The sequence below is a fragment of the Kogia breviceps genome, chromosome 1 (genome assembly GCF_026419965.1).
Source record: "Kogia breviceps isolate mKogBre1 chromosome 1, mKogBre1 haplotype 1, whole genome shotgun sequence".
Classification (NCBI taxonomy): Eukaryota; Metazoa; Chordata; class Mammalia; order Artiodactyla; family Physeteridae; genus Kogia; species Kogia breviceps.
The window spans coordinates 148684736-148973093 of record NC_081310.1 but is presented as its reverse complement, the minus strand read 5'-3'; the positions used below and the strand labels follow the sequence as shown (position 1 = coordinate 148973093).

Sequence of the window (288358 nt, the reverse complement as noted above, 5' to 3'; positions counted from 1 at the left end):
ACATCTGTCAGAATGGCTATATCAAAAATATCACAAATAACAAAGGTTGGTGAGGATGTGGAGAAAAGAGAACACTTTGTACACTGTGGGTGGGAATGTAAATTGGTACAGCCACTAAGGCAAACAGTATGGAATTTTCTCAAAAAACTAAAAATAGAACTACCATGTGACCCAGCAATTTCACTCCTGCATATTTATCAGAAAAAAATAATAGCATTAATTCGAAAAGATACATACACTGCAATGATTGTAGCAGCACTATTTACAATTTCCAAGGTATGGAATCAACCTAAGTGTTCATCAATAGATGAATGGATAAAGAAAATGTAACACACACACACACACACACACACACACACACACACACACACACACACACAATGGAATACTACTCAGCCATGAAAATTTGCCATTTGCATCTATATGGATGGACTTGGAGGGTATTATAGTAAGTGAAATAAGTCAAACAGAGAAAGACAAATACTGTATAATATCATTTATATGTGGAATCTAAAAAATAAAAGAACCTAGTGAATATAACAAAACAGAAACAGACTTTCAGATATAGAGAACAAACTAGTAGATACCAGTGGAGAGAGGGAAGAGGGGAGGGCCAGGATAGAGGTAGGGGATTAAGAGGTACAAACTACTATGTATAAAATAAATACTCTACAAGGATATATAGTAAAACACAGGGAATATATCCAATATGTTATAATATTGTAAGTGGAATATAGCCTTTAAAAATTGTGAATCACTATGTTGTACACCTGAAAATTATATAAATTATACATCAACTGTACCTCAATTTAAAAAAATAATGATATCTGCTTGTGGGCAAAATACCTACTCTAATTTGATGTATTGATGAGTGTAAAACTATATTTCAAGTTATCTACACAACTGTACTGTGATTTGAAAATACCAGTGATTTCTATTGTGATCATCACAGATACTGCTATTTCTCCCTTGATTTGTTGCCTATATTCGACTGAAGGAGCTGTTCAATTTCATTTTGAGAATAATGAAAATAAGGATGCAAACACAACACTGTAAAGCAACTATACTCCAATAAAAATTAATTTTAAAAACTAAAAATAAGGTTTCTCTGGTGGCGCAGTGGTTGGGAGTCTGCCTGCCATTGCAGGGGACATGGGTTCGAGCCCTGGTCTGGGAAGATCCCACATGCCATGGAGCAACTAAACCGTGCACCACAACTGCTGAGTCTGCACTCTGGAGCCTGTGAGCCACAACTGCTGAGCCCACGTGCCACAACTACTGAAGCCCATGCACCTAGAGCCCGTGCTCCACAATAAGAGAAGCCACCACAATGAGAAGCCTGCGCACCGCAATGAAGAGCAGCCCCTGCTTGCCGCAACTAGAGAAAGCCCAGGCACAGGAACGAAGACCCAGTGCAGCCAAAAATAAATAAATAAATTTATAAAATAAATAAATAAAAATTTAAAATCTCAGGATAACAATAACAACAACAAAAGATGCAATTTTTCCCATCATCTAAGATCTGGACAAGGTGTCTCCTAACTCATTCATTAATTAATTCAACAAATGTTTATTGAGAAATTACTGTGTGCCATGCATTATTCCATCATAGGCAAAGTTTCTGCCCTCACTGAGTTTTCATTCTTGTTGTGAGTCAGATAACAAACAAATAATATAGTTGATTCGCATTATTTGTAGTAGTTATGTCGTATAAAGTCACCGTGAACATTGAATTACTGAATATGGAATCATTGCTCCTTGTAGAAATAAAGTATTAGGTTCCTGCTAGCCTCTGGTCACAATATTTTCATCAATGGATCAACCTTGTTTATGTGTGTTTCTGTTTAAAGACATCTTATTTAATATATATTGTTGATTCATTAACATTGCACTCATGGCCAACAGTACTCTAACTATCAGCGTGAATGGAGCTTATCTAACACAGGTATTTTCTCTGTAAGGCACGGGACAGCCTTCTTGCACACAGGAAACTAGACAGCACTTTGGGGGCCATTTTAAACAGCAGAATCACCAAAAAAAAGCACAAAAATAGAGAAAAAGTGGCACTAAATATACTGTGACAAAAAGATACCCGTTTACAGTATGAGATAAAACAAGATGGCAGAGATAGTGGAAGTGTAGAGAAAGGGATTGATTTGAGAGAAGTTTTTGATATACAATTGACAGGACTTGTGATGCACTTTCTCCCACCTTTCCATACACATTATCTTCCTGGAGGCGGGCTACAGGGGTGGGCTGGGAGTTTAGGTGACTGAAGTTTCAAGTTTGGATGACTAAATAGATGTTGATGAGAGAGATGTGGGAAGCAGAGTAAGTTAAGGGCAAAAAGATGTTTGGGACATTCCCAGGGGACAACTGGGAAGATGCCCAACTTCAACTGCAAACGGGTCTGATGCTCAGGATAGTGGGTATGAGAGTCATCAGGCTGTAGGTAATAGTGGAAGCCATGTGGACGGAAATCAACCTTCAGGCTGATTGAGGAAGTGAGGGTGACCCACACCAAGCAATCAGAAACTAGCATCTGATAAACTCGATACAAAAAAATGTTCAAATAAGTGACAGAAATAGTCATGTCAGGAAGAAGAGATAACAGCTGGAATTGCTAAAAAAATTTCTTCCTGGAGAAGGTGGCTTGAACAGACATCAGGATATGCAGGATTAGGGGGCCAGAAGGAGGGCGTTGCGGGTGGGAGAGAACAGTGCGTGCAGCTACAGGGCCGGAAGGAGGTTAGCCTCAGAAGTACATTCCCCATGATGGGGTAGCCAGAGAAAGAAACTAGGAACCCATTGTAAAACCACTTCGAGGAAGCTGGTCCCCAAGGTTGCCTCTGCGGAGGGGAATTGGGAATCTAGAGAGAAGGGTGGGAGAGAGACACCTCTTTATACCCTTTGGGATATTTTTACCTTGCTCACCCATTACTTTTATTATTTTTTTTAGGTGGTGTAAATAAATCATTTGGCTTTGGTGGAGTAAGAGATGAGTCTTGTGCAGGAGGGAATCAAATGGATCCTATGTCTCAGGGTTTGATTCCTGGTCTGCCTTTTAGGCAGGAGAGCAGGATAGTCTCTGAAGGACTAGGACTGGCTGTAGCTCTGAGTCTTTGCCCCAAGGGGATCTTTTACATGGATTTAGTCCCTGGGAAAGTTGAGTAAGTGAATAAGTCCTCTAGAGAACAGATGAAGACAGAATGAGAAGAGGCTGCACAGCAGAGCTGGACGGCTTCCAGGGACATAGAAGTGTGCCCCCAAAGGTGGGTTGATGGGTCAAGGTTGGATTCTAATCTCAAAACTTCCTCTTGTTACTTGTGTGTCTAGGGCCAGGTTATGCTGCAGTAGCAGTGCTGGCATCTCAATGGCTTCACGCAACAAATCTTACATAGAGTTCTTTTGAGAATTAAATGAGATCATCATCAACATCATCATCATCCAGCCTTTTTGAAGACTTACTATGTGCTGGGCTATGTAGCTCACATAATATAATCCCCATAGAAACCATATAAAGTGGTTTCCATTATTATCCCTGTTTTCTAAATGTGGGAAATAGGCACAGAGGTGTCACTGATTTGTTCAAGATCACACAGTGAGAAAGTACCAAATGGGACTGAAACTGGCTCCCTAACTCTAGAGTTGAAGCTCTGTGTTAAAATCCTCACTTAGCCCAGGGAGAGACACATAGCATCGGTTAAATTAGGCTAGGTAATGCTGCAGTAACAAACAATGCCAGATCTCAGTGGCATAACAAAAAAGATTATTCCTCCCTCACGCCACATGTCTAGTGCACGGCGGCAAGTATGGTTCATTGTAATCACTCAGACACAGGTGATGGAGACTTCAACTTGTCCTGTGCTTCTGCAATCACTGAGGCAGGAAAAGGGAAGGGGAATACTTTTGCCCAACATGACACACATTACTTCTTCTCTTCTTTCATTTGCCAAAGCTAAGGCAGTGGGGAAGTAAAATTTGACCTCATGTTCTGAGACAAGATCCATAATATTTATCAATAGCCATAATGACTGCACATAGGTACTCCTTTAGTGCTGGTTGAATTGAAGTTAAATGACCAGTTCTGACCACATTAGTGAACTCTGTCTCACTAAGCTCAATTTATAAAGTTTTTGAGAGTTTGCAAACATAAGCACTATCAATTCTGCACAGAAGGCCACCAGAGAACCACTGCATCACTAATTCTGCACGTCAGGCATTTCTCTGTGCAGTCCACATGTTGCCAAGAGACCACAGAGAGTTCTGGTTACAAGCCTCAAAGATTCCTGGAAAACGTAATTACCATCTTCCAACCACTGCCATTCAACCCCTCGCTCCATCCCGTACCACCCTTTTGCGATTGCTTCTTACTTTTCCCCTCAGCTTCCCTTGCCATGTTCTTCCATGAACTCACATGAAGCACAAGCAGAAATATGGTAAGCTTGCAAGGTAGGAAATTTTCAGAACCACTTTAAAGTGTGCATTTCAGGGGCAGTAATTCCATTCACGGTGTTGAATGGAATTCAACATCGCTATCTATTTCCAAAACTTTGCATCACCCCAAATAAAAACTCTGTACCCATTAAGCAATAAATTTCCACTAAGGTGGAAATTTTTATTTTCACTCTTTTTTTTGTTTGTTTTTTGGCCGCGCTTTGAGGCTTGCAGTATCTCAGTTCCCCGACCAGGGATTGAAACCGGGCCATGGAAGCAAAAGCCCGGAATCCTAACCACTAGGCAGCCAGGGAGCTCCCTATTTTCACTTTAAAGACAAGAATACTTAAGGTTTAGCCCTGTGCCCAGAGTCACCCATGAAATAAGTAACAGAGACAGGATTTCTGACGTTAGGTATCATGATTTTCTTGCTACATTCTGAAGCCTCTCTATTATCTTATCACTCATCGTAGGGTGATACCAACCATCTCCTGGAGGTGGAGTGCAATTCCTAAACTTGTGAGTGCCCCTTCAGTGTTCTGGGGAATAGACCACCCTTCGTTCCCTCAGCAACATTCTGCATATGTTACTGAATACCAGTTTAGTGTGGGAGATTCAAAGATGAGTGCTGCGGTAGTTCACAGCACAGTGAGGTTACGCAGCAGCTCTTCATTTCCCCCCAAATTTTGTTGCCTTTCTTCTCCAGTAAAAAAACCTCAGAGTTTTAGCTGAGCTAATAGGTCCCAGAAATAAGACTACACTTCTAATCTCTCTAGCATCTGGCTCCCGCAAAGTGACTAAGTTCTGGTCAATGAGATGTAAGAATAAATGCTATGTGAAACTTCTGGGCAGTGTTTGCAAAGAGAAGGGGCATACTTTTCTTCCACCACTCCCCTTACCCTGCTTCCTCCTGGGTAGAAGTTATGCTTTACCAGCCAGAGCTTGGGCAATCATCTTGGATCATCATATGCAAGCCTTGGACTGAAGATGGAAGAAGCTTTAGTCCTTGACACAGTGGAGTGCTATGCCACCCCGGGGCTTCATATCTTTCATTTATAACAGAAAGAAAACAAGTTCCTACATTGTATGTATCTGTTACCTCTTGCTGCATAACAAATTACTTCAAACTTAGTGGCTTAAGACAACTATTACCTAATGTAGCTCCTGATTCTATGGGTCAGCTGGGAAACTGGAACTGGATGGTCTAGGCCAGGTTTATATGTCTGGTTGGTCTAGGGGGTCTCAGTTGGGATGGCTCATCTTTGCTCCATTTTGTTTATCCTACAGTAGGTTAGCCTAAGCATCTTCACATAGCAGTCTCAGGGCTCCAAAAAAAAAGAGAAGGCAAGTCTCAATATGCAAGTGCTTTTCAAGTCTGCTTGTGTCACATATGCTACTGTCGCATTGGTCTACTCAGGTCACTCAAAGTCATAGTTACAGCAGAGAGTGATTTGCTAGAGGCCATTATTGCAACTATCTCACTGTCTAAGCCACTGGTATTTGGGGATTTTCTGTCATTAGGACATCTGTTGCCTCTGGTCTACACATGATCAGCCACGGAAAGGGTAGGAGGATATGAATCAAACACACCACATAGTTTTTCCCTTTTGGTTTGCTCTAATCCCATTTTCTCACTTGCAAATTTAGGTCAAGTTTCCTGATAGAATCTGGCTCCAGACACCTGCTGTACAGTTGGTTTAAATTAAGGATATTATATAAATAAAACAATTGCAGACACTCCAGTCAGGCAGAGAAGAAGAAAGACATGAGGTAGGGCGAGGCAGGGGGAGAACGGATGGTTTGTCAACACCTACCAAGGTAACCAGCTTAGGGCCACAAGAATTTCCCGTTTTTTTTTTTTTTTTTTTTTTCAAACATGTACTTCACACTACTCTAGGAGGCAGTTAAATGCGAGCCAGAAAACTGACTGTCTTAGAATCCAAACCCTGTGACTTACTATTATGGGGTGTAGGCAAGTGACTGAACGTCCGTGTGCCTGCTTTCTTATCTATCAAATTACCACTTCACGACATTGGGCTGTTGCAAGGACTACACGAGAGACACAAGTTAGCTATTACTGCACTAATGTCGTGTGCTGGCCCTGAGCCAGTCGGGGCTTCCAATGACATAGGCAGTCCTTGATTCAACATGGTAGCTCAAGACAGTGAGACGGTGATGGTCTCATGAGAAAGGAAGTTCTAGGAGGGCAGGGTTGTTTGTTTGTTTCTGTTTGGTCTCCTATTGTATTTCCAAGGCTCAGAATGGAGCCTGAAACATAGGAGGGGCTCAGTACATTTTAGCGGAATGAATAAATTTAAACAATTCAGGTGCTATGCTACATCACACAGAATTCAAATGGGGCACAAAGGAGGGATGTCAATAAAATGATTATAAAAATGAGATCAGAGAGACAGGTAAGGAAATAAAATGCATGAAGAGCAGGAAGAAGTTACAGTAAAGTTTCTAAATTTGACTGAGTGGAATGACTTCTAACTCATAATCAAGTCATAAGAAAATTGGGGGATTTAATTAAATTCCCATCACCTTAAGGCAGGGTTAGGGAGATGAACGTGAGTAGCAGCAGGCCAGAAGTACTGTCCAAGTTGCAGGCCAGAACCTCTGACTTTGAACTTGAATCTGTAACCCCAGTCTCAGGCCAATCCCTCAGTTGGCCTGAGATGGTATATCTGTTCCTGGCCATTGGCAAAGGAAATTTGCTACTCAGGAAAGTTATAATCAAGTACAGAAATGATAAAGTAAATTAAACCCACAGGATTCATACTTTCATGTGATGTTTAGGAATAAGTTTTATAAACATCATGAAAAACTGTGGATAATGGTTATTTATGGTATATGAAACTTTTAGGAAAATTTGACATGTTAATTGAATACTTTAATTTGAGATATTTAATTATTATCAAGTCTCATTTTATTTTTAAAATGCATGAAGCTTTGTTTAATTTTGTAAACTGTATTTGACTATATGAAAGATTGAAATGTTTTTAGGTCTTTTCAGGCATCTTAAATTTGTAACTAGTTTCTGTGTTAAAGAGGTTTTGTTTATCTTATCAGTAAATCAGCTTTATTGGGCATCTTGCTTGAGAGAATCATGTTTAAGAGAACCAAATATGTTAAATTTGGGCTTCTAATTTTAAAAGTTTAATGGAATTTAATTAACTATGATAGTTTAAGGAAATATCTGTTAAACTTAACTGAATATTAATTAAAGGACAAGTGAAAGTGATGTTATTTTTATACAAAATTACTAGATTCATCGATAAATTAGCTAGATTGGTACATTGAGCTCTACAACTTAAGAAAAAGCTATGTTTTAAACTTACAACTTTATTTAATTGAATATCCATGAAAACCCTTCACCTTTTTGAACCCGAGGACCCTGCTTCTTCCGCAGCCCCGCCTCCTCCTATCACTGGGCCCACAAGCCAGCAAGTGTCTGTCTACTTCCTCTTTCATTTCAGTTCCAGACCTTTGTTTCATCCTCCTCTCCGATAATCCCTAGCTTTGAAACTCATAGCCTCAGACAATAGCACTGATTCTTACTGCAGGCAAGTATCTTTAGATCCCTGTGTCACTGGTCTATACTCCTTGAAGATTGTAGCCCATGTTCATTGTCATTCTCTCCAACAGCAGCCTGCCTCAATTCTTGGTGATTTCAATATTCATGGGGACAGTGGTGATATTCAGGTAAAACATAGGGGGACACCAATCATACGCAAACTTGTTCCCCTGAAGGGCCTCAGCCTGGGCCAAATATTATCCTTTAATTCTGTGGGGAGGTCCTGGGTCCTGGGGCAGGGGTCACGGGTCAGTGTGGCCATGGCAATGGGAGAACATCAGGGGACGTAGGCAGTGGTCATTAACCAACTGGATAAAAGAATTTCAACCTTTTAACAATTGAAGTGGACATACTTTTCCTACCAGCTGACATCAGCCCTGAGTGGATATGATTCTCCGGAGTTCCTCGCCCTCCTCTCCTCATGTGACTTTGTCCTCCCTCCACTCTACCTCAGCCACCCACTCCCATCTGTCATATACTAGACCTAAAAATGGTAACTGCATCCCCTCTGTGATCTAAATTGTAAGCGTCCCACTCTTGGGCCACCACCTCCTGTCCTTCAAGCTTACTCCACCCAGAACTCCAGCTCCAACAATTCTGCCATCTTATCAGAGCCTACAATTCATTATTCCTCCCAGTTTTCACAAGGTTTCACCTCCCTCATGCCTTTTATTCTTTTAACCAGATTAGATTCTATAGTACATCACCGTAATCATTCTTTCATGCATACAAAACCCCCTTACCCTAGTCTTCCCTTTTGTCACCAGCCTGACAAAGCCAATCTATGGTAAATCCAAGTCTTCACCTGCTCTAAGATGGCACTATGCACTTGAATGTAGCTGCAGAAAGCCACACCACCACACTGACTGGCCTCACTTTAAATTTGTGATCAGTAACCCTGAGTGGGCCTTTAGTGGACAATGGTACTACATTGCCAGCTCCAGTCACTTTCCCACTCTGGTAAATAACCAGAATTATCTCACACCTCTTCTTGTCTCTTCAAACCTCCAGAACTCTTCTGCCCTCCTTACTCAAATCTAGTTGTTCTCAAAATATTTTGGTCTCATGACTCCTTTAAACTCTTGAAAATTGAGGACCCTAAAGAGCTTTTGTTTATATATAGGTTATATCTACTCATATCTATTATATTAAAATTTAAAACTGGGACATTTAAAACACTTTATTAATTTTATAAAAATAACAATAAATCCATTATACATTAACATAAATAACATATTTTTATGGAAAATAACTATATTTTCCAAGCCTAAAAATTTTTAGAAGCACTGTTTTACATATTTGTAAAATCTGTTTCATGTTTCGTTAAAGAAAAGACAGAAGACTGGATTCTCATATATGTTTCTGCATTCAAATTGTTATAATATATAATTTTGGTTAAAGTATATCATGAAAATCCTGGCCTCACACAGATACAGATAAGTAGTTGGAGAAGGGAGTAGTATTTTAATAGCTTTTTCAGATAATTGAGGATAGTTTTCTTTGATACTACACAAAACTTGACAAGTGATAATTTCTTAAAGGGTGGTTGCATTGTGAATTTTGAAACCACATCAATCTTTTTAAACTCTGTTACATTAAAATTTATTGATTTATCTTGTACTTTAAATGGATATTTTACCCATGCATAATTTTGTAACACCATGCATTGGTCATTTGGAAAGTATTGGTTCACAGAGTTATGCAGATCTTCTAAATGTTGACATATTCACATATGTTGGTATTACCATTGGTCTCATCAGAAGTCTTTAAGTATTGGAAAGATGCCAAGTTCATGGAGGCAGAAGTTTTCCAAAATTCTAAGTTTTGTAGCCAAGCTTGAATGTTATCACTGTCAAGAAATAGCTCACAAGTATCTCCTGTCAAACAGGCTCACTTTGTTCATTTTTTAGAAAATGTCTGCCAATTATGTACCCAAGTCTGAATAACCAGAGTTGGTCTGCCAGTCATTCTTTCAACTGGTGTTCCATGAATAAAGCAGCAGGGTCATCTCTCATTTCAAATTGAACAAGTACTTTTCCTCAAGACAGCTATCATACTTTGGTATGCAGCAGAAGTGCTTTATATGTACTTCCCATTCAATATTAAAAACATGTGTACTCAAGGGATGCAATTTTATAAAATTAATAACTTTCACTGCTTCATTAAAAATGTTCTTCAGTGAAACTTTTTTTTTTTTTCCTGCAAGTGCTCGATGGTGAAGACGCTAATGACTACTAGTATAATTTGGCACTATTGCCTTGACACCAGCAATTTTACCCACCATTGCTTTTACACCATCAGGACAAATGTGAGCTCAGTTGTTACAGGATAAACCAAGCACTTAAAAACTGTTAACACTTTGAAAATATCAGTACTACTTGTGTTAACTGCATTCACATAAAGGAAGATCTTTGATGATTAGTTGGTGCTAATCTTGAACGAATACAAGCAAAACTCCAAGTCTAGGCACATTTGTAGATTTGTTCGTTTTAAGGCAAAAGTTCAGTTCTACAGAGGCAATATTAACTCTGTCTTTTTGTCTACAGCTAAATTTTTACTCTGAGTAACTGAATCATTGAAAGGTGGCAGTTCTGTGGTTCCTTTCACTGACTTTTGATCCAACAGGCAATCAGCAATGTCAACTATACAGATTTTATTTGTCCCTCTACTATTGCATGTACTTTTCCTGCCAGTGCAATATGGTAACTTACCTTGTAAGGTGCTTCAGTAGCTTTTTCATTTCTAGTTTGAAAAGCTGTGACATGCAATTATTGGATTTTAAAAAGCTCATGATATATATGTTTAAAATATTCAATTCATGGGCTTCCCTGGTGGTGCAGTGGTTGAGAATCCGCCTGCCGATGCAGGAGACACGGGTTCGTGCCCTGGTCCGGGAAGATCCCACATGCCGCGGAGCAACTAAGCCCGTGAGCCATGGCCGCTGAGCCTGTGCGTCCGGAGCCTGTGCTCCGCAACGGGAGAGGCCACAACAGTGAGAGGCCCGCATACCGAAAAAAAAAAAAAAAAATTCAATTCATTTTTCTTTATACTCTGTATACTAGCCCCAATATGATGCTGTAGTTTAGGGGTCACCATATGTTATTAGAAAATGCTCTGATGCATAAAAGACACTAAGGTAATAATTAACATTTATAAAGCTTAAAAAAAGATAGCATTTGCCATATTTTTATTTCTTATCTACAATTTTGCCAGCGTCTTTGGAGTAGATTCCTCCCTTCCATGAGTCAGAGAGCTCATTTTTTTTTTTAAGCTCTTTAGACATGGACTATGTAGTTGTGGCTTGAGAAAGTAAGTCTTCTAATCTCTCCTTTTAAAGTCAACAATGTATCTTAAAATATATACATATTTTAAATAAACTACTTTTATTTTAGGAGAAAATAATAAATTCTAAAATAATAGTTTTAGGTATCTGAACATTTGAAAAAGTTAGGAAAAAATTAAATATTATGCAAAACAAGATCAAAAAGTGTACTTCTTACTGTGTTTTCCTGCAGGTGCAAGGAAAACTTTGGGTAGTCACCCACAATTCCTTTCTCAGCCCCTGAAAGTCGTGAGGTTCACCTCTGTGTTGGATCCCCTCTTTCCTCCAAGACTGTTGCACATCATCTGAGATGATACCACTCCAGCTCTCATTCTCACATGTCCAATCTGCATGTGATCCAAGGAAAACGCTTAATCATCTTTTTCCCAACGAATGAACTCCAAGGGTGCAAGCCAACCCAACACAACCCCTCCTGTTTTTCCAGCCTCTAAAGAGCCACTAGTTAGGCTCTCCCCTTTTAACCTTCTCAGGACACTAGTTTACCTTTCTTTGTGGCCCTGTTGAGGCACTTTTCCCCTACATTTGAGGTGAGGTAATTCTCATTCTTTCCCTCAGACACTCATAACACAAGGACAGTTTTCTCTAAATATTTGCACATTCATTCATCCCTAACAGTAACAAAATAGATTAAAATTCCTGCTTTCATGGAGCTCATATTCTAGTGCACAACTAAACAAATTCAAGAAAATAAAACTTTCCTCTTATCTCTTATTATACTTTTCTTGGCACTCCAACCTACTTTATAGGCTAGAGATGTGTGCTGAGCTTAGATGTGTGCTAAACCAATTTTCTGAAACCTTCTTTAAAAATTCTTCAGGGTGTTCTGACTCCTTACTTTGTTAATATGGCATCTATTATCTTGGTGCCCCAGCTGAAACTGAGATAAGAACAGACCCATTTTCAATACCTGTTACAGTTTTATCTAACACATTACCTAAAACACAGTCTCCCAGAGCTGAGCCATTGGACAGTCAAGTAATATTCTTGATAAAGTCCTCTCTTCCAAGTCTAGGAAAACCAACATCTTTGCCATCATCAACATCATCATTATCATCCTTACTTCATTCACAGAGCTCTTCACCCAGCTCCTTCTCCAAACTGCCAAACTCGGCTGCGGCAAGGGATGGGGTAAGGAAGCCTGGCACTGATTAGGATTAGGGTGCTGTAATTTCATTCCTTAAACCTTCCTCTGCTTGAAATGAAGCAATGACAGATAAAGTTATATATATATATTATATATATATAAATTTATATATATTATATATTAAAGTTATATATTATATATGTATTATGTATTTTTATATATAAAGTTATATATATATCCATATTTGTATATTTCATTTATAAAGATACAGCTACCCTCAATAACAAAACAATACCAAAAGCATTTCCATGGACATTAAATGGAACAGATAAATGATAATGGAACAATAAGTGGAGGCAGAGTGTAAATTTTCTAGATTAGAAACTGGTAGAGATGATTGGAAATTTGACACTTTCCCTCAAAGTCAAGTGAAGCAATTAACGCCCCACACCCCCATGAGTGGTACGGACAGGAGCCAGCACATTGTGTGAATCAAATAAGTAATTTTATTTGACCCACAGGAAGAGGCTAAAAGAGGCTGAAACCCACTACCAGAGCTTGTAATAAATAGTTTAAAGAAAAATTCATGCTAACTGGTCCTGGGCTGAGGTATCTACCAGCTTAGTGACCAAATTTTGAATAATCCCAATATCATCACAGGAAGAAATATGATATAAGAAACAAAGAAGTAAAAGATACTAGTAAATTTAAATTATTATTGACTTTTAAAACTACAAAATTTTGTTATATACATATAGAACTAAAATTCAAGACAACAACAGCAATAAGAAAAAGCAGCTAAAACAATCTAAGATCTTTATTTTGTTCAAGAAGGAAATACAAGGAGAACTAGAATAACTTTAGACCTTATAAAAAAGATACAGTTATATATAAATGTTAAATATGAAAAGGTAAATTCTGAAAGGGTAAAAAATAGAATCTATAGCTTTGAAACCAGATTTTAAAAGGGAGAAAAATACCATCAGTTCAATCGAGATTTCATATAATGATAGTGTGAAAAGATTGACAATTTCCCTCTGCAAAAAAGAAATACATAACTGGATGAAATTGTCAAAAACAACAATTTTAGGACAGTGGAAATAAACCAAAGGTAGACAACAAATTGAGAAACATTTATTTTTGAAAAATTGTTAGAGCAAGAGTCTTTGGCTTTCTTGCCTGGGGCTGCTGCTGCCCTGTTCCTTGCCTCATCCCCAACTCATTAGGCAAAACTGTAGCTGAAGAAGAGCAGCTTTGCTGCCAAAGCAGGGTGAGGTTGTGGAAGGCACTCTACTTGGGATGAAGTAGGGGACAAAATCCCACAGTTTTGCCAGCTAACAGTGGGGTGCTATAAGAGAACAGAAGGAGAAAACTTTGCTAGTCTAAGGTCGTTGTCCCAGCTGGAGTGAGGAGTGGACCAGACATAAATTTAACAAAGAGATTCTGAAAATGAGGGAGCCACAAAAGGCCTGAGCTAAACTCTTCACACACACACCTGGCTGACAGAGGAAACACACATGCCTAGGAGAGACTTCAGAGAGCCTGGTAAAAAGTGAAAGCTAGGGGAGGCTTGGAATTGGTTGCAACTTTAAATGGATTCTCCAATTCACACACAGATCAACAGGCAGAGGCTGGAAGCTTTACAGGCCTGAGGTGTTCGAGAACAACTTCTGTGTAACTCATTCGCCAACCACTGAACTACCTAGACACGGGGTGACCCCAGGAAGCCAGGTTAAAAAAATTAAAAGTAGAATAATAAGTTGAGCAGACACATCAGTGTCTCCACACTATGGAAGAGGGAGATTCCACAGTACACGTGCAGACAATTTATGAAAAAGATAAAGACTCAGAAAAATAAAACAGAATTGAGTCATTGCAAAATATTATCTAAAATGTCCAATTGTTAACCAAAAGTTACTAGACCTATAAAATATAGGAAAGTGTGATCCGTGCTCAGGGAATAAAGCAGCCAATGCAAATTGTCTCTGAATGGGCCAAAATGTTGGATTTAGCAGAGAAAACTTCAAAGCAGTTATTATAAATATATTCAAATAATTAAGGGAAACTATACTGACACTGAGTCAACAAATAGGGAATCTCAATAGAGGAACTGAAACTGTAAAAAGGAACCAAATGGAAATTCTAGGATTGAAAAATAGAGAAACTGAAATGAAAAATTCACTAGATGAGCTCAATAACAGATTTAAGAGGAAAGAAGAAAGAACTAGTAAACATGGAGATAGAGCAAATAAAAGTATCCATTCTAAAGAATAGAGAGAAGAAAGATTGAAGAAGAATAAACAGAGCATCAGAAATCTGTAGGACAATGTGTATTATTCCAAGAAGAGAAGAAAGGAGAAGAAGTAGCAAATTATTTGAAGAAATAATAGCCAGAGATTTCCCAAATCTGTTAAAAAGTATTAATGTACAGATCCAAGAAGCTCAATCAACCCCAAACAGAACTACAAAAAGGACCACATCTAGACATTCTGTAGTTAAATTGAGGAAAGGCAAAGGCATAATGAAGAAATAAAAATGCAATCAATGGCTGACTTCTCATGAGAAACAACAGAGGCCAGAAAGCAGTGGAATGACATACAAAAGCTATCAGTGATGAATTCAACTTCCAGGAAAACCATCCTTAAAGCTTCTATATCCAGCAAAACTATACTTCAAAGATGAAGGTGAAATGAAGACACTTCCTCATAAACAAAAACTGAGATGATTCATTGCTAGGAGACCTGCCCTAAAAGAAATACAAGAGAAAGTCCTCCATTCTGAAAGGGAATAACATCAGACTGTAACACAAATCCAATTGTATGCTGGTTTAAAGCAATATTTATAACCCTGTATTGCTGGGCTTATATAGATATGATATATGTAACAAGAAAATCACATAGGAAGGCAGAAAACATGAAGTTTTACTGGAACAAAGTTGCATTTTGTGCAAGAAGTAAGTCAGAATTAACGTAAAATAGATTGTGATAAGTTGAAAATTCATCTTATAATACACTCTCACACACATATTTTTTTAAAATAAAAAAATAAAAAATATTTGCTTAACACAGAAGAAGGTAGTTAAGGAGGGAAAGAGAAATGACAGAAAAATGAGACAAATACAAACAAAAAGAAAAATGGCAAAAGTAAATCCAACCTTATCAATAATACAGAAAATGTGAATGAATTAAACACTTCCATCAAAAAGCAGAGATAATTAGAATGAATTTTATTAACAGAAATCCCAACCGTATACTGTCTACCAGACACACTTAAATTCAAAGATATGAATTCAGTGAAAGTAAAAGGATGGAGAAATGTATACTATGCAAATATTAAATAGCTATATTAATATCCAAGAAAATACACTTCAGATGAGATATAATTAGAGACAAAGAGGGATATACCCTAATGATAAAAGAGTCAAAATTCTAGCTATACCCCAGCAGTATGACATTACGAAATCTAAATATACTTCCTGAGGGTTTTTTTAAAATTTACTTTTGTTATCTTTTCGTTTGTAAAATGTTGCTACTGTAAAATTAAATGAGATATTATATCATATTCTTGGCATATTAACCGATGTCCTTCCATCCCTTGTATAAAACGTATGTAGTAAAGTTTGCTAAAATCAGTTAATGAGGTTATACACTGTGATTATATTATCTGATGATTTTTTTTCATAAATTCTGTCCAGTGAGCATTACTGAGTGTCTGTTATCTGTCAAGCTCTATGTGAGGTACATATAAAAATAAACACAAATAAAGCATGAAAAAAAATAAAATAAAAGAGTCAATACATCAGGAAGATATAATTATAAATATAAATTAATATAATATATAATCATAATAAATAATATAAATTATAATTATAAATGTTTATGTACTTAACAAGAGAACCCCAATGTACATAAAGCAAAAACTGAAAGAATTGAAAAGAGAGATAGACAATACAAAAAATTGTAGTTGGAGATTTCAATACTCTTCTGTCAGTAATTAATACAACAATCACACAGAAAATCAGTAAGAATATAGAAAATTTGAATAATGCTACCAACGAACTTGAGTTGACACATGTATGGAAGACTCTGCCTAACACCTCCATAATATACATTCTTTCCAAGTGTACACAGAACATTTTTCACCATAGACTATATGCCAGGCCATTTTAAAATTTAAATAAATTTAAAAGAATCTAAATCAAGTATGCTTTCTGACCAAATCAAGAACAGAAAAAAATTTTTAAAACTCCCAAACATTAGGAAATTAAACAAGGCATTTCCAAATAACCCTGGGTCAAAGACGAAATCACAAGGGAAAAACTTTTAAATACCTGAATCGAATAAAAATGAAATCACAATCTATCCTAATGATTAGAATGCTGCTAAAACAGGATTTAGAGGGAGATTTATACCTTTGATATTTATTACAAAAGATTAAAAAAATTTAAAAAATCAATAGTTAAAGCAAATCAACCCCAAAGTAAGTAGAAGGAAGGAAATAATACAGATCAGAGGAGAAATTAATAAAATTAAAAGCTGAAAGACAATAGGAAAAATGAATGAAACTAAAAGTCAATTCTTTGCTAGGATCAATAAAATTGATAAACTTTTGGCTATACTGACCATGAAAAAGATACAGAAGACACACATTACTAAAATCAGGAATGAAATTATAGACCCTACAGAAATTAAAAGGATTATAATAAGATATTATTAATAACTTTATGCCAATGAATTAAACAAAGTAGATGAATTAGTCAGATTCCTAGAAAGACACAAATGACCAATCTAAGAAGTCGAGAAAAGAAAAAAAGAAAAAGTGTGGTTAACAGAAAAACCAAATGAAATATTAGAAATAAGTCCAAGTATATCAGGAAGAATAATACAGTAATTGCAAATGAATTTTATTAAAAGACAAAATTTCAGGTTGGATTTTAAAAACAAAATCCAGCTGTATGTTTCTTGCAGGAGTAATGGCTCAACAAAATGATAGAAAATGACTGAACATAAAGGGATGGAAGAGGACATACTGCAAATATACTAATCAAAAACAACCTGGTATACAAATATTGGTAACAGAAAAGGTAGACTTTGAGATGAAGAATTTAATAGTGGTAAGAGGATCAGTAATAAAAGGGAGAGTCTACGAAAAAGATGTAACGATTATGAACTTGTATGTACTTTCTGCTTGTTTAAGAAATTTTGCACTACTTCTGCATTCTAAAGCTATTTTTCTAAATTTTCTTCTAATGATTCTGTTTTCTTTTCATGATTAATGCTTTAATATATGGAGAGCTTTTTTTTTAATTGTGAGAGGAAGGAACTATGTTGATCACTTCTAATATTTTAAAAAAATTAACACCATTAATTAACTCCATACTACACTGTCTTGAGTCTAACTTTGTGTCTTTTGTTTAACTGGCAATGACATAGATAAGAGTATGTTTTAAATATTGATTGCATTTATTGAGTAATTGTGTGTTTTCTGTTTTGTTTTTGCTTTATTTTAAAAGTAAATTTGGGACCATACTCCACTTAATGGAACCAGGTCTCCTGAGAGAATGAATGATTCCAGGGCTGGGCAGAGAAGGTCCAGGTTGAGTCTGAAACCTCTTGTTATCTTACAGAGAAAGATAATACTCAAAAATAATGGAACACGTCAAGAGAACATGAGAGCCTAATCTGAGAGAATATGCACACCAAATAAATAATGATATTAACATATTATCACCCCATGGACTAAAGCAATAATTCAAGCCCATGCTAATATAAATAAATGCATCAATAGATAAATAGAGGAGAATGAGAACAGTTTTCTAATAGGAGAATGCCAAACAACAAATGCAGAATGAATGATGGAGTTAGACTATCACTATTTGGCAAGTATATTTATAACTAATTCAAGCAAGAATTATCATTGGATGCTAAAATTGGCAGGTGAAATTTTTGGGTATATTTACATGGCCCCAAAGTATCTCCCCACAGAATACTTATTAACTACAAAGGGGGGATCGCAAAGGGGAAAATAGTAACTTTACAGCAGAGAAACCTGACCAACACCACCTTACATATTAAGTGATTGACGTTAGCATCACCAGTAATGGAACAAACTCACATCTGTGTCTCTTGATATGATGCACTGCAAGAGACACAACATCACTTATCTGGTGATGCTGTCAAAGATGCAAAATCTGAATTTAATCCTGAGGGAACATCAGATAAACCTGAATTGAAAGACATCCTATAAAATAATTGGCCAGTATGCTTCAAAAACATTAAGGTCATGAAAGAGTAAGAAAGACTGAGTAACTCTTCCAGATTGAAATCGATTAAAGATATGAAAATGCAATGTGTAATCCTGGATTGGATCCTTAAAAATTATTTTTTTATTACTGTATAGAATGATTAAAATAATGAGCAAATGTTGAATAATGTCTATAGATTAGAAAATAATAGTCTCACTGTTAATCTCCTGATTTTGACAATTGTATAGTAGTTATATAAAAGAATGTCCTTGTTCTTAGGAATTACACACTGAATTATTTAGAGGTAAAGGGGCAGCATGTCTGCAGCTTACTCTCACATTTATATTTAAAATTAAGTGTGGCAAATGTTAAAATTTGGGGAATTTGATTGAAGAGTACCCAGGAGTTCTTTGTATAACTTTTGAAACTTTTCTGTAGGTTTGAAATTATTACAAAATAACATGTTATCAAAAACTGGTGAATTCTCTTCCCTAAAAATCAATGCCTATAAAAAAGTGTGAGCCCTAGTTCTTTTTTTTAAACCACTCTTTGGTACCTTGATAGTGTTTATTTAGTATATATTTTTGGCATCCACTTTGTGCTAGAGTTTAAGGACATAGAGGTAAACTAAAAAAAATTTAGCTTTGCCCACGTGAAGTTCACAGTCTAGTAGGGAAAACAACTTATACAAACAATCTCGTAAATGGAGTTATTATGTGATCCATTCCTGCAACAACACGTACCTCACAGAGTCTCACCTATGTAGAGATTGCATTACATTCCTTCCTTATGAAAATACAGATGCAATCTTTTGCTTTCTGAATGTCCTTTCTGTCCCACAATAGAGCTACAACCACAGGAAGCCATTAAGAGTCCACCCAACTGACTCTTTCAAGTGTGTTTCTGTCGGAGAGATAGGAATTAAAGAGGGAAATAGTGGTGGTTGTTTTTTGTAAGCTAAAATGCTTTCCATCTTGAGAAGCAATAAAGTCTGCTGTAGAAGCAGGGCACGTTTTCAAACCTCCTGTTCATTACAGAGATATGCATCTAAGGAACTTCCAGCCATGTTCTGGGTGAAATTTTTTGAAATTCGAACAAAAAGGAGTTTGTTATAGAACTCACAAGGGCAGTTCTGAAAGCTTCATTGATTCCAATAATAATTTCCAATTAATTCATTTAGTCACTTCCTGATATTCTGAAATCAAGAGTTTTGAAAACTGCTACCATTAACTTTAGGTGAAATTTAAAATGCTATGACTTTAACTGATCCAACCTAAGCTAACCTTCTAGCCATTTATAAAAATGCAAAACAAAGTCTGGGCCCAGGTCTGAGATGAGTGATTTGCAATAATATTCTTCATTCATGCCGTCTTTGGAATGATGAGTCCTGACACTCCCAGGGGATATTAAGGATTTAGTGCTAAATAGAATTAGACCAGGTGCTTCTCCTGGCTGGGGGCCTGAGGCCTGATAACAGAGGGGATATCAATAAGGCCATAATGGGAACACATCCAAAATTCTCCCGCTCAACCTGTCCAGTATAATTATAGCTCCCCGGTGGAGGGGCAACGGTGGCCGTGCTAAGGAGGTGGGTGGGTGGGAAAGAGAGGCTTTCCAGAGCTTCCCCTCTACCATCATTAACCATGCTAACAGCTGTGGTCATTAGGGTGCATCTATTCCCTAGGGTGCTCCCTCCCTGCTCGGATCTGTCCCCCTGCCATGGCTGTTGCACCCTCAGAGCTAGTCTGGAAGCAGCCAGTGCCGCCCTCCCTTACACCCATCAGCCACCGCATGTAATTTCTAGCTTTTAAATGCAGGTCTCTCCATTTTTAGAAAACTGGCCACGGAAATACCTCAACCCACAGGCTAATAAATTGAGAAATGAGGCTGTGTTCTATAAAAAGATTTCCCAGAAATTCTGAAAACTGAGCTTTCCTGATAAGCAGAGGCAGATTTACTGTGGCTCTGACAAAGCCCACACTACAAGGTCCTGCTACAAGGTCCCTGGTCGCAGAGTTCCTACCACTGCCTTGGGAGGACCCCTAACAATGTGCTTATATGGTCATACATATTTTACAAACTTGCAAAAGCGCAATATTTTAACTGCAGCTGGTTAAGGCTCTTGTCTCTTTCCATGGCACCCCCCCTTCATACCACTCTCCCCTATGCTGGTGGTTTTGGGATGTCTGAGAACAATTTTAGGGTCCAGGTAAAGAAAGAATGAGTTGGGTCTAAACTCATTTAGTCTGGATTTAATGGGACACATTTCCATGACTCAAATTCACTTTGGCGTATAGTTTAGTTATTGCTAGACATCCTGATGTAGGAATGGCTCTCAGGAACATCCCTGCCAACCACGTGACGACCCCCTCAGACTCACAAAGGAGTGATGCTCATATATGTATGTGTGTAATGGAGAAGGAACATGTTAGAAGGAAGACTGGCTGGAAAAGCCTTTCCCTTCACAAAAGGCCATGGTCCAGCATGTCTCAATTTCCCCACCAACTCATCTCCTGTTGAATTCTAGAAGCTTCTTTCTGCTCAAGGAGGCAGGGCACTCCTTGGTGTGCGGGGAACACTGCCTCTCCTTCACTGCTGTAAGGTGGAATTAACACTGCCTCTGAGTTCCAGCTCTCAGCAGATTATCTTTGCTGGGCTGGTAAAGACCACTACTCCCCTTCTCAAGGCTGTAGTAGACCCATTTCTGAAAAACTATATTTTTGTAAGTGAAATATTAAATATCTTGGAGGATCTCAATATTAAGAAGGATCTTGGGGATAATTTTCACATAAAACAGATACCTGATTCCAAATTATTCTGATCCAAGTTCTAGGGTTACAAATAATAGCTAATATACTTTGGACACTTGCTTCATGCTAGGCACTGTGTTAAGTATGTTTAATGTGCCTTATTTAATCTTCATATTAACCCAGTGAGTCACTATAATTATTCCAGTTTTAGAGATGAGTCAATCAAGGCTTAGTAAGTAATTTGCTGAGGGCTTCCCAGTTCTGAAGTGATAGAAGCAGCCTTCGAAAGTTATATTTTTTTGAGTTTTAAGAACTGCTTTTTATTTAATATGATTTTTTATAATTACATAAAACATGAACATGTTTCTAAAGTCAAATCTATAAAAATACTGCCTCTATCCTCCTCCCCTCCATACTATTTCATTATTTCACCACAGGTAACCCCTTTTTTATGGTTTATCCTTCCAAAATTTTTATATATGTAAGCAAATATCTTCTCCACTTTGCTAAATTTAGAGAAAATAAAACCAAATAATGTACTTGAACCTAATCGTGTAGAGTGGAAGGCATAACCATGTAAAAACGATTCCAAAGTGACTTAAAACACAGTTATTTGATTACTTTGGAAAACACCAGGGGATCATCTCTCAATACACATCCGCACACTACGTGCTGTCTTGGAGCCTGCTGCCTGAAGAACCCAAATGGCAACAGTAATAACACATTGAAATGCCTGGCTTTACCAGCAACTGAGCTGCTTCATTAAGGCTTCAATCATTCATGTCTTTGATTAGTAGCTCAAAACCCTGAGGTTGTCTTGAAAATATTTCAAGTAGCCTATACTTAAAGAAGTCTACTCTTCTTTTTTTGTGGTCTATGGATATGAGCAAAATAGTCTGTCTTGAGTATTTAGGATCAGCTGGATTTGTGTCACAGATCCTAGACCTGAAAAGTGATCCCAGAGCAGAGGGAACGTTTCCTGGTTTTCTTCCTCGCAACTTTTTCACCCCAGGAGACAGATATCAACATTGCCAAGTGCTTCACTCAGCTCATGGAAGTAGACCCCACAACACCACTGATGTAGCAATCGCTCTGTGGATGCAAGTTTGCCCTTCAGAGAAATTCTAGGCCTCACATATACATTTGTATATTATTCCACATTGCCCAAAATTTCACACCGAGTGAACTTGAAGTACAGATCATTCCAAGTCTTGTTGCAGCTGCCATGTTTTTCCTACAGCCGGGTTGTGAGGAGATACAACAGGCATCTGGGTTGTCAGTGACTGAGGATGGGAAATGCCACAGCTGGTCTATTGAGTGTAGAGTCTCTACTGGTTTAATTTTAGAAATGATGAATATGTATAAGGGCTTTAGTGGCCTTGTTCATTACTTTGGTCCCTTTTCACATAAGATCTTGTATTCCTCAACCATGAAGTCTATTAATGAAGAGTTTCCATGGTCAGAGAAGAAGTAATGTATAAATCTTAACCATTCTATTCATTTGCAGATGATTTCAAATTTGATCTTTATATTAGAGCCAATGGGTTATTTCTTCAAATGGCAACTTCCAATGGGTCTACCTCATGTGGTTGTTGGAAGGATTAAATAAGATGCTGCAGGTAATGTCCTTCTCACGGAGCCTGGCACATAGTGAGTGCTCAATAAATACTAACTGGAAGCAGAGTGCACCACAGTTAAACCACTCTGGTGTTGGAGGGCTTGAGGGTGAATCAGCTCTACCACTCACTATTTTTATGACCTTGGGCAAATAAGTTGACTTCTCTGTGCTTCAATTGTCTCATCTGAAGAATAGAGAGAATGACAGTCTCACTTCAGAGGGTTGTTGTAAGGAAGAAAACATTTCCATCGATGAACATCAGAAACATATGTTTGCATAAGTTAACATGTAAAGCACTTTTATTAGGAGCAATGGGATAATAAACTAAAGTGATCAAAATGGTTTTATCAGACTATGCACACAAAGTGTTTATGTAAGGTATTTATCATTTGTATTGTACTGCCTAATTTTTTTTAAGATTACAAGAAGAATGTTTAATAAGGTATATCACAGAGTATTATCAATTTAGGAAAAACAGTGAAATGGTAATAAATAAGAAATGAATTATATTATGGCAAGAGGATTGGTTTAGAGTGAAGAGAAGGCCAAAGAGTATAAAATGGCTATTAAATGTTGGAGTTAGGGCTTCCCTGGTGGTGCAGTGGTTGAGAGTCACCTGCCGATGCAGGGCACATGGGTTCGTGCCCCGGTCCGGTTAGATCCCACATGCCGCGGAGCGGCTGGGCCCGTGAGCCATGGCCGCTGAGCCTGTGCGTCTGGAGCCTGTGCTCTGCAATGGGAGAGGCCACAACAGTGAGAGGCCCGTGTACTGCAAAAAAAAAAAAAAAAGTGTTGGAGTTAAAGCATGATGCATTTCATTTTATACTATGGAATCTCTAGTCTAATCTTTTTTGAAAGTCTTCCTGAAAGAGTTTAGGTAATGACAATCTCAGGCTTCTTGGCTTATCTTCCCATAAAGCCTTCTCTCAAATTTTGAATATCGATTGTCAACCCATTTGGTAACCAACTTTTTTTTCAACAAATATTTGTACTGCTTAATTTTTATTGCTGTTGTTGTGTATCATTAACACTTATCAGATGCTTACCACCCATGTCCCAGGCACCCTGCTGGGCAATTCCTAAGCATTGCCTCATGTAACCCTCTCAACATTCCCCATAATAACAGGTAAGGCAACTAAGACACAGAGCACATAAGTGACTTGTCCAAGGATCAGCCAACTTGAACCACAGTGTGTCCTACTCCAGACCTCTTGCATCACTTTATTCTATATCTTATGATAGTCTAAAAACATTGCTAACAAAAACACATGTAAAATAGAATGATAAAAATAAATAAAGCCTCTGCGAAGGAAGCCAAAAATTGAGACTGGAACCTCGGGTAAAATAGTTATTGCATCAAGCATTAATTTAGAGCTAAGCTTCCCAACAACCAAGGCAAAACAGAGTACACAATGTGTCATACGGTATCTGATTTTAAAAACAAGCCATGCTCTTCCTTCCCTCACCCTGAACCTGGAGTACTCCTACTCATTTATTCATCAATAAAATCTAGTAAACATCTACTTTTGCCATACACATTTCAGTCCTTCAAAAGACACACTAGTCCCTGACACCAAACTCTCAGCTAAGTTTATGGTGTGGTTTTTTCATAGGACAGATATGGAATGACCTGTTGAACAACGTCTTCATAAGAGCTGGTGCAAGAGCTGCATGACCACAGTCTGAGCGACCACTTCTGGTGTCAGCCCTCAATAAAAGCAGATAGTGAAACTGAGCGGGGCCCTGTGGGGCTCCTGGGCATGGAAGCCTTTTTGTCCCATTTCTTGTAGGCAAGATTCCAGCCTCCATGACCTTCCCTGAGTTCCGGAGGGCCGATTCGAACAGTTGCTAAACAATGGAGGAGCAGCCAACAAACCACTTGAAGCAGGATTAAAGGGACCAGAGAAACTCTTCAAGATTAGGAGACCGACCACCTGAGATGAGATGAAGGGAGTGCAGGCCCTGTACACACCCTAATCTTGTCAGCAACCCCACCCTTGAACTATTGCTATAAAACACCTCATCAAATCCTCCTAGGTGGGGACATACATTTTTTCAGGGCAGGAGCCCTCTGTGTCCCCTTTTGCCTGGCAAAACAATAATGCTATTCTTTTCTTTTTTTTAAATTAATTAATTTGTGGCTGAGTTGGGTCTTCGTTGCTGCTTTCCCTAGTTGTGGTGAGCGGGGGCTACTCTTCATTGTCACGCGTGGGCTTCTCATTGCAGTGGCTCTCTCTCTCTCTCTCTTTTTTTTTTTTTTTGAAGTACGCGGGCCTCTCACTGTTGTGGCCTCTCCTGTTGCAGAGCACAGGCTCCAGACGCGCAGGCTCAATGGCCATGGTTCATGGGCCCAGCCACTCTGCGGCATGTGGGATCCTCCCAGACCAGGGCACGAACCCATGTCCCCTGAATCGGCAGGCAGACTCTCAACCACTGCACCACCAGGGAAGCCCTACAGTGGCTCCCTTGTTGTGGACCATGCGCTCTAGGCATGCAGGCTTCAGTAGTTGTTGCCCGTGGGCTCAGTAGTTGTGGCTCGCAGGCTCTAGAGAGCAGGCTCAGTAGTTGTGGTGCACAGGCTTAGTTGCTCCACGGCATGTGGGATCTTCCCGGACCAAGGCTCGAACCTTTGTCCCCTGCATTGGCAGGCGGATTCTTAACCACTGAGCCACCAGGGAAGCCCCAAGCTATTCTTTTCTACTTCACCCCAAACTCTGTCTCCAAGATTCAATTCAACACTAGTGCACAAAGACCAAGCTTTTAGCATCAGTAGCAGCATATTCAATCCATGGGTCCTGGCAGGGTTAAGTACCACAGGGTTCTTTGGATGACCACGAAGTACTATGATCTGTTCAACTGAAAATAACGAATGATGCCATTGTGTAAGATAGTGCATTGCTTTATACTGGACTTGAATATGTATAAGGAGTAGCAGGCCCAAAAATTTAAGAGGAAATTATGGAAGAAATTAAAATTTTTTAAGTGTTAAATTCTATCCATTGAGGTAATATATTTTCCTGAAAATTGGGGAAAACTAGATATCAGTAGCAGAACATCTTGACACAGAGATAGAAAAGTAGTGATCATAAAACAAGATTACAAGTGAGAGGACAGTACTCTTTGATGCCTCCCTTGTTCATGTGAGTGTGGCTGAAGTTTGGTGGTCAAAGCAGGGAATGAGGAACTGGCCAAGCCAGAGGAGCCCAGAGCGGTGGGCTGCTGCCCTCCAAGTCCCTGGGGTAGGGGAGGGGCATCGGACCCAGAAGTCAGCCTCCTTCCATAGAAGGGATTCCTTGCTGTGCCATCGTCTAGGTATTCTATTTCTTACTCTGCCTTTGGGCCCAAAAGCAGCAGGCTAATGTGCCTTCTGTATTTCCAAGACAGGGTAGCATAATGCAGCATTTCCCAAACTTTGATGAGAAAAAGCTTTGTTGGCAGCACACCTATTAATATCTCCAGAACAATGTTCCTCATGACACACTGATCTAATGTAATGTGTATACATAGGTGAATAAACTCTGGCCAATGTTCAAGATAAGGGAAATAATCCTTGTATTATGCTTTCATCTTGCTTTCAATTTTAAACGTTGGTTTTTCTTTAAACAAAGCCTTCTGACTCACTGAAGCTCTTTGTGCAAGGAGGTATGTTTGCATTTCAAACTCTCATGTTTCCTAGGAAAGCCAAGTTCTGAAAACACATTTTGCTGTGATAAAGACTTTTCTGAGATTATAAAGCTAAACAAAAAGTACAATGAATTTAAACGATCTTTCTTACCATGGATTTAGCAACAAGAGACCTCAAAATACTTATTTATACAATCTTCTTTGCCTATGAATCCACTGGGCAACTACATAACCAACAGGTTAAAGAAACACATATAGTTGTACATATGTGGGTGGGTTCATGGGTAGTAACTGTAGGGTATGTGTTCTTCAGGAATATTAACTGTTCTCCTCCAGCTGGGTGACTTTGACAAACCACTTCCTATGTATATTTCCATCTTGCCATCTGAAAAATGAAGGAGTTGGATTATAGTGTTTTTAATACTTCCCCAAAGATGAGGATCCCTAGAAGTAGTGGTTAAATATTGAGATTATTAAACCCTCTATTTGAACTTCTGATTAAATGGACCTAGGTTGTTTGTTTATTTTTTGTTTGTTTGCTTATATGCTTGTTCATTTGTTTTTAAACAAAGGCTCTAGGTCTTTATCTTCAAGGAATTTGAAAACTTGATTAGATGATTCAGGGACTTTCCATCTCTGCTATTCTATAATTCTATGACTCAGTGAGGCGGGAGATCCACTAGCCCCCTCAACAGAAGCTTACTGTATTTAAGATGGGACCTTGGGGGACTTCCCTGGTGGCGCAGTGGTTAAGAATTTGCCTCCCAATGCAGGGGACGGCTTCGATCCCTGGTCAGTGAACTAGTTCCCACTTGCATGCCGCAACTAAGAGTTAGCATGCCACAACTAAGAGTTAGCACGCCACAACCAAGACCCGGGACAACCAAAAATAAATAAATTAATTAAATAAAATTTTTTTTTAAAAAGATGAGACCTTGGGAAATTTCTCTTTCTTTTGGGAAATTTCTCTTTCTTAGGTTTTCCCCCACGAAGAGTGACATCCAGATAAGTTTGTGTGAAATAGACATCTACCTCTCATAAGTCAAGGAGATGATAAGCCCTATGAGAACAACAAACCCTAGTTATGTGATGGTTATTAAAACTGTGAACTGTGAACACTCTTCCCCTTAACTCTCCTGATGTGTTCTCTTAAATAAATGTCCCACTCAGGGTCCTAGTGTCTGTCCTCCTCCCCAAACCTCACGTTGATAACTTTCAACACCCAGAAATGGTTTGAGAACCGCATAACTCCATGACCTGTTGTCAAACCTCAAACTCCTAGAAATACCAAGTCTGACCACTTACTTTTTCTTTCTGGAAGCCAGGTGGTCCCCCTGAGACTGACCCAACCATTTCTGGGAACTGGTTGGAAAAATGAAGTCTGGTTTTCCAACCAATCCTTTGAGATAATCAGAAGACAGAAGGCTAAAATGTCCTGTGACTTTAGCTTCTCTAAAAGAAAACCTATAGGACAGCACCCAAACACAATCATCTCAATTTTAATTTTTAAAATGAAGTTGCACCTTCCCCTGTCCAAATCAATGATTCATGCAGGGAGGAAAGCAGAATCGTGTTTTGCTGCTGAAAGACTCATCTCTTTCTCTGAGCATCTTTAAGAACAGTGCTGGCTGGTGGCCCGAGCGCAGCCGGAGGAGGCGGAAGACGCCCGCCCGGCACCGCAGCTCGCATGTGCGGCCGCGCGATCCACATCCCGCGCCGCTTCCCCCGCGAGCGTCCCTCTGGCCGCGGAGCCGGCGGGAGGCCACACCAGACCGATGGCGGCGGCCCTATCGGGCCTGGCGTAGGCTGTCAGCTGTACGACAGCCGTACGGCTGTCGCTCTCGGCCGCAACCGGCGGCTCGTTCGGCGCCTTCTGCAAGGGGCTCACGCGCACGCTGATCATCTTCTTCGACCTGGCCTGGAGGTCTGTGCATGAACTTCCCCTACTTCTACGTCGTGGCTTCGGTGATTCTCAGCGTGCGCCTTCATGTACATATTTAGAGCAACTAACTTGTGGCACTCTGGGGGAGTGCCCAGCAGGATGGCTGAGCTCCACCCACCAGCTCGCCCGCCCTAGAGCAAAGCGACCAGCTCGCCTCGCGCACACAGACTTGCCTGCCGGTCTTGCCATTGCTCCATCTTTTCATGTAAATGGGCGGCTAGAAATCATTTGCTGAAAGCCTGCAATATAACCAAAAAAGCCTAAGATATAACAAATGTTGAATCTCATGGAAATAGCTAATTCAAAGAACAGAACTTAAAAATCTGAAAATCCTCAGAAATATTTGAGAAGTTCTTGCATCCATAAAACAAAAGACAGCACTGAACGTAGGGAAATGACAGTAAGCACAGGATGCCCTAAGGGGGAAAAAAGGAAAAGTTACTCACAACTTAAAAAAAGATAAGCTGTACAAGAATGGTCCAAATAGGAGACAAATCTTCCAAATTAGAAAAAGAAGAGAAGAGACTTCCAACTGAATGAATTCGATTCTAGGCAACAGACGGATGGAGTTAGACGGAGGAAATTTACAACATGATCTGGAAGGCAGACATTTCTTCATCCCCAAAGAAAAAACAACGGCAAACAGAACCTACTGGGAAAAACAAACATTTCAAACTGTACAAGGAGAGTATGCTTCACATATGAAGCAACCTCAGATGTGGCCTGTTTTTCAACTGTTGCCTGGAGTGTGAGAAAGGGAATCTGAACACTGGCATGTGGATCAAGACTCTGCAGTCACAGAAAATCCAATCATAGCGTTCAACTTTGCTATTCAGTGAACAGTGTTTAAATCATCATTGTGATGGAAATATTAGTTACACATTTTCATTTTTAGAGTAAATCTCTAGGCAAAGAAGGGGAGACAATTATAGAACAGAGTGGGAATGTTAACCAACTTTGACAAGTGCAGGCAACAAGTTGGCAGGCAGAGAGGAAGAAATGGAATAGTGATGTTATTCTCCTAAACTAGGAAGTCCAGATACTGTCTCTAGTTGAAAGAATAAGACAGATTTAGGGGTTAGATTTTTTTAAGTAAACAAGGTAACCAACAGAAAAGTTAAAAATAGTGATACAACCAAATGGAGGGGGGAGGAAAACCAAGGGGACGGCAGGAAGTCAGCAGAAAATGCTTTATGTCATCAGGTTAAGAAATAGTAAGAAAAACGTATTATTGGGAAAAATGGAGTTAACCTCTAAACAGACATGTAAAAGTTTTTGCCTTTGGGTTGGGAAAGCAAAAGTTGAGAAGGGTGGATGGGGATTTACTGCTTTTCATTATATGTCCTTTTGTACCGGTTGGTTTTCCTAAATCCCTTATATGCATGTATTACTTTGATTAAAAGTTAAAACTTATTAAAAATGAATTTACTGCAATTAAAAAAAAAGAGTGTTGATCAGAGTGAGAGAAAAGAATTGACACTAGGGAAAGGAAATATAGATATGAGACTGATGTGGTTAAGTAAAAATCCTGAAATCCTGAATTTGAAATGCAAGTATCAGTATGAACTCATGATATATAATATATATATATATTTCTTTTTAATAAATTTATTTATTTTAGGCTGAGTTGGATCTTTGTTGCTCCTCAGGGGCTTTCTCTAGTTGCAGAGAGCGAGGGCTACTCTTCGTTGTGGTGTGCGGGCTTCTCATTGCAGTGGCTTCTCTTGCTGCGGAGCACGGGCTCTAGGTGCATGGGCTTCAGTAGTTGTGGCTCACGGGCTTAGTTGCTCCGTGGCATGTGGGAGCTTCCCGGACCAGGGCTCGAACCCATGTCCCCTGCATTGGCAGACATATCCTTAACCACTGTACCACCAGGGAAGCCCAACTCATGATATATTTTATCTTAAAAAAAAAAAAAGTATTTTCTAGCTCTGTCCATGGAAAAGGCCTAGAAACAATGAACGAACCAAGTAGAATAAAGACATGTAGTACACAGATTGTGATCCTTAAATCCTATTTTCCACCAAAAATAGCCAGGGCTCCTTGGAGAAATGGATGATTCCAAATCTAGGGTAGAAAATTACATGGCAAGCTTGGATTGTGTTGCCATGCTAGAAAGCAAGGAAACTATTAAAAACCACTAAGATTATGTCAGAAGAATTTGGGAGCTAACTTAAAGAGGATCCCACTAGTCAAAGATGGGACAATTTGAACACTAATAAGAATAATCACTGTAATGTATGGAAACCATCAAACATATTAAAAATCCATGAATTTATTATGATGTGCTTAAGTCTTCATTAGTCAAAAAAAAAGTGTACTGGTCATATTTGGTGGACCCTAGGGAATCAACTCATTATTTTGAAAACTTGTAAATAAAGGAAAAGAATCAAGCACGTAGCCTCTTTGCTGTACAATCTGTAATTCAGCCAAGTAGTGGATTAGGAGAAGTTTCTCTATAGAGTATTTCAGCTAAATACATTGTAAAGGAAAGATATAATTTGACTATTGCCAACTTACACTTCTTAATGGATCTATATAATGATCATCAATAGTTGCTAATATCACAAACAAAGAAACAACCAGACTATGCATCTCCTGATGGAAATATACACCATCCAGGACGTATTCTTGCCAACAAACTCAAACTGGAATCTGATTAAGTCTCTAGATCTAACCACAAATTTACAGGACATACAGGGGTCAGAGAAAGATGAAAGCAGGAAAATACAGACTATATGGAAAACTTTATAAGACACTGACCCAGTTTCCTCAATGAATAAATTGCAAAGAAAAGAAGACAAAGGAAAGAGGGTGACTTTTAGGTTAAAATAGACAAACATATCAACTGTTCAATGCATGGATTTCATTTGGATCCTGATTCTAACTAAAAATAGTAAACAATTATGAGACAATCAGGAAATTTGAACACAGGCTAAATATATAATGATGTTAAGGACTGTTACTTTCTTTAGGTGTAGAAATCATTCTGGTTGTTTTAAAAATAGTTCTTAGATTTTAAATACTCACACCTATTTATGGAAAAATGATATAATACCTGACATTTGCTTCAAAATAATCTGGCTTGTGGGGAGTAGAGAGTATAGAGGGAAACTAGATGGGTTATGAATTGATAGTTATTAAGCTGGATGATGGTTACATGGGGTATCAGTATGCCAGTCTCTCTACTGTTGTATACAGTAAAATTTTTCCAAAATAAAAAAAAAGGGTTGATCATCCCCTCTCTTGGGAGGATTCACCTTGCACATTCTTTTTTTTTTTTTTTTCTGTGTTGGGTCTTCGTTGCTGCACACAGGCTTTCTCTATTTGCAGCGAGCGGGGCTACTCTTTGTTGCGGTGCGTGGGGGTCTTCTCTTGTTGCAGAGCACAGGCTCTAGGTGCATGGGCTTCAGTAGTTGTGGCACACGGGCTCAGTAGTTGTGGCTCGTGGGCTCTAGAGCGCAGGCTCAGTAGTTGTGGTGCACGGGCTTAGTTGCTCCAGGGCATGTGCGATCTTTCCGGATCAGGGATCGAACCCGTGTCCTCTACACTGGCAGGCAGATTCTTATCCACTGCACCACGAGGGAAGTCCCTACCTTGCACATTCTTGAAGGTGGCCAAGGAAGTCACCCTTTGTTCTTATTCCTGTGGGATGAGCTATGCATCGAGATGGCAGAAGCAGGATGACCATGCTTTATTCTTTCACCAGATTGAGGTGTTTCAAAATAAGTGCTCTGAATAAACATTCAAAAGCAACTTTTTCCAACATCAACTTATTGCAGTGATTTGAGGTGGGGGTGGAAGGCCACAGAGGACCATGATGTCAGACTCCAGAACACAAATTTCTTCCCCCTAACATGATTTAAAACTCAAACCATCTTCACATGCCTTTCTGAGGCCAAAAGGACAATCCTGGGCTCTTGGCCAGAACCAACCCCCCACCTTTTCAGCACCAGTGTCTTTCCTCTCACTTCTTTAAAGAATGGAGAAGAGCGGAAAAACCTGGAAAACATTATGCACCTTTGACGAAAGTAAAATAGAAACATACTGTGTCAATTTCTCACAGACACTGTAGTCAGAACCTCACTTTATTTTCAGATGTGTGGGAGAGTCTTCTGTTAGATGCTCAGTCCAGCACAGCAGGGAGAAAACAGGATACACTGTAACTAGGTTGTAAATAGATTTAAACCCCTTGGGTCACCCTGCCTTTAGTTTCCTAATGCCCTGCCCCACAACGGAATGACAGGGCCAATATCCTCAATCTCAGAGGTTTTCAAAATTTCTTTCTTCACACAACTCTGGAATTCCTTATGTGGCACAGACTAAATAGAAAGAAAACCAAATTCATGACAAGTGACTTTTTAAAAACTTGAAATAAAACAAGCATTTTTCTGAACAGGAAGAGTAACAGACACAAAGAAAACCACCCAAATTGTATTCTTCACATGCTGAGCTTCATATCTGTCCCTCACACTTATTCCTGATCCACGGTGCCCTTTTCATTAAGTTGCTTGTGGATTTGAATCCACTTTGATTCCCATCCTTTCCATAAAACCTTCAGTCTCTCTTGAGAACCAAGGTCTAGGCTGAGGAAGTTGCAGTTAGAAACAAAAGTGAGTTAATACCAGCCAAAAAGTATTAAGTAAAGGCTGCTAAACTTTCTTCATGCCTTCTTTCTTGTAACGCTTGCATGACCCTCTGAGGTAGCAGCTCTTATTTCCTTCATTTCACAGTTGAAGAAACCAAAGCTTCAAGGGGCTACAACTAGTAAGAGACTCAGCTATGACTGGAACAAATTTCTGTTTTACTCCAAAGCTCAAGCCTGTAATCACTGCGATAAACCTTTTACCAGGAAGCTTTGGAAGGGACTTAGCTATTTATGTTAAAAGTAGCAGAACTATGTAGGGAAGATGCCAAGGCAGCAAGACATAGTAAGAAAGGGTACAGGCTGCTTCGTATGACTGTGCATGCTGTGTATTGCACAACTCCAGGGGGCGCCACTCACACTATAGTTTATGGAAATGGTGCCTTTGAAGTTGTGCTGGGTAGCACCTGCATGGCCATATGCCTTTAATGGTCATGGGCCTTGAAATTTAAATAAGCTCCTCTGATCTTTGACCTTCATTTCATTTCTCTGGGCTTTAACTTCATCACGTGCAAACTGGGGCTGCCAATAAATGCAGAACAGGCAATACTGCTAAGATGACTGTACCCCAGTGGCTATCAGAGTGGTTATGAATATACAGTTTATGAGTACTCTACCTAGAAAGCAACTTCTCCCAGAGTACTCTTCCTGGCGGGGTACAAGATCACTGTGAATTGAGTTTGGCCAAGTGCAAGTCTCCTTCTCCTCCTTCTGAACCTCTACAGGCAGGAGTGCCAAGAGCTCAGTCTTTGAGCATCTTCTCTACCTATACTCATTCTCAAGGTGATCTCATGCAGGCCCATAGCTCAAATGCCGTCTAAAGATGATAACTCTTAAATTTTATCTCTAGCACTATCCTCTCCTTGAGCTTCAGATCTTATGTCCATCTGGACATTCCCATTTGGACATCTAATAGGCCCCTGAAACTAACATAATTTAAGATATCCACACAGACGACAGAACCAAACATAAATATATGGGACTACATCAAACTAAAAGACTGCATAGCAAGAGAAATGATCAACAAAATGAAAAGGCAACCAGTGTAATGGGAGAAAATATTTGCTAAATACATTATATATGATAAGGGGTTAATACCCAGAATATATGAGGAACTCATATAACTCGGTGGTAAAATATAATTCAATTTAAAAATGGGCAAAGGACCTGAATAAACATTTTTCCAAAGAAAACATACGAATGGCCAACAGGTACAAGAAAAGGTGTTCAACAGCACTAATCATCAGGGAACTGCAAATCAAAACCACAATGAGCTACCACCTCACAGCTGTTGGAATGGCTGTTATCAAAAAGACAAGAGATAAGTGCTGTTGAGGATGTGGAGAAAAGGGAATCCTTGTAGATCGTTTGTGGGAATGTAAATTGATGCAGCCATTATGTGCCAAAACAGTACAGAGGTTCCTCGAAAAATTAAAATAGAAGTGCTATATGATCCAGCAATCCCACTTCTGAGTATATATCCAAAGGAAATGAAATCACCATTTCAAAAAGATATCTGCACCCCCATGTTCACTGCAGCATTATTACAATAGCCAAGACATGGAAACAACCTAAGTGTTCATCAGTGAATGGATAAAGAAAATGTGATACACACACACACACACACACACACACACACACACACACACACACACACTGGAATATTATTCAACCGTAGAAAGAAGAAAATCCTGCCATTTGCTACAACATGGATGAAACTTGAAGGCATTATGCTAAGTGAAGTAAATCAGACAGAACAAGACAACTAGCATATGCTCTCACTTATATGTGGAATCTTAAAAAAAAATCTTAAAAAAAAATCATAGGAACAGGGAGTAAATTGATGATTGTTGAGGTTGTGGGGGAAGAAATGAGGTGAAAGTGGTAAAGGTACAAGTGTTCAGTTATAAGACGAATAAGTTCTGGGGATGTAACGTACAGCATGGTGACTATAGTTAACAATATTTGAAAGTTGCTAAGAGAGCAGATTTTAACACACTCACACAAAGGTAACTGTGAGGTGACGATGTGTAACTAACCTTACTGTGGTAATCATTTTGCAATATATGTGTATATCAAAACCATCACATCGTGAATAGATCATTGCTTATCTTTGCTAATAAAATCATGCAAATATTCCCCCCCAAAATCGTCACATTGTACACCATAACCTTACACAATGTTATATGTCAATTATATCTCAATAAAGCTGGAAAAAGATAAACTCATTCAAGTTAAAAAATATATATATATCCAAAATGGAACTTGTGCTTTTGACCCTTAACCTGCTCTTCCCCAGTCCTGTAAAAGTCACCACCATCCACCCAGCTGCTCAAATCAAAAGCAAGTCCTCTCAACTGTGACCTTCAACGTTTATCCTTATTGTGACCTACTCTCCCTACTTCCACTGGCTGCTGGTCTGTGTGTGTGTGTGTGTGTGTGTGTGTGTGTCAGTGGGTTCCATGTGTTATATTTGTTATTCATGCAGAGAAATTGTTTTGTCTTTCAGTATGTAAGTTCCAGTTTTCCTTTTAAAGCCATTTCTTCAGGGGTGGGCCCTAATTACCAAACTGCTTTTATTGCTCTCAGTCTCAAAACAAAACAGACAATCTTAGTCCTGCCTTGACCACAAGCGTCTTGAAGGAGTTTGTCTCTTTTACCCTCTACTTCCTTCCAAGTCGCTGACTATTCCACCCTCTCTATTCTCACCCACGCAGTACCCTACTCACACTATTCTTGTTAAGGCCACCAATAAGCTCCTAATTGCCAGATCCAAAGGATTATCTGTAGGTAAAGTATGATTATCCTAATCGTATTGGACCTCTTTGCTCATTGGAAATTGCTGGACTTACCTGCTGCTGTGGGTCCTGCAGTCCCCGTGGGTCCTGAGGCCCCTGCACCTTGCATTGCTCCCACCACTCTGGCTGAAAGGGATCAGACTTCTTTGGTGACTCTCCTTCAGACTTCACCCTTAATCCTCCTCTCTTCTCAGTCTATACCAGTGGTTCTTAAACTTCTCTTTTTCAAGAACACCTTCAAAAATATGTTGAAAGCTATGAGACACTCTTTCCTGAAAAAAAAAATTGCCTATGTTCATGGATATGCAATATTTTAAGTAATTTCAGGATTCCCTCACACCCTGAAGGCAAGTTCAACCCCCTGCTCTACTTTCTCAGCCTAGGGGATGCCAACAATTCCCTGGGCTTCAAGGGTCACCGTATGTTGATGTTTTTCAAATGTGTACCTTGAACAGCAATTATTCTCCAAAACCCTAATCTCATATCCTCAATATCCAACTAAAATATCTCTGTTTATCCCAAAGCACTTTATGTTCAATGTATCCCAACCTAGCCTGAATATTTGGCAGTCCCTGTCTGATTTCTCCTCCAAGTGGATGACATTGCCATGCATCCCAATCACCAAAAAGAAACCTGCTCTTCCTCTCCCTCCTCTTGCAATTTCCCAGGCTCAAGCCCTTCTCATCTCTTACTTGGATTACTGGAGGAGTCTTCTATTTGGTCTGCCTCTTTCCCATATTGCCCTCTTCCAAGCCACCCTCTACACTGCAGCTACATTTATCTTTATCGACCGCTGCACTGCTCATGGCAGTACCTCCCCAAGTGTGTTTCCAAGAATACAGTCTGTGTGATGTAATTGGTGTTATAGGAACAAAAAAATTATCATGATCAATTAAGTTGGAGAAAAGAGTAAAAATTAGTTAGGTTTAATTACTTCTCAGAATCTTCAACATGCTAAAACACATTTTGGAGCTCCACCTGGGGGGTGTGAAATAAAGCTTTTGTCAAGCGTTCTGGCGACAAAGGCCTAGGGTTCTTTGGATTATACTTTGGATAGGACTGGCCTACAAGTTGAAATTTCATTTCCTTGTCTATCTTTTCTTCCAATTTCCAGCTGCTCTTCTTGATAATGTCAACAATGGGAGGACAGCAGTGTTGTACTCTGGATTCAGGAAGACCAAGGCTTAAATTTCAGCCCAAGACTTTTGGTCAAATTATTTAATCTCTCAGAACATGGGCTGGCTATTCTCCATGTGCCCCTCACGAGGCTTACCTCTATAGGCTGCGTCATCCAGGCATCCCTGTCCTCTGGCTTCCAGTTGGTTTTGGCCAGTGGAAACCAGTGGTGGGAGCCCAGTGGGTGGAGCAGTGGGAGAAGAGAGAACAGGGTATTCAATTCCCCCCCACCCCGACCTCCATGCCCTGTTGTAATGCAGTGTCTTGGCCCTCTGACCCTCTCCTGGCTCCAGCTGTCTCCTGTCTGGGTCAGTCTCTCCCCCTCCTTCCCTTTAGACCCTTTGGTGATAGAGGCTTCCAGCTGTTGCTAATCCCCTGTGGTTGCTTGTTAGTTCCTTTAACTCTGTTCACACCTCTGTAAATAGTCCATTCCTTAAACTCTCTTCAATTAACCCCCCTGAGTATACCATCTGTTTCCTGCTGAATCCCTGACAGTACAGAACTTTAGTCTCCTTACAAAATGGAGATTGTAACACCCACCTCACGGGGCTATTGAGAGCATTCAGTGAAAGTACATGAGTGTGTAAAGTCCCAGCACAGTGCCTGGCATGCAGCAGTGCTCGCTAAAGGAGAGAGGACTTCCCTGGTCCTGCTTCCTCTGCCTGCCCCCCAAATAGTCACATACATGGGAATCTTCCTGCTCCCTTGCCAGTGACCCAGGCTGAGATGGGTAAAGGGAAATAGTGCCAAGTGCCAGTCTGAAAATGCAAAACTGCCACAGGGACCCAGGTTCCACTCAGCAGCCACAGAGCAGGGCTGACCTGCAGGTCCCATTACAGGGCTCTGGAACAGAGGGTCCTAATAACTGAAACAGTGAGGGTCAGGGTGCCTATGTGTTCAGCAGTCCTCTGGGAAGAAAGCTGCTTCTGTACTGGCCCCAGATGGCCTGTGTCCCCACACTGGCCAATTGTTTCCCAAGGAGGAAATCCTTCCAGTTCCAAATCTATTCCCTGTCCCCTATTAAAGTGATTAAAGTGGCCTTGAATGGGGGATGCTCTTTGGAAGGGGAGGTCACTTGAACTAGGTTTCCTGTACATTTCCCAAGAGGCATAAGTTGGGAAAATTTTAAAGGAGTGATAGTAGAAATAATGGAGAAGATTTAGTGAGTCTGCAGGTAAGTGAACTGTTTGTTTCACTTCAAATTTACTCACGCTGAGCCCTCATAAAGGAAATTCATGTATTGGGTATGTTGAGCAAGACAAGCCCAGCTTGTGGCACGTAATCAGAAGGCAACTTAATTTTGTTTGCTACCATCTCTTTAAATGGTTTCAGGGGGAGAATTCTTCCCATACCTCTTGAAAACTCAGGGAGTTGTTCGGATCACTCTTAAAACCACGTAGAACACAGAAGCAAATTCAGAAATAAAATCGTCCAGTACATTATGCAACATTCAAGCTTTACTCAAAGGCAAGCCTCCTCCCCACTCCAGGAGATCTCAGAGAGAAATTCTCTACCAGGACTACAGTACATCCTGTGGCAGAGGTACCAGCTGCAGGAACTTTGAACCCTCCCAACACCCTGGGGCCTGAAAGATTTCAAGTACAAAACTTCTCCTAGCATCACGGGGCCCCCATATTGGTCTACTGCAAGGCTATATGACTGGAGGAATGGCTCCGGTGGCAAAATGAGGACACAGAAACAAAAGCAAGGAGAGGAGGTGAGACTGCATGGAGGGTGAGCAAGGAAGGTTCATGGACCTCTTCCCCTGTGGCTCTTTGGCTTCCCAAAGCAGGGCCAAGTGCCCCCAAGACACTGAGACTTTCCCGGGGATGAGGAGGATCTAGCTTGGATAACACAGGATGCCCTAAGTTCAAGCAGTCCACCAGTAGGAGAAAGGAGGTTTTAAGTCTCAACAACCCATAGTGAATGCAAGTTTGGGGCATGAGGTAAAAAAGGAGAAGGTGTCACAGGGCAGCTGTCAAATTAAATGTCTCTATCCTCCAGGCCACTCTCCAGGACTCTCTACCATATGCTGACAGGCTGAGGCATAGCTCCAGAAGCTTATTTGGACAACTGCAGATCTGCAGAGATGGTGAAACTGCAAGTCTAAGCATATCTCCCTGGGTCAGGTAGGACACAGGTAGGTCATGAATGGCATCCAAACACCTGGGCTAGAGCTATTTGGGAAGTAGGGTGTGAAGGAAGCCCTAGGCCAAGGTTGGCTTGAGTATATTCTCTAGACTTAGGGTTGAGAGGGCTGTGGTCACAGCTGCTCCATTTGATGCCACCCTTTTCAACACACCCCCACCAGACCCACTACCTAAGGCCCCTACTGTGGCAGGCAGAATAATGATGCCTCAAAGATGTTCACGTCTTAATCCACCAGACCAGATACTATATTACCTCCCAAGGCAAAAGGGACTTGTGGATGTAATTAAATTAAGGATCTTAAGTTAGGGAGGTTTTCCTGCATAATCCAGGTAGATGGGCCCAAAATTATCACACGGGTCTTTATAGGAGGGAGGCAGGTATGTCAGAGTCAGAGAAGGAGAGGTAACAACAGAAGCAGTGGTTGGAATGATGCATTTACTGGCTTTGAAGAGGAAAGGGGGCCACAAGCCAAGGAATATGGGCAGTCTCTGGAAGCTAGAAAGGCAAGGATTCTCCCCTACAACCTCCAGAAAGAATGCAGCCTTGACAACACCTTGACTTTAACCAGTGAAACTGATCTCAGACTTTTGACCTCCAGAACTGTAACATAATTTGTGGTGTGTTTTTTGGTTTTGTTTTGTTTGGTTTTTTGTGTGTGTGGTATGCGGGCCTCTCACTGTTGTGGCCTCTCCCGTTGCAGAGCACAGGCTCTGGACGCACAGGCTCAGCGGCCATGGCTCACGGGCCCAGCCGCTCCGCGGCATGTGGGATCTTCCTGGACCGGGGCACAAACCTGTGTCCCCTGCACCGGCAGGCGGATTCTCAACCACTGCGCCACCAGGGAAGCCCAATTTGTGTTATTTTAAGCCACTATATTTTTTAGTAAATGTTACAGCAGCAACATGGGAAACTATAAATGTGGCAAGAGAATATTGAGATGATTCTTTCAGGATCCTAAAGCCCCAGTCAAAAATAATCTTGGGCTTCCCTGGTGGCGCAGTGGTTGAGAATCCGCCTGCCGATGCAGGAGACACGGGTTCGTGCCCTGGTCCGGGAAGATCCCACATGCCGCGGAGCAACTGAGCCCGTGAGCCATGGCCGCTGAGCCTGTGCGTCCGGAGCCTGTGCTCCGCAACAGGAGAGGCCACAACAGTGAGAGGCCCACATACCGCAAAAAAAAAAAAAAAAAAATCTTAATGAGACCACAACTCCCCACCTCACCCCTGTCCAATGATACCATTTTTACTGCAGGAGATCCCCCTTCCGAATCAGGAAGTTTCAGGGCTGTTCACATCCAGACTTTAGTCTCTATCAGGGACACAATACTGTGTCTCAGCAGTGGGCATAGCTGTCCCTCTTCATGGGCTGATTCCCAGTTCTGGAGTGGATGTATTTTTGATATGAGGAAGGGTCCCCTTTTGGAGAGAAAGTCCCTGATGGAGGATTCTCCCTCACCAATGATGGCATTCATTCAAAGATAATGGTGACTCATTGGGTGGTAGTGGGAATAAATGGCCACTCTTCATAATTTCTGTATGAGAAACATTGGCAAGTGCTAAATAGTATTCAAGTATCCCTGGAGGAAGAGATTAGGAATTAGAAATACTGGGGTTAAAAAGACACCCCAGCTTAACATCAATACTCCATGTTAACATTATTAGAACTATGTATTATAATTAACTTTATTACACAACTTTTGGTTTTCTCTCAAGTTAATAATTGCCTTGGTTTTGTTTGTTTCGTTTTCTAGGTAACCATTGCTTTTTAATTTTCAAACTCTGGTACTGAAGTATAAATCTCTTAAGATGTTCAAACACATGAGGCAATTGACCTGATTTATTTTTTTCTTGGTTACATGCCTCCTGAGTCCCTCCAGCCTCCCACTCCCCTCTGAACTGGTTCCCCTCTAGGCTGACCACAAGGGCTCTTCTGCTGGATTAGCTCTATTCTGGGGTTAGGAGTACTAAATTGGCTGAGAGGTACCCTAAAGGAAACAGCCTTGGAGTATGTGCTTGTTCAGATTTTTTTACTGAAGAGACTTTATAGCCCCAATTCATACAGGGAACATTCTCAGTCATATTGGACTTAACCCCAACCCCCAATCAACCTCCCACATTTTTAAACTGTTAGTGTGTCCCACATTCTTAAACTGTAAATCTGACAAACAAAGATGGCTAGCGGGATCTCAAGGTGGAGATAGGTGAACATAGACCTGAGAAGAAGAAGCTGTTAATAGTGCCAGGATAGTAGCCCTGGCCCCTAGTATACAAGGGGACTTGAGGTCACACTAGTCCCTGGCCAGTCACCTGGAGGGGCAAGTGTTCTAGAGACTTTGGCTGAAGAAGGGAGCCACAGTATCAACTGCATTCTGGACGCCAGATAAAGAAATGGGAGCTATGGATGAAAAATGACGATGTCGTGTTGAATAATCTTTTCCCTAGTTTCCTAACTTCTTAACCAATTGTCCTACAGCATGTGTTCTCAAATGAAGGTGACAAAATCTTAGATGTTACAATGGTTCGTGGCAGCAACACGATCAATCATCAGTATATAAACAGATATACAGTATATCTGTGATATTAAAATTTTATGGGGAGAAGGGCGACTTGGAAAATTCACTAAAAAAGTTCCTTAGGAGGAAAATAGCAAAAAACAATTTTTTTTAAGGTTGAGAAATGCTCTTCTAGAGAAAGTTGCTTTTGACTACTGGTCTCTTCAGAGTGTATTTTTTAATATATTTTATTCTATTATTAAAATTTGAGTGAAATGGAAAAGTGGATTGTTTCCTGTTGTGCTCATGGCTGGAAAAATAATTCCTACAAAGCCTGCATCATATCAGGACCCATTAATAGTATGGCATAGGAAGCAAAGTTAGAAACAAGGAACCCAGGGTTACCTATTAGTAATTGTCCAGGTTTATAAAAATTAGAGAGTGGGGGAATACCTTGTATATGAAATTTTCACCCAGGCATAAGATAGGGATGGTTTGTACTTGCTTCCAGGACCAACTTGGTGGTGAGACTACTTATGTTCATAGCAGTTGCCTAGAATAACATCTCAGTGCTAATGAATGGACTTCCATTATAAGTTTGCATTCTGTGGGTATGCCTTAACGACTCTAATAATCAACTATTCCACCACCTTTGAAAATACTATAGTGAAAATTGAGAATGATTCGAATAGCCTCAGTTATCAGAGACAAAGTTGGGAGCCCTGTGGTAAAACATTGGGTACCTTGAATCTATCAATCGTTCGAAGAAAGAGGTCAGACTGCTCAAACCACAGATCCAGCATCTGGGCTGGGAGTGACTGGGATAGAAAGTGGGATTTAAGTGGAGCCAGCTGGATAACTATTGTTTTACTCGATGAATGCTTTTAAAGAATAGCGCCAGGACTTCCCTGGTGGTCCAGTGGTTAAGACTCTGCGCTTCCAAAGCTAGAGCCGTGGGCTCGATTCCTGGTCGGGACACTAGGATCCCGCATGACAAGCGGCTAGGAAAAAAGAAAAAAAAAAGAGGAAAGGATAGAGCCTGCAAAAAGAAGCTCCCAATTTTCATTCTCACATTATTTCAGATTCCAAATGCAGCTGATCTGAATGTGTACAGCCCTCTTAAGTTTTTGTTCTGTTCGTGAGACGAGTTGATGATAACGATTAATCTTTCCTCCCATCTTCCGTTACTCCGCCCCCAGCTCAGTGTTGATTCTATCACCTGAGCTGGAGCAGGAGCCTCAGAGGAGGCTGGGCTTCCCGGAAGTGCTTGCAGCTGAAGTCACCACGTCTCCCTGCAGGTTTTTCTGGAGGGAGAATGACATGTGAGTACACCAATGACGGTCTCCATACACACAGGCCTGTGGGCAGTCAGAAACACAGAACCTGCCGTGTAACTCATAAAATAATTAACTGGTAATACTTGTCAATGAAACCAAACTGCCCTGGCGGGATGAACACTGACATGTGTGGGAAGGTCAGGTAGGCCCAGTACTTGCTGGCTCCGTGGGGACGGCTCCACCTCTTCTGGCCCCAGAGGAACCTGATCTCCCAGCGGATAGGACTGTGCATCCACCGCTGGACTTAGCAACGTGGAAGAGGTTTCAGTGGTGACCTGGGACAAATCCTGAATGGAGTAGGTGGGAAGGAAAATGAGGGGAGAAGGAATTGGAGACAGTGAGAACTGACTACTTTTTCAAGTATTTTGATGCAAAAATGAGTAAAGAAATGGGACAGTAGTTGGGGTAGAGGGAGGGAGAGTGGAGATCAAGAGAAGATGGAAAATGGAAGAGATAATTGTTCAGTTGTATGCTCATGGAGAGTGGCAGGGGGCAGACTGATGATGTCAGCTGCAGTGGATGATCAATCAGTTCGATGGAAGGCTTCAATGGAGTTGAAAGATTGCTGAGTTGGGACATGAGAGGCAGAAAGTTGGAAAGTTATAGTGGACATGATGAAGAGCCCAGACACTCTCTTAAACCCACAGAAAGGTATCCTACAGAGGGATGCAGGATACTGCCAGAGTGAGGGAGCCTTATTAAATTCTGCTGAGAAGGCTTCTAGTTCCACGGAGGACCATGAGGGTAAGGGCCTGCTGTATGGATGGTTGGGTAGCAACCCTGGAACACCTAGGTCCCCAGGGACCTGGGAAACGGCCACAGTGTCGGCCCTGGGCTGCCTATCTCAGGACTTCCATTTGGAGAGAAAAATCTCTCATTTAGGTTACTGTTATTTTGGTTCTCAGTTCTTTGCAGCTGAACCTAATTCTAACTAATATAAATAAGTAATTTTAAAAAGGCCTGTATGGCAAAATTACAAAATTATATGTTAGATAAAATAGAATTGGGGGCTAAAAGTAATAAGCAGTGAGAAAGAAGGGTAATACCTGATAATAAAAGGAACATTTTGCCTTCCCCCAAATTGTGAACGTAAAGGCATTTATTAACATAGTATGTTATATAAATATGTATATGTATTTAAATAGACTTCATTTTTTAGAGCAGTTTTATGTTTACAGAAAATTGAATGATTTACCCCCCTACCTCCACACATGCATAGCCTCCCCCATTATCAACATCCCTCACCAAAGTGGTACATTAATTCCAATCAATGAACCTACACTGACACATCATTATCACCCAGAGTCCATAGTTCACATTAGGATTCACTCTTGGTGTTGTACATTCTATGGGTTTGGACAAATGTATAATGACATGTTTTACCATTACAGTATCATGCAGAATAGTTTCAGTGTCCTAAAAATCCTCTGCTCCACCTGTTCATCCCTCCCTCCCCACTAACTCCAGTCAACTATTTATTATTTTACTATCTCTGTAGTTTTGCCTTTTCTATAATGTCATATAGTTGGACTCATCCAGGAGATAGCCTTTTCAGATCTGGCTTCTTTTACTTAGTAATAAGCATTTAAATATGCTTGATGTCTTTTCATGGCTTGCTAGCTCATTTCTTTTTTGTTGTGTTTTTTTTTTTTTTTTTGCGGTACGCAGGCCTCTCACCGTTGTGGCCTCTCCCGTTGCGGAGCACAGGCTCCGGACGCACAGGCTCAGTGGCCATGGCTCACAGGTCCAGCCGCTCCGCGGCATGTGGGATCCTCCCGGACCGGGGCACGAACCCGCGTCCCCTGCATCGGCAGGCAGACTCTCAACCACTGCACCAACAGGGAAGCCCTCATTTTTTTTAATGAGGAACATTTTTCCATTGTCTGGATGTACCACAGCTTATTTATTCATTCACCTCCTATAAAACATCTTGGTTGGTTCCAGGTTTGGGTAATTATGTATAAAGCTGTTATAATATCCATGGGTAGGTTTTTGTGTGAACATAAGTTTTAACTCCTTTGGGTAAATACCAAGGAGTGTGACTGCTGGATTTTTATGGTAGGAATATGATGATAAAAACCCACCAAGCTGTCTTCCAAATTGGCTGTACCATTTTGCATTCCTACCAGCAATGAATGAGAGTCCCTGTTACTTCACATCCTCACCAGCATTTTGGTGTTGTCAGTGTCCTGGATTTGGGCCACTCCAATAGGCATGTAGTGGTATCCCTTTGTTGTTTTAATTTGCACTTCCCTGATGACATATGATGTGGACCATCTTTTCATATACTTACTTGCCATCCTATATCTTCTTCAGTGAGGTGTCTGTTAAAGTTTTTGGCCCATTTTTAAACCAAGTTGTTTGTATTCTTATTGCTGAGTTTTAAAAGTTCTTTATATATTTTGGATAACAGTCCTTTTTCAGACTGTATTTTGAAAAGGCTGTGGCTTGTCTTTTCATTCTTTTGGCAGTGTCTCTCACAGAGAAGAACTTTTTAATTTTAATGAAGTCCAGCTTATCTTTCTTTCATGGATTGCACCTTTAATGTTGCATCGAAAAAGTCATCACCAAACCCAAGATCATCTATATTTTCTCCTATGTTATCTTCTAAGAGTTTCACAGTTTTGGGACTTCCCTGGCAGTCCAGTGGTTAAGACTCTGAGCTTCCACTGCAAGGAGCAAGGGTTTGATCCCTGGTCAGGGAACTAAGATCCCACGTGCTGTACAGCGTGGCCCCAAACAGCCAAAAAAACAGTTTCACAGTTTTGCATTTTACATTTAGGTCTGTGATCCATCTTGAGTTAATTCTTATAAAGAGTATAAGGTCTGAGTCTAGATTCTTTTGTTTTATGTGGATGTCCAATTGTTCCAGCACCATTTGCTGAAAACACTGTCTTTGCTTCATTGTTTTGTCTTTGCTCCTTTGTCAAAGATCAGTTGACTATATTTATGGGGGTCTGTATCTGGGCTCTTTATTCTGTTCCATTGATCTATTTGTCTTCTTTTTTTTCCCTTTTTTTTTGCCAATACACACTGACATGATTACTGTAGCCTTATAGCATATCTCTAAGTCGGGTAGTATCCATCCTCCAACTTTCTTCTCTTTCAATATTGTGCATATTATATTTTAATATACTCCTATCGGACATGATAGCTCAAATGGACTAAAAAATTAGTACTAAATAAACAGAGTATAAATACACAAAGAGTGACCATGTATTATGTCCTAAAGTTTATTCCTACTGGCAGACAACAGAATCTACTCAAGCTAATTTAAGCCGAAAAGAACTAATAAGATATTAGGTACCTCCTTGATCCTCCAAGAGGGCCAGAGAGCCAGGTTTATAGACCATGTAGCCGTCACTGAAGTGGTCAGGGCCCCACTGGTCAGGGCACAACCAGAAAAAATGCCTAACCACATCATGGACCGTCCCAAGTGAAGCTTAACAGCCATCACATCTGCCACTTGCACTCTGCACTTTGGACAGAAGGGGGAAGATGCCAGTCAGTGCTCCCTGCATGAGGCTCAAGTCTGGTTCAGCATGTCTTCTTGGGGGAAGCTAGTTAGATAAATTCTCTCCACACTCAGAAAGTCACCAGCCCAAACAGTTTACAGATAAGCTCTCCCAAAACTTTATAGGATAAATAAGCTCTTACACGTTTTTTCAGAGAATAGAAAAATAGGGAAAATACCCAATTTATTTTATGAGACTAGTACAACTTTGATATCCAAATAATTAAGAAAATAAAATTATAAGCCAATCTCTCTTATGAATTAAAAAAATTAAATTAAAAATTTTTTGTCAGGTTTAACACTATATTAAGAAACAAACAAAAAACTAAAAACATTTATCATGACCAAGTAGGGTCTTTGGGGAACATCAGGCTGAGAGAAGTAGCCTAGTGTATAATTAAGACAGCAGGTTCTAGAGCCAGTGTGTCTGCTACTTCTTAGCTGTGTGACCTTGGGCAATTTGCCTAACCTCTCTGTGCCTTGGTTTTCTTACCTGTAAAATGAATGTGATAATAGTTCCTACCTCATAGGATTTTTATGCAGATTATATGAGTGATATAAGTCAAGAACTTAGAAAAGAGCCTCAATTAGTTGTCATTATCTCATCAAATGCAGTGGATACAGTGCCAAATAAAGAAAGATGAGACACAGTACTGGCATCAGCAGCAGATACTGGCCAAAGATGACAACCAATCAGAAATCTCTTATCCCTGATGCTCAGATGCCAACCTAGGAGGACAAAGGATGCCACTCTGGGATGGGTAGAACCCAGAATTAACTGTGTTTTGAAAATAACATGACAAAGAAATTATTGAATTGGACTGAATTTCTCTGAATGGGAGCAATCAGAAAAGTGAGTCTCATGTAGGCAGGGTCTTGTTTTTGTATCCATCCGCCACTACTATGTTTTTTGACTGGAGCATTTAGTTCATTTACATTTAATGATAGATATGTACTTATTTCCATTTTGTTAATTGTTTTTAGGTTGTTTTTGTAGTCCATTTTTGTTCCTTTCATCGTTTGTTCTCTTCCCTTATGATTTGATAACTATCTTTACCATTATGTTTGGATTCCTTTCTCTTTTTATAGATTTTTGGTTTGTGGTTACCATGAGGTTTACATATAGTAATTGCTATATATAAGTGATTATTTTAAGTTGCTGGTCTCTTAATTTCAAATGCATTTTAACCACCCTGCATTTTTACTTCCCTCCTGCCACAATAACTGTTTCTGACATCATATTTTACATCTTTTTCTTTTGTGTATCTCTTAACTGTTGCAGATATAGATAATTTTGCTACTTTTGTCTTTTAACCTTCCTGTTACTTTTGTACTTGGTTGGCTTACTATCTTTACAGTGTATTTGACTTTACCAATGAGCTTTTTCCTTTCATAATTTTCATGTTGCTAGTTGTGGCCTTTTCTTTTTCACTTAGAGAAGTCCCTTTAACATTTCTTGTAACACTGGTTTGGTGGTGCTGAACTCTTTTAGCTTTTGCTTGTCTGTAAAGTTTTTGATCTCTGCATCAAATCTGAATGAAAGCCTTGCCAGGTAGAGTATTCTTGATTGCAGGTTTTTCCCTTTCATTACTAAATATGCTGTGCCACTCATTTCTGGCCTGTTGAGTTTCTGCTGAAAAGTCAGCTTACAGCCCTGTAGGGGTTACCTTGTACATAACTTGTTGCTTTTCTCTTGCTGCTTTTAATATTCTCTCTTTATCTTTAATTTTTGCCATTTTAATTACAATATGTCTTGGTGTGTTCCTCTTTGGGTTGATCATGGATGGACTGTCTGTGCTTCCTGGACCTGGATGTCTGTTTTCTTTCCCAAGTTAGGGAAGTTTTCAGCTATTATGTCTTCAAATATGCTCTCTGCCCCTTTCTCTTTCTCTTCTCCTTCTGGGACCCCTATAATTTCAAATGTTAGTATGCCTGATGTCTCTGAGATCTCTAAAAATGTCCTTATTTATTTTATTCCTTTTCCCACTCAGCTTCAGTTATTTTCATTACTCTGTCTTCCAGCTCACTGATCTGTTCTTCTGTATCTTCTAATCTACTATTGATTCCTTTTAGTGTTGTGGTTTTTTAATGTCAACTATTGTATTCTTCAGCTCTGTTTGGTTCTCTTTATATCTTCTAACTCTTTGTTGAATTTCTGTGTTCATCCATTCTTCTCCCAAGTTCTTTGATCATCTTTATGAGCATTACCTTGAACTCTATTGAGTAGATTGCCTATTTCCACTTCACTTAATTCTTCTGGGGTTTATCTTGTTCTTTCATTTGGAACATGTTCCTCTGTTGCCTCATTTTGCCTAATTCGTTATTTTTATTTTTATGTATTTGGTAGGTTACTTATGTTTCCTGACCTTGGAGAGGTAGCCTTTTGTAGGAGATGCCCTATGCACCCCAGCAGCACATTCCTTTCTGGTCACCAGAGCTATATGCTCCAGGGGTGCTCCCCATGTGGGCTGTGTGGTTCTTCCTGTTGTGGCAGAGTGACTATTGTGGGCTGTCTGGTAGGCATGGCTGGCTGGTCTGGTTGGTTTCCAGGCCCTGCCTTGTATGGAAGCTGCCAGCTACTGGTTGGCAGGGTCAGATCATAAGGCAGCTGGCTGTAGAACCCCAGGAGGCCCCAATGCTAGTGCTGGCTCACTGATGGGCAGACCTAGTTCTGGGGTGGGTGATTGCAGGGCCAGGGTTCCTGATCTTGTACTGGTCTGCTGGGGCTGTTTTCTGACACAACTGGCTATGGGTTCCAGGGTGTCTCAAAGCTGGTGTTGGCACACTGGTGAACGGGGCCCTAGGGATCCTGGTGTGGCTGGCTGGGGAGTTCCATGTATCTCATAGCTGGTGTTTGCTTGCTGGTGGCTGGGCTGGGTTCTGCCATAGCAGGTTGTGGGGCTGCAGTGGTCCTGGGCCTGGTATCTGCCTGCTGATGGGTAGGGCCAGGGCCCAGAGGGTCCTGGGTCTGGTGCCTGTTCATTGGTGGGCGGGTCTGAGTCCCAGGGTCTCTGGCTGCAGGGCCCTAGGGTTTCCTAGTCTGGTGCCTGCGCACTGGTGTGTGGGGCTGGGTCATGGGCCCTCTGATGGACAGGGCTGTGTCTAGGGGTAGCTGTGGGCTCAGGGGGTCTTAAGGCAGCCTGCCTGCTAGTGGGTAGGGCTGTGTCCCTGTCCAGCTAGTTGCTTGGCCTGAGGCATCCCAGTACTGGAGCCTATAGGCTGGTGGGCAGGGGTGGGACTGGGTCCCGAGACTGATGAGCTAGAGGGAGGATTCTAAAATGGTATTTGACAGCACTAGTATCTACATGGTAGAACGAGCTCCCAAAAATGGCTGCTGAAAGTGCCTGTGTCCTAAGGATGAGGTCCAGTTGCCTCCTGCCTCTCCAGGAGACTCTCCAAGATCAGCAGATAGGTCTGACCCAGACTTCTTTCAAATTACTACTTCTGCCCTGAGTCGCAGAGAGTATGAGATTTTGTGTGCACCCTTTAAGAGTGGAGTCCCTATTTCCCCCAGCTCTGTGGATCTTCTGAAAGTAAGCCCTGCTGGCCTTGAAAGCCAAGCAATCTGGGGACTCATCTTCCTGGTGCAGGAGCCCTAGGCTGGGGAGACTGATGTAGTACTCAGACACCTCGCTCCTTGGGGAGGACTTCTGCAGTTGTAATCATTCTCCTGTTTGTGGGTTGCCCACCTGGTATGGGTCTTGACTGTACTGCAACTCTGCCCCCTTACCTGTGTCGTCATGGTTCCTTCTTTATATCTTTAGATAGAAGATCTTTTCTGGTAGATTCTGGTCTTTCTGATCAATGGTTGCTCTGGTGTGCCTGTGAGAGGAGGTGAACTCAGGATCTTCTACTCTACCATCTTGGACCAGAATAAGGAAGGATTTGTTTCTAACTGGTAAACTGGCAAGCTCCTACCTCACAGGATTGTTGTGATGATTAAATTCCATAATCCATACAAAGGGTTAAGCTTAGTGCCTGGTACATAGTATGCACTCAACACACATTAGCTTTAAAAATAGTGTGGAGTAGTATTAATATCCCCATTTCATGTAAGTGTAGATCTGCCTAATTGCAAACTTTCAAACACCTCATTAAATGACTTCCCATCATACTCAGTTGCCACTTTTAATGCCTTTATCTCTTCTAAGCAGATTTTTGATGAAACCACTCAGGCAAAGAAACTTGCTGGAGTGTTTAGAGTACTAACAGAAGTTGGGTAAAATATTAACAATACTTATTTTTTAATACAATACTTATTTTTTTATCTTTATAGTGATTACCTACTCTGCCCTTAGCTTCCATAATGAATGCAGGGAACCACACTTTTTCATTGCCAAGTCAATATCTTTTGGAAAACCAGCAGGTTAAAGACTAGTCAACACTATGATGTGAGTGCCACCTACTGCTGAGAAGCTTTAAGGCACTCTCAGGTAATCTTAATGTCTCAATTTGGTTCATGGCATGACTTGTTCCTTCAGATGGATGAAACTTAGATGATACTTATTTCAGTTAGGTAGTTAAAAAGTTAAAACTTAAACAATTCCCTTTAACTTTTAACTAGTTAATTAGTTAACCAGCCAACTATCTGTGCACAGGCCCCCTTTTAACTGGAAAGCTCTGTGTTTTAACTGCTTAAGAAGTTTTAAAATTTAAATTATTTTAACTCTGAGTGATTTAAGTAATTATTCCTAAGATGAGCTCAGTGGGTTTGTATTTATGAGCTATAACATATAACTTCAATTCTACTTTCACTGAACACTTTCTTTGAGGAAGGCACTAGACATGGGGGAAACAGTTTTTAAAATTATCTCAATAGGGAACAACAATATAAAAATACATATGATCAAATGTTAAGTGCTAAAATGGAAGTCTATATGAAGTCACACCAGAAAAGAGATGAAGGAGCAGTCAGTTCTATGTGAGAGTCTACAAAGGTAACCTTTGAACTACAGAATGTCAGAACAGGTGGGAACTTATTCAATTGTCCGTTCACTTATTAAGTACCTACTGTTTGCACAAAGATAAATCATATAGGGTTCATTTTCTAAAAGAGCCAACAGCCTAGTAGGGGAGGAGAAGTATAAGCAAATTATTTATTTCCCCCCTTCTGTATAAAACCAGAATAAACTTTGGTAGTTTGGAATAGAAATAAAAACATCATCTACCCATGCATACAAAGAAATCAATGCCCAGTGTAAACTACTATAATAGGAGTAAGTACAATGTGCAATGGTAACATAAAGATGGCACGATTAACCCCACTCCTCAGTGAGTCCTTCTACTGGAATATGAGTTCCTTGAGGGTGAAAGTTGTTCTTATTTATTTTGTAACCCTTGGGCAAGCACAGGACATGCAACACAGCCACCAATCAAGGCTGGGTGAATTGTGCTCAGGGGAGGGAAAGGACCAAGAAGGTTCATCAAGGAGAAAATTGAGCTGGGTGTTAAAGTTAAGAAGGAGTTTTAAAGGTTTACAAGGGAAGACGGGGTTGAGGGGGAAAAAAAGAGGCCAAAGAAGAATATCTGAGCAAAGGAATTCACATGGAAAAAGATAGATTTGTGAAACAGCATAGGCCAACGAGAAACTGCAAATTACTTGCTATATTTGGAGTGTAGGGTAGGAACAGAGACTTGATGGGATATTAGGCTGGAGAAACAGGAAAAAAACCCCACACATAATGGGAGGCTTTGTATGCCAAACATGGGAGTTAGGACATTACCGTGTACAGATATGTGTGTTAGAAAGACAACTCTAATGGCAATGGAGAGGCTGGATTGGAGTGTGAAGGAGACTAAATAAGAGAAACTTGGCAGGGAGGTGTACAAGTGGAGAGTGCAGACTGAACTAAGGCCCTGGAGACAGAGAGAAAGGGACAGACTCCAAAGATATTTGAGACCATTTTGGCAATATGGAAGACTAGAGATTCTGAAATTCTTCTGCTGGATATCATCTAAAAATACTCAATAAAATACTAATACACATACTCTCTCACTCCTTTACATGATTAGATGAAATATGGGAAGGAAAGGGAAACCTGATGAAGCTAGGGGTGAAATTGGGAGTTTAAGGCCAGGGAGGGGAGCATGTGGTTAGGAAAGGCAGATGAAATAAGTGAGGGATGTGAACGATAAAGGCTTCAGATACCCTATAGACATACAAGGACCAAGGGCAGGGGTGCCACTGCACAAAGGGAGCTGGGGATAAAGCCTTGGGCCTACCCAGGGCAGATGACAGCAGAGAGACCATGCTAGGTAAAGCTAGGACACAGGAAAGGCTATTCCCAGGAAGCTAGGGGGAAGAAATCTTTCTCACAAAGGTAGAGAATGAGGAAAGTAGTTTGTTTGGGCCTTGGCTTGGAGAGAAGTTTCAAAAAAGAAAGTCTCCCTGAGAATTTTAGTTACTGACCAGCTCATACATGATACGGCCAGAATACCTTAAGAAGAACTTAAGAAGGTCTTAAAAACTCAGCCCAGGGGCTTCCCTGGTGGCGCAGTGGTTGAGAGTCCGCCTGCCGATGCAGGGATAACGGGTTCGTGCCCAGGTCCGGGAAGATCCCACATGCCGCGGAGCGGCTGGGCCCGTGGGCCATGGCCGCTGAGCCTGCGCGTCCGGAGCCTGTGCTCCACAATGGGAGAGGCCACAACAGTGAGAGGCCCGTGTACCACACACACAAAAAAAACTCAGCCCACTCCTCCCCCCCAAAATCATTACTTAAAATGGACCCAGGTCTGGAGTACCTCTGGGCATAAGTGATGAACTGAAGAAATCCTCCTTGGGAAAAATACTTGATTCGTTTTCTATGGCTGATGTAACAAGTTACCAAAACATATAGTGGCTTAAAACAACACAGACTGGGCTTCTCTGGTGGCACAGCGGTTGAGAGTCTGCCTGCCGATGCAGGGGACGCGGGTTCGTGCCCCGGTCCGGGAAGATCCCACATGCCGCAGAGCGGCTGGGCGCGTGAGCCATGGCCGCTGAGCCTGCACGTCCGGAGCCTGTGCTCCTCAACAGGAGAGGCCACAACAGTGAGAGGCCCACGTACCGCAAAAACAACAACAACACAGACTTATTATCCTATAGTTCTTGGGTCAGAAGTCCAACATAGGTCTCATTGGTTAAGATCAAAGTTTCAGCATTCCTACTTGGAGGTTCTAGGCAAAAATCTATTTCCTTGTCTTTTTCAGTTTCTGTGGGCTAAGCACATTTTCTTGGCTCATAGCCCTCTTCCTCTATCTTCCAAGCCAGCAACTTTACATTTTTCTGACCCTTCTTCTGTAGTCACATCTCCTTCTCTCACTACAGCTGGGGAAAATTCTCCATTTTGAAGAACTGACGTTAATATATTGGGTCCACTGGATAATTCAGAATAATCTTCCCATCTCAAGATCCTTAACCTTAATCATGTCTGCAAAGTCCCTTTTTCCATTTAAGGCAATATATTCATAGGTTTCAGGCAACAGAACATCATCTTTGGGCAACCATTATTCTATCTACCACAAGGACCCTCACCCATGCCTCAAAATATTTTCTACAAATATAGTTGCAACAAATATGAGCTTACAATTTTAAAAGTAAAACAAAACAAAACAAGAAGTCAAAAAACCCACATAAGAGAAAAGCAAGGGTCATGAGCAAGAGTCAACCAAAAAAGAGAAAAAGCAATAGAACTAGATTCACAAAAGTTTCAGATATTGGAATTATGGGATAAAAAATATTTAAACAATATTTTATTTATTTAGATAAGTGAAAAATAAATTTAAAACATGATTAAGGCACAAAAGATCAACAAAATATGCAGGCAGATTAAAATACATATAATATAGCTTTAAGAAAGGAAAAATGTCACAAAGGAAATGAAAAACTCAGTGCTAGGGTAAACAGCAGACTGGATGCAATTAAAGAGAGAATTGATGAAATGAAAGATAAGACTGAAGAAATTTTGCAGAATACAGGCTGGATGTCAAATCTATGAAAAATATAAAGAAGAAATTACAAGACATGAAGTGTAGAAATAAGACAAGTTTATCAGGTATATTTTCTATCTTTTATGTACTACAGATGACAGTATTGCCAAATACTGCTCTTCAGGCAGGACTTTACCTGCTATATAAAAACCACCCCAAAACATAATGCCTTGAAACTACAACCATTTTATTTGTTCATAATTCTGTAAGTCAAGAATGTGAGCAAAGCTCACATTGGGTGGGTAGTTCCTTTGCTCCACATGGCATTGGCTCATGTTGCCTGTCATATGATGACTAGTGCTGGAGCATCCAAAATGGCATCACTTACATGTCTGATGCTTTGGTAAGGCTGGCTGGAAGACTAGAACCTCTTTGTCTCAATATGCATGGCTTTCTTTACATAGTTAGTTTGAGCTCCCTTTGAGGGTGGCTCAATTCCAAAAGAGTGTTCTACACAGCAAAGAAAAAAGCTGTAGATCTCTTAAAGACCAGTCTTGGAAATTATGAAGTATCACCTCTGCTACATTCTATCAGGCAAAATCGGTCACAGGGCCAGACCAGATTCAAGAGGAGAGCAAAATAGAACCCACACAAGCTACTCTGCGTTTTTAGTGGAACTATCCAAGCTGATTCTTATATTTATATGGAAGTATAAAGGCCAAAAATAGAGAAGACATTCTTTTTTTAAAATTTATTTTTTCCTTCCAGTTTTATTGAGATATAATTGACATACAGCACTGTTTAAGTTTAAGGTATACAGCATAATGATTTGACTTACACACATCATGAAATGATTATCACAATAAGTTTAGTGAAAATAATCTCATACACCTACAAAATTTTTAAAATAGAAAAAAACATGTTCCTTGTGATGAGAACCCTTAGGATTTATTCTCTAACAACTTTCATCTATAACATACAGCAGTGTTAATTCTATTTATCATGTTGTACATTACATTCCTAGTATTTATTTATCTTATAACTGGGAGTTTATACCTTTTGACTACCTTCATCCAACTCCATCTCACCCAGCCTCTGCTTCTGGTAACCACAAATCTGACCTCTTTTTCTACTAGTTTGTTTGTTTGCTTGTTTTTGGAATATAGTTGACCTACGACACTATGTTAATTCCTATTACACAACATGATGATTTGATACTTCTATGAATTTTTAAATGATCACCATAAGTCTAGTTACTATACAAAGATTTTACATAGTTATTGACCATATTCCCCACACCATACATTTCATATCCATGACTCATTTATTTTGCAGCTGGAAGTTTGTACCTCTTAATCTCCCTCACCTATTTATTTCTTTCCCCATCAGCTCCTTTCTGTCAACCACCTATTTGTTCTCTGTATCTATAACTCTGTTTCTGTTTTTTTAATGTTTGGTCATTTTCTTAGAGTCCACATATAAGTGAAATCATACAGTATTGTCCTTCTCTGTCAGACTTATTTCACTAAGCATAGTACCCTCTAGGTCCATTCTTGTTATCACAAATGGCAAGATTTCATTCTTTTTTATGGCTAATATCCCATTGTGTATGTATACCACATCGTCTTTATCCATTCATCTATTGATGGGCACTTAGGTTGCTTCCATATCTTGGCTATTATAAATAATGTTTCAATGAACATATGAGTGCATGTATCTTTTCAAATTAGTGTTTTTGTTTTCTTTGGATAAATACCCAGGAGTGGAATTACTGGGTCATATGGTAGTTCTATTTTTAATTTTTTGAGGAATATCCATACTGTTTTACACAGTGGCTACACTAATTTACATTCCCATCAACAGTGCTGGAGGGTCCCTTTTCTCCACATCCTTACCAGTGCTTGTTATCTCTTGTCTTTTTGAAAAGAGTCATTCAAACAGGTGTGACATGACATCTCATTGTGGTTTTGATTTGCATTTCCGTGATGATTAGTGATGTTGAGCATTTTTTTCATGTGGTAAACAAGACATTCTTTTTTATTTATTTATTTATTTATTTATTTTTTTAACATCTTTATTTGAGTATAACTGTTTTACAATAGTGTGATAGTTTCTCTTTTACAACAAAGTGAATCAGTTATACATATACATATGTTCCCATAACTCTTCCCTCTTTTGTCACCTTCCCTCCCACCCTCCCTATCCCACCCCTCTAGGTGGTCACTAAGTACAGAGGTGAACTCCCTGTGCTATGCTGTAGCTTCCCACTAGCTATCTAATTTACATTTGGTAGTGTGTATATGTCCCTGCCACTCTCTCACATCGTCACAGCTTACCCTTCCCCCTCCCCATATCCTCAAGTCCATGCTCTAGTAGGTCTGTGTTTTATTCCCTCCTACCACTAATCTCTTCATGACATTTTTTTTTTTTTTAGATTCCATATATATGTGTTAGCATACGGTATTTGTTTTTGTCCTTCTGACTTACTTCACTCTGTATGACAGATTCCAGGTCTATCCACCTCATTACAAATAACTCAGTTTCATTTCTTTTTATGGCTGAGTAATATTCCATTGTATATATGTGCCACATCTTCCTTATCCATTCATCTGTTGATGGACACTTAGGTTGCTTCCATGTCCTGGCTATCGTAAATAGAGCTGCAATAAACATTTTGGTACATGACTCTTTTTGAATTATGGTTTTCTCAGGGTATATGCCCAGTAGTGGGATTGCTGGGTCATATGGTAGTTCTATTTGTAGTTTTTTAAGGAACCTCCATACTGTTCTCCATAGTGGCTGTATCATTTTACATTCCCACCAGCAGTGCAAGAGTGTTCCCTTTTCTCCACACCCTCTCCAGCATTTATTGTTTCTAGAGTTTTTGATGATGGCCAATCTGGTCGGTGTGAGATGATATCTCATTGTAGTTTTGATTTGCATTTCTCTAATGATTAATGATGTTGAGCATTCTTTCATGTGTTTGTTGGCTATCTGTATATCTTCTTTGGAGAAATGTCTATTTAGTTCTTCTGCCCATTTTTGGATTGGGCTGTTAAACAAGACATTCTTGAAGTGAAACAGGATATACATACTTGCCCCACCAGATATAAAGATTTATTTCAAAATTATAGTATTTATACAGGTAAAAATCAGAAAATCCATAAACAGACTCATATATGTAAACTAGATGTATGGCACAGGGGTACCAAAGATCCCTGAGGTAAACATTGACTATTCAATAAATGGGCTGGGATAACATTTTATCCATATGAAAAATAAAATAAAATAAAATTGGGTTCATATACAAAAATTGATAAAAGCCAAATATAAAAAGTTTTAAAATTTTTGAAGAAAATATTGTGGAAAAAAATTAAATCTCAGGCTAAGGAAGGATTTCTTAGACAAAATGCAGGAGAAAAAGAAAAAAAAAGTAATCTATTAAAAAAAAGATGGCACAACCTGCCAAGACTGAACCAGGAAGAAATAGAAAATATGAACAGACCAATCACAAGCACTGAAATTGAAACTGTGATTAAAAATCTTCCAACAAACAAAAGCCCAGGACCAGCTTCACAGGTGAATTCTATCAAACATTTAGAGAAGAGCTAACACCTATCCTTCTCAAACTCTTCCAAAAGATAGCAGAGGGAGGAACACTCCCAAAGTCATTCTATGAGGCCAACATCACCCTGATACCAAAACCAGACAAAGATGCCACAAAAAAAGAAAACTACAGGCCAATATCACTGATGAACATAGATGCAAAAATGCTTAACAAAATACTAGCAAACAGAATCCAACAACACATTAAAAGAATCATACACCATGATCAAGTGGGGTTTATTCCAGGAATGCAAGGATTTGTCAATATACACAAATCAATCAACGTGATACACCATATCAACAGACTGAAGGAGAAAAACCATATGATCATCTCAATAGATGCAGAGAAAGCTTTTGACAAAATTCAACACCCATTTATGATAAAAACCCTGTAGAAACTAGGCATAGAGGGAACTTTCCTCAACATAATAAAGGCCATATATGACAAACCCACAGCCAACATCGTTCTCAATGGTGAACAACTGAAACCATTTCCACTAAGATCAGGAACAAGACAAGGTTTCCCACTCTCACCACTCTTATTCAACATAGTTTTGGAAGTTCTAGCCACAGCAATCAGAGAAGAAAAAGAAATAAAAGGAATCCAAATAGGAAAAGAAGAAGTAAAGCTGTCACTGTTTGCAGATGACATGATACTATACATAGAGAATCCTAAAGATGCTACCAGAAAACTAGTAGAGCTAATCAATGAATTTGGTAAAGTAGCAGGATACAAAATTAATGCACAGAAATGACTGGCATTCTTATACACTAATGATGAAAAATCTGAGAGTGAAATTAAGAAAACACTCCCATTTACCATTGCAACAAAAAGAATAAAATATCTAGGAATAAACTTAGCTAAGGAGACAAAAGACCTATATGCAGAAAATTATAAGATACTGATGAAAGAAATTAAAGATGATACAAATAGATGGAGAGATATATCATGCTCTTGGATTGGAAGAATCAACATTGTGAAAATGACTCTACTGCCTAAAGCAATCTACAGATTCAATGCAATCCCTATCAAGCTACCACTGGCATTTTTTACAGAACTAGAACAAGAAATTTCACAATTTGTATGGAAACACAAAAGACCTCGAATAGCCAAAGCAATCTTGAGAACGAAAAATGGAGCTGGAAGAATCAGGCTCCCTGACTTCAGACTATACTACAAAGCTACAGTAATCAAGACAGTATGGTACTGGCACAAAAACAGAATTATAGATCAACGGAACAGACTAGAAAGCCCAGAGATAAACCCACGTACCTATGGTCACCTTATCTTTGATAAAGGAGGCAAGAATATACAGTGGAGAAAAGACAGCCTCTTCAATAAGTGGTGCTGGGAAAACTGGACAGGTACATGTAAAAGTATGAAATTAGAACACTCCCTAACACCATACATAAAAATAAACTCAAAATGGGTTAAAGACCTAAATGTAAGGCCAGACACCATCAAACTCTTAGAGGAAAACATAGGCAGAACACTCTATGACATAAATCACAGCAAGATCCTTTTTGACCCATCTCCTAGAGAAATGGAAATAAAAACAAAAATAAAGAAATGGAACCTAATGAAACTTAAAAGCTTTTGCACAGCAAAGGATACCATAAACAAGACCAAAAGACAACCCTCAGAATGGGAGAAAATATTTGCAAATGGAGCAACTGACAAAGGATTAATCTCCAAAATTTACAAGCAGCTCATGCAGCTCAATAACAAAAAAACAAACAACCCAATCCAAAAATGGGCAGAAGACCTAAATAGACATTTCTCCACAGAAGATATACAGAGTGCCAACAAACACATGAAAGAATGCTCAACATCATTAATCATTAGAGAAATGCAAATCAAAACTACAATGAGATATCATCTCACACCAGCCAGAATGGCCATCATCAAAAACTCTAGAAACAATAAATGCTGGAGAGGGTGTGGAGAAAAGGGAACACTGTTGCACTGTTGGTGGGAATGTAAATTGATACAGCCACTATGGAGAACAGTATGGAGGTTCCTTAAAAAACTACAAATAGAACTACCATACGACCCAGCAATCCCACTACTGGGCATATACCCTGAGAAAACCATAACTCAAAAAGAGTTATGTACCAAAATGTTCACTGCAGCTCTATTTACAATCACCAGGACATGGAAGCAACCTAAGTGTCCATCAGCAGATGAATGGATAAAGATGTGGCACATATATACAATGGAATATTACTCAGCCATAAAAAGAAATGACACTGAGTTATTTGTAGTGAGGTGGATGGACCTGGAGTCTGTCATACAGAGTGAAGTAAGTCAGAAGGAGAAAAACAAATACCGTATGCTAACACATATATATGGAATCTAAGAAAAAAAAAGTCATGAAGAGCCTAGGGGTAGGATGGGAATAAAACACAGACCTACTAGAGCATGGACTTGAAGATATGGGGAGGGGGAAGGGTAAGCTGTGACGAAGTAAGAGAGTGGCATGGACATATATACATTACCAAATGTAAGGTGGATAGCTAGTGGGAAGCAGCCGCATGGCACAGGGAGATCAGCTAGGTGGTTTGTGACCACCTAGACGGGTGGGATAGGGAGGGTGGGAGGGAGGGAGACGCAAGAGGGAAGACATATGAGAACATATGTATGTGTATAACTGATTCACTTTGTTGTAAAGCAGAAACTAATACACCATTGTAAAGCAATTATACTCCAATAAAGATGTTTAAAAAAAGAAAGATGGATACATTTGCCCATATTAAAATTAGGAACATCTGTTCATTAAAACAAAACAAAACATAAAAAGAGTGAAAAGGTAAGTCTCATAGGTATTTTTGTGTTTTTATAATTTGATCAGTTGATTCCAAAGTTACATGGAAATGCAAAGCAACTCTAGAATAGTTAAAATAATCTTGAAAAAGAACAAAGCCAGAGGATTGACTCTACTTGATTTCAGTACATAATAGAAAACTACAGTAATCAAGATAATGTAATATTGGTCTAAGGATAAACACATAGATTAATTGAGTCCAGATATAGACCCACATCTACAGTCAGCCCTCTGTATCTGCAGGGGCTGCATCTGCAGATTCAACCAACTTGGATGGAAAATATTTTTTTTTAATTTCCATAAAGTTCCAAAAAGTAAAAAACTTGAATTTGCCATGTACCATCAACTATTTACACAGCATTTACATTTTATTTACAACTATTTACATAGCACTTACATTATATTAATTATAAGTAATCTAGAGATTTAAAAGTATTTAGATTTATTTACACTAGATTTAAAGTATATGGGAGGATTTGTGTTAGATTACATAAAATATGATATCATTTTATATAAGGTACCTGAGCATCTACAGATTTAGGTATCCACTGGGGTCCTGGAACCAATCCCCTGCAGATACCCAGTGAGAACTGTATATGGTTAACTGATTTTTAATCAAGGTGCCAGGGTAATTCAAAGGAGAAAAGATGGTCTTTTGAAAACATGGTGCTATAATATCTATCTATGCAAAATTGGATAACCTCAACTCTTACATATAGAAATTAACTTAAAATAGAATTAAATATAAGAACTAAAACTATAAAATTTCTAGAAGAAAACATAGGAAATAATCTTTTTGACCTTAGGTTAGGCAAAGATGTTTTAGATACAACACTAAACTCATGACCCATAAAGGAAAAAGAATGGTAAATTGGAATTCATCAAAATTTAAAATTTTTGTTTTCAAAAAACATTGTTAAGAAAATAAAAAGGGAAGCCACAGGATGAGAGCAAATATTTGCAAAACATAGCTGATGAAGACTTGTATCCAAAATATAAAAAGAAGTCTCAGGCTTCCCTGGTGGCGCAGTGGTTGAGAGTCCACCTGCCGATGCAGGGGACACAGGTTCGTGTCCCGGTCCGGGAAGATCCCACATGCTGCAGAGCGGCTAGGCCCGTGAGCCATAGCCACTGAGCCTGCGCGTATGGAGCCTGTGCTCCTCAACAGGAGAGGCCACAACAGTGAGAGGCCCGCATACCGTCAAAAAAAAAAAAAAAGTCTCATAGGAAGAAAAACAGCCATTAAAAAAGGGGGGGGCATAATTCTACAACAGAAATGTCATTAAAGAAAATATACAAATGGAAAATTAGCACATGAATAGATGCTCAGCATAATTAATCATTAGGAAAATACAAATTAAAACCACAGTAAGTTACTATTTTATATCTTCCAGTTTAGGGAAAATTAAAATAAAGAAATTTGACAATATCAAGTGTTGGTGAGGATGAAAAAACTAGGAATTCTTGTACATTGCTTGTGTGAGTGTAAACTGGTATAAACATTGTGGAAAACAGTTTGGCATTATCTGGTAAAGCTGACATACACCACAAAGAAATGCACATGTCTATCAGTAGTCATATATGGATATATGTGATAATACGGAAAATAATGGAAATAATTCAAATATTCATTGACAGGAGAATGGATAAATAAATCATGGCATAGTCGCACAACAGAATACTGCACAACAGTGAAAAATAAATCAACTACAGCTACATGCAACAGCATAGCTGAACTCCTCAAACATAAAACTAATATAAAAACCAAGTCAGAAAATGTTACTACTTATATAATCTTTAACATCAAACATAATGTAATAGTTTATCCCAACACACACACACATATATATATTTTTGACAGAATTATAAAGATAAGAGCAGAATGAAAAAAACTACTTAAAATAGTGATTTCCTAGAGGAGGGAGGCAGGAGGATTGGAGACGGAAGGGGTCCAATGGGAGCCTTCAGTGCTATGATGCTGAGTTTTTAGGTTGGTTGGTGGTTCCGTGGGTGCTCATTTTATTATTATGCTTCATAACTTACATTTATGCCTTGTGTATTTTTCCATATCTCTCAAATAGTTCTTAATGAATAAAAGATATTTGGAAAGTTGACTCAATGGGTAAGAAAGAAGTAGTCTAGGATGGTAACAAAAGTTACTAGAGTGGGTATAAATTTATTATGGGTAGTTTTTTGAAAATTCCCCAAAACTTTTCTTGTTCTAAAACATATATTTTTTATTTGTGTGGAATCTTCCTCTCTCAAACAAACTCTAGCTAAATTTGTGTTAGCTAAACTTGTTCTAGGTCTTTTAGGCTTGTACGAGGAACATGAGGGATTTCTAATAAATACAGCTGCTTGATGGCAATGCTTGTGATAGTTGTAAGCTTCAGATTATCTCATGCTTACTTAAAAGATTGAAATGGAGAAAAAAAGATTGAAATGGAGAAAAAAAAACTGAAGTGGAAAAATGTCAAAACTATTCCTTTTATGTGACTTTTTCACTGTAAAAATGTGTCTGTCTTGCCTCTAGGAGTAAGAGACAATTTTGATTATGCAGATGTTCTCAGTCCTAATCTTTTCCATTCCCTCCCCAGCAATTATTGAAGTGCTGGCCAAATTAAATTACTGCCCAGCAGCAAATCTTAACAAACAGCGTGAAGCCTGGTATATTTCAATAATTTATGGTCCTTTGATTTGACTTACTTTGTTTAATAGATGGATAGTTGGATGAATATTCAACACTGACCAAAAGCCTCTGAAATCATTCTTGGGGTCTTTCCACTGAGAGCCGCCTGACAGCCTAACTCTAGTCTAGGATCATGCATGCCTTTTGCCGACAGATCACAGACTCAATTTGAGTGTGCTGCTCCCCTGTGAGAACTGAGGAAATACCCTGTGTAAACCAAGATTGAGTTGTCCAAGGTTCTAAGTGAGAACTGAGAAAGAGGGCAATTCCAAGGACTTGTCCATTAACATATTACATGTATACATAAATGTTCTTGATTCATGAATGTTGGAAACTGGCATACCATAGGTAATTTGTGACGAGATGTTGCTATCTCAGGGATGCACTTGAAACTCAAGGGAGCAGGAAATGGACTGGACATTTTTTTTTTTAAACATCTTTATTGGAGTATAATTGCTTTACAATGGTGTGTTAGTTTCTGCTTTACAACAAAGTGAATCAGTTATACATATACATATGTTCCCATATCTCTTCCCTCTTGCATCTCCCTCCCTCCCACCCTCCCTATCCCACCCGTCTAGGTGGTCACAAACCACCTAGCTGATCTCCCTGTGCCATGCGGCTGCTTCCCACTAGCTATCCACCCTATGTTTGGTAATGTATATATGTCCATGCCACTCTCTTACTTCGTCACAGCTTATCCTTCCCCCTCCCCATATCCTCAAGTCCATGCTCTAGTAGGTCTGTGTTTTTTAATGTATGAGAAAACAACGAAGTACTTGCAGAAATCTCAGCTGGGGAGACTTAAAAGAATAAAACAGCCAGGGTCAAAGTTCTTCAGCAAAACTGGGTAAGTCAGCCCAAACTACTTCTTATATCCCACTGTCAAAAAGAAAAGAGAGTGACAAAGAGATGGCAGAAATTATTACAGATTTTATAATTCAAAATGAGAAATTTTTTAAAAATTATACTTATAAGTAACTTTTAATATAAGTTAATAAGTTGTTTGCTTTTAAGGAGGAAGCATGACCTAAAAGCCATGTAATTCGTGCAAATGTTCTGCAAACTAATTGAGTTTTTAAGATGTCTCAGGATCTCAAAAATTATTGCTTAGGAAAGCAATAATTACAAGCAGCCAAATAAAATCATTAATTGAAAACAAATCTTCTATTGTTAAAAGGCGTAAAAACACAGTATTTTAAAATGTCTATTTTCAAGAATGAATGTGCATAAGCAAATTTTGTGTTTTGTACACAAGTCTAAACATACAAATTTTATTGGTATTGTGATTAAATTGTAATAAACCCATAATCCTAAGGTGGTATGAATTGAATTGTTTTAACTACTAATTTTGTGTTTCAGCATAACCCTACAGGAGAAAAAGAATGAAATTTTAAGCTCCAAAACAGTGGCAGCATCCAGACAAAAAATTATGTTATGGTGTAATAATTATAAAATGCCTGTATACCCACATGTGTACACACTTAGCTATACATCTGGTAACAAATTCCTCCATACTTCATTCTTAAGTGAGGAAAAAAAGGTGTAACTTTGAATCTTGACTCCAAAGACCTTGTTTTCTGGGCTGATAATAAGGGAGTTAAGCTATTCCTTTATCTTTTTTTTGGTAGAGAGGAAAACTCAGAGTTTTTGATGTAAATTTTAATTCCAAATTTTAGAACTTTCATATTAAATCTTGAAGTTCAAAGGTAATAAAATATATGACATAATGAATCTAGGAACATTAACACTTCTTACTGTGGAAATTTCCTTACTTAATAAGTAAAATTATAAAGAAAATCTATTGGTAAAAAAATGTTTTAATGAACTTTAGTTTTTTAAAAGTGACCTTATGGTTCACACCTGAAGGGAAAGTATAAATCCTATAAAATATAAAATTGGGAATACAGACATGGTTTATTTTATTCCTTGCAAAGATCATTTCCTAAAGCTAAAGTAGCTAAAATATTTTATAATGGTAAAAAGAGTAAAGGTAAACATATTACAGTTGAAATGTAATATAATCCATATACCCATTCTCTTATAAAGTCATTCTTTTCTATTGAAGCATAACTGTCTTTCAATATTGTTAGTTTCAAGTGTACAACACAGTGATTCAATATTTTTATACATTATTAAAATGACCACTATGATAAGTTTAGTTACCATCTGTCCCCATACAAAGTTCTTACAATATTATTGACTATATTACCTAAGCTGTATATTACATCTCTTTGACTTATGTATTTATAACTGGAAGTTTGTGCCCCTTAATTTCCCTCACCTATTTCACTCATCCCCCCATCTACTCCCTTCTGGCAATCACATGTTTGTTCTCTGTATCTATGAGTCTGTTTTTGTTTTATGTTTATTCATTTGTTTTGGTTTTTAGATTTCACACATAAGTGAAATCATATTGTATTTGTCTTTCTCTATCTGATTTATTTCAATTAGCACAATACCCTCTAGGTCCATCCATGTTGTTGCAAATGACAAAATTTCATTCTTTTTTATGGCTGTGTAATATACCATCATATATTTATATGGTATAAAATGGATAGATATAGATATATCATCTATCAGTGGACACTTAGGTTGCTTTCATCTCTTGGCTATTGTAAATAATGCTGCAATGAGCATAGGGATGCATATATCTTTTCAAATTAGTGTTTTTGTTTTCTTTGGGAAAATACCCAGAATTGGAATTACTGGATTGTATGATAGTTCTTTTTTTAAAATTTTTTTGAGGAAACTCCATGCTGATTTCCATAGTGGCTGCACCAATTTACATTCCCATTAACAATGCAAGAGGGTTCTTTTTCACATCCTCACCAATGCTTGTTTGTTGTCTTTTAGATAATAGCCATTCTGACAGGTGTGAGGTGATATCTCATGGTGGTTTTGATTTGCATTTCCCTGATGATTAGTGATGTTGAACATCTTTTCATGTTGACCATTTGTATGCCTTCTCTGGAAAAATGTCTATTCAGGTCCCCTGCCCATTTTTTTAATAAGGTTGTTTGTGTTCTTGAAGTTCAGTTGTATAAGTTCTTTGTATATTTTGGATCGTAACCTCTTTTCAGACTTACCATTTGCAATATCTTCTCCCATTCAGTAAGCTGCCTTTTTATTTTGTTGATAGTTTCCTTCACTGTTCAAAAGCTTTTTAGTTTGATGTAGTTCCATTTGTTTATTTTTTCTTTTGTTTCCCTTCCCTGAGGGGACATATCAAAAAGAAAAATTGCTAAGACCCATGTCAAAGAGCAAACTGCCTTTGTTTTCTTCTAGGATTTTTATGGTTTCAGGTCTTATATTTAGGTCTTTAATCCATTTTGAGGTTTTTTTTGTATATGGTATGGTAAAGTAGTCCAGTTTGATTCTTTATCATGTAGCTGTCCTATTTTCCAAACACCATTTATTGAAGAGGCTGTCTTTTCCCTATTGTATATTCTTGCCTCCTTTGTCATAGGTTAGTTGACCATACAATTGTGGGTTAATTTCTGGGCTCTCTATTCTGTTCCATTGATCTATGTGTCTGTTTTTGTGCCAGTACCATACTGTTTTGATTACTGAATCTTTGTAGTATAGTTTGAAATGAAGGAGTATGACACCTCTAGCTTTGTTCTTCTTTCTCAAGATTGTTTTGGTTATTTAGGTCTTTTGTGTTTCCATACAAATTTTAGAATTATTTGTTCTACTTTTGTGAAAAATTCCATTGGGCATTGCCATAGGGATTGTATTGAATCTGTAGATTACCTTGGGTAGCATGGTCATTTTAACAATATTAAATTAGTTCTTATAAGTCCCAGATGAAAAATATAAAATACAACATTTCTTTAATCTTATTGGGTAGTTTTTAAACTGTGATGTTTGTGATAATTTTTAATTACAATATTAATTTTATTGTATTTATTAAAATTAAATTACTTTTAAAATTCTTAATTGGCTTTTGGGGCTGTAGATGAAATACACACACACACACATCTATTTATAAAGACTTTTTAAAGGTAATGTTCAACAATGAACTGCCTTAGACAAAAGATTTTAAATGACACTAGGAAATATATATTTGTATATAAAAACCACCTATAGTTAAGGGGATATTTAGACCAAATATAATATAAAATTCTGTATCAATATTAGGTCATCTGCCTGATACATCCATGAGAAGTAGGATTTATACTTTAAGATAATATTCACAGAAGAGTGGAGTAGACTGTAACATTAATGACCCCAAAGATTCAGGCTCCCCACCCATATCCATGCCCTTGTGAAGACCTGCCCTACATTGACATTGGGCTTGGTCTTGGGATTTGCTTTGGTCAAAGGGAGTGTAATGCAGTAATACAGGCAGAGGCTTGTTAACACGCTTGCACACTGGGTCCTGCCCTCTTGGAACGCTGCTGTAGACGCCTAACGGGGAAGCCCCGTGCAGCTTCTTTGGGGAGAAGTGTGCAGCTTCTTTGGGGAGAAGTGTGCAGCTTCTTTGAGGAGAAGCGACCACAGGGAGTGGGCGGCCCACAGGACCTGCTGGGCCCAGCCCCCAGTCTACTGATAAGCTGAGTGCAGCCACCAAGGGAAGCCAGCAGGAGAGCCAGTGTCCAAGCCATAAAATGGTGAGAAATAAGAAGTTGTTATTTTAGGCCACCAAGTTTGGGGGTGGTGCCATACCAAGGGCTGTTTAAAATCTAATTCCAAATTAGCTGGTTTGAAAGAAGGGGAAACTACATCACAGTTATCATACATTCTCCACGTTAGAACCACCTGTATTCTTGTCTGATTGAAAAATACATAGGGCTTCCCTGGTGGTGCAGTGGTTGAGAGTCCGCCTGCCAATGCAGGGGACACGGGTTCGTGTCCCGGTCCGGGAGGATCCCACATGCCGCGGAGCGGCTGGGCCCGTGAGCCATGGCCGCTGAGCCTACGCGTCCGGAGCCTGTGCTCAGCAGCGGGAGAGGCCACAACAGTGAGAGGCCCGTATACCGCAAAAAAAAAAAAAAAAGAAAAATACATGGACTCTTTTCAAAGCCCGAAATGAAATGGTAAAATAATGTATGGTGACTAGTTTAGGACATATATAAGATTTTTTTAAAAATTAAAGCTTATAAACCTTTCATAATATTGTGGTAAAACAATGTATTATATGGTATATTCAAGTTAGTTAGAAAATATTTTTAAAGCGGGACCTGGAATTTTCCAGGAGGTAAGGATGCTTTTGGAAATGTTGAGAGGACCTAGAAGTCAGTTTAAAAAGAGTCCACACAGGTTAAAAATGTGACAGGTTTTGCTTCAAAAAGGAAATAAAAATTATGCTTAATTTAATAAAAGACTGTAAAAAGCCATGAGTCCATAATGATACTCAAAAGAAAAGAATTAGAACTTATTTTCCCTTCAAATATTTAGTACTTTATTCAAGTAAATTTTATTCAGAGAAGGAAAAATATTGTTGTTGAAGTTTACATGTAGGGGTCTTTACAGGATGGGTTAAACATACAAAAGATAAGAGAATCTTAGTGGCATGAGAAAGGCAAGACTCTCTTCCCGCGAAATATAAATAGGCTCATGAATCTTCCTGCCACCTCCTCAGCACCCACCCACTTACCGGACATTCATCTACTAAATTACTACCAAACATTAAGGAAGTGGGGCAAGGCATTCCTTTCATAGGTATGGGAGGACCTCCCACCTGACCCTGGGGCTTTATGTTGTGGAGGAGGATTTAAAATTCTGAAGCCAAGTGGATTTTACCTTTTAAATAGACTTTAACTTGTGGGAATATTTTTAATTTAAATTTAACTCCTGGATGGAGGTTTTACCAGCTGTTTTGAGGTTGATTGCTTTTTGTGATTACCAAAGATGCTGGATAAAGGCCAAGGGTTCACATACTGAGCCTTCCTTTACCTTGTACCCGGAAGGTGAGGGCTGCAAGAATTGTCAACCCAAACCCATGTAATGCACTCCTGTTGAGCCTGTTTGCTCTGACCTTTCCCACGGGATGAAATCAGAAAACAGTTCATTTACCACGCTTTTTAAAAAAATGTAAGTTTTTTGCTCTTTTCAAAGTTGCACATGATTTGAAGAGTTAACTAGTTTCAACAATCCTTCCCATCCCCTCAAGGCAGCCACTTTCAATTTTTAGCTCATTGTTTGGTATTTACCTCCACCTGTCCAGATAACATGTTCATATTTCTACTTCTTGATATTTCGGTTAGCCATCATCTATTGAGTTCCCAATAGGAAGGTAAGGATTTAGCACACTCCTCTGCACTTCCACCGCACATGTACAGTCTTAGTCCTTTAATCCTACTGATACAGTTATAACATATTTTGCTCAACCTGCCCAATCAGCAGGATGTCATTGATGTAATAGATTAATGTGAAGTTCTGAAGGATGTCCAGAAGGTCCAGATCTCTCCAGATTATTTTAGGACAGAGGGCTGGAATGTTTACATAGCCTTGGGCTAAACTGTAAATGTACACTTCTGTCTGTTTCATGGGAATGCCAACTGTTTCTGATCTTTCCTTATGATTGGAACAGAAAATGCATTCACTAAATCAATGATGTGTACCAAATACCCGGGGCTGTATTAGTCTACCCTAGCAAATATGCCACATCTGAGCATAGCAGCTGCCGTCAGGGATACCGATTGGTTGAGCTGGCAAGAAGGGCACTTGTTAAGCAAGGATTGCTTAGGGGAGAACCTGAGACCATAAGGTAGCAGCTGGCAACTGCTAGAAGATATATATATATATATATATATATATATATATATATATATTTTTTTTTTTTTTTAATTAATTTATTTTATTTTTCGGTACGCAGGCCTCTCACTGTTGTGGCCTCTTCCGTCCCAGAGCGCAGGCCCTGGACGCGCAGGCTCAGCGGCCATGGCTCACGGGCCCAGCCGCTCTGCGGCATGTGGGATCCTCCCGGACCGGGGCACGAACCCGTGTCCCCTGCATCAGCAGGCGGACTCTCAACCACTGCGCCACCAGGGAAGCCCTAGAAGATATTATTTTGAAAACATGTGGTGTCCTTGAGTTTGCTACAGTTCAGAAAATTCAAGTTCTCTGTGATGCAGGAACATGTCTGAAACCACATCCACAATGGCCACCCGGCTCCATTTTGGTTGCTTGAATCCTAGTTACTTCATTTTGCTTTTTAAATGATCTTAAATATGTCATCAGGAGCTTTATAGGTCTCTCTTAAAATGAGCATTTGGGATGGATATTGATTCTAAAATGGGTAGATTAAGGAGCAGTTTTCTGGGTTTAGAATTCCTGGCTTGGCAAAGGTAGAGGTCATCAATGCCCTGCAGATTTTTTTAGGATAAATATCATTCTAGGTGATTGATTAAAGTCTTGTGTATTTAAATACCATTTGGTGACTCTCAAATTATATCTCCTGATCTCAATTCTCTACTGACCTCCAAACTTGAAATCTATTGGCTCAGTATCTCTATTTGCATGTGAAATAATGCATCTCAATCTTTATGTCTAAGAACAATGGCCCCTCCCACCAAACCCATCATTACCTCAATGTTCTCCATTTTAACAAGGACAAACCACTATCCAACTGCTTTGGTGAAAAAAAAAAAATCCTTGTCTTTTTTTGCCTCTTTTTTCCCATCAGCAGATCCTGTTGGCCTTACTTCAAAATATATCCTGAATCCTACCCGTTCTCAACATTTCCACTGCTACCACCTTATTCCAGGCCACCCTAATTTATTCCCTGGGCTGCTGGAATAGCCTCCTAGGGGATCTTACAGCTTGCACTTTTGAAGGTCAACAGTCTACCACCACAAGCAGCCGCTTTACAAATTACGCCACTCCCCATCTCAAAACCATCAAATAACTCCCATCTCCTTACCGTGTTTAATCAGAGCCCCAACCATGTTACTAATCTCATTTCCCACAATCATCACACCTAGACTCACTGTGCTCTAAGCACCCTGGCTCCTTACTTCCTCCCAGAACACCAAACACGTGAACTTTGAGGACTTTGGTAGCTTTTGCTCTTCTCCCTGTCTGGACCGTTCTTCCTGATTCCTCCAAGGCTGCCTGCACTTTCATTCAGCTCTCTACTCAAAGAGCATACTCATTTCCTCTCCGTCACTCATGTCAAGCCACTATGGAACAGGGAATGCCTGGCACACACTAGGCACCTCAAAACACGTTTGGTTAAATGAATTTGGACTGAACTTATCGTGCTTCACTGCCACCCTGGCTTTGTGAGGTCACTTCACCGACTTAGGCATACAACAGACGGAAGCAGAAACCACGTGAGGCCTGTCTCGCTGATTTTGAGCCCGTTAGTAAGGGCTCGTACTGGAACCCCTTGCAGCTCCCCCAGCCAGAGCTGGTCCCTAAGAATGCTCTTTCGTTTCCTTGTCCGGTCGGGAAGGGGAAGGGGTAAACGCGAGAAAATGAGGCGTGGAGGAGCTGAGGAGGTAGCCTCAGCTCCGCAGCATTCGGTTGAGAGTTGACTTATCTATGGCGGTGCTTCTTTTTACTGGAATCGCTTGGGGGCTGAGGCTGCGATTCGGTACAGAAAGCTCAAGCGCAGAGGTGCAAGCAAGATGGTCAGCCATTTTCCGAAACTAACTCCCGGGTAACCCCACCCGAGTGTGTATGCATGAAACGGGGGCGGGACTTATTGTGAAGGCCTCGCTCCAGAAACCGCACCCTCGCTAGCGTTCTACCTTCGAGGATTCACAAAACGCTGAGTGAGACTTAACAGTCGGCAGCGAAAGCGCGCACTCGAGCGCCAATGAGAGCGGAAGGAGGGGAAACGCGCCTGAGGAACACTCTGTATGTCCAATAATGATTGGCTGGAGCCGTCCTCTCTTCTTTTTGGTATTGGCTGGACTGCCTTTCCCCGCCCACCAGGTGGGCTTTTTGTCTAGGTACTTCTGATTGGCTCATCCTGGGAGGCGGGGGTCAGGGTTGGGGATTGTTCATCACGGATTGGTGGATTTGAGCACCTGGCGGTAACTTCCCGAGCAAGAAGCCCGTCCCATCTCTCTGTCCCGTCTCCCGACCCGTACGCTATCCCTTCAACTCTCGCGCACGAATGGTTAAAAAAAAAAAAAAGAGGATGAGAGGCTCGAGCCCGCCAGCCAGGCCTCTAGCTCCTAGCGCGCGCCCTCAACGAGGACCCGCGCGAGCTGCCCGTGACGCTGCCTGCGCTGTTTGAAACTGCAGAACCCGTTACCAGCTTGGGGCAACTACCGTTCCGTTTGGTTCCGGAGCCCGTGCGTGCCAGGAGGACTAGTGGCGGTCGCGAGGTGGCTCTAGCCTTTCGCGTCTTTGCAGACTGGAGACTAGAACCGGCACTTTCGTAGGACGCCACCTCCAATCGCAGCGCTGGCGCGGGCGGAGGCTAAAACACAGGGGTCCTGAGACTGAGGAAAACGCGCCAAGTTCCCGTCGGCGGTGGAGTGAGGAAGACCCCAGCGGTTCGGGCGCCGGGCGAGCGGAGCCGCTTCTGGCGCTCCTTGCCGTCCCGGGGCGGGGACGGGGGCGGGCGCGGTCGGGCGCCGCTTCGGGGATGTAGTCGGTGCCGGCGCCAGGCAGGACCGAGCGGCAGCCCGGGTTCCCGCTCTTGAGAGCGAATGGTCACTCCCCTGTGGGGAGGGCTATCCGGCCAGCTTTTCCGTGGATCGCGGGCCCCCGGGGGCTCGGGGCAGGGGCTCACCTGTCGCACCCGCCCTCAGCCGGGTTAGACTCGTCGGCGTCACCGCCGCGGACCTCGCTCTGGGCCATGACCAGGTAAGGAGGGCCCGTAGAGGAGGGGCCGGTGCCTGGGCGCCGTGGCAAGTTCGGCAGGAGTCCGAGGGGGCCGCGGGGAGGACCCCGGCTCCTTCGGTGCTGCGCCCTCGCCCAGCTGCCAGCCAAGCCGTCCGCGCAGCGGGCGGCGCCCCCTCCCGCCGCCGCTGGGGACTCAAGGCAGGTGCGGGCTGGGAGTAAATAGGCCAACTCCGCGAGCTGTGGTTCTACTTAAAGACGCCTCCCGCCGGGCCGATGCAGCGTTTGACGGGCGCGGACATCATCACCGTCCCGTCATCTTCTCAGTTTCTTTTCCGTTCCTAGAGTTTGCGGGATAGGGAGAAGAAATGTTTGCGCTCACGTTGTTCTGTGTCGGTGATTGCTAAATTTTACCGAGCAGTTTAACTTACTTTTTATACAAGTATTTAGAACGGCACGTGTCTTAAACCTTTGTCGAGGATGTTATTCTTGTTTTACAATTTTCGTGAAAAGTTGGGATTGAGTCGTCCCATCTTACAGAGGAGAAAACTTGAAACTAATAAGACTTAGTGTTCACACTGTCATTTGTCAAGAACATTTAATGTTCTTATTTTTTTTCTGCGAAACTTGATTTAGAGTTACGGGAGAAACATTTTTGATGTAACAACACTCAGTGATAAGGACAGCCAGGAGCAAGAAATGGTATAGCAGAAGATACGGCACCTGGTAAAATGTTATATTCTAGGTAATGTTAATGTTTAATCATTGCTTTGAGGAGCCCGGAGGGGGTGGTTTGTTGATTAAGATTGATGTTATTTCAGCTGCTTGGTCATTGTTTTTTTTTATATATATTTATTTAAGTCCGGTTACTGTCTGTTAGAGAACCCAGTTTCCATCATTTATTAGAATTGGCTCCCAAGAAAAAACCTTTTACAAAAATCGCTGATGCTTAGAGATCCCTGACACTTCAGTGCAGGCTGGTTTATCATTCGTGATAGCATTTCATCAGTAGCATTAGTGGCCAGGAGAGTAAATTGAGTTGGAGGGGGGATGGGGAAATTGGTCGGCTTTCCAGTTATTCCTGAGTTGTCTCAAAAAGGTGGTTTCACTGCCGAGTTCAGTGCTGTGAATTCCCAGTTTAGAGGCAGCCGGGTTTTCGCTTATGCTTAAGGATGAAATTTAGTTCGTCCTGTTAGTCTCTACCTATATTATATTTTAAAGTCATTGCTGAGTTTTTGGACTCTTAGGTGATTTTCTGGTAATACTCGAGTCAGATAGTAATATCTTCCTAATGAAAAATAGGACTAAAGTGTAAAATAACTACCACAAATAGAGCCTTTTTTTTTTAGTCCAAAAGTTTTATTTTAAAACGGGGAAGAAAGTTTGCACAAGGCAAACTTTTCTTCTTTCCTACTTAAAGCAGTATCTTAAAAAAATTCTATAGTTAAAAGAAGTTTGGAAAGTCAGTATATTTTGGTTTCTAGTGCATAAGAATTTGATATACACAAAGTGCAGCTATTTTTTACACCATTATCCCAACTTTGCATATGGTTTATTACTTATCACACAAGTTTTTAGGTGTAAACTTAACACTAGATCTAGGCCTTGCCCTGTATGCAGATTATACTTTAAATAGACTTTATTTTGTATAACTAGAAAAGACCTTGGAAGGAGAACTCAGTCACTTCTAGCACTCCTGTGATTTCCCATTCATCCCTCTGTTTCCCACCTTGTACTTCAGAATTAGAGATGATAGTTGCTCAGTGTTTCCTGAATGAACTAATAGATAATAAAGTTTTTACCCCTTGATGATACTACTTTATCATTACTACTACTACTACCAGTACAATGGGGTCTGCTACTTAAATGGAGTATTTTGTGATGTGACCCTTAATCTAATAGCAGGCTAGTAAAAGTTCAGTATCATTTTTTTGGTGTTTGAGAAAGTTAAGGACAAATGGCAACTCCTTCATTTAAGCAATAAAACATTGACTGCCTTGTTATTGGCAGGCATTCGATTTTCAAATACAAAGTTCTAATTAATACCATTCCTTGGTAAATTTGTTTTCAGAAATGATGATTTTATTGCCTACAGCCGATAACTGAAAACTAATAACCTTTTCTCTGATTAACAGATATGATTGGTGATTACAAGGTCCCTGTATAAATTAATTCTTGTCAACTCCTTGGGATTTGAAGAGAAAATGCCCGGTGTCATACCTAGTGAAAGTAATGGGCTTTCAAGAGGTAGTCCATCAAAAAAAAACAGACTTTCCTTGAAGTTTTTTCAGAAAAAGGAAACCAAGAGAGCTCTGGATTTCACAGATTCTCAAGAAAATGAAGAAAAAACTTCTGAATATAGAGGATCTGAAATGTATGTTATTTTCAGTATATTTCTGTACTTTTAAAAATTCTGCATCAGTGAAAAAGTAGTGAACTTGGATTGATATCTGCAGTCATTCTGACCTGATAGTCCATAGAGGGAGATAAAAAAGCACACATTAGTGAGACAAGTCTAGCAGTGTGTAATAGTAGAAACAGGGTAAAACTGGTGGTTCCCCACAGGGATCACATCACAGTTCACATTATAACTCATTTAAATTGTGCTCAGCTGATTAGGCTAACTTAGAGAAATACTAATTGACTAAAATTATTTTTCAATTTAAGTTTGATTTTAGTGCAACACACTTTATGTAAGGGTAAAGAAATTCGTGGGGGACAGTTACCTGACATAAACTTTGTCTTTGTAGTCATACCTAGTATATGAATTCTCAAACCTGTTAGTGTACAATTGCAAATTATATTTAAAATAAACTTAAAAATAAGAAGTGCTTTTGATACAAATAAATCCTTCAGTGACTGAAAAGAAATCAGAACAAAATGGAATGCTTTACTCCACCAATAGTTGCTCTAGTTGGAGTCTACACTTGCTCCGTATTCAGCACATAGGCACTCTGCTATAGGACTAATGTAGATTTGCTCTCCTGTGTAATTTCCTAATATTTAGCAATAATCAGTTTAGGAGATTGTGTGTGAACCTTTTGCTTACCAGCATTTGTGCCTATAAATACCTTGAGGTATTAGAGTTATAGCTAGCAGCTGTAAAATAAAAATGCTGTGAGGACTGTTTGTTAAACTGCGGTAAAAGAGTTGTAAACTTGTGAACAATTAATTTTTAAGTGAGGAACAGCTGTATAAGTATCTTCATGGACTCTGTTTCCTCTTAATCTTTTGTAAACAGAATCTGACTTAGATAGTGCAGCCTCTCCCAAATATTGTCATATTCAGGTTATTCCCAGGCTTCTATTCAGAGTTAAACTACTTGATTAAAATGTCCTGTTGGCTTAACAAATCATAGTACCAATTCTGCAATTTTCTGCTCTGTAAAATGGGATTAACAGTCCTTTAATGGAATTGTTTTGAAGCTTGTTGAGTGTAATATTTTTAAAGTGCTTGTAAAACTTTTATTCTGGGTGTATAGCAATTTTTGCACCTGTACAGATTAATTGTCTTAAAATGCCATCTGAATAAAATCCATATACTTTGCAGATCATACAACTTTTGGGAAAAGACTAAATCTATGGAAGTAATATTTCCACTTTAATTCTACTTCCTTATCCCTTTCTCTTCTTTGTACTTAATAGTGATCAAGTTGTTCCTGCAGCACAGTCCTCACCTGTCAACTGTGAGAAGAGAGAAAACTTGTTACCGTTTGTGGGACTGAATAATCTCGGCAATACTTGTTATCTTAATAGTATACTTCAGGTAAGTTGACACTTTTGCTATATAATAAAACTTTAGTAGGCAAAGAATGATGTAACACTTAATATTTTCTGAGGATTCAGGTTATTGGAGGATTTCAGTTGTCCATAATACTGTCTTTGTAAATAAACCAGAATGGGGTAAAATAATCATGATTCTAGATTGCATGTTACAAATTTCCATTGAGGTAAGAGAAAATGATATATTAAATAAAATTGGGATAGCAAAATTGAGTAGATGTTGATTAAATTGAAGATACCAAACTTTTAGTTTTTCTGTCCGATTCCTGATTCTATGGTGATATGTATTTTAACCCTTGGAACTATATCTGTTTCGTGTTGTACCCTTGTATCTGGTCAGGCTCAGTGCTTTGTTGCACTGAGGGAAGATAGCAGGCTACTATGATGAAAAAGAGAACAATTTTTGACACACATCTTAATCTCAATTTTAAGTAATGCACATGTGAACATGCTCTACAAAAAGCATGATAGTGTTTTAATGATTTTAGGTATATTGTTTGTTCAGTAAATACTCAAGACAATCTCACTTTATAGGTATTATATTTTTGTCCTGGTTTTAAATCTGGAGTGAAGCACTTATTTAATATTATTTCAAGGAAGAAAGAAGCCCTAAAAGATGAAGCCAGTCAAAAAGATAAGGTAAAAAAATAAAATTAATGGAAATTCACTTGCTTAGAAATGAAAAAGTAATAAATACAGAGAGGATTTGGGAGAATGACAAAGATTATTTCTCAACAAATTACATCTGAGAATTAAATTTCTCATTGGCAATTATTTTTCATTCTTGTGGGGTAAGTAGCTAACTTGATTACCCCCTTTTATAGTGTTTTTTCCAGTCCTCTAATTTACTGTTTACCAGTAAACATTGTCACACACACCACTATCACAACATATCGTACCCTTTTACCCCATTATTTACTGTTTTCAAGTTGATTCACTTTTACTATTTAAATAAATTTAAAGAAACCTTTGACTTAATGTAATTAGAAAACCATTATAACCCACATAATAGAAAGTAACCAAAAATATGCTTAAAATTTTTTTAAGTTTATTTTGTATACCTCCAGAAAATTAGTGTTATGAAAGTAGATTTAGAAAAGCTAGTGTTGTCTAGTGAGAAAAAGAAGGGGGAAGGTACTTAATTTGTTCAAAAATTAAAATGTTTGTGTGTTTCTTGACAGGGAAATTGCAAAGAAGATTCTTCAGCAAGTTATGAACTAATATGCAGCTTACAGTCCTTGATCATTTCAGTTGAACAGCTTCAGGCTAGTTTTCTCTTAAATCCAGAGAAATATACTGATGAACTTGCTACTCAGCCAAGGCGACTACTTAACACACTCAGGTATAGTCATATAATTTTAGGATTCCAGTTTAGCTCATGCTTTCTTTGGAGGAGAGTGACATGTGAATAAATGGGGGGAATAAACGGCAAGGAAAATAGACACTACAGATCTACAGTCCTTAATATCCCAGAGGCTCCAAAGACTGGAAATTTTTTCTTAACGATTGGTGCTAAATTCATTATATCTGAACTTGTATGAGGCTGTTTATAGTGTTTATTCATATTTATTTATCTGTAATGTGAATGAATATTCATACTCTTTTCTGTAGAAGTAGTAATGTAATGTGTGTAATTATGGGATACTGCCCCTATTATGTTGATACATATTTTACCTATGTGCCAGATTCTTTTCTAATCTGAAAATTTCTGAATTACCAAACACATTTGGTCCTAAGGATTTCAGATAGGAATTATAGGTCTATATTCAAAATACGTTATATAAAAGAAGTGTAAATTCCAAGTATTCTATTTTTGTTGTATGTACTTAGAAGAGAAATATTAGTTAACTGGATTAGGTTTCTTTGTAGTATTATCTTAAAAAATGAAACTTTATCCTATATATATACAGAATAGCCTTATCCAAAATACTAAAGCGTTTAAGTCTTTAAAAAATTATTTAATCGTTTAGGTTAGGAGTAGACCTAGATGTAATACATTGCCATACATTTGTTAAGAGGCAGTGTTGTGTGGTGTTCAGGAGCAGGTTTGAATCCTGACTTTTGCATCTCTGCGACCTTGAGCAAGTTATCTGTAAATAGTGGTGATATGGTGCTTACCTCATAGGGTTATTGTGAGAATTATACAAATAATATAAAAAGCATTTTGAGGGAATTCCCTGGTAGTCCAGTGGTTAAGACTCTGCTTTTACTGCTGACGGCTGGGCTTCGATCCCTGGTCGGAGAAGTTAAGATCCCACATGCCATGCAGCAAGGCCAAAAAAAATGATTATATATATATGGCATTTTGAATAAAGCATGGTACACAGTAAATACTATATACATATTAGCTATTAACAATAATATTTAGAAGATCAAAGTATTTGTGATAATGAAAATCAGGTTAAGTTTGTTTTTAGTTACACGTTTAGGTAAGGAGTTTCAAATTAGTAGCTGAATAAATGTTTTTGGACTTTTAAATCATTTATGATATCCCCATAAACGAATTCATTTCTGTATGGAAAGGTGGTTTTTGATTTTTGTTTTGGTATTATATCTTCAAAACTGGAATAGATGAAATGGAAATTTTTATTTATAGGGAACTCAACCCTATGTATGAAGGATATCTACAGCATGATGCACAGGAAGTATTACAGTGTATTTTGGGAAACATTCAAGAAACATGCCAACTCCTAAAAAAAGAAGTAAAAAATGTGGCAGAGTTATCTACTAAGGTAGAAGAAAAACATCAGAAAGAGGAAATGAGTGGTAATAACAGCATGGAGATGGACAGTATGAGGCATTCTGAAGACTATAAAGAAAAATTGCCAAAAGTAAATGGGAAAAGAAAAAGTGACACTGAATTTGGTAACATGAAGAAAAAAGTTAAAGTCTCTAAGGAACACCAGTCTTTGGAAGAAAACCAGAGACAAACCAGATCAAAAAGAAAAGCTACAGTTGATTCATTAGATATTCCTGCTAAAATAATCCCCAAGTACATTTCTGAAAATGAGAGTGCAAGACCCTCACAAAAGAAATCAAGAGTTAAAATAAACTGGTTAAAGTCTGCAGCTAAGCAACCCAGCATTATTTCTAAATTCTGTAGTCTGGGTAAAATAACAACAAACCAAGAATCCAAAGGACAATCTAAAGAAAATGAATATGATCTTGAAGAGGACTTGGGGAAGTATGAGAAAGATAATATAGCTAATGGTTGTGGACTTGAATCTCCAGGGAATAATGTTATGCCTGTTAATGAAGTTAAGCCCATAAACAAAGGTCAGTATAATTTATTCTTGGGCATTGATAGGTAGGATTAACAGCTGCGGAATTGAATTTTCTCTTCTTAGGTCCATATACAGTATAATATCTGGCGAAAGTTTTAAGAGAAATTTAACACAATGTGAACTGGTGTTTCAGGCACTACGCTTACATGTATTTTGTGTGTGTGTATGAATCTCACTAATTTTAAGGTAATAGTAATTTATGTTTATAAACTAGGATAGTTCATCTTAATGGCAGGAGAATATTTTACCCCTTTATATATGCAGTATTTGACATAAACTCATGAAAGAAATTGCATTTGCTAAGTAGTTATACCATACTGGATTTCTGCTTAGGTTCACACAGATCTCAGGGAGAATTTGTAGAACTTACGTGACTAAATTTCATCGTTTGGGGTATCTTTAGGAAGGGAGTTAAGAAGACACACATGTGTTGAAACTGTCTTTTTTTAGAGATAACAATAATTAATATTCAAAATTATCTTCACAGGGGGTTTATATTTCATGAATAAGTCACCTCTTAATGCTAATAAGCAAGTTTGAGATATGAAAATCAGCCTTTTAGCCATGATATACTTTAAGTGGAATAATGGTTATTTGGGCTGTACTGAAAAATTCATCCGTATAGATTTGTGTTTTCTTTTTTTGTTTTAGGTGCAGAGCAAATTGGTTTTGAGCTAGTGGAGAAATTATTTCAAGGTCAGCTGGTATTAAGGACTCGTTGCTTAGAATGTGAAAGTTTAACAGAAAGAAGAGAAGATTTTCAAGACATCAGTGTACCAGTGCAAGAAGATGAGCTTTCCAAAGTAGAGGAGAGTTCTGAAAGTAAGCAAAATTGGAGGCTTGCATGGACTATGGAATAATTAGAGTTTTCCTCAACAAAACACAGTCTAATAAGTAGCTTGTATAATTATTGAGAGAAAACTCTTTTAGTGTCTTTGGTATAATAAAATCTTTCTGTCTATATAGCTACACTTGTCAATAGTTATTAGCATTTGGAAAATTGTGCCATCTTTATTTTGATGTGTAGAGTATGTTATAATGGGAAAGTGAAATGCTTTACTTAGTTAATTTTTGGGTACCTGAATCTCAGAGCTACTGAGGATATTTTTGTTAACACCATATTTGAGCCAGTGTTTTTTCTTGTATAAACCACAAAAAGTAGTAATGCCATGGGAAGTGATCATGAGACTGGTTTACTTGTTCAGATATTGTAAATTGACTATTAAAGTCTTTTCTCACATGGAGTCAGAGGGTAGGGCTTATATTGATTTTGCTGTCCCTATGACCTCAATATTTTTTGGCTGACCAGATATAAAAATTTAGAGGTATGTGTGCACTGTCGAAGATGAACTTACAAGTTTCTGAAACTAAAAAGAGAAATCTCTTTAGTTATTATTTGGGGAGGATTAGTCAATTAAAATTGTATGCTAATTCTGAGCATAAAAATTTGTGGCTTAAATTTTTAATTTCTGAGAGATTTTTCATTTGTGAGTGACAGGATTCTCTTGTGTAGTTTCTCCAGAGCCAAAAACAGAAATGAAGACCCTGAGATGGGCAATTTCACAGTTTGCTTCAGTGGAGAGGATTGTAGGAGAAGATAAATATTTCTGTGAAAATTGCCATCATTATACTGAAGCTGAACGAAGTCTTTTGTTTGACAAAATGCCTGAAGTTATAACTATTCATTTGAAGTGCTTTGCTGCTAGTGGCTTGGAGTGAGTATTCTAAAGTTTTGCTCAAAATGCTATGATAGTAAGGAAACAGTACAATAGTGTAATAGAAACTACTGAAATGAAGTAACTTACAAATATTGCCTTAGAAAAGTTTATTGTTTTATTAACAGTTTCCCTGTAAAAACGCATCAGTTTAAATCCTTCTGGTATGAATGCGTATGATTTGTTCACACATTTTTCATTTTCATTCCTTATTTGATTATTTTAATTAATTGATTAAAGCAGGGAACAAATTTTGTACATACATCAACATTTTTTTGAGGGGAGCAAAACAGAATTATTTTAGTTTTAAGGTAAGTAAGCCAGAAAATAAAACTAGTCTGAACAATTTGAGAGATCTTCTGTAGTTGAAAATTTAAATATCTGAAGGCAATAATATAAAAATGCCAATTACATTTTAGATAGTCTGACTTTTTCTGACATGTATACATGTCATTGTAGCTTTTATTCCTTTCTATATTAATGAATTGTTTGAAATTACCATGAGAGCTTACCAGTAGCTCTCCACACATTTTCTTATGCCAGAAGATGACATGGTCCTTTCTTTCACTGTGGCCTTTTCCTTTGCTACAGTACAATTTTATTTATTTTTTGTCCCCAAATCTTGGTTGTAGAGACAGACTTCACATTAAACTGACTTACTAAGTATAAAGGAAAAAAGGATTTTGAAGATCAGTGTTTTTTTTTAATGCCATTTATTTTCTTATTGCACAAAATTAGGAAAATAAAGAAAATTAAGGGGGGAAGTGCCATATATCCTTCACAGAAGCACCTGAATATTAGTACTTATTTCAGTATTCTTTGTGTAAGTATTATACAAAATTGGGGTCTTGTTTTTTACTTTGTGTTTTATTCATATGAGCAGTAAATATTAAGGGTTCATTCAGACTTACTTGGTTTCACATTGGGTGTAAAACTGAATATATATAAAGTGGAATCCCAGAAAACCTTTTTTTTTCCCCCCCCTTCCAAAGGTTTGATTGTTATGGTGGTGGACTTTCCAAGATCAACACTCCTTTACTGACACCTCTTAAACTGTCACTAGAAGAATGGAGCACAAAGCCAACCAACGACAGCTATGGATTATTTGCAGTTGTGATGCATAGTGGCATTACAATTAGTAGTGGGCATTATACTGCTTCTGTTAAAGTCACTGACCTTAACAGTTTAGAACTAGATAAGGAAAATTTTGTGATTGACCAAATGTGTGAAATAGGTAAGCCAGAACCATTGAATGAGGAGGAAGCAAGGGGTGTGGTCGAAAACTATGATGATGAAGAAGTGTCGATTAGAGTCAGTGGAAATACCCAGCCAAGTAAAGTTTTGAACAAAAAAAATGTAGAAGCTATTGGACTTCTTGGAGGACAAAAGAGTAAAGCAGATTATGAGTTATACAACAAAGCATCTAATCCTGATAAAGTTGCTAGTACAGCATTTGCTGAAAATAGAAATTCTGAGACTAACAATACTAATGGGACCCATGAATCTGATAGAAACAAGGAATCCAGTGACCAAACAGGCATTAACATGAGTGGTTTTGAAAACAAAATTTCATATGTAGTGCAAAGCTTAAAGGAGTATGAGGGGAAGTGGTTGCTTTTTGATGATTCTGAAGTGAAAGTTACTGAAGAGAAGGACTTTTTGAATTCTCTTTCCCCTTCTACATCTCCTACATCTACTCCTTACTTGCTATTTTATAAGAAATTATAGAGTGAGTGTATTTTCCTTGTGTATATATTAAACAGACCTGGACAAACATCGGTAAATTGATTACATCAAAAAGTCTTTAGCTTATCTTTTGAAGCTATTGGATATTATTGGTCTCTCTAGGTTTTTATATAAATAGTGAAATTTGAATTATTGAAAACCATGTTAATTTTTAGAAATCATTTTCCTTAGTGGAGACTAGTGATTGATGCATTAGCTTCTGGGAACAAACTTGTATAGGTTCTTAACTGAATTATTCAAAATGGAAGCATTTAAACACTTTGAATTTACACCTGTCATCTTTTGTGTTTGCTTTTTCAAATAAAGTGCTTGTATTTGTATCTCCATATTTTGGAGTAATTATCTACATGATGTTTTTATAGGTTCTGTGATTTTTCAGCTAAGAAGCAGAATCTCATTTCAGTGCATTTAGTTTTGTAAGTCATGAAGCCAAATCTTTGATGGGCTGTATTAGAGGCACGTGTATGTATTCACAATAGTACACATTTTGTGCCTTGAATCACTTTGAAAAGTGTCTCAGAAAATCTGAAGAGTCAGTCCTCTTCTATCTTCACAATAATTTTATATGTATTTATGAAAATGATTCTGTACCCTAGCAAATCTTTTTCAGTGTGGACTAATTTGTATCTCTTCATAGTCATATTCTGCACGATCTGTATATAATGCATTGAACTTAGAGGTGTGACCTTAAATTTAACTTTTTTAAAAAAACCAGGAGGTCAATAAAATTTAAACTGCTTAACAACTATGTATAGAAATGCTTGAGGATTTTTTTACTTGCATATTTTTTACCATAAATATAGCTGGATTCTCTTTAAAAAGTGTGTATATACACATACTATACACACATATATATACATAGAAGAGAATAAACATGCTTTCTGCCATTTGGAGGCAAAGAAATTGAATTTCAAATAGGAGAAATTGTGCTTAGTCCATCTAAATTGTCATAACTAGTTATCCTTTACACATATAACTATGGAATCCCAAACTGGAGAACTTAAGGTGAGGCTTTGGGCACAAAAAACTTGGTCATATTTTCACTTTAAATATATTAAATTGGTAAATGATCGATTATGACTTGTTAAAGGATATTCTTGGTATTAAGAATATGAAATATAATTCCAAAGAATATGTAACTCTTGGAATAACAGTTACACAACTTCAACAAATAAGAAAGAGTACCTGTCAACTAATAAGCTACAGTTAATGTCTTACACATTCTTTCACAAGATGGTGTGATATAAAAAGTCACAGTTCTTGCCACTCTCTATGTTCAGGATCACTAATGGAACTTTTAAAAAAGAACAGCCCTGAACACTACCCATAAGCAGCTGAGGGAGTAGGAGTCATTAACAGAACTTTTAAAATGAAACAGCCTTGAACACTACTCATAAGCTTCTGATGGAGCTGTTCTAGGATAGAACTTGGGCTTCTGTAACACTCAAGAGACAGCCTAGAACTATACTAGTTAAGAACTAGTACAGATTCTTGATATGAGAAAGTTTGTTTTAAGAAAATTGAAGAACATGGTAAGTTAGGAAGTAAGTGTTCAGTTACACCAGTGTTTTAAGAGAGGAATCCTTCTGATTTCATGTCAGACGATTATTGTCTGATAAGTAAATCGTAGTTATATAAATCTTAAAGTTCTTGATATTGTCCCTGAAATAGGTGACAATCCAAACTCTTACACAGGTGTTACCTTATGAGAAATTACCTAGGAATTACTTAATACTCTTCCCCCCACCCCCACCCTAAAGAGAGACAGAATATGTAAATAAGTTACCTTTTCTTTTTTGTTTGCTTTAAAGAGTTTCTGTTCTTGACTCTGCCTTGACTCTATTAACCATCTGGATCCTCTGTTCCCAAATATATATTTTTGAGGTTATGCTTTTCTGACTCCCTAGTTCACCTGTTTTGGTCCACCTGTAGACTCACCTGAAAAACCTTTCTGTGATTCAGTCTTTGAATTGATATAGATAAGAAGAATCTGAAATAATACTGCCTGTTGTAAAGGTAGCCTGGAGCGGGGAATACACATCTATGCTCTCAGGAGAATGAAGGTACCATATTATATTTGATCAGTTCTTAAGTGATTCATGTAAGTGGTCAGTAGATCAAAGGGATAGATTACAAGTGATAACCTTTCTATAAGTTACAATACTGCACAAAGAAAATATGTTCAGACACTTCCAGAAATGATTAATATGCACTTCCTTGGAAAAACTTGCCAAATAATTGAAATATATGTTGGAAAAAAACCTGCATTAGTCTTTCATATCATAAAGTTACAATTTTAAATTAATTAGCTCTTAATTAACAGCTAATTTTACCTTTTATACATACACTTTGTAAAATCTATACAAGTATCAAAAAATAACTATACCTTATTCAGCTGGTAGATTAAAATCAAACACCAGCTCTCTTATTTTTATGGTGATGTAAGATAAGTTTAAAGCAGATTTCTAATTTACCAGTTTAGAACACTAAAAACTGATGAAGTGACTGTCTTGTTTAATTTAAAACAGGAATCATTCATTTTAGTTGCTAAGGGTCAGCTTATACTACTATCATTACTATAATAAGGTTGAGAGTCAAACTACTGTCACTGGTATTAGCTATCCCAGTATGTAATCATTATTTATAGACAGAAGTTATCAGGTAAAGTAACTTCTGCAATTCTAAATCCCTTTTTTGCGTGCCTAAGTGGAAAATACCTTAGAAACCAGTTTTAAGACTTTACAAACCAGTTATCAGTAATTTATTTCCACCCATTAATTTATTCATTTATTTAATTTGGGGGCTATTATCTGGGCCCATAAAGTGACTGTCAGTTATGATTTTCATTTTGCTATTTTTGGAACTGTTTCTTTAATCAACTAACTTATTCTCTGCTTTTGTCAGTAAAAAAATTTTTTTAAGTCTCAGTAAAATTAGTGTAAACATTCACATATTTAATAGTACCTTTAAAATAAGCATTACTACATTTAAAATGGTTCAAAAACGAATCTATAAATGGTAATATAAATTAAAAAATACAAACTTAAAGTAAATAAATTTAACATTAGCTATGGTATAAATAATGGTAAATGTTAAGTGTACCTTTGAGTCATTAAAATGTCTTAAAAAAGATAACAGCATATTACCAGAACATTAGAAACACAGCCATGATTCTCAAACTTCAGCGATCGCCATTTGATATTGTTTGGCCACTGCATTCTTCCCGCGAGTAAATTAATGCTATAATTTCCAGAATTAAGTCCCAAGTCTTTCAAAAGTTCTTAAATTCTTTTCACGCTCAATGTTGAATACATGGCTTTTTTCAAATGAATAAAACAAGTGCATTTATATTAGAGATCCATTTTGCGCAGGCTCATTCGACTGAAGGAATCCCTGGAGAGGAAATGATATAAGTAAACAATTTTTATATAATCCTGTAAAATATGTTTACATGCTTTCTTTCTGCCAATTATCTCAAAAGTTTTGCCACCAAAAGCTTATTGACTTTAAAACTTTTTTGCCACCAAAGCTCTTTTAACACTTCAAGTTACATGCTCATCCTACACACTCTGCCTTATATATTCTAACTTGTAGAGTTCTCTATAGATTAGAAGTATATTATAGTAACCACTCTATCCAAGTCCATTGATCATTTATTAATTTGTCCAATAAATATATTAGATATTGTGATTAAACAAGAACTAAGGGATAATGGGAGAGATTTCAGGAAAAGATTTACTTGGGGTTATTAAAAGGCAAAATGCAAGTGTTTTACTTAAAATATTAAATTCTAAGTCTTAAATCAGTGGTTCTCAAATTTTTGGGATTTATGTCCTTTGTACACTCTTAAAAATTGAGGACCCCCAAGGAAGCTTTTGTTTATGGATTATATATTGATATTTACCATATGAGAAATTAAAACTAAGAACATTTTAAATTATTTTATAAAATAACCCATGACATGTTACTGTAAACACTGTTTATCAAAAGTAATTTGTAACAGTTTTAGAAGAGTGGCATTCTTACATATTTAACATCTGGCTTAATAGAAAGCCTAGATTCTTAATACCTGCTTCTGCATTCAATCTTTTACATGGCACGTAGTCTCTGGGAAACTCCACTGTACTCTCATGAGAGAATGAGCATGAAAAAAATATCTGGCATTAATATGAAAATTTGTTTTGACTCAGGAACCTCCTGAAAAGGTCCGAGGGACCCCTCGCATGGGTCCCAGATTATACCGTGAGAACCACCATCTTAAAACCTCCTAAGCTTTCTGCAAAATAGTATTCCAGATTTTGTAAATCAGCAAAATAAAAAGTTCAAGTTCTATGGGAATTTTATTTTCTAAGTGCTGAAGAAATTAAGACTGAAGAGGATAATTCTTCAATACTTCTTAATGTATTTTCCTTTTCCCTTAAGCTTTTTTTTTTTTCTTATCTTTCCTGCCGTTAACGTTAAGTCTCTTAAGGTTTCCAATCTCCAGGAAAGGAGAGGACAGGTACAAAGAAGTCATTTTCAGCTTTGAATCTTGAAGCTTGGCTTTTTTTTTTTTTTTTTTTTTGGAAAATAGCAGTCTTAAAAGAGTGTTCATCAAGAAAAAGGATTTTCTAAATTCCAAAAAACTACCTGCAAATATTAAGAACTGAAGCTTGGAGGAATAACCATCAGAGAGGAAGGCAACACTCAGGGTAGTGGTATAATGGAAAGCTTCCTTCAGATATGAACAATATTGTCCATTGAAAGGAGTTGGAGAGATTTGATGGAAGTGAGACTACCATTAGGAGACTTCCTGATTACTTCAGGGACCCAGCACCCCATCCCAGGACCTCTGACCAATGACTATAAGACTGGTGGAGGTGGGTAGAGCAGCAAGAAGTAAGAAATTCCAAAAAGACTGAAAGGGAAGCCTAAAGTGGAGGAAACTAGTGTTGCTTCCCATCAAGAATTTCAAGAGGAAGCCACCCAGGGTGTTTGGCATCACTGTAAGGATGGTGGAAGCAAAATATAATATATTCCCTCAGAGAAAGGATCTAAAACAGGCCAGTCCTCCTGGTCTCCTGTTCCTATAGATGGTCTGTCTACATGCTCCCTGTAGGGAACAAGACATACAGCAGGCACTTGGTATACATTTTCAGAGGCCTAGAAGTACACAAATATTAGATCACTGAAGAACAGGGAATATTCTCATTTGATCAAATAGCCAGTTAAACTTTCTTTTGTAGTATATTATACTTTGCATTTACATTCCATTTATATAAGCAACTTCAAAGACCTTCTAAATATTAATTGATCAGGTAAGTACAATTTAATAGCTTCACTGCCATAATTCAAAGAAAAGAGTGGTAAAATATTGGTGCCACAACAATTCAATAGATGTATGTGCAAAGAAGGCAATTTACTTTTAGCAGTTAACATGCCCTGTCCGGAATTCAGGGGTTAAAAGGAAAAATGTTAATAAGCACTGTCCTTGGAACTTCACATGCCATTTAATTTCCACAACAACCTCTTCAATGTATTATTTTACAGAGCAGAAATCTAAAATTAGATTAAATTATCTGCTCAAGTAGAATTATGGTCAGTTATAGAAAATTCCAAGTTACTTCCACTTCTAATTTTATTTATCACAATTAGAAAGTGAAGAAAAATAGTGAAGTCGTCTTGATACTCAGTGGAGTTAACTGTTTTAATACAAATCTAGAAGAACGTACTATACACTATTTACTGTCAGGGATAGGGGAAATGAATACCTGGCTTCAAGTATATTCTTTTAGCAAATTCTCTCATAGAAATACCAGAAAGTGTGACAGGACATTAAAAGGAACAGTTCTAGGAGGCCAGACTTATGTGTGGTGTCCTGGTAGGTATGAGTTCTTAAAACAACTTTATTCTCTTTATTACAGAAAGAACTGACTTTTATCTTGTAGGCTGATTCAGGTATAGATGATGAAAGGCTTACATAAGTTGAACTTGTTAGATTTCAGAAGACAATATTTGAAACCATTTAATAAAAGTTAAATAAATTCACTTTTAAATAGTTCAAGCAGATTTCATTTTTCTGAAGATATCCAAAGTAATAGAAAAAATAATCATACCTGTGGCAGGTAACAGGTAATACTGCCTTGTATAACTGAGGGATCTTTCTGTTTATCAGAGGCTGTAGGGCCTCTTTAAGGCGATGATAGTTTCTCTCCAGTTCCCTTTGATACTCCTTTTGATCTGGCCCAATTAAGCTCTTATTTTTTCTTAAGGCATCCTCACACCTAGGAAAAACAGTGTGTTATCAAAAGAGTTCTTCTGGCATACTTTTAGTGCATGCATATATATATATATATATATATATATATATATATATATATATATATATTCACCATGACGAGGACATTCAGTTTTTCAGTTGTATGTAAAACATCCTCTCTTGCAATTAGGTTTAAAGCAGGCAGCAGATGATCAACAGAGTTTCTTTAAAATCTAACATCCGCTTCCAGTTTTCACAACTGAAAATTATATATACTTTAATATTAAATCTGACACCCTTTTTTCCCCCACATATCACCACCAGACTAAAAGTTCTTTAAGGGATGTAACCGTACTCATTTATGTAGCAACAATGGCATTTTGTACAGTGGTTTGCCTTTATTCAAATGTTTCTTAACAACTGAATAGATCTGATAATATCTTTTATCCAACTTATTCAGATATTTAAGAAAAAAATATCTGGACTCCAATAGATAAATGGAAGAAGCATGTTTAAAAAAAAGTATACATATCAATACTTGTAGAATGCAGCTAGAGTGATACTTAGAGGAAAACATATAGCCTTAAATGCTTATATTAAGGAAAGAAGAGTAAAACTGAAGAGCTAACAAGCAACTTAAAAAGAACAGAATAAACTCAAAGTGCAAGGAAGGGAATAAAATTTTAAAGTATGATAGCTCTGTATTAAAAAATGCAAAAGTTGGTTGTCAGAAAAATCTAAAAAAAAATAGACTAAACTGGCAAGAATAAATAAGAAAAGGCTAACTATCCTCTTCTAGAAATAAAAAATGGGACATAAAGTCAAATACAGCATAAGTTTATAAAGGCACATAGGATATTACATACAATTTAATGCAAATAAATCTGAAATTCTACTTTTCTAGATCAATTACCAAAAATATTAACCAAAAATATGAATAAAATTTATTAAGCAAAAATATGAATAATCCTAAAAACATCAAATCAGTCAAATCACAAATCTACCCACAAAGAAAACAAACATGCAAATTCTGCTAAACATTCTAAGGAAAGATAATCCCTTTGTTACACAACGATTCCAAAGTATATAAAAAACTATTCCAGGGTATAGGGGGAAAAAAGAACTATTCCTGAGAAGAGTTTCAAACTCATTTTTCAAGGTTGGGATACCAAAACCTAATGGGGGCTATAAGAAAATACTTGTAATTCAATCTTACCCATGAAAACAGTTGCAAAACTCCCAAACAAAATACTATGAAACTGTTCTAACACCATATTACATCCCTACTCCCCACATACAACCCACTTGATAAAATTTAAAAATTTGTCATGATAAACTTTTAGCATAACTACAAACAGGTAGGAATTTCTTTCACCTAATTAAAAATATCTACAAAAACATGAAGAAAACATTATACTCAATGCTGAAAAAATTTCTTTTAGATCAGAAACAAGAAAATTATGCCCTCTATCACTATCCCCATTCAACACAGTAATGGAGGTCCTAAACATTACTGTAAGAAAGAGATTCTACAGACAAATTATTAGAATTAACAAGTGAATTGGGCAGTATTCTCATATAAAGCATATAAAATTCAACTGCATTTCTGAATGCCAGCAAACAAAATATAATTTTAAAAGATACCACTAACAAAAGTATAAAAATGTTCAATACCAAAGAATAAGTCAAAAGATATGTAAGGCCTCTACAAAAAATTTAAAAAAAAAACATTCAGAAGATCTAAGTAAATGGAGAAGTATACCGTATTCATGGACTGGAAGAGTCAGTTCTCTTCCAATTGATCTATAGATTCAGATTCAGGTTATTATTTGGGGTGGGGTAGAGGGAGAGATACATTGATTCTAAAATTTGAAATTTATATCAAAAGGAAAAGGGCCAAAAGTAGTCCTTGAACAAAATGAGAGGAATTGCTCTATCATATATGGAAGTTTATTATAAAGCTGCAGTAATAAAAACACCATTAGTTCAAGGAGAGAAAAATAAACAGTGGAAGAAACAAAGATCCTAGAAACAAATGCACACAAAATGAGCACTTGATGTGTAATAGTGCAAAGCAGTGGAGAAAGGTAATCTTTGAAATAAGTGGTGCTGGGTCAACTGCACATCTATATGGGAACAGAAATCTGACCCTTACATCATATTCAGTTACCAGTATAGACAAAAATCAAACTGATACCTACCTTGAACCATATACAAAAATCAAATTTAAGCATATTTTTTTTAAAGTAAAAAGACCTTTTTTTGCCTTCTTGCCCTTTTGTTTAGGCTATATTGGATTTTAGAGATATCATTATATTGACTTTTTAAGAAGTCAACATAGAATGTTACTCTGACCTCAGGTAAAAAATTTCTTAAGACACAAGAAGCAATAGTCATAACAGAAAAGACTGAGTCATTTAACTATATTAAATTTAACAACTTCTGTTTACTAAAAAAAAGGTGCTAAGCCCCAAATTCAGAGAAGGTGTCTATTATATTTACAAATGATAAAGCATATGTACATACTCTTAGAAATCCGTAAGGAAAAGAATCAAATAGGAAATGGCAAAAAAACAAAAACAAAAACAAAAACTTGAACATATAACTTTACATCTTGCACACGCCAAGATGTCCAACCTCACTGGTAATCAGGGAAATGCAAAGTTAATCCATAATCACATAATCATTTCATACCCACCAGACTGGTAAAAAACTGTCAGACAACATCAAATATTGGTGAGGTTACATAGCAATAGGAACTCTCTCAAACACTACCGGTGAGAATGTAAATCTGGCTTCACGCTTTGGAAAAAGATGTGACATTATCTGGTTGAAGTAGAACCTATGAACCAACAACACTACTCTTAGGTATATAAGCCCTAGACTATCTCTTGTACATCCAGAAGTAGGTAAAGAAATATCTGAATAGTATTCTTTGTAACTAAAAAACAAAAAAAAACCACCAGGAGACAGCCAAGACATCCATCAACAGAAGAATGAATAAATCATGGCAAATCCATACAATTAGACATATAAAATAAATAAAGCAACATTTATTATAGCAATATCTCACAAACATTAAAAATAATAAGTCATAGAAGAATATGTACACTCCATTTATATAAAGTTAAAAAAACATGCAAAACTAAATAGTGTAATAGGGATATATTCATTTATGATAAAACTATAAAAACAAGGAAAATGACAAATATGAAATTCATGTAGTGGTTACCTCTGAAGGAAGGGAGGGTGATAATATCAGAGAAGGGCATGTGAGGAGGGATCTCAAAGCAATGGTAATGCTCTATTTCTTAAAAGCTCGGTGGTAGGTACATGACTTTTTTCTCCCTATTCTTTAATAGCAAATGTTATAAATACTATTTTGAATCTACCCAAGATTTAATGAAAACAAGTTTTAAAAGATAAGCCCCAAAATATAAAGAGTAAATATAAGAAAAAGTGTTTATTGTTTTTAGGAATAAAAGAATGCAAACTGAAGTACCATTTAAATTGATTAACAAGAGACACCCTATTTAAATGGCATTACTTAAAGTAAGGTGTCCCGTGACTAGTACACTTGCATTCTTGGCACTGTTAATATTTACAACCTTTTTGGAATAGACAACATACACATTAGGGGCCAATAAAAATGTTCATGTACTTTGGCTCAGTCATCTCATGCTTAATATTTTAATTCAACAAAAGAAAAAAGATACATTTGTTAACTATACCACACTTAAATTCAACATAAATTCAGACATTTGATGAGATAATATAACTATTAGAATAACAGTTTTAACTTTAATTGAAAAATAAGAATTTAAGATAATATGTATATTATAACAGCTATGGTAAAATATATATGCATATTGGCATAAAAATATATACACACAAAAAGGCAGTATTGGCTATGACTTGTAAGGTTTATGTCATATAGTTTGTTTTGTTTTTTGCCTTTTTGTAATTTAAAAGGAGAAAACCTTCTCTGTGGTAACCCTTAAGGAGACCTGCAGACTACAGGACTTCATTACCCTATAGTAAATATACACAAAGAGGAGGACATTTGTTTTAGACTCGTAGTCATGGTAAAAATTCCAAAACAATAGAAAGAAAATAAGCATCTATTATTAAATGTCTATGATCTAAAGAAGTATGTATTGTTTCAAGATCATCTGGCTCACAAGCACAGCAGGGATATTTTGGTTCTTATTTGAAACCTCCCAAATAATAAAATTAATGCTAGAAATCAGTCAATTTTATTTTTAAATTTTTATTGGAGTATAGTTGATTTATAATGTTGTGTTAGTTTCAGGTGTACAGCAAAGGGAATCAGTTATTCATATACATATATCGACTCTTTTAAAAGATTCTTTTCCCATATAGGCCATTACAGAGTATTGAGTAGAGTTCTTTGTGCTATACAGTAGGTCCTTATTAGTTATCTGTTTTTATATACAGTAGTGTGTATATGTCAGTCCTAATAGAAGTCAGTCAATTCTACAAGTACAAAGCAGCTTTCTTTCTTTTACTACGGCAGCTCATCTATACTATACATTAGGAGCTATGTTTCCTATAACCAAACCTATAAGGTTGTCTAGCTCAATAATCAGATTATAAAATCCCAGACTTCCCAATGAAGCTATCTGTCATTTTTAAAAGACATTTACCATGTTCACGGAGGAGAAACTGACAAGAAATTCATGACAGCTATTGCAGTGAGAATAAGGAAAATACTGTCTCAAGAGACTTGAACAGGTTAGCATGCCTCATATTTTCCTGACGACAAAACTGATATAAGGGAAACCACAGTTCATAATTTGATAAGAGAAACCATAATAGGGAGTCAAAGAATGGATTCTGACTATGGTTCTGATGCTACTTTGTTAAGTGACAAGTCATTTACTTAATGGCACACAAGGCCCTTACAATCTAATTCCAACCCACTTTCCCAGTGTTTGACTACTTGTTTTCATAGATTGCACAGTTCCAGCTAAACTATTCATCTTTCTCAGAACAGATTCTGAACTTTTCTCATGCTGGTTTTTTTGTTTGTTTGTTTTTAGTATACCCTTCCCCCTCTTTTCTGCCTGAAAACCTAATATTCATCCTTTAAGGTCCATATATAATGTTAATTCCTGTGTGAAATCTTCCCTGACATCATCAAATAAAATTATCATTCCCTCTTTTGTGTTCATAGTGTTAGTAAAGCAGGAATCAGTATCAAGTTGATGACTATTTTCCCCTGTTGTTTCAAAATTTAGTATTTACTGAATACCTATTTTTTACGTGCCAAGTATTATTTGTGAAGAAAAGAGTTAACAGCAGGCCTGAGCCTGCTATCCTTCTTAGGTCCTACTTGCAAGGCTGGCCCTTGGTTACTGTCTGGGAATTTGGATTTGGGAAGGGTTCCTATCATACCCAGAAAATAAGAGTGGCTCACTGTGTCTGAACTATTTATACAAACACTATAGTTTCTGCTAAATACCTGCTTTCATTTTGGGAGTCTGGAATTTTGGTACCTGTCAGAGAAAAGGTGCCTACATGACCAGCCTCCAGTAAAAATCCTGGTTGGCAGTTGAGTCTCTACTGACCTTCCCCGGTAAACAACATTTCACACATGCTGCCACAACTCTCTGCTGGAACAATTAGCACCTCCTAAGTGGCTGCACTGGGAGAGGACCCTTTGAAGCCTATACCTGGTTTCCTCTAGACTTCACCCCCTGTGCCTTTTCCCTTTGCTGATTTCACTTTGCACTCTTTTACTGTAACAAATCATAACCAGGTCTACAACTATATGCTGAGTCCTGTGAGTCCTCCTAGCAAATCATCAAAACTGGGGGGTGTTCTTGGGGACCCTGACACCCATGTATTATTTCACCAAATTTGCACAACCTCCCTGTGTGAGGTAAATATTATTATCCTTACTTCATACATTAGAAAACTGAGGATCATAATGATTAAGTGACCTGGAAAAGAGACATAAAATGATAAGGATAAGATCTGAACATAAATATTTTGCTTCCAAGTTTGCGGCTTTTATATTTTCTGAGGGAAGGGAAACAGAAACTCTCACATTCAATGTTCACAATAAACAAAAGCTTTCAAGTTAACAAGTTAAATATTAAACTAATAATAGTTTCAAGTTAAAAAATTTCCTGAGTCTAGGCTTTTCTAATCTTTAAAATTTAAAACATGGCATTATATACAGTATTGGGGGGCAGGGATATATATATATAAGGAATAGTAAGTTATACACAGACAACCTCTCATTGTGAACCATTTTCCTATAGTTTCTCTTTTCAATAGTCCCTGAAGACTCTCACATCAAACAGTCTCAATTTGAATATCTTTATGTAGGAAACCTTGAATACCTTTTAGTAAAATCTTTGAAGCAGAGTCGCAATTTATTATGATGTCTGAAGAGCTTTGGGTCACTGGGTATTTCAGACAGGAAAACCTGGGCAACTTCCAAAGGCCCCTGTAAAATAAGAAAATAAAAAGTGTTTTTGTTTTTTATATATTCACAGAGATGGAATTTGCCAAAACCATTTTTCTTAGCACCGAACCAGCTGCATTTAAGCTTGATATGCTAGTCTATGCCTATATTAAAACTTTTCAGAGATGGATTCTGACAATACATTTTTAGTTTTTCCTAATGTCAAATCTATATTCTTGCCCACAGCAATTAACTTATTAGTTCATTTTTCAAAGAAAAAGAGTAGGAGCTAAAGGACTGACTCTTGTATTTATTAACATATTCTGCCTCATATTTTTTATATTCTTTAATTTATCCTAGATGTAAAAGTTGTCAGGCTACTGACAATCAGTTGTGAGTCCACTGATTATTAGACACTTGATTTTACTAAAACAGCTTCCCTCAGCATTCCAAATGTGTTCCTAATACTGCAAATTAAAGGTGATCTTTTGTAAGTTGTGTCAATTGGAAGTAAAACCTCCAAATCACGTATACTTTTAGGGGGTAAAGGTCTTAAAATCTTCATTTCAGTTTTGGTAGGGCATTTTTTGGCTTCATTTCTTTAACCCCAAAAAAGGTAAGATTAAAAGAAATCTTACTTGAAGTTTTTTGGATTTTCCCTTAACCTTGGACTATTCACTAATCATCAGCAAAAGAAGCTGAATGAGCCCATTACAAGGAGATAAGGGGGATGGCTTCTAATCTGCATATGACAAAACAACAATATCTTGTGTATGTACATTATTAAAATTTTCAAAATGATTTCACATTACTTATTTACTATTCTCAGCTCACTGTGAAGGAGACCTGGAGAAGATAACATCAGGGAGTATCTAACAGAGTAGATACACACATGTGTGTAACATGTCGCTCTGAAAATGAGCCCTTCTTTTTAGATCACATTCTTTCAGTACAAGCTTTTAAAGGAAAGGCCATTTTGAGTGAAATCTATCCCTTCTTAACAGAATGTTTCAGAACAGATAGTTAGAAAAACAGGCAGTATAAAAGGCAGGTGTGAAAATTTTTTAATAATTCAGATTATACTAAAAATTTTGTTTTTCAGTTTAACTTTCGCAACTACTAACATATTTTCACTTGCTTTGACACTTATTTGTGATCTCTGTAAAATATAATAATGAAATCATTCAGAATTCCATTTATAACTTAAATCGCACAGTATTAGCAAATGCTCCAACCTGATTCACTGTTGTGCCTACAGATCCCTGGAGTACCATCTGAAGCATTTTGGGGTCTGCTGGATCCTGATGTGTTGCAAATGCCAACTCCTGCGTTTTTTTTTGCATGTCTTCAATAGCAACTTCAATTGGTGTTAAGATGATCTGGGTCAAATAACATCTATTAGGTCAGTGTATTGATTGAAAAATATTTAGTGAGCTTTATATACAATCAATTAAAATAATAAAAAGTGGCGACCAATTGTAAACTATTATCTAATAATAAAATTCCAAAATTTGGATCACTAAATGAAAAATTAAAAAATCAACCTATTAAAGCATAAGCTAAGGGTGAATTAGGGACTTAGAAAAGAAGCTGAAAATTAATGACTTAAAAATGGGTAAAGTTCTGGGGCTTCCCTGATGGTGCAGTGGTTGGGAGTCCGCCTGCTGATGCAGGGGACGCGGGTTCGTGACCCGGTCCGGGAAGATCCCACATGCCGCGGAGCAGCTGGGCCCGTGAGCCATGGCCGCTGAGCCTGCGCGTCCGGAGCCTGTGCTCCGCAATGGGAGAAGCCGCAACAGTGAGAGGCCCACGTACCACAAAAAAAAAAAAAAAAAAAAAAAAGGGTAAAGTTCTAGTATGTTACCACGTGAGGAATGATACACAATGCTATATCCACATTGTTTTCACATGGCTCCAATGTATTTGCTCCACTAATTCTATTTCCCTATTTGGAGACTTACCTCCTCTTTGTGAGTGACATTGACCCTTGTCTTAATATAAGGAAAGGCATGAGAAGTAGTCAGAATGGTCTTCCGTTTGAATTGTTCATGAAGTTCCCCATGGGCACGACCATCTAAAGTGAAGGGTGTACAGTACATGAAACGACGAAGATTATAATTTTTGTCAAAATATGTGATTCTGTCCTTCATCTCATATGTGTCAAAGTATGGCTCCACATAGGTAATCTGAATATAGGCCTGGGAAAGGAAAAAGTCCTTCATTTTCATTGTGAAATCATCATTCAGTCTTTCCCCCCAAAAATCAGTCTCAAAGATATACCTACGTGTCATTACAGTCTAATCAACCATACCTTGTTAGGATCTAATTTACACTTGTCTACAGGATTAGAATCCTTGATTACTTCAACCACATCCTCTCCAAATCTTTCTCCATAAAATCCCTAAAATAAGAAAAAGAAATCTTTCACATGAAGTTAACAGTAGTAGAAAACAGAGGAGGTCTCTGAGGGAGACTCCTGAGCAAAATCAGGCCATTTAGTTAAGTTCTTGTACAACCATGTCAATAATTACAAAATAATAATTATTTGCATTCACAAAAGTTAAATTTAGTCTATCAAATTAGCATGGCCTTAGTCCATACTTATTTGGTATTATTCCCATTTACTCATTTTAAATAACACAAAATACAAAAAAAATAATTTTCACCACTGAAAATACAGAATTCCACAAGAGGTCCTCAAAAAAAACCAAAAAACCAAAAAGGGAATAGAAAGCAGAGACAAAAGAAATTCATTATACTTGATGTATAGGATATTAACTTTTATTGAGTTTGATGTAGCCTAATTTCTTGCCATCAATGAGCATCCATTCATTTTTCTGAATGATTAATGTAATGTTCCAGAATTTTCAAATAAAAGCATTGACTTGTTGAAGTTTTGTAAAAGTTCAGATTTTGAAAAGGTAACCCTGGGTGAAGAATGTACTGACTTCCATATGACACTGAGTAGGCAGCATGGGCAAAGGATGGACCTATTCAAAAGGAAAAATTAAATCTCAATCCTCAAAGGAGAACGGCCACTCCTCCTCTAAGATAATTTTTATGACTGAGTAAGTTTGGGAAATACTGTCTCAATATTTCCCAAGACTTACTTAATAGGCTCTTGAAAAACAAAAAGTCCAGCTTAAAGCAGCTTATGGAAGTTGAGCCCTGTGAAATCACCAATAAGAATACAACATTGAGAAATTAACATCAGCTGAAAATAAAAACTAGCCTAGAGCACTACTTCTCAAACTCTTATGTCTATACAAATCATCTGGGGATCTTGTTAAAATGCAGATTTTGATTCAGATGGTCTGGGGTAAGGTCTGAGATTCTGCAGTTCAAACAATCTCCCAGGTGATGTCAATAAAGATTCTGTCCATGGACCACACTTGGAGAACCAAGAATAGAGAAAAGTTGGAAAGGATAATGATAGCAGAAAAGATTGGTTAGTTTCATAAACATTAAAATTAATTATTTATTGTAAAAACTAAGTAGCTTAAGGGATTCTAAGCAGTGTTTTTAAAGTATAATTTCAAGCTTTTAAGTTCTAAAGATTATCTCAGTGGGAATTATGCCAAAAAGATAATGCACTTGGGTCAGAAATACCTTGGGGTTCTAATTCTTGTTCCATGCTTATTAATACCTTATACCTTTTTCAAAATGTGGATAATACTATACATTTCTCCACAAATCACAGTAATTCTGAAAGATATAGGATTTCTAAAATATGTGTGAAAATAGACCCTCAAAAAAAAATCAAGTTAATAATATTATTTTACTGTTGCCATAAAAGATTTGAAAAATTCAAAAGACTATTACTGTACCTATCAAAAATCCTTATACTCTAAAGGAGTAGTTTATTTGGCAGGATCTGGCTTATTAAATGATTAGATCTGGATCTGAAAGTCTATTCACCACAGAAAATACAAATTAAAGATGACATTTTGTGAACCACCACAGCATTCACCTCCAGTCTGTGAGATATCTCCGCAAGTTTGGTTATTGCAGGCTCCTTGTAAACAAATTCCTGTTCATCCAAATCCCCGAACTTGGTTCCATAAAAACCAACACGAAAATAGGTGCCAAACATCCGCTTACCATCCTAGGTGTAGGAAAATAAAGAAACTTTAATACAAAGTCTTTTTGTTTTACACATTTTGTTTAGATTGCTATGGTATAAAATTCTCAAAACATTGCAAAAGTTTTAATTCAAAACTACAGTATTTTACGATTTTTCTAATGAAAGTAAAAACAAAGTAATCTTTCTTTTTTTCATTATTTCTAACAAATAACATTGTGCAATTAGGGCTTTTACCGAATCATATATGGCATATGTTTTTCAGGGACTGTACCAAGTGATGTCCTCACATAGGTCTATGTTTTTTTTTTTATGTCCATACAATTGAGATAAATTAACTCATTTTCCTTATTGCAAGAAAAGTTGCTTGGTATAAAACAAACTGTTTTAATTATCCTGAAATTAGACATACTAAAGTTAAATTTAAAAACAACACTAATATTTTTAGTTACCATTAGCCTTTATATTATCTCTTTACATATTAAATGAGATCGGAAAAGTTAGGAGCCAAGTATAGCACCTGGCACAGAGCAGACGGTCAGTAAATGTCAAGACCATCCAGAAGCACTGAAGCAAAATATTTACAATTAGTATCCCTCTGCTGATAAAAATATTGATATGTGGAAGAGTAACTAAAAATGGAATAGAAAGAAAAAAATATATAAATGAAAGATAAAAATTTGAGAAGAGTTGGTTTTCTAAAGTCCCCCAACCACCCACTGCATACATTAACCACACATTCATCCCAAGTACAATGTACACTAAGGTCACCTGAACTCTTACACAGCACACTTGAAAACAAATTCCCTCAATAAAGATACAATACTTGGAAGCTTTCTATGCAATTCTGACAATTTAGATACAAAGATGTTTCAGAAGGATTTTGGGGTAGCGCCCATATACATTTGATTGAAATGTATTCAATCAAATTTTGATTAAAACCTTCAAAAAGCCAATGGAACAATATAATAATAGCAAATTCTGATATAATCAAGAAATGAAGACCCCACTACCTGGAAAATAAAAAAGGCATTTGAGAAAATTAACAATTTGTGATTTTTTTTCCAAAAATGCCATAAATGTACATATTTATTTTTTAAAACCAAAAATATTAGAATATTGTTATTCTGGGTGTATTCCTCTCAGAGTGTTCCAATTTAAAACCCTATTCTAAATCTTCAATATTATGATCTTTTAAATATTTGAAGACTGTTATCAAAACTTGTTTCCCTTAAATTTTCTAATTCTCAATCATCTTCATATGATAGGAATTACTATGCTGGTTTCATTTCATTAGTTTTTCTTTTTTTTTTTTTTTTTTTTTTTTTTTTTTTTTTTTGCGGTATGCGGGCCTCTCACTGTTGTGGCCTCTCCCGCTGCGGAGCACAGGCTCCGGACACGCAGGCCTAGCGGCCATGGCTCACGGGCTTAGTTGCTCCGCGGCATGTGGGATCTTCCCGGACCAGGGCACGAACCCGTGTCCCCTGCATCGGCAGGCGGATTCTCAACCACTGCGCCACCAGGGAAGCCCCATTTCATTAGTTTTTCAATGCCACCTTTTAAAGTGTGGTATCCCAGAAATAAACACAATATTGCTGATGTGATCTGATCAGTGGGCTCACTGCCTCCCTGGATGTCAAATTTTATTAATGCAGCTTAAAACTGAACTAGTTACTGAGCAGCCATTTTCAACTTTTTGTTTACTTTCTCATACTGACCTTCAGTTCAAGGAAAAAAAATTATTGAGTGCTTATAATGTGTTAGCCATTGTTCATCCTCAGGAATAGGAAAATAAAAATAAATAAGACTTACCTCCCCAAGAGAATAAAAAATGTATTCAAATAATTACAATACAAAGGGTTATATGCTATAATAAAAAGTGTATTGAGAAAGGAAAGATAAATCTTGTTAAAGCCAGGTCACAAAAGAGGTGACACACAGGCAGGATTCTACAACTTAAAAGAATGGCTAAGTGGATGTGGGAGGGAAGGAAAGGAAAAAAAGATAAAAAGTCATTAAACAGAATGTATGTGAGGGAAACCATTCATCCATTCACGTATTTATTGAACGCCTACTATGTGTCAGCAAACTGTTCTAGACATTGGTGATAAATCAGTGAACAAAACAGAGTGGTCAGGGCAGGTGTCACAAAAAGGCGACATCTGAGCAAAGAGGTGAAGGAGGTGTGAGAGTTATTCATGTGGATCTTCTGGGAGAAGTGCATTCCAGGCAGAGGAAAGAGCCAGTGCAAAGGTCCTAGGACAGGAGCCTACCTCAAGTGTTTGAAGAATAGGAAGGTGGCCAGAGTGGCTGAAGCAGAGTGTGCAAGAGGGAGAAGATCAGCGGAGATAAGATCAGAGAGGAGTTACTGGAATTGAAAATGAATGTGTGTGTAGTGGCGTGGGGGAGGGAACAGTGATTAAATTTATTTTCAACTTACAAAGAGTTCTCTAGTGTAAAACCATTGACTCTATCACGTTCATGAAAGACTAATCATATAGCTGTACCTTGAAAAAAACATCACTTCATCTTACTTCTTCAGAGTTTTGGACCACAGGATGATACCCATTTTTCCTTTGAATTAAAAACAGTACACTTTCCTACAATCTAGCCTGTATTTTTCTAGCATTACCTTCCTTTAACGTCATGAATTCTTTCTGAACTTCCCATCATTCCCACACTCCAATTTATTCTTCCTTAGCAGTTCTACTTACTGGGTCCACCATCTTGTATTTGATGAAACTATGTCCCAGACAAGGAAATCCAGCTACTCATCTATCCATGTCTCTAGTGGGTGAAATTGCTTACGACAAATTATCTTAAGTCTTTTCTAGTTTTGTTATCTTTATTTAGCAGGAAACATTCAGTTGGGCTAGTTGTATATTTCCACAATGACATCACTTCTAAATAGCTCTCCATTATGCTTCTGACTCCATATTGGATCTTTTACTTTAACCTTTGCTTTTTGTTGCTTTTGTTATCATAATCATACATAATGGCCTGCCTCAAGGAACCCTGACCCTCTGCATGAATGTGAAACTAAAGTGTCTCTGTTCAGTTCACAGGGAGACAATCTGACCTTGCCCACTTGAATGGCTGCAGAAAATAAGAAATTAACACATGCCCTCCCTGATGCTGGCCAAGCCAGGAGATACTTTACAAAACTAATGGCCTTTTCACTTTACTTCATCACCTCCTCCCCCTCTCTCTTCTATAAAAGAAAAACTGGCATCCAGACCCTGATAAGATGGTTTTGGGGGACATAGGTCCACCATCTTCTCGGTCTGCCGGCTTTCCAAATAGAGTCGCTATTCCTTGCCTCAACACCTCGTCTCCCAACTTACTGGCCTGTTGTGTGGCGAGCAGAGTGAGCTTGGACTTGGTAACACCTCCTTCAAGTTAACTGATTGCCAGGTAGGCATACCAGTATTTCACACAGTGGTAATCTCCTTCTCTTCTATTAGATTTATTCCTCTTAAAGAACATATACTTTTATCAGTTTATTTAATCACAGATCTCAACCTGGGAACATAACACCTCTCAGATTTCACAGCTAAATTGGGTTAAGATTTCAAGTAACAGTAATGATAATAATGATGACAATGATATAACAACAACAATAAAAATAATAATCTCCAACATTTTTAAAGTACTTACTATGTGCTAGACACTGGTTATCCACTTTACATGCGTTATGTCAATTCTTATCACGACTACATTTTTTTTTACCCTCTTTTTATAGATGAGGAAAAGTAACTTAACTTGCCCAAGGTCACACTGCTAGTCAGTGGCAGAGCTGAGAATTAAATCCCAATATATCTGACATCTGAGTCCAAGCTCTTAATTACCAAGCTCTTAATTAAGCTATTTAATCCCCATATTCTATATACTGGTATACAAACACTAGAACATAAGTATGATCTCTGAACCATCTTTCGCTTCTCTGATGCTTTCCTTGAGAACTTTTGAGAATTTCCTTGAGTAACTGTTTGAGAATTATTGGGTATCTCCCTCCCTATGTTTTGTCTTCCTTTATATTACAACACTGTCCTCTACTGTAATTGTTACTGCATGTTTGCATCTCCTTCCTGTAAACTTCAGTATGAAAATTAGGTTGGTGGTTTACCTACCAGATATATTCTTCTGATATATCCTACTGCATTTCTTATCAGAAGTTCAATTTTAACCATTATATGTTCCAGTCCAGAAAAAAACAAATCATGTCCAGTATCATCTACAAAGTAAATGTTTGCTGTCTTTATCTTTTTCTCATCAAAAGTAACATAAAAGGCAAGCCTAACCAGTGGTACAGCATCATCAGGTGCTCAGTTATGGGTCTATACCAATTATTAGGGAGTCACCAATTATCAGAAAGTACCTCCTCACAGAGAAGTTCTTCTCACTTTCTCTAATTTCCTGAACTTTCTTCATATCTAACTTCACCTCTTCATCTTTCCTGAGGTAAACACTCATGGATGTTTTATACCTACACTGGTCTAGTTTCTTCTTTAGAGTGTTACATTTTTCCACTCAACTACTTGTTTTAAAAGTACTTGTTTTGACTATGCTCTTGGAATTTTTTTTTCATGCCCTTCTTTCAGCCCCCTACTCCCCAATCACCTATTAAAATTTGCTGTTTCTCATTCTGCTCTTTTACCGGCTTGGATGAGTTAATTTATCTCACACAGCTTTAGCGTGGATTAAGGCTTATAAAAATTCAACAGAAGCCACTGCACCAGAACTATGGCTAGTATTTCTCAGCATATAAAAACCAAAATATTGGATGGACATGAATATCAACATACTCATGTCCATCCAATACAATAAGAGTTATGATACAGTTATTTTGCATGCTTCAATATCATAAATTAGGGTACCCCACTTTTCTTTAGTGACTTAGTAGAGAGAATTCAGTTTAAAAAAGCTAAGCCCACCTCTCAAGCCTTTCTGTAGACTATAATATATGCCTATTAGAGTGGGGATATTTCCCCTAGGATGGTGAAATATGTTGTAATCTTTTAAGGAAAAAAAATGGAGACAGTATTATGTTACTATGTTATCAATGGCTGGGGAATGACTATTCTGAAAAATATAAACTTGCATTAATCTACTTCTGAATACAAATTGTTCACTATTTGATAAATGGATAAATGTATCTTTTAAAATAAAATATATAGACACAAAATATGAAATGGCTGTAAGTTTCCATACAGAAATTCAATATTTCTCTTTTTTCTAAAAATAATTTTAAAATGCAATCATAAGAGAGAAATTATTAAACACACTTTATTTCCTATTATTTTAAGAAAAATAAATGGGCTTGGGAAAAGAGAAAATAAAGGTAAATACTAAACAGTCATTAAGATACTGGAATTGGCAGAGCAGATAACAGTCACCATGATTTAAGAAGGGTTCATGATTTGTTATTTTGGATGGTAAATACTTTACCAAATTGCAAAATATCAAGTTTTAGAGTTATCTTTTACACACACACACACACACAAACCCACACATACAGCCCTAAAAAGCTTTGCCAACTCAAATAATTTGTACCAAATCAAGGAGCACGGTAAAAAATGAAATAAAATGCTAATATATAAGCCCAGATAGCATTCCTCTAAGTCAGGGAGGGAGTATCAATTCAAAAAGCCTTTCTATAGTGTATCAGTTATCCTTATTGGGTCTCAATCCAGTGAGAGTTCTTTGAGAATACTAGGAAATTAGCTAGGAAACATAGCTTTTAGAAAAAATGAAATTACTGAAGTTTTCCCAGAGTCAAAAAGAAAAATATTCACAAGATAGGAACTTACCACAATAGACAATAGTAAAAGTAGGGAGTAGGGTCAGCAACCAGGGGCAAGAGAGAAGAGAAAACAGAAGCATTTTAATTAGGGAAATTTCAAAACAAATAAGCAGCAAATGGTAGCAAACATATTTTTAAAATGCAAGCATCCATTTAAGTTTTACAAGGGAAAAGCAAAAAACAAACGTGCAACAATTTTAGAAGCTACAAAGCTAAAGGTCCAGTGAAAGGTAGTGACAAGAATATAAACAAGAAAATAAAGTCTGTGCGACTTTTACCATGCAATAAACATGATGACAGAATATTAATATCATAACCAGTGAAAATTATACCTTTCAGGGGTCGATTTAGCATCAAGCAGACTAGTAATAAACTGCTCAGAGGTTTCAATGTATCTTCTTTTATCTACTTTTCATCTACTTCCATTTCATGTTAGGAAATCCATAAGGAACTTTATCACTCATAGATAACCATGTAAAGTCTCTTTATATAAGTCTTAATTGAGCCACAGAAATGAGAGGTTCTATACTAGGTATTAATAAGGTCACACACATTTAATCTGGAGAACTAAGGTAGATGTAACAGTACTGGCTTCATCTGAAGAAAAACAAAAGGGCAACTAATTCAGAAATGGAAGAGAATGCAATAGTAACATTTATTCTAAAGGTTTCTAGTTGGATCTCAAAACAAGGATTGAAATGCAAAACCAAACAGAGAAAGCCTAAGCTGTTTAATCAACATAAACCTGACTACAAAGTAAGAGGCAAAGCAGAAACTTTACAAATATACTAAGCTTTAAATAAACGTGGTTTATTAATACCTTGTTTTATACCTCATCAAAATAAATTATTTTGTAGAATTTTAAATTTTATAGAATTCTTTCCTTTACAGAAGGATTTAAAACAAAGGCAATCAATTCTTCCTGGCACTTTTCAGGTAAGATTTGACTTATATATAACTTCATGAGCCTAACGACTCCATAAAGGGAAGTACACATAGTCTTCATCGAACACTAATTATCAAACATTGTCAGAATATGAGGTCAAATTAAATTTCCAGTTATCTCAATCTCTTTATCCTTCCCTCCAACAAAATTCAAATGACAAAAGTGAATTTCCTTCCTCAGTAGCGCTTATACTCAAGGTGAAGTGACTCAAGATCAAATTAACACATTCTTTCATCAATTCTAAGATGCACATTTCTGGCCCATATTTTAGTATCTCTGTAGTTGGCATTCATCTTTCAACTGATAGGATGTTGTAGTTTAATACACAGGGTATTTTTTTTCTTTCTTTCTTTCTTTTTTTTTTTTTTTTCTTTTTAACGGTACACGGGCCTCTCACTGTTATGGCCTCTCCCATTGCGGAGCGCAGGCTCAGCGGCCATGGCTCCCGGGCCCAGCCGGTCGGCAGCATGTGGGATCTTCCCAGACCAGGGCACGAACCCGTGTCCCCTGCATCGGCAGGCGGACTCTCAACCACTGCGCCACCAGGGAAGCCCTTTTTCTTTCTTTCTTAAAGGCATAGAAAATAATGGGATGTCTTACAATTGATCGCATCTTAGATCAGATGAAATATTTTTTATTTACACCTCTGAGCAATAACATATAAATCGACCTCTGTAAAATGAGGTGAAACAATATGGTTAAAAAAAGAAATTTGTGTGTAAATGTTGATGAAAGAAAATGCTTCAAAGGATAAAAACAAACTAAGTGATGACAAAGTGGCTCATTTACCAAAGAATCTCATTAGTGTAACATATGGATTTCCATGCACTGCCTACAACCTCTTAATAATAAATTTCTTAACATAACTTACAGTATTTTAACAAAATTTCTTTGGTTAATGAATTCAATTGACAGCAGACAGCAACAGAATGCCCACAGCTAGCACATGTGGGCAAAGCATTGGCATAAGAAATCTGATCAAATCAATCTATTAGTGTCTTTAACTAACTAAAACATTACCTACCTCCCAGCCAGTACTCTGTATAATAAAAAGTAAAAAAAGGGCAAGTCATAAAAAAAAAAAAACTGTTTAAAAAGAACAAAAAAAAGCCAAAGGAAGTTCAGTAGTGTAAGGCACCATATACCATAAATTCTTCTTCGTATAGAAAACACCAGGGTACTTTAAACACCATATTCCTTCACTTAAGACCTCTGATAATTTTATAAATTCCTTGTTCAAAACGTAGAAGCTAAAATTTCACCTTTTAAAACTTTAATAAGTGAAAAGTACAAATATGGGGGAAAGAAAGCCAACTACTTGTTTCATTTGTGTCTAAATTAGATCACTAACTAATGTGAGCTGCACTTCACTGAAGTACCACAGGTAAATTGGAAGAGACACTGAAATTTCACTCAAATGTCTTTGATACAAATGGATGAAAGTTTCTTGGAAGCTACTAGCTCTAGATGTTCCAGACCTGATGTGTAATTTGCAATTTATAGCTCTGGAAGCTGGGACGAGATTTCCTTAACAGTATATGTACAACTGATTATAAAAAGACCCAACTGTTGTGATCAAGAATCCTAATGATCTTTTGCAACTTCAACATTTTAGTAAATGATAATAAAATTCTGGCTTAACAGTATAGTGGCCCTATTTAAGACTTAAAATTTTTCATATTTATATCGATTCATCCAGAACAGCTTAGTCCATGGCAAGAAAGAGGAGGTCAAGCTGCTAGACAATAAAGTAGGACTAATACTGAATGAAAAAGTGGAAAACCAGTACTCCATTTCCTTCTTTGATGATGGCAGTAGAAGACAACAGCATGGGTAGCACAGGGAACGGAAGAGAAAAGTGGAGAAAGAGGAGCCTCAACAGGATACTTCAGAGTATTTCAATGGAGCCAGTGACTTAGCTTCAGGGGAATCAACTGCTGGTAGTCTACCTCATTTCTAAACCAAGTTTACTTTAATTTTAATTTTAGTGATAATATGTGGATTCCATGAACTATAAACAAGTACTGAAGTCATACTATTATAACTGAATAAACATGACTACCATTTATTCATTATTTTCACTAAACATTATTTTCATATTAGAGATATGTCAAAGGATGATTGAATAAAAATATATGGGGAAAACAGTTAAAAGTTCAGTTGAAATCATTAAAAATATTAGGAGTTTATTAAACTTTCACATCATTTAATAAAAAGTTAAACATAAAAACATTTATGGCAGCAAATGACTAGGAATCAATTTAAAAATCAGATTCATAACTATAACCCACACCGTGAAACAGAAAATAATTCACAATTTAAAAAAATTTAGCGACTAGTAATAATTCAAAAAAAGTGAAGGAAAAAAAGAGAAGCTATGTGGAAAGGTTATGATGATCCTAATCTACTTTAGGTAAATTCAGTTTTGTTAATGAGTCTTGCTTTTGGCCATGAACCATCATTTTGACACTGTTCATTTGTAACCTGATTAAAATGGTCATTTCATGAGATCTAGTTTGACATTAGTACAAAACAACACTAATGCTTGTAGACAATTTCCTCCATTTATACTGAAGCTAGAAAGTACAATCATTACCTGATGAACAATTTTGCTGAATGCTTCTTGAAGTTTACCATGAATCGTGGATAGTTTCTTTGCATCCCGATTAGCTTCATGAATAGGAATAAGTATTTTGTAAACCTCGTTAACTGCTTCATACATGCCAGCCTATAAGAATAATAAGATATTGCTTTCTTTTACATCAATAAGAAAGTGAATTACAATTTATGAACTCACAATATTTCTACTAAGACAATACTACTGTTTTCCAATAGGACATAAAAACAAACACTACTAATTTTTAATTTGATTAAGGCCTAATAAAATAATTTTGCACAATGTAATATTATCTCTTCTAGATAGATGAATGGATATGTATGCATGTGTGTTTGTGTCTGTGCATTTAAAATACACACACATAGTATATGCATATTTATATTTCTATATAATTTGAATTGGACATTTTGCTTTTATCTACCCAGTAATTACTTAACTAAAATAAATGTGTGTATGTGTGTGTCCTCATATACGCACATAAACTCCTGCAGAAACTAATTCTGAGCAGAGGAATAAAAGAAACCCAATTATTACACTGGTCACAGATACGCAAATATCAGATAACCCGTGGCCTCTTAGGACCCTAAAATTATTAACTTTTCCAAAATATTAAATTGGCACAGGAAATCTTATTGGAACTCTCCTATGGAAAAATCACTGATTTTTAACAAAACATAAGAAGGTTCTGAACCACCAGATTTTATTCAAGTAGGGGCTAGTTGGTCAGTAGGTGGCCAAGGGTTGCTCTGGTTATAATCAGAGTAAGGGACAAAATGTGTTTACAATGCTGCCCACTCTCTTGTCTTTAGTAATGAATTGATGGCTGTAGTGAGGAAAGGAGAGATATTTTCCAAGAGCCACTGAGTTCCCACTGCCTCACACATCAGCAAACATTATTTTCCCAAGGAAAACATATGGTCCTCATATTTTCTAGTCAGTTCACAGGAGTATATTTAAGTAACATGTAGCTGTAATAGTAAAATATATTTAGTGTAACTAAAATGCCCAGTAATTATTTTACTTAATATTAAATAGATTAATTGAAAAAGAATGAAATTCACAATTATATGCTCTTGCAAAATAGAGGCTTCTGTAATATAGGCCACTGTACCCCAATCTAAATTCACTGCTGCAAATTATTAAAATTAAACACATATACACAGAGAATGTATATTTATTAAAATATTCCATTAATACCAAAAAACTTTTTTTCCCTGCTAGTTCAGAGCACTTAAATTGAAACTCAAGGAACAGAGATCCGGGGTAGGAATCAGGACAATCAAGATCTTCAAAAACAAGAAATTTGGGCTTCCCTGGTGGCGCAGTGGTTGAGAGTCCGCCTGCCGATGCAGGGGACACGGGTTCATGCCCTGGTCCGGGAAGATCCCACATGCCGCGGAGCGGCTGGGCCCGTGAGCCATGGCCGCTGAGTCTGCGCGTCCAGAGCCTGTGCTCCACAATGGGAGAGGCCACAGCAGTGAGGGGTCCGTGTACCGCAAAAACAAAAACAAAAACAAAAAACAAAAAACAAGAAATTTTAAAGTGGACCAATGCCTAATGTCCTTTGAGTCTCAGAATCATTATTAAATGAATTGCTTCTTGAGTCTCAGAATCATTATTAAATGAATTGCTTCTAAGTGCCAATAATGATGAGAGGATGATAATAGCAAACACATTAAAACTTACTTGGAGCCAGGCACTATGATAAGACTTTACATAGGTTAACTCATTTAACCCTGACAACATTCCTTGAAGTAGGTACTATTATTAGATGCATTTAATGGTTAAGAAAAGTGAGGCACTGGTAGGTTGAGTAACTTGTGCCTGAAGTGATTTAACTACTAAGGTAGCAGAGCCAGGATCTGAATTCTGACTGTATGCCTTCTAAATCTATACCCATAACCAATATATTTCTGGGGAGGGTTAAGGCCAGGAGAAGCAATAACCAATTCCTAATAATAGTACAATGGGAAAGGTGGGAAACACTGTATATTACATCAAGCTTCCCTTTTACCTTAACATGAATCTCACTGTCTCCCAAACCTTGGTGCTGGGATACTAAACACTCAGCAGAAAACTCACAGAAAGTAGGTGACCCTATATCACCATGGTTCAAGAAAGTAAGCAGGGATTTGGCTGGCTGTTTTTTCCTTCTCCAACAAACATTCCATCTCAGATCCACATGACTGCTTTAGTTCTTCACATACAGATGGGGAGGCACAAGGATTAGAGTTACAGCATGGTAGGGTAGATCAGACAAGGGATCTAGGATGTAGTTCGTAAAGTTCCTGATAACACTTCAATATCTACCTAATAGAACTCACTATGCAACCAATGGGATGAGTGGCCATGATTTTCCTGAGTACCACAGGCTTTCTGTTTTGCTGGGTTTTCTTAAATTTTAAAGTTTTAGAAAATGTTTGGTGGTGAAGTTTTGTAAAGCAAAAAAAAAATAAAAATCTCTTATAGACTAAGTGTTGGTTCACAAACAAGCAGATGAAAAACACTGGAGGAAGTAACAGACTATTAAAATAAAAAGGAATAAACAATGATGAATCTAGAAAGAAAATATGTTACTAGATGGTTCTTAAGGTACTTAGAGAAAACTATCATAAAGGAAAAGCAGGGTCGTAGGCAGAAAGCATAAATATACATGTCACTAATAATTAAGAAGTATGTAATTGTGGGAAGAAATGAATAAGAGTCATCTACCATAGAGAAAGAAGCAGCTGCTTGTTCCAGTAATCCCACAAGTCCTGACTCAGTAAAGTACTTTCCAGAGCAGATACCTTCTTCATCTGGAGATACCACATCATCTGAGACTGCAGATTCTTCTAAAACATTAGATGAAATATTCTAGGAGGAAAAAAATGTTTAAGGCTTGTGAAATGGAATTAATTTCTTAACATGAAAGATGTATATGAAGAAGTACTTGACAATGAAATATAGCTACCAGCTTAAGTTTTAAAAAAAAGGGTAGTCAATGCAAAGATAAAAGACAAATCTCCAAAAACTTTTTGTACTGTGAAGATGACAATAAAGTGTAACACCACCGCTAGACAACTTTTCCATCAATAAAAAGTTGCAAGAAAGAAAATTAAGAAAAATCATGGGCTAAGGAAAATCATAATATCACATAGAACACCTACGGAGACTTAAAACAATCTTTATTTTTAATTTAATTGATCTTGCTAAAAACTCTCTTTCAGGGAAAATAAGGTACAAAAATGGTCCCTTGGCTTGCCTAACATACATCAAGTTAATGAGAAAACTCAGGTATATTAAAAGCCCTCTTACCCAATGAGACTTGGGATCAGCCATTATTTCTAAAAAAGAAATGATACCTACATACCTTAAATATTTGATTTGAACCTAAATATTCATAGTAGATATATACTCATTTGTCAATTTCCTGAAGTAGATCTACGGCCTTTTCTTTGTGTATGGGTCTCGAGATCAGAGTTCCATGTAATCTCTCTTGACTAAATACCCACAAATGCAACCTTTATTTAAGATTTCCAGTTTTGGTTTCTTTAGAGTAAAAACTTGAACTTAAAAGATTATCAAATTATCCTAGACTTCTCAGAGCTTTCCCCCCATTCTTTCTTTATTTGTCTGATGTCTTTGCAAAACATTCAACTTGGTGTTCAGAGAAACAATAACTCACTTTCTTTTTGCATTTAGATTTATCAGAGAACATAATATTTAATTAAATTTTGTAACTTTCCAAACCTGGCCTTAACAGGTTTTAAGAAAAGCAAAGCATAACTAACTCTTGGTAAGCAAAGAATTCAACTAGTGGGTAAGGGGGATGTAACCACACTAGAACATAAACTATCATCTCTGAGTCATATATGTATTAGCATATTTATACAGGGAATGAAGAATGTTGGTTTACCTGGTATTTTAATTAAAAGCCAATTAAGAGTTTCCACTGAATTCTGATTCTCAATATTTTGAACATATTTCACAGATGCTACAAAGTCCACAGCAGTATAGCCAAAGAGAATAAATACACACAGCACTGATAGTGCAGATGTAAGAAAATGTGGAAGAGAATCAACAAGAAATACACTTTAAAAATGTATTAATGGGCTTCCCTGGTGGCGCAGTGGTTGAGAATCCGCCTGCAGATGCAGGAGACACGGGTTCGTGCCCTGGTCCGGGAAGATCCCACATGCCGTGGAGCGGCTGAGCCCGTGAGCCATGGCCGCTAGGCCTGCGCATCCGGAGCCTGTGCTCCGCAATGGGAGAGGCCACAACAGTGAGAGGCCCGCATACCGTAAAAAAAAAAAAAAAAAAAAAAAAAAAAAAAAAAAGTATTAATGAAAGTGACAGTGAAATGTTAATTCATCTACTGAAGTATCACCTTCAGTCTTTATGCTTTCCTTACAAGCTGAATGAATCTAAACACCAGTGAGAAAAGTTAAATCCAAAAAAGGACATACCTTGATTTAATGTAAACCTGGCAGATTCCTACCTGAAATGTTACACATCCCACAGGAAGATATTTCCGGTCCTCCAGCATGCTCAGATATTCAGCAACAAGTGCTGCTGAGTGAACAAGGCACTGGGCAGCTTCAGCATGATTGCTGCGTTCCGAGTGTTTGCCAGCCATGTTCTGCAACCAGGTCAGCCGCAGGTCTGGAGAGGTCTGGTACCCCTTGGCAATTCTAGTTGGAATAGAAATTCTTCTCAATTAGCATTTGCTTCCCAAGCTGGAAGGGAGTTCAAATTGCTTGTTCATTGTTTAGGTTTCTGTTATTGAACACAACCTATTAAGACAAGTTTTTGGGTGGCATGAAAATGTCTTTGAGTATGCTTAGAGAAATAACTGTGGGCCAATGGAATGGTAATATCAGTTTTTTGCAGTGGGGAGCTAAAAAAAGGACATTTTATATGAAAATCTGGACACTAAGGAAACAATCAGTAAGGGAAAAACTGTGGGAATTTACATGTTTATTATGGGAATATAAACAAGTTTTGTATTCAAGGAAAAAAATTTATAAAAGATTGTTTCACTGTATATCACCTTTATTTTAAGGAAAATATTTGTTTTTGTTTTATTTGTGCCTTTAAGGAACTCCAAAACTGTAAAAAGAGAAGGTCATATGGCAAAGAAAAAGTCAAGTTTTACTTACATCTTTTAAGATACAACAGGAATTACAAATTTCTCAAAATACCCTATAAATATTATCCTATAGACAAAACCATATTTAAAATCAGCAAAATTAATATTGTAGTAAAATGTTAATACACTGTATTTTCTTCCTAAAGAACTGATTTTTACATTTAAAATATGGATCTTGGGCCTTCCTAGGAAATCTAGGGCCCAGGATGCCAAGGTGTTAAATGTGTCATTATTTTAAATAATCCTCTTGTTTTTGATAATCAATAAAAATACCGAACAATTATTCATAGTTCTTAAAAGAAGAAGTGACACAGGGGATCTGATAAAGTACATTTTGACTTTTCAATTACCATTAGAAAACTACAAATAATTTTTGTATTTTTTTAATCTCACGTTTTCTGTGTATCGTACTAATTTAAGCCCCATTATACAAGGTACAAGTGAATCAAACAAATGTTACCTGTACATTAGATCAATCAACATTTCAGGATCCTCCTGGTGTTCCTTCATTTTAACAGTATCAGAAAGGATCATATGGAGATTGAAAACCAAATCTTGGACCTGTAGCAGAGAATTGTATGAAAAACATCCTTCAACTGTTATTCATTCACAATCATTAAATTCATTTGGAAGATATTTCAGATAAGCATCTAAAGATTTCAAAACAAGTAATATGATTTTGATATGGTTCTAAAGAGTCTGGGTATGCTGGGGTAAGATGCGTGAAGGGTAGTAAACTTTATACAAATTGCTCAGCAGACTGTTTTTTCAGTTCTCTCACCCAGAAACAAGTAGAACTGTAAGTAGAAATAAAATACATATAGGGATATAGGGAATACAGGAAAAGAACACAAAAGGAAATTTTCTCCTATGTTTCAGATTTTCCCAAAAGGTAGTTTGTAGAAACTAGTTTTTGAGGCAAATTACATTAATCAGTGGGAATAGTTTCATCATAAAGCTTTTTGTTTGTCCATACTGCCTAAGTCTAATATTATTTTGGTATAAATTCACAGAATTAAACACCAAAGATACTAACCATTCTGAGAAGGGAGCGTGGCTTATTAAAACAAAGAGATTCAGCCCTATCTATGACACACATGGATGAAAGAAAAATATAGGTTCCTCCAGTTAAAACCAGAGTTTGATCTAACAATTTGGAAAATGCCTAATTACAATTCCTGTTTTAATTAATGCTCTAAAAAGTAGCATTTCTGACCTGATCAGGAAATGTTGTCTCCCTCAGTTCCAAGTCTTCTTCAGCATATGTCAGTATAGTCTTTAGAGAACGTCTTAAGAATTCTTCATTAAAATTCTGAGATGTGCCCACCAAGGAAGACAGTGACATGGTTACCTGCATTTTAACCCTGGCAAAGTTCTGTAACAGAGAAATTGCCAGGTAAACATTTAATACAGGAAGGCTTAAAGTGAAAAAAAGTATTTTTTTTTTTTTACTTCCTAAAAGGAAAAGTTTAGTAAAAAAAAAATACCATTCTATGCAAAATATTTTTGAAAAAGTAATAAAATGTTTATATTGAAACCTTATTTTTAAAAGGACATAAAGCTTAGAATCTTGCTGTAATAATAGCCTACAAAACGGGGTAAAAAATAAAATTGTGTGTTAGACTTGAATTAGAAGTTGTGCCTAGACTTTACATTGATCTATTATGAGGTATATGTTATTAATAATAATACCATTTTTACAGATGGGTTAAAGAACTTGACCAACATCACAAAATTCTTAAGTGTTAGATGCGGTCTTTGCATTCTACCCCCTTTCATTAGGTCCACTGCTATGAAAAAGTAACTTAACTCACATCCTGTATAAAGAAACTTAAAGGTAGAATCTTTGGAGTGATGCCTATAAGAACTTACATTCTTCCTTTTCTAGCGAAAATTCATTTCTGTTGCACCATTCCCCACTGTGAAACCACTCTTAAGAGGTTATCAGTGACAACTTAGTAATCGCCAAATCCAAGATACTTTTTTGTCAATATTCTACTTGACATCTCTGTATATTTATTTATTTATTTATTTATTTATTTATTTATTTTTTTTGCGGTATGCGGGCCTCTCACTGTTGTGGCCTCTCCCGTTGCGGAGCACAGGCTCCGGACGCACAGGCTCTGCGGCCATGGCTCACGGGCTTAGTTGCTCCGCGGCATGTGGGATCTTCCCGGACCAGGGCACAAACCCGTGTCTCCTGCATCAGCAGGCGGATTCTCAACCACTGCGCCACCAGGGAAGCCCGACATCTCTGTATATTTAAATGTATTGATTACTTTTGCCTTGAAAATTGCCTGCCTTATCTTCAGTGGTACCACGTTATCCTGATTTTTCTATTCTTTATCCACTCTTTTTCTGTCTCCTTTATTCCTCAGTTGCCCTTCTTAAATATCAATGTTCCCAAAGATTCTGTCAAGAAACCTTTTCACTTGTCATACTCTAAACAGCCTCATCCATTTCTCTGCCTTGGACCAGTACAGATACATGTCTATGTCTTCAGTTCATATTTCTCTCTTGAGCTCCAAGCTGTTATATTTTACTAGATGGTTCCTTATGAATGTCGCATGGGTACCTCGTTTTAACGCTTCTAAAATACCTTCTTGGGACTTCCCTGCTGGCGCAATGGTTAAGAATCCACCTGCCAATGCAGGGGACACAGGTTCGATCCCTGATACAAGAAGATCCTACATGCTGCGGAGCAACTAAGGCTGTGCGCCACAACTGCTGAGCCCGTGTGCTGCAACTACCGTAGGCTGTGCGCCTAGAGCCCATGCTCTGCAACAAGAGAAGCCACCGCAGTGAGAAGCCCGTGCATTGCAATGAAGAGTAGCCCCCGCTCACCGCAATTAGAGAAAGCCCGTGTGCATCAATGAAGACCCAACACAGCCAAAAGAACTAAGAAACAAACAAAAAAACCCACCTTCTTTTCCTATTGATTAAATAAATGGTGCTACTATTGTTGTAATCAGTCACTCAGGCCAAAAAGCTAGGAGTCATTCCATTGTCATTCTCCCCTCTCATCATTCATACCATAAATCTAATCCACACTATCCTCTAATCTGTTCTAATCTGTTATTTCTCCATTCCCAATACCATTTCTTTAGTTTATGCCCTTACCATTACTGTAAGAACTTCTTAATCAATCTTTTGGCCTTTTTCTCACCCCTTTTTCTCTCTCCCTGATGCTATAAGTAGCATCAGAGAAATTTTTGTAAAATGTAAATCTGAACATGTCAGTCTTCTGAAAATACTCCAATGGCTGTTCACAGCTTTGAGGATAAAATTCGAATACTTGACCAAGTACATATGTCAAACTATATGGTGGGAACTGAGAGTATAGTGAGAAACAGTGTCTGCCCTATGACAGCTTGGTACAGACCTTTCAATTACAATTTTATCTCTTATTACTCTCTCTTTGAGCCATAACAATTAAGAAGTGCTAAAAAAGTTTCCTTCTCTGCCTGTTTTCTACTCTCATCTCAATGCTTTTCTAATTATCTATGTGCCATTTTCTTTACCTACAAAGTTCTACCCACATACTTACCCATCTGATTGGGCAATTCTTCATCCTTAGTTCAAGCATCTCCTCTTTCTGAAAACCCATCTTTGAGAGCATAAGCTGTTCTTTTTTTTCCAATGTCTTTTTTTTTTGAGAGCATAAGCTCTTTTTCTCCGTGCTCACACAGTCCCCTGTGCTTACCTCTCATTATATTAATAGCAAACACTTATTGAGCATTTGCTCAGAGCCAGTTATTGACATAAGTGTTTTACTTAATTTATATAATCCTCACAAAACCATGTGAAGTAAGTACTTACTATTACAATTATTAGCTGAACATTACCTGTTCATCTCCTACCCTAGTAGATGTTAAGCTATTTGAAAATAAGGACTGTCCTTTTATCTATGTTTGCCCAATGCCTACCACAGTACCTAGAACACAATTTAATACTTAGTTCTACTAGTATTTCTTGATTCTATAAACTATATAAAATCACTGCCAGTTATAAACTACCTATTCCTTTTTAGAGGCACTACCTCACACTAAGATGATAAATCACCTATTTTCATCCTATTATATAAAGCTTTCCTAAAATAACAGAAGACTGAATCAAGAAAACTCCAAGTGTAGTCAAATTTTAGGGACTTTATTTCAAAAACTAAACAAGATCCATAAAGTAACTAGATTCTTCTGTTCTGAATTAGGAAAGAGGACTTGGCTTCCAGTAAAAATAGGATAGTGTGAGACAGCAAGTTCCTACTTCTCCTGGATTTCATATAAAAATAAAAGATGAACAGAAAAAAATCCATAAACTCTATTTCAGCAAAATGAGGAGACTGATACATAATCCATATATTAGAAAAATGCATAAGGGTTGCCAAGACAAGCTAAATAGGAAGCAGTTTCAATGGAAGGCAAGGAGGGGATAGTAAAAAGTGAGGAATCCTAGGGTGCAGATTTAAGAAATAATGGGAAAAATACTTCTTTTAAATAAGAAAGTCACTATGAATTGATTAAAGACTATCTGTCTTGGAAACAAAATGACCTAAAAATCTGGAGGGACTGGTTAGAAATAGATTGACCAGAAACTTTAGGAAGTTAGGTAAGATATGTATACAACAGCAAAATCCCATGACAGACACATTCCTGAAGGAATGTCCTATAAATACCTGGGCCAATATAAACTATCTCATTCTATGTAGAGTAACAAAATGGTAAAGAAGATCAGTGAAACACCAGGTAAGAAACACTTAATAGGAAAATATGGTCATGAAACAGATGAAAATTCTAATAAAATATTTTGCCTTAAATTATAAAAAATTTACGAAGCCATTCACTTTAGAAAGGAAAATAAAAAAATGGCAGAAATAAAAGAACTCAAGAAAAGCCATTGTGATAGCTAAGATTTTCTTTCACCCCCCCAAGAACCAATATTCACTAGCTTGGTGGCAATACTGCCTCCACTGAGAATGCATGATTAAAGAAATAGAGGGCTGAAGGTATTATATAATCCTAAAGGTAATCATCAGAACAATACAAACTTTCTTAAATATAATAAAGACTATACCAAAAAAATAAGGTGAACTGACCATAAGTGCAAGATGAAAACAACCAACAAATTTTTTTAAGGAGAGAGGTGGGGAAGCATAACAAAATAATACAACACAACTATAGGACATATCTGATAGAATTACAAGTATGAAAAGGTTTAATTCAACTTAGAGACTGGATTACAAGGCAAAACCCAACTCTATGTTGTTTATGAGAGGCACATTTAAAATAAAGTGATTCAAAAAAGTGAGAACGAAAGGATAGGCAAAGGTAACCGAAGACATGTTCAAATTAAAAAGAAAGCAGAGGTATCTTAATACCATACAAGGCAGAATTCAGGCCAAAAATATAAAAATTTTAAATGAAAACAATTCAGGGTCTTTTTCAATTCTAAAGGGAATAATTCATAGTAAGATATAATAGCTTTGAATAGTAGTTATAAATATACCAAATAGTTATGCATATCAATTTACCAAATAAGACCTAAAGGAGAAAGAGACAGTGTGTAGGCTTTAAATCATCTCCTTCAGTCCACCAAATGGACCAAAAATAAAGAAAAACAGAATAATGTAATTAAAAGGTATATCTGTTTAACTCAATACTCTGAAAATAAACAGCACCCCTTCTTTTTAAATGCTTGCATAACATTTATAAAAACATTATATGATTGGACACACAAACACACACATCCATAGTACCAAAAAGGAGACATAGTATATTAATTGTATGATCACTTTGCAATACAACTAAAAATTATCAGGAATTCCCTGGCGGTCCAGTGGTTAGGACTCCACACTTTCACTGCTGAGGGCCCGGGTTCAATCCCTCGTTGGGGAACTAAGATCCTGCAAGCTGGAGCACAGCCAGAAAAAAAGAAACAACTAAAAATTATCATCAAAACTTTAAAACTTTGGGCTAAAAAGAAAATATAAACTGAAATTACAAATATCTGCAAACCAAGAATACTGAGAATACTACATATCAGAATCAATGAGACACCAAAAACAGTGTACAATGGAATATTTTAGACCTTAATACTTACATGAGTAAGAATAAATGAACTAAACATTTGACTCATAAAGTTAGGAAAAATACAACACAAATCTATTATCAAATAAAAAAACATAAATGAAAACATGGAATTCTTCAAAGACTGGCATATAATCATAAAATATCAAGCCAAGATATTTAACTTTTAATTTTCCTTATGACTTTCATTTCACTTAATGATAATAATTAAAATTTACAATAGCTCAACATTTATATTCTAAATCTGTACTACTACACATTATTTTTAGTATAGGAAGTAAGACTGAAGATTTGGACTTTTATAAGATGTCCACAGAATGAGAAATAGAAAAACAAATATTAGACTCAAAACATAGCAAAAAAATTCCATGCTCCCCCCAAACCCATTTAATAGTTACCTACAGAAGTTATATTTCCTAATGAATCAAAGATACAATCCTGAGATGAAACACTTACATTCCCAATCTCAAAGTTCTGTCTCATAAGTAGGTAAAGGGAGGCACTAGCATGTGACCGTATTGTACCGATGCTACTGCTACAGTGCCGGAGAAGCCGGAGGCATAAATCAGCACACTGCTCTGTCTCCTCTTCAAACAAGAGTTCAGGGAACTGTAAAGAAACAACATCAACACTGAATATATGCAGTAAAAGTTCCAGAGATATGTCAATATAGCCTGATGTGGAGATTTGTTGGTGTAGCCCAGGAATTAAAAGAATGTTAAGGGACAATATTTACTAATGGTTAATAACATGGTCCACAGAGCCAGACAGACTGGGTTCGAGTATGGATTACACTAGTAATATGGCCTTGGACATGTTTTCTCATCCTTAAAATGGGCCTAATAATGTTATCTATGTGGGATTGTATGACTACCTTAGATTAGATAATGTGCATAAAACACTTACTACTATAGTAACTAACACATAATAATTCTGTGAAATGTTTTTATTATCACAAAATAGAATATAAGTTGTTTTCACTGGCTAAGTTTCATCAACAGCTCTGCATTCCATCTTATAAGATGACTAAGATGAAATAGCTACCTTCAAGTATTAAGAATGCACATTTCCAGAGGAAAACAAACATAAGAAATAAATATTTGAAGTACTTGAACAAAAGCACCTTCCTTTCCATTTACCATAGGATAAGCTAATTTCCAAAGACTGAACAACTTATACATTGAATTCTTGATAAATCAAGTCAATAAGGGACAGCCAATATAAGATGAAGAGAAAACACAAAAAGCCCCATATTTAAAATAAGCTATTGGGCTTCTCTGGTGGTGCAGTGGTTGAGAATCCGCCTGCCAATGCAGGGGATATGGGTTCGAGCCCTGGTCCAGGAAGATCCCACATGCTGCAGAGCAACTAAGCCCATGTGCCACAACTACTGAGTCTGTGCACCACAACTACTGAGGCTGCGCACCACAACTACTGAAGCCCACACGCCTAGAGCCCGTGCTCTGCAACAGAAGAAGCCACCACAATGAGAAACCCACACACCGCAACGAAGAGTAGCCCCCCTCGCCATAACTAGAGAAAGCCCGCATGCAGCAGCTAAGACCCAATGCAGCCAAAAGTAAATAAATAAAATAAATAAATTTATTTTTAAAAATAAATAAAATAAAATAAAATAAGCTAGTAATTTCAGGCCCTTCTCCACATCAGAACTACTCTTAGAAATTCCAAAAGGTAAGCAGTAGAAAAAAAGCAAAGAAGAATCATGAGTCTTAGGTTATTACTAAAATTTTAACTATATTTAAAATATGGTCAATGTATGTGTCAAATGATCTTAGACAATGTTAATAAAGAAAGCAAAGTCTGACAAGACAGCAGGTACAAAAATAACCCACCTTTGAAACCAGGGCTCTCTGGGTAGCAAAACAGTGTTGTAAATAAACTGCACTTTGATTACAGGCCATGCTATGTAGTAGCACTTTCAGCACCCCACCAAGGATGCTCTCTTTGGATTCTGTTACAGAAACTGTCTGCAATTTAAAAACAGATAAATAAAATAGAGATGTTAACTGCAATTTGGTTAGAGAGAGAGAATATGTATAAGTAACAAATAAAAATTTTAATAGGAAAAAGATAATGTAAGATCTAGGAAGACCTCAAGGAAAAGAAGCTGAGATGGATTTGGATTTAAAAAAAGAGGTGGAGGAGAATGAATAGGTGAGGAGCAAGGACATATCTTCTAGGATCTACTGATATTTAAATGTAACTATGTGGTTCAATAAATACTTTTTACCCCTAACCCTAACTTATCAAATCTATACTACTTTAAATTCCTCTAATTTGTGTTCTTACCTGGACAACAATCTCTAATGTATCCAAAATGATTAGATTTGCTTCAGTAGCCAGATTTCCATCAATCAGTGCTTCATGTTCAATCTCTGCTCTTGACCTAATACAAAATATTATAAGAAATTATATTGGGCTTCCCTGGTGGCGCAGTGGCTGAGAGTCTGCCTTGCCGGTGCAGGGGACACAGGTACGTGCCCCGGTCCGGGAAGATCCCACATGCCACAGAGCGGCTGGGCCCATGAGCCATGGCCGCTGAGCCTGTGCGTCCCAAGCCTGTGCTCCTCAACGGCAGAGGCCACAACAGTGAGAGGCCCACGTACCGCAAAAAAAAAAAAAAAAAAAAAAAAAATTATATTTCTCTTTTAGAAAAGCCAACAGATCTGCAATTCAAAAAAGACTTAAAGATGCACAGAAATAAAAAACCTTGGAACCCTTTTGCTTTTTCAGGGGAACCATTTTTCAATATTTGCCTGAATGCAAAGTTACAAGAGAATAAGGAAAAAGACAGTATTTTGCATACTTTAAAATGTTTTGTTTTAACCTACATTTTTTCAACCATGCCAATACAGACTTTCTTACCCCATTACAGTGCTACTAAAGGTATAAATATTTAGTTTTCATAGATGCAGCAAACACAGGAAAAATCTTTTATTCTGAATGGTACGGAGACACTAGGTGGTGCTATGTGGGCTTGTATTTAGGGCTGCTTTCATGTAAAGCAACATTCAAAATGTTTAGTATTCATATTACTATTCCAAGGATTTTCAACATATTTATTTAAGATAAAAGATCTTTTAAAAAATAAAGTTTTGTCTAATTTCCCCAAATTTTTGATACAAAAATTTTAATACAGAAAATGATTTAACTCTTCAGTGAGACTCTGGATGGAATCACTCATTAGAAATGAAACAACTTGATGTAATGAAGTGGTTTGCTTGAATACTAATATTTACAAAAGTATTATTTAATGAAAATTAAAAAGTTAATAACTATATATGATTTATGAGTAAAGTCAACATTTGTTTTAGTTGCAATACATATACAGAAACTATTACATCCAAGTAGACAAAAAACACATAAATCAAAGCAAAAATAAAAGGATATATTAAATGCTAACTTTTCAAAGTTCTTAGGTGTTAAAGTCTGAATCTTTATTACTGTCACTAAAGAGAACAGTTCATGAACTTACATTTTACAAATTAAATTTAAGGAGAAAATACAACATAGTTAGAATTAAATTGGACAACAAAACATATAATGTTCAAACTTAAAGTTCCAGCAAGATTTTGTGAAGAAACATGACAAAACAAGATGGGAGAAAAGAATCAGGAAAACACCAAAAAAAAAAGGGCTCCCTTAAAATATAGTAAGATAAGCAAAGAGAACACATTATACAAATGCAGAAATAAAGCAACATACTAATAGCATAGTATCTTGGTGCTTTTTGATTTCTAAAAAACACAACACGTGGAAAAATAATAAAAGAAACGAACATGGACAGAGAGGACAGAAATGCAGAAACTCAAACTTTAAGAATTTTTAACACAGTTATATTCAGTATCTGCATTTTCTGCCAAATTCATACATTGAAAACCTAATGCCCAAGGTAATGGTGTTAGGAGGTGCAGTTTTTGGAAGGTGATTGGATAATTAGGGCAGAGCCCTCGAGAATGGGATTAGTGCTTCTATAAAAGATGCCCCAGGGAGTTTGCTTGCCCTTAAACCATAAGGGGACAGAGCAAGAAGTCTGTAACCCAGAAGAGGGCCTTCACCAGACAAGATATCTGCTGGCCCCATGATCTCGAACTTCCCAGCCTCCAGAACTGTGAGGAATAAATTTCTATTGTTTAAAAGTGACACAGCATGTGGTATTTTGTCAGAGCAGCCTGTAGAGACAGGCAGTTTCTGACAATGCCAAACTCATCTATGTGGTACTGACCCTGCCACTTCTCTCTCTGATGGCTCTCACAGGGACTTGCTCCCTGTGTTTCATGATTTTACTGTTTGAGAGCTAATATTTCTTGAAGTTCAACTGTGAGAATCCTCTAAAGCTTGGGCTGAAGATGGTTCTCAGATAGGGTGGCCAACCATCCAGGTTCACTTTAGGACAGGACTGGGAGGTTCCCTGGGATGTGGGACATTCACTACTAAAATAAGGAGTACGAGGCAAACCCAAATGAGTTGGTCACCATATGCTGAAAGCCGTGGGGGCCAATCAAGTTACTTGAGGGCTAAGTTGTAATTACAAATTATCAGGAAAAAGTGTTAGCCCCATGACACCTGAAATGCCAAGTGTCAAGCCAAGCAACTTTACCTGTGGTTACCTGGTTAGTGAGAAAGGTTTACTTCCAGTTCCCCTTAGGCTGAAGATGCAGTCCTTTAGGCTTGTTTTTGGCGGTAGGGTGGTCAGTTAGTGTACCTTGTTTGCCTCAATGATAGAAACAAGGCTTGTAGTGTTTTGTCCTTCTTTATATTTTAAGCTTTAAGAAGGCAAAGATTAGTTTTCTAATATTTTGTAATCCTTGAAATATTTAGTTCAGTGTGACACCCAAAATATATTTTAAAAAGTTGCCGAATGCATCTTCCAAAGGGGATTGTTGGGGGAAAATACAGTAACATGTGAATATGTAACCTTTTGGTTTACTATACCATATGAAGAATTCTTCCCTCAAATCATTTTTAATCTAAAATTTAAAAATAAAATATAACTATTTTGTCTTCTAAGATTTGAATGCCTAATATATAAAAAATAACACTAAAAGAAGTCATTTTCCTCTGTATTTGAAACTCAACAAACCCATCATCAGTAAGATAAAACAGAAGGTTATATTACTTGTCAAGCTTCTCAGTGTTTTGACGCCAGTGAGTCATATCCTTCCTCCACCTCAGATTTTCTTGACTCCCAAAGGCACTTCCAGATGGGCTTCTCTCTGTCAAACACATTTCAAAACCTTTTTTTAATGTTATTTCAGTCAGACCACATACTTGTATATTTGCAAACATATAAGAAATCCTACATAATGTTATTAATTTTATACATAGCCACCTTATCCTCAGTACAAGTGGAAAAACCAGCCAATGGTGCTTTTTATTAAAAATTTTCACAACAGTTGCAGAAGAAATATATTTGCTAAATGTAATATAAAAAAACCAAACATGCTTTTAAATAAGCAAACTTTCTAATACTGACTTTCCCAAAATCTTAACCATGGTTTAGAAGACCATGCATGATATGATCTTATTTCCTCCCACTCTTTGTTTACACTAGCATTAGTGTGTGTGTGTGTGTGTGTGTGTGTGTGTGTGTCTGTGTGTGTAGTTTCACTACATATGCTACTGATTTAGGATGTGCGCAATGGTGGTTGTTCCTTTTACCTGATTGTTTTTCCCACAAATTTTCACTGGCCAATTATTCATCACCTCTGCAGAAAGGTCTTCCTCAACTCTCTACCACTTCCTTTCCTCTTAATTTACTTTCTTTCTCTCCATAGCACTTATGACCACAAGAATATAAGCTACTCAAGGAGAGATATTATGTCCATTTTGTTCACCCCTTTATGTCAGGTACTGACAAAGTGTTTGGCACATTCTGAGAACTCAATAACTTTTTGTTTAATAAATAAACAAATTAAGAAGGATTCAGGGGCTTTCCTGGTGGCACAGTGGTTAAGAATCTGCCTACCAATACAGGGGACATGGGTTCAAGCCCTGGTCTGGGAAGATCCCACATGCCGTGGAGCAACTAAGTCCGTGCGCCACAACTACTGAGCCTGTGCTCCAGAGCCCGCGAGTCACAACTACTGAAGCCCACGCACCTAGAGCCCGTGCTCCACAACAAGAGAAGTCCCCCAATGAGAAGCCCGCGCACCACAACAAAGAGTAGCCCCCGCTCGCTGCAACTAGAGAGTAGCCCCTGTTCGCCACAAATAGAGAAAGCCCACGCGCAGCAACGAAGACCCAGCGCAGCCATAAATAAATAAATAGACAGATAAATAAATAATTTTTTTAAAAAAAGGATTCATAAAGTAATTATTTCTTTTGGTCCACAGAAGGCAGGACAGGAGGAAGATAATGGCTTTCTCCCAAGCGGTTTCTAGGATGGAAGGCAAAATGAATGGCTCCTTAAGGGGCAGCAGCAATAGAACTGATTCATATCAATCCAGCAGAAATGGAGAAGGCACTGAGAATTGTGGAGAAATACAAACAATAGAATCAAGTCATGACTTCAAGCTTTCAACTAGAAAACTAATGCTCCTTTTTGAAAACCATGAGACTTTAAATTGGCTGGGAAAATGGAAAGAAAATGAAAATAAAAATTCAGAGTTCAAAGAGAAAGTTTTAAAATACTGAGAAACAAATATAATTTGACACACAGTAAAGGACATGTCTGGATACTCCTGCTTTCTCTCCCTTCCGTTCCCTTTCTTTCTCTCTTTACCTCTTTGATTTTGAAACCTCTGTCTTTAAGAAATTTTGTGAAAGAAAGCAAAAAGATATGTCTATATTGAGTTAACAAAATAAGTAATTGTGATCTATTTTCATTTTTATCATTAACTTTTTTCCCATGAAATTGTCTCTCATCTCCTTAGTTAAGAATGTCTATCATTAGATGACCTAGCTTACTAGGTATCCAAATATATAAGAGTTGAAAAGGTTTAATTTTTCAAAGACAAGAACTTCAATTATTTTCTTTAAATTGAGATACAATTGACATATAACATTATATTAGTTTCCGGTGTATAACATAATGATGTGATATATGCACATACTACAAAATGATCATCACAACAAGTCTAGTTAACAACCAGCACCACACATAGCTTCAAATATTTTTCTCTCATGATAAGAACTTTTGGGCTTCCCTGGTGGCGCAGTGGTTAAGAATCCACCTGCCAATGCAGGGGACACGGGTTTGATCCCTGGTCCGGGAAGATCCCACATGCTGCGGAGCAACTAAGCCTGTGCACCACAACTACTGAGCCTGTGCTCTAAAGCCCACGAGCCGCAGCTACTGAGCCCATGTGCCACAGTTACTGAAGCCCGCGCACCTAGAGCCCATGCTCTGCAACGAGAAGCCACCGCAACGAAGAGTAGCCCCTGCTCGCCGCAAATGGAGAAAGCCCGCGCACAGTAAGGAAGACCCAATGCAGCCAAAGATAAATAAATAAATATTTTTTTAAAAAAAAGAACTTTTAAGATGTACTCACTTTGCAACTTTCAAGTATACATTTGTTAACTAGAGTCACGGTGCTGTAAGTTACATCCCCAGTATTTAAGTATTTTATTATGGAGAGTTTGTATCTTTTGATCCCCTATACCCATTTTGTCCATCCCTACCCCCCACCTCTAGCAAACACCTATCTTATCTATGAGTTTGGGGGGTGGGGTGGGTTTTTTTTTTAAGATTCCACATATAGAACTTCATTTCTTACATTTAAACAGTGGTAGCTGTCCAAACGCCACAAGTTTAAAAATGTAACAAACATATCGGTAATAACTCCACTCTTTCCAACAGTAAGCCTCAGAAAGAGCTACTGTATAATATGAAGAACACTAAATTGGCAGTCAAAAGATCTTGGTTCTTTCAGTTTATAATCTTAGGCAAGTTATTTACCTCTGTGAGTTTTATTTTATCTTAAAGATGAGGATAATTATTCATTAGGCTTTGGTAATAATTAAATGACTTAGAAAGTTAATTTCCATACTTTATATAGAGGGTTGTTGTACATACTAAAAGAGTTAAAAGAAAATCAATAGGTACATTGTAAACTGTATATAACTGAAATGAACAAACAATGCTCTATTACTTCCAAAGGCAAAGACTGTCTTATTCATTATTAAATTCCAAACACACATAGCATATAAAAGATATTTAAGTTTACTTAAATAAACAATCATTAAGTTAAATGGCTTATCAAAAACAATAATTAAAAAATATTCATGTAAATGTACATTTACATTTTAAGTCAACAAATATATATCGAGCTGTTAGCAAATGTCATGTACAAAGATGACTAAGCCATGTCCCTGACCTTAAGGAGCTCTCAGCAACAATATTACTTTAGAATTTGCGAAATGTTTACACACACATGGTCACTACAAAGATGATAAGATCAATTAGTTACACTACCTTTTAAAATCTCAAAATAATCACAAGTGAATGAGGAAAAGGAAAGTGGGGAGATTAAGTGACTTGGCCAAGGTTATACAGCTATTGGGTAGTAGACCAGGGATTACAAACAGGCTTCAAATGTTACTAAATTGTCTTCTCTTGCTGATATTTGAGTTTAATGGGCAATATCTTTGCCTTATATACAGGGTATATTAAATCACTGCAAAACTAGGAAACTTTTAAGAGTAAAAAGTGATGCTACATAGAATGGATGAGAACCATAATGTAAACTATAGACTCTGTATGATAATGAGTGTCAGTGTAGGTTCATCAATTGTAACAAGTGTACCACTCTGGTAGGGGAGGTTGAAAACGAGGGAGCTCATGCATGTGTGGGGACAGAGGATATATGGGAAATATCTGTATCTTTAGCTCAATTTTGCTATGAACCTAAAACTGCTCTTAAAAAATCTATTTTTAAAAATAAAGGATGCTATTAATAATCACACAAGGGCAAGAGGAACAAACTGAGATTATCCAGAGCAAATTGTAAGTATGCTCACCCTATTTAAATAGGAATTCTAATGTGCAAATGGCTATTCAAGTTAATTCAGTTACTTTTAAAACACTATTGTAAAAGTGTAGAATTGTCACTGAAGACTTGCAAAAATGATCACTGTAATAGTGTTCAAGGAAACTAAAAAAATTCACACCAGAAGGAGAAGATACTGTGTACATACCAAGCTGTCCTCGGCTTCGGCGCACCATTTCTTGCCTAGCACCTATGCTTCCAAGAATAGCTTCCTCAAGCTTTGCTCTCATGTCCTTTGATTTCTTAAAGGTCAAACTATTCATTCTTTCAAAAACTTTCTTTCCCTAAAATTTAAACATTAGAAAAGAAGACACATTGAAGAAATTTTCTTCTTCTTTTCCACACTATGTTTCCCCTCTTGTTCATCTTTGCAATGGCACAATGATCACTTACTTTGTACTCAAAGCAAGATACACAAAGATAAAGCAGATCTAATAGCCGGTTTAGCTGAAGGACTGAGAGATCTGTAAACCATTTTTGTAAAACTGTCTCATCTGCATTCTTGAGAACCCAAAGCAGACAGATCAAAAGACTCCGACTTGATTCTGCTGAAAAGGTAGTGTGTTGCCTGCCACTCTGAAAATAAAAAGCAGTAGAATGAGACACAAAATGACCAAAGACCATTTCTTTTTTTCAGTTGTCAGTTGTTTTCTTCTAAAAGCAATACAACAATAATTACTTTAAAATCAAATATTTCAAAAGAACCATTTGATTTAGACAATACTTGTGTAACTCATATAGAACCTTAAACTTAAGGTCCTGACATTTAATGAACCTTTCCTAGCAATAGAAGATTGTTTTAATCTATGACAGGGCTTCCAGCAGACTATAAACGTTAACAGAAAATATAAAGGGAAAAACTAAAAGGTCCTATTATTAAAAACTAAGATATCTACCAAAGACTATCAGACATGATATAAATAAAGGAAAAAAACCTGACTCTATATAAGACTATTTTAAGAGTTTTATGTGATAACAAAATGTTTATCAGGTTTAGAGAATCACTATTTCCTATCAAGGGCCACTGACAAAAGGAAAAAGTCTTAGACCACATAAAAGTAAAAAGTATTTTTACTTAGAGCATATAAATTTAAGGTAATATTCTCAACCTTCGATTTGTATTAGTATATATAGTATGTGAAATACAAACAAAAACTAAAACTAAGAACTTGTTTACAGTACCATTTATTGAATATTTACTCTTCCAGTAATCATACTGAGCTCTTCGCATATATTGCTTCATTTAGTCCTCCAACAACATTACTAAGCAGGTTGTATCATCTCAATTTTACAGACAAGAATGCAGGATGACAATAATAATAATGATGATGGGCAAATAATGATGATGGCAAAACATAACAAAATTTGAAATATGCTAGACACTATGCTAATTGCTTTTTCTTATTTAACTCTCTCAACAGTTTTATGAGATGGTATTAACTATTGTTATTTCTAGTTTACAGGTAAGGAAACTAAAGCCTAGAGATTAAGTAATTTGCCCTAGATCACATTCTAAGAAAAAGTAAAGCCACAATTTTAGTCCAGGTTAACCAGACGCCTAAGCTTATTCTCTTCACCACTATACTACATTCTAATATTTGGTTAATAAATATACTAAATTATAATAAGAAAGCAGTGGATAGGATGTTGAGAGGAATTACAAAGGAAAGCCATGACCTCAACTACTACCCTAATCTCCCCTCTATCATGAATGATGGTTTCCCTTGAAACCATCTAAAGAGATAAATATTATTACTTACTCCATTCTACAGACAAGAAAACTGAGACAAGAAGTAGTTAAGTATCAATATTTTGTGAAAGTATTTTGCAATAAATGGTGGAACTGGGATTCAAATGCAGAACGTGTGGCTCCAGAAACCAAGCTCGTATCCACTATGTTTACTGCCTTTCATGGATGCATGCACATGTAAATAAATTCACGTACATAAACTCACTTAACCACTATGCTATACTGCACCTGACCTGGACACAAATAGCTTTGACTCCCACCCCAAATCCACAGTCTCTCTCATAAGGAAAATGCTTCTTTATTTTAAAAGTAAGCACTTTCTACAGCAGAACTTTCAGGTATGCATAAATATATTGACTAAATTCTTAATGACTGATTTTTTAAAACAAAATTTTAAAATTATACCGAATTCGACATAACAGGTACACACTAACATTTCCTATACTCCCATACAAACTGCCAATAACACAGTGACACAGTCTGAAGAAAGTTGGACAAATATGAAAAAGACTCAGTATTGCAAAGATGTCACGTTTCCCCCAAATTGTTCTATAGGATCAATGCAATTCCAATCAAAATACCAGCCAGGTTTTCCTGGAAGTTGACAAACTAATTTTAAATTTAATGGGGAAAAGCAAAGGGCCAAAAATAGCCAAGGCACTCTTGAGGAAGAACTAGGTAGGACGGGGGACAAATTTGCTCTACCAGATAGCAACATTTACTAAATAGTTAGAATAATTAAGGCAGCCTGATATTGGCATATGGATAGACAAATAGTCTAATGAAATAATAGGAAGCACACAAAAAAATCCTATGCATATATGAAATTGTGACATATAACAGAGCTGGCACTATGAATCAGTGGTAGAAGGATGAATTATTCAATAAATGGTGTGAGATAACCGACTTCCCTAAGGGAAAAAAAAGTAGACTCCTACCTTGCACTATTGTACAAAAAAATAAATTCCAGACAAAGAAAGAACTTAAATGTTAAAAGGAGATATAAAAGAACATATTTATAATCTTGGGAGTAGGACAGAATTTCTTAAATAATACATAAAAAGTGTAAACCATAAACCACAAAAAGATGATCATATTTGTTTACACTGAAATTGAGAATGTGTGTTTGTTCATTCAATTAATAAATAGATACATAGAAAAGCACACCATAAATTAGTAGAAATTTGTTGCATATAAAACCAACATATATACACTACCAAATGTAAAACCGATAGCTGGTGGGAAGCTGCCGCATAGCACAGGGAGATCAGTTCAGCACTTTGTGACCACCTAGAGGGGTGGGATAGGGAGGGTGGGAGGGAGATGCAAGAGGGAGGAGATATGGGGATATATGTATACGTATAGCTGATTCACTTTGTTATAAAGCACAAACTAACAGACCATTGTAAAGCAATTATACTCCAATAAAGATGTTTAAAAAAAAATCACTATGTTAAAATGTAAAAAAAAAAAAACCTGAGATTTGTATCCAGAACAGTCTTTCTCAATCAAGTTTCTATGAGAGAATTAAGCCCTACAAAAAATTGAGGGGCTGTTTTCTCCATTCTCTCAAAGCATTAAAAAAAAAAAAGATAATTCTGGTTTGGAATTACCCATCAATCAATCTTCTGTGAAGGAAGAAATAACAACCCCAGGACTCTTATTATACATACAAGTAATACTGCAAATACAAAGTCCAGTACACAGTCACGAACTAGGCACACAAAGAAGCAATACACCATGAGAGAGAACTGCCAAAACAGATAACAGAAAAAGGTACATTAAGACTTGAGGGGGCTTCCCTGGTGGCACAGTGGTTGAGAATCCGCCTGCCGATGCAGGGAACGCGGGTTCGTGCCCCGGTCCGGGAAGATGCCACATGCCGCGGAGCGGCTGGGCCCGTGAGCCATGGCCACTGAGTCTGCGTGTCTGGAGCCTGTGCTCCACAACGGGAGAGGCCACAACAGTGAGAGACCCATGTACCGCAAAAAAAAAAAAAAATCTTGAGGTATTGAAATTATCAGACTATAAAGTAACCACACTTTCTATGCACCCTTGCCCAAAAAATAAGATTAAAAATCTTGACTGGAAACTTGAAAATATAAAGAGAAATGTTTAATTGAAAAGAAATAGCAGAAACAACAGAATTTAGAAAACTGAAAAAAATTTACCCAATAACCAAATTAAGAACTCAGTGGGTTGGTGTAATGTAATATCAGGTATAGTTAAGGAGAGAATTAGTAGACTGAAAGATAGATCAAAAGAAACATTCCAGCATGAAGCACAGGTTAACAAAAAGATGGAATACAGAGAAGAGACAAAGACAATACAATAAAAAGAACTAACGTAAGTTTAACTGGAATATGAAAGAGGAGAGACAGAATGGAGAAGAGGACATATTTGGACACATAACAGCTGAGAATTTCATAGAACTGAAGAAAGATGCTGAATCATAAATTTAAGAAGTCCAAAAAAGCTACCAGGCAGAATAAACACAAAGAAATTCAAAATTAGTCTCAACAATTGAAACCACAGAAAGCCAATTTTAAGGACACTATCAAAGAAACAACAGAAAAAAAGACAAGTTATTTTCAAAGAAGTAACAGTTCACCACAGCTGGCTTCTCAAAAGTAGCAATGGAAATGAGAAGACAATGGGAACAATGTCCTCAGCAAGCTGAAAGAAAACAGAGGAAACTCAGAGGCTATTTGTTAAAAAAGAAATCCTAATGAAAGTCAAAATAAAGACATTTTTCAAAGAAACACAGAGAGTTCATCACCACAGAAAAGAAAATTCTACAGGATGTATTTCACAAAGTAGAAAAACATCTCATAGAAGTCACAAATTTGGGAAAGAATCAAGAGCAAATAAAGTGGTGAACACATGGGCAAATCTAAATGATAATTGATTCTATATAGCCATAAAAAAAATAATGATGATGTCTTGTGAGGTTTAATGATACATAAAACTAAAGATAGCATTTAAGTAGAAAGAAAGGTAAATGAAGTCAACCTGTTTTAAGATCCTTCTATTAACCAATGTGAAAGTAAAGGTAATGATTAATATTATATTGAGGGCTTCCCTGGTGGTGCAGTGGTTGAGAATCCGCCTGCCAATGCAGGAGACACGGGTTCGTGCCCGGGTCTGGGAAGATCCCACATGCCGCGGAGCGGCTGGGCCCGTGAGCCATGGCCTCTGAGCCTGCGCATCGGGAGCCTGTGCTCCGCGAGGGGAGAAGCCACAACAGTGAGAGGCCCACGTACCACACACAAAAAAAATTATATTGAAATTTAAGAAAGCATATTCTTATTTGTAATACAATCACAAAAAGAATAGAAACAGAATGTATGACTTCCAACCTAGTAGAGAGGAAAAAGTGGAATGAGGAAAAAATAGAATGAGAAAAAAATGATCCAAAAGAAGATAATAAATGAGACAAAAAGAAATACATAATAGGGGTGGGAAAACATGAAGTAAAATTAAAATGTTAAGTACATTAATTATACTAAATGTAAATGGGTTTTAAAACTCTAGTGAGGGCTTCCCTGGTGGCGCAGTGGTTGAGAATCTGCCTGTCAATGCAAGGGAGATGGGTTCGAGCCCTGGTCTGGGAAGATCCAACATGCCACAGAGCAACTAGGCCTATGAACCACAACTACTGAGCCTGTGCGTCTGGAGCTTGTGCTCTGCAACAAGAGAGGCCGTGATAGTGAGAGGCCCGCGCACCATGGTGAAGAGTGGCCCCCGTTCGCTGCAACTAGAGAAAACCCACGCACAGAAACGAAGACCCAACACAGCCAAAACAAACAAACAAACAAACAAAAACTCCAGTGAAAGACAAAGATGAATAGACCAGATTTTACAAATATAAGACAAACTCTAACCATATGCTGTTTATAAAAGACACATTTAAAACATGAGAAAAAACAATGAAAGTAAAAGGATGGAAAAACTCATGCCATACACACACACATATACACACATACACGCTAAGCAAAAGAAACCTAGCATAGCTATACCAGTATTATACAAAATTGACTTTAAGGCAAATAAAAAATAAGCATTACAGTTCATGTTGACAAAAGGTACAATCCATCAAAAATATAACAATTTTAAATTAGATATTTCATAATAACGCCTCAAAGGAAATAAAACAAAATCTGACAGAATGACAAGAAATTACACCACCACAGGTGTAGCGGGATATTAGAAAAAGTGAACAGAATTCAGTAAAGAGAAAGAAGATTTAAACAATAGGATTAACAAATTTGATGTAATGCATGTAATGAATAAATATAGAACGTATAACTAACAAATGAAGAATATGCATTCTTTTCAAATATGTGAGATATTTGCAAAAACAGACCATGTACTAGACTATAAAACAAACTCCCACAAATATAACGAATTATGTAGAGTAAGTTCTCTGATCATTCAATTAGGCCAAAATCAGAAGCAAAAGGATTACTAGAAATTTTTGTATGACTGGAAATTCTCAAACAAAAACAATTTAATAGCCCCAAAATTTAAAAAGAAATAATAATGAACTTTAGATATATTTTGATGACTAATGAAACTGTTACCTACACACTGTGGTATGTAACTAAAACAATAATTAAAGGAAAATGTTTATGATTAAAATATGTATCAGAGAAGAAAGGATGAAAATTAGTGAGTTAAGCATCCATCTCAAGAAGTTAGAAAAAAGAACATCAATATAAACCAAAAGAAAGTAGAAGACAGTAAATAATAAACATTCAAGTGAGGATCAACATTGACCCCAAATTGGTTCTTTATACAAACTAAAGAAATATACAAATTTCTGTTGAGAGTGATTTAAGACAAAAGATATAAAAAGCCAGTCGCAGAAATAAAAATGCTTATTTCTACTATAGATGTTATAGACATTAAAAAGATCATAGAAGATATCTGAAACAACTCTGTATGCCAAGAAATTTGAATAAATTTCTGCTAGAATAAAATTTATAAAAAACAGTATAAAAAGAAATAGAAAACTTGAACAGTCTTACAATCATTAAAGAAATTATACAGGTAATTTTAAAACTTTCAAAAAAGAAAACTGCAGGTATAGATGGCTTCACTCATAAGTTCTCCAAATATTCCAGGAAGAAATAATTTCAATTTTAAACAAGTACTTTCAGGGAACAGAATAAAAGGGGAAATTCCCTAGCTCATTTTAATTGGCTAAGCTACCCCTGATTCCAAAATCTGAATAGAACATTATGAGAAAGAAAAAAATCTCACTAACACAGATACACAATCTTAAACAAAATACAGCAAACCAAATCTATTAATATACAATCATGAAAAAGTTGGGTTTAATTCAGGAAATCAAGGTAGGTTTAACACTAGAAAATCAACTGAGAGGGGTCACAGCAAAAGATTACAAAGCAAAATAAAATGACAGTCTCAATGGTGCAAAAATGCATGATAAAATTCAACAACTATTCATAATTACAAAAATAAAACTCTTAGCAAACTAGGAACAGAAGGGGATTTCCATAATATAACAGAGGGTATCTTAAAAAAAAACCAAACCCCCAAACCAAAACCTTTAGCACCTATGTTTAAGAATGAAATGTTGCAAGTTTCCCCTTTAATGATGCCAACTATCACTACTTCTATTTAACATTGTACTCAAGGTTCTAGCCAGTAAATAAGTTATGGAAAAAAAACAGAAAGGAAGAAATGAAACTGCCAGATGATATGATTGTGTATGTAGAAAAAAAAATCTATACCTCTGTTATTAGTTTAGCAATTCTGCTGGAAATAAACATTATTGTTCAAAATCAATTCTATGCCCACATAAAAGCAATCAACAATTAGGGAGTTCCCTGGTAGTCTAACAGTTAGGATTTGGCACTTTCAGTGCCGTGGCCCAGGTTTAATCCCTGGTCAGGGAACTGAGATCCCATGAGCCGCGTGGCACGGCCAAAAAAAAAAATAGCAACCAACAATTAGAAAACAATTTTTTAAAAAGATGACATTTATGAGACTATAAGAATATAATGTTATATACATAATTTATGTGTATTATACATTATCATATTATATAATTTTATAATATTACTAAAATATTTTAAAAATATCAATGACCAACAATACACCTACAAAAGATGTTCTGGGCCTCTGGTGAAAGCTATAAAAGTTTATGTATGTGCAGACATTAAAGAAAGCCTAAATAGTGGGGAGATCTAACATATTCAAGGATTTGGGGATTCAAGCATGTAAAAATATTAATTTTCCCAAAAACTGATCCACAGATTCAACACAATCTTACTTTAAAATAAGACGCTTATCACTTAAGTGTATGAAAAAGCAAGCCACAAAAAAAGAAAGAAATCTTTGAACCACTTATAATTTACAATGGGCTTGATCCAGACATATAAACTACTATAAATTATAAGCAAAGGCAGATGATCCAATGGAAAATGGGCAAAAAAACTCTAGATACTTCAAAAGAAAAAATACAAATAGGCATTTATATGAAAAAGTGCACACCCTCATAATACATCAGGAAAATGAATGCTAAAATGAGATATAATGATATATTAACCAAATTGACAAAAATTTAAATGTTTGAATATTCTAAGTGCAGATGAACGAACATATGAAGGAACAGAAACTCTCATACAGCAGGTGCAAATATAAATTAAGACAAACCTTTTGGAAAACACCATAGCATATCTAGTATAGAAGAGGGTACACATATATGACCCAGCAAATTCCACTCCTAAGAACTACCCTAAATAAAAGTGTGTACATGCAGACAGGAAACATACAGAAGTATCTGTAAGACTGTTATTTGTAACCTAAGATCAGAAACCATTTATGCATCTATCAATAGAATGGGTAAATAAATTGATCTATAGTCAGACAATGGAATATCATGCCAAAATGAAAAATCAGTGAATTACAGCTACTTTTTACCTCATGGAGGAATATTAAAGACATAATGTAAAACTAAACTATAGTATTTAGGGATGCAAACTTAGATGGTGAAACTGTTAACAAAATTATGCAATTAATTCATTAGTTAGGATAGTGGGTGGCTTGGTGGATAGCTGTGGTGGGAAACAGCAGGCTAAGGATTTCTGGAAGGCGTTCAATGTTCTATATTTTGTCCTGAATTGTGGTTACAAAGATAATCATTTTAAAATCTTTTGTAAACATTTATATTTATGTTTCATGTACTTTTTCATCTGTGGTATATTTCACATAAGCAAGGTTTTAAAAAATGAAAAACAAGGTCAACAAAACTGAGAATAGTGGTCATTTTGAGGGGAGCAAGGGATTGAACTGATGGCAAACTGGGAACTTCCAAGGAAATTGCAATGTTCTATTTCTGAAGCTGAGTGGTAGGTACACTGCTCTTTCTTCTATTATTATATTTTAATTATACATGTACTTTATATATTATTTTGTATCTACAATAGCAAAAGCAAGTAAAAGAAAACACTGAAAAACTGGAATTCATCAAAATTAAAAACTTTTGCTCTTCAAATGACACCATCAAGAAAGTGAAAAGAGGGACTACCCAGGTGGTCCAGTGGTTAAGAATCTGCCTTCCAATGCAGGGGGACATGGGTTTGATCCCTGGTCGGGGAACTAAGATCTCACATGCCGTGGGGCAACTAAGCCCGTGTACCACAACTACAGACCCCACACGCTCTGGAACCCATGCACCACAACTACAGAGCCCACGTGCTCTGAAAGCCCATGTGCCACAATGAAAGATCCCGTATGCTGCAACTAAGCCCAACACAGACAAATAAATAAATAAATAAATATTTAAGGAAATAAAAAGGGAAAAGATAATCCACAGGAGAAAATATCTGCAAATCACATATCTGACAAGGAATTTATATCTAGAATATATAAAAAAACTCTTTCAACTCAATAACAAGAAGATGAATAACACAATTTTAAAACATTAAAGGATTTGAATGGACTTTTTCTCTAAATAAGATATACAAAAAGATGTGCCAATAAGCAAGTGAAAAGATACTCTCAGTATCAGTAGACTTTAGGGAAATGCAAATCAAAACAACAATGAGATACTACTTCATACACACTAAGGTATGAAGTATATATAATAAAGAGATAATAGTGTTGATGAGGATTTAGAGAAACAGGAACCTTTACTCATTTCTGGTGAGAATTTAAAATGGAGCAGCCACTTTGAAAAAGTTTAGAAGTTTCTCAAAATGTTAAAGATAGAGATACAATATGACCCAGCAAATCCATTCCTAGGTATCTACCCAAAAGGAATGAAAACATATGTGGACACAAAGACATGTACACAAATGTTCATAGCAGCATTATTCCTAACAGGCAAAAAGTGGAAATGATTCAACTGTTCATCAACTCATAAATGGATAAAAATCTGGTCTATCAATATTTAGGAATACTATTTGGCATTAAAAAAAAAGTACTGATACATGTCACAACATGAATGAACCTCAAAAACATTATGCTTAGTGAAAGAAGCCAGACATAAAAGATCACAGTGTATAATTCTATTTATATGAAATGTCCAGAACAGGCAAATCTATACAGCAGAAAGTAGGTTAGTTGCTGCCTAGGGTTGGTGCTGTGTGGAAATAGAGGGTGACTGCTAATAGGCTTCAGGGTTCTTTTTGGGGTGATGGAAATGTTCTAAAATTAGATTGTGGTGATGGCTGCATAACTCTGTAAAGATACTAAAAACCATGAAATTGTACATTTAAAATGGGTGAAGCTTTTGATATGTAAATTATCTCAATAAAACTTTTTAAAAAGTTGTCTAGTAAGCTAGCTTCCATAAATACGATAGCAGTTTTCTGAAAGAAGTCATCTAAAACTTTTAGAAGTTGATCTTGTTTTATTAACAGTTTGTTTACTCCCTGCCTCCCTGTTCTTCCCTCTTGAAGAGGGGAAAATTACAGGGCTGAATGAATATCAATTTATTTAAATATGAAAAAGTATAAATCTTCACAGATTAAAAATAAATATTCTCAACTGATAAATAACTGAGACTACTTCTTAGGCTGACAAAGAATAAAATGGATTTTAAAAATGAAGAAAATAGGCTGTAAGTAAGGCAACCTTCAAAATTCTAAATGACAGAATATAGAGCTTTATACCATAAAGCTTGAGGTAATTAATAATTTTAAAAACAACTTAGTACCAGATAGGCAATATTCTCAAAACCTTAATGTTTCCACAAAATAAATAAAACTCAGAGTACTTCTGCATCAGCTAGTACAATAATCTCAGTTATTAAAGGGTATATCCTTGGAAATATCTGTCTTTCCAGATAAAACTTCTGTAGGAGGGTTGTTTTTACCGTTGATGTGAGGAGGAAACTGCCGGGCCTTGTTAGCTGAGGAACTGATGTTCCTGCAATTGCCATGGCAACTGTCTGGCTTATCATGCTTCCGCTCTCACTCTCATAATCATCGGTGGCTATACAGATTGGTCTTCCTCGTTGATTGTGAGTTTCTGGAAAAAAATCACCCAAAAATAAATAAAGAAAACTTCTGTTTAGCTTAATTAACAGCTATTGAGCAAGCAATTCCCTTTCTTATTCTCCTTTACTCTATAAAGAAAAACCTATTAACATATACTGCTTATCATTATATTTAATTCTTGTAAAAAAATAATTTAAATATTTTAAACATTAACTCATTCCTGTAGTAATATTTATAGTTTTGTAGAGAACTTTAACTTGCTAGTAAAGGAAAATATAATAATATAAATTTCTGCCTTCAGATAAGGAAACCCACTTTAGTGATCAAAATACTGGGAAAACTACTCTACTATTTGTCTCTCAAAGGGAAGGAGATGCTACCTTTGTATCACCAGCACCTACTGATAATACATATTAGATACCAGTAAAATTTTTTTAATTGAACTGGAAGTACTTTATCAGGTTAATTGCTAGTTCAAATGCAACCTACAGTGTTTTCTCTAAGGCAAATGAAGGAATTTAAGTAAATTCTAAAAATGGAAAGCAAGAGGAATAAAACTTTGTGGGTTCCAGTTTTTAAAAAGTAACAAAACTTCAACTTATTAACCCAGTATTAGCAATAAACATCACTGCTGTTATTCAGGTGAATATTCATTTCAATTTTATGTATGTGAATAAAATCGAGACTGAGGGTGGTGGACATCTGGCAAGTTTTCTCATATTGTTTTTTTCAGATGAATGGTATACACTCACACAAAAAACCCTATTTCCTAATAGGTAGGGTATAGAAATGCTATAAAATCATTATTTAAAAATTTGTCATAAACACTTACAGAAACCTTGCAGTGAATTTTCTCACAGAGTCAAGTTTTTCAGAAATATGTTATGTATTTACAGTGTACCTATGTCAGTGTAAGTTTCCTTATATTTCTTCTCCTAAAATAAGATCACCTTTGAGATATTTTCTGATACTTTTAAACACTGAGATTTGCCTTTAGTTTGTCTTAAATATACTAAGTACCTGTAAAATCATACAGCTGAGGAACAGTTTCCATGATAATGCCAATCAGAGGCAGATACAACATAGCCACCCGAGCCTTTATCTGGGGGTCAGAGTACCGTGGGTCTGAGTCGTGACTGGATAGTAAATTGTGTACCATATTGATGACTTTCTTATGCAATCCAAACAGTCTATTTAAAAAGAAGATGAAGAAGCAGCTGCAGTAAGGTCACAGAGATTAGTTAATATCTTTAGAGCAAACAGTAAGTCATGGTACTGAACCACTTTATTCAGCTTCTTAACTTTGCCACATATCTGCATGTATTCCTATAAAACACTTCTCATTTTAAAATTAATCGATGTCCAAAAAATAAATAAAATTAATGAATATCTCGCTGTACAAAATAAGAACTGAGGGAAAAGGAAATACTATACAAATTCACTTAGGAGTAAATCCGAATATTTTTTCATTAACTCCTTAGGGCATTTTAATATTAAATAACTTAAAACCAGTTACAGTTATATTTTAAAGCAAAAAAAGTAAATTTTAAGTAGTTGTAAATTTTATTTCATCAAATAAAATTTTTTCACATTTAACCAAAATAAACTTTATTTCCTTTATCTAAAAGAAAAATCCTCTACCTAATGGGTTATGTATTCCATGGCTAGGGTTGCCTTCGACACCTCTATTTAAACTGAACTTCCTTGCTCATTTGGGCCCTTACAACTTTCTAGACTCCCAATCCCAAGTTTCAACTGGCTAATACACTAGCAAGGATCACTCTCATCTTCACACTTTTTTGGCTTCTCTTCTTAGACTGAAGTTGCTTTTAACTATGAAAACCATTCTAAAGAAAAATTCATCCAACTTCAACTGCCCATAATGCTGTACCTAGCAGCTGTTTCAGATCTTATTCTCTCTCCTTAAGCCTCTCATCATCAATCTCAATAGAAGACCTTACCTCCTACTTTCTTTTAGGAAAGAAAAGCCGTTCTGAATTTGCTCTGGCCAGGTCTTTTAACACATCTCCATCTTTATAGCTACCAAATCACCTTTCCTTTCATCACAGAAAAAATTCTTTCTTCAATAGCTTCAATGTCCCTCCTCGCTAAGTTCTTCCCTTCTTTCCTATCTTGAAAATACATGTTCACTTGAAACTAGTTTGCTCTGGCTTATTTATAGTATTTCTCTTAGTAATAAACTATTATATGATTTCTCTAGTAATAAACTTCCTGAATGTGCAGTATATATCAAGTGTTTTTTTTCCATTTACTTCCTAATATCTACTCTCTTCCTCTGAAACTAAAAGTTTTTGAATGCTTACCACATGGTATTGTACCCCTTTCATCATTTAATAGCTAAATGATTTTTCAAAGATACTTAACCTCTGTTTCCCTATCTATGTATGAAGGTAATAACCTACCTCATAAGGTGGCTGTGAAAATTAAGTTACATAATTTATGTAACATGCTTATTAGCACAGTGCCTTGCACACTGCCTTTTTCAGTAAATATTAGCTTTTCCCTTTTAAGATCACACAGCAGATTTAAAAACTAGGACTGGAAACCAGGTATTCTTCCTCCAGGACTCTTAGCTTATCTACCATTTTATGTAGCTGTATATGAAATCTACCTGGAGATTCTTCTTCCTTCCAGTTTTTATTCAGAAAGTATATTTTTAAATACTGTCAAGAACTCCATCTAATGGACATATCTCAGATTTCATTTTCTAGCTCTCTGCTTGACACTTTGTCATCTTTTATGTTTTCTTTTCTTCTCAGTATTTTCTCCAAAGAGTTCCCATTATTCCTCATATTCTCCATCATTCTTCCCAAGTCTCAGATTTTAATCATTTGCCTTTTATGTTCTCCCTTTCAACTTGTATCACCAGTGATGATTCCCAAACCTGGGTATATATTTAACATCTCTCAGCAGCTACCAGCGCCAGACTTCAACCTATCTAAACTCTACCCACTGGTCTTCATGAAGCCTTTTCATGTGTCTACATTACTCAACCACATTCAGCCATTATACACATACATACATACATACACACACACACACGCAGGACCTGTCATATCCTATGCTAGATGTTGGAGATAAGACATTGTCCCTGTTCTTTTTTTTTTTTTTTTTTTTGGTACGCGGGCCTCTCACTGTTGCGGCCTCTCCCGTTGCGGAGCACAGGCTCCGGACGCGCAGGCTCAGCGGCCATGACTCATAGGCCCAGCCGCTCCGCGGCATGTGGGATCTTCCCAGACTGGGGCACGAACCCGTGTCCCCTGCATCGGCAGGCGGATTCTCAACCACTGCGCCACCAGGGAAGCCCTGTCTCTGTTCTTAAAGAGCTTGCTTTAGCAAGAGAGAAACACAGACACAAAAATAATAATTCAGTTTTACAAATGCTATAATAAAGGTGCTAATCTTCAAAACTAGGTCTGTACTACAAAATTTGCATTTAATCACAGTATCCTGTTTCAACGTTGTAACTTTCTAACTGCAATGAAGACTTCTAGAGAGCAAATCTTTGGTCATTATTAGAACATATGGGGCTTCCCTAGTAGCACAGTGGTTAAGAATCCGCCTGCCAACGCAGGGGACACGGGTTTGAGCCCTGGTCCAGGAAGATCCCACATGCTGTGGAGCAACTAAGCCCGTGTGCCACCACTACTGAGCCTGCGCGCCACAACTACTGAAGCCCGTGCGCCTAGAGCCCGTGCTCTGCAACAAGAGAAACCACCGCAATGAGAAGCCCACGCACCACAATAAAGAGTAGACCCCGCTCACTGCAACTAGAGAAAGCCCGTAAGCAGCAACAAAGACCTAACACAGCCAAAATTAAATAAATTTTTAAAACAATATTAGAATATATTATTGCTACTCAAGGAATTATTTTTGATTACTTAGGAGGCAGAAGGAATAAAAAGAAAAACAATCTTCTTAAGGGTCTATCTAACCAATGTATGTTGTATTTTATCTATGTAAATATAAGAATGTAAAACTTAGAGATGTGAGTCTCTCATAGTCAATCATTCATTCACTGTCTATACCAGACACAATTCTAAAGCAGTGGGAATACAGCAGTGAATAAGAAAGAAAGTGCCTGCTCTCGAGCTCACATTCTAAGGGAAGGGGACAGATAATGAACAAACAAGCAAATTTCAGGTAAGTGCCTCGTAAAAATAAAACACGCTTATCTGGTTAAGAATAATTGTGGCAACGGCAACACAGCTATAATTCAGATTGGGTGGCCAATGACAGTGTCATTGAGAAGACACTCTTTGAGTGGAGACCTGAAGAATCACAAGGAGGAAATGCCTATGTGGAGATCTTAGGGCAATTTCAGCATTGCTTCAGACAGAGAAAAGTCCTAGTCCAAAGGCCTTAAGGTGGGACAGGGTTGGGCCCATTAGAGAAACAAAAAGAAGGCCAGGATGGCTAGATTTTAGTATGTGAGGAGGAAGGAGAGTGGCAGTGTAGACAAGAGCTAGATATATAGGGCTTTGAGGTCCATTATTAAGTCTGAATTTTATTGTAAATGCTATTTTAAAAGCACACACTTTTAACTATTTTAAAAGTTAAGTGTGCTTTTTAAACACATTAAAGAGTTTTAAGCAAGGAAGTGACATAATTTAATTTTCATTTCTAAAAGACCATGTAGGCTGCTGGGTAGAAAAGGGATTTTAGGGAGGGAAGAATGGAAGCATGATTAGGGGAGCAGCAGTAAAGACGGAGAGAAGTAGCTAAACTTGGGATATATTTTGGAGATAGTATTAAGGCATTTGCTAATGGACTGGGTGCAGGAAAGAGTGAGAAAAGGAGGAAACAAGCAATGGTAAAAGCTTATAATCCTGTATATTACAATTTAAAGCCCTTCCAGTTATCTTTTTTAACTCAATAGACAAAGTAATAGTGAACACAGTTATCACAGCTTTCAGACTTGATAGAAAATCTTTACAAGTGTCAAAGGAACCACTGTGAAGACCAGCTGGAAGAGATAAAAAAGAAGTAAAGAAGTCTTTCATAGGTCCTATATTGTTCCACAGAAATGTATCTATTTTAATAGAACTGATCCTTCATGTGAGAAAGAAACCTCATCACAAAAATAGTTGACTGTTAGAATTCTCTATTTTTTATCAGACACTGCTGAACACCTACACAACATCTCCTTCCCCTGTCTTCCTTCCTAATAGAATGTAAAAATTTTCAGGTATACATTCCTGCCCCCTGTGACTCAGGGGAAGCTGACTCCACTCCCCCAGTTTCTGAAGCAGATAGATCCAATCAGACTAGCCCTGCTACTTAAAGCAGACAGTCAGTAAAGCTGTTTCATTACCAGTGTGAGAAGAGATAAATGTTAATTAACTAATTGCTTCCTTAACTGAGAAGATCTACAAAAAGAAAATTATATGAACTAAACACTTTTTAGTGACAACTGATTTACATTTAGGCATGAGGTCCTTACCTTCTGCTTTGTAACAAACCACCCATGAACCAAAACCAGTCTAAGCACCACATTTGAGTAGAAGTGATCTAATCCATCCAGGAACCTGGCATTGCTCTGGTGACTGCAACAGTACAGGATAGGCAAGTGAGCCAAATCAGTCCAAAGAAAAGATGTGCATTGCATGCTTGAAAGAGGGTTTTTTTCCCTCTGTCCTCTGCTGGACATGAACAAGTGATAATCTAAGCTCAATTGCCAGAGCAACTACCTTACAGTCATGAAAGGCACACTAGCCTCAGGATAAAGCTGAGGGGTTTCTAGTAGAAGTAAGAGATATAAAGAAACAGAACCCTGATAACATTATTGAGCTGCTGATTATAGTGTGCTAAAAACCTTACCTTTCTTCCAATTATGAAAAAATAAATATCCTTCCTTTAATAAAGCCAGCCAGTATGAAGAAAGGTTTTCTGTTTCTGGTAACCAAACTTATCCTGAGGTATCAAGTAAAAATACTGGAAATATAGAGTCAAATGATTGAGATATAACAGTTATTAAAGAAAGGTAGTATGTTTAGAAGTTGTTTTCAGAGTGATTTTTTTCAAACAATGGATCCTTTCCCCCCGCCAATGACATTATATTCATTTATCAATGGCAAAATATAAGAGTGGTGGCAAGCAGGGGTGGGAGACCCAGGGTTTCACCCACTTAGTCTGTCCTCTCCATACTCCAATGTCTACACCCTAACCCCATCCTACATGCAAGCACATTAAGGACCTTTTCAGAACCTTACAGTTCTGTAGAGCACAGTGTGAAAAACTGCTTCTTAAAACTATATTCCTAATGCGAGAAGCTGCTGTTATGAAAAAAAACTCATGCCTTTCATTTGCAGAAGCTTTAGCCTTTGACAGTTTACTAAGCATTAACTATGTCCCTATCGCTAAGAACTTTACAAGCATCCCTTTTCATTCGTTCAACAAATACATCATAGGATTCTTAAAAAACCTGCTCAAAAGTATCTCCTTTTGTTCTCTGGAGCTCTTACTTCAGGTTAAACTGCATTACAAACTCCTAATGATACTATCATGGAAAAAAAAAAAAGCAATTATTACCCAAATGAGTTACAGTCATTCAGATTTTTGAAAATAGCTGTTAAGATAGAAATACCCTATAGGGATCTTAGATCACAACACATTTATAGAAAATCTATTTCTATAAATTCAAATAATCAGACAATATACTCTTCTTACTATATCAATTTCCAGTAATTCTTTAAAAGTATACACAATTTTAGAAGTTTCTAAAACCTAAGTACATTTGTTTATAGAGCAAATTTTGCCATTTGTATGATGGCAAATCATAAATTTTCCTCACAAGGAATCAAACAGATTAGTCTACTTAACTGAAATGTGCCTGCTGTATATCAGCAAATCTAAAAGTCCATCTACTAATATGCACAAATATTTTATGTACTACTAAGAAGGAAAAAAAAGGCCACCAACTAAACCATGATACAATGTTGATTTCAAGACAAACATCAAATTCAGAGATGACAAAAAATGTCTTTCTTAAAACTGATGAAATATAGAAATAACATGAATATGGAACTTAGTGAACACAGAAGTAGAAGAGTGGTAAACAGTATTCTTTTGATTCCTAGGAAGTTAAGTGGATATTTGTCCCATTGTCCAAAATCAAACTGATATTCTACACAGCAAAAACTGGTCTACTCACCCTTCAGCATCAGGGTCTAAAATAACAGCCAGCTCTGTTAACACAAGTCCTGCCAAATAATGTTGCTGGCGGAAAGGCACAGACAATTCAAACATATTTGCAATCTTCTGGTCTTGCACAGTGGTGGAAAATCCAGAACTCTGTTTGGGAGTGAGGTAGAACAAAACTATAACGGCTATGCAACAAAACATTCTATAGACAGAGCACTACAACAAATGAGATGTGAGCATTATCTGAAAGTGAGATAAACTTTTTAAGTTTATTTTTACATGACTATTACTAACATTGGAGAAAGTAACTGCTCTTACTTTTGGTATAGGAAACTATGATGAAATAACATGTTAAATTATTTTCAATTTCCTTTTTCTCATATTAAAATTTTTTCATCTGCTTTTTCCTTTATATTTTTAGCCACTTAATGTTTCAATATCATACTCTGAAGGGAAAAAAGGAACTAAATCCATATGATACATTATGTACTCACTGCTGAGTACAAGAGAAATATAGTCAAGGCTATCGGTTTCCAGAGAAATTTCAAATACTAATGAAGTTGTTTTCCAGGGAAAACACTATCTCTAGAAAATTACTGTCTTTTTTTGTCCACTCACTGAGTTTTCAAGAGTTTTTTAATACTGTAAAATAGCATCCCCCCCAAGATATAGCTTAAGGCAAGAATGTCCTCAATCTCATCACCCTTAATCCACATTCAAGACTGCCCGTGCGAGGTTTCTTAGAAGAACAGACTTCAGATTTCTCTATGGAGAAATCATCTTCCTAATAAGCATATAAAAATGTACTTGCCCCCACCTCCCAAAGACTGATGTCTCTGTCATCTATTAGAATCTGAAAATTCTGCAGTTAGATGAGAAAGTAGGGAACGAGATAATGGAAGAAATTCTGTTAATTTCTTGGCTGAATGAGATGTTCAGCAGGGAGTCAGGTATAAACAAATGTGTTTCATTAAAGGTTTTAGGAACTGTACCTTTGATTAATTTGTACTTGACTGTGTAGCCACATCTTTGACAGAGGATGGGGGAAGGGAGCAAAAGACTAGCCTCATCTGTTATTGGAAGAAGTGTGTCCTAGCCAGGTAAAAGTATGTGGAATAGGCTGATCCTTAAGAATTTTTGCAAAGGTAAAATGAAAAATTGGGGGTGTTCTCTGATATTTTCTAATCTTTCTAAGTAAAGTTTAAAATTTTCTTTCTCAAACATCTGAGATTGATCTAGTGTAGGGAATTACTTTCAGGAATTAAGTATCTCAAAAATAAACTTATAAAGAGTTCATATCAACTTTGACTTTAGACATTAAGAGCTTAAGGAAGTAGCTTGTTTGCCTTAGGAATTAGAATTATATAGCAAAAAGATGTTTCACTAGGAGGGAACATCCAGGCTTCTCTGATATGAAAACCACAAAATCGTTTCATTTCAATCTGTATGACAGGACACATAATAATTGCTACAGTAACCCTTTGTCATCTTTAGAGCAACTACTAGGCACCTTGTGAAAACCCATAAACACCCATCTAGTTTCCTTTGGGTTCTCTGGATACAAGAGAGGCAGTTAGGGCTTTGCCAGGACTGCACTGCAGTTTGACTTCTTTCTCTGCTAAATTATGCTTCATTCCCTTTCCTTTCACAGGTATTGACATCTAATAACTACCTTATCTCCCAGACTCAGTCTGTGTCTGCCTCAAAAAAACTCAACTTGTGAAAACATCAAGTGAGTTTATGTAGCTGAATTCACTCCCTTGTGCATGAATCGGTAAGAGGGGTACAACAAAGTGGTTAGAACTTGGGCCCTAGAATAAGCCAACACATGCCATGGTTCAAAGCCTAGCTCTGCCAGTTTTTACTATGTGACCCTGGGTAAGTTACTGACCTTTCTGTGTTTCAATTTTTTTCACCTGTAAAATGGAGATAATAATAGAACTTACCTCCTAGAGTTCCTGTGAGGAGTAAATGATTAATACTTATAAAGCACTTAACCATTTAATACTTATAGAGCACTTAGTATGGAGCCTATCACACAGCTATTATTCAACAGTGTTACTTTTCATGTTTTCCAGTGTTTAGAATGCTTTTTCCACAAGTGTGGGCTTAAAAAAAATTGTTTTCATACATTTTGCATACCTGAGATGTTGCAGAAGAAACAGAAGGTGATGGTGACGCAGGTGGAGTTAGAAGGCTGCAGGGTAAGTTTAAGGTAACATAGTGCTCATGGCTGCAGATGATGCGCAGAAAATCCAGCCTCAGGGACACCAAGACACTTGGAGTTGGTAATGAATAAAGCTTTGAAGATACCTTGTAAGCATTGCATAAATAAGAAAACACCAATTGAACATATCATTTCTCTACTACCAATACAAGAATGATGGATTAAAGAATTACAGAACAGTACTCAGTGAGCAGTTTTGAATTCTGTGGTTTAAATAACAGCATCAGCTTTTTCCAAAGTTACTCCTAAAATAAAAAATTTGGAACTACAAGATTTACTGTATAAAACCACCGACTAAGTGCATTCTTAAAGCCACATTCTTATATTTCCAATATAGCATTAATATTTCCACTTCTTAAAGATATACTTTATGAAGAAAAAGTATACCACCAAAATAACTTCCTAAAAGAAATTATCCATTCTTTTTACAGCACCTTGTGTTAACCTATATTTATAATTATCTATTTTCCCAACGACACCCATTAGCTACTTGAGGAGACATATATAGACTGACTTATTTGAATAGTTTTAGCATCCCTAGAGTCTAGTTTAATGTTTGGCAAATGTAGGAGGCCAATGCTTGAAGAATAAAGACAGGACAGGTTTTGGGAGCAATAATACATGACATTTCAGGGAAAAAGTGAAACTAATACATAGTGTTGCAAATACTTGCAAATAGATCAGTGCCCATGCATAGTTTTAACTTCTCTATTAAAAGAAACATATGATATTGGCATCCAATAGAACAGAGCTTCAAAATTCTAAGTATTAGACTGCCAAATAACATTTTAAACCAGTAGTTCCCCAAAACTAATCGGTGGACCAGCAGGGAGTACTTTATAAGCACTGTTTCCCACACTCCCACCCCCACAACCAGGGTTCAAACTCCTCAAAAATGCTGGGATGGGACACAGAGATCTGTACATTTTTAAAGCTCCCTTAAAAGGTAATTCTAGGATGATTACACAGCTCACTACCCAAATGGTCTATCAGGATGAATAACTTATGTTTTCTAAAAGCCAGGTTTCATTAATCATTTGATAAAAAATTTAAAACAAAACCAGCTGTTTGTAGAAAACTTCTAGGATACTTTTAGTTTAGAAAAAGCTAGATAATAATATCTGTGACTTGGGTAAACATCTACTCATGCTTCTAAACTCTACAATGTCTAGGGCTTCATCATGAGGAATACACAGCAAAATGCAACTGCTTTAAAAATCACTTAAGACAGAAAAAGTTGGGTTAGCTGTTCATTCAATAAAAATGCTACTCTTGCATGGCATCTTGGGGCTGCTTTACATTTAGACTACAGACTTGATGGTATACTTCTGAATGAGAATCAAAGAGTCATAAGTGGGCCAGTATAACTCAGTGAAAAGCCAGCTGTACTGACAGCAGCTTGCCATAGTCCTGTGTCCTAATAAATGTAATTTATCTTTCCCTTACTAATAAAAATAGGCCACTTTTAAAAAACATCACTATATAAATGTGTTCTTGAAAAATCTCTTAGCTCCAGCCCTAAAAGAGCAAAAGCAGCATTTAAAGTGATTACTAATTATTACTAATTATACATTACCTGTTTATAGCAGGTCTTTATAAGGCTAAAGACAAATCCTCTGTCCATAACAGACAACAGATCATTGAGAAAGAATGCAAGGCTTGTGTTGAGCCTCTCAACCATTTCTGTGTCCTGGGAAACAATTAAAACAAAAACAAATATAGTTTAACATGTGCTTGAAACACAGATTTTAGTTTAAAAAAATAAGTTACCGTTACCTTCTGAAATCGTGAAACTATATCACTAGCAATTGTGCTGACAAGAGCAGCAATGTCATCCATGAAACGTTCTGGAAAACGACTTTTCCTTGGTGCATCAAGTTTATCATTAAAGTATAAATGGTGCACCATGCTCTTTACCTGAAAAAAGAAATAAGCCACTTATTTAATTTCTTCTGGATGTAATGAACAGTTACAGAGATTCTAAACATTAGAGCTATTTTTGTCAACATACCATGTAATTTAAGATAGATAAAATACTTTTAACTCATCAAATATTTTGAAAAACTTCCCTACAATATTTTGTATGCACTAGAGAAATATCAAACACAATACAACTCAATCTCTGTATCAGCTTCATGACATCATCCTGGCTATCAGTGGGAAAAAAATTATGGGTATGTCAACAGAAAAAAATTTCATCCTTTAAAATTATTTTAAATTAAATCTTTCCAAGAGTTAACAATTCTGCCATTCCATGTCCCCCCAACTGTTAGCTCTGAGAGGTTAGAAACCTTGACTGCATGTAGTATCTTTAGCACCTAGCATCTTGTGGCATATAGTGGGTGTACATTAAATATTGATGACTAGATATTAAGAATAAAATGTTAGGTAAAAATTAAAGTGGTTTCAATTTACCAAATACTTTTAGATATGGATTCTATCACAACAATGTGTTAACGGTACTAAAAATTTTTAATTCAGGGAAATTAATGACAAGGTTTTACAGTTGTTAAATAACAGAGCCAAGTCAAACTATTTCATGTTTAAGAAATCTGAACATACATGTAAGACTATTTTTAAAAAGTCATTCGATCTTATATTAAAGGCACATGAATTACAATTTGGTGTTTATTCTCTAGGGGAAAAAAATGAGTTGCCTATCACTTACATATGGTCCCTGATTTATTTTTTTTGTAGATTAGCAAATCTCTAGAAGAAACGGCTTTTTAAAAATCTTTTACTGAAGTAGAGTTGATTTACAATGTTGCGTTAGTTTCTGGTTACAGCAAAGTGATTCAGTTTTATATATATATATATATATATATATATATATTCTTTTTCATATTCTTTTCCATTATGGTTTATTACAGGATACTGAATATAGTTCCCTGTGCTATACAGTGTGGCCTTGTTGTTTATTTTATATACAGTAGTTTGTATCTGCTAATCCTAAAGTCCTAATTTATCCCTCTCCCACCCCCTTCCCCCTTTGGTAACCGTAAGTTTGTTTTCTATGTCTGAGTCTGTTTCTGTTTTGTAAACAAGTTCGTTCGTATCATATTTTGGATTACACATATAAGTGATATCATATGGTATTTGACTTTTCTCTTTCTGACTTACTTCACTTAGTAGGAAAATCTCTAGGTGCATCTATGTTGCTGCAAATGGCACTATTTCATTCTTTTTTATGGATGAATAGTATTCCAATGTATATGTATTCCACATCTTCTTTATCCATTCATCTCTCGATGGATATTTAAGCTGCTTCTATGTCTCGGCTATTGTAAATAGTGCTGCTATGACATTGGGGTGCATGTAACTTTTTGAATTAAGAGTTTTATCTGGATATATGCCCAGGAGTAGGATTGATGGATCATATGTTACCTCTATTTTTAGTTTTTTAAGGAACCTCCATACTATACTCCATAGTGGCTATACCAATTTACATTCCCACCAACAGTGTAGAAGGGTTTCCTTTTCTCCACATACTTTCCAGCAATTATTATTTGTAGGCTTTTTAATGATGGCCATTCTGACTGGTGCAAGGCGATACCTCATTGTAGTTTTAACTTGCAGAAGAAATGTCTTCTAATCCTCAACATAAGTAACATTCCATGCTGAGAATGATTCTATGGCATACTCTGGAAACTTCCACTGTTTCTTTTCTCTTTCTTTTTTCTGTCTCTTTTTTGTTGTTTTGCTTTCCTTTGTTTCTTACTTATTATGTTACATAAGTTTTTTGGAAGAAAAAGTTTCAGTGATTTCAGCTTTCTAGAAGCTAGAGAGGAAGGTCCCTAGTGCCAGAATGCCTAAGTTTGAATCACAGCTCTGCTGTATACAAGCTATGTATACTTAAACAAATTACTTAATCTCTCTGTGCCTTGGTAATCCCTAGCCCATAGGGCTGTGCTACCATACTGTACATACTTAATAAATGTATATTGCTTTTGTGTATATATGTGTTTATGTTGTGGTGTATAGATATTTATTAAAATATTAATTCATTTATTTATTTTAGTATCATTTACTGAATTAAGTAGAAAGTGTTGTTATTTTTATTGGCTGTGACTGGCATTTCCCTAAAAGCTTTCTAACCATAAAAGCAGTAGGTATCTATAAAGTTCTTTTTATCTGGTATGAAATCAATAGTACTGCCATTATACACTAGCATGTTCAGACTAAGAAAGAATGTATCACAGGTTTCCTTTAAAAAGATAGTCAGCTTCTGCAACTATCCCTAAAAATATAGTTTAACTTAGCTTTATAACTCCATCTAAATTGTGCTGATTGTCCACAGTGTTTATTTAGAGATGTAGCAAAGGTATAATTTTGTCTTGGAGGCACATGTAAAACCATAAAATGGGCAACAGGAAAAGATTCTAGGATAAAATCATGAGCTAACACAAAATTGTTTAACAAGAAAAACAAAGAATGTGTTTAGTTTGCTCACCATTAACTCAAAAAAGAACCAGGCTTGTTGCAAAGCTGATTCCCGAACGCTGCCACTGCAAACGACCCACTGCAACGCCAGCTCCTCATGAAATAGCTATCCAGAAGTAAATCCAAAGTTATTATCAGTGTCAGGTCTGCTGGTAACACAAACCAAATAATGCAAGTACAAATGAAGATATAATGAGAATAAGCAAAATAAGGCATATGAACCATTCAATGATGCAGTGAGGACACCCATTAACGAAACGGCTATTTATACACGTAAGACAGTGGCATGTTGAATAGCTGAAAAAATTACATGTTATCTTGGAGTAAAATGTAATTTTAAAAGGACAGGTGGGAAATAGCCTCCTAAATTGTACGTGCAAAAAGAAACTAGACCGAAAACTCACAGTTACAAATAAAATCTGGCTTGTGCCTTACATACATATTTCAGCATATGCAAATACATTGATGAACTTTGCTGGTACAATTTAGGAAATACCTTTAAAAATTTCAACTTTGATATCAGCCATTAATTTTCAAGTTTTCAGGTATTTAAAGTCTTTTTATTAAAATAGCAGAAATTTCCTGCCTTATAATGGATATGCATACAAAGCATTTGCACAATAGTGTATATTAATATGAAAAAGGACTAACAAAACTGTGCATAAGGGAAGCAAATCAACATATCTTACTAAGAGTGATAATTTTTCTAACTCATCTTCCTTTCCCTGGAGATTTAAAACACAAAACAGAAGCAGAAACAGAATTAAGAGTTGATACAATTTTTTTGGTACTAAAATTTAATGCACTAAACTCTAAAAACAGTCATCTCAAAGATATAAACATTATAATAATGTAAAGAGCTTGCAATGGAGAGGTATGCCCCAAAAGACATCAGACAAGCAATGCTTGCTCAAATGTATTTTTAAAAACAGTGCAATTGTTGGAACATCTCATACTGGTTAATGTAAAGAATCCTTACATCTACTTAATTGTAGGAATTATTTTCCCCCTACATGGACTATCTTCATATGAATCTACCTTTTTAGTTGGTAAGCGTCCCGTTAATGTTTGTAAGAAACTTGACGTCTCTGTGTGCGAAGACATACGATTACAACTTCGATCCATAGCCTATGGAGTGAAGATGAATGAATGACGAGATACCATTAAAGTCTGCTGTGGATGACTATGCAGTTCAAGGATTACATACAATTTTTTACATAGAGCTTTACTGTCATTTTAACAGCCATCTGTTTTATTGCTCATCCCATTTTCAATATTTTAAGTTGCTTTAATGACAATGCATTAGAAGTATCAAAATGGCTTCTATTTATTTTATCTTTGAAAGATAAGTATTTTAATGATTATATAAATTCAGAGTGTTGCAAAGAATGAAATTTTTATCTATCTGTGTGATCTATACACATGCATGTATCTAGTAAAAAAATGTAAAAAGTAAAAACATACTTCTCACTGGTCTTGGACCAAAAAGAGAAATCAAGAATTTTATATTTAATTAAAAAATTAAAAGTTTAGAATCATTTCTTTCATGTTTCACTATCATAAAAAATTATGATTCAGGTTAGCCATATACTATATTAAATATAAATCATTTACAATAAATTTGCAATTAAAATTTTTCTTGAAGAACGAGAGCATTGTCTTCCAAAGCCAATACACAGATGAGAAGTATATTTTGAGGAATCATGCAGTATTAGCTATCAAGCAATTAGACTTAAGTAAGCAAAACCTAGTACAAATAAGTTACAACAAATTTCATACTTTGCAACACAGTACAGATTAAAACAGATTTTTGCTTCTGGTACTTAATCTTACAGCATGGGGATCATATACTGTTCATATTTAATTTCAGCTCATTACCAATATTTCTAGTCAGTGATTATGAAGAAAATGACAAGATAATAAATGCTAAATGACAATGATACAAAGCTACTCTTTAAACCAAAAGCGAATGGAAAACTGTCAGGTTTTTTCCACACAAAATTTTTTTTAATTCCTACTAAAGATGTGCTACCCCCAAAGTAGAAACTGTTATCAAAGCCATCAATTGCATAAGCAGCAGGCACTGAAACATCAATGGGGTGTACAGGAAGGAAGGAGAAGGAGACAGGAAATAGGAAAGGAGAGTATTACTGGTGCAATTGGTGGTATTCATGCATAGCAGTTGGAAAATGTGCTAAGTAAACAAAAATACACACTTTTTAATTATTAAAAAGCAAGCCACTGAAATCATAGTATATACTAAAAAGTAATGTTCTAAAGGGAAACATCAGCAGCCAATAAAGAAACCTCTAATATAAACACCACCTGTGTTGATTCTGCACTTGGACTGGGGTTGGATCCCCATGGGGCAGCTTTTGGACCACCAGTGTTAACCCAGGAATTGGAGCGGTCTAAACCCTAAGCATATAATAGAAAGCAGTTGGAAAGGAAAGAAATATTACATGTGGCATGCTATATTCTTAAAGAAATCCAGACTTTCCAATGCAAACATGTTTTTAATTAGTACTGTTAAAGCAACCAAAATTTTTAGGCATCTATAGAATATTAGTTCATCAAAATTATCTCATTACATAATTTTTTAAAAATCACAAAGAAAATTAAGTATAGCATTTAAAGGTAATTTCTCTTTATATAAAGGGATCACCTTTAAGTATCAACAACTAAAGATCCCACAGCACCATCCCCCCAAACTCTCTTCAGAGATGGTACAAGTTAGCAACAGACAATTTCCCCTAAATCTAACTAGGGTTTAAAAGGAAAAAAAAATGTAAGAAGAAAAACATTCCAATCTTGTCTAAAAGACTAATTTTATTCCATCTGTCATGAACTGAAAACTTCTGTGTAGCAATACTCAATAATTCTATTTGAACTTGCCTCCTCTTTTAGGGACCAGTAAGAAAAATTAAGTAAAAAATTAAGAAAAAAAAAGATGCCCGATATTTGCTCCTTCCTAAAAATGATGGTAGATTTGGAGTTGTGCTCAGTCTTATTGTGCTTGTTGGAATTAAACATAATGGATAGATTAACAAATAATAAATTTATGAATTTTATTATTTACAAAAACATAATGGGCTAGTTTTTTATATAAAAATTGTAAGGAAAACCATTATGCCGGGGCTGTCTATAGGAATTGTATCTTCATCATCACTATCATTAATTTGAAGTTAATTTAATATGCTATTAATGTGTATGACCAGAAGTGAATTATGTCTGTCTTCTCTGAAAGAGGTTATTATGATCCCAGGTAAAGGGAACTGGGGCTTTACTTCAATTTCTTAAAATTGATCATTAGAATCACCTGAATTATAAAATTCAGATTCTGGCCCTTACCCCCAGAAATCCAGATTCAGCAACATGGGCTGGGCCCTGGGAACCTACGAATAGAACTGAGCAAGGTGTAAGAGATTTTTAGAGGACTGCTGAAGACAACACAAGACAAGCCAACTAAAAATATTAGGGCCTGAGTATGAACCCAAACCAGAAAGCGCCAACGAAGGATAGGTAAAAGAAAAGAAAGAGTAAACAGTGGTAATCAACTCTATGTAGGCATTAGTATCACCTGGGAAGGTTAAGGACAACCACCACCACAAATGTGCAGGGCCCTACCTCTAAACAGTTCAATAACAATCTCTGGGAGCGAGGCCCATGCATGTATATTATGGGAAGGGAAGGAGGAGCTAGGGGGGAAGGAAAAGGGAGAGGAGGAGGAAAGGGGAGGGGGAAAGAGGGAAGACAAACTACTAGCTCTCAAGGGCTTAGCTTTTCGGGAGAATATTTCCCCTCCTTTTCTCCCTATTTTTTCCAAAAATACAAAGAAATTGAAATGATGATACAATAACTACCCATTTCCCCTCATTTTTGACACTGAATGTGTAAGATGAGAGTTAAAATTCAAATCCAGGTTCTACTGCTTACTAACTGTAAAATCTAAGGTAAGTTACCTAATCTCTTTTTCAGTTTCTTAGCTACAAAATAAGAATAATGATAAGTGTCTCCCTAATACTGTAAAGATCAAAGTAAATAATGGAAGTAAATCACTGAATACAATGCCTCAAATATAGTAAACTCTTAAAAAATAGTTTTAACAATAACTTGCCATACATGTTTTTATTAAATGCTTCCTAGCGAAGTGTATTGGGCAATATTCAAATACTCATAAAATTATGTAATCAATAGATTTGTTTAAAATAAAATACCCCACTTTATAGGTATTAATAACGACTTCTCAGAAGCCCATTATATTATTTCAAATAAAAGCAAATCAGCACACAATATGTTTTTCAGGTAAGTTAAAACAAAAATTTTCAGTCTCCCAAATTATGTCACTACTCATGTTACAAAAATTACAAAATATAAGCATCTAATTTCTGCAAAATTACAACTGTGCTCTCTCTACCATAAATTTCTACAAAAAGAAAAACAATAACTTCGCCGTACTCATAAGTTCACTTTTTAACTTCTTGCTTAATAATTTCCTTTAAAACTAAGGCACATGCTAATGAGTAATGTGAGAATAAACAATAAATCTCTTTGTGCCATTAATTATACATTATATCCACAATACTGAGGCTCTGAACAGTTATAATCACATTAAGTCAAAGCCAACTGTTTAAAGAAAACTGATGGCCAATTTATTTGTAAAGCAAATTATTTCCATAATTTAAATGTCATACAGCTAAGAATTATATCAAACAGCCCTTAGTTAAGCAAAGTCATCACTGATATTTATTAATATAATAACTAAGTTTACCTATCTCCAACTAACAGAAGAGATTAATCAAATGTGTGTACATGTGCATGAAAGTGTTTTTATTCTGTTTTTGCCAAATCTCTGTAACATTATTATTTTGTTTTGTCCCTTAGGTATAGAGAGGCTCCTTCCCTGAATAAGGCTCACAGTGTATCTGACTTGACATCAATACTCATGTTTCAATACAATCCTCAGCATAGTGGATTTAGTAAGCTATGCACACAGTAAGCTCTCAGTTTTTGAAAAATAAATGAAAAAATAGGAGATGATACATTAGAAAGAAACTAATTATCAATGTTAAAATTACACTGGCATTTGCTTAAAAACAATAAAATTCAAACCTCATGCAACCATATATTTACACAACTGAATGTTAAAAGAATATTGCTAAGACAAAGATCAGTTCTGGCAAAATAATTATGAAAAAAATCTCACAAATATGGTTTTATAGCCACTAGAGTAATAAAAGTCTGTTGATCGTATTTTAGAACTTTAGGAGTTCTGTATTTTGTATTAGGAAATAAAGTCTAAGCAAAGCTTTCATAAAACTGAATATCTTAAGATCTTTAAGTATTTAATTAATCCTGATAGCAAGAGGGCAAACAAAAGTATAACTCAATTTTTAAAAAGTTGTTTATTCTTGCTAGAGATACTCAATGCTTACTAACATTCATTCTTTGGATACATGTCTTTTCAGTACTTTTCATATGCTGGACATTATAGTTGCTTTGGATACATCAGTGAACAAATATCTCTGCCCTCATGGAGCTTATACTCTAATAAAGGGAGACAAACACTAAAAAATAAACATAACAGGTAACTAAGTTATATGTTACATTAAAAGGTAGTAAATGTTATGAGTCAAAGAAACAGAGTAAGGGGATAAGAAGTCCCCAGGACAAGGCTAAGGAGAAAGACACACTTATACATTTAAATAAGTGGTAAGAGTAGACCTCATGGAGAAGGTAGTTCTCTGAGTACAGACTTAAAGGAGGTAAAGGAGTTAGTCATAGGATTTTGCTCAGAGATATGACATAATCCAACTTAAGTTGTGTTTATTTGTGACTTGAGTTTTTAAAGCAGCATTCTGGTTGCTATGTTGTGAAGTGAGTGTAGGTTGGAAGGAGGGAGACCATCTTTAAGGCTATTACATTAATTCAGGAAGAGATGATGGTAGTTCAGACCAAATGGCAGTACTAGAGGTGATGAGAAGTGGCTCTACCTTTAACATATATGCAAATCTGAACTAAAGGATTTACAAAATGCAGCTGAGTTTAGAATTCCAGAGAGAGATCTGTACTTGAAATACAATTTTTGTGAGATGTCAGCATAAAGTGATTTACAACTTACAGCAACAGGACTTCATAAGATCATGAAGTGAATGAGTGTAGAGAAAAGAGAAAACAAGACAAGACAAGATAAGAAATAAGGACAGAGGCCTGGTGCACTTCCAAATTAAGAGATCAGGGCTTCCCTGGTGGCGCAGTGGTTGAGAATCCGCCTGCCGATGCAGGGGACACGGGTTCGTGCCCTGGTCCGGGAAGATCCCACATGCCGCGGAGCAACTAAGCCCGTGAGCCATGGCCGCTAGGCCTGCGCGTCCGGAGCCTGTGCTCCGCAACGGGAGAGGCCACAACAATGAGAGGCCCGCATACCGAAAAAAAAAAAAAAAAAAAAAGAGATCAGAAAAAGAAGAATCTACAAAGGAGACTGAAAAAGTGTAATCAGTAAAGAGGAAAATCAAGAGAGTGTAGTGCCCTAGAAGCTAAGTAAATAGAATAAAATGGAGAATTAACTGTGTCAAAAGCTGCTGTAAGGTAAAGTCAGCCAAGTGTTGAGATTTAACCTTTGGATTTAAGAACATGGAGAGCACTGGGGGCATTAGAAGGACAGTATGGGAAGAAGATCAAAGGAGTATGTATGAAGTAGGGCAATAGGAGTTAAAGAACAAGAGTAAAAGAATTGGAGACAGCAAGTATGGAAAACTCTTCTAAGGAATTCTACTACAAAAGGTAGCAGAGAAATGATGAAGAAGCTACCAGCAGAAATACTAGAGAGGAGATATTTTTTATGGGAGAAATAAAATTTTTATTTTTTATCCCATTTTATGGGATGGGTTGATTTAGTAGATGGGGAGAAACTGATGATGTAGGAGAGTGATGAAAGAAATGCTGGAGTGAGGATCGTGAGTAGGTGAAAGGGAATGGGTGGTTGTATACAAACAGGGAATGGACTTAGGGAGATGGACAGCTCATCTATAGCAGAGTTTTAAGTAGTAGGTAGTAGTAGATGGTAGTGGGTAGGTAGATGTGATGGTCAAAGGTGACAAAAGTTTTCTTCTGATGGCCTCAATTTTCTTAATGAAGTAGGAGATAAAGTGAGGAGGGTGATTGGTGGGGAGCTGTTAGAGGGTTTGAGGTACCAAAGAAGACATTAAACCTTTTTCTGGGAGAATGGGAAAGTAAATGGAATAAAGAAATATAGTATATGGGCTTCCCTGGTGGCGCAGTGGTTGAGAATCCGCCTGCCGATGCAGGGGACACGGGTTCGTGCCCCGGTCCGGGAAGATCCCACATGCCGCGGAGCGGTTGGGCCCGTGAGCCATGGCCACTGAGCCTGCGTGTCCGGAGCCTGTGCTCCGCAACGGGAGAGGCCACAGCAGTGAGAGGCCCGCGTACCACAAAAAAAAAAAAAAAAAAAAAAGAAATATAGTATAATTGCTTGACAACATTAAGGGCTCTCTTGAGGTTCATGGCCTTTAGTTTCAAATGAGACCAGTTATCATGGCATTTCTCAAATCATGTTTAACGGCACAGGCAGTCAACTGAATTCAGCAATGGTTTGAGGTTTGGCTAAGCAAGTAAAGTGAAGTAAGGGAAAGATAAGGGAATTGACGTTTGTTTATAATGGTAATAATTATAATGATTGATCATGGAATTTAAGCTGGCTAAATTGGAAGAAAGAACATTAGGGGCGTGAGGTACAGTAAAAAGGTTATACAATCAAGTGATTGGAGGTTGCCGAGCAGAGAAACTGTTGGAGTTGGGGTACTAGACAGAAAAATATGAGCTAATGGTTAAAGAACAAGATACATGAAATTGAGATAATGAGGATTAAAATTATTCATCATGACAAGACTAAGGGTATGACCATGGCTAAGGCAGAGAGAAAGACAAAAATCATTAAAGAAGAGTTTCTCTAATTTCCAAGCCAATAAAATCAGAATAAATAAAGAGTAGCTATAAATAAACTTCAGATTCCTTATAATTTTTCAATGAGTAAAAATTATACACCATTATTATTAGGGATTATGACTAAATGATAGTCTAAAATGAAGGTAGGTAGCCATCAAAAATAATGCAACCCAAAAAAAAGAACACACAAATACCATTTGAATAAAATTTGAGTAGGACAAGACTGTATTGTCATAAGACAAAGTCTCACCTTATGACGGCTTTCTCAAAAGTTTATGTATATCATAATACCAGAAGCAAGTTTACATCATTATTATGTTCCATTTTATGAACCACTTGAAAAAAGACAAATAATCATTCCAATACATGTAGATTTTTGTTCTAAATCTTGATGTTATAATCTATCAAATACATCATATATAAAGGAAAACTCGAATTATGCTAAATGAAGCATAATGCAAATCTTATAGAAATTAAGAGATGTTTCAAAAGTAGAACCTTGAGAAAAATGGAGTCTATAGCTCTTTAATAGGAAAATTTCTTATAATTCACAAATGAGATTCATTCCACTGAAGAACTGTATTTACAGTACATAAATTATGTTAAGCATTACCTCCATTACAATGAGAAAAGATCAAGAATGAAGACAAGGATAAAAAACCTTCTCTTCCTAGACATGGCAAGATATGTGGAGGGAGAAAAGCCGTCTCTTTTGTAATTCCTATATTACTCAGGTTACTCTGCAGTATCCATGTAAATACATCTGAACATCATTTTCTCAGAAAGTTCACAAAAAGTGAAAGTTTGTTTAATTAGAGTAACACCTATTTGGATCTTTAAGTTATTGAAATTCATGTTTAATTTATTTTTTAAATTATAAGTCTACAAAATATTTTTTTCATCTGTAAGAAATTACTTTAAAAAATGTATTTTTGATCTGTGAGAAATTACTTTCAAATTACATAAAAGGTACTTTAAAATGTGCAATGCTAAAGTTTAGTAGTAGTGTCTGAATGTAAAATTTCTGTAACTATATGAGTAGATTTAAGTAATTCTGATGTGTTTGATCCATATTCAAGTATTTCACACAAACAAGCTCAGATCATTAAAAAAAAAAAAAAAAAAAAAAAGGTCTATTTAGTTCAGGCTAAGGGTCAAACACAGAACCCAAAACACGTTTACTAATTCTTCCTCATATCCTAATTAACAGACTAAAATGCCAAAGAAAAGTTGGCTATGATTCCGTAACAAAGGTATCTTCCCTCTTTCTAACAGCAAAAAATCAATTTAAAATGGTTTGGTCAAAACCCAACATAATGTGATTTCTTGGCCTCAGTCTTACTGTTCTTTTTTCCCAGTTTGATTTTCAAACTCTGAGTTATTTTTGTACTTTAACTATAGAAAGGTAATGACTACTTGTTCCTTAAGTATATTTTGGGGGGTAATAAAGATTGATGTTTACATAAAATATAGCTGGATCTTATACTGGCTGGCCTCTCCCTTATTGTCTGGGATAATCACTAACCATGATTAAATAAATCATATTTTTCTAATCCTGGTGTACCTTACACAGAGTTTTCCATGTGAAATGTAGCTCTATTAATTGTTAATCATCGTTCTTGACATTCTTGGAGAAAAGAGGCTCATATTTTAAGTCGATAATATGTCCCAGCTACACAGCAGTCACAGGTCTCTTTTAATCCTCTAGAAAATCAATCTAACCATTTTTCACATGATAATCAGACAGACAATGAGTCGTATGTGACTGGTCATCCTGCACAAATTTTTTAATTTGGCAGATATTCTTGAGCAGAGCACACAAACCAGTTTGTAATAGCAAAAACATTTAATAGAAACATCAAACATTTATGTGTTCACTGACAGAATAGAAACATACAATTTCTTTCTTATTACTAACTCAAATACATTTTAAAATTAAGAATAAAGTAAAACAATTGGACATTTCTCATTTGTTCACAAACTGAAAACCAAATTTATAGACTCATATCTTCAGTTTACCTTACTGCCGATGATTGACCGTACTTCATCATCTGGTGACGTGGGAGTTCCAGATATATCTGGATTACTATTACTAAGGCTCCGAGAACGATTTAAATTAAGGCTTGCAGGTCTCACAGCAGATCTAGCCATTGTGGCATAATGCACTGATCCTCCCAAACCCCCAGGACCTAGAGTTGTATATAAAATAACATATAATTAAGCAAATAATTAATCAGCAAAGGACCTGAAAAAATCTCTTCCACTTTACAAAATTCCACAAAGATCATAAATTGCTTTTATTTCTAAATGAAAATACTATAAATAAGAAAAACACTCCAGACCTAGTGATAGCTATACAAAGATAATTTATTTGACAGCAGCTGACAAAACCATGTGAATTATAAACACAATCATCTCTTCAATATTTCTATGAGTATGTATTACATATACAATAAAAAACAAAAGTAATAAGAAACATACACAAACGTTACCTTCCCTTATATATGAGGGTGTCTAAGACCCAAAATGCTCCAGCTAATATCTTTCCCTTTTTTCCCCACCCCTCCTGCTCTGCCCCTTGAAACATAGTCACTAAGAGGGAGAGCCAATTTCCTGTCAATATCTCTTATGAAACTATGGCTTAGGTCTCTATCTTTATCAGTGACAACTTTAACTATAACAAAATGTCATCTTTATAATATACATACATAAATATATACTAAAGATAATTCTCCTAAAAGCCCAGGTTATACAAAAAAAAAAGCAAAGAATCCCTTTTTTGTCTGAAATCAAGCCTGATACGATTATGCAACCAGGATCTATGAACATAAAATACCCAACAATTGTATCTCCATTTTTCTTTTTTAAAGAAATATTTCTGAGTGTCATATTTGCAAATGACACACACCTGTCAACTAAGTAGTTTATAGTCTTCAGGTCAGCATGTAAAAAAGACATTTTGGGGCTTCCCTGGTGGCACAGTGGTTGAGAGTCCGCCTGCTGATGCAGGGGACACGGGTTCGTGCCCCAGTCCGGGAAGATCCCACATGCCGCGGAGCGGCTAGGCCCTTGAGCCATAGCCGCTGAGCCTGCGCGTCTGGAGCCTGTGCTCCGCAACGGGAGAAGCCACAACAGTGAGAGGCCCGCGTACCGCAAAAAAAAAAATAAAGACATTTTTCAAAATCTGTGAAATCCTAAGAGTGTACTAAATGGAACAGTAATGGAGTAGCATTATAAACAGTCCACAATCACTTATATACTCAGAGACTCAAGTACTATAATTTTAGAAATCAAGATAGGAAAATATGAACAAGACTATAAGAGTCAATTAGTTTTCTTTTTCAATTAAAGAAATAAAATGTGCTAAAACTGAGATTACTATTATGCCTAGTTTTCAGAGTGAATGTCATAAGTACTTGTCACCATTATTAATGCTAACACTGACAACAGCTTTTGAAAAGGGCACTTACCATTATCACTAGTGATGAATGGATGACTCATACAAATATGTAAACAGGTTGAAAGGTACGCACAACATAATCATTAACCTACTAACTGAACAACTAAAGAGTGATTCAAACTAAGACATCCCCCACCACCACCAGTACCACCTATGTCATATAAAACAAAAGTAAGTGGCTACTCTGGGCTCTAATATTCAAAAAGGCTGTATGATGTTATTGACCATGAAGAGATCAGAACTTTTCTAGAGGATAATCTTTTATAGTATTGTAGGTTTCACAGGGATACCAGGAAACTACTGAGCCATCGTATTTCTTCTTTAATGTCCAATAGCACTCTGAATGACAAATATAACATTCTATTTATCTTTTTTTTTTTTTAACTGAGATACTGGGGAACTTTACGCACATATTTTTAACACGTAATCAAGAGAAAAAAATGAACTGGGAACTGTAAGGAAAACAACTTTGCCATATGTACCTCAAAATGTAGTAGATAAACAATGAGCAGAGATATGTTTTTACTCTTTGAATACATCAGGTCCCTAGAGCTGAGCCACAACTCAACAGCATGTATTATACTGAGAAAAAGAACTCACTTTATTAAGTATCAAGAACAAAATCCTCCACAAATGTCTTTTCTAATAGAAATCACCCTCACTGCTAATTTGAAATTTGGAGCAATAGCCTTTTATTAAACTGTTTACAAACAGCAGTTCATACGTCAAACTACATAATCATAAATCAAGTTGAGATGACTGCATTAGCCTCAAATAGACTCAGAGAACCTCAGTGGGGATTTTTAAATACTCTTCCTTCCAATTTTACCCATAATGCCTTGTGATGCAACTTAATTTTTTTTTAATTTTATTTTACTTTATTTTTTATACAGCAGGTTCTTATTAGTTATCTATTTTATACATATTGGTATATATATGTCAATCCCAATCTCCCAATTCATCCCACCACCATCACCTCCCCCCGCCCCGCTTTCCCTCCTTGGTGTCCATCGGTGTCTCTATTTCTACCTTGCAAACCAGTTCGTCTGTACCATTTTTCTAGATTATTTATCTTAACTGGGAATGATAAAATGCTTCCAGAGACGGAAGTTATTTTCAAGGTTCATTTCCAAAAATTAATTCAACCAAGATCTCTCTAATTCAATTTAAAGGAAGCGGTATAAATAATGATGCTTTAAAATATAACCTATTTATGCTTTTAACTCCAGTACACAGCATAGTCCATGGCACTTAGCAGGCATTCAACAAATGTCTGCTTTTGAATAAATGCATCACACCATGGACTACAAGATTATTTCAATCCTATTATGAACACATAATCTATGCAAGATAGTTTCTTAGTAAAAAGAATAAAATACCTGGTGATGGTGAATTAGGGTAAGTATTCGGTAGGCGAAAAACATAATAGATATATGATGCGAGAAGGCTGTTTCTGCCATGCTGGTCATGATTTCCTTCCAAGTTTTTGTGAAGCCGATTTATAATTGATGCCATGGCTTCAAATGATGCTTGACCTAGATTTACTTTTAAGAAGGAGGAAAATATTTTTCCATTAACTTTTTTAGACTGTAAGTTCCAAAAAGATCAAGGTTTTGCCTTCACTATATGCATTAAGTATAGTGACTACACACAGCAAGCATATAAAGATGATATTTGATATTAATTTTATGGTATCTATTTATGATACTGTATTAACTGAATCAAAAATACTTTTCTTAAAAAAATGAGAAGAAACAAATTTTACTAACTTAACATGAAAACTATGTGGCTTTGCTTAGTGAGAAAAAAGAATCATCAAACAGTACCCACTACTTTGTAAAACAATACAAAGCACATGATAAGTAAAAAATCTATCTTATATATAACCTTTGAGAAGTAACTTCTCATTCTAAAGATGACTCTGAGAAACTAAATACCATACATTGTGCACATGTTACTTTTGTTTATAAAATAAAAATTACCAATAAAAGTAGATTATTAAAAATATTAACTTAATAGAAAAGAGTTGATAAGCAACTTAATTGAAGTGAGTAGCTGTGTAAAAGGATTAGAAGGACAAAAGGGTAGAAAACCAGGTTGAGGTAAGACTACAGCACATTAAATGCCAGGCTAAGTAATACCTACCCAGCCATTCAAGTCAGTATACAACAAGAATTTTGCAAAAATTGGGAAATTCTGGTAGCTTAGTGAATAAATGGATAATCCAAACAGCCATTCTGAGCCATAGCACCTCACATTTTATGATTTATTTAATCAAGACAGGAATTTATGAACAGATAATGAGGCCAATTAAGTTTTCCTAAAAGTGGAAATATCAGATAGAGTGGTCATTTAGGAAGATTAATCTATATATACTGAACTAGAAGAGAGACTACAGAGAGAGAAACCTAAGCAGGGTTTAGCAATCCTACCTGTGTTACTGGTTGACTCCTTTTCCTTTTCCTCATAGCAGCTATTCCAAACCATCAGAATCCTTCTCAAAACTAAGTCCACTTTACTCCCTTCTCCACAAATCCTGCTTTTTATCTCAGAGTAGAAACTTATAGAGCATGAAATTCCTGAAGTTTTTACTATAAATTTATCAGAATCTGAAACAATTTTTAGTTCCTTTCCAAAGGAAGCAGTGCTCGTCTCCTATATAAGAATGATCTATCCACCTTAATTTTTGTCCTACATGCTTGCTTCATTAATTAAACCCTCTTGCACCTCTATATAGATTCTCAAAGCATATAAACATGCTCAAATCTCTCCACTCTTATGCCTTAATCAATCATGCTTCCTCTTCTAACTAAACTTCTCAAAATAGTATAAGCTTTTTGCATTCCTTTCATCTGTTTATTACTAAATTCTCTGTAATCTGGTTTCTACTTTCACTATTTCACCAAGACTATTCTCGTTAATTTCACGAGTGGACACTTCTTCAGTATAGTAGATAAGAGTGGGACTCTAGAGTCAGTTGCTTGGGTTTGAATCCTTAGGTAAATTTTTAAGCGTATGTTCATCATTTTATTCATGAAATCATGAAATTCATACCTATACCTTGAGTTGTAAAGATTCCATACATTAATATAAATAAAGTACATAGCACAATTCCTGGTACACTGTAAGTGTTGTGGAAATGTTTGTTACTATTGTGATTATTTTACTTATACAATCTACAAAAATGAACAATGTTAACTTTTTTTTTCTTAAAACCTTCTATGACTTCTGCAACATTACTCTCTACAACATCTTTCCAGTATCTCTTAAACTACCCTCTCTTCTCTATCCCACCATCACTGTCTTTTATCAGGACCACACAGTTTTTTGTATAAAATTCAAGATTTCAAATCTGTCTGACTGGGCTTCCCTGGTGGCGCAGTGGTGGAGAGTCCGCCCGCCGATGCAGGAGAAATGGGTTCGTGCCCCGGCCTGGGAAAATCCCACGTGCCGCGGAGCAGCTAGGCCCGTGAGCCATGGCCGCTGAGCCTGCGCGTCCAGAGCCTGTACCCCGCAACGGGAGAGGCCACAACAGTGAGAGGCCCGCATACCGGAAAAAAAAAAAAAAAAAAAATCTGTCTGACTGCCTCCAGATTTTCTCATTTCAATCTACCTTCGTGCAAAATCATCCTTATAAAAGCCAACCTAGTCACATTACTTTTCTAATTAAGGCCAGACACTTCAAAGTCTACTGATTATTACAGAATAATAGTCCAATTTCCTAATGTGTCAAGGACCCAACTTCATCTCCCCTATGACCAATATCTCTAATCACTAACCCTCCAATTCATAACTAATTACTTATAATTCCCCCAAAATTTCCAGGTTAGTTTATCTGTTTGTGTACTATACACATACTGTTTCATTTCCCTGGGCTAGTTATTTACGTGTCAGACTCCTACTCATCTTGAAATGCTCAACCCAAGAATTACCTCTACTTACAAGTGTCCCTAAAAAATCTCAAGGAGTTGAATACTACTCTCCTTTGTGCCACCACTTAATATGAAATTTCTATAACAAGTTAGCTGAAATTTCTCACAAGCTCAACTACTTTGCAGGACTGGGTGGAAGCTGTTAGCAAAAGTAAAAGAACGAATCTTGGAAAAAAGGTAGGAAACCTGAATACCTCTCCTTCGAGAGCAACTCACAAGAAAAAGAAGATAGAGATTTTGAGTCAATGAAGAAAATAATAGCTATATTAAATAGAGGATAACAGATGAGTGAAAATGTAGACTATAAGTCATGTAAAACACAATATGATTTATCAGTTGCATGTTTTCTTAACTAGTCTATGAGATCCTTAAAATCAGAAACCATGCCTTGGTCAGTGCCTATCACTGTATGGTACATATTAAGTGCTTAATAAATATTTGGTGAGTGAATAAATAAATTTGTTTTCATAATTTGAGTAGAAGTCTATATGGCACATTTTACAGAAACAAAAGAAAGTTATCATTTTCCAGCATTAGAAACAAGTAAGTAACAATGCCCCACAAAGTCAAACACAGTCCTTATAGAGATGGCAAAATGGAATCGTGGTTCTATTTCTGTAAAAGTTAGAAATGTTGAATGATAAATTTCATGATTCCCCCAACATAGGTAAATTACCTATTTGGCCAGCAATGACAGGAGGTCTAACAACTAAAAGTATCAGTTTATCAAGCAGAAGATAAAGAAATCGGACCACTGGTTCCAACTGAGATGAATTCAATGCTGCAATACTGCTCTTCAATTCATTTTCTAAGTTATTTTCCATGATTCGCATGTCTCCAATTCGGACTGGGAACATGTGTTCATCCAGAGCATTCACCAGAGCAAAAAACTTATCAAGATAAGGATCCTAAAACAAAGAATGAACAGAGGCACTAAGCAATTATAACTTCATACATTCCCCAAACTATGGACCACTGATATCTCAATATTAATTGATAATACAAAAAAGTACATATTAGTATATACAAACATTGTTTCCAATTAAATACATCTATTCTCAGCTATTATTGTAAAGTAGCCACTTCAAATACTATTGATTACTCAAAAAAACTATTGATATTAGGATTATTTTTCCAGTGTGAGTCTGTCTTATTGTTTTAGAGCTCAATTATTATGGCGAGTGTGTTAGTAACCTACCTGAGCCCATTATCAACTTATTACCTCTTAGCTCCATCCAAACCCACTATCTTTTCCAAATTTTGTAATTCTGGAGCTGGACTCTTCAAACTACATTTGGCCTTTGTCAGCTGGCTTGTGATAGGCTCTGACAACAGAGGGTATGGGAAACAGTCTGCTAGGCTTGAGGAGTTAGAAGGGAATCTTCCTCCTGTTTGCTTTCCTAATGGCAGCGAGTAGACATGCATGCTGTGGCTCAGAGGTGAGGGACATGGGCAGCAGTGGCGGCTCTCACAGTTCCACAGCAGGAGCTCTCTACCAAGCTTCCTCAGTACTACAGCATGGCAGGCAATGTGTTCTTGTAGCAGCGGTGTCCTCTCCTCAGAGGTCTGACTCACATCCTTCAAGATCTTGCTCTAGGTTTCTAGGTTCCTTCCTCCCTTACCACTTTCTGCAATTGCTATCTTTGTTACAATCAGAATTCTCTTTTAACCCATTTAGTAGTGAATCACCTTTAACTTAGTTAACAATTATTTATTTGCAGATTTTCTCCACTCAAATTACTGGCAGTTTCTATCTCCTGACTAAATCCTAACTGCTATTATTTAACCTCCTTCTACACTGAGAGAACCACAATCTTATTTAAAGCAGTAATCTGCCTGCTCTTTGAGCCTCCTTTATACCTACAGATGACCAAGTTCTGACCAATGGATGTGAGAAAAAGGCTACTGAAACTCTGGGAAGACTTTTACTTAGTTAACAATGAAAATAAACTTTAAGAAAAGGCAGTAATGCTAAACAACTTCACATTTATAATTTTAATACTGTTCTAATTTTATATGTTTTAAATGAATAAAAATAATTCTATTGAATTTAACTATATATCCAGTAAATTTCAAAGCACCTACAAGCAAAGTACAAAACATCATAAAAAACATTTATTGTCTTCAACTGATCCTTTAAAAAAGATTATAATACATGATAAAATTATATTACAGAGTTGTAAAATTTATAAACTTTTGAGTTTCAGTCACAGGACTGTGAATGTCACGGGGCTACACACTAGACACTTCCACTCTATTCTTCCGCTACATTCTACAGATTCTAAATCATCTCTATGAAATATTTTGCCCCAAATCCTTCTTTGTTACATTAAGACAATACATGTATCTACCTGCCTCCATAAAAATAAAGTCAGGAGTAAAACATAAATATATTACCAACACTAAAAAAAGAGAACACTAACAATGATTACAGGATTCAAAAAAACATGAAAAATAATATATTTGTATACTTAAGAAGATATGTGATATTAAGAATAATTTTGTTAAGGGAAGGAATATATTTAAACAGTATACTATAATGTCAACCTTCTCATTATCAGAAGAATAAGGTCTATAGGAAACATAAGCATATCTAACAACAGAAAAGTAAAAACTCCACTGGAGCATTATTTTACTAGGATCTACCTGCATACTGCTAAATAAAATGTATATACTACCTTTTTGCTGTTTGGTTTTTGTTTTTTTTTTTTTTTTTTTTTTTTGGCTGCACTGGGTCTCCGTTGCTGTGCGTGGGCTTTCTCTAGTTGCGGTGTGTGGGCTTCTCACTACGGTGGCTTCTCCTGTTACGGAGCACAGGCTCTAGGCATGCAGGCTTCAGTATTTGAAGCACATGGGCTCAGTAATTGCAGCACGCAGGCCCTAGAGCATGTGGGCTTCAGTAGTTGTGGCACGTGGGCTCAGTTGCTGTGACGCACAGGCTCTAGGGCACATGGGCTTCAGCATCTGCAGCACACGGGCTCAGTAGTTGTGGGTCACGGGCTCTAGAGTACAGGCTCAGTAGTTGTGGCACATGGGCTTAGCTGCTCCGTGGCCTGTGGGATCTTCCCGGACCACGGATCAAACCCATGTTTCCTGCATTGGCAGGAGGATTCTTAACCATTGCACCACCAGGGAAGTCCTTTGCTGTTGTTTTAAAACATGATATAGAGCACCCTGTCTTTTTACTTTCCCTACCTCACTGTGCAGAAAAGAGTTAACAGAGCAAGCTTAAGACATTTCAAAGGCCTGCTTACAAGGTTGGCCCTTGGCTGGCATCTGGGAACTTGGATTTCAGGAGAGTTCCCACTGATAGGCAATTGCTCACTATACCTAACCTGTTTGTGCAAGCAACATGGTTTATGCTTAATACCTGCTTTCCTTTTGCAAATCTAGGATTTTGGTATGTGTTAGGCAGAGGGTGTCTACGAGACAAGCCTATGGTAAAAATGGGAACTGAGCTTCCCTGGTAGACAACATTTCACATATGCTGTTTCAACTTATCCTCTATGACTCCAGTAGGAGAAAACTCTTGGAAGCCTGTGTCCTATTTCCTCTAGACTTGACCTCTTTCCCCTTACTTTATTTTGCTTTATATCTTTCACTAAAATAAGCCACAGCTGTGAATATGACTATATGCTAAGTCCTGTGAGTTCTGCTAGAAAATAACAGAACTTAAAGGTGGCCTTGGAAACCCCTGCATACCACCCCTTGCCTTTTCAAGTTGGAGAACCCACATATTCCATTTTGAACAGCTGCCTCTTCTCACTCTACATTTTCTCCCTGGAAAATCACATTCACTAGTACCATTTCAGCTATCACATTTATTCTGTTACCCCCAATCCTAAACTCCTAATTAATTACAACTGCCTATACAACATCTTCATCTGAAGTGCACAGGCAATTCAAACTCAAAAACAAACTCATTATAGCCCCATAATTTCTCTCCTTTATTATGCTCCCAAATTTACTTCTCTCACACTTACTATTTACGTTAGAAATCACCACACACCCTAAATTCTGTGGCATTCAAGGTCCTTCATAAACTTTTACCAGCCTGGTCTTCTATGCTCATATACCATGATTTCCCACATACTTTAAATTGCAGTCACACCAGATTAATTACCCTTCCTTCAGCAGATTACTGCCTCTTTGCACTTGCTTTTTATCAATTGCATTGTCTACCCTCTCTCTGTATGGTAAATGCCTACTCACCAATTCAACAACTCAGTTCCCAGCAAAACAAACAACTCTCTCTCTGTACTTGAAAGGATTTAGTTCATATATCTAACATAATACTAGTTTTATTATAATTATTTTCGCACTTCCCCGTATTTCACTGTAAGGTACTTTAAGGGCAGGCTCTTTCCTTCACAGGTAACAACATCCCTGACCTCACAGAGTTTACAGTCTAATGGGGGAAAGAACCAATAAACAAAGGATATGAATGCATTTATATGTACACACACACACACACACACACAGTGAGAGAAAGCAAAAGTGCAAGAGCATGCAAGCGAAAATAAGCAGTAAGGAGTGCAGGGTAAGATGATACAGAGTGATGGAGCTGCTATGTTTAAAAGAGTCACCAGCAAAGGCTTCTCTGAGGTAAGGAGAAGGCCTTAATGAAGAGAAGTCAAATGAATGTGAGAAGGAAAAGCACTCCAGCTAAAGAAAGAGTAAATACAAAGGCTTTGCGAAGAGCTTGGCACATTCCAGAAATATAGTGAAAAATATGGTGATCCCTAAGAATCCTTCGCATTTGAAATATCTAAGTTTATGAGAAATAAAACGAGCTGGATGATGGTTTTTCAACTCTAATTATTCTATGTTCTAGAAACTTAGAAAAAAAATCACTGAATTTTCAAAATGAAGTCAATAACATTTTGAAAAGTAAAATGTTTGATTTTGTTCATATTAAATGATATTTTATTGATTCCTTTAAAAAGTAACTTCCAAACCTATACATTTTTAACTGATATATAGTCTCATATATCTTACAGCAGACAAAACTGATTTAAGTTCTAGACAGAATGTTCAATTCATTTCAGTGAAATCTGATCACAAAAATTATTAAAACTCACTTACTTGTGTATGGATAGATGAAACAGCAACAACTTCAACATTAAAAACACCTTTGTGATTATCTACCCATTTCATGCCAGGTAGAGGAACCTGTAAGATATTGAATACAATGACCACAGATGCTTAATTTGATTATGAATTCTGAAACAAATGTAAATTATGAAAAAAAATTACAATATCTCAATGAGAAAAAATACCGTGGAAATATATATTATGCACTACAAATAAATGTAGAACTTATATTTTGTTCTTATTACAAAAATCAATATGTTTCCTACAAGAGAAGTAAAATGTTCAAGGAGCAAAAGGCAGAAAATATACACTCAAAATTCTATCTTTCCAGAAACATATACCTTTATATCATTCCAAATCTTCCCTTATGCACGTGTATTGTTAAATATACCCTTACATAGGTGATAGATCAAACATATTATATTGAAACCTGTTTTTCACCTATTACATTGTGAATCTCTTTTCATGCCAATAAATTCACATCTACAATATCTTAATGGCTTACAGTATCCTATTCTCTTTATTTTAAACACTTCTATTATGTTTTAATTGGGCTTTAAAATATTCATAAGCAAAGGAAGACTACTGTTTTAAGGATTAGAAAACATTTTTTCTGATATAAATTGCTAGCAGTGTTAATTAAAATCATATCACAAAAATTATTTTTAAAAGGGAGTACATCAGTTCCCTCTATTCTTCCTGCTGAGTACAGCTAAAAACACTGAACATGATACACAAAATAAACATAAAGACTGAAAGGGGAGAAAAGGATGCAGACGGGCTAGGGACCTCAGGATACAAGGAACTATAAGGCAGTGTTTCCTGGGTTTTAATTTTGCCTCATGTATCCTGGGCTAGTTGCTAGAGAAGCTGGCAACCCAGAATCGCCAAAAGAAACAGACAAAAAACAAAAACAACAACAACAAAAAACTCCAGGAAAAGCCTGCTCCCTCTAGTGAAATGCAACAATTGCCCTAATCTGGCCAAACACAAGGAAACAACAAATCACAGCCCCATTCCACCTCCACAGGCTGAGTGAGGGATCTAGGTGTCCACCCTTAGCTGGCTATAATGAAGTTCCTCAGTCCCTACCCCACCCTCACAAACACTGTCTGGTATCAGAAAAGACAGAGATGGGAACTGGTCCTAATCCAGTGATAAAAAGTACCTCCACTAATTGTGGGGTCAGTGGAGGCCAAGCAGGGAAAAGTAACAAGCTTCCCCCTCACCCTCACAGCCAGAGAGGTGTCAACTGAGGCCCGAAATCCTACCTCCACCCAATAATAAGCCACCCCCAACCCAACGCAGAGTGGGGAATGTGAATCTTTACCTCCACCTGGCAACAGGACCTCTCCCTACTGTTAAAACACAAGACTTATGTAAGATCCAGAGTCATAACATAATACCCAAAATGTTCAGGATATAACAAAAAAATCACACATCATACCAAGAACCAGAAAAATTTCAACTTAAATGAAAAAAGACAATCAACAGACATCAATATTTAGATACTGGACAGATCTGACAAGTTTAAAACAGCCATCAGGGGAAAAAAAAAGCTCCACAAGCAATTACAAACATCCTTGAAACAAATGACAAAAATAGAAAGTCTCAGCAAAACAAAACAAACAAACAAAAAATATATATACATATATAGGAAGATAGGATTTCTTTCCCATTGTTTTATATTTTTATTATATGAAGAAAATGAAACCAAATAAAGTAAGTTTCCTATTACAAATTTCGATACTAAGTAGGTAAGAAATGCAATATCTTTACTGAGGCATATAATACAGGTACTGAAACTTTAAAAAAGAAACCAACTCTGGTGCAGTAAATTGAAACTACTCAGTACAAGAAACAGTACTAGTTCTTTCAACCCAAAACACTCATTTTCAGCTTTAAAAAAAAGGACACCCAAATAAAATGTGAACACATACTTCTTTAAAAACAGTCTGAAGCATCAATATCTTCTGGGCACTTGAAGAAATGTAAATAATCAAGCCCCAGCCCAGACCTACCTCATCAGTAACTCTGGGAGTAAGGTTAAACAACTGGTGTTACTACAAACACTCCAGGTGATTTTGATGTATGCTAAAGTAAGAACTACTCTCTTAAAATATTCTAACAAATAGTGTGGCAATAGGAATGGCATAATAGTAGCAGACACTTCTTTAGCACTTTTCATGTGCCTGGTACCATTCTAAATGTTCTACATACGATTAATCATTCAGTCATCAACATAACTCAATTATTGTAGGCATTAATTATTCTCAATTTACAGATAAGGAAATTCAGGCAGAGAGACTATCTTAATCAGCTCGGTTTGCCACAACAAAATGTCATACACTAGGTGGCTTAAATAACAGAAATTTATTTTCTCACGGTCTGAAGACTAGAAAAGTCCAATATCAAGGTGCCACCACAGTCAGTTTCTGGTGAGAACCCCTTCCTAGCTTGCAGATGACCACCTTTCACTGTGTCCTCACACAGCCAAGAGAGCAAGCTCTCTGGTGTCTCTTCTTACAGAGCACTAATCCCAGCCTGAGGGCCTATCCTCATGACCTCATTTAACCTAATTACCTCCCAAAGGCCCCATCTCCAAATTCTATCACATTGGGGGTTAGAACAATTTAGTCCATAGCAGAGTAAGAAACTCACCTGAGGTCAGTGGGAGCTGGGAGTGAAATGTTGTATATTATGTTATACTGCCTTTCAAAGGTATATGAGATTAGAAAAAAAAATCAACAACAGAAAAACTTTCATAATCCCACTCCCGTTTGAGAGCTAACTTTGCTAAATTTGTTGTATATTTTCCAAACCATTTCCACCCAGTTGCTGATATACCTACATATTGAGTTTGGTTGTCACTACATTATTTGTTTGTTTTTATATTTTTATTACAAATGTCCCATTGGGATATTTAAATCTATATCACTCCTCTTAACTACTGTACCACTGTATGGCTGTACAAAAATTTAATTAAACCCTTGGTCAATATCCAGGTAATTTCCACTTTTTACTTTTTGCTAATACCAATAATCCTGTAATTTTCTTCTTTAAATTCATATAACAAATATTTATTTAAGTCTCCACACAGTTTTCTAGGTACTAGGGTTTCATGATAAACGTAACATCTGCTCTCACGGAGCTTACTACCCATTTCTTGCAGAAAAAAAAAAAGAATTTCAGATAGTGATAAGTATTTAGTAAATAAAAATGGATTTAAAAATGATAGGCTAGGGGCTTCCCTGGTGGCGCAGTGGTTGAGAGTCTGCCTGCCGATGCAGGGGACACGGATTCGTGCCCCAGTCTGGGGGGATCCCGCATGCCGCTGAGCGGCTGGGCCCGTGGGCCATGGCCACTGGGCTTGCGCTCCACGGCGGAAGAGGCCACAGCGGTGAGAGTCCCGCGTACAGCAAAAAAAAAAAAAAAAAAGATACACTTGGGGCTTCCCTGGTGGTGTGGTGGCGCAGTGGTTGAGAGTCCGCCTGCCGATGCAGGGAACACGGGTTCGTGCCCCGGTCCAGGAGGATTCCACATGCCGCAGAGTGGCTGGGCCCGTGAGCCATGGCCGCTGAGCCTGCGCGTCCGGAGCCTGTACTCCACAACAGGACAGGCCATAGCAGTGAGAGGTCTGCGTACCGCAAAAAAAAAAAAAAAAAATGATAGACTGTACCAGCAGTGTGTAGGAAGGAAGGGTTGTCATGGAGTGAGGGAAAGCCTCTCTGAGGAAGTGCTATTTGAAATATATAATGAAATAACTATAATGAAAAGACTCCAGCCATGAGGAGATCAGGAAGAAGAAAGACAAAATTCAAAGACTGAGAGGCTGGAAAAAATTTGGAAGAAGCTGTAAGTACGGAACAAGGGGTGTGGTGGTAGTAGAAGATGATGCTGGAGAAGTGGAAGACCCCAGGTCTTTCAGAGATTTCCTGTAGGTCACAGGAAAAAACATCTAGATTATATTCTAAGTACAATGAAATTCCAAAGGAACATTTTATTTTGATAATAAACTCTAAATCTTAGTAATATAATGCTGAATGAAAAAAGCAAGTCTCAAAGGATTATTTATAGCATAATAACCTTTTCATTAAATTCATAAAATAAGCAAAGTAAACAATGTATTCTTTAGGCACACATATACCTCAATTAAAAAGTAGTTTTAGAGATTTCCCTGGTGGTGCAGTGGTTAAAAATCCGCCTGCTAATGTAGGGGATTCGAACCGCACGGGTTCGAGCCTTGGTCTGGGAAGATTCCACATGCCGTGGAGCAACTAAGCTGTTGCACCACAACCGCTGAGCCTGTGCTCTAGAGCCCGTGAGCCACAACTACGGAGCCTGCGCGCCTAGAGCCCATGCTCCACAACAAGAGAAGCCACCGTAATGAGAAGCCCGCGCACTGCAACGAAGGAGCAGCCCCCGCTCTCCGCAACTAGAGAAAGACTGTGCACAGCAACGAAGACCCAACACAGCCAAAAATAAATAAATAAATTTTTTGGAAAAAAAAGTAGTTTTACAGGGGTGTGGGGGGGGTGATTGAGATTGGGAGACTGGGATTGACATATATACATTAATATGTATAAAACAGATAACCAATAAGAAACTGCTGTATTAAAAAATTAAATTAAAAAAATAAAAGATTCTATGGGGAAAAAACCTTACAGAAAAATGGTCTGAGATAGTATCTCAGTCACCAAAATAAATGGCCTCTCACGCATTTTATTTCTGGCCCACATAGGCTGAAATCACCATGGAACTCTTTTCTTACCATACAGACCATTTATACTCAGTTTTATTTTACCCCAACTCTGAAGTACATTTTTAAATCATCTTTTTCTCCCTAATATTTTACTTCTTTGCTTGTTAACGTCTCTCTTTGCAGCTCTACGTTTTTTATTCTCAAAATCTGATTCCTGGCTCACCCACCTGCCCCCACCTTCCCAGAAATGATTGGAAATACAGATGTATAACCAACTCAGAAGATTTTTTTTTTTAAGTTCAGTACATGAAACCTCCAACCACATCTGGCCATTCACCATTCCAGACATTTTGGTAGGTGTTGATTTCCCCCTAATATTTTGATGTTTGTAATACACTAAATTCTCCATTAATCAGAATGGAATATTCTGGTTAAATTTCTAAAGAAGATAAAATTTTTAATAAACTTTTGCTCTTGCTGGAAATAAAAAAAGTAGTTTTAAGAGGCCAGTTTTCAAAACAATGTGAATGTACTTAATACCACAGAACTGTACACTTAAAAATAGTTAAAATGGGGCTTTCCTGGTGGCTCAGTGGTTGAGAGTCCGCCTGCTGATGCAGCGGACGTGGGTTCGTGCCCCGGTCCGGGAAGATCCCACAGGCCGCGGAGTGGCTAGGCCCGTGAGCCACGGCCGCTGAGCCTGCGCGTCCGGAGCCTATGCTCCGCAATGGGAGAGGCCACAACAGTGAGAGGCCCGCACACCGCAAAAAAAAAAAAAGTTAAAATGGTAAATTTTATGTTATGTATATTTTACCACAATTTTTTTTAAAGGCTAGCTTTTTGTAGTTGGAAGAAGAGTGTGGAATAAGGGAGGAGCACATAAGTGATGTAAACTATTGTCAGTGTTCTAGCTCTTGGATTGGGTGGTGGATTCATGAGTGTGTATTATATTATTAAATAAAATAACAAAAAATTGAAAAGTGTAACTATCCTCAGGTGTAACCACTGTTAAGTTAAAAAATATCCTATATGCTGATCTTTGCATACCTATGCAAATAGAGATGATAAACTGCCATGCTAGTCTATATGTCAATCTTGTATGAATCTTGTAAGCATGAATCTGCTTCCTGGAGCCCAATAAACACTAATCCTGAAAAGATGATGACACTGAACTGAGATAAATTCACTAGAATACCATCACTCTGTTGAGGTATATTGGTGGCCCAGGTTTTCCTCTCACCATAAAGTTCCAACAGTATTCAACACGAATGAGTCCAGTTTGGGACATATTATGTCTGAGATATCTATAGAACATCCTGGCAAAGACATCACTAGGCTTTTTAATTTACCAGACAAATAACTGGCAAGAAATGAGTGAGCAGAGATGCAGATTTAATATCCATCAACTAGCAGCAGGAGTAAGGAGCATCTTGGTCTTCTTCTAAGTTTTATACTACACCACTCTGAGAGTACTGTTCACAGAACTGCAGTCAGTGATCCTGCCTGGGAAGACTGCTTACAGGTTCAGAGTGAAAAGAACATGAAAACTTAAGGGGGAAACACCAGAAAACCAAGAAAATGTGGTGAAACAAAGCCAACAAAGGTTCACCTTCTTTTGTACCCACTTTTAAGAAGACAATGATCCACTTATCACTGAAAATGACCACTGAGTGAAATATAATAAATATAATAATATAATAATAAATAAATAAATAAATATATATATTAAATAAATATAATAAATAATAAATATAATAAAGCAATAGCTCACTAGTTACAGAAATTAGTTTCTCAGCACCTAAGTGTGATTATATGGCAAGGTTCATATTCTAAGGTCCAAAGAACTGTTGAAGTTAACACATATCAGAAGTACTCTGACTTTCTGAATCAAAGAGAGCTCAACCTCTACCAGGAAAGTGAATACAAAACTGCATTAAGCAATAACCTATAAAAGTCAAATATTTAAATATTTATCTCTCACTTGCTTTAAAATAAGCACTAAAATTAATATATACTATTCTTTAAATATAATAATGAAACTAAGAATATATACTGTTCTTTTAATATAGTAATTAAAACATACAAAAGTTTAAGCACTTAATCAGGTGGTTTAATCTCACATATCAATCAGCCATACTATGTATCTATAGTCAAATCCAAATTATCACCATATTCTTTATATATGAACATACACGTTGTGGCTAGAAGAAAACCATCAGCCTCCCCCTTTAGAAAGCTGACCTTGCATCTGCAAGTCAATTAAGAACAAATCCATAACTTCTATAAAATTATATTTTCTTTTAAAATATTTCCTTTTGAAATATAATGCCACCCCTGACAGAAGACTAACTTATTTTATTAAAAAGATATGTTCCTGGAAAACTGAATGAAAGATGTGGGGGTTGGGGGCGGGGGGTTCTATCCTATTTCTTTCCTACGGTCTTTATTCATTCATTTAATAAATATTAACTGTCTACTATGAGCCAACCACTATTCTAAGCACTGGTAGATACAGCAATGCATAAGAAAGACAAAGTCCTTAACCTCATGGAGTTTATACTCTGTAGACAATAAACAGATAAACAAAGATATATGAACTATAAAGTCAGTGATAAGTTTTTTTTTTTTTTCGGCTGCGCCCCACAGCATGTGGGATCTTAGTTCCTGACCACAGATCGAACCTGAGCCCCTCCAGTGGAAGTGCAGTCTTAACCACTGGACTGCCAGGGAAGTCCCAGTGATAAGTATTATGAGGATAAAGCAAAGGGATAAAAAGCAGTGGAGGCTGCTACTTAAAACAAAGTAATTATAGGTGACTTCTCTGAAGAGGGGATATTTGAGTAGATATCTGAATTAAATAAGAAGCAGGTCTTGTGATAGAGCATTGCCAGCAAAGGAAAGTACAAACGGCCTGAGATGGGAATGTGCTCTTCATGTATGAGGAACAACAAAGGTGCTGTGCTATATAGTCAGGGCAAAGTGACAGAGAATGGTGAGAAAGGAGGTCAGAGCAGTAGCCTTACATTGCTTTTTTTTTTTTAATTAAAAACAATACAAATTTATTTGTGAAAACTTTTAAAGTTCTATTCTGAAAAATAAATGCCACCAGGAGAACATTCACAAGACACATTTCAGATTAATGGTTACAAACAGTTGTAGTCAAAGTATTAAGAGACATTGGTAATCATCATGTAATTGTTCTCTGAAAAGGCACTTTGGTTTTTGAACAGTGGCTACTGATTCTTGATTGAGATTTTCCCAATGTTTTTGTTTCTTTCAAGTCACATATGTCATCATCAAAGCTGCTAATGTCCCTTGGAAAATAATATTATCACTTCACTATATATATACATAGAGAAAGAAGAAACAGCAAGTTTGAGAAAACTATCTTTGTAATGAAAAGCCCATTTCATTCAAACTGGAGAATTTCAATGTGAGAGACACTGACCTCAGGAGACAGTACAGAATAAGCCTGTGGTGGTTTTTCCAGTGAGACCGGTAGGCAAAACTGCCCAGTCTTTAATCGTCCATTCTGAAGCATCGGTATCCACTTTTAAATAAAAAGGAAACAATATTAATTTAAATATGTTTGTTATAAAAGTAATTACTTGGAAAATCTGTTTTAAGAACTTGGTATGAGCCGAATTCATCTCACATCACTAAACACCAAGGGAATTTAATTATGTAGGCAATAATAATAGGTTTTCATAATTCCTCTAAAGAAGTTTCCCCAACAATATTTAAGGAGGATCCCCAAAACATTATTACCAACTAACTATGCGATACTTAAATCTATAGCAGGTCCTCATTATCCAAGGGAAAGTTGGTAATAGAAAAGGCCACGAAGTGAATCAATTTTAAACTGGGGTAATAGTGTCAATGTAAACAGGGAAAGAAAGATTTGATTAGATAGGAATGTTGAAAACAAAACTAAAAAGTATGACATAAACTTATTTTCTTACATTTAGCAAAAATTCATGTCATAAGCTGAAGACAAAAGATATGTATCAAATGTTAGTTTTTCTCTTTTAGGTGAAGGCATGCCTTTCTGACAAAATTGTGATAGCACACTGATGTATTCATCTTAGGTTTACTTTTGTAATTCAATAGTAGTGATTTTCAAAAAATACTCAGGCATTTTAATTGCTTTAATTAAGGCAATTAAAAAGGGTTTTAATTGCCAAGGGTCTCTTTTAATCATTTTACATTCAAACCATTTTCTTCCAAAGAACCCTTACAACTGTTACATTTACATAGTACTGTTGGGTAAATATACAATAATCAGGACTAACACCTAAGTGTTTACACATGTTACTTAGTTAATTAATGACACTGGTTAACTATATTGAGCATTTTCTTGTTATGATGACCCTTCCTAATGAACATGGGGAATCAGATAAGGAATACTCAAATAATGAACACCAACTATCTTAAATATTGTTAATTATTTTTAAGATCAAAAGGCTAAATATTTAACAAAAATATACTTACTGTGTATCCAACAGGTGTTTCAAGAGGAGTATTTTGTTTTTGTTGACAACTAACATGATAAAAAGTAAAAAGCAAGTGATGATGGTCAGTTAAAGTAGCAGGGAGTTTAACCTTGATTTCTTCATGAAAATCAGGAGACCTTCATACAAAAACAAAACAAAACAGATCAGTAGTCAGTAATGTGTTCAAAATAAACAATTATTGCATTTGTATGTTTGAGTAATTTTTAAATTAATTTCAGGATTCATGCTTAATTTTTCTTCTAGTCCAAAATATTTTTATTTCCAAACTCTTAAGTAACTAACCCCTACTTCCAGATGAGGGAGCTGCCACTGTTTCTGAAATTTCTCATCCTATTTTTATTAATGGGTTGAGTAATCCTACTATTTGAAAATTCATTAATAATCACCACCTTGATGCTAAAATCTTCATTAGATTGGAAACTGTATAAGAAGAGACTAGCGCAAGGCTTTCTATATTTATAAACCAATTTGGATACATATTCATAGAAAAAAAATAATATGAGCTTTTATAAGTGTATATCTTATAACCATACCATAGAAAAACATTTTTCTTTTATAGGAGTACAGCTTCATAGTAAGACTAAACTGCATTATCCTTCTGTTAAAAAAATAAAAAAAGAAAGAAGAAAAAAGGAATCTTTAGACAACTTGGTATCAAGATGGGCTCTCTATGGAATGTCTATTATTCCATTGCTAAAGAAATAAATGTTACCTAAACATGGACTAGTTGTGTATTGACTGACAGCTTTACAAAAAAAAAAAAGGAAAAGGAAAAGAGAAAAAAGAAAAAATCAGGGAATCCCCACAAATTGCAACGTGTCCCACTGTTTAGAAGGGCTCCCAGCTACTAAGGAATACAACAAATACCATATTTGATCAAACCAATGGCACTTGCATCTCAATATTCATTGAGAGTGGGCCCTAAGAGCATTTTTATAAGATAGCATGGCTGCTATTTATGATATAGACCTAAAAGGGACAGAACCTTAGCATCCCCATCTTCCATATTCAGTTAGTATCTCTCTGTTGTATTCAATGAAAATACATCCAAACCATATAGTTCCAACTACCTTTAAAGTGAAGCCCATCCCACCAGTTAGGGATTTTTCTCTGATGCTAAATATGTCAAATATTCTTCCATCTCAAATAAGCCTCAAAAATGCTAACAGGTGTAGATCTGATCACAGAAAAATTAAGTGGCATAAGGCTTTTAATACCCATAAGAAAGATAGCTAATGCTAGCCATCTGAGAATTTGATGACTTTGGTAATTAAAAGATGCTATAGATCTTATTACTGATCTCACTAATCACCACTGAATTATGAGAAAGTTGAATTTACTAGTAATGTTAGACTGTATCATTTTAATTCTACTAATGCTAAGAGCAACAAAATAAAGACCTAGCCACAAACTGAGATACTTTTAGAAAATACAACCTTCTTTATAAATATCTTTCCTGGCTTGTAGTGCTTTAGTTCATTTCTTTCCTGAAATCATATTATGTAAAGGCTCTTATGGAAAATTAAACATCTATGAGTTATTCACCAACAAGTATTTTAAATTACCCACCATTAGGCTAAGCACTATGTTACTTTTGTGGTGGTTTTAAAGATGAACATAAGAAAAATAACCCTCAAAAATATATAATTCAGTAGAAATATAAGTAAGACACACATATATCAATAGCTATGCTATAAAGCAGGGGTTGGCAAACTATGGCCACAGGCCAAATCCAGTCCACTACTTCATTTGTATAGCCTACAAACTAAAAATTATTTTTATATTTTTAAGTGCTTAAAAAAATTCAAAAGAATATCTCACTTGAGATATTAAATGAAATTCAAATTTCAGGGTCCATAAATAAAATTTTATTGGAAGACAGCCATGCCCATTTATTTGCAATTTACTGTACACGGCTACTTTTGCACTACAACAGCAAGGTTGGTAGTTGCAAGAGATCAGATGGCGCACAAGGCCTAAAATATATACTATTTGGCCCTTTTTAGAAAAGTTTGCCAACTCCTGGTATACAGCATATAAGGTTAAGTGCTTCAAGAACAGAGCTGAATAGATTACTTCAAGTTTTAGATCAGGGAACTGTCATTTAGGAAGAGATATATGATATGGGCCTTAAAGTATGAGTAGGAGTTCAATTAGAGGGAATCAGTATTACAACAGAAAAAAGATCCAAGAAAGGCCCAGAAACAGGACAGCACAAGATATGCTTGGTAATGAGGCAGAAATAAAATTATCAAGATGTAAAAGATGATTGTATATTAGACAAAATAAGAAGGAAGGCAAGAATGTCTTACATTTTGTGTCAGAGCAACTGGAAAAATCGTAGTAGGATTAATAAAAATAGAGTCAGACAGAGATTGGCTTAGGAAGAGAGTCAAGAACAAATACCTGGATTGAGAAGACCTTAGCAGGCACTCGAATGAATATGCCTAAAAGGCCACTGAAAATACACATCTGTATCTCAGAAAGAAGGTTATGAGAGAAAATAAACAGTGCGAACAAAGGTAAAAGTAGTAGTGTTTTCATTGAATGTAACTCTGGAAATACATATAAGATTATTTAGGGAGAGAATATTATAGAAAAAGAAGGATAAAGGCAAAACTTTAGTGTTTGGTGTGGAAGGCCTATGTTTTAAAGAAAAAGAAAAATTAGAATAATTACTATTAAAAAAAAGTGTTCAAAGGGATAAAAGAAAACCAAGAGAGGGTCATAAAATAAAGGTGAGAAAGAAGAAAGTTTTAAGGAGGGTAAGGAAAAACCATGCTACACAACAGCACTGAAGAAAGACTTTTTTTTAAGTATAGGAAACATATTTTGTGGCAATAACAGATGGAGCCAATGAAACAGAAGACTGATGATGCAAGAAAAGTAATAACTGATGGAGTCACATTCTGAAGAACCTGGATAAGATCGTTTTGAGAGCAGAGATGAAAAGATCCACACTTAGGAAGGTGTGGGCCATTACCACCTTTGAAACAGAGGAAAGGCAGATCTGCATGGAGACAATTTGAGGTGAAGAGCACAGAAGTTGATAGATCTCAAGTTAGATGGTCTCAATCAACTTCATAAAGTAGGAACACTAAGAGTTAAACCAAACACAAAAGAAGTAGGAGCTAGAGAAAGGGGGAAAAGCTTAAAATGGCTACTGCCAAATGGGAGAGAAGGTAAAAAAATGACGACAAAAAAATTTACCAAAGAACAGAGGGGCCAAAAGAAGATAAAATACGATAAAATAAATTACTGTAGCCCCATCATATGATAAAATGACATCAATTTGTGACAACCCTGATTGGCACAATTTTGTGTTTTTTCTCCAATAGCATTCGATAATCAACAAAAAAGAAGGGGGAGAGGGAAGTGAAGGAAGGGGATGGGGAGGGAGGGTAGGAGGAAGAGGAGGAGGAGGGGGAGGAGGAGGGGAAAGAAAGCAGAAGTTAAAGGTTATCCAGAGTTAACTATCAATTCCCAAAGAAGTAAAAGGGAAAGTCACTGAGTCGAAGATTTATTCGATGTTGCACCAATTTAACTGACTAATGAGTGCAAGCTTAGTAAAGAGTTAAGTAAAACTACAAAGTATCAGGTGAAAATAACAGGGAAAGACCAAAGGACCAGAGGCCATAATGATAATCAATAACAATATAATAAAAGTGAAAGGATCAGAGAATTTGACAGAAAAGATGTTTTGTGCATAAAGTCTTATATTTGAGATGTCTACGGAGAGAATGTGCATCTACAGGTTGAAAATTATAACTCTGATGTCAGCTGTCTTGAATTTGCACATCCAGTGCAGCAAAGCATTTGGTAAACAAACTAATGTGACTGCTAACAATGCCACTGAGAAGTGAGAAACTTTGAAAGAAATATTTGAATTCAGTACCTGTTATGATATACTACGGCTGTATAGGCTTCCTTTGAAAATTCTGAACAGCTAGATTTACCAAAGATTACCTGTAACAAATAACAGCATGTTGAAACTTTGTTGTAATAAATGCTGGATGTTTCAAATCTATGTAAGAATTTGTCTGATTTAATAACTGAGAACAATGGGCAAAATAAGCCCAATGAAGAACAATGTGCCTATAAGTTCAATTGCTTAACTGTAAATTTCTTTTCAACTATAGACCCATCTGACATTCAAACATTCAAAAAGTTTCTATCCATTATATTTATATTTATTGGGCAATAAGGTACATTTCTTTCCTTTTTCTTAAAGAAGGTAAAGAATTCAGTTTAAAATCTAGATGTAGCACATCATTTGGAATTTACATAAGAAATATGATCCTAGAATGGTGGCATATATCTACTATATAAATTGGTGGCTTCTCCACTAAAACAAGTCATTCTGAATGTCAAATATAAATTATTTATAAATGATATTAAAATACCCTAATTTAAGTCAAGCTATGTATCCTTTAACTTCCAGTACTCCCTGCAAGCTACTCTACAATGGAAGAGGAGCTCCATTCTTATATTCTTACTTATGTGTTTGTTTTTTTTCAAATCCACCACATTAAAAAAAAAAATACAATACTACTACAATACTTTGGAGAAGGTTTAGAGGTAAAATAATTCAGTCTTGTATATCTGCCTCTCGAATTCTACCAAGCAATACTATGGTTAATTAGGGCAGTAGATTACATAAATGGCTTAATGATGTCAAGGTCATAACTATGATTACTATGTGACAGGTTTACAATGTTATCTAGTCATAGATTAAACTTTTAAGTCTGGCCAGTCATCTCTACACATGCATGAATAGGTATGTGGACATGTCATCACACTTCTATCACACAACTGGTAAAACAACTCAAAGTTTATTCCTTATACAAAGAGGTTAAGTTGCACCATCCTTAAACAAAAAGAACATAATAACAGATATCTGTGTTTCTTTTTGCAACATTTCAAGCAGGTCCTTTCATTTTAAGGGTAGACAAAAGTGTAATAATTATGACTCTCCTGTATATGTCTAATTTCATCAATTTCTAAGACTACCTTACTATGTTTTTATAAAAATGCTGTTCCATTGCCAGAATTATGAAGTTTATGATTTTATCATATCAACATTATATGATCAAAAAATTATCTCAAGATCCATTTCAACAGTCTTCATTTTTTAAAAAATAAGCAAATACAATGTGTCTGTGTGTATACATTATTTCAAAGCAGCCACTCACATAAACATAAAAGCATTATATTTTCATATCACTAATAATACACAAGAGAAAGGAATGCAGTACCTTTTTTCCCTCTGAGAAGCTATTGTTTTTCAAAAAGTAACTTATTTTCATAACACGCAATGATATAAAGTGAAAAGTGTTCCTTTCACCATTTAACGTGTATTTTTAATCATTCATCAACATAGACTGAGCATCAATTATGCCAAGCACTGTGACAGGCAAGATACAGATATGAGTAAGACATGGTCCTTGCCCTCAAGGAGCTCACAGTCTAGGGGTTGAGATAAAGAAACAAACATATAACCATAAAATGAAACAGCCCATAAAAGAAGTGAGAAGACATTAAGGTAGCACCAAAAGAAGGAGTGGTCTAATTGCCGATATGGCTGGATGAAGCTGGGGCTCTGTAGAGGAGGCTATATGTATGCTAAGACAAGGAAGAGTTTGTTAGGCAAAAAATAAAAACAAATTATTTTACATATACTACATTTGTCATAAGCTCAAATTCATATGGCCATTCACATATAGGATAACAAAGCCATCTATTTTCACAATCCAGCATTTTTTCATCGACTATGATTACTATATTCATTCCTTCGGCAGAAATGAAGAGCTAGTAAAAAGCATGAAATGCTCATTCCAAATTCTACATTTAAATTTAAATTCTACATTTATTGAACAAATATTTATTCAGCATGTATTACATGCAAGGATCTGGAACAGCTGTCATAGAAGAATACAAAGACGAATAATCTGTGCTTGCTGCTATCAATATCTATAAATGTTGATGAAACTGAGGCTACAGTGGAAAGGAAAATATATAGTTTTCTTAGTAAATATTGTAGAAAATCAAAAGAACTTGATTCAAATGACTGCCATAGAAGGCTAAAATAAAACTCTGTAAACAGTGCACCTGTTCTTAGCTCATTTTCATTCCACTAGGGTTCTTTCAGAGGTTGAACATCTACAGTGATAGATGTGCTCCTAAATTAAAAATCTACTTTCATGGAACCTGCATTTACTAGTGTCCCACAAATCCTAAATGACAATGTGGGCAGTCAAGAACCTCCCCAGTCTAGCCTCAATCTACTATTCCTGACTTATCTTGCATTGCTCTGGCTTACTGGCAACTCACCACTCTACCTTTGTTGAAGGACATTCCCCAACTTGAATTGCTCTCCTTTCCCCGCAGTCTAGACAGATCCACTGCTATGAACATTTTAACCACGTTTGAGGCACTCTCTCCTTCCTCTGAACACCTACACCTTTGAAACCCTATACTACCAATCTTCTAATAATTAGCACATACCCTGGTTATCAATATTGGTTGCAAAATGTAATCCCTTGGGGAGATTTAAAAATACTGATATCTGCCTGGTATCCCACCCCAGAGATTATAATATAATTGGAATGAGATTGTCTGGGCGTTGGTATTTTTAAAAGCTCCCCAAGTGAGTGTAAAATGCAGCCAAAGTTAAGAACTACTGCCAGAGTTTCTCAACAAAGATGGGAAGAATCATACAAATTAGAATCACCTGGGGAGCATTTTCAAACTATACCACAACCCCATAATACTACCCACCACATTCCACCTCCCTTACCTGGTCTTTCATTCTAAAGGCAGGGAATCAGGATCACAGATGGAAGAGTAGAGAAGAGGTATCTGCTCTGTTAGAGTACCCTAGGTGATTCTGATCTGGCCCTCTTCTGAAATTCATTATTTTAAAATTTTATGTATTCTTATATCCTCTAGATTATGGCTTATTCATCTTTGTATCTCTGGGAGTGCCTAGCATATACCAAGTCCTCAATAAATAAGACTTCAAATAAACTCATTACTACCTGAACAGGAAGTAATGAAGTCAGAAATTTTGTTTGCAAGATCACATTAATTTCCAGTTTAGAGCTGCCAACCAAGTGATTACCTTCCCCCCCCCCCATAAAAAGGTCTATTTGAACCGTATATGAAGAATAGGAAATGTAAAGAACATTTCTTACCGGCATGGCATTGCTAGGATCCTCCCCATACATAAACTGGACTTTAACTGTTATATTTCTGGCAGAACCTTGACGGTTGGCAAAATTGAGACTCTGAGGGTATATGTAGAGAAGGTTTCTGTGAAGGCAATAGTATACATGATAGTGAATGCATATCTAAAACCACTATGTATCACTACTACACACCACAAAAGAAATAGATGAACAAATATTGAATTATTAGCATTTGCTAGACACTATGCTATTTTCACATACAATGTTTGATTTGATCCTTAGAGTAGTCATTCAAACAGATAGCAATCAAATATACCCCCCTTTTGCAGACGAATTGAGGCCCAGAAAAGTTAAGAGATTTTCACATATAATCAAATAAGTGGCAAAGCCGAAATGAGAATACAGTTCAGTCAGACTTCAAAATGCATGTTCTTTCCTCTAGAAGAGGCTACTGGGAAATAAACAAGTATGAACAGAAACATTATTAAGAAGTTAAAAGACAGTTCTAATATTATCTTAGTTTCTCCAAGCAGATATAAATAGGATGACATTTAGAAATCAGGCTTTTTGTATAAATGTGATCAAGATTTTAAGAGGTACAATATTCTACATTATTTTTCAAAAACACATATAATAATATGGTAGGTATTACAGTATTAGGCAGTTACTATGAGAAACTCACATATTGCCCTAAAATTATTTGATTTCATGTCCAGTTGCATCTTACACAGCTTTAATAGTCCCTGCTGCCAACACAGAGATGAGAAATAATTCAAGGAAAGGTACCAAAAGAGAGGGCTTTAAAAAAAAAAAAAAAAGAAAAGAAAAGAAAATGATTGAGAGTTACTTTACCTGAAAACTAGTGCTTGCTCAGAGCTGATGAACAAGACTTCAAGCATAATAAAACCCTCCTCATCAACTGCTAGGACAATGAAAATAGGTCTAAATTTTCTAGAAGGTGGTAGGGCAATATAGAAATTTTAAATGAACATACTCTTTGACCCAACAAACCCACCTCTAGTCTAAGGAAAGAACTGCACATACGTACAAATGGGTGTGTTCAAAGAAATTCATGACATTTTTTATATTCGGAAATAATTATAAAGAAACATGTTCATCAGTACTGGACTAATTAATTAAATTAAGATATATTAAAAGAAGAATACATTTCAGAGTCCCAAAAATGACAATATGCAGCAGTATTTATTAATGCAGAAAGAGATTCCCAGCATGTTGGATGAAAAAATGGTTGCAGAGCAGGATGTATAGTAGCATTAACCTACTTACGGAAAACTGTGAAGAACTAATGGCTGAAAACTTCTCTAATCTGAGGAAGGAAACAGACATCCAGATCCAGGAAATTCAGAGAGTTCCAAATAAGATGAACTCAAAGAGACCCACACCAAGACACATTATTATTAAAATGTCAAAAGTTAAAAACAAGAAGATAAAAAGAGGTAAAATATATCACACATCTAATGGCACGGAAATACCTATGAATAAGACCATTTCAAATCAATGCTGTGTTGTGAGAGAAGTATGCAGAAGCTATGGGAGGAACAGACAGGTACTTAGTTGATCATGGAGAAGTCTTTTCATCTATTCCCTTTGCAATACATTTGTTGAAGAATTATTGATATTTTTGTGTAGATTTTTCCAGAGGCTGAATTTTACTGACTGCACACTGTAGTGACATTTAACATGTTCCTCTGTGTGTTCTATGAATTGAGAGTTGAATCTAGAGCCTTGGTCAAATTTTGGTGGCAAGATCACTTCATAAATGGTACTGTGTCCTCCTATCAGGAGGAAAATGTTTGGTTGTTGTTTCATTTTTTGTGCAATTAGTAGACAATGATGACCAATGCCTAAATCCATTAACTAATTAAGGATTGTCAAAAGGTGATATTCTATCATTGCTTCTTTATTTAACAACTGGGATATCTCTATGAAGAGCACTTTTCCTTATCTACTATTTGCTTTGCCAGCGAGCCATTATATGAGACGCAAGAATAAATGCTTGATTCTTTTCCATTAGCTGCCAGTTTCCAAAATAATCAGTTGGTACATTACATTCCTCTAAAAGGGATCAACTGTGTCTGTTTCTTAAAGCATCACTTATAAACTCATGGACCAAACATATTAACGGGTTTCAGTATTTTGCAGTTATTATCTTTATTGGTGTTCAAATTGTACCAGCTTTGACAGGTGAAAAGGTCGATTCAAACTGGCTCATGATTCCTTTTGATTCAGTCATAATAGTCTTTGACGGCTTCTTACTATCTGTTATGAGAAGACCTTCCAGGCTTTTCTTGTACACTTTCTTCCCAAACCTGGAATCAGCCATTTCTCCAAGGAGTTGGGGTTTTTGAATGGGTAATGTTTTTCCAGGCCACTCATTGTGGGTTAGTCATTGTTTCTAGGCCTTTTAAAGTTGAAAGAGTTAGGGGAAAATGCTGTTAACATGAAATATATCCCGAGTTCATAGTGATAATCCAAATTCAAATTCAAGAATACAAGGTTTTTATTTATTCTTTTCTATCTTGCACCTATATATCATTTTTCCTGTGCTAAGAACCATTCTCAAGGACATCAACTACAAGAGAACTAGAATATCACTTAATTACTCTCATTGTGTATTATTCCAACAAAGGAGTCTTAAGGAACTTCAAGATTATGTGGTCATCCAGAAAAGGATGAGCCTACAAAGACTGATAAGGCACCCACAAAGAAACAGAATGAAAATCATGAAAGTACAGTGGCAAGGAAGCCCAAGTTAGAAATTACAAGCAGAATTGTAAGAGTTAAGTGTCAAATGCTATTCACAGACCAAATGAGGTAAGAAATGAAAAATGTCAACTGAATTTAGCAACTTCAAAGTCACTGGAAATCTCAGGCTGAAAACAGACAAAAGTAGGTTTAAAGAGTAAGTAGGAGGTAAGAAAATGAAATAAGTGAAATTCTGAAGAGTGTAGCTGAGAATGGGAGAAAGATAATGCAATAGTTGGAGACAGAACATAGGGATTTGGGAAGCTTTTTAAGATTGGAAAGGTTTAAGTTTGATTAAATCCTAATGAAAAGAATTTAGTTGAGACAGAGTTTGCATACACTAGAACAAGAATGTAAGAGTCCTGAAATGGTGGGAGAGAACAGGATCCAAAGCACATGATAACAGATTGGCCTTTATTATGTTTATAATGCCTCATTGTGACATTTATTGAGTATGCAGTATACTAGATACTGAGAATATAGAGATAAAAGACAAAGTTCTTGACTTCATAGAACTTACAGTCTGGAGGGAGAATAAGACAGGCAAATACTTATAATGTAGTATGATAAATGCTATGAACATAGAATGTCACTGGGGCCCACAAGAGGACTTGAAACTAAAGAATCTGCCCATAAATTTCAGTGAGAAATTTTCAAGTAGGATAGATATGCAAAACACACAGAAAAGCAAAACACATCATGCCTTCCCCCATGCCTCAATTTCTGCATTTGGATTACTACCGTTTTAGCTTTGTGGATATGGACATAACTGGCCCCTTCCCATCTTTCGAGTCTTAGAAAGCCTCACTTTACCTCCCCATATAACATCACTTTGTTATTCCATTCACAACTCTTAAATAATCTGCTTAAGATAATCCTAAATTATCTTGTTTGTTTGTACATTATTTCTTGTTTATGTATCTCCTTAAAGCCCAAATTCCATGAGGGCAAGAACCTTACCTATCTAGTTAACTGCTATATTTCCAATGCCTAGAATAGCTCCTCATATGAATAAATGATTGATTGAATGAATGAATGACTAGTACAGAACTCACATAATATTTAGTTACTTAACTCTTCTGGAGTTTGAATTTTCATATGAAATGCAAATTAACAGAACATTAAGCTATGCTTGTTTTCTAATATAAGCAATACAATTTTAAATTCAACTTGTCTATGAAGGTGAAAGGCATGCGTTTAGCCTAGACTCTTTTTCATTTGACTGCTAACTCCACTAATAAATTTCCACATAAACCCAGTAAGTCTTTACCGTGCATTTATAATACTCCTTCAGAGGAATTTTAAATCAGCAGAGAGAAGGTAGATCAATGAAAAGTGTTGAGTTGCTGAGATAGCTGACTGGCCTTTTTTAAGGCTGAATTCATATTTCACCACCTCCTCAAAATAAATTCCAGATCAAATCAAAGTTTTAAATAATAAAAATAAAACCATAAAAATACTAGAAAACCTTTAAAGAGACCATATTTTATAGGTGAGGAAGGCATCTGAGCATGAGCCACAAAAAATCATAAAAGACAAATTTTAAAGCCTCTACAGAGCAGGGGATACCATAAACACAAGTGGAAGACAAAGGACAAATTGGAAGAACACTGTTTGCTACACACATGATAAAGAGTTAGTATCCATCACATGTAAATAATTCCGAAAATTATTCAGAAAGAGACAAACAAAAAAGGGGTGGGGAGTTTGAGGGGGGGAGGGAGACTTAGATAATTCTCTGGTAATTCACAGAGAGAGCAAGACAGACAGCAAAATAAACCAGATATATGTGCCTACTAGGTTAATCAATATTTTTTATCTTTGTCAATTTAAAGCATTGGTAAAAATTCATGGGAAAAGAGGAACTCTCATATACTCTTGGTAGGGATATAAATTGGCACAATCCTTTTAAAGGATAATCTGACAAGAGAAATCTACTTTGAAAGTTAACATCTATGAACTTAACATATGAAAATATTTATAAACAAATATAAACACATTTTCTATGCATATTGTTTGTAATCAGAAAATTGCAAGCAACTGAAATGATCATTGACAGGCAGATGATTAAATTAAGGTACATCCATATAATAAAAGATTGTGCAGCCATTTAAAAGGATATGGTAAATCTATAGGCACTCATATAAGAATAAATTTTAAAATGTTATGGCCTTGAATCAATTTATATATATAGCACAAACTATACATAACACATTTCCATTTGTGTTTAAAAAAAAATTACATTTAGGTAGTCATCCAAGGGAACTGGTATGATAGACCCCAAAATGTTAATAGGGAAGAGTCAGCATTTTTATTTTTTATAGGTTTTTCAAATATCTGAGTTTCCACAATAAATACTTTCAACATAACAAATTAACATTTATTAATAGTGAACATGAGAAAAAAGCTAAGATAAATAAAATGATTCCTTCGAAGGTCACTCATCTTCTGGATCTCTGCTGTCCAATAATATGGTCTAGTGAGACTATAGAGTACTTGATGTGTACTTGTTCTGAGATATCCTGAAAGTATAAAATACATACTAGATTTGGATTAAACAAAACATACGATTAAAATTAATTTCACTTGTTTCTTTTCCATTTTTTACACATATAGCTCACACTATATTTCTATTGTACAGTGCTGTTCTGGACAAAGAGAGGAAAAGGGAGCTAATGTATTGATATTACTCTGGCATTATTCTTTAGTTACTATAAATATTTCTATTTATAAATATGCTTTTCTCACTTACTTTTAGAATCTTCCTACCGAATATATTAATTCAAAAACAAATGACCACAGTTTAAAAGGAAGAAATTACTAGTGATACTATATTCAAGACCCAAAATGCCTTGTTTTATTTGGAACTCAAATCTCCGTAAGATTGCATAACCTGGGGGAGGATAAGGGACTTTGTTTTGCTTAGAATTTAAACAAAGCTCCCAAATGTCCTAAAATTCTATGCAGCTAAGAAATTTTGTATATTAGTTCTTTGAAACTAGGAATTCTTAAATTAGGTCTTAATTTTGCTTAGTTTCTTATTTTCTTTGGCATAAAAATTTTAAGTTTTTATAACATTACTGGTTACATATCATCAGGGTTCTATTTAAACAGGCACAAGTTCAAGCAAAGATTAGAGTCTGCCTTTAACAATGTGTACTCAGACAGGGGGCATTAAAAGGTAGGTGTAAAAATCATTTACAATATTACTACTTGCATTACATTTCCCATGTTGACACTCTTCCACGGCTTGTAATTAGGCAAATTATTTAATTATACTCAATAACATGTCAAACTATGGTAAGAAAAAAAATTATTTCTACCCAGAGACGATATACTATAAACCAAGAATATGTAACTGCTACCTCTAATCTATCTTTTAGTGTTACATGTGAGGAAATATATAAATTGTGCAAAAAGTGTCAATACTCCAGCAGAGTAACCAAATAGAAGGAAATTCCTTCACACAGCCTTTCTTTGGTATTAGTGTCCAGTTACTTTCATGCACTGGAAGGGACAACTTTTCAAATTCCTTTCTCTGAAAAGAACCTCCTATATCAAAAAGGCATATCTATTACATGCAAATTTTGTGTTTGAAAAACTCCCATGTTAAGACTTTATCATTATCTTACTCATTCAATAAAAATGCATGGTTTCTCCAGCATGTTAGGCATTGTTCCAAAGTGCTACACAGGATATAAATTTAAACCAGATATAGATCTTACCAATGAACAGCTTATAGTACAACAGAGACAAGAAGTTGGCCCATCTCCATTCCCCCTCAACTAGAAAATGGATGAAATATCAGGGTCAATAATTTTAAGCCAGAAAAGTAGACAGTTTAGTTAGGAGAAGTTTCGAAATATGCCCTTCAGGACCAATGATCACAACACTAACATATCTCTTTTAAAAAGAGGGAGGAAATTCAAATTTCTTCACTAGTTCAACATACACTTCTATAATTCCATAACATGTACCAGTAGTAAAGGTAAGATGAAAATGAAGAATAAGGAAAAATATTTTGTTTTTCTTCTACATTAGTGGAAGTATTTGTATATTTTTATCTACTTGCATTCTATATTTCTCTTACAAACAGAAATATTTATGTGGTTCTGTATTGGACACTTAGAAAAAGTATACACAGGCTGAACAAAAGACATAATTCCTTGTACTTATCAAGGTCCAAGAGACCAAAACTCAGAAAACCCAGACTCTAGCAAAACTTCCCAATTTATGTCATCTTAACATAAGACTAGATAATATTTACCAATAAAATATTACAGCAATATTACATAAGTGCATTGCCTTTTTAATTACAAAAGAATACTAATACATAATACTGTGTAGTGTTTACTAAACACTAGGTAGTGCTCTAAGTGCTTTAAAATATTTTTAATCTTTATATAACTCTATAAAGTAGATATTATCTTCACTTGATAGACAAGACAACAGAGTCAGAAAAGCTAAGTAATTTGACCAAGGTACAGAAAAGCTAAGTCATTTCACAGAGCTGAAGAACAGCACAGCCAGGATTCCAATTCATCCAGTCTCTCTCCAGAATCAAACTCTTAACCACTGTGGTTTACTCAATCTACTGCAACTGTTCTATCCAAAAGCCCTTACTCCTAAATCATCAAAAGAAAGGGTCTCTGTTTTACTCCAGGAAGAAGCATTTCTAAGAATGGAAATTTGGAAATGATAAATTTTGTAAAGTTTTGCTTGATAATTTACCATTTAAACTGAAATTCATTATGTTAAAAATTCTCCCTTTGCAAAAGAGCTATTGCATTTATGAAAAATTTCATTTAGACAGGGCTAATCACACACACATACACACACACAAATTAAAAGGTCATTTCATGAATATAATAACTACATTTTGAGTACTTCCTATTTGCCAGACACTAAGTACTTTACACATATTCTTTTGCTTCTTCTTAAGTATGTACTAAAAAATACCCAACTTACAGAAGAGGAGACTGAGGTGTGGGAAGGTTAAGTAACTTATCTAAGGCATGATAGCTAGATCTGGCTTCTGGACCAGACCATAATCTGATTCCAAAGACCACACTCTTAACAATTTTACTATATTAATTTGTCAAGATAAGGCATTTAAAAAGTTATTATTTTCTCAAAAAAAGTTCTTAATATGAACACTCAAGAAAAATAATAGGGCTTCCCTGGTGGCACAGTGGTTGAGAGTCCGCCGGCTGATGCAGGGGACGCGGGTTCGTGCCCCCGGTCCGGGAGGATCCCACGTGCCGCGGAGCAGCTGGGCCCGTGAGCCACGGCCGCTGGGCCTGCGCGTCCGGAGCCTGTCCTCCCTGGCGGGAGGGGCCACAATGGTGAGAGGCACGCGTACCGCAAAAAAACAAACAAAAAAAGAAAAATAATCACTTATAATTTAACTGAAACATTTAGTATTTTTCCTTTTAACACTAAGTTAGAAGCACAGTGGAACATTATTTTTAGTCATACTATTAATTTTTTGGTTTTGTTAAATTTAGATCATGAATATTGTTACCAAGCACACAAACTTTAGAAAAACTTATAATGGGCAAATAGTTTCTGACATTGTAAGTATTGGGTTGGCCAAAAAGTGCCTTTGGTTTATAAAAAAAAATAAAAGACACATTCTTCATTTTCACCAAGAACTTTATTGAACAATGTATTCACTCGTTTGTTCCACTACCTTCTGCCATTTTTAGGTAACTTCATAATTCCATCTTCCCAAAACTTTCTATCTTTTTGAGCGAAGAACTGTTCCAGGTGCCCTTTAGTCTTCCAGGAGATTGAAATTTTTTCCATTAAGAGAATTCTGTAAAGACCAAAATACACGGAAATCCGAAGGTACAAATGTCTGGTGAATACGGTGGATGAATCAGACCCCCCCAGCCAAGCTTAACAGTTTTTGCCTGGTCATCAAAGAAACCTACAGTCTTGTGTTATCCTGATGGAATATTATGCGTTTTCTGTTGACTAATTCTGGATGTTTTTTGTTGAGTGCTGCTTTCAGTTGGTCTAACTGGGAGCAGTACTTGCTGGAGTTAATTGCTTGGTTTTCTGGAAGGAGTTCATAATAGAGGATTGCCTTCCAATCCCACCATATACACAACATCACCTTCTTTGGATGAAGACCAGCCTTTTCTGTGGTTGGTAGTGGTTTATTTCGCTTGCCCCATGATCTCTTCCATTCCACACAATTGTACATCCACTTTTCATTGCCCATCACAATTTGTTTTAAAAACAGAACATTTTCATTACGTTTCAGTAGAGAAGCACATGCAGAAATACAGTCAAGAAGGTTGTTTTTCACTTAACTTATGTGGAACCCAAACATCAAAGCGATGAACATAACTAAGCCGGTGCAAATGATTGTCAATGCTTGATTTGGATGTTTTGTCTATGCTGGCTATCTCCCGTGTGGTATAAGGTTGATTGTTCTCAATTAGTGTCTCGATTTGATCGCTACCAACTTCAACTGGTCTACCCGACTGTGCAGCATCGTCCAGTGAGAAATCTCCAGCACAAAACTTCGCAAACTACTTTTGACATGTTCGATCAGTCACAGCACCTTCTCCATACACTGCACAAATCTTTTTATGCATTTCAGCTGCATTTTTACCTTTGTTGAAATAATAAAGCATAATATGCCAAAAATGTTGCTTTTTCTTCCATCTTCAATATTAAAATGGCTACACAAAAATTCACCAATTTTGTAAGTCTTTTTTTTAATGCACACTGATATGACAGCTATCACATAAAATCTAACAAAATTGTTTTGAATGAAGTTAAAGACAACTAAGTGCTACTAGAGCCATCTTATGGAAAAAACCGAACAAACCTTTCTTTTGGTCAACCCAATATTTAATTCTGGTTGACCGTAGAAAACCACATAATCTATTGGTCTTACAGTGGGCACACGGAAAAGAGGCTAGACAAAGAGACATAGATTATAACAGAGAAAAAGGATGAAATATCTTTTAATGTATAGGATTTTGTGATATTATACAAATATGATTTAGATACATTATCTGAAGCAAAAAGATATACTAACAAATAATTATGATGACAAATAATAAGGAATATATAATCATATGTTAGCTTATACAGAGTACCATGGGAATGCAGCATTAACACCACCTGTAGATGTGGAGGAAGACTTCACAGAGAAGGCATTTTTTTTAAATCAATCACTGTTTCCAAAAAAACCTAAACTACAATTTGGGAAATGTATACTTAATTCATTAATTTTTCCTCAACTTTAATGATGAATTTATCAGTCAAAAGAATTTGGTATTTACTTGTAAATCTCTTTAAAAATCATGATAAATTAAAATGAGCTTTTAAAAACAGGTAGATCTCAACACTGAAAGTGCAGTTTATAATACAGCAAAATTAAATACAATAACCATTTTAAATGACCTATTAAATTCTTTGTTCATTTCTTTGACTTCATTTAGCATTGATCTAACTCAATGTGGAAGGTTACATTCATACAAGTTTAAACAGTTTAATGATTAACTATATTCACCTGCCAACCTTACTGTTTATGTGGCAAATAGTGTTATATAGAGAGTTCAGAAGTCTAGGTATGCTTACAGGAAGAAAACGAATTCCAAATCATTTTAAAGTGAATAATTAGGATGAAAATGTACACTATTAAGCTCTTTCTTTTTATTGCTCCTCTAGTTATTTCTTCCAGAATTGACCAAGACTATTCATCATTTGATTCTGTATCTCCAGAGCCAAAATCAAGATTTGCTATGTTAGATGATGTAAAAATTTTAGCCAATGGCCTACTTCAGTTAGGACATGGTCTTAAAGACTTTGTTCATAAGACTAAGGGCCAAATTAATGACATATTTCAAAAACTCAATATATTTGATCAGTCTTTTTATGACTTATCACTGCAAACCAATGAAATCAAAGAAGAAGAAAAGGAACTTAGAAGAACTACATCCAGACTGCAAGTCAAAAATGAAGAAGTAAAGAACATGTCACTTGAACTCAACTCAAAACTTGAAAGTCTCCTTGAAGAAAAAATTCTACTTCAACAAAAAGTGAGATATCTGGAGGACCAATTAACCAATTTAATTAAAAATCAACCTGAAATTCAGGAACACCCGGAAATAACTTCACTCAAAGTAAGTATAAAACAAAAAGGGTTCATGATTATGTTTTCAATGTGGATCTTTTAAAAAAAATATTTTAAAACATGCTACTTGAAATACTTTGTTGAACTGTTGAAACACTATATTTTTCTCATGAAAAAAAGACTCCAGGAAATAAATTTTCCCATTATAATTTCAAGTTGGTTTTTGTTTCCCTAACATTATTTATGAAAATAACTAAACTTTGCATTTCAGATGAAAATTACAAGACAGTTAAGCAATGAAATTTAGAACACTAAATTATTATACTACTGCAAATTACTGGAGGCAAGTAAAAAGCTAAAGGAATACAACTTGTGTAACTATTCTCCCATGTTTAAAATATATAAAAGTAATACAGCTAATGGAAAAGATATTAAAATACTGGTTTTTTTTCATTTAATTGAAGTATTTTAAAGTTCAGGAAATCAGATTTTAGAGATGGTACATTTTAAATAAAACACAAAAACTAAAGTACGTACTATGTGAAAGAAGAATACAAGGGGAAAAGGTTTGCCAATATCATTTTTCTAATCGAGTATTAGTTTAAAAAATTAGATTGTGATAGTGTTATAGGAAATAAAAAAGTCTTAATTTAACAAAAAAGAAAGAAACTTCTAACCAACCTATAATCTATGTCCAGACTTTTGTAGAACAGCAAGATAATAGCATCAAAGATCTTATTCAGATCGTGGAAGAACAATACAGACAATTAAATCAACAGCATAGTCAAATAAAAGAAATAGAAAATCAGGTAAGTCAATATTTTAATAGTATGTCCAATCTTTTACATAAAATTTAGGTTTATGAAAACACTGGACCCTAAAATTATTTAAAATAATTATAGTTGGATAGTGAATAAAAGGATCACATCAGCATGATCATTAGGTTTGCAGGCTCTGAAGCTAATAAACTACCTGGTGTTGAATTTTGGCTCTAAAACTTTTGTGTGACCTTGAATAAATTACTTAACCCCTTCTCAGTTTCCTCATGTACTCTATGTAGATAATAAAAGAACCTGTCTTACAGTACTGTTGTGAGAAAAAAAGAATTAATTCATGCAAAGCATATCCCCAATATAGCAGCCAAAGAGATTCAATTAAAATTTAAATTAGACTATCTCTCTCTTTGTTCAACACAGCACAATGGCTCCTGGTCTCACTTGTAGTGGCCCATAAGGCCCTGATGACTCTTAATCATCTCACTGACTTCATCTGCTGTACTCTAATCATACTGGCCTTTTTACTGTTACACAAACACATCAAACAGGCTGCTATCTCAGGGTCTTTGCCCTTGTTGCTCTCTGTCTGGAATGCTCTTCACCCTGGTATCTGCATGGGCCCACTCTTACTCACTTTAGGTCTTCCTCAAATACAAAATTCTCAAAGAAGCCTTCTCAGATAACTTAATCAGAAATTATAATCTCCTACACCCATGCTTGAAACCTGCTACCTCCTTCATTACTCTTTTCTTCCTTAACACTTACCCTTATTTAACATAATATATATTTGAGTTATTTATCTTGTCTGTCCCTGCACTAGAATGTAAGCTCCATAAGTACAGAAAGTTTCTTCTATTTTTTTAAACTGCTATAACTCCAAAATATAGAACTCTGTCTGACACATAGTAGGCACTTAATAAATACATGTTAATAAAGGTAATGTCACATTTGGCACAAAGAAGTCAATAAAAACTTACTATGATTAATATTATTATTAGAAGCTATATGTCTAATAATTAAAGTTTAATACACAATAATATAATTAATCTACAATGTAAATAACTGGCTAGGTGAGCAAGGTAGATACGTGTTTGGAATAAAGCTATGCCAAAATCTAAGATTTCCAATATACAGTACCATAGTTCAAAAATATTAATTAGTAATAATACTACTAAACAGCTGTTCAAGAGAGTTTCAAAAATAATACAGACCTGAAGAAACTGGTATAAAAAAAAATAGATGCCAAGAACTATAAAACAAATATTACCAATTTCCACCAAACAAACACATTATGTTTCAGTAATTTTATGACTCATAATTTTAGTAGGTTATTTTTGCTAATTGTCTGAAAAGGGGTTTTTGCCAGCTAGTTTTGATTTCCATAATTTCCTTCTTATTATATGTTATTTTTCTAATTCTTTTCCTATATCTTTTATTATCAGTAAATGAACCTGTTCACAAAAGCAAAATGTCACTATTATAAAATAATATCCATCCTGTCCAATAATAAAATGTATGAAGAATTCAACAATGAATTCTAAGTTGGAAGAAGCCTTAAATCATCTGACCCAACTTATTCAAATTTAAAATAAGAAACCAAAACTGTAAAGTTAAGTTACTATAAGATCACAGTTACTTAGTAGAAAAGACTAACATCCAGTAAGTGAACTTTACAACGGATCTTTATGCATTATATCCTAGGAAATGCCATTTATGCTAACATCAAAAAACTAACACTAATAACACATTATATACTCTGCTCTTCTCAACCTGTCAATAAGAAAAGCTATCGGTCAATAAATTGCAAACCCAGCACAACAGACAATGAAATATTGAATATATTGAAAGTACACAAATAAAACTGCCAATTTGTTACCTCTACAGATATGATTACATGTCAAAAACTATCAAGAAAGCAGCCTTGTTCAAATTATGTGCTAGGTCTTAAGACCTACAACTGAGAATTATGAAATTTAAAATCTGCCTGTATCACTGAACAGAATATATATTACATTCATATAAATAAATAGAACATTAAAATATTCTAAGTCAAGTCTCTGCCTTTGTTCTTACTGGTTTTTGATCAATTTCTGTTTTTTGCCTTGTCTTTCTCTATTTTTTTGAACTCTTTATGTGCCTGATTAAATATTTTGAGAACAGGAAGTCTGTATAATATGTATAGCATTGCTCATCCCTCTTAACATTGAAAACAATACCATATTATGAACTCAGGTATCCCCTAATTGTATATTCATACCATTTTAAAAAGTAGATTTATATTGTTTTATCAGTTAAGAAGAACTGGTATTCAAGAATCCACAGAAAATTCTCTTTCTTCTAAACCAAGAGCACCAAGAACTACTCCCTCTCTTCACTTGAATGAAACAAAAAATGTAGAACATGATGGTAAGATAATTTGGTGGGTTTCCTTCTTGAAACTAATATCGTCAAATTTTTCTTCTTTGACATTTCCATCAAAAATCTCTATTCTCAGGGCCTGTTCTAGACTAACTAAAAGAGAATAAAGAGATAAATCCAACAAATATAATGATATAGTTTGAAAACACATTTATTTTAAATGTAATTCATAGAGGTAAAAGGTTCTCTGTTAGTTTCCTCTATGTACGTTCACTCTTTCCTCATGTATCTGTTGACTACCTGCTATGCACCAAGCACTACACTAACATCTCATATGTGGTATTTTATTTATGTTTTTCCTAGATCTAAGGGAAAAAAAGTGTTTAAAATTCTAATTTTGTCACTTTTCTAAAAAATAAATCGGTTTGGTAACAACTATTTTGATATTCTTTGCATAACATGCCATCTAATAAAAATGCTTTAGCAGAAAGTACCTTTTCAATAATACATTACTGAAAAAGACTGAAGGCTACAGTCACCACAATTCCATAAAATGTCAAGTAAAACCTCAAGCTCTAAAGATATCATTCTTTATTACTGTATCTTACGTAATAACATTTTGTTGATTCTAGACATTCCTGCTGATTGTACCATCATTTATAATAGAGGTGAACATACAAGTGGCATCTATTCCATTAGACCCAGCAACTCTCAAGTTTTCAACGTCTACTGTGATGTTCAATCAGGTAAAATGAGCCTAAGAGAAAACAGATAGTAGCTAGCTCAGGTTACTCACTACCTATTAGTAAGGCTAATCCTGTTATTTTTGTTCTGAATACATATAAAATGAAATATATATAACATAAGTAGTTACACAGATCTAGTACTTATATTTGTCTTGTTTATGTATTTACTCAGGCAATTACTCAATATTCTCCATCTTTTTCTATAAAATAATCTGAAATGACCTTTGTCAGTAAGTTTATTAAGACAAATTCATTAGTTGCCCTTCACTTAACTTCTTGGGCTCATAATAATAAAATTTTATTACCATAACAACATTAATAACTACCTTGTACAACCACCAATTAAAACCAAACAAAAAACCGCATTTTGTTACAACTATCAGCATCAATCTATTGAAAATAAACAATCTCTTCATTATATTCAGGTAGTTCATGGACATTAATTCAACACCGAATAGATGGATCACAAAACTTCAATGAAACTTGGGAAAACTACAAATATGGTTTTGGGAGGCTTGATGGTAAGCTGACTTCATTCACTGGTTAACTTAAAAATATTTATTAAGAGCCTATTACAGACTGGGCACTAGAAATACAACAATGAATGAGGGACACTCCCAGCCTTCATGTAAATTATTAACAAATAACTACACATTTGTAAGTACTGAACTTATTACAAGTGTCTTTATTTGAATTATACTTTTCACAATTACATGTCTGTTCTATGTATACTTATCACAATTTAATTGGATGGCTTCTAATTATCATAATTATAATTATCAAAGATAAATTTGATTAAGTGCTAAGTGCTTCAAGTAAGTGCTAAATGCTATGAATGGGCTACAAAGAAAACCATTCTTATCACTGGTCATTCTACTTTCTTATTAACATTTTAGATATTAACTATTTGGAAGTTGGAAGGCACAAAGAAGCTGTCAGATGTACAGTACAAAATGTTTAGATTTTAATTATTTAAATATGATAAATGTATACTATACAATGTGTGGTTTAAAATAAATTTAGTTTAATTCAATGAAAATTATATTTTGATCACAAAATAAATAAGGTAAAAAACAAAATAAGCAAAATAAAAATAAATGAGAGGTTTAAAATCCAAAAAGCACATTATAAAAATCCATGAGTGATGTATATGTACTCATTAATAAAGTGGATAACATCCATTATTATATCGAATTTTTAAACATTCAGTACTATTTGATCATTTAAACAATTCTGTATTCAAACTACCAGTTAAATACCTAACTAAAAGGTAGAATCAGTGATATGTTTTGTAGCTCCAAATCTCCTTCTGAGAGTGAGAGTTTAGAGTACTCACTTATTTCTACAAGAAAGTAAGCCATTTGTATTTTGCAATTCTTAAAATGAAATCTACAAATTCAACAGCAGTAAGGAAATTTTGACCTTTTTTTCCTTAAATGCTTTAATAAAAGGGATAATTAAAGAGAGAGTAATTGTGATAATCAGAGAGATCTATTTGTATTTACAATATGTTGTTTTTAATTCCAAATAAAAATTTTTAATCATAAAGAAAAGTTATTAAAAATTATGCTTTTTTTTTGGTGTGTGTGTGTGTGTGTGTGGTACGTGGGCCTCACTGCTGTGGCCTCTCCCGTTGCGGAGCACAGGCTCTGGACGCACAGGCTCAGCGGCCATGGCTCACGGGCCCAGCCGCTCCGCGGCATGTGGGATCTTCCCAGACCGGGGCACGAACCCGTGTCCCCTGCATCGGCAGGCGGATTCTCAACCACTACGCCACCAGGGAAGCCCTGCTTTTTAATTTTTTTTAATTTATTGCCTTCTTCTTCTACAAAGAAAACATATATATCAAGCAAATATCAAAGGCCAAGATTATATTTGAGGAAAATTACATTATTATCCAAGTCTCTGGATATACTTAACAAATCTCTTGATAGTATATGTGTATTAATAAACAGTTGACGGGCTTCCCTGGTGGTGCAGTGGTTGAGAGTCCGTCTACCAAAGCAGCGGACACGGGTTCGTGCCCCGGTCCGGGAAGATCCCACATGCCGCAGAGCGGCTAGGCCCATGAGCCATGGTCGCTGACCCTGCGCGTCCAGAGCCTGTGCTCCGCAACGGGCGAGGCCACAACAGTCAGGGGCCTGCGTACCGCAAAAAATAAATAAATAAATAAAATTTTTTTTTAAATTAATAAACAGCTGACAGTAAATCTAGTACATATAAGGACCCAGAAGTTAGATAATAGTTTACCAATGACTAGCCCTAAAAGTACTTATAATAGTCTAACACGTTTCACCTATGAAATATGCCTGATAATATCCATTTTAGAAAGGATAATCAGACTTTAGGTAGCCCTATTACTATTTTAACACTTATCACTATTTTAACATAACTATCTTCAATAAAATTGTTTTAAAAAGAAATATTTTACGAGACTCTAAAATAACCAAGGGATTCAAGACTAAAACATCTAATCTACTTACACCAAAAAAAAAAAAAAAAAGAACACTTAAAAAAAAAAATAGTCGCTGCCTAATCTGCAGTTAAGAATCCACAGATTTTTACAACTTTTCTTTTCAGGAGAATTCTGGTTGGGTCTAGAGAAGATATACTCCCTAGTAAAGCAATCTAACTATATCTTACGAATTGAGCTAGAAGATTGGAAAGATAACAAGCATTATATTGAATATTCTTTTCACTTGGGAGATCATGAAACCAACTATACACTACATCTAGTTGAGATTGCTGGCAATGTCCCCAACGCACTCCCGGAACACAAAGATTTGATGTTTTCTACTTGGGATCACAAAGCAAAAGGACACTTCAACTGTCCAGAAAGTAATTCAGGTAACCTGTTCCTAATATAAATACTTTATTTTCAAAGCTTCAAAATACCTTCCCAAAGTAATAGCTAATATCTTTCAATGTCAACTCTTTAAAATCTGAATCCAATATAAACATTTTCTCTATAGGTAAACGTCTCAACGTAAGTGTTAACTTGATTCTAGTTTGAATACGTATTTTACCTCTAACCTTTCTCGGATATTTTATTTTTGGTCAGGTATATGAGACTTGTATAAATTTTTTAAATTGGAATATATGTATACAACACTGTCATATTTATAAGAAATACTCACTGGGGAAATATAATAACAGTAACTACATATGAGTTTGTATCTATTAAATTGCGTATCTATCCTTTTAGGAGGTTGGTGGTGCCATGATGTATGTGGGGAAAACAACCTAAATGGTAAATATAACAAGCCAAAAGCAAAAACTAAGCCAGAGAGGAGAAGAGGAATATGCTGGAAGTCTCAAAATGGAAGGTTATACTCTATCAAATCAACCAAAATGTTGATCCGTCCAACAGATTCAGAAAATTCTCAATGAACTGAGGCAAATTAAAAAACCAATAAATTAAACATTAAACTCATGAGAAATTACTGTGGTTTAAAAATCTGGTATTAAATCCCTAATAGAAGGCTTTAGAAATAAATTCTTTATATAAAAGCCACTACCAACTTAATATTAAACATATCATCACATCACCTCAAAGAACACCATTTACCTTTCTCAATCAAAATTCTTATGATCATTTACTCATATATTTTGTGATGTACGAATCAATTTTAGATGGTCACAATCTGAATTGTAACCAATGTGTGAATTTTTAAATAACCTTTCTAAATAAAAAACTTACAAAGAGATTTTTATTTTCAAAGTCATCATGTGAGCTAATTTTACAACCTCCTCAGTTTAAAAACTACTTTTCTTGCTAAAATTCTAAACTTGAATAACTATAAAAGACTAATAATTGTACATTTCTTAAATGCTGTAATATTAATTTCAAAACTAAAATTCAGTCAGTTCAGAGTACATGTGAAAATCAATAACATGAATCTTAAAACTGATACTTCATTTTGCTACAAAATAATTTGGAGTAAATGTTTGGTATGCTTTATTTATGAAGCCAAATGAAGCAGGATGAAATACTGTACTGAAATAGGTTCACGGTCTTAAATACAGTAGATCATAAGTGCTAAGTCATATTGACTTTAAATATCAAGTATTGCTGTAGCTTAACTTGTTTGTTAACTTATCTGTACTGTATACATATTTTAACACTTAATATTGTGAAAACAAATAATTTTAAAGGGATCTTGTCAGAATACAATAAGAATGAATGTATTGGTGGCATCAAGTTAAAGTTTTATCATTTATTCCCCTTGGATACAGTGTGAGTCTAATACTTATGTGTAGCTTTTCAAACAGAATTAAGAATCATAACAAGTAACTAAATGTTTAAATAGTCTGAGAGATGTTCATGTATGTTTCCAAATTCAATAAAGACTCAGTCCCCTAAATTATAGAAATTTAAATTCTTGTAGCTTTTTTTTTTTTGCTGTGCCACAGCATGCGGAATCTTAGTTCCCCGACCAGGCATCAAACCCGTGCCCTCTGCAGTGGAGGTGTGTAGTCTTAACCAATGGACCGCCAGGGAAGTCCAATTCTTGTAGTTTTTTATTGACATCCAATAGAAGTATGATTATGTTATTTCTAATTTAAATAATTTAAATTCTAAATACTCAAGGATTATTAGAGGATGTTTTGACCATAGTATCACTTGTCAATATTTATTTTAAAATACGTTTTTAAAGAAACTACCAAGGAGAAATAAAGTCTTGAATTAAATCCAACTTTTAAAGGTTAGTGCCCAAGCTATACAGTGACTCACATTAGTCAATAAATATTCAGCATTCTGTATGTTAAATTATCCAAAATATGTCATATATATTTTTACTATATGACACATGCAAATATGGATGATCTATGTGGATCCTACATAAATATTTTGTTCCAAAAAATACAAAAGAATAAAGGTAAGAGTAGGTTTTCTTTTTTTCAGAACCACATTCAAGCTGTCCAAACTGACTTTTTAGAGCGAGAATGCCAAAATGGCTTAAAGTAGGAAGCTTTCAAATGCAAAATAATGCATTATTTAATATACCAATTTTTCTCTCTGTTTTCCAATTTTTTATAATTCTCACACAATATGTTTCATTTAGGAACACTAAGTGAGTTTTTTTCTGTATATAAAGCTCAGATTGAGAGAGAATTCTGGTAGAGAAAGAAAAAGGATTTTTTTTCTTTATGGTTCACAAAATTGCGTCCTTCTGTCCTCACTAGTTTGCCAAAAGTGTTCTAATTGTACCACTAACACAACTGTCAAATCTAGTGACCTCTTAGACCACATTCCCTTTGGTTTCTCTACTACTTACTAATAACAATATTCTTTTCTCAAACTTGACCTTCAGTTTGCTTCCACAATCCAATATACTCTCCAAGGATTATCTCCAACTTGAACCTATCTTTAAAGCCCTAATCCATCCTAGTCTTTAGCATTGTGGACCAATGTAAAATATTCAGTCATCTCTTCTACTCTGACCCTCAGAAATTCTATCTATTCTCATGGACTCATCTTTTTCCATGAATAAAGTTTCCAAATCTACATATTACTCCCAGATCTCTCTCCAGTTCCCCTTCTTCCATTGCCTACCTGCCATTTCTCCTTTTGATATCTTATAGCCTCTTCAAACTCAATTTATCAAATAACAAATTCATCAATACCTTAAGCCTCTGCAGGTTCTCTCTTTTACCTTTTCACACTCTCCTCATTTCTTTATATACATTAATGGCACTACCATGCTTTCAGTCATAAAAGCTTAGAACCCAGGAGGCATCTTTGGCTTTGCAATTATCTTTGTATACCACCTCTCCTCTACCATGACTTGCATATCTCATTTAGCTGTGCCTTCACAAAAATGTGTACCCCAATTAGAAGAGCATAAGCCTACAAAGCAAAATCCAAATCTCTTCCAGGTGTTCAAGGATTTCTATAATCTGACCCCCAAATACTTCTTTAACCATCTCCTGCCCAACACAAACCCTCACATCTAATCAAACTTATTCACTTTGAAACATCCCCTGTCTGCTTTCCTAATGCCATTCCATTTTCCTAGAATGCCTCTCCACACCTTTCTGCTTGGCTAGATGCTATTTATACTTCAAGGTAGCACAGATTATCTCACTTATTCCACAAATAACCTAGTAAATGGAGGTCCTTCCTCTGAAACCTTGCAGCATTACTGTCTGGACCCCTTCAATTGGCACTTTACAAGTAAAGACGACAGAAAAATAAATCTGGTAAATTGTAACACTAAAAATAGTGAAAAATAGTAATAAAAACCCCAAGAGCACCAAAGATAGTCAATCTACTTGATTTTAGTGAATTCCTACAGAATTTCTATACCAAGAGTTTACTCTGAACTAGTGTCAATTTTACTGAGAGCAAGTATATACATTTCTCATGTAGGAGTTACCTACTGTAGTATAATCTATTTAGATGGTGTCATCCTAGAATCAGCATGTTTTCACGCTTGTATCCTTTCTTCCTAATAACTCATGGAAATCAATTAACTCATTCATTAATCAAAAATGTATTCATTAATCAGTATTTGAGTATCTACTATTTACCTCCATATAAAACCTATTCCAAATATGTATTGTTACATATTCCACATTCTGTTATAGAATAATCAAATGTCCTTTTGTTTTTCTCCCATAACTAACAACCACAAACATTGCACTTACACATGTACTACAAAGTGATCAAATTTTATCAAAGTACAAAGTGTTCTCATGGCAAATCAAATAGGGCAAAATTACTCAATTGGTGTGAAATGAGCAGTTCAAGGTCATGAAAATAGGATTAACAATCTCTCTAATAAGCCTTTATAAAATGAGGTTTCAATGACATTTTAGAAAATATAAAATCAGAGATTCCATCTCAAACATAAAAACTGTTCTTCTAAATTCATATGTTTAACCCCAAGAACAATCATACATCTAACAAAATGATTACATTTATTTGACAAAGCAATAACCTGTATCTTTAAAGATGTAAGGCTCTGTTTATCTTCAAATAAGCAACTAAGCCTCAGTTTCCACATCCCATATATATGGGAATAATAATAACCTTGTCAAATCTACTTCATGGACTTGTAATTATCAAGTAAGATACTATATTTGAATGGCTGTATAAATTACAAAGTTCTAAACAAATGCATATACTTGCAAAAACTGGACCTTGGGTATCACTATTCACATGTCTTTAAGTAAATACTCTGTACAAATGCTTCCTAACAGAAAATACTCTAACTCTCAGGACAGGAGAACAAAAGTGCTCTCCTCACATTCTGCTGCTGTTTCTGGAATTTTACTCCTTCCCTTGGAGTCTGAGATAACACTCCATCATGTTCAAGCCCCTAGTTAAAAACGACTGGGTGGCTATGTTAAAATGTTAGAGAACAGACCTCTCAAATAAAGAATTTTTGTAGTTAAAATAAACTGGGACCAATTAAATAGTATAAAAGCCAGAGTGTTATATCCAGGGCAAAACCAAAACAGTGGAGTATGGCAATAGTTTGTGATATCTATGAAAACTAAAAATAAAAACAAAGACCAATACTCTCTAAAAGCAGAGAACCGAAAACTTGAATGGAAAAAAAAATACTCCTTAATTTTCACTGAAATTTACACTTCCTTAAATTTTGATTGTAGGAAACTAACCATACCAGTATTAGCAATACATGAGACTTTGTCATTAATAGAAATCATACATAACTTTATATCACAACTATTGCAGACATCTTAAAACACTGTTCACGCTTATTACTACCTAGAGAATATGGTAGTTTTTAGACCTGCAGCTAGATCTTGTTATTTAATTCATTAATAAAGAAACATATCACAACTTAAAATCTTGATACTTGTTATTTAATATAATTGATTTCCTTTGTTATCCTATGTATTTCATTTTATACATTCAGAAAGATTATTCCCAAACAAGAATCAAAGGATTCACAAGACTGCCAAATGGTATTAAGAATACCAACTCTAAAGGGAGACCTACCATCATATGATAACCTAGTTTAAGAAACATGAATTACATGGCTCTCATGTCATAATATAAGTAATATAGTCTTCCCTTGATATCCAAGGGGAGTGGTTTCAGGACCACTGAGGATACCAAAATCCGTGGATGCTCAAGTACCTTATATAAAATGGTAGTGTTTGCATATAACCTATGCACATCCTCCTGCATATTTTAAATCATCTCTAGATTACTTTTAATACTTAATACAATGTAAACACTATGTGAATAGTTGCCAGTGCACAGTAAATTCAAGTTTTACTTTTTAGATCTTTCTGGAATTTATTTTTCCAAATATTTTCAATCTTCAGTTGTTTGAATCTGCAGATGTGGAACCTGCTAATATGAAGGGCCAACTGTATACATTTACTTTGATTGACCAAGCTATTCCTAGAAACAGAATTTTAGGGAAAAAATTCAATCACTATACAATAAACTTATTAAACTACCCATGAGAAAATGCATACAGGGTAAAATTATAAAGCAATAATAAAACATTTCAAATGTTATTGTGGCTAATTTTTTTAATTCCTTATCTGTTAGAAATACATAACTGAAGGACTGACTGCTGAAATGATATGATGACTAGGCTTCATTTTAAAGTATTACAGAAAAAAAGGAACAGGTAATAGATGAAATAAGAATGACAATGGAGGTTAATTGTACTGTTCTATATATTTTTGTGTATGTTTGTAATTTTCCATTATAAAAAGTTTAAAACTATAATCAGATTAATGTCACAGATAATATAGGTTTACTAAGCATTACTGAGAGATGAATGGGGGTGTATTACTAACTGCTAACTAAGGTCCAGATCAAAATGAACCATATCTTTTCATTTTGTTTCTCAGTGTCACCAAGTCTAAACCACTGTATTTATTCTTATATTCTTGGTAACAGCATATTTGCTGGATATAGTCTTTCTAAGAAATGGAAGAAGAACAAAGATATGAAAGTTCAATAGGTGATTACAACTAAGGCTATTTGGGGGAAAGAAACTAACTGTTAACAGCCTCACCAAGAATATCATGCACTCTATGACGTATCTCTTAAAAACTGGATGTCAATAAAATAAACGGGCATTTGCTCAATTAGATGTACCATGATCTTTTAACTCAAGTGCAACAGTGGTCATCAAGTACAAATATGGAACATGAGTAGCATTACACACAATCTACTACCTAACTTTCAAGTGATTTCAGATATTCAACAAAAAAATATTTTTCCATGAGTAAGAAAGAGATCTTTATTTGATTATCTTAATGTAACAACTGCACTAGCATTTCTTCTATGATAGAGTAATAAGTATTTTCTTGATAAAGCAAGCAATTGATATAAATGATCTCCACTTGTTTTACACAATAAGAAATATGTTATTCAGTTCCTAATTGCTAAAAACTACCATGTATCTGTGCAACCTCATTTACTCCTATAGAGGATTTGAACAGACCAAGTCCCTTCTGGGTTAACACTTTAAAAGAATAAGTGAACAACCACATGTGGTGGGGAAAAAAAAGACAGACTTCATTTGAATGTGAAAATCTCTAACTTTAGGTATAGCTTAGTAAAGATTTTTTTAAAAAAACCTCTGAGAAAGAGGGAAGAGATATGGGGATATATGTATATGTATAGCTGATTCACTTTGTTATAAAGCAGAAACCAACACACCATTGTAAAGCAGTTATACTCTAATAAAGATGTTTAAAAAAAAAATCACGTGTGGAGGAAAAGTAAATGGTTCTTTTGAAATAAAATATTACAACGTTAAAAAAAGGAGAGAGAAGGGCTTCCCTGGTGGCGCAGTGGTTGAGAGTCTGCCTACCGATGCGGGGACACAGGTTCGTGCCCCAGTCCGGGAAGATCCCACATGCCGTGGAGCGGCTGGGCCCATGAGCCATGGTTGCTGAGCCTGTGCGTCTGGAGCCTGTGCTCCGCAACGGGAGAAGCCACAACAGTGAGGCCCACGTACCGCAAAAAAAAAGAGAGAAATCTCAATAATATCTTTAAAAGAATATTTTAATGTAAAACATAAAAAATTAAGCTAAAAAATATATACTTTTTACATACATATCCTTTTAGATAGCTTTTTCTAAATTATTTGATAACTATAAAAATTGGAAGCAATAGGTGTTAAGTAATAGGAGATCTGGCACTTTCAGAATACAGTTCTCCCTACGATTTCTCACTTGTCAAATGTTTGCGTCAATCACGTCCATTCATTCTCCCTCTACTCAGACAATAATTTTTTAAATCATTTTATCCCTTGAAACCCTTTAAAGTACACTCAAGCTTACTACTAAAAATAAATACAGTGTGCAAATACTTTCTTAAAACTCACAAGAAAAATGCTTAAATTTGTTTTTTTCAGATACAAATTTGAACCCTACGGTATGTCAGCTGTCATCTATAAAACAGGGATAATTGTATTGGCTCTGTGCAAGCTGCTGTGCAGAGTTAATGAGATAATGGCTATATATAAACTAAGAGGAGTCTTACAGGGCTTCCCTGGCGGTCCAGTGGTTAAGACTCCGTGCTTCCACTGCAGGGGGTGCATGTTCAATCCCTGGTTAGGGCAATGAGATCCTGCATGCCAAGCAGCCAAAAACAAAACAAAACAAAACAAAACAAAACCCCACACTAAAATTTCTTAAATTTCTGGGGCTTCCCTGGTGGCGCAGTGGTTGAGAATCCGCCTGCCGATGCAGGGGTCACGGGTCCGTGCCCCGGTCCGGGAAGATCCCACATGCCGCGGAGCGGCTGGGCCCCTGAGCCATGGCAGCTGAGCCTGGGTGTCCGGAGCCTGTGCTCCTCAACGGGAGAGGCCACGACAGTGAGAGGCCCGCGTATCGCAAAAAAAAAAAAAAAGAGAGATAATGGCTATATATAAACTAAAAGGAGTCCTTGTGTCAACTTTACTTTCTTTTTTAAACATTATTCACTGGAAAAATGTACACATATAGATTGCATAATGCCTACTAACATGTATTACCAGAAATCACTGCTTACCTTGAAACATAGCTTTAAACATGCCTCAGAAGATAGAAAGAATTCAAACTGAGCTAGAAGAGTATTATTGTGATCCAATACAAGAATTCAGTCCGTGAATATTTATGGAAATTTATGTAAAGTTTTATGATATCTGTGTGTCAGCTGATATCTGCTGAGTATATCTCCTTCTGTCATTCTAAAATTATTTCTACCTATGTTAGATTTTCTAGATAAGTGAAAGGATTTTTTAAAATTATAAATTCCTAAAAAATATTAGCTGCCTGAGACTAAAATTTTTTAACAGTACTAAGTAGAATAAGCAACCTATACAATTTGGTATTCAGGTCTCACTGGACATTGAAGGCCCAAATAATAATACAAAAAAGGCCACTAGTGGGCTTCCCTGGTGGCGCAGTGGTTGGGAGTCCGCCTGCCGGTGCAGGGGATACGGGTTCGTGCCCCGGTCCGGGGGGATCCCGCGTGCCGCGGAGTGGCTGGGCCCGTGATCCATGGCCGCTGAGCCTGCGCGTCCGGAGCCTGTGCTCCGCAACGGGAGAGGCCGCAGAAGTGAGATGCCCGCGTACAGCAAAAAAAAAAAAAAAAAAAAAAAAAAGGCCACTAGTGACATTGATAACCTTCCTTTTAAAAATTATTCTCTTAGCCAATTATACCCCCAAAACCCAGTATCCTTAAGCTTTCAAACCAATCTCTCTCAAGTTGTGCAACAACTGGGTAAATGTAATCTAATAAAGCCAATGATAATAATAATGACTAACTTCTATCAAGCATATAATATGTGCAGGTACTTCCCTACACCTTAATCCAGGAAGATACTAAAGTCTCTCAGTATAATGAGTAAACCATGAAAGAAAAAAATATATAGGAGATAAGAACTCCATTGCAAAAGAAATGCAAACAGAATTTCTAGGAAAATGGTGAATAGGCTCTAAGATGACAACTGTACAGTAAGCCTAGTGAGCCTAGAAAACTTCCCCTGCCATAGTAACTTATAATTTAGTTGCAAAAGGACCAAGGAAGGTGCAAGAGAGGAAATAATTGATAATATGATATATTTTACTGTATTGCAAGAAGCTTTACAGAGCTGACAAGTATATTTTTTTCTGGATTTATGCAAGTATATGTATTTTTTTAAGGAGGAGATATCAGAGTTAAATCTTGAAAGAGAATCAAGAAATAGCAGCATGAACATGCTATTTAGAAACAAAGAGTAAAATACCAAAAGAAGGATCAAAAAGAGTTACTAGTGAGTGACAATAAAGATTAGACATCGGCGTAGGGAAAAGTTGGTAGGAATAAGATGAAGGACCTCTGTTTTTAATTTTAAGCCTTATGGAACTCTGTGAACTTTAAGTATATTCATATAATTTGTTTAAAAAATATAAATATGTAAATAAATAACAAAGGTAAGTAGGAAAATGAAAGAAAAGACCCCTCATAGTCCCCAGTTCCATTTTCCCTGTCTCTGAAATAATCCAAGCAGAGGCAAGACAGATAAACACAAGCTAGGAATGTTCTAGAAGAGATTCCTGTACTAGATAAGAGAGAGAGTTGATAACCTCTAAATTGTTCAATACAAACCTTCGATCACTTCTTTATTCCATGTCCTTTTAAGTAGTTATATAGATAATTTATAGGAGAATACTTATATTACCTGTTTCTTTTGAAAAAGCAGTATATATTTTCTTCAGCCTATCTTCCAGGAATTTTACTCATACTATGTGCCAATCACGTGTAATGCTTTGCACTCTGTGCCCTCACAAGAGAAGACAGGTATTATCATCTCACATTTTATTAATAAAACTGAGTGCCAATAAATTGGTAACTTAAAACAAGTTACTTAAACAATAAACAGTGGAGTCAGAAATCACACCCATATCTGCATGACTCTAAATTCCATTCATACATATACAATGTCTTATTTCTTAACTCACTGAGTAAGTATTTACTGTGTGCTCTCCATGTGCTTGTACACTATTCTATATGCTGGAGATAAAGTGGTAAACAAAATAGACAAGTCCTTGCCCTTTACAGTAATTACATTCTAATGAGAAAGAGAAAAAATGATCATATAACTACATATTACAGTGCCAGATAATGATAAATACAAGGAAGCGTAAAAAGCTAGAGTAGGGAAGCAGCAGATCTTTTTAGTTAGGGTGACGAGAATGTCCTGTAAGCAGATATATGTCTGAATAAGGAATCAAGTCATGTGACTACCTGGAGAAAAACATAATAGGCAAAGAGAAGAAAAAAAATCAAAAGATCTTAGGCAGAATTTTGTTTGTTCAAGGATGAACAAAAAGGCCATTGAGGCTAAAATGAGCAAGACAGAGATTAGTAAGATATGACGTTAGAGAAAGGCAGGAGCCAGATCATATAGTCTTATAGACTACTATAAAAAAATTAATTGTTGTTCTGCTTATAATAGAAGCCACTGGAGGGCTTTAGGCAGAGAATAAATGATCTGATTTATATCTTTTAAAAATCTCTGACTACAAACGCTGAGAATTGACTGAGGCAGGGGTAGAAATAAGATTAAATTTTAAAAGGTACACAAAATTCGAGATCAGCAGCTGTCCAATATTCTAGCCTCTAGTCCCATCTGACTATTGACCATTTGAAATGTGGCTCATCTGAACTGAGATGCACTTTAAGTGTAAAATATGCACTAGACTTTGAAGATTTTTAGTAGGAGTGGAAGAAAAGTAAAATAATTTTTTACATTTATTACATGTTAAAATACTATTTTAGATATACTGGGTTAAATAACATATGATTAAGATGAATTTCACTTGTTTCTATTTTTTTTAATGTAGCAACTATAAAATTTTACATTACAAATGTGGCTCCCATTATATTTCTATTTGACAGTGCTGATCTGGATGGTAACTTGACGAATTTTAAAGGTGGAGGAGGTACAAAGTAGTAGATTTGGGATTCATTTTGAAGCAGAGCCTACAAAACTTCGTAGAGGAGTAAATGTGAGGAATAACAAAAGGAGAGAAATCATTTTGATTCCAAAACTTTTAGCCTCAGGAACTGGGTAAACGGTGGTGAAATACATTAAGATGGGGAAGTCTAGGTAGAAACTTATGTCTGAGCGGCCCTGTTGGGTATCCCAATAGACATGTCAAGTCATGGTCTCAGCATTCACAAATAAAGGGAGCCTCATTCATAAAGAGTATATCTAAATGGTACCCCTGGAGTTATGCAAGTTCAGCCTAAAAGCCTATCCAATAACCTTGTGTCAAGTATTCTCTGAGTAATGTAGAATCACCAAATATTGTTGATTGTTAGAACACAGGGCAGGCACATACATATGATTCATGTGTAATGCTAGATTCTGCTAATAAGAACACATGAGGAAATACAGTAACTAGGAGTTCAAATGTTTTAACCTAACAACCCACAATTCAAACGCTAGCACCAACACAGTAAAGTATAACCTCTTTATCCCTCAGTTTACTCACTTCTAAAATGAAGGTAATACCTACCTCAAGCTATGAGCATTAAATAAGATAATGTATGTGAGGTAACTAACATTATACCTCTTGCACAGCAATAGCTTAATACATTACAGCTATTAATAAAATCATGAAGTAGGAAATGGAATAAGTAACAAAGCTACAAAAGATTTTTGAAGAGTTTCATTCTCTATTAATATTAGAATATATGGTATCTTATTTCAGAATTCTCCAAAATTAAAATGTGCTACCTGTAAGTAGTGTTTGGAACATAGACATCCCTTGCAGGAAACTCCAAAATTTCTCTGGTAGGTCTAACTCTACTGTCAGGGTAAAGCTTCACTTGAAGCAGCTCTGGTGTTAGGCAATAATGGGGATTTTCAGGTGCAGGAGAAATGTCTATCTTCAGCTGAGCTGCATATAAAAATACATTATACAAACAATGTAAACATAATAAATAACAACTTCACACTAAAAGTATTTTTGGAAGGATTTAGATTCTATTTTTGCAAGAAGTCTGGGAAAGAAACCAAAATTGCTATCATCTTAGACCTCTAAATTATTTCGTCTTATCAAGTCTCAAACTTACAAATTACTAATACAGACATAAAGACATAAAATAATAAATGCTTACTGAATGAATGAATGGAAAGGAAGAAGAGGGCAAAAAAGAAGAAAAAAACCAGAGGGATCTAGTATAGAAACAAGCCAACATTTTGAAGATTAAATGATTTACTTTAAATTTGGTAGATTTCAAAATAGTTTTACTCTGGAACGGTTTGCTCTGATCATAATATGAATCTATTTCTGAATATCTACCATTACATGTATTTTTTCCCTCTAGAAAATAATTTTAAACCTCAATATTATTCATCATTCTCATTTCTGTACTCAAATTATCAAAGGTACTGAATCCTGCATCCAAACTGTTAGACTACATGAGAGCAGAATAATGAAATGAAGAAGACTGACAGGTATTGAGCACAGAAACACATATGTGCTAGATAACTGAGAAAAGGAATAGATAATTATAAAAAATACAATTATTAATGATGATAATAGTTGTCATCACGTTTACACAAAATTTTAAAATACCTGTAATAGGTCTTAGTCGCCGTAAAACAGAAGATGGCCTTCTCATATCAGCAAGGAATTTGTACAGATCTTCATCACTTAAGCGATCTCCTTCCTGATTTTAAAAATAGAGGAAGAAGTATTAGATTTTAAAAATATAGTACATTGAAAATAAGTTTATATTGCCTGTTAATAATCCTGCCCTTCTTCCTTCAATTCAGTCTGAATGAAAAGTAAAATTAAATTAATATAATTATGATTAAAAGTAAATATGCTAACCTATTTTCTTCCTTCTTGCTTTCAAGTTGTATTAAGAGCTATAATATTGCTATCTATTTTTAACTTTTATAGATTTATTTACAGCCCATTATCTATGTTTATAAGGGGTTACAGGGCACTCTATAGAAAAAAACGATGCAAGTTAGAGGGAAATAAAGAAAAGAAAACAAGAATATAGACAGAAAACAGACATATATTATATATGTATGTGTGTGTGTGTGTGTGTGTATATATATATATATATATATGACACTCATAAATTTGTTACACTTGAGTTTTCATTTGTCTTTTCAACTTTATATCACCAAATTTCTTAAATACAAAATATAGAGCATTGGCTACATTGGAAAAAGAAAAGAAAGAAGTAACAACAAAAAACTACTCTTAAAAAAAACAAGACAACTATGCTGATAATAAGACCAGAAAGAAAACTCTAAAAAGACCTCAAACAGTGGGGGAAAAGAGACAAAAAACTGAACCATGTCCAATTAACAAAGAATTCTCAATTTAATGTAATATTTTTTCTTACAGTTAAAATAGGTAGAGATTGACTTTATTCTTTTATTCAAAAGTCAGTCTTTACATTTTATTAATCCAAACCTCCTGCATTTGACATCTTATTATTTTTAATGCATAATTCATATACTGTCTTTTTATCCTATTCGGTAATAAACATATTTAAGCCTCCTTTATTATTGTGAGCTCACCTTGAGCCAGATCTCATTTGTTCACAATTGTATTCTAAACAGGATACAGAACTGATCTTCTTTTATGCCATTATCTTTTAAAGTAATTTTTATTTTCTAAGTGGTTGGAGATTTTTGTCAATACTTCTATAAATGGTTTTTAATTTTCCTGAGTTATAGTTAGAGAATCTGACTTCAAGAAGATTTTTTCATTGACCTCATATACAATTAATTATTGTAAATGTTCCATCAGTTGCTAAAAGAACATATTCTCTCCTTTTGAGTATAGAAATGAATACAGATCTTCAAATGGTCCTTATTTAGAATACATTCAGATTATCTCAAGATTCAATTATTTCTGCCTACTTCACTTGTTAAAACTGATTATATTAATGGCCTCCATTCGTTACTCCCTGTCTGTTTCCATGCTTTTTGTTGGGTGGGACACAATTCTTTCCTCTTGGCCTGGCCACGAGATTTGTTCTAATCAGTAAGCAAATATGATACAGAGACTTGAAAAGCATTTGCAAAAGTAAGCTTGCCCCCTCTCTGGAACTTCTGTCACTGCTATGACAACATGACCAAGCTGGCCTGCTAGAGAATAAGAGTGGAAGCTGAGAGACATGGAAAAGGTCTGAATCATTTCAGTTTTCCCAGCAGAAGTCAGTCTAGATCAGTTGACCCCAGTCAATCTACAAACATGTGAATAAGCCTAGCTGACACTCATCCCTCCACACTGCATGTACTGCTATGTACTCCTGAAGCAACAGATAACTTCTATACATGTCAACAAATAGAACAAATGTCCTTAAAACTAATGTATGGATTTAATTTTTGTTTTTAAATCTCTGTATTTCCAATAATTTTGGCCTGACACATTTCAAATCTGTACATAAACACTCCTGATTACTATATCCCAATCGTGGACAGTAATCTCTCATTAAAAAAAAAAAAAACCTAGGGATTTCCCTGTTGGTCCAGTGGTTAAGAATCCGCCTTCCAATGCAGGGGACAAGGGTCCGATCCCTAGTTGGGGAACTAGGATCCCACATGCCATGGGGCAACTAGGTCCGTATGCCGCAACTACTGAGCATGCACATTCTAGAGCTCGCGCACCACAATTAGAGAGAAGTCCGCACGGCAACAAAGAGCCTGTGCATCACAACAAAAGATTCCGCATGCTGCAACGAAGATCCCGCATGCCACAACTAAGACCCGGCACAGCCAAACAAACAAACAAATAAATAAGTAAATAAATAACCTGCCTTCTGTATCTCATTTAGGAGAAATTGTACTTTGAATTCTACTTTATTAAAATTGTAATCTCCGCTTTTTACTTAATATGCACTTGCCTGATGCATAATATCCTAGCTATTTAAAAATACTTATAAAAATCATATATGTTTATAGTTAAAAAATTATAGAACTGTACAAAAGTCAAGTGTAAATGTTTTCCATTGCTCCATATTTCCAGCAATCATCCTTTTTTAAGTTTTCACAATCACTTTGTTCCAGTTTCCTGTTACCAGTCTCCAACAGTGTTCAGTACATGATGAATGCTCAAAAAATATTTGTTGAATAAACAGGTGGGTGGATGGATGGATGACTTATTGATTTAAGTTTACAATACTAGTTCAATAATAAAACATGCTGAAGAAAAAAAAAAAGAGCTGTGGAAATAGTGGCAGAAGTGATACACCAGCTGAAGACAGAGAGAGACAGAGAAATGTTACAGCTACAAGGTTGTGTCACTGTAACAAGTAAATCTACTGCCCTGTTTCCATAGTTAAATGTGGCCTATCACCTCATCCAAGTAACACTGTGGCCTTTTCTAGATTCTTTCTTGCACTATTATCCATAATAAAAAGACCCTTACCACTTCAGACCCTTCTCACCTGCTTTATTTTCCATTTGAGTCTCTCAGAGCAGCTGCCTGTAAATGCTACTGATATATAACTATAACATTATACTAGACGGCTAGCTGTCAAATCATAACACATCCTGCCCTAAACACCTTGCCCTCTCAAGTTATAAGGTGTCACTAGGCCAGGATTTTCTCCTCTTATTTAGAATAACTCCACAGAAGGAGGAATTTTGAGGCAATACTTAGCATTCTCCTTTAATCTGCTCCAAAATACATGCATAGTACCCTTCTCCAGTTTATCACACTAATACAAATTTTCTTCCATCCTTAAAATGTTCTGGTCCTCTGGTTACTTTAGACAGACTTTCAAAATTTTCTGACCCTGATTCAGAGTATAAAATTCATTTTACAGCAAAATCCAGTAGCACATACACCATGTATGCACATATATAGACAGGTATGCATGCACACAAAAATTGGAGGGAAAAAAGCCTACTGAAGCAATATTTAACTTCACTAAGTGCAACGCACTATTATTTTTCTATTCTACTGGTTTGTTTGTTTTTAAGCTAGGTGTTATCTACTAAATTTCCATTACTATTATTGGATCATGACCAGCACTTGAAAACTACTGATTTGATTCAAGTACAGGAAATATACTTGCAAAGAACAAAGTATCTTTCATCAATAACTTTTTGGACCTATAAACTCACCTATAAAAATAATTTTAGCACAAAAATGCACTACTAGAGCCTGATATTTCTATTCTATATGCCATGGATATGGTATGTTAAGTTAAAAACAACTTGAGTGGGGAAGACAGATGTAACCACACACCTACTCTAAGAAAATCCATAAAATATCAATGCTTAAGAAAAGTTAAAATATTAAAATTAAGAAATAGGATACAGATGTGGATGATTGATTTGGAAGCATTACTAATCAATGCCAACATTTAAATAAATATAATGATGAAAAAACAGCTATAATATTATTTTTTCTTATATTTTTTATTTTTATTCTTAATTTTTTTAACTTGTTAAAATCACAATCAATTACTACATGTACATGTACTGCATGGAAAATTATGATTTTTCTGAAATCACAAGAAATTTAAGTACAAATAGCCCCCTAGAATTCCTCCATGACAGAACAATACCTGCTTAAAAAAATTTGTCACTGTGAGAGTAGCAGGTCGAAAACTGGTCAAGTTACAAGAATCATCTCCACTTGTTGTCCTTTCAAGTGATCTTCTGCCAACCAGACTAGAATTCCTCCTCTCTGACCAAGACCCCTTTCGTTCTACCAAGGAAAAAAAGTAAGATATTCATTTCCATAATATTTAAAATGTGTTTTAAAGCAGTCTTCCAAACACAGGAAAATATGCACTAAAGTTGAAAATTATCCCCTCAGCAATACTGATTACAGTAGAAGAATTTCACTTCTGGGGAGATCTGTAACGAAGCATTAAACCTAAATCTTCGGGTCCTCTTTAAAAACTTCTCCAGTGTAAAATAAGTCTCTACCACACAAAGATTATGCATATAACCCAATATGAGCTATGAAGAACAGCTATAGAGGAACTATGTATTTACTAGGAAATATGCACACAATGCAAATTTTGGTCACCATATAATAGTCCCTCAGTCTTAGCACTTGAGTTTGAAAAAGAATTTAAGATAACTTGCATTCAGAGTCTTTGCAAGATAACCCTATAATTCAAAACCAATAGAGCAACTATGTTGTAGAAAACAAACAAAACTATAAACAAGCTAGACCTAACAGGCATCTATAGAATACGCCACTAAGCAAAAGCAGAATACACATTCTTCTCAAGCACACATAGGAAATTCTCCAAGACAAACTACATAATAAGCTATAGAACAAAATACAATAAATTCAAAGGGATTCAAATCATATAAAATATGTTTTCCAAGAACAATGGAATTAAGCTATAAATAACAGAAGAAAATTTGAGAAATTCATAAGCATGTGGAAGTTAAACAGCACACTTCTGAATAACCAATGGATCAAAGAGGAAATAACAAGAGAAATTCAAAAACATTTAAGATATAGAAAAATGAAAATGCAAAATCCCCAAACATATGATATATCGCTAAAGAAGTTCTCAGAGGGAAATTTATAGCTGTGAATGTTTATATTACAAAAAAAGAAAGATCTCAAATCAGTAACTTAAGCTTACATCTTAAGAAACCAGAAAAAGAAGAGAAAATTAAACCCAAAGCAAGCATTAGAAAGGATATCAAGGGAATGTAAATTGATACAGCCACTATGGAGAACAGTATGGAGGCTCCTTGAAAAACTAAAAATAGAATTACCATATGACCCAGCAATCCCACTACTGGGCATATACCCTGAGAAAACCATAATTCAAAAAGAGTCATTTCCCACAGTGTTCACTGCAGCTCTATTTACAATAGCCAGGACATGGAAGCAACCTGTGTCCGTCGACAGATGAATGGATAAAGATGTGGCTCATATATATAATGGAATATTACTCAGCCATAAAAAGAAACAAAACTGAGTTATTTGTAGCGAGGTGGATGGACCTAGAGACTGTCATACAGAGTGAAGTAAGTCAGAAAGAGAAAAATAAATACTGTATGTTAACACATATATATGAAATCTAAAAAAAAAAAACTGGTTCTGAAGAACCTAGGGGAAGGACAGGAATAAAGACACAGACTTAGAGAATGGACTTGAGGACACAGGGAGGGGGAAGGGTAAGCTGGGACAAAGTGGGAGAGTGGCATGGACATATATACACTACCAAATGTAAAATAGATAGCTAGTGGGAAGCAGCTGCATAGCACAGGGAGATTAGCTCGGTGCTTTGTGTCCATCTAGAGGGGTGGGATAGGGAGGGTGGGAGGGAGACAGAAGAGGGAGAAGATATGCAGATATACAGCTGATTCATTTTGTTATACAGCAGAAACTAACACACCACTGTAAAGCAATACTCCAGTAAAGATGTTAAAAAAAAAAAAAAAGGAAAGGATACCAAAAAAGACAACAGCTAAGTGGAAATAAATGAAATAGAAACTAGGAAAACAATAGAAAAAAAAATCAATGAAACCAAAAACTGATTCTTCAAAAAGATAAAATTTTTAAAACTTCAGTTAAACTAATGAAGAAAAAATTACATAGACAGGGGACTTCCCTGGTGGTGCAGTGGTTAAGAATCCACCTGCCAATACAGGGGATACGGGTTCGAGCCCTCATCCAGGAAGATCCCATATGCCGTGGAGCAACTAAGCCTGTGCGCCACAACTACTGAGCCTGCATGCCACAACTACTGAAGCCTGTGTGCCTAGAGCCTGTGCTCCACAACAAAAGAAGCCACCACAATGAGAAGCACTGCAACAAAGAGTAGCCCCCACTTGCCACAACTAGAGAAAGCCCGTGCGCAGCAACGAAGACCCCATGCAGCCAAAAATAAATAAATTTATTTTTTAAAAAATACATAGGACTCAAATTATTAAAATCATCACTACAGACCTTAGAGAGAAAAAGGATTATACTGCAATACTATGAATAACTATAGGTCAACAGTTAGATAACAATTAGATAATTTAGATGAAATGAACACATTTCTAGAAAAATACACAGTACTGAAACTGACTCAAGATGAGAGAGAAAATATGAATAGATCTATAACAAGAGATATAATTAGTAATGAAAATACTTACCACAAAGAAAAGACCAAGCCAAGGTGGCTTCACTAGTGAATTCTTCCAAACTTTCAATGAAAAATTAATACCAATTGTTTACAAATTCTTCCAAAAACCAGAAGGAAAAAGTCATGACTCATTTTCAATGAGGCCAGTATTACCCTGACACCAATACCAGACAGAGATATTACAAAGAAGAAAAACTACAGACCAATATCCCTTAGGAATATAGAAGCAAAAATACTAAACAAAATACTAGGAAACAGACTAACAACATATACAAAAATTATATACCATGACTAAGTGAGACTTCTCCCAGAAATGTAAGATTAGTTTAACATCCAAAACCAATCAATTAATGCAGTACAGCATACTAAAAGACTACAGGGCAAAAACCCATACAAATCATCTCAATAAACTCAAAGTGCATTTTACAAAATCCAATATCCTTCCATGACAAAAACACTCAACAAAGTTAGGAATAGAAGGGAACTTCCTCAAACTACTACATTACATCTATGAGAAACCTACAGCAAACATCATACTTGATAGTGAAAGACTGAATGCCTTCCCCCTAAGATCAGGAACAAGATGAGGATATCCACTCTTGCCATTTTTTTAATACTGTACAGGAGGTTCTAGTCAAGATAATTAGAAAAGAAAAATAAATAAAGACATCCAGATGGGAAAAAAAAAAAAGTAAACCTATTTTCATTTGCAGATGACATGATCTTATACATGGAAAATCCTAAAGAATTCAGAAAAGAAAAAAAGTTAGAATTAATAAACACATTCAAAAAAGTTTCAAAGTACAAGATCAATATTCAAAAGCCAATTGTATTTCTATAACTAAAAATGAACATTATGAAAATGAAATTAAGAAAACAACCCATTTAAAATAGCATCAAAAACCAATAAAATACTGGGATGCACATTTAACAAGAGAGGGGCAAGATTTGTACACTGAAAACTACAAAACATTGTTTAAAGAAATTTTTAAGATCTAAATAAATGGAAAAACATTCCATGGATTGGAAGACTTAATATTGTTATAAGGGCAACACTCCACAAACTGATCTACCAAATCAATGTAATTCCTATCAAAATTCCAGCTGCCTTTGTGCAGAAATTATCAGCTGACCCTAAACTTCTTATGAAAATGCAAGAGCTCAAAATAGTCAAAATAATCTTGAAAAAAAATTGGAGGACCCACTATTCCCAATTTCAAAACTTACTGCAAAGCTAAAATAATAAAGATAGTATAGTACTAGCATAAGCATATACATCAATAGAACAGAACTGAGAGTCCAGAAATAAAACCATGTATAGACAGTCAATTGATTTTCAACAAGAGTGCCAAGACCATTCAATAGGGAAAGAATAGCCTTTTCAACAAATGGTGTTGGGACAACTAGATATCTACATAAAAAGAATGAAGTTGGACCCTTACCTCTTACCATGTACAAAAATTAACTCAAAATGGACTATACCCAGATGTAACAACATGCGTGAACCTTTCAAACATTATACTAAGTGAAAGAAGCTACTCACAAAAGACTACACATTGTATGATTCTATTAATAGGAAATGTCTGGCATAGACAAATCCATACAGACTAAATAAATTACAGGTTGGTTAGGTTTGGGGACTTGAGAAGAGTGACCACTAAGGAGCATGAAAGTGTTCTAAAATTAGATTGTGGTGACAGTTTTTTGTTATGAATATATCAAAAATCATTGAATTATACATCTTAAATGAGCAAACTGTACGTATGTGAATTACATCTCAATAAACCTGTTAAAGGAAAAAAAGAAAACCCTTTTAATGTCTCACTACATTGCAAAGCTTACAAATAAAACAAGACTATATAAGAAAAAGAAAAAAATTATACTTGTAGAAATATTTTATATAAAACATTCTCACCTCCAGTGCTTATTTCTACCTCCGTAGAATCTCTTTCCAAACTCCCAGCACTGCTAACAATATTCATTAAATGGATTGCAGTCCAAGCAAAAGGCATGCGATACTTCCCAAGTCTTTGGCAAAACTGATCAGCTTGACTTTTCAGCTTCTCCAATTTTTCCTTATTCTGCAAAACAAAACTTTATACATTATATGATTACGTTCAAAGAAATGAATTAAAGGCTATTTCATAATATATAAAGGAAAATACAAAGGTTAAGAATTCTCAATTCTCAGCAAAGATGGAAAAACAATCTGTACCTTGCAGAGATCAATTAACAGTATATTATCCTTACTAAGCAACCTCAACCAGTTCTACAAATGTATGTGAAAGTCTTTAAAATTTCTGTTTGTGATGATCTTATGTTGGGAGAAAACAAAGGACAGCAAGAGTCAAACATGTTTATGTACTAAAAGTACTATTTTATGAAAGGAAACATAACCTAGACAACAGGTTCTAGACATCAACTGCCAACAACAAAATATTCTAGGTTACAACTTATTAAATTTTATTTTTCTAAAAAAGATGGAAGCAGTTGGGCCATTCTGACATAATCACTAACTTATGACAACTATGAGGTGGGACTGGGGGTCACAAATAAACCAACAATAAATAAGCCCAGAGTTGTAATAAAAGCAGCAAACAAAAAAAGTATGACAAGAGAACTAAACCCTGGAAAAAGACCAATGATCCAAATAGCACATGCTTATCTGGAGGACATCCTGAGGCTGGCTCAACTTTTAGGCTATCCTTGAAACAAACACTAAGGTGGCCTGCAATAGCCAACCAATGGTCCAAGGGTGAAAACCTACACTAAAATCTCTCACATACGATTTCCATATAGGATATTGGTAAGGTATACTCAAATGGCAGTGTCCTACCTTGGGGCTCAGGACTGAGAAAAGATGAAGAAATAGCTAAATGGTAGGACTGTTTACTGCTGTATCTATTATACCTTCAAAATAGGTTCTTGCTTTAAGAGTACTTAAAGAGAATTAAGGACTCTTATCAAGCATGTGAATATGTAAGAGAAGAGTGAAATAAGCTGCAATTATACACCTATGAACTTCATATAACAGAGAAATTTAATTTGTAAAATGCGACCTGGGGAAAGCCAGAATACTTTAACCCTAATTTCAACCAGATATCCAGGAATCAGAGAATATTATGTGCTCAGATGTACCCATATCAGAAGAAAACGCTCAATTCTTGTTCCAAATCTCAGAAAAATAGAAAGCAAAACATTTTCTAGATTGTAGTGATTTGTCCAATACTCCTCAAGCACACCTCTCCTGGCTGTTTGACATATTAAATCATGTGTTCAAAGATCCAAAAATCACGTTATGCTTATTTTTTTTGGCTGCATTGGGTCTTTGTTGCTGAACATGGGCTTTCTCTAGTTGCGGCGAGCGGGGACTACTCTTCGTTGTGGTGCAGTGACTTCTCTTGTTGCAGAGCATGGGCTCTAGGCACATGGGCTTCAGTAGTTGCAGCACATAGGCTCAGCAGTTGAGCCTCATGGGCTCTAGAGCACAGGCTCAGTAGTTGAGCCTCGTGGGCTCTAGAGAACAGGCTCAGTAGTTGAGCCTCGTGGGCTCTAGAGCACAGGCTCAGTAATTGTGGCACATGGGCTTAGCTGCTCCACGACACGTAGGATCTTCCCGGACCAGAGCTCGAACCCGTGTCCCCTGCATTGGCAGGCGGATTCTTAACCACTGCACCACCAGGGAAGTCCTCACCTGTTATTCTTATAACTAACTCAGGGTATCTGGAATTTGGTACCGATTGCTCACCAATTATTTTTGCTTTATAAGTTTATCCAAATTCTAGAAATTAGTTATCTGATGGCAAAATGGAGATTGTATTTTCTATTTTTACCATATTCCCTAATTATCTGAAGCTAGGCAGAGGCCCAGAATACTTCTGCTTTGCTAGAAAAAGTTCCATCAAAATCACTATTTTGCAAACACAGGAAATTTTTCATTATTTAGGAATTAAACTGAGCTAATTTGATTCTTTAGGAATCCATTAGCTTGGGGTGAGGGAGATTTTAAAGAATAGCACAGCACATGACTCAAGCTAGGTAATGAAGGAAATAAAGAAAATGGGTAGGCCAAGAGAAAAAAATGAATTAGTAGTAAAATTCTTTAATATGCTCTGTATAGTATTCTCCCAAATTATAATTTCAGAGATTAGATGTTGTTTAGGGTTGGGTTTGGGGATCTGAGGAGAATGGAGAGTGACTGCTAATGACTATGAAAGTGGTGGAAATAAGAGGCATGACATTCTACCTTGGTGGCATCTGCTTCTTTGAAAATCATATACGGTTCTGCACACTCTCCAATGTCTCCTTGCTGTAGCACTTTTTCTAGCTGTCAAAGACAAAAAGAGTAAAGATTAATTAAGCTTAAAAATAAAAGCAATCAGCCTGGAATGCAAGGATGGTTCAAAATACAAAAATCAATCAACATAATATACCATATTAACAAAATAACAGAAAAAAACCACATGACCATCTTAACTGATGCAGGAAAAAGAACTGGACAATTCAACACCCTTTCACGATAGAAAAACTCAACGAACGTAGAAAAGAAGAAAGCTACCTCAATATAATAAAGACCATATATGCAAAGTCCACATTTAACATCATATTCAATGCCGAAAAACCAAAAGCTTTTCCTCTAGAATGAGGAACAGGATAAGGATGATCACTTTTGCCAATTCTATTCAACAAAGTACTAGAAGTCTGAGCCAGAGCAATTTGACAAGACAAAGAAACAAAAACATCCAAATTGAAAAGGAAGAAGTTAAATTATCTCTATTCACAGAAAACATGATCTCTGATCTAGAAAACTCTAATATTCCACACACATACACACACACACAAAAAAAAAGCTTGTTAGAACTAATAAATAAATTCACCAAAGCTGCAGGATACAAAATCAATGCACAAAAAAATCAGTTGCATTTCTATACCCTAGCAATGAGCAATTCAAAAAGGAAATTAAGAAAAAAATTCCATTTACAATAATATCAAAAAGAATAAAATACTGAGGAATTAACCAAAAAGGTGAAAGATCTGTAATCTGAAAACTATAAATAGTTACAAGGGTGCCAAGACTATTCAATGGGGAAAGAACAGTTTTTTCAACAAATGATATTAAAAGAAACCTGAATATCCAAATGCAAAAGAATAAAGTTGAACCCTTACATTATATTATATATAAAAATTAACTCAAAATGGGTCAAACACCTAAACATAAACCTAAAACTATTAAACTCTTAGACAAAAAAATAAAGGAAAAGCTTCCTGTGATTGGATTTGGTAATGTATTCTTGGATTTGACACGCAAAAAAGCAAAGGCAACAAAAGTAAAAATAGTTAAATTGGATTACATCAAAATTTAAAACTTCTGTATATGACAGAACAGAATCAACAGGGTGAAAGGCAACCCACAGAATGAGAGAAAATATTTGCAAATCATATAATTGATAAGGAGTTCATATCCAAAACAGATAAAGAAATCCTACAACTCAACAACAAAACAACAAATAATCTTATTTTTAAATGGGCAAAGGACTTGAATAGACATTTCTCCAAAGAAGCCATACAAACGTCTAAGCATATAAAAAGACACTCAACTTCACTAATCATTAGGGAAATGCAAATCAAAACCACAATGAGATATCACCTTACACCCATCAGGATGGCCACAATTAAATAAACAAACAAACAAATAACAAGCTTTGGCAAGGATATGGAAAACTGGAACCCCTGTTTGCTTTTTATGGTGTAAAATCGTAATCTGCTGTAGAAGACAGTACAGAGGTTCCTCAAAAAGTTAAAAATAGAATTATCATGTAATTCAGAAAACGTTATTTCTGGGTATATATTCAATAGAATTGAAAGCAGGGACTCAAACAGATATTCGTACACCCATGTTCATAGCAGCATTATTCACAACAGCCAAAAGGCAGAAGCAATTCAAGTGTCCATCAAAAAATGAGTAAACAAAACATAGTGTGTATCTGTCTGAGTATACACATACACATGGAATATTACTCAGCCTTAAAAGGAAGAAAATTCTGAAACATGCTACGACCTGGATGAACCTTGAAGACACTACGCCAAAGGAAACAAGCCTGTCACAAAAAGACAAATACTGTATTATACCATTCAAATGAGGTATCTATAATAGACAAATTCATAGAAACAAAGAGCAAAATGCTGGTTGGCAGGGGCTGGGGAGAAGGGGAAATGAAGAGCTGCTACTTAATGTGTATAGAGGGTTAAGGTTTGTTGGCAAGATAGAAATTTCTAAAAATTGCTTGCACGATAATCTGAATATACTTAATTCTGAACTGTACACATAAAAACGATTACGATGGTAAATTTTATGTTATGTGTATTTTACCTCAATTAAAACTATTAATAAAAGCAATCAGTCTTAAAAGTCATCTCCATTTAATATAACATCCAAGTACAAAATTACAATTAAAAAAGACAACTCACAAAATATTAAGTAGCCAATACAATAATTTCTACTTATCATTTTTCTCCAAAATGTCTCACTTTACCCCTATAAAATTTTTAATGTTTTAGGAAAAGAAATATAAATAGGATAAAAGTCCAGAAACCAAAAGAAGTGCATGCAAGAATTTAGCACATAATAAAGTTGATACTTCAAATTAGTGAATGAAGGATACATAAAGTGCTCTTACAAATTAATAATTAATACAATTAATAATTGATAAAATAAAAACAATCCAATGAAATGAAGATTACACAACTGTATTTTTTTCACTTAAAACTTATGTATCCTATACACTTAAAATTTGTGTTTTTTATGTATACAAACAAGTTAAAAATGAGCTTACTATTTGAATAAGCACTACACAAAACAGAATATCCAAATGGTCAATAATGCTTAGACATCAGGGAATTATAAATTAAAGCCAAACTGATATAACCCTGCAAATGCACCAGAAATTAAATACATAATAAAATATAATTAATGAAATTGAAATGTAAAATACAATAAAACCTGATGATATCAAGTGTTAAGAAGGAAATGGAGCAAATGAAATTCTCAAGCACTGCTGATGAGCCTGAAACTTGGACTAACCACGTCAGAAAACTGATTCTTTCTACTAAAACTGAAGCTATAAATACACTATGATCCAGTAATTCAGCATCTACCTATATACTCAATAGAAATGCAAAAATCATATATAAGAATGTTTACAGTAGCATTACTTACAATATCCAAAAGCTAGAAACAACCCCAATGTCCATCGACTATTAGAATGGCCAAACTGTGATATGCATATAACAAGATACTATGCAGGGTGAAAAACAACCAACTATTGCTACATGCAAAAATGATGAAACATATAATTCTTTAGAATGTCAGACACAAGAATATATATGATTCCTTTTCTATGAAGAAAAAGAGGTTAAACTAATCCACAGTGATAAATTAGCATAGTAGGAAGGGGCCAAAGAAGGCTGTTGGGTAATGTTCTATACCTTGATCTGGACGTTGGTTACATAACTGAGTTAAGTATGTAAAAATTAAAGAAAGTGTACACCTTGTGCATGTTACTAACTATAAACAAAAGTTTATAAAGAAAAGATAACTGAATTTCTATACACCAGTGATGAATGAAACTCTGTATATAATTTAAAATGAAAAGTTTTAAATGATACCATTTAGAACAGGGTCAAAAATATCAAACTACCAGGAAGATATAGGAGAAAAGACCTAAAAACATACTGTGCTCATTGACTGGAGAACTCAACGGTTTAAAGACGTCAACTTTTCCAAATTGATCAGTATATTTAATGCAATCTCTGTTAACGTCTCAACAAGTTCTTTCTTGAGAGAGAGTATGTCTGCATTGAGGAAGCACTGAGGGACTGACAAGCAAAAATTTATACAAAAATGTAATGGGTCAAAAACATCCAGCCTCTCTCACCTCCTCACTTCCAAGATGACCAAGAAAAGAAGGAACAATGGTCATGCCAAAAAGGGCCTTGGTCATGTGTAGCCTGTTTGTTGCACCAACTGTGCCTGATGCTTGCGCAAGGACAAGGCCATTAAGAAGCTCATCATTCAGAACATAGTAGAGGCCTAAGCCATCAGGGACATTTCTGAAGCAAGTGTTTTCGATGCCTATGTGCTTTCCAAGCTGTATGTGAAACTACATTACTGCGTGAGTTGTGCCATTCACAGCAAGGTAGTCAGGAATCACTCTCGGGAAGCCTGGAAGGACCAAACACCTCCACCCTGATTTAGACCTGCAGGTGCTGCCCCACGACTTCCACCAAAGCCCACGTAAGGAGCTAAGCCCTTAAAGACTGAAGAAATACTGTTCTCTGAAAAGACAATAAAATGGAAATCATACTTTATTAAAAAAAAAAGAAAAAGAACATCCACGGCAATCTTGAAGAATAAAGCTAGAAAGAAGTATACTGTTTTTTATAAACTACAATAATTTTTTTTTTGGCTGCGTTGGGTCTTCGTTGCTGCGTGCAGGCTTTCTCTAATTGCGGTGAGCGGGGGCTACTCTTCGTTGCGGTGCGCAGGCTTCTCATTGCGGTGGCTTCTCTTGTTACAGAGCATGGGCTCTAGGCGCATGGGCTTCAGTAGTTGCAGCAAGCAGGCTCAGAAGTTGTGGCGTGTGGGCTCTAGGGTGTGCAAGCTTCAGTTGTTGTGGCACGTGGGCTCAGTAGTTGTGGCTTGTGGGCGCTAGAGTGCAGACTCAGTAGTTGTGGTACACGGGCTTAGCTGATCTGCGGCATGTGGGAGCTTCCCGGACCAGGGATCGAACCTGTGTCTCCTGCACTGGCAGGCGGATTCTTAACCACTGCGCCACCAGGGAAGTCTCTAAACTACTATAATTAAAACAGTGTGGTACTAGTGCCAGTTAAAGACAAACAGGCCAGTTGAACCAAAAAAGATTCTAGGAAAAATATCTCATACATATGAACACTTGATTTATGACATGGGATACTTTGTAAAAGCAGTAGGAGAAAAAAGCAGTCTTTTCAATAAATAGTGCTGGGTCATTTGGATATCCATATGTGGGGGGGATTAATCTTCATCTCAACTTCACTCCAAACTCTATGTGTAAGGTGAAACAATTACTCTTACCAGGGATCACTTGAGAATATATTTTTGAATTTGAGGGAGGCAAAAATTTCATACACAAAACACAAAATACCATAGCCATAAAGAAAAAGGTTGATAAATCAGACAACATGTAAGCTATAAACTTTGATTTATCAACGGATAACAGTCTGTGAGAAAGTGGCAAAATTGTGAATACAAATAATCAACAACAAAATAACATGCAGAATAGATTAAGAATTCCTATAAATCAATAATAAAAAAGCCAAAATGACCCAACAAAAATACGGGCAAATTATTTCAACAGGCATTTCACAAACAGACTATCCAATGACCAGTAAGTATATAAAGATGGTTGCACAGTGAAAACCAGAATGGCCACAATTAAGAAGACTATCAAATAGCAGTGTTGGCAAGAGTGGAAAACGGTTGAATCACTCTGGGAAACTGATACATGTATTTATGCTAAACATATATCAACACTATTATCCAGCAATATCAAACACAAACACATGTATACTCATGTACCAAAAGACTTGTTAAAGAATGTACACAGAAGCTTTACTCATAATAAACAACTGAAAACCAGATATACACTAGGGGAAAAAAAAACCCTATGGTCTACCAAGGTCTATCTATTCATCTAAGCAGGATAAATAAACTGTGTTATAATCAGACAATGAAGTAAAACATGATGATAAAAATAAAAGAACAAACTACTGCTGTACATAATATAGAGGATTCTCACAGAAATTATATTGAGTCGAAACAAACCAGGCACAAAAGACTGCATATTGTATGACTGCTCAGATGAAATTCAAAAAGAGGAAAAGCTAAATAATGGTGATTTAAGTTGGAATACTAGTCATCTGGTGGAACAGAGGGGGTAGTCACTAGAAAGACAAACAAAAGAACTCTCCAGGGTGATGGGGTGATGGAAATACTGTATGGCTTGAGCTTAGTCATGATTACACAGAAAAATACATAGTAAGAATTCATCACTCTGTTTACCCCACATTTGTAAACTATACAGGTCTTATTATATGTATTTCATATGTCAGTTTTTTAAAAAACTGGTACGTGTAACTAACTGAAACTCTTATTCACCCCTGGTGGGGAATACAACTATCACAGATACTTTGGAAACCAATATGGCAGCATCTACCAAAGCTGACATATAAATATCCTATGACTCTTCACCCTTCCTTTACCCCCTCACTGCTACATGACACTGCAATTCCTCCAAATAAAGAGGTCAGGTATATATCACAACTCCTGGAGTTTGTGTTATCATGTGACCCGTTTTGGCCAATAAAATGTTCGCTGGTGTGATGAGACCAAAGGCTAGAAAAGTGTCTGTGCAACAGGGTCTGCTCTCTGGCACTTATGCATGAGAATACACCAGTCTAGCCTGCCAGAAAAGAGACATACAAAGAACAGCTCTAACTAAATCAAGTGATGCCCAGCCAACCTACAGACACTTGGAAGAAGCACAACTACCTAACAGAGTACAAGCTATATTGGCTGACCACACAGACAACTCAGATGCATGAACTAAAAAATGCTTATTGTTGTATGCCACTAGGATTTTGTCTTTTTGTTCTTGTAGAGCAATAACTAATACACAGATCAAGGGGATTTTTCTCTCAAAAAACAAAAACATCCTGCTGGACTATGATTTAAGAAAACCTCCTAAATACATTTTCTTTAAACTCTGTAAAACACTTTAACTTGTACATATTCTTGAAATTATATAAAAGTCTTTTTCTATGTATATACAAACATTTATGTGTGTATAGGTGTGTGTGTATATATTTTACACAATTGGGACCATATGGTATGAATAGTCTCATTTTTAAGCAGCCAGTATTCCAATCATCATCTCTATCTTTCCAGTTCATTCCCTCAAATATGTTCTATTTTATGAAAACTTACTATTTTCCCAGGTAAAATAACTGTGTATACACATTTATCAATTGTATTAATATCTAGAACTTTACTCTTAAGTGAGTTTCTGAAGACCACTGCTGCTAAATCTTTGCTTGTGAGATTGTTCATTGTAACTAAGATTTATTTTAACCTGAATTCATAGGAATCTGTCCACAAATTAGGACATTATTCCTGTGGGTAAATAAAATTCATTTCACGACAATCCACTTTATAACCTTATTATAAAATTCATTACCTTTTAATGATAATTTTATATAAATACAGATAAAATGATTAAGGAATATATTTTAGGCTATTCTCAAGTCAAGGTGAAGTTAAGGTAAATTATTCTTAAGTTACCCTAAGCTAAGTAGCTTAGTAATATTCAGATTTTAGAATCTGTAATCCTTATTTTTAATTGGCTGACAGTCAAATCATAATGCTCCGTGATCTCAATGATTTAGATTTTAGTATTTATATATTTAGGAGCTGAGTGATAAAATCATAGTATAGCTCCTATGATGCTTAATTTTATATGCCAACATGGCTAGGTTATCAAACACCAATCTAGATGTTGCTATGAAGGTATTTTTTAGAGGTGATTAACTTTTAAATCAGTAGACTTTGAGTAGAGCAGATTACCCTCCATAATGTGGGTGGGCCTCATCCAGTTAGTTGAAGACTTGAAGAACAAAGACTAAGGTTTCTCAAAGAAGGATTCTCAAGATTGCAACACAGCAATCCTGCCTGAGTTTCTGGTCTGCTGCCCTGTGGAATTCAGACTTAAGACTACAGCATCACCGCTTACCTGGATTTCCAGCCTGAGCTACACATTTCAAACCTGTCAGCCCCCACAATCACAATCACACAAGCCACTTCTGTGTGTGTGTGTGTGTGTGTGTGTGTGTGTGTGTGTGTGTGTGTGTGTGTATCTCGCTCCTATTGACCTAATTCTCTGGAGAACCCTAATAAAGCTCCCCACTCAAGAAAAATTTAGGTAGCACCTATAGTGTACGTCTAATATTGTGTTAAGAAATATATTAAGATGAAAAAATACGTTAAAGATAAAATCTTTACCTTTAAAAAACTTGCAATATTGATAGGGACACAAGTATACAGACACAACACAAATAAACAAATATATTTAACATTATTCTCACCTTTATTACAAGAAAAACATCTTGGGAAGGATAAGTGATAGAAAAAATAGCTGATCGTGCCAGGGTGGTAATGGCAGCAGGTGGTACATGTGGACGTAATAATCCTTTCATCTGCTCAGAATTAAGGTCAAAATAAAAGTTTTCTGAAATCTAAAAAACATATTCATATATTATATTTAAAACCTGTATATTTTATAAAAACTCACAAAAATCATACAGTCTTAAAATATTACAGATATTAGATGATTATACTAACATACAGTTTACCATATATTTCACTGACTGATCTTTACATGTCTAAATCAAAGCAAAAAAATATATAAAGCAAAAAATATATTCTAAAGAACCATATCTCACACTCTTTTAATTAGAAATTTAACTTCTAATAAAGTATACAAAGAAATTATTATTGCGATGAATTACCCCAAACTGAGTTTAAAACAATTACATGAATAACATCTCAGAAGATTTGATTTAGCAAATACAAGTTGCTGGAATACAGTTCCACTACAGAAATACATAATATGTTGACAGCAGAAGTCACTAAAGGCATTTTAAGTTTCTACTACACATTAGGCTTAGAATACTGAAATGCTGTATGAGACAGCCCTCTGAAAAACTCCTAAGTGTAATAAAGATATAATGGCAAAACTAAGCACTACTTTAGACAAGAATATTTGAAATATATATAAATGATCTTTAAGCTAGTGAGAATCTGAAAATTACATCAACAAAAATACACCATCATTGTAATTCTTTATACATCAGTTGCCTAAAATGGTTTTCTTGTATTTTTTTCTGTTTATTAAACTAAAAGAAAGTTGCTTCTGCTCCTTGCTTTTAGAACTCTTTCAATGAAATAAAAACTAGGTCAACTGAACTATTTTATAGCAAGAAAATACTTTATGTCTTAAATTTCTACTTTCTTCTTAAAATATCCATGTTTAATAATATTCTCAAAAAGTCATTATTTATCTTATAAAACAACTTAAAAACAGGTTTCTGAACCTATGATTGTGACAAAAGACTAGGTTCAAATTACATAACCTTACCTTTTTCTTTTCCTTCACATCATATAAAGCCAAACTTGCAAAAATGGGTTCAATTTCAATCTCAAACCTTTAAGAAGGAAAAGGATGAAGTAGTTTAAAAATAAAGTACATAGTTCGAGAAATTCTCATTCCAAAAATAAATTCTCTCAATACCTTGTACTTTTCTACATCTGTGCTACACCATCTACACTGCCCCTCTACCTGAAACACACTTCTCCATGTATATCTTTCACAGTCTAAATCAACCATTACTACATACTTCAAAATCTTAAGAAAATACAAAGCCTGCCATGTAACAAATATAAAATCATCTCTAAGGAAAAAGATACTTTGTCTTTATTATTCCTCAAGCCAAGAACAGTGTCTGATAAATACCACAGATTTCAGTGAATGTTTTTTTCAAGTTTTAAGACTACTTATATAACTGAGGCAGAGGCATCTTCACCTAGCCAAAAATGCTCTAAAGCTCAGCTTCATAGGCAAGGTTAAATGTTTAGTAGAATTTAAAATTATGTACAGAAAAATACTTTTCAAAAGGACACAAACACAAGTATAAAATCTACCAGAATTTTGTTATACTGGTATTCAAAATATTATTCCAGAAAATAAAAGTTACATAATAAACAAAATAAATACTCACTTGAGTGATAAACATTTTACAAGAAGTCTTTGACCAAAATGTTCTTTGGGCACCTCAGGAACACTAAGTCGTTCTATTGGTTCTTCCTACAAATTAACAAGCAACACCAAAATGAACATGCTTACCATATGTCAACCCTTTACAATTTATTTTTTAAGAACTTATTTTATTAATCTACTACTTTTAGTCTTCACAAGTGAACACAGAAAAGAATGGCCTATTTATCTTCAAACAGGAGTCATTAGATCATGTGTGCTCAACTATATTTCATTTACAAAAAGCATAGTTATGTTTCAATTAAGTTTTATTCCCTACATTATCATAATGCTACATACAATTCATACTCCCAAAACATCTATCTTAATAGTCATTTGCTTCTTTATATCCAAATTATCTATACCTCATCTGGTGATGGATGCAAAGCAAAGAGTTCCTTATGACGGTTTGCTTTCCTTTGGTCATCATTCTGACGGTCTATTTCTTCATTTGGAGTTCGATCAAGTAAATTGGGAAGCAAAGCATCAGGAAGTGAATTTTTCAAGTCAAAAATACTGCAGGCCCAGCTACCCCTTGGAGTATCATCTATTGACATTGAACGTCTTTTAAGATCATCCTGTCATGCAAAACATTAAATATATTAATCAATGAATTTTAAAAAAACTATTTTAAAATAACTTCTTATAGTCATTTAAAAATAAAAGTATTACTTGTTCATCCTGGTAGTTGTTGCCATCTGGAGCTTCATCAGATTCAAAGACCTGTTTTGGCAAACCTTTTTGCCTTTCCTTCTGTTTATCTAATGTATTAGGATTAAATCCTGTTCCCAGTTTATGATATCTATTCAAAATAAAATAATTAAGGAAATATCAATTTTTGAAAATTTTTCACTTTTTTATCATCATTATGTAATAAGCCAACTGTTCTCTGTATTATTTCTTTACATAATAACATATTCTGGCAGTTTTGAGTGTATTAAACATTTATCCAGAGGTTTAAGAAAACTTCCATCCAAAGTTCCTTTAATCCAACTAGAGAGCATTTATGGGTTTCCAGAGGTAAATCATATTGTCCTTCCTTTTCATGACAATCATGTGGATATAATTTAAGTTGTACTTTCAATTCAGAGAATTGGTCAGTAAAAGGAAAGAATGGGAAGCCAGGTTAAAGAATGAAATGAGAGAGCAGAAAATATATCCTGCATTCATAACAATGTAAATTTTTAAAAGGAAAAAAATATATAAAGCACTGAACCTTTAAGTTCCAAATAGCCAAAAAAATTTTGCTATATCTCATTATGTATAAAAAAACTTAAACAACCTAAAGCTTCAGGCTTCTAAAATGAAAAAACAGGGACTTCCCTGGTGGCGCAGTGGTTAGGAATCCACCCGCCAATGCAGGGGACATGGGTTCAATCCCTGGTCCAGGAAGATCCTACATGATGCAGAGCAACTAAGACCATGCGCCTATAGCCAGTGCTCCGCAACGAGAGAAGCCACGGCAATGAGAAGCCCACGCACCACAACAAAGAGCAGACCCCACTCGCCACAACTACAGAAACCCGGCACGCAGCAACGAAGACAGAACGCAGACAAAAAAAAAAAGAGCCTATAAAATGAAAGAATAGCAAGATCTAAACCACTGTATACATATATTCTTAATTAACATATATTGTTGTATAATATATATATTAGGCTAAGAACAACTCTTAAACTAATGTATACTTCTTTCCGAACAACCCAATGTCCAAGAATATTAGAGATGCTATGATCAAAGAGCAACTACTGTGTCACACCTCATATAGTCAAACTGGGGGAAATTTTAACTGGAGCATAAACAATTATAATTACCAGAGGATGATATGGTTCTATCATTCAATTTATGACATAGTAAAGAATCACACTTAATATGAATTATTCACATCTTGCTGCGAAACATATTGAAATAGCAGCTACATGATGCTCACATCATAGCATAATCACAAAATAAAGAAAGCATTTTTCTCTGGAATAACTAAAATAAAGATACACAATATAGTAACATGAAAGATATTACTCAGAAGCAGATATTTTATCTTTCATGAAATGTTTAAAGTGCCTTAATTTGTGTAAAAATGCCTGTAAAGTGACAAAGTTTGAATTCAAACACAGGTCTGTTTAACTCTTTACACAATGTTGACTAAAGACAAACAGACAAAACTTTGCAGCCAAAAACCATTACCAGATATTTTTGAAATATACTAAACTGTTTTCTAGTCTTTGCACCTTTTTTCCTCAAGGGAAATATTTGTATTTTCCTAAAGGACAGAATACACTGTTGCTTTTCTATATGAAAAAGAGTTTTTTTAAATAACATTTTATTATTACAGAACCAATCCATGCTCATTGTTGAAAATTTTTTAATACAGACTTATAAAAATAAAATCATTATATTTCTACTACTCAGAGAGTATCAGTGTTGAACTCCTAGTATTTAACTAACTGGATCTTTTCCTGGGCGTATGTATAATCATAAGTATATACATATACATAAGTATACACATACTTATAGTTTTGTATTTTTTAATAAAAATGGGATAATGTGAAAAAGAAGTGCCTTAATTGAGAAACTAGATATCTAAGCTACTCTAATAAACCAGAATACTGTTGCATTCTTCCTCCTTTATGTCCTAAAAAATTGACATATGAAATACAAGAGAGCTGAGAAGAATGACATGATTCATGACCAATACTCTTTTCTATATTATCATTCTGTTCCTTTAGTCAGTTGCTATGATAAGGCTCTACATGATTACCCATCCAACACCACCATTTCTATGACTCTGTATCTTGGCATTCTCTCCCTCACTTATTCTGTTCCAGCCACACTGACCCCTCTGCTATTCCTTGAACATTCCCAGCATGCTTCCAATATGGAGCCTTTGAGTGTACTGCTCTTGCCTCTGCCTAATACACTCTTCCCCCAGATATCCAGAGGGCTTACTCCTTAACTTCCTTCACGTCTTCGCTCAAATTCACCTTATCAGAAAGGCCTCTTCCGATTAGTTATTCAAAGTGGAATCACCTCTTCTTGGCTCTCCCTATCCCCCCATCCTACTTTTTTTCTCTACAAGACTTCCCTCTATTCTTCCCAACTATTATATATTTATCTGTGCTTGTTTAATGTCTACTGCCTTCAACCCCAAGTAGAACATAAGCTCCATGAGGACATGGAGTTAGTTTTGTTGACTGCTGTATCATCACTGCTCAGTACAGTGCCTGGCACATACTAGCCTCTCAGTAAGTATGTCTTGAATGAATAAGGTACTTTCTATCCTTTCACCCTTCTGTGCTGAATTATGGAAGAATTTTTTGGTTTCATCTTATAACTTACTATTCCACTTTTCAGTCACATCTGCTCTGCCATTAAACCCATCTGCTAAGTTTAAAAATTTTTTTTGCACTGAACAAAATTTTCACTTCCAAAGATAACCAGTTGATTTTTTTATATGGTTACCATAACTTTTTCACATCTCTTCGAGGATATTAGTTACACGTATGGGTCTTGATGTGTGTTCTATTAACTATTTCCTAAATTGTAAGTTCTTTTATTTGCAGTTTGATAATTCTCTTTCAAGTGTACTGGTTTTAATCAAATGGTTGGCAATTCTAGGTTCTAATGCTCATTTTTAAATTTGTAAGCCCATATCTGTCTGAAAATACTGTATCTGCTTAGCCAAGCACATATCCAGTGGCTGTGGAGAAGAGGCACCTCATGCTTCCAGGCAGAGTCTGCCAGTCTTCTGGGTATGAGGGCTCCTTCTTCTTCCAAGGTATGACCACCCCAGGCACTATTGTATGAGCTCAAGCCCCTGTAACTAGTGCTGTTAAAGTATGCAGATACCGGACATCCCTGGTGGCACAGTGGTTAAGAATCCGCCTGCCAATGCAGGGGACACGAGTTCGAGCCCTGGTCTGGGAAGATCCCACGTGCTGCGGAGCAACTAAGCCCATGCACCACAACTACAGAGCCTGCTCTCTAGAGCCCACGACCCACAACTACTGAGCCCTGTGCTACAAGTACTGAAGCCCACGTGCCTAGAGCCTATGCTCCGCAACAAGAGAAGCCACCGCAATGAGAATCCCGCACACCACAACGAAGAGTAGCCCCTGCTTGCCACAACTGGAGAAAGCCCAGGCACTGCAACGAAGACCCAACACAGCCAGTCAATCAATCAATCAATCAATCAATAGGCAGATACCTCTGCTCCCACTTTTATGCATAAAGAAGGGTATAAGAGGTTTCAAAGTAACCAAATGTCCAACATTTACCCCAGGTCCCCCTTCCGCTGCCTGTATTCACTGAGCCTAAAGCTCTACTGAACCTTTTGCATGTATCTTAGATTATTCTGTGCTGTGGTTTTCTGTGTGTTCCAATCATATCTTTTATATTTCAGGGATACTTTAAAACTTCTAGTCTACCAAAAGTACCCCTTTGTCTTCCATTTACTACTGAAGGTAATAAATAATATCTAGTATAACAGAAAAAAATACAAGCATTAGAATCTGATGCCCCTAGGTTCTAATCCTAGCTATCCCACTTTTTGGCTACGGGACCTCAAAGAAGTTACTTAAGTACTCTGAGCCTGAGCTATCTTGTCTGTTGGAACCTTAAATGAGATGAGTGTAAAGTATCCAATAAAATGCCCAGCATATAACAAGTAACCATAAATGTTAACTACTGTACCCTCTTGGCTTAAATCAAGGTCAGCAATCCCTTGATTAGAATTAAGTAGCAAGACGACTCCATGATTCTAAGGTTAATATATATTACAACTAATCTATTTCTATTAAGATTTCTGATTACAGGTTTCTAACATACATGCATAAAGGTAAAGACTTTTGAGTTATCTGACAGAGGAACAGTCTTCTTCAGTAATCTCTAAAATCTGGCTATTGAAATACTTATCAAAATTGTAAGTTCATAAAAACAGCTCTTCTTTATAAAGGGTAGCAGATTGTATTTTTATTAGGTCACACTAAAACTAAAAAGCATGTCAGCAGTAACCCCAAGAGTGAAACACAGTGAAATAAGACAGTTGTCCATAAGAGCAACAAAATAAGCAATGGATACATCACTGTTACTAATACAATTTAGCACAGATAACTTCATTTCTCAAAACTGCAATGTCATAACAGAATTTTCCACTACTTCAGTAATTATACTTCCTTTAGAAAAATAAAATAAGGCTAAGAAGATTCCGTATGAAGACCCCTTCTTCATTATGTAAATTAGCAAAGAGTAATTTTATTTTATTTTTTAATCTGACTTGATATTTCAAACACCATCCATTAGAAACATAAATTTTGTGGTAAAACAAAACATTATTTTTACAACTACTTACTTGATTGGATATACAAGTCAAGGACCTGTAAATATTCAGTTAGTTAATAAAAGGCAGAGACCTTTCAAACAGCTTGATCTAGAAAACTAGCTATTAAATTTAACTTAACCAATTCAATAAATTGGATTTTTTTTGAGAAATACAAATTATTCATCAATATTTACCCACAATTTCCCAAAAGAATTAGACTACAAATCATTATTATATATTATTATTAGTTATTAATGATCTATGATAATATAGATAATATAGAAATACTATGTGCACAATATAGAAATACTATCCCCTTTCCTTATATTATTTTATAAGGAAAGTAAGAGAAAGTAATTGTAGAACTCCTAAGGAAAAAATATCTATATGCAAAGGTTCTTCTTTTACTTTTTCAGCTATTTTTAAAATGAATTTTCAGGTCTCATAATTAGTATTAATCTACCTTAATCCATTTACAGATCCTTCTCAGTATTTTTAAATGTCATAATGAATATATAACTTACTTTCTGATCACAATTGCCCAGTCTTCTGTATAACTTCTTATACAATCTCTAACATGTGGATCCATTTCACTATTTTAAAAAAGAAAATATATTTATAATTTAGACATGAAAGCATTGATGTTTGTGAATTCTGCTGCTGCACTCTTGTTCATATAATAGGAAACAACACTACCACAAGAAATAGAATCTAAATAAAATAATGGAAGGTAGACTTTTTATAGTTACACTAAAACCAGAAATAGGTAAATGTCTCCTTACCTTTCTTCAGGTACAGCCGAAACAAGGGTTCTACAGTCCCTAGGACTATAAACCACTTCAATATCATCTGGAGGGAATTCAATCAAATCCCTTAAAAGTCCAGAATCCACAGCTAAAGGATGAGTAATGAGGTAATCTTCCAAATCCACTGGATCCACTGCTTCGGTAAGGGGCACCTTTATAAACAGGGATGGATGTGAGAGATGGGTATAAAGGAAGAGGTGGACACAAGAATTTTAAAACTTAAATAGATTTATTATTTAAAAAAATGTAAATTTTCCCTTGCTATTTCTAAAATGTCAACAGATATTCAGCCAGATGAACTAAAGAAACCACAAAGTGTTGGGTAATACTCTCTCTGATCTTGCTTTGATTTTGCCCATAACTCCCACATAAAAACAGTAAGATAATTAACAGTTTTATAATACTATACAGTGACAAAATACTCACTGGAGGAATTCTTTTTTATAATTTGGAATTTTCATTGCTAAGTTCCTTAGTGGTGCTTTTACTTTATTTGTTGTTACTGTTATCCTATTAAAAACGTACAACCATACTGCAGGAGGGGGAAAAATGGCCCTCCAAAAGATTGCCAAATCCCAATCCATGGACTTTATATGTCAAAATAAATAAATAAAATATAAAATAAGAGTGTTTGAAGATATCATTAAGGATCTTAAAAGAGGGACATTATCCTGGATTATCTGAGTGGGTCCTAAATGCAATCATATATATCCTTATATGAAGATAAACAGAGATTTGGGCCACACCAAGAGGAAAGACATATGAAGACACAGAAAAGAGAGATTTGAAAATTCTGGCCTTAAAGGTAGAAGTGATGTGCCACAAGCAGCCACCAGAATCTGGAAGAGGCAAGAAAGTGATACTGAAGGGGGCCTCTGAAGAAAGTGCAACCTTGCCAAAACCTTGATTTCTGCCTTTTGATACTGATTCCAGACTTCTGTACTCCAGCACTGTGAAAGAATACATTTCTGTTGTTTTAAGCCACTCAGTTTGTGGTAATTTGTTACAGCACCCGAGGAAACTAATACACAGACCCTAATAAAAGTATTATTAGCAATAATAGGATATTTGTGACATTCCTTAGCCAAGCTGAAATTACAGTTTTTGATAAGATACTCTATTTCTTATCTAATTCAAGAAAGAAAATTATTCAAGCAAAACTATAAATGATTATACAACAAATGTGCAGTTGTGGACCAATGAAAATAAGAATACATTATTTTTCAAGATGTTCAACTGGGTAAAAACACTGAAACCTGCCTAACTGTGCAAGTTTGCATTACTACAAAGAAGGTGCTTTAACCTATACTTCTTTGGATGAACAACTAGGTAGAACAACAACATTTTAAAGATACTAAGTAAAATAATGAATGACTATCACATCATAAACACTCAAAAGATAATAGCTATTATTATCATTATATGTTTTCTCACTTAAACCTCCCCGAAACCCTATAAGTTAAAGATAATAACTATTTCAATTCTACAAATAAAGGCAATTGTGCTCAAAGAAGTTAACTTCTGAAAATAAAATAGCCACAAAATGAAGAGCAAAATTTCAAACTGGGTCTTTAAGATCTAAATTCATGGTTTTCTCTCATAAGCATTCTATCTTACCTATTCTACCAAGTACATAATACACTATCATGACACGCTTAATAGAAGCATAGAAGCAATTCATCAGGGAAAGGGAAATCTTTTTCAATTACTGTTGCTGGAAAAATTGGATATCTATATGCGGGGAAAAATGAACTTCAATCCTTACATCACGACATGTACAAAAACTAAACTGATATGGACCATAGATATAAACATAAATGCTAAAACTAAAAAGTTGCTAGAAGGAAATACAGGAGAATATCTTCAAAATTTGGAGTAGGCAAAGGTTTCTCAGACATGACAGAGAAAGGGATAATCGTAAAAGAAAAACTGATACATCAAAAGATGGTTAAGAAAATGAACAGGCAAGCCACACTAGGAGAAAATATTTACAAAATACATTTAATTAGGGACTGGCATCTAGAATAAATAAAGAAGTCCCACATCTCATAAAAACAAACCACCCCCTCAAATAAATGGTGCGGTGGGGGGTGGGGGGGCAGTTGGTAAGACATTCAGAAAGGAAGATATAAAAATGGCCAGTTAGGGACTTTCCTGGTGGAGCAGTGGTTAAAAATCCATCTCCCAACACAGGGGATGCAGGATGGCTCCCTGGTCAGAGAACTAGATCCTACATGCATGCCGTAACTAAGAGTTTGCATGCCACAACTAAGGAGCCCTCAAGCCCAACTAAGGAGCACACATGCCGCAACTAAGACCTGGCACAATCAAAATAAATAAATAAATAAATAAATAAAATTTTTAAAATAAAAAAATCCAACAGAGTCCATAAAATAAAATTTACTTTTTTATATAAATTTATTTATTTATTTGGCTGTGTTGGGTCTTGATTTCTGTGCGAGGGCTTTCTCTAGTTGTGGCGAGCGGGGGCCACTCTTCATCGCAGTGCCCGGGCCTCTCACTATCGCAGCCTCTCTTGTTGCGGAGCACAGGCTCCAGATGCGCAGGCTCAGTAGTTGTGGCTCACGGGCCCAGTTGCTCCGCGGCATGTGGGATCTTCCCAGACTAGGGCTCGAACCCGTGTCCCCTGCATTGGCAGGCAGATTCTCAACCACTGCGCCACCAGAGAAGCCCTAAAATTTATTATTTTTTTTAAATGGCCAGTTAGCACATGAAAAAGTGTTTAACATCAAAAGTCACAAGTAGGTACTTCCACTTCCAGGAAGATGGAGTAGACATACTTTTCTCTATTCTTCCCACTAGTTACAGCTACAAACCTTGAAGATTATATATATATTTTTTTTTTTTAATTTTTTTTTTTTTGCGGTATGTGGGCCTCTCACTGTTGTGGCCTCTCCCGTTGCGGAGCACAGGCTCCGGACGCGCAGGCCTAGCAGCCATGGCTCACGGGCTTAGTTGCTCCGCGGCATGTGGGATCTTCCCGGACCAGGGCACGAACCCGTGTCTCCTGCATCGGCAGGCGGATTCTCAACCACTGCGCCACCAGGGAAGCCCTTGAAGATTATATATTAAATAAACATAAGACGGCTCTGAAAGGTGGATAGAGAAAGGCAGACCTACAGGGACCTCAGGACCCAAGGAATAGCACAACAGTGCTATAAAATTTCTTTTTACCTGATATACTCCAGACCTGATGCTAGAAGAGCCCACAACCCAGAAACACCAAGGAGCACAGGAAAACAAAAAACACAACCAAAGCCTGTTCTCCCCAGCCAAAGGACCAAGAGAGCAGCAGCCTGGCAAAATAGAAAATGGTCAGAGAATAACCACTCTACTCCAGCCAAACATCACATGAAAAACTAGTCCCACCCATATCCACACCAGCAAAGGCCAAATGGGGAGCTAGAGTTCACCCTCACCAAGCTGTAACAAGCCATCCCAACACTACCCATTCAGCACGATGTCAGAGAAGTCAGAGTGGGGAGCTGAGATTTTCATATCTACTGGAAGGTAATGAATCCTCCACTCCCACAGTGTCAGTGGAGTCCACACAGGGAATCTGGACACCTATTCCTATACAGCAGTAACAAGAACTCCTTCCCCTTACTGCTGAGGCAATGTCAGGTGAGGTCTATATAATTTAATACCTATAGGGTGAAGAGACATAAAGGTACATAAGATTTCCACACTTCAGGGCTTCCCTGGTGGCGCAGTGGTTGAGAGTCCGCCTGCCAATCAATGCAGGGGACACGGGTTCGTGCCCCGGTCCGGGAAGATCCCACAAGACATGACAGCGGTTAGGCCCGTGAGCCACAGCCTCCGCGTCCGGAGGCTGTGCTCCGCAACAGGAGAGACCACAACAGTGAGAGGCCCATGTATTGGGGAAAAAAAAAAAAAAAAAAAGTTTTGGAAATGGATACTGGTAATGGTTGCATAAAATTGTGAATGTACTTAATGCCATTTAATTGTACACTTAGAAATGGTTAAACTGATAAATTTTGTTGTGTATATTTTACCACAATATAAATACATACATACATAAATTTAAGCGAACATTTTTTTAAACTTTATAAATCAATGCTTCTCCACCTAAGAATTATTTCTGAGGCAGTATACTTTTCAGGATTCGAAGTATCACAAATGATTCTCCATGAAAATAATGACAAAAGCTGGGAGTCCTTACATATGTCTAATTCAAAATTAACCTTTCCTCAAAGATTGACCAACCATATCAAGAGTAAGGGTTAGGGTTGGGAAGAAAGCTATGACACTCTCAACAACACTAAATCACAGAGATGATAAATGATCTTGTTTCCCAAACTCACATGGAAAGTCACTGGTTTTCTAGGTGTAATACTAACTAGACTTGGAGCAAGGAAATAAATTTATTTCTGCTACAACTGTCTCCACTCTCTCTGACTCCCATCAGAGACAACTACCTGGGCTAGTTTTCGGATGTAGGGATAAGCTGCTTACAACTATCAATTATTTTGCAAGACTCCAAAGAAAGATCCTGTATTTACAGATTCAAGGGAGGAGATTGCAACATGATTTTATAACAGAGAATGACTGGGCAGTAAGCAGGGTTAAAGGATGCAATAAGAAGCAATAGTGAAGCACTACAGAATCCCTTACAGGCAATGTGAGACACTGTCTTACTTCAACAATCACTGCACTGGAATTCTGACTAACATGTTTAGTGTTCAGATCTCTTTCAGTCTTTTCTGGTGTGCCGTCAAAATTCTGGTATTTGATTAGTGGTTGTTTTGGGATGGGGGAAGGGAGATAAAAGGGTGATAGCTAAACAGTTTCTTTTTGAGGTAATGAAAACGTTCTAAATTGACTGTTGTGGGCTCCCCTGGTGGCGCAGTGGTTGAGGGTCTGCCTGCCGATGCAGGGGACACGGGTTTGTGCCCCGGTCCGGGAGGATCCCACATGCCGCGGAGCGGCTGGGCCCGTGAGCCATGGCCGCTGAGCCTGCGCGTCCGGAGCCTGCGCTCTGCAACGGGAGAGGCCATGGCAGAGAGAGGCCATGGCAGTGAGAGGCCCACGTACCGCAAAACAAAACAAAACAAAAAAAACATAAATTGACTGTTGTGATGGTTGCACATATCTGTGAACATATTAAATCCACTGAATTGTAAATTAAATGGATGAATTGTATGGTTATGTGAAAAAAATCTCAGTAAAGCCATTAAAAAAAAAAAAGTTGAACCGGAATCTAATTGTATACAGGAAATACAGAAGATAAACAAGTCTATGAGGAAGAAATTTCAAAAAAGTTGAACCAGAATCTAATCAGTTACAGGAAATACAGGAGATAGAGAAGTCTACAAGGAAATAAACATAAAATCCAAAAGGCAGGAAATTCTGTAAGACAACTAATCCAATTTCCTCAACAAGTCAATGGCATAAAAACAAACAAACTTAACAGTTGGGGGAGGCAGTAGTATTCCCCTATATATATACACCACATCTTCTTTATCCATTCATCGGTTGATGGACATTTAGGTTGCTTCCATATCTTGGCTATTGTAAATAATGTTGCTATGAACATTGGGGTGTGTGTATCATCTCGAATTAGTGTTTTCATTTGCTTCAGATAAATACCCAGAAGTGAAACTGCTGGATCATATTTTAATTCTATTTTTAGTTTTTTGAGGAAGCTCCATACTGTTTTCAAATATGGAGGAAAACATATGGCTGTACCACTTTACATTCCCACCAACAGTGCACAAAGGTTCCCTTTTCTCCACATCCTTGCCAGCACTTGTTATTGCTTGTCTTCTTGATGATAACCATTCTAACAGGTGTGAGGGGATATCTCATAGTGGTTTTAATTTCCATTTCCCTAAGCACTTTTTCATGTACCTGTTGACCATATGGATAACTTCTTTGGAAAAATGTCTATTTAGTTCTTCTGCCTATTTTTAATCTGATTGTTTGTCTTTTTGTTATTGAGTTGTATGAGTTCTTTATATATTTTGGATATTAATCCCTTATCTGATATACGATTTGCAAAACTTTTTCTCCCATAGGATGCCTTTTCATTTTGTTAATTGTTTCTTTTGCTGTGCAAAAGCTTTTAAGCTTGATGTAGCCCCAATCTGTTGATTTTTGCTTTTGGTGTTTGTGCTTTTGGTGTCATATCCAAAAACATCATTTCCAAGAACAACATCAAGGAGCTTCTTCTCTACATTTTCTTCTAGGAGTTTTATAGTATCAGGTGTTATGTTTAAGACTTTGATCCATTTCAAGTTAATTTTTGTGAGTGGTGTAAGATAGGGAACCAATTTCACTGCCCTGCATGTGTCTTTCTAACTTTCCCAGCACCATTTGTTGAAGAGACTATCCTTTCCCCATTGGATGCTCTTGGACCCTTGTAGACTATTAGACGACCATATGAGCAACAACATGGATGGATTTGGATGATACTATGCTTAGTGAAATAAGTCAGACAGAGAAAAACAAATTTTACCTTATCACTTACATGTGCAATCTATAAAATAAAACAAACTAGAGAATAAAACAAAAAAAGAAACAGACTCACAAATATAGAGAACAAACTAGTGGTTACCAGTGGGGGGACAGGGAGCAAGATAGGGGTAGGAGATTAAGAGGTACAAATTACTATTATAAAATAAAGAAGCTACAATAATATATTGTACAGTAAAGGGAACATAGTCAGTATTTTATAATGACCCTAAATGGAGTACAACCTTTAAATATAGTGAAACACAGTGCTGTACACCTGAAACTTATTTAATATTGTAAGTCAGCCATACCTCAATTTAAAAAAAAAGTCAGAGGAGGGAGAAACTGCCCTTTTCTTTTTAAATGCAAGTGATCTAAGGCCAAATTCCATCTATGGATTTTGTTTGATCCTGATTTGAATAAACCAACTATAAAAAGATATGTATGAAATAATCAAGAAAATTTAACATGCACTGGATATTAGATGATACCAAAGAATTATGGACTGTTAATTTTGTTAAGTGTGATAACAGCACTGTGGTTAAATTTAAAGATGTTAATGTTTATACTAGTTTTCTACTTCTGTGTATGTTTGAAGATTCCCATAACTTAAAAAGAACTTTTTCAGGGCTTCCCTGGTGGCGCAGTGGTTGAGAATCCGCCTGCCGATGCAGGGGATACGGGTTCGTGCCCTGGTCCGGGAAGATCCCACATGCCGCGGAGCGGCTGGGCCCGTGAGCCATGGCCGCTGAGCCTGCGCGTCCGGAGCCTGTGCCCCGCAACGGGAGAGGCCACAACAGTGAGAGGCCCGCGTACCACAAAAAAAAAAAAAAAAAAAAAAAAAAAAAAAAAGAACTTTTTCAGAGAGAATACAAGAAGATAAATTGAAATCAGCAAGCTCTGACAACCTTCGAAGTAATTTTGTTGTAAAAAAGAGCAAAGAAATAATGGAGGTTGGAGACTGGTGGAAAAATGGGGCCATAAAAGCAGAATTTTTTTTTTTAATTTATTTTTGGCTGTGTTGGGTCTTCGTTTCTGTGCGGGGGCTTTCTCTAGTTGTGGCAAGCGGGGGCCACTCTTCATCGCCGTGCACAGGCCTCTCACTGTCGCGGCCTCTCTTGTTGCGGAGCACAGGATCCAGACGCACAGGCTCAGTAGTTGTGGCTCACAGGCCTAGTTGCTCTGTGGCATGTGGGATCTTCCCAGACCAGGGCTCGAACCCGTGTCCCCTGCATTGGCAGGCAGATTCTCAACCACTGCACCACCAGGGAAGCCCAAGCAGAATTTTTTTAAATGGGAGAAATAACGGCATGTTTGCATGTTTATATACTAATGGGAATGATCCAATAAATAGAGAGAAAAAGTTATGATATAAAAGGGAGGACTTCCCTGGTAGCACAGTGGTTAAGAGTCTGCCTGCCAATGCAGGGGACACGGGTTCGAGCCCTGGTCCAGGAGGATCCCACATGCTGTGGAGCAACTAAGCCTGTGCACCACAACTACTGAGCCTGTGCTCTAGAGCCCATGTGCCACAACTACTGAAGCCTAAGCACCTACAGCCGGTCCTCCACAACAAGAGAAGCCACTGCAATGAGAAGCACGTGCACCACAATGAAGAGTAGCCCCCGCTCACCACAACTAGAGAAAGCCCGCACACGGCAATGAAGACCCAACACAGCCAAAAATAAATAAATAAAATAAATAAATTTTTTTTTTTTAAAGAGAGAGTAGGGAGAATTCCTAAAGTACTGTATCTGAGTGAGAGAACTTGGGATCCAGTTCACTAGTGGCTCATTTAAAATAACTGGTGAGGGGCTTCCCTGGTGGCGCAGTGGTTGAGAATCCACCTGCCGATGCAGGGAACACGGGTTCGTGCCCCGGTCCGGGAAGATCCCACATGCCGCGGAGCGGCTGGGCCCGTGAGCCATGGCCGCTGAGCCTGTGCGTCCGGAGCCTGTGCTCCGCAACGGGAGAGGCCACAACAGTGAGAGGCCCGTGTACCACAAAAATAAAATAAAATAACTGGTGAATAGACAGACAATACGGGTACAGATGATAAAAGGTGAACACACATGGTAGTAGGAGTATGTGGAAGCTCTTTCTGACTGCTTCAATTTTCTCAGTGAAACAGGAAGCCAAGTCATCCTAAGAGTGAAAATGGGGAAGAGCAATTAGGGTTTTAAGGAAAGAGTAGGAGGCATGAAATGGGTCAACTAAAACAGTGGGAAAATGAAAGGACTAGGAAAATAAAATGTTTGCCTAGCAATGTTAAAGCCTTCATGAGTTAGTGGTCATAAATTTAAAGTGAGACCAGTCAATGGGATCTGTGTGTTTTCCTCCAGCCATACTCAGCTGCACAAGTACAGGTATGAAGTAAGCAGAAGGATGGATTTAAACAGCATTGAGGTAGTGCAAATGACATGAGAAGAAGTTAAGGAAGCAAAAGAGTAATTATAATGATCAACAAATAATTTAAGTTTGGTAAGGAGAGAAAAGAGGACCTCAAGGGGTGAGAGACAGAAAAAAGTTAGTATGATCACAAATTCTAGGTCCCAGTGGTGTTGAAGGACAGTTGAAGTCAGAGCACCAGAACAAGAGAGCAAGAAAGATAAGAAGGGTATTAAAAGAATAGGAAACATAAAACTGAGATTACAGGAGGCTTATGGTTATTCATAATGACTAAATCCAGGGATGACTATGGAAGTGAATAGTTAAGGTGTAACACAGAATGCAGGAAATCAGTTAAAAAGAGGAGTTCAAGACACTAAGAGTGTATTAGAAGGATCATCTCCATGTACATTGAAACCATCCAGAAATCTATATATTCTAAAATTTCTCCAATCAGTATGTTACTGTTGTTAAAAGTAAACTCCATGTTTTAAAATTTTAATAACACAAACATTATAAACATGTCACTACAAGTCAATCAAACTATTAAGCTCTGGCATATGTTTGTTCAATAATTGGTACCATTTCATAACGAAACAGAAAGTGTTAATACAACCTCACCCAAGTTACTCTTAATTACTTTTTCAGTTTTTGACAAACGGAGCATGTTTTTAATTCATATTCCTACTATAACTAATAAGTACCAGTTTTTTATCAAAATTGATTATCCTCATGCCAGCGTCTTGAATAAGAAAACATATATTTATATCTCTGACATAGCACCTGGCTTAAACCAATAATTCAATAACTATATATTCCTTTCTATTAAAGGAGATAGATAATACTATGAATCTACATAATTATTTAACATTTACTTCAGTACCTATTATTTCTAGAATAGATTCCTGAATTTTCATGTATGAATCACCTTGGGTCTGGGAAGTTCTAATTGTAAAATTCCAGAGTTGATTAAATCCTGAAGGTAAAGTTTCAGAGTTGACTAGGAAATCAACACTTCTGTAACACCTCCCAACACTCCTCTGACTCAAATTTCAGAAAAGAGTGAGATAGCAACAAATAAGGTTGTTAGTGAGAGTAGTGATGGAACCCAATCTACTGGCTCTTATCTTTCCACTATTTTTTCATGGTCTAGTCAGAATTACACAGTAACATACCATATTTAAAATATGCTACTTACTGTGGTATGATGGGATATACTGCCAACAATGTTGAGGTTTTTGAGCAGTTGGGGCGAACCACTGTACTGTCCAGAAATCTGCTTTCTAACTTCAGCAGCCACAGTTCTACAACAAAAAAAGCAAATACATTGTTTTTAAAAAGAAAACAAACTAACTTAAAATGGGAGAAAGCTAAGTATTTGTAAAACTCATCTAGGGTTTCCCTGGTGGCGAAGTGGTTGAGAGTCCGCCTGCTGATGCAGGGGACACGGGTTCGTGCCCTGGTCCGGGAAGATCCCACATGCTGCGGAGCGGCTAGGCCCGTGAGCCTGCGCGTCCGGAGCCTGTGCTCCGCAACGGGAGAAGCCACAACAGTGAGAGGCCCGTGTACCACAAAAAAAAAAAAAAAAAAAAACCACTCATCTAAAGAACAACAAAATCTCAGCACATCAATAAGGCTATAAATTTATAAGATATTTGGTATAATTACAGTATAACATCTTTATAATGCTGATATAGGGTACAATACTTACAGCCAACTTACATAAGCTTTTTTTGTAGATGGCATTTCAGGGAACATATTGATACTTTGGTTTATGATAGAGCTGGAAGCTACAATAAGATGTATATATTAATGTGTATATATTTTTAAGGATATAAAATTAATTCAAAATAGTTTATAAACAATATTCATGCCCCAGAAAACTATTCTGTATTTTTACTTAACTAATAAAAATTGTCTTTATACTCTGGCATTAATGGCTTTCCATAATCTGACCCTAATCACCTTTTCAGCCTTACATATCCCTTCCCAAATTCTTCTCAATGAACATAAACTGCTTCCTAGAATGCTGTTTCTCTCCTGTATCCACAAATTCAACTCTTAACTAGTTTTAGGGGTAAAACTCAAATGGCAAGACTTCCATACAAGCTTCCTGACTCACCACAGCTAAAATACCACCCTTCTTAAAAACTCTTAGAGCATTTATCATAACCTAACTTGCATTTTCCTCCTTCCTAGTTATTTTCTCCACATTCATGTATGCCCTATATAAACAGAGGCAGTGGTTTCATTCATTGCTATTTCCCCTAAAATATTTAGCATGTGTCACTTAAAACAGAGAAATGTATATTTAGCCCTATGAAATATATAGTATTACTGACAAATGAAGTAAACCACAAAGGCATTACCATAACATAACTTGACCAGTAAGTCCTTATTTGAAACAGAATTAAAGTTTAGAAGTTCCACGATTTCAAGCTGCTTGTTGACCCTTGGGAGCATACTAGTGTTTCAAATTTACTAAATGACATTTCTAGGGACTTCCCTGGTGGTTCAGTGGTTAAGACTCCACGCTCCCAATGCAGAGGGCCCAAGTTCCATCCCTGGTCAGGGAACTAGATACCACACGCCACAACTAAAAGATCCCACACGTGGCAACGAAGATCCCTCGTGCCACAACTAAGACACAGCACAGCCAAATAAATAAATATTTCTAAAACAAAAATACTTTAGACATTTGAATGACTTTGTAGCTCATTAAACTCTATATTCCTTAGACTTCACAAAGTTATAAACCAAAATATTCAGTGAGTCTTAAATCCAGTAATTAAATAACTTCCTCACATTAGTAACATCATTGTTACTAAGTAAAAAATGTAACTGAAGAACACAAAATAAAGACAACTATCAATAGATTTTGTACAATTATTTTCCTGATGTCAATATCTAACCTCCACCCTATGATCATCAACTGGTCACTATTTTATAAACCTTGCCTTTTGCTCTTTTACTCTTTTCCAAAAAATAAACCCTACCTTCTTCCTATCATTTCACTGAACGTAAAGTGAAACAGGCCTACTGCCTTTGATTCTAGGCCAGCTTGATGATACTTTTGTCCTGGAGGGTTCTCAAATTAATGGTTGAATTCAGAGCTCTGAACATGTTAGTGCCCATTCAAATTTCCAGCTGAATTTCTAGACAATTTCATTTTCCATAAATTATCCAAATATATGATATAATCTTTAGCCTCCTTCTTCTCTTCCATACCCCCTTAACTTTTTTCATATTCAATCACTCCACACACATCTCTTGAGCACTGTTAGGAGCTGACCACTCAGTCAGAAATTTTTGATAGAAAGGTAAAAGAGTTATCATTTTTAAGGCTCAAGTTACTGAATTAGCTCAACGTTTTCTTTACAGGTGACCTGAAGTACTTTAGATCATATTTGTGTTTTATAAAAGGCTAATTTGTTATTCATAATTGTCAAAACTTGGAAGCTTATCCTTCAATAAGTAAATGGATAAACAAACTATGGTACATTCATACAATGGAATATTATTCAGCAGTAAAAAGAAATGCACTATCAAGCCAAAAAAGACATGGAAGAACCTTAAAAGAATATTGCTAAGTGAAAGAAGCCCATCTGACAAGGATACAATACTGTATGATTCCACCTATATGACATTCTAGAATAAGGCAAAACTATGGAGGGGTGAAAAACTGTGGTTGCCAGGGGTTGGAAGAAGGAGGAAAAGGAAGAGATGAGTAAGTAATGCACAGGGATTTTTAGGGCAGTGAAACTATTCTCTATGATACTATCATGATGGATACATATCATTTATACATTTGTCAAAACCTATAGAATATACAACACAAACAGTAAACCTAATGTAATCTATGGACTTTAGTTAATAATAATATATCAATATTAGCTTATCTATTATAACAAATGTATCATTCTAATCCAAGATGTTAATAAAAGGGAAAACTTGGTTGGGAAGTAAACATGGGAACTGTCTGTACTTTCCACTTTTCTGTAACTCTAAAACTGCTCTCCCAAAAAAGTCTGCTAATTTTTTAAAAATACGTAAATAAATAAAAATGACTAACTCAGAACAGACAAGGGAGGAAGAGAAGAGCATGAATAAACGATTAGAGGTTAGAGATGAAAGCTAAAGGAGGAATGTAACCTTTGAAGGAGGATACAGATTGAGGAGAAGGCAAAGGGCAAATTCTGTAAAGCGTCTGGATGTGAGAGGACAGGAACATTCACTGCAGTTTATGACTCCCCTTAGGCTTTTAATGAAGCCTATACACTGAATGTTCATTATTATGTTTGGTTTAAAGGCCTTACAATCTCCTGATCCTGTTGTCAAGACTGAGATGAAAATATGAAAAAGCTTTTAAAAAGAGAGAGAGAGACAGAGAACAAGTATTGTGTCTATCTTCCTCAGTGCCACTCAACTCAGTCTACCAACTTCAGCACTACCTCAGGGCTTCTGTTTCTCAGTGTTTCTGGGGCTAAACCACGAGCAATCTGAATTGTAAACTGCTATATTTGATCAAGTTCAAGATCTCAGTAACTGTTAAGACTTGCTATTACTTCAGGTACAGCTAAGAAAGAAAAACCTTGGTAATTAAGCAATACACTATCAATTAATTGAAAGACATACCCTGATTTCAGAAAATGTTAAAAAGTGAAACAAAATTTAAAATATGATTACTTCAAAAAGGGACAATCTTTCCTTTAATAACAGACAATCTTTCATTTAATAACACAGACATGCAAACGATAATCCCCACATTACAAATATTTGTCTTATTTATACATGACATAATTTCCCCCAAAGAGAAAATCAGCAATAATGTGAAATAAGAACCATTTCCAAACTGAGCTATAATGGCAATAAAACCATCTGCAACCCAGACAAAGGATGTATTTATACTGAGACCCTCTGAATGAAAAGATTTCCTCAATGGTAAGTGAGGAAATTTTCCCAAATTAAAAAAACAGTATCTCTTAAGCATACTATGGTCCAAAGTATGCAAGACAAGAAATGTAATGAATAAACTGTTATCAGGAATAACAGTACCTGTTATCAATTAAAATCCTTTATCACAGATTACTTTTTTTAAACAATTTTTCCTACTCCTAATGAAGCTCATATAGTAAAGCAATACAAGGAAGTCTTTTTTACTTCTAATAAGCTATTAGTATTAACTGCAAAGTGGAAAGAAGAGTAGGTCAGAAATTCCATAGTTACTTACACTCTTAAATTATAATAACTGAATATCTTCTTCCCCTTCCAAAAGCACATGATCCAATATTTGACCTATTTAACTCCTTACCAACTCCATTTCCGTAAGCTCCCTCACTATTTCAACATGCACACAGTTTTTACAAAAGAAAGCACGCGCTAAGGCCATTCACCATGGGATATTAGAAATAACCAACAAAGGATCCACATCCTGAGGGAAAATTATGTTGCGTTTAACCTTTCCTCTAACCTCGTCCCACTTTCAGACACCCGATCAACCATGATTTCCAGAACGTCCCAAGGCCAATCTGGGCCTCTCTCATCTCTAGTCATTCTTCATGGGACCAGAGGAAACACCTGAGTAAAAGATGAGTAAGGAGAGTTTAGACTAAAATAAAAGAGGTTAGTTGAGCTACTCCTATAAAGTCACAAAAAAATATTTGCAATGTAATATGCAAATAAGAGAATAAGATCTCTTGGAACTGCCAGTTTATATTAAACACAGAACTCAGGGGAGAAGTATAAGGGAATATACCATGGAATATACCAGGTAAGGGCACATATCAGAGACAAGGCAGGAAAGGGCTAGCTAAAAATCCCCAAAAGAAAAAGGACAAGAACAGATGATACTCCAAAGCTGTGACTATCCAAGTCCATGACTGATGACTGATGGACTGAATCACAGTTCTACAATTGTGTATAGTTGGTATTAAAGACCAAAAGAGGCAAAATAAAGAAAACAATAGATTAAAGAAATGCAACACTGTATCATCTTTCCAGTATTTGTGCCACAGATGTTTAACCTGAACTGAATCAAACCTGTATATCTAACATCCAGATTACAAGAAATACAGAGTACAGTGTTAACAATACTAAAAAAAAGCAATCAGACAAAAACCAGAAGAAAACTCATTCTATAATGTCAAGTCTCTTCAACAAGTCAATGTGATGAATAAATAAATAAAGGCAGTGGGCTAAGTTTTAGCATAAAAAAGACTTAAGGCTAAAAATTAAAGACTACTCAAAAAGGGGAAAAAAGACTTAAGAGATATAACCAAATGCAATGAATGGTCCTTAACTGGATCCTGATTTGAACAAACCAGCTATAAAAGACATTTCTGGGGATAATGAGAAATTTGAACATGGACAAGGTATTACATAATTAAGAATCAGTGTTTTTTTAATGTGGGAAAACAGTATTATAATAATGGAGGGAAAATGTCCTTATGTTTTAGAGATGCAAATGATGTCTATAATTTAGCTTAAAACACTTCAATTATTGTTACTCTGCCTTAACAGAGAAAACCAGCAAACTAAATATGGAATACAGATGTGCTAAATACTCTTCAAGAAGTATATCATATCCTCCATATATCCCTGCCTGACTATTTCTGCCCTGTTTTCTTCAGGTTAGACACTCATCCTCTGTGCTTTCAAAGCATTTTGTGTTTATCCGCATTCATTTAAGGAAATGGAGTTTCCAGGAGGCTAGTTCAGACAGGCAGCAGACTAGCTAGACTGCTTTCTATGGTGGAATAAGAACCTGGCCTTGCTGACAGAGTTTGATTTTAGCAGTGAGAAAGCCTAATGTTTATAAACATTCTCTTTGATAGAAGCACATAAACTGCAAAGTAGATTTTTCTAGAATAGTAGTAATGCAACCCACAGATGTAAAGGTATGGTGGACAAAAAAAAAGTGTGGTGAAGTATCAAGAATATGGCTTCTCAGGCCTGGCACACTCTCCCTCTTCAGAGGTACCTTTGCAACCTCCTCGAGGAATGAAGGATGACAAAGAAACTTTACTTCTGATGATAGGAGTACGCTATGTCTCTTTTTTTGTATAAATGTCTCAAAGCAGGCTAATTTCTGCCATTAAAGAAAACGTACATTTTTAAACTCTGTCTGGTGCCATTTTCCTATCAAGAACTACCTCACTGTGATAACTGAGCAGTACCTTAGTCATAGCACCTATCAAATTGCTCTGAAATCTATTTACCTATCTCCTTGCAAGGAAATAAGCGATTAGTTTTACTTATCTTTGCACCCTCCAGCAGAGTGCCTAGCACACTCTGGGTGCTTAAAAAATGTTTAAAAAACTGAAGTGAAAAAAATGAGACTATAGTGAAATTCATAATTCCTCCCCCCAAAAAAGTAGTTCAATAAGAATGCTAGAATGGAACAATTGATAGGAACTTCTTGAGTGCAGGAATTACATTTTATTAATCTTTACATCCTCGATGTCTAAGACAATTAAGACAACGGGGGAGGGGGAAAAAGAGGAATGGAGAGACAGGTGTAGTGGAGAGAGAGAAAAGGAGGTACGGGAAAAGGAAGAATTTAGAGACTACCTAGTATATGGACTTTCCAAATGCCTTTCAGAGGAAATTAATCTATAAGTATTGTTGCTTTCTAATTGATTGGAAAGAGATAAGAAGTATGCCTTTTTATCTATTACTGTCAAATAATCAGGTAAGTGTTTGCTGGGGGGAAAAAAATCTGAATCAACAGAAGAGTTCTACATGTGTAAAACCTTTTCTTTAAGAGCCTAGCTGACATCATTACTATCCCATTTGTTAACTGGTAAAGTTTAAAAACTACTACTGAAGAAAAAAAAAAAAAAAACTCCTACTAAAACACAATGCTCTCCTATTCTATGTGAAACTTTTCTTTTTTAGCAATGTTTTAAAAAGATAACATGTTTACTTATTTCAAAGTAGTCTCTAATATGTCTTTAGCATATCTGCAAAGGGCTGGTTCTCGAACTACATTCAAGCTCTACAATTATGTAAATAAACTTACTATGAGAAGCAGAGAAAATAAGATTTCTCCAGTATGGAGAATAGAATTTTCCAGTATGAAGAAAAGACAAAACAACTTGATAAAGGAAGCCATCTTTAAAAAAATGATTAAAAAAGTAAATAAAAGGAAAATGTACATGGTATTAAAAACTCAAACTTCACAAAGAAGTAAAAACAAAAGGTATAACTCTCTACCATTTCCAATCCCCAACCCTATTCCCCACATGTGACCACTAAATATTTTCTTAGGTGTCCTTCAAGAAAAAGATGTGTGTACATCAGTGCGTATATAAGAAATCCTTATTTTTTTAATATGACATATGACATCATACATAACCTTTTCTCAATATCTTACATTATACACTTAATATATCTTAGGAATCTTTCCATATCAGCACATAAAATTAATAATATTCTAGAAATATTTATCAAGCATTTACAATGTGCCAGATACACATAAAAGTGTTAAATTTGATATACCTCACTTAATCTTCAGAAGAACTCATGAAGTAGGCACTATACCAGCATACTGAAGTTTTAAGACGTTCAGGTCATACAACCAATAAGGAATAGCACTAAGGTCTCAACTTAGAGCCCCCACTCTTAACCACTGTTCTCCTTTTTATCTGATATAGAGTCCATAAAATGAATAAACTGCAACATATTTAACCAGTCTCTACTGTAGACATTTAAGCTATTTCTAGTCTTTGCAAAGATCATCGCTTAAATGTAAGCTCCAACAAGAGATTTTTGTCTAAATCAAGAATTATGGGTGATTTTTATTTTATCTTTTGGGCCTTTTGTATTTCCACATTTTCTGCAGTACCTACAATATATTATTTTATAGTAAGAAAAAAATAGATATTTTTAGATAAACTTGAAAAATAGAGTAACTTATGAAAGGCAGAGGCAGGGTTTGAATTCAGATCCATTAAACTTCCAAGGCCTCTTTCCATGGAAGCAAGTTTCCAAAGGTAAATAATTCTAGTTATAGTTTATATTAATTATTTCTCTATTCTCCAGAACCTAACCAGGAGGTCAGTTAAAGATGCCCAGTGAAAATGTCTGTAGTATATACCAACATATTAATAGGAACACTATAATAACTACCACCACTGCTATGATAGGTTTCCTATCTTTCACGGATGGTTAAATAAAACTCCCATCTGAGGCACTGTCATTTGTAAGTTAGCCTGTGTTGAATTCTTTAGGAATTAAGGTCCAGAGTGGACCAGTAACCACTAAAACCCCAAGAAAACAAAAACACATACAGGTTGATTTGTGAAACCAAAGAACAGAAATAATCCTTCTCTATAATACACTTAACATTTAAGACATAGTTCCTTTTGGGAAGGATGAAGGAAAAAAAGATGTCAGATGACTCATGTATCCCATCTGACGCTATTTTGGGATAACATTTAAGTTAAAGATTTAGAAAGCACTGTATTAAGGAGACTTGGAAGTCTCCATCATTCTGATCTACAGCATTTCACTATATCTCAATTTCCTCAACTAAAACATGGTGATAATAATGCTCCCTACTTCATGGAACATATTAAGTTATAACTACAGAAAAAAGATTTTTAAATTTAGCATTTGAAAAAATTAACACTGATCTGAAATTGGCAACTAAAAAGAAAACTGAAGGGAAAAAAACCTCTACTGTAAAAAGTCAATCCTCCCAAAAGGAAATAAATATATCCTTCACTCCACTCTACTTCATAAAAATAAAGCCAGAATCTCCTTACCCACAAACATACAAATTATATCCTGGTGTAAACTGTATACAATTAGTTGCTAAACTCTGTTCACCCTAAGTATTAAATACTTCTCAAATTTTCGTCCCCTCCTTCCCTTTCCTACAGCATCTGCCTACAGATAACATCATACTTAATGGTGAAATGCTTTCTTCCTTAGACGGGAAAGAAAGCAAGGATGTGTACTCTCACCACATCTATTCAACACTACACTGCAGGATCCAGCCAGTGGAATATGGGAAGGAAGGAAGGAAAAATGGGAAGAAGGAAGAGAGGGGGGAAGGAAAGGGAGGCAAGGAGGAAGAAAGGAAAGGGAGGAAACGAGGGAGGGAAGGAGGGAAGGAAAGGGAAGAAATTAAAGGCATTAAGATTGGAAAGGAAGAAATAAAACTATCTTTACACACAGACAATATATCCTGTAGGCAGAAAATCTTAAGGAATCCACCAAAAATTACTAGAACTAATAAATGAGTTCAGGAAGGTCAGAAGATACAAATTCAATATTCAAAAATCAATTGTATTTCTATAAACTAGCAACAAACAAACCAAAAATAATTCTTTAATTCCATTCATGATAACATCAAAAACAATAAAATACTTAAAAATAGATTTAACAAAAGAAGTATAAGACTTGCACACTGAAAACTTTAAAACTTTACTAAGAGAAATCAAAAAAGCTCAAAATAAATGAAGAGACAGTCTGTGTTCATGGATTTTTTAAAAATTTATTTATTTCATTAATTTATTTATTTTTGGCTGCATTGGGTCTTCATTGCCACATGCGGGCTTTTCTCCAGTTGCGGTGAGCGGTGGCTTCTCTTGTTGCGGAGCATGGGCTCTAGGTGCACGAGCTTCAGTAGTTGTGGCACGCAGGCTCAGTAGTTGTGGCTCACGAGCTCTAGAGTGTAGGCTCAGTAGTTGTGGTGCATGGACTTAGCTGCTCCACAGCATGTGGGATCTTCCCGGACCAGGGATCAAACTCATGTCCCCTGCACTGGAAGGCGGATTCTTAACCACTGTACCACCAGGGAAGCCCTGTGTTCATGGATTTGAAGACTTAATATTGTTGATGGCAATTCTCCCCAAACTAATCTACAGATTGAATGTAATCCCTGTCAAAACCCCAATAGAATATTTGCAGAAATTGGTAAAATTCATCCTAAAATGTTTACAGAAATGCAAAAAATCCAGAATAGGCAAAACAATTTAGAAAAAGAAGAAAAAAGTTGAAGGACTTACACTTCCAGCTATCAAATTTTACTGTAAAATGAGAGTAATCAGAACAGTTTGATACTGTAAGGACAGACATACAGATCAATGATTTTTAACAAGGTATCAAGGTAATTCAATGAGAAGAGGACAGTCTTTTCAACAGAGTGATACAACAACTGAACATTCATATACAAAATATGAATTTAGACCCCTTCTCACACCATGCACAAAAATTAATGCAAAATGGATCATAAACCAAAAGTAAGAGCTAAAACTATAAAAACTTCTAGAAGAAAACAGAGAAGGAAATCTTCTTGAGTATGAATTAAGCAGTCTTAGATAACAACACCAAAATCATTATCCATAAAAAGAAAAAAATTAATAAATTGGACTTCATCAAAATGTAAATCTTTGTGCTTCAAAATTCACCATTAAGAAAATAAAAAAGCAAACCAGACAGGGAGAAAATATTTGCAAATCATATATCTAATAAAGGATCTGTATCTAAAACATATAAAGAACTCTTACGGGCTTCCCTGGTGGCGCAGTGGTTGAGAGTCCGCCTGCCGATGCAGGGGACACGGGTTCGTGTCCCAGTCCGGGAAGATCCCACATGCCGCGGAGCGGCTGGGCCTGTAAGCCATGGCCGCTGAGCCTGCGCGTCCGGAGCCTGTGCTCCGCAACAGGAGAGGCCACAACAGTGAGAGGCCCGCGTACCGCAAAAAAAAAAAAAAAAAAAAAAAAAAATGAGAAAAAGATTTTAATAGATAGTTCACCAATAAGATATGTAAATGGTTAATAAGCACAAGAAAAACATCACTAATCATTAGGGAAATGCAAATCAAAACCATAATGAAATGCCACTTCACAAGTACTGATACATGCTACTACTTGACAAACCTTGAAATGTTATGCTAAGTGAAGGAAGCCAGACACAAAAGGCCACATATTTTATGATTCCATTTATATGATATGTTCAGAAAAGGCAAATCTAGAGAAAGAGAGACAGACATAAAGTATATTAGTGGTTGCCTAGGGCTTGGGGTGGAACTAGGGAGTGACTACAAACTGGCATGAGGGGTTCTGGGGGGGAACAAAAATGCTCTAAAACAGGATTGTGGGTGATGGTTTCACAACTTTATAAATTCCTAAAAATCACTGAATGGCACACTTAAAATGAATTAACTGTACGGTATGTAAAGTATACCTCTATAAAGTTGTCTTTTTAAAAAACAAAAAGAGCTTGGATATGGTTGGAACTACTCTGTGAAGATAAGGGTAAAAAATTGCTTATAGTCAGAGGAAGAATGAGGGTGACAGGAAAAAGAGGAGAGTTGGAGTGGAGTCACTAAGAGAGCTTCGGACTCTGAGGCTCCTTACCACCAGCCCTGTATCTTTAGCAAAGTTTATGAAAATCATTAAAAGGCTGATATGAGTGAAGGAGTTCAGTTTTCTGGTGTCACAGGACAAACATGGAACACCTCATGATGATGCAGGAGTGCAGGTGCAGAAAGAAGCATGGGAAAGCCAAAGAACAAGAACCAAGTAGACCTCCTTGGGAGGCTCTGAGTTGGCATTAAGGTGAGAGCTAAACTTAACAAAGTTAAGAGATGGGATCCACAGCTAGCATCAGGTTACCCTGGTTTTGTTTGCTTTTTGTATTTCACCAGTTACATTTAAATTTTAGCAGGTAGTAGAGCTGACTATACAGCTATATATTTAAATGATTATAGTGATGCTACACAACTTCAACTGACTAATTTTAAAGAATATCAGTTGTTTGGGGGACCAGCATTCTGACGCTCTTTCTTTTGGTCAGAAACTCCTTTTTGATAAGGAACTCATTCCTTGAGATTGGGTGTTGCTGACACCATCACATCTCTCCCCCAAACCATAGAGGACATATGACCCAGGACTGGCCAGAATCCCCTATATCCCTAAACACAGTAATTGGTTCAAGGAAGGACATGTGATCCAAGCCAGACCAATAACTGAGTTTCTGGATCTTTTCTGCCACAATTAAACTTGTAGGATTTGAGCCTGGGGCTGTCAATTCTCATTGTAACCATTTTGTTACAATTTTGTGCAAAAATTTAGCCAAGACATAAAGAGGCCTACTAACATCACCTGTATCCCTGAACCCAACGTACTCAGTTAAGTGAGTCAGCACTTTTTTATATGTGCAAATTAATCTGATTTGAGTTTCTGTCACTTGCAACCAAAAAGTATCTTCTGTAAAAGGCCACTGAAAAAGCAGAGATATCTCAAGCGGTTGCCAAAGGGGTCCAAAAGATGCATCCCAGAAACTAAAGGGAACTAACTCTCTGTGGAGACTGAATTGACTAATGGAAAACAGGATGCAGGAGAAAAGCAGGTAGATAAATTTCCTCTTCTTCCACAGTCCCATCTACACATCTAAGGAACTGTTCCTCTGTCTAAAGATATCCTGTGTGGCCAAGCATACACACCTGGCAAATGATCTCTCTCTAGCTCTTTGTGAAGCAGTGGCCAAGGAGATAAGGTATCACCTTACATTGTTTCCCATCCTTCTCTTCGCTTCCCTCTTCTCTTTTAATGCCCTGGGATCATGCCTCCCAGAAAAAACCTTAACTTTTTTTTGGCTGCTTTGGGTCTTCGTTGCTGTGCACGGGCTTTCTCTAGTTGCGGCGAGCGGGGGCAACTCTTCATTGCAGTGCGTGGGCTTCTCATTGCAGTGGCTTCTCTTGTTGTGAAGCATGGGCTCTAGGCGCTCAGGCTTCAGTAGTTGCAGCATGCGAGCTCAGTAGTTGCGGCACACGGGCTTCAGTAGTTGTGGCTCATGGGCTGTAGAGCGCAGGCTGAGTAGTTGCGGCGCATTGGCTTAGCTGCTCCATGGCCTGTGGGATCTTCCCAGACCAGGGTTCAAACCCATGTCCCCTGCATTGGCAGGCGGATTCCTAACCACTGTGCCACCAGGGAAGTCCAAGCCTCAGCTCTTAATCCTTGTTTCAGCCTCTATTTTCTAGGGAACCCAGCCTACAAAAAACCTACAGTAATCACCAGGCTTAATATTAAGTGAAACACAGAAAGCTTTCCCTTGAGATCATAAACAAAATGAGGATGCTCAATATTAACACAATGTTGAGTAGAAATGCTAGGAAAAATCTGTACAATAATGCAAGGTAATAGCTTGCAACCAACACAAGAAAATAAATCAATTATAAGGTTTGGAAAAGATAAAACAAAAATTCTTGATTTTCAGATGATACGGCTATCTACATGGAAAATATAAAGGCCACGGGAGAGTAAGTAGGTTGACTGCAGCCTGATCTTCACCGTCAGCTTTGTTCAGTCTATCCTGTACCAGGAGGTTCTCAAGTACGCAGCTGGAATATAAGGTCTCCTGAAAAAGACTGACACTGTGTTTTCCTGAGAAAGCATAACTGTTCTGGTTGAATCAGTCCCACAAAGCTATTGTGTAACCTGAGGACTGTCCAGAGTTGAAGAGTCTGCGCCCATTTTGAATAATCAAGGATTATTATTAAACTTTGGTAAAAATTAAAAAAAAAAAAAAAGAAAAGAAAATACAAAGGAATCCACAGATACATTCTTAGATTTAACAAGAGTTTAACAAGGTATGTAGCTGATACAAAATTGTTATATACCTAGGGATAAATCTAACAAAAGATATGCAAGAACCTTACGGAGAAAACTACAAAATTTCATTGTGTGATATACAGAAGACCTAAATAAATGGAGAGATACACCACGACCATGAATCAGTATTATAAGAATGTCGTTTCTCCCCCAAATTGATGTACAGATTCAATGCAATCCCAATCAAATTCTAATAGGATTTGGGAGTTTTTTGTTTGTTTGTTTTTGGTAGATTCTAAAATATACATGGAAATTCAAAAAGGTAACAGCAGCTAAGACACTTTTTTTTTTTTTTAAGGTGGGAGCAGATAGTCTACCAAATTCCAAAACTTATTATAATGAAAATTGTTTATAATTAGTGAAAAGATGTATAACCAGACCACTGGGACAAAATAGAGAGCCCATTAAAAAAACCCACAAATAAGGACACACACATCTATTATAGACATGACAGGACAGATCAATGGGGAAAGGAGAATCCATTCTGAAAAAATTAAAATTTCACACCATACACATATCAAGTCCAGGTGGAATATAAACCTAAACACAACGGAGGTAATTACAAAGTTTATTATAAATCAGATGAATATCTTAATGACCTCAGAGAATAAAATATTTCTTAAACAAGACCCTCAAAATACTAAACATTAAAAAAAAAAAACCCTGATATACTGCATTAAAACTTAGTTTTCAAAAGACTCCATTTTAGACTTCCCTGGCTGTCCAGTGGTTAAGACTCCACGCTTCCACTGCAGGAGGCCCAGGTTCAATCCCTGGTCAGGGAACGAAGATCCCACATGCTGCAACATGCAGCCCCCCCCCCCCAAAAAAAAAAAAAAAAAGTAAAAGACTCTATAAAAAGGGTTAAAAAACAAACCACAGTGTAGGAAAAGATATTTGCAAATTGCAAAACATATAATCAATAAATGATTAATCTACTGAATACACATAAAGTACTCCCACAAATCAATAAGAAAAAGACAATCCAAAGGGAAAAAACAAGGAAGGAAAACGGCAAACTATTTAATTAGGTAATTTACAAAAGAGTAAATTCAAATGGTCAATAAACATACAAAACAGGGCTCAATCTCATAAGTTATCAAGTAAATATGTACTAAAACTTTTACAATAAGATAGCATCATGCATCCACCAGATTGGCAAAATGAAAAAGTTGGCAATACCAAGTGATGGTAACTATGTAAAGCAACATTGTGGGAGTGTAAACTTCCACAACTATCTTAGAAAACAGTTTGGCATAGCCTAAGCCTAATAAACTTGATGATAAATAAAACTGCTAGGACAAGCAATAAAAACCCAGCAATTCCACACCTGAGCATTCCATAGAAAAACTCATGAACATATGTACCAGAATATATGTATAGGAATGCTCATAGCAACACTGTTTCTAATAGTCAAAAACTGGAAACAACCCAAACGTCCATCTACTGTAGAATGGAAAATTGTGGTATATTTATACAATGAAATAATATAAAGCAATGAAAATGAATGAACTGCAACTGCTGTAACATCATGGCTGAATCTGACAGATATAATTTTGAGCAAAAGAAGTAAGACAGAAAAGCATACAAACATACAGTATGATTCTATTTAAATGAATTCAAAAATTAAAAATTATATTGCTTAGGGATGCATTCATAGGTAGTAAAAATAAAGAAAAGCAAGGAGATGGTTATCCTAAATGTCAGGACAGCAGCTTGGAGTACTCTGAAGCAAAGGGTAAGATTTAGAAAAGGAGAGGCAGGATATATTAAAAAAAAAACAACAGAACAGTTATAGAGATGGAAATGAGCAGAGCATTTGTGGGGGTAAAGTGAAAACACCAGACTGACTAGTCCAAAATGTAAGCTAGAGAATAAGCAACAAGAGAAGGACCAGATTATAGATGACTTTAAAATGCAAGCAGGAGTTTGGATTTAACCCCATAAGAAGCCACTACGTTTAGATTTTTGAACATAAGGATGCCATGATAAAAGTTGTGTTTTAGGGAGACTTCATTTGGAACACGTTTGAATTAGAGGAGGCAGGGACTAGATCAGCCATGACCTTGTCGTGAGGCAATGAAAGATGCTCCAAGGTGGCAGGGTGGCGTTCATTCCTACACTTCTTATGCGTCCAGTTTACACAAGTTTCTGTGCTAAGCGCTGGAGATAAAAAGACCTAGACCAGCCCTCAAAGAGCTCTGAAAAGCAGTATAAAATAGGGGGAAAGGGGAAAGGAGGGCAAGCATGAGAAACTTTTAAAAGAAAAAGAAAAAAAAACTGTACCTCATGAAATCAGTGATGAACAAAAGAAAAAAGTCAAATGTTCCTAATTCTCAAGAGTTCTATAATCCAAGTACACATAAGGTAGCATGGTAAGCACTGCCATATGGCCCCAGGATTGATGAGAAAGAGAACAGGCAGGAAGTACTGGTGACTATACCACATACATGTGAGAAAGCTGACTATAAAAGAAAAAGGAATGATTGGTTGGCAGCCAGAAATGCCAGAAGACTCAACGGTTGTTTTATGATGAGAAAGGCAGGATAAGTCTTATGGCTTAAGGGAAACATCCATAAAAAAAGAATAGATTGAAGATGCTAGAAAGGAAAGGGAAAATTGTGAGATCAAGGTTGGGTGGAGGTAGCAAGGTATGGGATTCAAAGTACAATAAAACAGGTAAGTTTTAGGTACAAGACACCCTTCAGGCTCAAGAGAAAGATGGTTGAATGATATATTGGGACAGTCATATGCTGAGGTTAAAATGAAGGACTCATGTGGTATGGTCCCAAACTTTTCGGTAAAAGATGGGGTAGGGAAACAAAGATGATAAATAAGAGAAATTATTTGGAATAAACCTCATTTCAAATGAGAAGACATTAATTAATAAAAGATCAACTCTGGGGACTTCCCTGGTGGCACGGTGGATGAGACTCTGCACTCCCAATGCAAGGGGCCTGGGTTCCATCCCTGGTCAGGGAACTAGATCCCACATGCATGCCACAACTAAGAGTTTGCATACCACAAATGAGGAGCCCGCCTGCCACAACTGAAGAGCCCACCTGCTGCAACTAAGACCCGGCACAACCAAATAAATAAATAAATAATTTAAAAAAAAAAAAAAAGATCAACTCTGGACTATTCTAGTCTCCCTCTAATACTACTCTGCAGCTCAGGAGCAAGAAATAGGTTAGATATTCAGCATTAACAGTTAGTGAGATGAGTACAACAGAGGTCAGGGAAGTGGTATATGTGTCCAAAGTGATGAAACAGGCAGCACTGAAATAGTTGATACTATGTGGAAAGGATTTACTTTGATCAGCAGTGAGATGATGAACTGAACAAAGTAGATTAAAAGATTGGGCCTATTCAGCCAGAGTTATGAACAGATTCAAGACTAAAAACAATTGAGGTTATAAATAAGCCTATATCCAGGAAATCCTACTCATGTAAGATTTTCCTTGGAAATAAAGATCTGATGAAAGCCTTTCATTAAATTCTGCTTCTTAGGCAACAAAATGATAAGAAATTAACAAAGATTAAGAAAACAAGGATAACTTTTGGTACACTAATAGCAGCACTGTTAGAAAATCTAGAACTACCACAGAAGAAAATATTTTGCAGAAAGAAAATACAGTCAAATAATAATAATTTAAGATCTGAAATCAGAGGACTAGGGTTTGAGCCCCAATTAAAGCAAATAATCTCATTCTCAGTAGGCCTCAGTTCTGCATCTGGATTATGGGAATAATAAATAACAGTAAATAACCATAATTCAAACAGACACATGCACCCCAATGTTTATTGCAGCACTATTTACAATAGCCATGACATGGAAGCAACCTAAATGTCCATCAACAGAGGAATGGATAAAGAAGATGTGGTACATATATACAATGGAATATTACTCAGCCACAAAAAGGAACGAAACTGGGTCATTTGCAGAGACGTGGATGGACCTAGAGACTGTCATACAGGGTGAAGTAAGTCAGAAAGAGAAAAACAAATATCGTATATTAATGCATATATGTGGAACCTAGAAAAATGGTACAGATGATCCGGTCTGCAAGGCAGAAACAGAGACACAGATGTAGAGAACAAACATATGGACACCAAGCGGGGAAAGTGTGGGTGGGGTGGGGTGGGATGAATTGGGAGATTGGGATTGACATATATACACTAATATGTATAAAATAGATAACCAATAAGAACCTGCTGTATAGCACAGGGAACTCCACTTCACTGTACAGTACAAACTAACACAACATTTTAAAACAACTATACCCCAATAAATGTAAACAAATAAATAAATAAATAACAGTAAACAATATAGGAATAATAGCAGCAGCTAACATTTTTTGAATGCTTATTATGTTCAGGCACAGTTCTAAGTGTCTTACATGTATTATCTCATTTAATCCTCAAATTAATCCTACAGAAGTTTTTAAGCTCCACTTTACTGATGAGCAAACAAAGACAAAGAGGTTAGATCAACTGCCCAGAATTACACAGCTATTATTTGGTATAGGTAGAATTTCAACCTGGGTAATGTGACCTAGAGCCTACCTTCTTTACTATGTTCTTCTGTCCTCTGGGTTATGAAGATGAGAATGTGGTAAAAAGTGTTTTAAGTATACGCAAATGTTCTTCATTACAGCTGAGTATCAAGTGATAGGACAAAATAATCCAAAGAAAATCCTAGATCATTTATCTACAATCAACATTCCATAAATTGTACCTATTATACACTAGGGAGTGATTACAAAGGTTAACAAGGCATATGCCTTGTCCTCAAAAAGTAGGGAGAGGGGCTTCCGTGGTGGCGCAGTGGTTGAGAGTCCGCCTGCCAATGCAGGGGATGTGGATTCATGCCCTGGTCCGGGAAGATCCCACATGCCACGGAGCGGCTGGGCCCGTGACCCATGGCTGCTGAGTCTGCGTGTCCGGAGCCTGTGCTCCGCAACGGGAGAGGCCACAACAGTGAGAGACCTGCGTACCGCAAAAAAAAAAAAAAAAAAAAAAAAGAACAGGGACTTCCCTGGTGGCTCAGTAGTTAAGAATCCGCCTGCCAATGCAGGGAACATGAGTTTGATCCCTGGTCCTGGAAGATCCCACATGCCACGGAGCAACTAAGCCCATGTGCCACAACTACTGAGCCTGTGCTCTAGAGCCCGTGAGCCACAACTACTGAGCCTGCATGCCACAACTACTGAAGCCCGTGCACCTAGAGCCTGTGCTCTACACCAAGAGAAGCCACCGCAATGAAAAGGCTGTGCACCACAACAAAGAATAGCCCCCACTCACCGCAACTAGAGAAAGCCCATTCAGAGCATCAAAGATCCAACGCAGCCATACATAAATGTAGGGAGAACAGACAAGAGGCAATACTTAACATGAAGTCTGCTTTTCTATGATGAGCCAAGGTTAGTAGCACAATCAGTGATGCAGAATAAAGAGCTCTGAAAAATCACCAAATCACAGCCTCAAAAAATAACAGCACTAAATGCAAAGGGCTAGAAAATAACTGAGCCAGAAAAGAGATCAGTATAATTCTTTTCAAAGTAAAGGTTTCTGAAAAATCATAAAGCTTTAAAAAAGAAAAATAAGTTTTCCAGTAGCAACAGGCTTTTCACAGAGCAACAAAGTTCATACAGATATATCATAAAAAGGATTATTACTTCCAAATAATAGTCCTAGGCCATATTATAAATCCTGTAATAATAAAAAATAGTGATACTTACTGTGCACTTATTATCTAAAAAGCACTATCATAAGCATTTTATACATATGGATTTATTTAATCCTTACAACAATCCTATAAGGTGAGTCCTACTACTAACCCCATTTTATAGATAGGGAAAATGAGGCAAAAGTGAGAGGAAGTAACTCACCCAAGTTTACACAATGGGGGGCAGTACTAGGATGTCAAACCAGGCAGTCTGTCTCCAGAGTTGTGCTATACTTCCCCCAGTAGGAAACTAAGAAGCAGAACAGTAATTTATTCAGAGGTATTATTCAGCCATATTTGGTAACTTGGAGGAAAGTATCTTTCATTCACAATAAGCAGATAATAATTCATCATCTATAACAGTTTTGTCCTTGGTCTTCACTCCAGATTAAGCCTGTGCATTCCTCCTCTACTATCTCATCTACTCCTCTGGCTTTAATTACAATCTACTTGCTGATGACTCCCAAATCTAGATCTCCAACCCAATCTCTCTTCTGCACCTTAAACCTGTACCAACAGCCTCATAGACACTTCCCTCTGAATGCTCCATGAGCACCTCAAAATCAACACGTCCAAAACTGAATCATCATCTCCATCCCACCTCATTTCCCACCCTCACACCCATTCTTCCTCCTATCCTCCCTTTCTCAACAACTGCCTCCATCCTGGTTGCCCAAATCAGAAACTTGGATGTCCTCCGAGACTCTTCAGTCTTCCTCACCTTCCTTATCCAAGCAATCATCAATCACTGCCATGCCTACCTCCTAAGTATCTCTCCAATCTATGCATGTCTCTTCATTTCCATTGCCTTACTTAACTTTTATAACTTTACACGGCTATACTAATTTGAATTTTTTTGTTGTTTTGCAAAACTGGTTATCTTTTTTTCTTGTGTTTTGTCATGCCCTATCTGAGAACAAATTCCATGAATGGAGAACAGACATTGTATGTATTTCACACCTAACTCCCTAATGTGCACTTTCTTGATCAGCACAATGTTCTCAGAGATAAGCTTTTGGTTCTATTTAAGAGAAATTAATACTAAGCATGCATGTCAAGTAAGACATCTATTTTTAAATGGCACTGCCTTCAGAAACAAAACCAAGTTATTTTACAAAAAAAATTTTAAGAAGAACAAAAGTAATAATTTCCCATTAAGTCTATGACAGCTCCCTAGGTTATACTAATTATTGTTAAGTGTTCCATGATAGCTAGTAAATACCATACACTGTACTAAACCCTTTACACAAATTATTCCGTTTAATGTTCACAACAACTCTATGAGCTGGGTACCGGTTTTTTTACCCGTTTTCCAAACAAGTAAAGCTTAAGAGAACTTAAACAATTTGGCCAAGGTGCCAACTTGGAAAATAACAGTCAGGATTTAAGCCCGTGGTCACAGTCTGAGCTTATGCTCTTAAGCACTTGCTATTTTGTCTCTTAAGGAGAAAATGAAATATGTGTTTTAAAGCTCAAAAGAAAAAAAAGCACAAAGCTTAAATGAAACAGGTGTTAGTTTTAAATGAAAAAGTGCCAAAATAGAGTAACACTATGGAAGTGCAAGCAGTTAAGAAACGACCTGTTTGGTAGGTCCAAAAATCTTTAATAAATATCAGCAAACTAAAAAGATCCAGTCACAGAAATACAATTGTCGAAAAAGTAATACATTCGAATGTTTCTTCTCTTGGGACTTCAGATTAACATAAATATGGTCTTATTAAACAAAAAATGTCTAGTGTCATACACACTGATATATTCCACAATGAAAGTCTACAAATATTAGAATCCTCCACCGTAATTCAATTATAAGTTTTAGGAGGGAGAAAGGTGGCAACCTCCCCATCACAAGTAGGTGAAAAGCTGAGAAACCTCAACCGTGATCGCTTGCTCACTGCTAGACTCCTAAAACACGAGTCAAAGGGCCGGTGTATAAAGAACACTGCCTATCATCCATCTTCCTCTGGAGCTATGAGAAACACAGGCACAGTTTACATTCACACGCTACTAGGATCAAGCTCCAGCTTACAATTCGTCAGATCGGGCAGCTAGACACAGAAGGTGCAGACCAGAAGCTCTCAACTTTTCATTTAGGCCGTACGTTTTCGATTCTGGGTGCACGAGCCCACTCTAAATTGGACCCCTGGGTGCAAAAAGGATTCCTGTCAGATTTCTGGGAAGGGAGAGAGGCTTGAAGGAGAGGCGGCCTTGCACCGGCCGGGAGCCCGCCACGCGCCGAATCTTTTGTTGGGGTGGAGACGAGGGCGGACCCCCGCACCCTCCTGAGGGGCAACGGGGGTGGGCGGGGAGAGGGAAAGGGCCCCGGCCAGCCCGGGAGTGGGGACACAAAGAATTTGGGAAGCGCCGAGCGGCCGGCCGATGAGCTTCCCCCGCCCGCCCTTCAATAAGCCGCCGCGAACTCCAGGCCCGGGGGCCCGAGGAGCCGGCGGAGGCGGGCGCGCGGGCGTGCGGGGCTCTCAGCGCCCCCGGACAAGGCGCGGGCTAAGGGCCGGGTTCGGAGGGCGGCGCCAGGCCTCGGCAGCCACCGCGGCCGCCGCGAGCCCCCTCCCGCCCCTCCGCCCAGCCGCCGACCAGGCCGCGGGATCCCGGCGTCCGCGTCGCCACACCCACCCGCCTCCTAGGCCCGGGCCAGGAGGACTCTCCGACTCTTCCCCCGGCTGCGGTGGCGAGCCCCACGCCCCAGATTTACCTGCTGATCTTCTGGGCAAAGGCGCGGCGCTCGGCCATGGCTGCTAAGACGGCTGCGGCGGTCTGGGCGCGGACGGGCGGGCGCGTGCCTCCTCACTCGCGCTCCCTCCCTCGCCGCCTCCGCCAGTCCCCACTCCGGACCCGGGAGGCTGGGACTGGCGGCCGGAGCCGGGAACGAGCCCGGCCGTAATGCTCCTGAGAGGCGCGCAGCAAGAAACCGCTCCTCCACACAGCGCGTCAATCCCCTCGGGAACCCTGGCTTCGGAAAGCAGCTGCGGCCCACGGAAGCGGAGAGGAAGACTGGGGCGTGGAGGGAGCGAGCGGCAGGCTCTGGCCTCCCGGCTGCCGCGGAGCCCGCATGACCGAGAGGATGCAAAGAGAAGCCAGAGAGGGGCCAGCGACCTGGCGAAGCAAGAGAATAAGATGACCGAGTGCGTGGGGGGGAGCCTGGCTCTCCCGAAAAGGAACGGAAGGAAATGGAAGATGGGCTTTGCCAAGGTGGCTGTGCTCTGCCTCCCGGGATGGCTGGGTCCATGTTCCTGCAGCACCTATCTCCGAGTAGTTGAAAGCACTTTCTGTTCTGCTGCGACCTTGTGAATGGCCTCTGACTGGAGAAGGAATGTTTTTTCTTACAGAAGAAGAGCCAGAAAAGAGCTTTCTCCTGCAGAGGTAACGGTAATAATAGTTGACTTGTGGTGCTAAGCCAGGCATTGGATTAAAGTTTTACATGCATGCATGATTTTACTTAATCTTCACAACAACTCTTGGAAGTAAATTATTATCCTCATTTTAGAGAAAAGGAATTTGGTTCAAAGAAACTAAGCGACTGGCAGATGGTAACCTCTTCAACCGAAGTTCAGAGCCCAGGCCTTTTCTTTGAAGACACGTGTTTTCCCCGTTAGTAACACTCTTCCTGAGACTATTACATATCCCTTTTGAATCTCATTTTTCAAATATATATGTTGAACCAGATGAGCGCTAATGTACTTTACCATTTTGATATTCTGTTAAGTAATCTGTATATTTACCAATCAAACTGATCTTACCCATCAAATCCTATAAAACAGGGACTAGCAGAAATCATGTTTCATTATTCTGTTGTAATCCCATAGTATCTAATGTGTTTGGCTCCTAATGCATATTTGCTGATTACTGATGTTATGGTGAAACTAAGAAAAATACCTTGCTTTCTTTAGTACCTTTCTCTTAAGTGTTGCAAGAATTTAATATGTGTATTTATTTATTTATTTATTTATTATGGTCTTGCTGTGTCCTTGTGAAGTATGTTGGCTACTTCTTTTCCCTCTCTTTTACAGTTGGAAAGTCAGAAGCATGGAGCTGTTAGTTCATTTACCCAGAGTCACACATTGAGTCAGAGGTGAAAGCCTCAATTAGTCAGATCCATAACTTCCTGTCAGATCCACAATGCTCTAACCACTGTGGAAGACTTCATTTATTGTGTGTAAGAATGCTCATTCCAGTCAGTAAAGGTGGTCTATTCAAAGAGGTACATATGTAGCTTCTCCCCAAGCGTAGTACAAAGTGCTGTTCTCAGGAAGTTTGAGTCCATTGGGAAACATGAAACAGCTACTCAAAGAACTACAAGTCAAGGCTAACACTGTATGCTGGCCTTTAAGACCCTCCATGATAGGAACCCAGTCATATGCTGCCACCTCCTTACTACGTGACCTTGAGCAAGTTACTTAACCTCAACTCTAAAACAGGGTAATAATTGTACCTACTTGAAAGAGTATTATGAGGATTCATTGAGTTAATTCACACACAGTTCTTAGAACAGGGCCTGGCATATGGTTAAGTACTATACATATTAGCTGCTGTTATTATCATCATTGTTATTATCATTATTCATCCTACCCTTAAGCTTGTCCTGGGTGCTTGATAGTCGCTGAATCGTTTGTCTGCTCTCATGCTCCCAGCCAGATGTTATATGCCTTTATCTCCACTCTCCAAACATCTTTTCACTACTCTCTCAGAGAAATGACCACATTTTGCTTTGAATGGTTCTTTGTGTACATGACTCACTAGTTGCCAAAGTGTCTGAAAGGACATTGCATGCACTGTGCAGCTTGGTGGGAACATTTAGAGCAGGAAGAGGACAAGCTGTAAGCAGGCTAGACAGAGTCTGGGGAATACTTCAAGCAAGAATGGTGGTCCCCACCTCTGGAGAACAGCTGACGTCACAGACAAGTCCAATGTGGGCAGGTATCCATGTCCCACAGGAGTCCAGTCTCAGGGATATGTGTGGAGCTCAACAGAGGGACTGAGAGGGGAATTGTTTTGGCTGACCAGCGTCCATGCTCCCCACACTACCCCCTGTGTGTGTGTGTGTGCACACCCACACATACAGCCCCCACACACACAGACACACAGGTCTCAATCTACCAGTCTCAATCACCACACTTCTTCAGAGCAAATTCCTGCAGCCCAGTTTCAAGGATGAGCGTGTGGCCTAGGCCTGGCCAAGCCAAGCAGTACATTCCCCTGGCTTCTGTGACTGGTTTAGGAGTAGGCACGTGAGTCAAGCCAAGACTGTTGGGCCCAATCGAAAGTAAAAATTGCATTTGCTGTACTAGTGGCCTCCATTTGAAGAAGGCCTGCCTGTGAGTGAAGCCAAACACAGCAGAGAGGAGAGCAAAAGATGGAAAAAGACTCCTTATAACATTACTTGAGCCTTGGACTTTGCAGTTGCATGAATTGATAATGTGCTAGGGGGAGGGGTGCCTTGTTTTGTTTTGTTTTTATTTTTGCTTAAGCTAATTTGAGCTGGGTTTTCCTGTCATTAGCAAACAGGAAAAATTAGTGCTAAAACAGGAAAAATTCAAGAAGCTATAAGTTCCAGATAGTATCAGTTCTCAGCATCAGGTGAAGACAAGATGTTCATTTCATGTGAGGTGGAGAAAACTGGATGGTAACTCCATGTTTAACCCAGTTAAAACTTTGTGGAAAGGCTCATTGGAACTCTGGGAGCACCAATGGCCCAGCCATTGACTGGGATTCAGAACCCAAGTTCCCCACTGATAGAAAGATACTGGCAAAGGAATTACCAAGGGCCAGGACCAATTTGGCTGAATAGCCTCAAAATAGTTAGTTTTAGGTGAGAAGGCCTCAGGACACTTTTCTCACTAGATGTACACAGTGTTCTAAAGTCCTTCAAGCAGAAGACTTAGGGATACAGCAGGAAAAAAGGGAGGAAAGTCACATTCAGTTCACATTTTAACTTTTATTGGGCTCAAGTTTCCACCTTTAATATAGCACTAAGGAGGGTAATGGTTGTGGCAAGGTTAAGGTTCTAAGGCCACAGTACAAACGGGCAGTTTTTGTGTCGTAAGGAATAAAATTCTGGCTTTGCGGGCAGAATGTATTCTCTTTGGGGATTTTGGGGGGTGGGGGTTTAGGAAGTGCTTCCTTTTTTCAGGCTTGAGGTTTTATGAAGCACCACTTGATTCATGCTGTAAGAGCAACATGGGGCTCCCTCCAATGAAGGCTCTAGGAGGGCCAAAGTAGTGGCCTGGAGGAAGGGAGGACTCGGCCATGCCACTTAGGCTTACCTCAGTCCCAAACTGAAGCCTGGGAGTTGGGCACAAAGTCCAAGCTAGGGATGCTTTGGCTGCCTTGTCCTCTGTCATTCACTCTCCCCTACTACTTAGCAAATGGGATTTTTGCAAGGGGCAATTCAGGGATCCTAAACCTGGCCACGCTTCACAACTAATAGCACCCATGTTTACCCTGTTATAATGCTTGATACATTATTCAATTATTGCCCATTTATCCATGTACACCATCACACTTGATCTCCTGTTCACCATCGTATTTTCAGTATCTAATACACTGCCCGATCCATTATAATCACTCAGTAAATATTTCTGTGAGAATTAATGCCATGGGCTAAAGTATTTTGAGATTCTGCCCTAATTTACATTTCCCCCAAAGCAGAGCTTGAGACACAACTTGGAAGCAGGCAGTTTATTAGGGAAGAGATCCTAGAAGCTGGAGAGAGGGAATAGAGAGAGTGGACTAGAGGAGAGAAAGCCGGTAAAGGGGGCATTATTGAGTGTTAGCACAGTGGGCAACAGAGCTTAATCCTGCCTGCCACCCTCCAGAGAACTGTTTAGTATGCACTTCAGAATTGGCCCTGTGAGGTTGAGTTTTTAGCTACACTTGGTTGAAGGCTGATCCTCGGGACATTAACTACTCCCACACTCCATGCTGCAAAAAGCTGAGTGATACGGTAGGTGCTTCAAGTAGGAAGCCATCCATGTGCATAACTGTCCACCACAGCTGCAGCTAAAATCAGATATGAGCTGTGGTAAAGAAGTATGAAGCACGAATAGTTTCTATTACAGACCCCCCTGCAAGTGACACACAGTAACAATCCTCCTAAAACAGAATGTATGCCCCTCGTGGTTCTTTAGTTGGGAAGGGCCCAAATGCCAGGCTACCCCAATCAAAATGGCCTGAAATGTAGGCTCAGTGCCCACTTTAAAAACAAGCCCAAGTTATGCCTTTTCTGAATGAGCTGTATTCCAAGGTAGTCATATTTGATGAGGGAAAGTTATTTTAGAAGAATTTGAGCTAACAAATGCAGAGGTAGTGTAGACTCTGGTGAAATAGTGAATCTAGACCTGTACTATCCATTAACCACTTGTCATATGTGACCATTTACATTTAAGTTAATTAAAATTTAAGTCATTTTTCAGTTGTATTAGGCATATTTCAAGTACTCAATAGCCACATGTGATTAGAGGCTACCATATTGGACAGTGTACAGATAGAAAATTTCCATCATCATAGAAAGTTCTATTGGACAGCACTGACCCAAACATTATAGTTGATAAACCATTAAATAAGAGCCTGTTGGGGAATTTTAAATGGTTGGGTTAGGCCAATAAGAACAGAACCGACTGATTAATCTGAACATCACAAAAAATTCAATCAGTCACTGTATTCCTCCTCTTGTGATGTAAAGAGGAGATGTTTAGGATGTATACAGTACCACCTATGAAATATTTCTGTCAGAAGTTTAAACCCAAATCTGATCCAGCCTCTGGATCTAATTATGAGCCTGTAGAAAATATAGGGGTTGGGGGAACATGTTAAGTAATACCCTAGGGTTGCAATTAGCAAAATTGAGAATACATAAATTGTACAGGACATAATGACCTGGTTCCTTCAAGAAATAAGTAGCAAGGAATTTTTAAAAGATTAAAAATAGAATAAAAGCCCAAGCAACAAAAGGTGAATTGGACATCATCAAAATTAACAACTTTTGTGCTTCAAAAGACACCACCATCAAGGAAATGAAGAAACAAACCAAAGAATGGGAGAAAATTTTTGCAAATCATTTGTCTCATAAGAGACTTCTGTCTAGAATATATAAACGACTCATATATCAATAATAAAAAGACAAATAACCTAATTTTAAAATGAGGAAACGATTTGAATAGTCGTTTCTCCAAAGAAGAGATGCAGATGGCCAATACACGTACGAATAAAGTGTTCAACATCATTAGCCATCAGGGAAATGCAAATCAAAACTACAGAGAAATATCACTTCACACCCATTAAGATGACTAGCATCAAAAGGACAGATATTAATAAGTGTTGATGAGGATGTGGAGAAATTGGAACCTCCTTATACTGCTGATGGGAATGTAAAATGGTGCAGCTGCTCTGGAAAACTGTCTAGCAGGGCCTCAACATGTTTAAATATAGAGTTGCCATGTGACCCAGAAATTCCATTCTTAGGTATATACCCAGAAGAAATGAAGACATATGTCCACACAAAAACTTGCACATGAAATGTTTATAGCAGCGTTGTTCACAATAGCCAAAAAGTGGAAACAACCCAAATGCCAATCAACTAACAAATGGATAAAATGTGGTATATCCATACAATGGATACATTATTTGACAATAAAAAGAAATAAAGTACTGATACATGCTACGACATGGATGGATCTTGAAAACATTATGCTAAGTGAGAGAAGCCAGACACAAAAGGTCACAAGTTATATGAAACGTGTGGAATAGGCAAAGCCATAGAGACAGAAAGTAGATTAGTTCTTCCCAGGGGCTGAGAGAAAGGGAGAATGGAGAATGACTGCTAATGGCTTTAACGTTTCTTTTGGGGGTGATTAAAATGTTCTATAATTAATTGTGATGGTTGTACAACTCGTGAATACACTAAAATCTATGTAAATTTTACACTTTAAATGGGTGCATTGTATGGAATGTGAATTACATCTTGAGCTGATTTTATTCACAACACTCTGACACCAAATATGTGGAGTTTTTTTCCCCCACACAAACCAATTCTCCAACTCTCCAAACACCAACTGGGTGTCTATAGTTCATTTCAGTTCTGACAGAACCTACCTGGGTTTTGCACAGACCCCACAAGTTAAGAGCTCAATCCTGCAAGATTTCCCCCACCTAAGATGACAGCTGCAAGTCATAGGTTACCACTTGTACTTCTGACGAACTGGCTATAAATTCAGTGGGCTCCCACAATCCCCTTCCCAGTTTCAATAATTTGCTAGAATGGTTCACATAAATATATTAAGTGATATTAAGAATTATTATTTTCTGGGTATCTTCCCTTTGTTCCTCCAGAACCACTCTCCACCCTACTCTCTGCTCCAGAAGGCTGGACTCTATGGATTATATCAGTAGGGCTCCCATGCCCTTTAGCCATCAGATAGACTAGGCCAGTGAAAACTACTAGCAAAGAAGAGAGGGAGGGAGGAGAGTAATGTCAGGGTATCATTCCCCTGTCTCCCTCCTTGCAAAATCACCCTACTGTGTCTCTTGACCAAAGGTCATTGCTTTTTTCAGTGTAGCCCACTCTATAGATTCTTTCTTTTTCCAAGTTCTGGTAACCACTCCCTCCCCATATCCTTATGGGTCTGGAGGTGGTACCAACTCAGTCACTTACCCTAGGTTACTGTACTATACCTTGTGGTTCCCCTATACCCACAACCTTTAAATAAACCCTCTTAAAGTTATCTTATGTGAGTGTATCCTCTCTTTCCTGTTGAAACCTTGATTTAAGTGCGATAAGGGTTTTGTGGTTGTACAAAAAGAAGTGGGGTGGGGGGATATTTTATCCCTTTAAGATACATTGTGAAATGTTTATTAACGAACTGAGATAAGGTCTGGAATTTGCTTTAAAAATAATCCAACATGATTGATGTTTAGTAGGTACAGACTTTCAGAATTAAAAGATGAAATTCGAGTTTCAGAGATCTGTTGTACAACAGTGTGAATATACT

General features: G+C 36.4%; 3 protein-coding genes and 2 pseudogenes across 14 annotated transcripts; 4 read left to right on the top strand and 1 right to left on the bottom strand.

Moving 5' to 3' along the window:
• The first annotated feature begins 28452 nt into the window (after positions 1 to 28452).
• LOC131749907 (small integral membrane protein 10-like protein 3) lies at positions 28453 to 30143 on the top strand (annotated as a pseudogene).
• Positions 30144 to 72772: 42629 nt separating this feature from the next.
• Positions 72773 to 84778, top strand: USP1 (ubiquitin specific peptidase 1). Of its 2 annotated transcripts, XM_059051890.2 has the most exons (10): positions 72773 to 73530; positions 74143 to 74251; positions 75642 to 75880; positions 77151 to 77271; positions 77823 to 77927; positions 78470 to 78630; positions 79885 to 80564; positions 81224 to 81394; positions 82086 to 82287; positions 83280 to 84778. In XM_059051890.2, the coding sequence occupies exons 3-10, from the start codon at positions 75711 to 75713 to the stop codon at positions 84013 to 84015; spliced, it is 2346 nt and encodes a 781-aa protein (XP_058907873.1). In that variant the 5' UTR covers positions 72773 to 73530; positions 74143 to 74251; positions 75642 to 75710; the 3' UTR covers positions 84016 to 84778. The 2 variants fall into 2 exon arrangements, with proteins under 2 accessions (XP_058907873.1, XP_058907883.1); XM_059051900.2 differs by lacking the exon at positions 74143 to 74251 and having other exon boundaries at positions 72793 to 73530.
• A 1984-nt stretch (positions 84779 to 86762) lies between these two features.
• Positions 86763 to 281398, bottom strand: DOCK7 (dedicator of cytokinesis 7). Of its 11 annotated transcripts, XM_067006802.1 has the most exons (51): positions 281068 to 281398; positions 259207 to 259312; positions 249102 to 249277; positions 248844 to 248912; positions 243677 to 243806; positions 243370 to 243582; positions 242970 to 243055; positions 242330 to 242396; positions 241278 to 241427; positions 233347 to 233427; positions 231016 to 231181; positions 226560 to 226702; positions 222593 to 222686; positions 221749 to 221911; positions 192294 to 192411; positions 188996 to 189066; positions 185078 to 185216; positions 184035 to 184136; positions 175876 to 175962; positions 171467 to 171698; positions 168238 to 168402; positions 165418 to 165587; positions 157759 to 157851; positions 156472 to 156561; positions 156123 to 156158; positions 155444 to 155539; positions 152770 to 152910; positions 152570 to 152683; positions 150909 to 151079; positions 148777 to 148916; positions 142623 to 142792; positions 141479 to 141633; positions 130773 to 130955; positions 130528 to 130663; positions 126509 to 126605; positions 123679 to 123775; positions 123222 to 123356; positions 121825 to 121977; positions 116502 to 116660; positions 115746 to 115846; positions 114635 to 114827; positions 112867 to 113010; positions 110134 to 110265; positions 108562 to 108576; positions 100678 to 100803; positions 99019 to 99108; positions 98669 to 98905; positions 97943 to 98086; positions 96643 to 96749; positions 90129 to 90296; positions 86969 to 87426 (listed from the first exon to the last, which is right to left on the bottom strand). In XM_067006802.1, the coding sequence occupies exons 1-51, from the start codon at positions 281103 to 281105 to the stop codon at positions 87384 to 87386; spliced, it is 6432 nt and encodes a 2143-aa protein (XP_066862903.1). In that variant the 5' UTR covers positions 281106 to 281398; the 3' UTR covers positions 86969 to 87383. The 11 variants fall into 11 exon arrangements, 10 of the variants coding, with proteins under 10 accessions (XP_058907781.1, XP_058907831.1, XP_066862947.1 ...); XM_067006811.1 differs by lacking the exon at positions 108562 to 108576 and having other exon boundaries at positions 86964 to 87426; positions 100678 to 100812; XM_059051788.2 differs by lacking the exon at positions 156123 to 156158.
• ANGPTL3 (angiopoietin like 3) lies at positions 202706 to 210421 on the top strand. Its single transcript, XM_059051950.2, has 7 exons — positions 202706 to 203200; positions 203850 to 203960; positions 206219 to 206333; positions 206918 to 207031; positions 207457 to 207552; positions 209612 to 209878; positions 210237 to 210421. The coding sequence occupies exons 1-7, from the start codon at positions 202706 to 202708 to the stop codon at positions 210419 to 210421; spliced, it is 1383 nt and encodes a 460-aa protein (XP_058907933.2).
• Positions 237038 to 237397, top strand: LOC131749905 (small ribosomal subunit protein eS26 pseudogene; annotated as a pseudogene).
• Positions 281399 to 288358: the final 6960 nt, after the last annotated feature.

Bases quoted from the DNA above. Each gene is read 5' to 3' on its own strand.
- USP1 (XM_059051890.2), top strand. From the start codon at position 75,711: ATGCCCGGTGTCATACCTAGTGAAAGTAATGGGCTTTCAAGAGGTAGT. The intron at 77,928-78,469 runs GTAAAAAAATAA...GTTTCTTGACAG, and splicing joins AAGCCAGTCAAAAAGATAAG to GGAAATTGCAAAGAAGATTC. The intron at 82,288-83,279 runs GTGAGTATTCTA...CCCCTTCCAAAG, and splicing joins TTTGCTGCTAGTGGCTTGGA to GTTTGATTGTTATGGTGGTG.
- ANGPTL3 (XM_059051950.2), top strand. From the start codon at position 202,706: ATGTACACTATTAAGCTCTTTCTTTTTATTGCTCCTCTAGTTATTTCT. The intron at 203,961-206,218 runs GTAAGTCAATAT...TTGTTTTATCAG, and splicing joins TAAAAGAAATAGAAAATCAG to TTAAGAAGAACTGGTATTCA. The intron at 209,879-210,236 runs GTAACCTGTTCC...CTATCCTTTTAG, and splicing joins CTGTCCAGAAAGTAATTCAG to GAGGTTGGTGGTGCCATGAT.
- DOCK7 (XM_067006802.1), bottom strand. From the start codon at position 281,105: ATGGCCGAGCGCCGCGCCTTTGCCCAGAAGATCAGCAG. The intron at 243,583-243,676 runs GTAATACTTTTA...TTTGCATGACAG, and splicing joins ACAACTACCAGGATGAACAA to GATGATCTTAAAAGACGTTC. The intron at 171,699-175,875 runs GTAAGTGAGTTT...TCTTTGTTTTAG, and splicing joins TTTCATCTATCCATACACAA to GATCCTTATCTTGATAAGTT.